This window comes from Helianthus annuus, chromosome 10 (genome assembly GCF_002127325.2).
Source record: "Helianthus annuus cultivar XRQ/B chromosome 10, HanXRQr2.0-SUNRISE, whole genome shotgun sequence".
In the NCBI taxonomy this organism is placed as follows: Eukaryota; Viridiplantae; Streptophyta; class Magnoliopsida; order Asterales; family Asteraceae; genus Helianthus; species Helianthus annuus.
In genome coordinates this window covers 153602050-153817175 of record NC_035442.2, presented here as the reverse complement: position 1 = coordinate 153817175, position 215126 = coordinate 153602050, and the positions used below count along the sequence as shown (strand labels likewise).

The following is a 215126-nucleotide window of genomic DNA, read 5'->3' as shown; positions in this document are numbered from 1 at the left end:
CGCCGCCACTGAAACCCTAACACCACGACTGAAACCCTAACTGCACCTCCACCACATCCAACGTAACACCCCGTGTTTCGAAAGTCAAAGTCAAGATCGAAGTCAAAGGAAGAAAAGATTGCTAATTGCGATCTGTCACTCCTTGCTCAATTCCTGTTTTGACTTCTTTGACTCGTAGATATTCTAATTTATGCTTAACGTTAGTTGTATTATGTGGAGTACCTATTAATAATCGAGGTTTATTCGATGATTATCGCAAGTTTTATCGCTTTATTGCTTATCGCAATCGAGCTCGCAACTCGAATTACGCGTTATGGTTATTGTTATACGTGTGTGTGCCTTTTATGTGTTACATGTGCATGTTTATTTATGTTGTGGTGATTAATCGAAACGCAATCGAAACTCGAATCGCAATCGGATCGCAAACACTAAACTCAAGATAGAATCATCCTATTTCATAGATGAGTGTATGTTAGATATAGTAGTTGGGATTAAAAGTAATTTGAATATGAAACCCTGTCGCATCACAACGCTCGCAATCACAATCGAAACGGCAAAACTCGTCACACCAGACACTCAAACCAACTGACCAATCGATCAGGCGACTAGCCGATCGACCAGTCGTTCGATCGAGCTGCAGTTCGATCGATCAGCCAGTCGACCAGGCTGCCACCCGATCGACCAACCCTTTCCACTTTGGGTAACCCTATAAATACCCCCTGTCCACATCAAACTTTCCACTTTTGCTCTCTGACGTCCGACCATCGCTCTTGCTCACTTTTTCCTCCGATTTCTCTCAATTCCGGTAAGATCTCAACCTAAATCTTGTACATCTTTGATCTACACATGATTCTACACCTTTCTATCTTTTGAATCTTAACTTTTAACCGTGAAATCACTATATTTGAGGTGTTCTAGGATGATGTCATCATGGTGTTATTGAAGAACCTCATGTTTTGGCCTCAATCCACCGAGAACAACTTAGATCTAACCGATTTCCACATAAACAAACAAAGATCTTTCACAGATCTAAACATTTTCATGGTGAAAAGGATTGAGAGAAGGTTTTCCCACTTTCTTTCAACTCTTTTACACTCAATGCACTCAAAACTGATAGAATCGGACCTTGCACCGACTTCCTACTCATTCATGTGGTTGTGTTGGTCCAAGATCTGGATTCTATCCACGAGGTTTACCAATTTCGGGATAAACATGGAACACCGTCTCGAACAGTTAACTGATCGGATTTGGGTGGTTCCTATCCGATCAGGAGTACCAAGTATTGATAAGGTTTCTGTTGCTTAACACGTTGTCAAAACATCTCGATAAAACGACAAACTATCAAAATAACCAAGTGTAAGACGAATGGAACGACCAGGACGGAATGTCGTCCGATCGGACTGTCACCCGATCGATCTACACCTGGGACCCACACTTAACTTTTGTTTTCAAACCTTGAAGGATGAACATTGAACGAAGGGTTGACCGATCGGACTGCCATTCGATCGGACTACCACTCGACCATGTGATGTTCTGACTTCAACACTTCAACAATTTTCAACATGTTCAATACCAGCAGGTTGCCACCCGATCGGACTACAATCCGATCGAATAACAAACTGCTGTGAACTTGTTCTTACTAAAAGTGTCCGACCAATCAGGTTGATTGTCCGATCGAACGTTCGTCCGATCGACCGACCAGAAAGGTAGAGATACTTCTACGTTTTCTAAATGCTACAACAAAAACTTCAAAAGTCAAGCCATCATACACAAACACTGCCTTCTCAAAGAAAGAAACAATCCACTCGAAGGGTCATCCGATCGGATGACCCTCCGAGCAGACTGTCACTCGAACGACCAGCTGTCCCATCGGACTACCATCCGATCGACCTGCTGTTCGACCCACTAACACTTGCATCGCTTATCGTTATGCTATCGTTCTGATCAGGCTAACCCTACTCTCTAGCGCCCCCTTCAATCCACCAATCGCTGTGAGTATACTCAATCCCTTTTTGTTTTATGCACTTTTGGGTGTTACATATGTTACTTATTCTAAATCACATCGAACACACTACGCAATACTTTCAACGCTAACCGTTACCACATGTTATACGTGACTTAATGAATGCTTGTTTGTTATGTTTACACATGGAATGCTGTCTACCTGCCTTAGCAACGATAGTACTATAGTTTGGCCTCAGCACCTGTACACTCAGGGGTTGTTATGGACAATTAGTTACATGGCTCACAGTGGTGAGTGTGTATCGCGAATTGCCTTGGGCAGTCAACCCGCAATCATTGGTATCGATAGGTTCATGTCGATAACTAACATGCCTCATTTCACACTGTGTACGTGTTGGTTATGCGTAATCGATTTCGAACTCTATTATATCTATTAAACTTGTATGCTCACCTTTACACTATGTGTATTGACTTTTACTTTAACGTATGTGACAGGTGCTTAGGATGCTTATTTGCTTACTTTGCTGTGAAATCGAGGCTAGGAAAGACCTAGGTCAACAATAAACAATTGTCTGTAATAAAAATCTGAGTTGTCGGAACAGAACAATTTGACTAGATCTTTTTCTGTAATAATTGTATTATCATTTATGATATGGTATGGGGCATGTTGATTTAAATATTTGGTAAATATAGTTGTTATGGAAACTTCTGGACAATCTTTTTCGCTCAGTGCCGCGCCCCGATGATTCCGCCACCGGTTGGGGTGTGACAGATTGGCATCAGAGCCATAACTATAGGGAATTAGGCAAGACTTGACCTAGTCCGGGTCGATGTCTTAGAAATGACCTAGTCTGTAGCTAGATACCAACAGACCGACTTGTGCATATCCTGTAGGGTTTTATACGAGCTTACTTGCTATTATTCACTATTCTCGCGCACGCTACACTATCACTACACTCTATTATTTCAAAACGAACTGGTAATTAGGTCGAGATTAGGTGTGAAAGCCGCAAACTCTCGACTAAATTGCTTATTCGCCCCGCATTTATCTATAAAACACGAGAATTTGCGTTGAATCAGGAGTGAAATCCATACTTTAACGCAGATTTTCACCTCTATTTTTATCAAAAACAGGAACAAAGTTGTTAGGTTAGGGGTGAAACCCGAATCTTGACGGCTTGTTCTGTCCCCTATTTGGCTTTACAAAACTCTCCCCAAAGTATTGACGGACTCCAATGACTTGAAGTCACAATATGACTGGAAGGATTCGTGCCAATCGCCCAGATTCGAGGCGAGAGCACAGTCCCAAAGGCCAAAGTGTGTACGAAAAGTCCTTGCGAATAGCCGAATCACTTTGGTTAGTCGATGTCTAACTAGCCGCAGACAATCTATTTCTCAAATTTTTATGTGTTTCGATTCTGAGCTCGTTACTGCCGACTCTGATATTTCGTCATTTTATATGGATTTATGTGTTTTATGTGGTTTTTACCTATTGATATGTTACGATTTTTGATTTATTCGCTTTTCGCCCTTCGCTTTGATCAACACACACAGCTCGCACTACACCTCTATCTCAAAACGCTGCCAATTCGCTACTACTCGCCATATTATCCGTGATCGCTATTCTCGGACGCTCGCAAGCTAAGAATGATAGGTTTCTTATTTTGACTGCTTCCCATGATTATATGCTTATGTGTTTCTGTGTTTATGTGCCCTATGTGCTTATGTATTTATGTGTTTATGTGATTTAAAGTGCTGACATGCTCTGTGCTTATGTGAATCTATGATTATGTGCCTATGTGCTTACATGAGTATACGTGTCCCTAAGCTTTAGTAGTAGGCGTGTGAGGTAAGATTCGACTAAGTTGTGTCTGAAACCCGTGGCAATGTCTGTTGCAGACAATGTCGTCATCTGGACCATCATCTGGACCCCGTCACCCACGAGTTACCCGCCAAAAACAGAGAGACAAACGCCTCGCTGCCATGGTTGCTAAGCAACTAGCAAAGACTGTTCATCAGATTGTGAGTGAACTATACGAAAACATGAGCAAATCATCCGAAGAGTCCAGGACCGAAGCTCCCAAGGCTACCCCTAAAGCTACTTTCAGCTTCAAACAGTTCAAGGCATGCAGACCGAAAGAGTTCACTGGCGAAGATGGCCCTACGGCCCTGTTTCAATGGTTCGACTCGATCGAAGTCACTTTACGTCAGAGTGGATGTCCTGACAATCTCCACACTCTGAAGGCTACCGGCGTCTTCCAGTCACGCGCTCTAAACTGGTGGACGGCCGAGAGGAACAAGCGCGGAAATGATACAGCCTATGGCCTGTCATGGGATGAGTTGAAGAACGTTATGCTCGAAGAGTTCTGCCCTCCTCATGAGCGCCAAAAGCTGGAGGATGAATTCTGGCATCTGAAGCAGAAAGATGATGACAACGCTGCCCTGACTGCTCGCTTCAAGTAGCTCAGCATTATCTGTCCCGACCAGGTGAAGACTACCGACATGACGATCAAGAAGTACATCCGTGCTCCACCGGATTGTGTTGCAGATTTTGTGCATGCTTCCAAACCAGCTACAATCGAAGAAACTTAATTGCTTGCCGCTAAAATCAACGACAAGCGGGTAAAAGCTGGTTTTTGGGACAAAGCTTCAAAGAACCTGCACCAAGTTACCGCTGCACCAACTGCCGACACCACCGGCACCGCATCGCAGTTGTCGAAGTCCTCTCGTCGCAAGAGGAAGAACAACAACAACAGCTCCAGCAACAAGAACTGTGCTGTCACTACCGCTGCTCCACTTCAAGCGGTACCAGCTCAGCAACAACAGCACCGATCAGCTCCAGCTCCAATCACCAATGCACCGCCTGCCAAGCGTGCATACACAGGTCCTCACCCTGCCTGCCCAACATGCACCTATCATCACCCGATGGGTCTAGCTTGTTGTTTTTGAGCGCACTGCAATATGTACGGCCACTTCACTGCGAACTGCCGTACTGGTCCCCGCCAAGCACCAGCTCAAGCCACTGCTCATCAAGCTCTGCTCCCAGCGTCGCAAGGCCAACAAGCGGCTCAGGCACCCGTGGTCAATGCCAGAGTCTGCTTCGCATGTGGTGATCCCAACCACTTTACGAACATGTGCCCGAACAGGGTTGTGAAACAAGAGCCCCAGCAGCCGCAGCCTCAGCAACAGCAGCAGCAACAGCAGCAGCAACAGCCTCAACAGCAACCGCAACAAGCCGCCCGCGCCAGAACTTTCAACATCAACGCGCGCCAAGCACAAGCCGACAACAATGTGGTTAATGGTACGTTTCTCATGAACGGTATTTATACTTCGTGTTTATTTAATACTGGAGCCGATAACTGTTTTGTGTCGTTTGAATTCGATAAGCTCCTTAATCGTAAGCGCTCCCACCTATCCTCGACGTTCGATGTCGAAGTCGCCACCGGAAGAACCGTCGCTGTCAATTCTGTTCTTCGTGATTGTACTCTTGAACTCAACAATCACATTTTCCCCATCGATCTCATTCCGATGCAGCTCGGAAGTTTTGACATCATAGTAGGCATGGACTTTCTTCGCGAAAACCATGCTGAAGTTGTGTGCTTTGATAAGATGATTCGATTCGCGCTCGCCAGCGGTGATATTTTGTGTGTTTATGGTGAAACTCCTTCGAAAGGTCTCAAGCTTATGTCATGTGTCCAAGCTAGCAAGTATCTCCGCAAGGAATACAGAGCTTTCTTGGCTAACTTTGTAGTAGCGGAGAAGGAAAAGAAAAGGAAGACCGAAGTGAAAGATGTTTCTGTGGTCTGCCCTGATGATCTTCCCGGACTGCCGCCAAGTCGTGATATCGACTTTCGTATCGACCTTATTCCTGGAGCCAACCCTATTGCTAGAGCTCCTTATCGGCTCGCTCCATCCGAAATGCATGAACTCTCGAGTCAACTCCAGGAACTACTTGATAAAGGCTTCATTCGCCCGAGCACCTCCCCATGGGGCGCACCAGTCCTTTTCGTCAAAAAGAAGGATGGGTCGTATCGAATGTGCATCGACTATCGGGAGTTGACTAAGTTGACAATCAAGAATCGCTATCCCTGCTTCGAATTGATGATTTGTTTGATCAGCTACAAGGTGCTACTTGTTTCTCGAAGATCGATCTGCGCTCAGGCTATCACCAACTACGCATTCAAGAGGAGGATATTCCCAAAACCGCTTTCCACACTCGATACGGCCATTATGAGTTCGTTGTTATGCCTTTTGGTTTAACTAACGCACCCGCGGTTTTCATGGATCTGATGAATCGGGTTGTGTAAACCATTTCTTGACCGCTTCGTCATCGTGTTCATCGATGATATCCTGATCTATTCCAAGTCGAAAGCCGAACACGCGCAACATCTACGTTTGGTTCTCGAGCTACTCTAGGGGAATCGACTCTATGCCAAGTTCTCCAAGTGCGAATTTTGGTTGGAGGAGGTTCAATTCCTCGGTCACATTGTCAATAGTCAAGGTATTCATGTCGATCCTGCGAAGATTGAAGCAGTTAAGAGTTGGGTTACACCAAAGGACCCGTCTGAAGCTCGTTCTTTTCTCGGACTAGCGGGCTATTATCGTCGATTTATCTAAGGATTCTCTAAAATTGTTGTGCCGCTTACCGCTCTCACGCATAAAGACAAGCCTTTTGTTTGGGGAACCGAACAATAGTCTGCTTTCCAAACCCTCAAGCATATGCTCTGCAACGCTCCTATTCTCGCTTTACCCGACGGAAATGATGACTTCATTGTCTATTGCGATGCCTCGAACCTTGGTCTTGGTTGTGTTCTCATGCAACGAGACAAGGTTATCGCTTACTGTAACACCTCGGAAATTCATGTCCAATAATATATCGACACGTGTCATGGACTTAAAACGTGTAAAGAATTGATTTAGAAGGACTAAAGTTGACAAACAAGGAATCTATGTGCGTAAAAGGATTCAAAGGGTCAACAATGAATAAATATATATTTAAATAATCCTACATGATGTTTATACCCTTAAACGAATGAATCATGGATCATACAAAGCTAATTGTGAAAGAAAGTGAGGAATTACAAACTACAGGGGTTAAATGTGTCAACATGTTTAAAGTATACCTCTGAGTGACCTTTTAGCAAACCCGAAGCTTTGTAATGATTAATTATACTCACGGGAATAAGTGATAAAAATTTCACAAGGTTTCGATTAAGTATGAGAAAGTGATGACAATATTCGTATACGAGGGGTTAAAAGCGTCAACGTTGAAATTTAAGGCTTTTCAGTGATCGGATGAATAATCGGGGACTTAACAAAGTTGGTTTATGACTTGGGGTCCTTAAAAGTCAAGTTTGGGGGTTAAAAGTGCAAGAAACCATGTAAAAATCAAGTTTGGAAGGACCAGGGACCAAAATTGCAATATTGCAAACTTGTTGACCGGACTGGACATTGACACGGGCCACGTAAGGTCAGGACCAATCCTTACACGGGCCACCTGAGTCTCCCAGATGCGGAAAATCATGCCAGGTGCCTGTTCCAGCCATTTAACCGACTTATGAAGCTTGTTTTTGATACCTGGGGCTTGTTTGATGGTTTTAAAGGGCTTAGGGACACTTGGAATGATCCCATAACACCTGTAGACTTGTTTGTAATGATCTAAAGGCATCAAAAACTCCTATATAATATCCCATTTGTTACAAGACTTGGACACTTTTTTTTGGGTAAAGGGTTACCCCGGTGATTTTATAACATAAACCAAATCAAAACAAGTAGGAGGCTGAAATACCCCCTAGCAAGACTTGGACACTTGCATTCAAAACCTTCACAACTCATTTCTGGAGCTCTCTGGTCAGTAACCAAGCTTTCTTAGGATCCATAGTCGTGCTTAGGACTATTGTAAGTGTGCTTAACCTTTCTTAATTCAGTTTTGCTTAGTTCATTAGCTTAAAGTCAAACCGTCGTAATTAAGATTTGACTTCGTCATTAATCTTAATTTCTCCAGTCAAAATTCAAATTGAAAGCACCTATGAGTTGGTAATTTTGTGGACAATAAACCCTTAAAAGGGCATCCTCTGATTCCCACTCTAACTAGGTCAATTATCGAGTCAAAGTTAATCTTAAAAAGTCAACAGAAAGCTTATTTTCAAATTCATGCATAATTAGCAATGTAGAAGCTATGCAATCTGTTTTGTCATTAATATAACTTGGTAATTAATGTAAGAACATGTCTAAACATGTTCAACTCGATAGTTTTCAGTTTAAGCTCGGTTGGGAACTGAAAGTCGCAAAAGTAGACTTTTGCTTTGACTTTCAATTCTGACCCATTAGAGAATAGTTTAGAAATGCCTTAGAGCTTATTTAGGACCAGGTTTCATATAATTATAACCCTCTGTGATTATACGGCTTGGTTCATTAGTTATCCGATTCATATGCATATTTCCGTTAAATGCCTAAATGTTGACTATTATGCCCATATGACCTTAAAACATGAATTTTGAAAATGTAAAAGAGTAGAAACCTTAGTTACTGATTTATAAGCTTGTACCTAAAATTTGACATCAGTTTGAGTTCTAGATTAAGAGTTATGCTCATTAGCGTAATTAGAAAGCTTTTTGGTAATTAAATGGCGTAATTAGCATATAGCCTATATAGACCCAAATTTTGATATCAAACTTTTTGCTTACTGATGTAAAATAATATTTTAGGATTTTTGGAGATTTTTATTTATTTTTAGGCTCACCATAACCTAGAGTTCTAAACTTAATTTGGTAGTTGTCGGTTTTACCCTTTTAGGCTAGGGATGGCAATGGGTCGGGTTTGGGACGGGTTTAGGTAATCCCAAACCCAAACCCGGTTAGATAAGCTTATCCCAAACCCGTCCCAAAACCCGTCGGGTTCTAGCGGGTAAATACCTGTAGGATCGATTGCATCATCCATTGCTAAACCTGAATTCTCCTTTTTTACCTCAACCAAAGGCTCCTCGGGTTCTAAACAGTTTGTGTTTAGTTGTTTTTATCTTTTGTAAAAATGGGGTAAAATCATCACATTGTTTACCAATTCTTGAATGATAATTAAATCAAGTCCAATTTAATGACCTTGATTTAACCACTTGTAAGATCTACACCAATCAATACCATACAACCACTTGTAGGTTTAGCAATTAAGTTTCTCCAAACCTGTTTTTCAACCAATTACCATCTTTAGGTTGAATTTTCAAGGTGCCGATTCCTACTCCTCGCTTACAAACCTGGGAGTTCCGGCAAATCCTGCAAAAACCTCAAACACAGATTTAGAAAAATGCCGATTCATGATCCACTATACCATCTTGGGATCTCCGGCAAGTCAGGTTTTTCATTTAAACAGATTCACCCAAGCCTGACGATCCTTGGGTGATTTCGAATTCTTGTTCAACAATGGTGGAAAATTTGCATCATCCATTGCTAAACCTGAATTCTCCTTTTTTACCTCAACCAAAGGCTCCTCTGGTTTTAATGAACCAGAATCATTGCCTGAAGGTGGCTTGTCCGACTTTGATCTGTCAGATTCATCGCCGACCATTTTCTTCTCCTTCTCCTCTATTGTCCCCAGATTTGTATCTGATGAATTTTTTTTGCTTGTCTTTGCAACTGAGGGAGTAGATTCATCAGAACTTTTATTCTTCCCAACAGATGAACCCGAGGACAAAATCTTCTCGAGATATTCTCTTGCCTTCTTCCTCTTTTTCCTCAGTCTGTCTTTCTGCCCCTGTGAAAGTTTAACTTTATTTTCCTGAATTGACTGTTCTGGAACTTTAGGTTTCAGAACCTTCTGCTCCTGGGGCTTGACTTTGACTGGAATCTTTGCCGATTTCTGAGAATTAGCCCTCAATCTTTCATTCGATCTCCTTGGGCAATCTCTGGCAATTTGACCTTTGATATTGCAGTTAAAGCACCTCCTGGTCTCATAACTCCAATACTGGCAGTTAACAGCAATGTGTCCGTGATATCCGCAGCTGTAACACACTCTGTTATCGTACCGTATACCACCTTCACACCAAACGCTCAGATCATAGCATTGTCTGGCTTGGTGATATTCCTTCCTCAAGTTTGCTGGATTTGGCTTTTGAGCACTGTGGTCCGACCTGCACCACTTATTACCAACATTTTTTGAGTTTTCATTTTTTACTTTTTGTGTTTTTTTCTTTTGATTGGATGAACGATCTGATGAACTTTTAATATCTTTTCGAACAATTTTCTCATTGTTAATTTTTTGTTTCTGTTTTGCTTTCTTCTTCAAAGGTTTTTGCTTCGAGCATTCACCCTTTTCAGTTGATTGCAGAACAGTGTTCTGAAATTTTACCTTTTTATCATCAGATTTTTCACCACAATCTTTCACTTTGACTTTGTCAAAGTTTGTGACATTGTCACTCATTGGAACAGAGTTGATTGGTTTTAGACAAGGAATATTCAACTTGTCAGATGAAGTCACAAAACCGATCAATTTCTTTTCAAGTTCATCAATTCTGTTCCTCGAATTCTCAGCTTCACTTTCAAGCTGAGAGATTCTTTCAAGATGAGACTTGATTGAATTTTCATTTTCATTTTTCAAGTTTTCAAGAACAGATTTTTCATTTTCCAAAACATTTATCTGTTCTTGAAGTTTTACTTCATTAGCTTTTAGATTTTTGTTCTCCAATTTTATCCAGAAATCTTCATTTTCTGATGATTTCTGTTTGCTTTCAAAAACCTTTACATTTTCTTTCAACTTCTTGTTTTCAAATGTCAAACTGTTCAAGTTACTTAACAGTTTGTCATTTTCAACTTTCAACTTCTCACAATTTTCCTGAACCATAAGAATCTGCTTATCATCAGCTTGCTTCACATCTTCTAGCTTCTTGACTTCCGATGTCAAACTTTCCGCATCCTTCAAGAGTTTGTCATTTTCAGTCTTGAAGCGGTCACATTTTGAACAAACTGATGCAGAGCTTGAAGTTTCATTCTTCACAGATTCTTCAACCTTTGGAGCATCCTTCGTTTCCATCTTGTCGATTCCTGCACGAAAGAGTTTAACAAAATCAAAAGGATTCATATTATCATCAATATAACATTTCTTTTTGATATCATATTTCAGAGTACTCTTTGTTGCAAGAAAATCACAAACTCTTCTATCAACTTCAATGAGTATATCCAGATCCAATCTATGTAAATTCTTTTCCATTTCAGCCAAAAATTCTCTCCTTTTCTTTTCTTCCTTATAAAACTCTGTTCTTACTTCATTAAAGAACTGATGTTGAAAAAGTTCTGGAAAGAAATCTCTCTGTTTTAGTTCAACCATAAACTCATCCCATTTAGCAGGTAAAGCAGTTGTCAATTTTGATAGATATTCATCATTTGACAACTTAATACCCCTATACCACATATTGTCCGTTAAAATTTTAAACCGGTTTTCTATTTCGTTCAACGTTTCCTCCTTTTGGCATATGAATAGTTCAAAACTTTTCGTCCAAATATCCAAGCTCACATTTTTATAATCGGTATCCATATTTCTCATATACCAATTATTAAAATCCTCTAGCTTAATGTTTTCTTGTTCATCAAATACCATCGTCATTTTTCCAACATATCCCGACAAATATTTCGTGAATACAAACGCGAACCAGATGTCCGAATCAGTGAATCGAATGAATGAACCAAACAATCCAGACCAAATAAGCGATTCAAGCACAGTCAGTATAAGCGGTCCAGATGAAGTCTGTTCGAGCGGTTCAAGATGGTCCGAATAAGCGATTCAAGAATGTTCGTATGGGCGGTCCACAACACTTTGGAGCGGTCCAAGGTAGTTAGACTGAATAAGCGATCCAAAACACATCCGGATGAGCGATTCAACTAATTAATTTCGAGCGGTCCAAGTCAACCGATCGGATAAGCGGTTCTCAAATGTACAGATCAGCGATCCAAATACAGTCAATTTCGAGCGGTCCAGTACAAATCAGAAACGCGATCCAACTTTTGAATTCAATTTTAACCCACTTAAACTTCGAATTTTGATCCGAAACTTTCTAGGGTTTGTCACGGTACTATTGCGCACAATCCCTGAGATTTTCAGTAAATTTCGACCGTGAAATCTTCCCGAATCAGAAAAAGAAGGTGTAGAAGTGAGAATTATCGAGCAAAAATCGAGCTAAACAGCAAGAACTCTTCCTCCTGAGCTCTGATACCACATGTAGGATCGATTGCTGACCTCACGAGTCGTTCAGAAGAGCACTTAGACTAATCCCGAGGCGGAATTCATTGAATTAGTCTTTGTAAAGCTTGATTTCACACTTTAACGTCTCCTTTATTGATTATATATCAGATTACATGCACGTGGAGACAATCGGACAGGGATTTGCCTTTACACCTTCGAAAACACACACACGACTACTTGAACCGCTCATTTGGACCCTATATATAGGAGTCTTGGGCCGCTCATATGGACAAGTCCATATGAGCGATCCACATGACTACCAGATGAGCGATCCAACATGATGACCACACAAGCGATCCACCCTATATACCCTATAAGCGGTTCTCAACATTACATGATTTCTCGTTTACCGTTCACTATACAATCAGCCCTATCCTAAGACTCGAACGAAGATGTAGTCGACAGACAACTGCACCAACAATACCCATCGGGTATCGGGTATACCCGCGGGTTTTGGGTAAACCCGTTAATTTAAAAAGATTACTCGTTGGTTATACTCATCTCAAAACCTATTGGGTATCTATCAGGTAACTACTATCCGGTTACATTTTGTATTGTCATTATAAAAATATGAGTTAAATGCTTGGTTGGTCCCTGTAGTTTGCAAAAATTTCATACTTGGTCCTAGTGGTTTACTAATTACACGCGTGGTCCCAAAAGTTGTTAAAAATGAACTCGGTTGGTCCCTAGCCCTAACATCAGTTAAATATCTCAGTTAAAACACCCCATGTGCTTGGCACATGAGGGTAATTTGGTCATTTAAGCTCCTTCTTCCCCAAACCACCACCACGATCTCAGCTCCTCCCCCTGAAGAACACGCGGAACGCATTGATTATGGAGATACGCAAGTGCACGAGCGACATCCAATGCGATCTTGTGAAGAACCCGTCAATCAACGGCTATCATCGATCGTTCTTGAATGAATCTTTCCAAGTTTCCACCGGGTAGGTAGTTATAGATTAGGAACATTTCCGTTTCACTAGCGTGATATCCGATAAGTGTCACAAGATTCCGGCGGCGGTGCCGCCCTAACGTTCTGATCTCAGCTTCGAATTGTTGTACACCTTGAAACCGTCCTACCGCCAATCGTTTTTTCACCACCAGGAACCCCGGGGAGATCTCGGCTTTATACGTTGCCCCAAATCCACCGCTTCCGATACAATTGCTAGCATTGAAGTGACCAGTTGCCTGTATCACGCTATCAAAATTCAACCGGAGCCCGATATTGATAAAAAGAGTAACTTCCTTTTGAGTCAACTCGTTGGCCACAGACTTGGGCCGCCTTCGGGTACAGAAGTAAAGAGCAATCAGCGCTAGAAGAACCAAAAAAATGGCCGAAGCTGATACTATCGAAGCAGTCTTGATCAAATTAAAGTTCCCGTTCCTACTTTTGGGGGCCAGGGTTGAAGAATCAGAGTATTTTACAAAATCGCCCCCTGATGAAGAATTTGGGGATTTGGTGGTGGTGGTGGGTATTAGGGGGAGGAGCTGAGATCGTGGTGGTGATTTGGGGAAGAAGAAGGGGTGGGGTGGGTGGGAAGAAGAAGGAGCTTAAATGACCAAATTACCCTCATGTGCTAAGCACATAGGGTGTTTTAACTGAGATATATAACTGATGTTAGGGTTAGGGACCAACCGAGTTCATTTTTGACAACTTTTGGGACCACGCGTGTAATTAGTAAACCACTAGGACCAAGTATGAAATTTTTGTAAACCACAGGGACCAACCAAGCATTTAACTCTAAAAATATATATCAAATAACTATAATGTATACGGAATAGAATACCTATATGTGTAGAAAATGGATGTATCATGTATATACATATTTAATAATATAAAAGAAATTATATCGGGTAAACGGGTACACTTTATCGGGTAATTGGGTCGGGTAAACGGGTATATCACTAAATCCCAAACCCGTCCCAAACCCGCGAAAAAAATAAAAACTATTTCCAAACCCGATTAATCGACCCCAAACCCGTCCCAAATGTGTCGGGTTTCGGGTTTACCCAGCGGGTTCGGGTTTGATTGCCATCCCTATTTTAGGCTATAAAATGAGTTTTACCAAACCTTTTGGTACCAAACCCTTTTCTACTGATCTAATATGATAAATAAATTATTTTGAGCCTTCTGGAAGAATAAAAATATCAGCTTTCCTTTGAAAACCCGGAAATGGCTCCAAATCGCCTTTTTAAGCGTTTTTTAACGCATGGTATGTAATAAAACCATTTTAGATATATAAGACTTGATACCTACTGATATTTTAAGTAAATTTTTATACTTTAGCAGTAAGCAAAAGTTTTAAATTCAGATTTCCAGATTTGACCTTTAAACCTTAGGTGAAATTACCAAAATGCCCCTTCGGTGCATAGTATGGTTAGAAATGATAAATTTCACATATAGGTAATACCCTACTGATATAACTTATTAAATTAAGTATTTTTACTGATTACATCAGACCCAAAACTCATAATTATATTTAAACTCTTTTATAACCTTTTAAATGACCAAAATGCCCTTACGGGGGCATAATTTGAGTTTAAATTCATATGGAGCATAATAGAAGATATCTTACTGATGTCACAACATATTTAAGGCATATTAACTTAGGAAACTTGTATATGACTCTTATGGTTACTCGTTACGCACTTTTCGCATTCGGATCGGCTTATGTAACTAGTTTGCATTTATTAGCCGAAACGGGTTAAACCATATTGTTATTGCCTCAAAATACAGAATGTGTTTATGTTACCCATATTAAACAAGATACAAGCTTTTCGGGTCAAAACCACATTCTAAACCGGTCTTCGCTTTATCATGCGTTTGAACCGTATCTTCCTTTTGAAAACTAACCGGTCTAAGTCTAAGCTTAATTAAAGACCCGTTAGGATTCTAATAGGTTACTAAAAACCTTCGTTCCAGATTAGGAGCCCAGTAAAAGCTACGTGCACTTGATGTATTTGATTTATACTTTGATCAGGTAAATACTCTTAACTTATTTTCCCTATACGGGCTTGGGGTACGGTACTATAAAAGTACCGCTTGGTCGGGTGTGTAGTTATTTATATCGGATTGTGATTTATGTATTTACATGACCCGTTTAATATGTATTATTTGGTGTATGGCCTTGGGGGTTAAATGACCATGTCCCAGATATCCTTGGCATCATTCAAAGAAATGGCCACGACCTAAGCACGGGGTGTAGGCGTACACCTGACAGCTGCATATGTAAAAACTGGTAGCCCACTTAAAGGAATCGACCTTGTGGGTATTATACCTGTGGCGTGTCAGTTAATCTAGACCGGCCCTACAAACCGGCCCTGATGGACGACAAATAAGTAAAACTGTATACAAGATTATTTTTTAATTGTCCCAAGTTATAAAAGATATTTTTGCCTAAGTGCATTCAAATCAATTTTCTTAAAACATTTTCAAAATGAGTCAGTTAAGTTGTATTTACCAGTGTAAACTGACGTATTTTCCAAAAAGGCTAAGTGCAGGTACTATACGTGATAGGCTGGCTACTCTAGGCATCAATAATCAAGTCTCGCAAGTTCTAGATGTCAAAGTCTGTTGAACAGTTTTCCTTTTTAATTGATCCACCTGTGGATCTATTTCAACTATCTTGTGATACTTAATATTACAATTTTATTCAATTGAAATGAATCTATCTTTTGCTTCCGTTGTGCATTTATTATTTGTGTTGTTTGACTATGATGATATCAACTACGTCACGATACTCCCCCCCGGGCCCACCGATAATACGTGGAAATATCGGGGTGTGACACTTACGCATCTCGGCAGCTCAAGATCCACGAGAAGAACTATACAACCCATGACCTCGAGCTAGGCGCAGTTGTTTTTGCGTTAAAGATTTGGTGACACTACCTTTATGGTACCAAGTGTACGATCTTCACCGATCATAGGAGCCTACAACATATCTTTGATCAGAAAGAACTTAATATGTGTCAACGCCGCTGGGTAGAACTTATCAACGATTACGACTGTGAGATTCGTTATCATCCAGGCAAAGCAAATGTCGTTGCCGACGCTCTAAGCCGATGAAGTTACCTACACAGTTGGGATGATCATCTTAGGGTGATCCTTTTGTCGACGGATGCTCCTATTACACTCGTAGTCTCTGAAGGATGAGAACCAACTATGTAGCATCGAAGTTACCTACACAGTATTCCCAACGTTCCAGCCCAACATCATCTCGAAACCCTTATTCGCGACGCCCAACATGTGTGTTTTACCGAATGCACTTTGAAGAAAGAAAGGATTCACCACGATGGAGCCCAACTTGTTAATAAGTCAAATGGGATATTCCACTATCTGGACCGAATTTGGATCCCTAAGGGGAACGATTTGCGACAGATTCTGATGGACGAAGCCCACAAATCCTGGTATTCTATTCATCCCGGTGCCGATAAAATGTACCAGGACCTTCGCTATAAGTACTGGTGGCCGGGTATGAAAAAGGATATCGCTCTCTACGTTGGAAAATGCCTGACTTGCTCAAAGGTTAAGGCTGAACACCAAAGACCCTTTGGCTTACTCGAACAACCCCCGATCCCTGTATGGAAGTGGGAGAGTATAGCCATGGACTTCATAACCAAACTTCCACGTATGCCATCAGGTCACGATAGCATCTGGGTTATGGTTGACCGTTTGACCAAATCTGCCCATTTTCTACTAATACGAGAAGACAACAAGGTAGAACGATTAGCCCGAATCTAAACCGATGAGATCATTTGTAAACATGGGAAGCCTCACGATATCATCTCTGACCGTGATGCTTGGTTTACCTCGCGACTGTTGGAAACGTTTCAAGCGGCTCTCGGACTACGCTTAATCTGAGTACCGCATTCCATCCTCAAACTGACAGTCAGACTGAGAGGATGATTCGTACCCTTGAGGACATGCTCCGTTCGTGTGTCATAGATTTCGGTGGTAATTGGGATGCTTACGTGCCGTTAGTCGAATTCTCGTATAATAACAGTTATCATTCCAGCATTCAGATGGCACCATTTGAGGCTTTATACGGAAGACGATGTCGATTGCGTATTGTATGGCACAAGATCGGGCATTCGCAATTAACCGGTCCTGAGCTATTACAAGAAACGACTGACAAAGTTCTCCAAATTCGAGACAATCTGCTGAAAGCTCAGAGTCGTCAGAAAAGTTACGTCGATAGACGATGCAAGCCCCTTGAATTTAACGTTGGCGACTACGTACTCCTAAATGTATTACCTTGGAAGGGTGTGGTCAGATTCGGTAAGAAAGGGAAACTAGCGGCTCGATATGTTGGACCTTTAAAGATTCTGGAAAGGATCGGAAAAGTCGCCTACAGACTCGAACTACCGGAGGAACTGAGTAACGTCCACCCGACTTTCCACGTTTCGAACCTCCGAAAGTGCTTGGCTGAGCATGATTTAATTGTACCTCTTGATGACCTCCAAATAAACGAAACACTACACTTCGTGGAGAAGCCTCTCGAGATCATGGATCGCTAAACCAAGCAGCTCAGACGCTCGCGCATTCCTATTGCGAAAGTCCGATGGGAAGGCAAACGTGGCGCAGAGTTCACTTGGGAACTCGAAAGCGACATGAAGGCGAAGTACCCGCAGTTGTTTGATACGGCCTCGGCCTAATTTCGGGATGAAATTCCCTTAAGTAGGGGAGGCTGTAACACCCCGTGTTTCGAAAGTCAAAGTCAAAGTCAAAGTCAAGATCGAAGTCAAAGGAAGAAAAAATTGCTAATTGCGATCTGTCACTCCTTGATCAATTCATGTGTTGACTTCTTTGACTCGTAGATAGTCTAATTTACGCTTAACGTTAGTTGTGTTATATGGAGTACCTATTAATAATCGAGGTTTATTCGATGATTATCGCAAGTTTTATCGCTTATCGCAATTGCGCTCGCAACTCGAATTACGCGTTATGGTTATTGTTATACACTTATACGTGTGTATGCCTTTTATGTGTTACTTGTGCATGTTTATTTATGTTGTGGTGATTAATCGAAACGCAATCGAAAATCGAATCGCAATCGGATCGCAAACACTAAACGCAAGATAGAATCATCCTATTTCACCGATGATTGTATGTTAGATATAGTATTTGGGATTAAAAGTAATTTGAATAGGAAACCGTATCGCATCGCAATGCTCGCAATCGCAATCGAAACGGCAAAACTCGTCACACCAGACACTCAAACCAACTGACCAATCGATCAGGCGACTAGCCGATCGACCAGCCGTTCGATCGAGCTGCAGTTCGATCGATCAGCCAGTCGACCAGGCTGCCACCCGATCGACCAACCCCTTTCCACTTTGGGTAACCCTATAAATACCCCCTGTCCACATCAAACTTTCCACTTTTGCTCTCTGACGTCCGACCAGCGCTCTTGCTCACTTTTTCCTCCGATTTCTCTCAATTCCGGTAAGATCTCAACCTAAATCTTGTACATCTTTGATCTACACATGATTCTACACCTTTCTATCTTTTGAATCTTAACTTTTAACCGTGAAATCACTAGATTTGAGGTGTTCTAGGATGATGTCATCATGGTGTTCTTGAAGCACCTCATGTTTTGGCCTCAATCCATCGAGAACAACTTAGATCTAACTGATTTCCACATAAACAAACAAAGATCTTTCACAGATCTAAACATATTCACGGTGAAAAGGATTGAGAGAAGGTTTTCCCACTTTCTTTCAACTCTTTTACACTCAATGCACTCAAAACCGATATAATCGGAACTTGCACCGACTTCGTACTCATTCATGTGGTTGTGTTGGTCCAAGATCTGGATTCTATCCACGAGGTTTACCGATTTCGGGTTAAACATGGAACACCGTCTCGAACAGTTAACTGATTGGATTTGGGTGGTTCCTATCCGATCAGGAGTACCAAGTATTGACGAGGTTTCTGTTGCTTAACACGTTGTTAAAACATCTCGATAAAACGATAAACTATCAAAATAACCAAGTGTAAGACGAACGGAACGACCAGGATGGAATGCCATCCGATCGGACTGTCACCCGATCGATATACACCTGGACCCACACTTAACTTTTGTTTTCAAACCAAGGGTTGACCGATCGGACTGCCATCCGATCGACCTGCTGTTCGACCCACTAACACTTGCATCGTTTTACGCGTCTCTTATCGTTATGCTATCGTTCTGATCAGGCTAACCCCACTATCTAGCGTTCCCTTCAATCCACCAATCGCTGTGAGTATACTCGATCCCTTTTTGTTTTATGCACTTTTGGGTGTTACATACGTTACTTATTCTAAATCACATCGAACACACTACGCAATACTTTCAACGCTAACCGTTACCGCATGTTATACGTGACTTAATGAATGCTTGTTTGTTATGTTTACACATGGAATGTTGTCTACCTGCCTTAGCAACGATAGTACTATAGTTTGGACTCAGCACCTGTTCACGCAGGGGTTATTAAGGACAACTAGTTACATGGCTCACAGTGGTGAGTGTGTATCGCGAACTGCCTTGGGCAGTCAACCCGTAGTCATTGGTATCGATAGGTTCATGTCGATAACTAACATGCCTCATTTCACACTGTGTACGTGCTGGTTATGCGTAATCGATTTCGAACTCTATTATATCTATTAAACTTGTATGCTCACCTTTACACTATGTGTATTGACTTTTACTTTAACGTATATGACAGTGTCACACCCCGAATTTCCACGTGTCACCGGTGGGCCCGGTGGGGGAGTATCGTGACGTAGTTGATATCATCATTTTCAAACAACACAAATTATAATGCACAGCGGAAGCAATAGAAATAGATTTATTTCAACCATCAAATGTAATATTAAGTATCACAAGTAGTCGAAATAGATCCACAGGCGGATCGGAATAAAAAGAAGAAAATTGTTCAACAGATATATGCATCCCAAAGCTTGCGAGACTCAATGATGCTAAGGAGAAGCCAGCCTATTGCGTGTAGCACCTGCACTTAATCTTTTTGGGGAAAATACGTCAGTTTACACTGGTAAATACAATTTAACTGACTCATTTTGAAAAGGTTTTAAAAATTGATTTAAATGCACGAGGCACAAAACATTTTATAACTTGGGAATAATTAATCAAAGTTAAACTTGTAAAAGAATTACATGTTCGTTATGCGTTCAGTCGCCCGAGTCGTGTCGGGTTTAAGGTTAATTGACACACCACTCAGTATAAGTCCGCGGCGGGAAGCCAACGTTTATACCTTAATAATATGGACATAATACCGGGTGTACGCCTACACCCGGGTGTCAAGGTCGTGGCCAAAAATGATGCCAAGGATATCCAGGACATGGTCATTAAACTCCCAAAGGCGTAAAAACAAACAAAACCAATTTTTCAAACGGGTCACATTGATAGTACCCAACTACTAATGAGTTGGGGTCAATTGCCCGACCAAGCGGTATTTTATATACCGTACCCCCAAGCCCGTATAACGGAAAATAAGTTAAAAGTATTTACCTGAGCAATGTATAAACCACAAAAGCAAAATGCAAGTGTCTTTTACTGGGCTCCTATTCTGGAACGAATGTTTATAATAACCTATTAGAATCCTAACGGGTCTTTTAACATAGCCTAAGCTTAGACCGGTTAGTTTCGAAGAATAAATATGGTTTAATCGCGAGGAAGGCGAAAACCGAAAAGGAATGTGACTTAGACCCTACAAGCTTGGATACTTGTATAACCTGGGTAAACTAAACACATTCTGGATTTAGAGACTAAGATGTTACGGTTTGACCCGTTTCAGCTAATCCGCGTAAACTAGTCACATAAGCCGATCTGAATGCGAAAGTGCGTAACGGGTAACCATATAAATCATATATATGTTTCCTGAGATTATATGCACCAAGTATGTTGTAATATCAGTATGGTATGTCCCATTATGCCCCGAATGATTTTAAACTCCAATTACGCCTCATAAGGGTATTTTGGTAATTTTACATAGGCTTAAAAGGTCAAAACGGGAAACCTGAGTCCTCAACCTTAGTTTACTGTTATAATATGAAATTTTACTAAATATATCAGTAGGTATTAGACCTTTAGTATAAAAACTAGTTTTGACATATACTATATCGTAAAAATGCCTAAAAAGGCGATTTGGAGCCTTTTCCGGGTTTTAAAAGAAAAGCTGATATTTTTATAACTCCAGAAGGCTCAAAATAATATATTTAACATAATAAATCAGTAGGAAAAGGTTTGGGGTCAAAAGGTTTTGTAAAACTCATTTTATGGCCGAAAAGGGCAAAACCGGCATAAGCCGAATTAAGCTTAAAACCTTAAGTTATGCTTAGCCTAAAAATAAATAAAAATCTTTAAAATTCCCAAAATATTATTATATAACAGTGGGTATAAGGTTTTGATATAAAATCTAAGTTTAATTAGGCTATGCGTTAATTACGCTAATTATTCACTAAGAAAGCTTCTAATTACGCTAATGAGCATAACTCTCAATCTAGACCTTAAACTGATGTCAAATTTTGGGGATAAGTTTATAATTCAGTAACTAAGATGTCTACCCTTTTACATTTTCAAAAATCATGATTTTTAGACATTCGGGAAGGGTCAACATATGGGCATTTAACGGAAACATGCATGTGAACAAGATATCTAATGAACCAAGTTGTATAATCACAGGAGGATATACTAACATGTTATTAGGTCCAAAAGAAGCTCTAAGGCAATCTTAATCTTGACTAAAACGGGTCAGAACTGAAAGTCAAAGCGAAAGTCAAACTATGCGACTTTCGGTTCCGAACCGGGTCTAAACAGAAAATTGTCGAGTTAAACATGTTGGAACATGTTCTTACATCATTTACCAAATTATATTAGTGATAAAACAGGTTGCATGCATCCTACATTGCTAATTATAAGTTAATTTGAATTTAAGCGTTCTGTTGACTTTTTATAGTTAACTTTGACTCGACAATTGACATGCTTAGAGTGGGAATCTGGAAATACCCTTTTTAAGGGGTTGTTACCCACTTAATTACCTACTTAAAGGTATCTTTAATTCGTGATTTGACAGAGCACATTATGATTAATCACGAAGTCAAACCTTAATTACGATGGTTTGACTTTTACTTAATTAACTAAGTTAGAATGGATTAGGGGAGGTTAAGGTTACTTACAAGGATCCTAAATAGGATTAGGGACTTAATGAGCACTTGTTGCTGTCCAAGGAAGTTCCAGAAAATAAGCTCCAAGTGAGTGACATAATGAATGATCAAAGTTCACCACTTTACTTCCTTATATAGGGACCAAGATGCTCTAGGATCAAGACATGGAAGTCTAGGATAGTTACAAGATCACCCCAGGTGTCCCTATGAGCCTAAATACTGCCTAGCAAGCCCCTGATTTCAAAAACCATCATTCTAAGTCGGTGCAACGGGCTGGACAGGCAGCTGTCCAAAATCTGCTGCCAGCGACGGTCTTACGGACCGTAAGCTTGAGGCCTTACGGTCCGTAAGGACCTCTTGCGGACCGTAAGTTGAAATGGTTACGGTCCGTAACCGACCTTGCTGAAACATGCCCAGATACTCTCCTTACGGACCGTAAGCCTAAGGCTTTCCGGTCCGTAACCGATGGCCAGAGGACAAAAACTTGTGAACTTTTAAGTCTTGACCATGCACTCAAACCAACTCCGAAATCAGTCCATCTTTTTCAGATATGGGACCATCTTGATCAGCCATTGCATGCCTAGCATGCTCTTACATGTTTCCCATTCAATTTCAACTCACGAGGGTCTTGCAAAGTGACGGAGATTTCCAAGAATGAGTCTTGGATTCTCATAATTGTTGGCCAAGGAAAATAAACTATATTGATTTCTATTTAACAGGATTTTATTTTAACATTTTCAGTAGTAACAACCTATAATTCCAAAGTCCTTAATAAAGATGCAACTTTATTTATTTGTGAGCAACCGGTTATCATATAAGATGGTTGTCAGATGATTTTAAGGATCTTGGGATTTATAAAAATTTCGGGTCGCTCATAGGTGATTTAATAACATGTCGCCCTTGGGTCGTTCAGAGGTATTTTAAATAACATGACGCCCTATAAAATCCTACCAAACATCTTTTTATTTAATCCGTTTTTTCTGACACCTCTATCTAACGTGACACGTGTCTTTATTTTAATGGACAGGAATTTTCGAGGTGTTACATCCTCACCCCCTTAAAAGAAATCTCGACCTCGAGATTTACTGAAACAATTGAGGGTATTTCTCTTTCATCGTGGATTCTAACTCCCACGTATAATCAGGACCTCTGCGGCCCTCCCATTTGACCTTGACAATGGGTACATGCTTCCTTCGAAGCTTCTTTACCTGTCGGTCCTCAATCGACACAGGTTTTTCTATAAACTTTAAGCTTTCGTCTATATGCACATCTGTATGCAGTATGACTAGCGATTCATCAGCTAGACATTTCTTCAGATTGCAGGTGTGGAACACATTATGAATACCACTAAGCTCCTCTGGTAAGTTCAACTTATAAGCCACCGATCCTACACATTCGATGATCTCGAATGGTCCAATGTACCTTGGGCTTAATTTACCTTTCTTGCCAAATCTCATTACCCCTTTCCAAGGTGATATTTTGAGCAGAACTTTATCGCCAACCTCGAACTTGAGGGGCTTTCGCCTATCATTAGCATAGCTCTTTTGTCTATCACGGGCAGCTTTTAGGTGCTCACTAATCTGGGTAATCTTGTCCGTTGTCTCCAGGACTAATTCTGGTCCTGATAACTGAACTTCTCCTACCTCTGCCCAACAAATGGGTGTTCTGCACTTTCTACCATATAGTGCCTCAAAAGGCGCAGCCTTAATGCTGGTGTGGTAGCTATTATTGTAGGAGAACTCGATCAGAGGTAGATGCCTATCCCAGCTTCCTCCTAGGTCAATCACGCATGCACGAAGCATGTCCTCCAAGGTTTGAATAGTACGCTCACTTTGCCCATCCGTCTGAGGATGATAAGCTGTACTAAAATTCAATTGCGTACCCAGAGACTTTTGGAAACTCTTCCAGAAATGAGATGTGTATCTGGTATCCCTATCAGAGATAATAGATAATGGTACTCCATGCAGAGATACGATTTTATCTACATATAGCTAGGCTAGCATGTCAGAGCTGTAAGTCTCTTTAATGGGTAGAAAATGAGCTGACTTAGTCAGTCGATCAACTATCACCCAAATAGTGTCATTTCCTTTTGGCGTCATAGGCAACTTGGTGATGAAATCCATCGTCACCATTTCCCATTTCCAAGTGGGAATTTCTGGCTGTTGTAGCAAACCTGACGGCTTCTGATGTTCAGCTTTGACTTGAGCACACGTCAGGCATTTAGCCACATGGGTGGCTATAGACTTTTTCAAGCCTATCCACCAATAATTTGCCTTTACATCCTGGTACATCTTATCCGCTCCAGGATGGACGGAATATCTGGAACTGTGGGCTTCCTTGAGGATGACGCCCCGAAGTCCTCCATACACAGGAACCCATATTCTTCCATTTAGCCTCAAGATTCCGTCTTTGCCATAGGATAACTGTTCTTCAGTTACTCCTAGCTTCTCATTAGGGTAGTTAGCTCCTAACATTGCCTCTTTCTGTGCGGCTAACAACCTTTCATTCAGACTGTTCCTGACCTCAATGCTTTTGGCATTGATCCTGATTGGCTTCACCCTCTCCTTTCTGCTCAAGGCATCTGCGACTACATTAGCCTTGCCTGGATGGTATCTAATTTCACAATCATAATCGTTCAAAGTTTCCATCCAACGTCGCTGCCTCATGTTTAATTCCTTTTGGTTGAACAGGTGCTGAAGACTTTTGTGATCAGAATAGATCACACATTTAGTTCCATATAAATAGTGCCTCCACAGTTTAAGTGCAAATACAACGGCACCCAATTCCAAATCATGGGTGGTGTAATTCTTCTCGTGCACCTTTAATTGCCGTGAAGCATAGGCAATAACTTTGCCTTTCTGCATTAACACACAACCCATCCCGGTGTGTGATGCATCACAGTAAACCACAAATTCATCAATCCCATCAGGTAACGTCAACACGGGAGCGTTACTCAACTTCTGCTTCAAAATGTCGAATGATTCTTGCTGCTTAGGTCCCCATTTGAATTTGCTATTCTTGCGAGTCAGCAAAGTTAGGGGTGCTGCAATTCTTGAGAAATTCTCGATGAATCTCCTGTAGTAACCTGCTAAACCTAGGAAACTGCGGATTTCCGTAGGTGTCTTTGGCTCCTGCCAATTCATGACAGCCTCAACTTTAGCGGGATCCACTTGAATACCGCGCTCACTGACCACATGTCCAAGAAATTGGACTTCTCTCAACCAAAATTCACATTTTGAAAATTTTGCATATAGCTTTTCTGGATGAAGCAGTTTCAGAATACAACGGAGGTGTTTCTCGTGATCAGCTTGATTCTTGGAATAAATGAGAATGTCGTCGATGAAGACGATGACAAATTTGTCCAAATATGGCTTGCAGACGCGATTCATGAGATCCATGAATGCGGCAGGTGCGTTAGTGAGCCCAAAAGGCATCACTAGGAATTCGTAATGACCATAACGAGTCCTAAACGCAGTCTTGTGTACATCTTCATCCTTAACCTTCAATTGGTGATATCCCGACCTCAAATCGATCTTGGAAAAGTAGCTTACTCCTTGAAGTTGATCGAATAAATCGTCGATCCTGGGCAAAGGATATCTATTCTTGATAGTAACCTTGTTAAGCTCTCGGTAATCGATACATAAACGCATCGAACCATCTTTCTTTTTGACAAATAAGATCGGCGCTCCCCAAGGAGACGAACTAGGTCTAATGAAACCCTTGGCTAGCAAATCGTCTAGCTGCGTTCTCAATTCCTTCATCTCCGTTGGTGCTAGTCTATAAGGCGCTCTAGCGATAGGTGCAGCTCCAGGAATGATGTCGATCCTGAATTCCACTTGCCTGTCTGGTGGCAAACTAGGCAGTTCTTTCGGAAAAACTTCAGGGTACTCCGATATAACGGGAATGTCTTCAATCTTGGGCTTCTGCTCATCAATGGTCACTTGTGCCATATAGATAACACAACCATTCTTCAAACATTTGGATGCTTTGAGCATAGACACTTGCTCAGGCAGTCCATGATGTGTATCTCCCTGAATGGTGAGTGGCTCACCAGATGGAGTCTTGATTATTACTTGCCTCCTACTGCATACAATCTGGGCTTGGTTATGCGATAACCAATCCATGCCCAATACTACATCGAAACCAGCTAACTTAAAGGGTAGCAGGGATAGAGGAAAAGAGTGGTTCCTAATGGATATAGCACATCCATCTAACACAGTTGAGACGGTTTCTAAAGTCCCATCTGCTAACTCTACCTCATATTTTGCACTTATGGCTTTAACAGGCAATCCTAACAGTTCACAGCATTTACGATCCACAAAAGATTTATCTGCTCCAGAATCAAACAATACTCTTGCGTAAACGTCATTAATGAGAAACGTACCAGTTATGACGTTATCGTTTTGGATGGCCTCCTGCACATTCATCTGGAAGACCCTAGCATTGGTCTTCTTCCCATCTTCAGTCTTCTTCACAACCTTTGGGCAATTAGTCTTGATGTGCCCCTTTTCGTTGCAACTGTAACAAGTTGCATCCTTCAACTTTTTGCACTCAAGAGTTCGGTGCTCAGAAGACTTACATATCCCACATGCCTTGGGCTGGGATTTCTGTTCATACCTGCACCTCCCAAAGTGGTGCTTCCTACAAACCTTGCACTTGGGCCTATCGCCCGACTGTTGCTCGTTCCTCCTGGCTTCAAACCCCTTCTTACTATCACGGTTTCCCCTATGTTTCTTGCCTGATCGACGTGAATTGTCATCTTCACGTTTCCTCTTGTCAGAATCCGCATTTCTCAATGCTTTTTGTCTCGCTGCATCTTGAGTGAGAGACAGAGATAAATCGGTGACAGATCTGAATGTAGTAGGTCGAGAGGCCTTCACACTGGCCTTGATTTCTGGGGCCAAACCCCCAATAAAGCGTGCGATTCTCTTGGGTTCCGGGGTTACCAGGTAAGGAACCATTCTGGACAAAGTGTTGAAACTGGTGAGGTATGCCTGGCAGTCTAGGTTTTTCATAACCAGCGATAGGAATTCAGATTCTATTCGCTCAACCTCATGCTGAGGGCAATTAGTTATCCTTGACAAGAGCAACAAATTGCTTCCAAGACATATTGTACAAGACAACTTTTCAAGAAGCCTGGATCAACACCCCCCACCAAGCTAGAGCCTCACCCTTGAAAGACTGGGATGCAAACTTAACCATATCCCTTTCAGCACAACCACTGATGTCTACCACTGTCTCTATCTCATCAAGCCATGTCATACAGTCTACTAGTCTACTGCCCCTTTTTCTCCAGTAAACTCCCGAGGTTTACAAGACACAAAATATTTATACGTGCAACCCTTAGCACGTGGGGCTTCATCAAACACAAGCTTCTTGGGGTGAACACTGTTTTCATTTGAGGAATGTCGGTCATCATCTTTCTTAGGTTTGGGTGGAGTAGGTGGTGGTTTGTTGTGAGCCTCGGAATGATTCTTTGGTTTAGCATGTGGTGTAGATAGGGCTCTACTACGGGTCTCACTGTACTCACTGTACTGCCGCTCTAAGGCCTTTGCAACCACATCATTCACAATTGCTTTTAACTCAGCACCAGTTACTAGGAATTTCGCATCATCACGGTTCCCTACCGGATGGCTATTGACTTCTTCTGATCCAGCCATGTAGCTTCAATTGCTACATATAAATGATGGACAAGGTTTTTACTTAAAGGCTCTTATGGTATTTTATGTTTTATTAACCAAGGTTTTAAATTGCCATTTTAGGTTAATTCGTTAGAACATTAGGATTTTATTATTTTCCTATGATACTTTATTACTAGCACATAAGGCCTAGTCACAAGGACAGTTAAGATATTTAATAAACCAAGATTTTATAGTATCTAGGTGTTTTAGGTTAAATCATTTATTAACAGGGAGTCATAAGCTACCACTGTCCTTAGCCACGGAGACATATAATTATTGCCCACAGGCACTTCACTTCAAAGAAGTGGTTAAATGATTAAGGGAATTTAAAATTAACCCTTTTATGATGGATGGCCTGTGTGACTTTACTGATTCACAGTTTGCCAAGATCATTAACATACTAACAGATGTTAATAATTGGAATCTATTATGTGGGTTATACCATCTTGGCCATGTTTGCAACAACACAAAGGCTAGGTTTTACCTCCAAGATTCTTTAATAATTAACGCAGAATAGTCCTAAATTGAGATGTTAATTGTGGATCTTAACCTAATTACGGAACTACCATCTTGGCCTTGTTTTATAATTTATAAGGCTAGGTCTTTGTTCTCTTTAGATTTTACCAGTTTAATATAATGGCAGATCTTTTTAAATTTTCATTTATTTTCATGTTTTATGCATATAATTAACAGAAATAAATAAATATGAAAACTTAACTAAAACATCCCATAAATTGTCTTAAACAAGTACAACATTTGCCCAAAACGGGACTTCTATGAAAATAAATGCCCACGCAGGGGCGGAAATCAAGAACAAACCCACGCAGGGGTTAACTAACCAAACTTGCTCACGCAGGAGCAGAGTACAAAATGACAAGCTCACGCAGGAGCTGAATACTGAAGCAAAAAGTCCACGCAGGGACTGAATTACAACTAAATAAAAATAACAAGGATCTTCAATAGTCCCTCCTTTTGGACTTTCCTTTGATCAGATCTGATAGTCCTTTGAAGAATCCTCTGTTGTGTCTGCGCTCAGTCTGAATTTCCCGTTCACAACGGTCTAGTCTCTCAAGGACTTCCTGCTGGCGCTCAGGTGGAATAATCTGTGGCTGCGGCGGCCGATACACAGGTGGAGGAGGTGGCGGATGCTGGTACCCAAAAGTCGGGTAACCAGTAGTCCAAAGTCCTCCATAAGGCCCCTCAGGGTGACTGGCATTGTAGTCCCATGCCTCTTGGTACGGGTCCACACTAGCATAATTGTAGTTGTAGTGGGTATGCGCCGGCTGCTCGAAGGGATTGTACGCCGCTGACCCGGCGTACGCAGGAATTAGGTTATCGAAACCCAATGGTGGTGCCACAGGTACTGAGTTGATGTCTGGAATAGGGCTTGATGGACCTCCCATCTGTGGGTCCTCTTCTTCCTGAAGTGGCGGGTAATGGCTGCCACTTGAAGGCTGGGGAGTACTGATTCGAACTCCTCCTCGCATGGACATCCGTGCGTTCGACCTTCTCCGCCTCGGTGGCTCCGGAGGCGGTTGCTGCTCTACTGGCGGTGGCGGCGGTGGCGTGACTGCCCTGAATCGTGAACCCTCGGACGGATCCTGTTGTGGTTGCTGCTGCTGATGTTGCCGGTGGGACGACGAGTGCTCGGACGGGGTGAAATACCAGTCATACTGGTTAAACCTCTCCTGGAAGCTATCTGGACCACGGTAAGGTGATCCGTGAAATGATGACCCGTCAGAGATCTCTATCGGGTGGTTGGGTGTTCCGGACGCGGGTTCCACGGGATCCGTGTCTTCATCCATATCATCAGCGTGTTCGCCTGGGAAATGATCCTCAGGGCCAAGTGGGTTATGACCCAAAAGTTCAGGGAAGATATTAGCCGGGTTGAATCGGCTCTGAAAGATCGGAGTGGGGTCGCCATACGCATGGTGCGAGTTTGATCTCTGTAGCGGTATGAAGGCTGGTGGTTGGTTGTTGGGCTCGTTTTCTGATTGGGGCCCAAAGGAATGCTGGTAAGAAGGTGATGAGCTAAGGGAGACAGACCGTCTTCCAGGTTCAACATAGAGCCTCCATGGCTCTTGCGGGCTTGTGCTCATAGTAATGGATGGGGTACTCCGGTGCGAAGGTCCGGCTTCGTGATCATGACCCGTGACGGGTCCCTTGCCTCGACCGCGAAGAAATCTTGGTGGCATGATGACCTGCATATACGATTTAGATAACAACCACAATATAATTATAAAAGACTCAAAATAAAACAAAACAGAGTTGGTCCTATGTTCAATGTCTACACTTGGAACTCGAAGAATGTGCAATTTGTGCACTGAGATTAAACACAAAAGGCTAGTGTTTAATTCACTCAGTGTTGGCTCTGATACCAACCTGTCACACCCCGAATTTCCACGTGTCACCGGTGGGCCCGGTGGGGGAGTATCGTGACGTAGTTGATATCATCATTTTCAAACAACACAAATTATAATGCACAGCGGAAGCAATAGAAATAGATTTATTTCAACCATCAAATGTAATATTAAGTATCACAAGTAGTCGAAATAGATCCACAGGCGGATCGGAATAAAAAGAAGAAAATTGTTCAACAGATATATGTATCCCAAAGCTTGCGAGACTCAATGATGCTAAGGAGAAGCCAGCCTATTGCGTGTAGCACTTGCACTTAATCTTTTTGGGGAAAATACGTCAGTTTACTCTGGTAAATACAATTTAACTGACTCATTTTGAAAAGGTTTTAAAAATTGATTTAAATGCACGAGGCACAAAACATTTTATAACTTGGGAATAATTAATCAAAGTTAAACTTGTAAAAGAATTACATGTTCGTTATGCGTTCAGTCGCCCGAGTCGTGTCGGGTTTAAGGTTAATTGACACACCACTCAGTATAAGTCCGCGGCGGGAAGCCAACGTTTATACCTTAATAATATGGACATAATACCGGGTGTACGCCTACACCCGGGTGTCAAGGTCGTGGCCAAAAATGATGCCAAGGATATCCAGGACATGGTCATTAAACTCCCAAAGGCGTAAAAACAAACAAAACCAATTTTTCAAACGAGTCACATTGATAGTACCCAACTACTAATGAGTTGGGGTCAATTGCCCGACCAAGCGGTATTTTATATACCGTACCCCCAAGCCCGTATAACGGAAAATAAGTTAAAAGTATTTACCTGAGCAATGTATAAACCACAAAAGCAAAATGCAAGTGTCTTTTACTGGGCTCCTATTCTGGAACGAAGGTTTATAATAACCTATTAGAATCCTAACGGGTCTTTTAACATAGCCTAAGCTTAGACCGGTTAGTTTCGAAGAATAAATATGGTTTAATCGCGAGGAAGGCGAAAACCGAAAAGGAATGTGACTTAGACCCTACAAGCTTGGATACTTGTATAACCTGGGTAAACTAAACACATTCTGGATTTAGAGACTAAGATGTTACGGTTTGACCCGTTTCAGCTAATGCGCGTAAACTAGTCACATAAGCCGATCTGAATGCGAAAGTGCGTAACGGGTAACCATATAAATCATATATATGTTTCCTGAGATTATATGCACCAAGTATGTTGTAATATCAGTATGGTATGTCCCATTATGCCCCGAATGATTTTAAACTCCAATTACGCCTCATAAGGGTATTTTGGTAATTTTACATAGGCTTAAAAGGTCAAAACGGGAAACCTGAGTCCTCAACCTTAGTTTACTGTTATAACATGAAATTTTACTAAATATATCAGTAGGTATTAGACCTTTAGTATAAAAACTAGTTTTGACATATACTATATTGTAAAAATGCCTAAAAAGGCGATTTGGAGCCTTTTCCGGGTTTTAAAAGAAAAGCTGATATTTTTATAACTCCAGAAGGCTCAAAATAATATATTTAACATAATAAATCAGTAGGAAAAGGTTTGGGGTCAAAAGGTTTTGTAAAACTCATTTTATGGCCGAAAAGGGCAAAACCGGCATAAGCCGAATTAAGCTTAAAACCTTAAGTTATGCTTAGCCTAAAAATAAATAAAAATCTTTAAAATTCCCAAAATATTATTATATAACAGTGGGTATAAGGTTTTGATATAAAATCTAAGTTTAATTAGGCTATGCGTTAATTACGCTAATTATTCACTAAGAAAGCTTCTAATTACGCTAATGAACATAACTCTCAATCTAGACCTTAAACTGATGTCAAATTTTGGGGATAAGTTTATAATTCAGTAACTAAGATGTCTACCCTTTTACATTTTCAAAAATCATGATTTTTAGACATTCGGGAAGGGTCAACATATGGGCATTTAACGGAAACATGCATGTGAACAAGATATCTAATGAACCAAGTTGTATAATCACAGGAGGATATACTAACATGTTATTAGGTCCAAAAGAAGCTCTAAGGCAATCTTAATCTTGACTAAAACGGGTCAGAACTGAAAGTCAAAGCGAAAGTCAAACTATGCGACTTTCGGTTCCGAACCGGGTCTAAACAGAAAATTGTCGAGTTGAACATGTTGGAACATGTTCTTACATCATTTACCAAATTATATTAGTGATAAAACAGGTTGCATGCATCCTACATTGCTAATTATAAGTTAATTTGAATTTAAGCGTTCTGTTGACTTTTTATAGTTAACTTTGACTCGACAATTGACATGCTTAGAGTGGGAATCTGGAAATACCCTTTTTAAGGGGTTGTTACCCACTTAATTACCTACTTAAAGGTATCTTTAATTCGTGATTTGACAGAGCACATTATGATTAATCACGAAGTCAAACCTTAATTACGATGGTTTGACTTTTACTTAATTAACTAAGTTAGAATGGATTAGGGGAGGTTAAGGTTACTTACAAGGATCCTAAATAGGATTAGGGACTTAATGAGCACTTGTTGCTGTCCAAGGAAGTTCCAGAAAATAAGCTCCAAGTGAGTGACACAATGAATGATCAAAGTTCACCACTTTACTTCCTTATATAGGGACCAAGATGCTCTAGGATCAAGACATGGAAGTCTAGGATAGTTACAAGATCACCCCAGGTGTCCCTATGAGCCTAAATACTGCCTAGCAAGCCCCTGATTTCAAAAACCATCATTCTAAGTCGGTGCAACGGGCTGGACAGGCAGCTGTCCAAAATCTGCTGCCAGCGACGGTCTTACGGACCGTAAGCTTGAGGCCTTACGATCCGTAAGGACCTCTTGCGGACCGTAAGTTGAAATGGTTACGGTCCATAACCGACCTTGCTGAAACATGCCCAGATACTCTCCTTACGAACCGTAAGCCTAAGGCTTTGCGGTCCGTAACCGATGGCCAGAGGACAAAAACTTGTGAACTTTTAAGTCTTGACCATGCACTCAAACCAACTCCGAAATCAGTCCATCTTTTTCAGATGTGGGACCATCTTTGTCACGACCCCCGACCCACCCTGGACGGAATCGGGTGCCGTGAGCAGTCCCGTGGTACCGGTGATTATTTCTGAAAAACATTGCAGCGGAATTTTCATCAGGACCGTGAGTTAGGAATAATATCAGAGTTTAGAAAACACCGGATTTGATTTAAATAAATGGGATAACTCCCTATTTTAAAATGGTAGCTTTAATAAAGATAAATTTTATTTTATAAAACAATATTTCTTTAATAAGACATTTCTTGATGCCTTTCAGTGCCGTATCCAGCCTTATGATAATTACCTGAAACATGTTTGAAAAAGGTTTTGTCAGCGGGAATGCTGAGTGAATTCATTCCATTTTTATACAAATCTATTGTTATACCTTACAGTATTAAGGTTTTATATTTATTTGCATTTACCCCACTCAATCAGTATTTTGTCACATAATGGCAATTCCAATATAACAGCAATAATATCACTCATTGGTTTACTTTCATCCAATAGTGATTTAATCAAATAACTATACTTTACTGTTATTCAATTTATCTATCATTAGGCAATTCCTATGACTGGGTCATATCACTGTTGATCATTCTTTCAACTAGTGACTTTGACCATATCACTTGTTCATAACACTGTTGATCATTCTTTCAACTAAGGTCTTTGGTCATATCGCTGTTGATCATTCTTTCAACTAGCGATTCTATTCATGGCACTGTTGATCATTCTTTCAACTAGTGCTTCTGGTCATTATCACTGTTGATCATTCTTTCAACTAGTGATTCTAATTATAACACTGTTGATCATTCTTTCAACTAAGGTCTTTGGTCATATCGCTGTTGATCATTCTTTCAACTAGCGATTCTATTCATGGCACTGTTGATCATTCTTTCAACTAGTGCTTCTGGTCATTATCACTGTTGATCATTCTTTCAACTAGTGATTCTAATTATAACACTGTTGATCATTCTTTCAACTAGTGTCTCTGGACATATCACTGCTGATCATTCTTTCAGCTAGTGACTTTGGACATAATGATGTCTTATTACTTTGTCAAACATATTATCTATAGCATAAAATCATGCAATCTAGAATAATGACATTTTATGTCAATTATTATAACTTACCAAAATATATTAATTCACTAATTGTAATATCAGGGTATAGTAACCTGACTAAAAGTATTATACTTGATTATTTTATTATGGTGTGCACCATTTAAATTTATACCTAATAATTTAAGAATAATATTAGTTATAATCGTGGTCATGCTAACTTCCTGAGTCATAGTAACGAGAATCAAATAATGTATAATACCTCCCATACCAGTAGTTATTTATAAAATATAATAACTTAATCACTGTAAGTATAACTGGTAACCATTTAGGATTTTTAGAAAGCAATTTGCAATATAATTGTTTCACAAAAAGGTGATAAAACTGTGATAAAAGAGTATAGACTCACAAACGGTGAGAAAAGAGAAATGAACTCACAGTGCAGATTTCTACGGGCAAGGTTTAGTCTACGGATAAGCCTTGATATATTGCTGATTCAATTTGGGCAGAGTCTAGTCTACTGATTAGCCTAATTCACACAAACGGGGTTTTAACTAATACAGTAATTATGACAATTCACGAGATTAAACCCTCACAACGATTAACAAGTGCAATACTTCAACTCATTTATCGAATTATCGACAAACGACAAAGTATAATACTTTAATAATTCAATCGGATTCACAACGAATAACAGAGCATAGTCCGAATTCGAACAGCACTCTAATATTCAAGTCGAAATCACGACGAATAATCAAAGTACGAGCTCAATTGAGCAGCACCTGGACTATTGTTGGATAGTTACAATCGATCGGATGTTGAATCGTAATAACGATCGAGTTATTACCCTGATTGTGGCAGCGTTTCGATAATTGTGTGTGTTATGAACGAATTCTGCTATAACTCAGCGTATACAGCGAGTTTCTTCGTCGTTCAAGTGCCAAAATTCAAGTCCCAACCCCCTCTATTTATACTGAAAATTTGACACCGTCGCGTAGCGCGAGGGGTACCCCCTATAGGTGTCGCGCTACGCGAGTGGTCACCTATTTTCATAGGGTAGCTTCGTGTCTAAGTAACTTAGCTGTGTTGACAGTTTTATCAAATTCGATTTTGATTGAAAGTTATTAAGATAATCGTTGGCTAGGGTTTTGCCCCCCCTGAGTTTTAGGGGCCCTGATCCTGATTCTGATTGTTCTGGAAATTTTAGGGTTAGTGCAGAATTACTTGGGTTTCTCAATTAGGGTTTCCTTAATAGCTAATTACCATCCTAATTATGGTTTTTATTGACAGTTGTTACATCCTCCCCACCTTAATAAAAATCTCGTCCTCGAGATTTGGGTTACGATATTTCTGTTAGATTTATGTCATAATTTAGTCAATGAAACTGGATTCTTTTAAGGTAAATGACACAGAGTCAAATTTTGTGAATACTAGTTGTATCAGTAGAGTTTTAAAAAAAAAATCAACTGAAATAGTTCAAGAAATCGATGACTACTGAATGAGATGAAATGATATAGTTTCGAATAGGACTAGGTTCAAGTTAACAGATATATGATCAAATAGATATCTGTTTACAGTTAGTGAAATGACTTTTTAGAATAAAATTCATGATCAAAAGAAAACTTACTTTGATTGGCAACTGAGGAAAACTCAGAATCAATAAGGTCAGAAATAATGGCACGAAGATCATTCGAATCATATCAAGAGAAAAATCAGTGTGTTGATATTGCAAGGATACACTAGAATGCAATAAAGTTTAGTGTATCATTGTCTTAATACACAATTGTATCAAGACTATTTTCAAATGATGAGTCAAACGGAAGGCATACGTGGTTTTGAATGGTTCGTATGATTAGGATTAGCCCAAGCTACAAGTTTGTAACGACTCCGCAAGGTGTCGTAATGATTGGAATAATTTCAATAGTTACGGTGCTCGAACAATTTCACCGTATAATTAACTGAAAGTTTAAATAAAGAAAACTTGGATATTTATTTCAAATAGGAGTTTCAATTGATGATGAAAAGACAAAATGAAATATTATAAAATTTTCGATGATAGAAGAAACGTTTAAGAAGTACACCGGAATATGATACGAATTTGTGTACTTTTATCTTAACACATAGTTGTATTAAGATTGGTTAAGAATATGAACCAAAAATTAAATTTCGTATATTAGGAGTGAAAATAGCTCAAGCTACAAATTTATTATGACGCCACAAGGTGTCATAGTGATTGAAATAGTAGCGGTGAATGAAACGAGTTTCACCATGATGTAAATCAAATGAAGTAAATCCGAATGTTTCAAATAAATACATTAGGATTTTGGATTGAAATTGAAATGATCAAAGATGATAAAGCAATAAAGATTGCGAAGCGTTCGATAGATACACGGAAATATGAAATGAATTTGTGTATCATTATCTTAGCACATGATTGTGTTAAGATTGTTTTGATAGGATAAATCAAAGAAGATTCAACATGAATGAGTAATTAAACCTGTATGTAAGAGGTGTAACGAGATTAGCACAAGCTTCAAATTTGTGAGAACGTCACCACAAATGATTCAACGAAAGTGAAACCAAACAAGTCTGTTATGGTTCGGAAAGGGATGAAATATATGACGGAGTGTATTTATTTATGAACTTTTATTTGTACTAGGGTCAAATAATAACTTAACTTAGATATATATCAGTGACTACGTCTGGAATCATCTCTACTTCTTGTGTAGTAAGTGCGTATGCTCGCGCGTTCGTCTTAGCTCCGTCTGTTGTTCTAGCCTTGGTGTTAGATGTTTTGGTTAGTTTTGGGCAATATGGTTTGATGTGTCCGGTTTCCACGCAATTATAACAGATGTTAGTTTTCCTTCTGCACTCTTCCTCTGTGTGCCCGGTCATCTTGCAGAAGTCACAGTAGGGTGTGTTCCTAAAACGACTTCGTCCTGAATGCGTTTTGTTACTATTTCTGCAGATAGGTTGCTCTAATGACGGTTCAGTTTCTTTCTTCTTGAGTTCTTGGGAAATTTTCTGGGCTAATTCTTTCTTCTTGTTTTCTTCTCTTGTGCGGATTAGTCCATCTGTCAGCATGTTAGCTAGTTCAACTGCTTCCTCAATAGTCTGGGGTCTAACGGCCTTGACTATGTCTCGAATTTCGCTAACTAATCCCCAAATATAACGAGAAATTAGTACAGATTCTGGCGAAGCCAGAGTTGGTACCATTCTTGCATATTCGAGGAATGTTGTCGTATATTCACGACAATTCACATCTATCATTTTATGATTTAGGAACTTGTTAGTTATTCTTTCCTTTTCATAAGGAGGACAAAATTTTCTTTCTACTACTTCCTTGAATTCTTCCCAGTCTATGGCATAAGCCATGGTCCTTCCTTTTGCCTGAAGAATAGTATTCCACCATTCTAAGGCTTCTTCCTTAAAGAGATTAGATGCATACATCACCTTATCTTCTTTAGCACATTTGCTGATCGTAAGAACAGCCTCTGTCTTTTCCAACCATCGCAGAGCAGCCGTGGCACCTTCACTGCCCGCGAACTCGGTTGGTTTACAGGCTAGAAATTCTTTGTAGGTACACCCGAGAGTCATCGCCTTCTTCTTCTTAGGAAATGGGGTTTTGATAATATCATTATTATCACTATTGACACTATGGTTAAAACTATCGTCACGGGTATGCTTACTGCTCACAGCTTTGGTAGGTTCTACGGGATTTTTAACAGCTTTAATTATTAAAGGTAAAGCATTAGCTATTCCTTGAGCTATTAGATTTTCTATAGAATTTTTATCCAAAGGATTTTCATTATTAGCATGAACTTCTGGATTATGTGATACTTCATTCAACATCTGGATTGCAAATATTTTCACTTATTAATATCACAGAATAATTAAAATAAAATAATACCTCCAGGATATTATATGTGCATATTGACATATACGTATTCATGTATAACACATAAGTTAATTTGTATAAATTTTCTAACTTTATTGTTTTAGGTATTAAGGAACACCTAATTAGCTTAAACAAGTGGCTTAACTTATACTAAGGCATCTTTTCTTATTCAACCTTTGAATATTATCAGATGTGCTACCAGTTAATAGCAATCTCCTAACTCTTTTATTGAAGTTTAAATAATATTATCACAACACTTATAGGATCAAAGTAATGGCTTAGCTCTGATACCACCTTCTGTCACGACCCCTGACCCACCCTGGACGGAATCGGGTGCCGTGAGCAGTCCCGTGGTACCGGTGATTATTTCTGAAAAACATTGCAGCGGAATTTTCATCAGGACCGTGAGTTAGGAATAATATCAGAGTTTAGAAAACACCGGATTTGATTTAAATAAATGGGATAACTCCCTATTTTAAAATGGTAGCTTTAATAAAGATAAATTTTATTTTATAAAACAATATTTCTTTAATAAGCCATTTCTTGATGCCTTTCAGTGCCGTATCCAGCCTTATGATAATTACCTGAAACATGTTTGAAAAAGGTTTTGTCAGCGGGAATGCTGAGTGAATTCATTCCATTTTTATACAAATCTATTGTTATACCTTACAGTATTAAGGTTTTATATTTATTTGCATTTACCCCACTCAATCAGTATTTTGTCACATAATGGCAATTCCAATATAACAGCAATAATATCACTCATTGGTTTACTTTCATCCAATAGTGATTTAATCAAATAACTATACTTTACTGTTATTCAATTTATCTATCATTAGGCAATTCCTATGACTGGGTCATATCACTGTTGATCATTCTTTCAACTAGTGACTTTGACCATATCACTTGTTCATAACACTGTTGATCATTCTTTCAACTAAGGTCTTTGGTCATATCGCTGTTGATCATTCTTTCAACTAGCGATTCTATTCATGGCACTGTTGATCATTCTTTCAACTAGTGCTTCTGGTCATTATCACTGTTGATCATTCTTTCAACTAGTGATTCTAATTATAACACTGTTGATCATTCTTTCAACTAAGGTCTTTGGTCATATCGCTGTTGATCATTCTTTCAACTAGCGATTCTATTCATGGCACTGTTGATCATTCTTTCAACTAGTGCTTCTGGTCATTATCACTGTTGATCATTCTTTCAACTAGTGATTCTAATTATAACACTGTTGATCATTCTTTCAACTAGTGTCTCTGGACATATCACTGCTGATCATTCTTTCAGCTAGTGACTTTGGACATAATGATGTCTTATTACTTTGTCAAACATATTATCTATAGCATAAAATCATGCAATCTAGAATAATGACATTTTATGTCAATTATTATAACTTACCAAAATATATTAATTCACTAATTGTAATATCAGGGTATAGTAACCTGACTAAAAGTATTATACTTGATTATTTTATTATGGTGTGCACCATTTAAATTTATACCTAATAATTTAAGAATAATATTAGTTATAATCGTGGTCATGCTAACTTCCTGAGTCATAGTAACGAGAATCAAATAATGTATAATACCTCCCATACCAGTAGTTATTTATAAAATATAATAACTTAATCACTGTAAGTATAACTGGTAACCATTTAGGATTTTTAGAAAGCAATTTGCAATATAATTGTTTCACAAAAAGGTGATAAAACTGTGATAAAAGAGTATAGACTCACAAACGGTGAGAAAAGAGAAATGAACTCACAGTGCAGATTTCTACGGGCAAGGTTTAGTCTACGGATAAGCCTTGATATATTGCTGATTCAATTTGGGCAGAGTCTAGTCTACTGATTAGCCTAATTCACACAAACGGGGTTTTAACTAATACAGTAATTACGACAATTCACGAGATTAAACCCTCACAACGATTAACAAGTGCAATACTTCAACTCATTTATCGAATTATCGACAAACGACAAAGTATAATACTTTAATAATTCAATCGGATTCACAACGAATAACAGAGCATAGTCCGAATTCGAACAGCACTCTAATATTCAAGTCGAAATCACGACGAATAATCAAAGTACGAGCTCAATTGAGCAGCACCTGGACTATCGTTGGATAGTTACAATCGATCGGACGTTGAATCGTAATAACGATCGAGTTATTACCCTGATTGTGGCAGCGTTTCGATAATTGTGTGTGTTATGAACGAATTCTGCTATAACTCAGCGTATACAGCGAGTTTCTTCGTCATTCAAGTGCCAAAATTCAAGTCCCAACCCCCTCTATTTATACTGAAAATTTGACACCGTCGCGTAGCGCGAGGGGTACCCCCTATAGGTGTCGCGCTACGCGAGTGGTCACCTATTTTCATAGGGTAGCTTCGTGTCTAAGTAACTTAGCTGTGTTGACAGTTTTATCAAATTCGATTTTGATTGAAAGTTATGAAGATAATCGTTGGCTAGGGTTTTGCCCCCCCCTGAGTTTTAGGGGCCCTGATCCTGATTCTGATTGTTCTGGAAATTTTAGGGTTAGTGCAGAATTACTTGGGTTTCTCAATTAGGGTTTCCTTAATAGCTAATTACCATCCTAATTATGGTTTTTATTGACAGTTGTTACAATCTTGATCAGCCATTGCATGCCTAGCATGCTCTTACATGTTTCCCATTCAATTCAACTCACGAGGGTCTTGCAAAGTGACGGAGATTTCCAAGAATGAGTCTTGGATTCTCATAATAGTTGGCCAAGGAAAATAAACTATATTGATTTCTATTTAACAGGATTTTATTTTAACATTTTCAGTAGTAACAACCTATAATTCCAAAGTCCATAATAAAGATGCAACTTTATTTATTTGAGAGCAACCGGTTATCATATAAGATGGTTATCAGATGATTTTAAGGATCTTGGGATTTATAAAAATTTCGGGTCGCTCAGAGGTGATTTAATAACATGTCGCCCTTGGGTCGTTCAGAGGTATTTTAAATAACATGACGCCCTATAAAATCCTACCAAACATCTTTTTATTTAATCCGGTTTTTCTGACACCTCTGTCTAACGTGACACGTGTCTTTATTTTAATGGACAGGAATTTTCGAGGTGTTACAGACAGGTGCTTAGGATGCTTATTTGCTTACTTTGCTGTGAAATCGAGGCTAGGAAAGACCTAGGTCAACAATAAACAATTGTTTGTAATAAAAATCTGAGTTGTCGGAACAGAACAATTTGACTAGATCTTTTCTGTAATAATTGTATTATCATTTATGACATGGTATGGGACGTGTTGCTTTAAATATTTGGTAATATAGTTGTTATGGAAACTTTTGGACAATCTGTTTCGCTCAGTGACGCGCCCCGATGATTCCGCCATCGGTTGAGGTGTAACATCCAAATACTGCGACAACTTCTCCTGCAACACTACATTCTCTGCAACCGTAGAAAACGGCGATGCAGCCCTAAAAGTCGCTCCATCTTCAAGCGCAAAATCCTCTTTAAAATACAACACCGGAACTTCTCGCAAACACGCCACCAGAGCTTCCCCTGCCCTCTTATGACTATTAATCGTATCCTCATCCCTATCCTCCCTGTTCTCCTTGTTCGAATGGTTCATAATATATTCGAAACTGTTATAATGATCGAAAATTGAAGATACATACCGTGTGAAATCAGATCTGGTGATTTCAAACCCTAGGGTCTTGATTGATCAGATAGATGTTGATGTTTATTCAGTTGCATACGTTTGAAGAAGATGAAATTGAATGGAAACTATAAACCCTAGGAGATGAATGTAGATCGGAAGTGGGGGCCGAAGAAGCTGCGTTTGCAGGTGGTGCAGTGGTGGTTGACGGTGGAGAAGGTGGTGATAGTGGTGGAGGTGCGGTTTACAGGCGGTGACAATGGTGTTTGACGGTGGGGAAGGTGGTGATAGTGGTGGAGGTGCGGTGGGGATAGTGGTGCTGCGATGGTGTTAATGGTGGTGGTGCGGTGGTGTTAATGGTTGTGGTAGGGGTCTAGATGAGAGAGAGAAAGAAGAGATACATAAATTTGGAATGAAGTGTGAAGTGTGTATAATATATATATATATATATATAATTTATTTTTATTAATTTTATTAAAATCTTTTTGCATTGGACACTTGTTCCTTATACTCCTGTTGATACGTGGTCGAAAACCGGTGATCGTTTATGCTTAAGTTGATGTTTTTACGTAGCTTTTAATCTTGAATAGCTTACTTTTAATGAGATTTGTGTTTTACAGGTCTAAAAGAGTTTAAGGAGCTAATCGGGAGCTAAACGGAGCACCGGGACGCGAACGGATCAACCGGGGATGTGAAATGAAGAAAACCGGGTTATCACTAAGAATGGATGTATTTTGGGGAATGTTGATGGATTTAAAATGAATATATTGGAAGATGGCATGATAGAGGGCTGAATTACGAGAACGTGGGCGAAAACGGTGAGTAAAACGGAGCTATAACGAAAAAGTTATGAAGAAAACAGTTTTGGACGAAACCGACAAAACCAGGCAGCGTCGGGGACGCCCAAAAGGGCCGTCGGCGACGCCCTCTGGATTGTTCCGTCGGCCAAAAACCTCCGTAAACAGCTAATTAAGCCGTCGGGCGAAACTGAGACTTCCAAGGGCCGTCGGGGACGCCCTAAATGGCCGTCGGCGACGCCATCTGCATTCTCATATCGCGAAAATACTTGATTTTTGAGTTGGGGACGAGTTATAACATCAATTTTGACCAAGAAACGGGGGTTACACATTATTTTGAAGTTTGAATATCATCTTGGGGCCCCTAATCACCATCTTCACCTACCATTCCACCAACCATCCTCTCTACAACCCGAATCAAGAACAATTCATCATCATCTTCTTGATTCAAAACCCTAGCTCCACGAATTCCCTAATCCATCAATTCACTCATCCATTCACCATCACCAATCATCCAAATCCCTAACCTTCATCCATCAATCCATCTTCAAGCTTCACAATGATCCAATTCATGCTTCCAACATCCGGTGATCAAGTTTCTTCGATCATGCTTGGCTAATTTCTTGGAGGTTTCACCCCGGTGTAGACTTTTGTAAGGTTTAGGGTTTATTATGTTTTGTTAATTGTTTTGTGACAACTTGAATTGCGTTTGAATCTTAGACAATTGTCCTACGTTGGTATTGAATTTGCAAACTGTCGAGTGAATGATTAAATTTGACTTTGTGAAATGAGTACACGTATTTATGCCTTGTCTTTTGGTAGGATTTGCTAGTCCAAAGTAACGAAGTGTATCATGGTCCGTTGTTTACGACGTTGATAGCGATTGACACCTAAGCTTTGTGATTGTGATCCGTTAATGAACTATTTCAAGTGAAACTAATTAAAATACATAGTAACCCTAAGTCTTGCAATTGTTGAAACCGGGTGTGAGCCTTGTTTTCTTATTATTGTTTAAACAATCATTTTCACTTCTTGCATTTAGTAGTTAATTTAGTTAATTGCTTTAGTAATTTCAATTCACATCTTTCAATCAAGCAAAAATATACAAAAACAATATAGCAAGCTTGGGGGAAAATTTCAAAAATTTTTCAAAATATCTTGTCTAAAAAAAGCGATCTTAAAAGCACAAGTAACTAAGTCAACGAGGGATGTCACAAACCATTTGGTCTTTTGTCATGGTCAAGTTCAAGTTAATAGCATGACGGGTATTTAGTGGGTGGTTATTTGGGAATAATCCGCCTAAGAAACTAGTAGTTTATGCATGTCACATACCATACCCTTCTAGATATGTGAGAATTTGAGCCACTTTTATATCATAGATTACATGTTTGTGTTTCTTTGTTTGAGTGGACCATTAGTCATATATTGTAGAACTTGCAACTTTTGATACGTTTGAGACTATAGACCGAATACAAGCACGAGAATGATTAAGGCATTAGGTAAACCTTTTCTCTTAAAACCATTTATCTATCCTTACCCAAATAAATCCCCTAGTTGCCCAATTTGAGCCTAAACCTTTCGTTTGACCACCTATTGCCCATAGCCGCTAAACCTTTTCTTTTAAGCCCGTGTGATGAAAATTCGATTATAGGAATTGCATTTGTATAGTTGTTTTGATTGTAAAAAAAAATCAAAATTAGAAAATGTTATGAAAAAGAGTTGAAAAGGCATTGAGAAAAATACAAAAAGATGTGTTAGTAGTCGTTGAATAAAAGGCGAAAGTTGTTGCCTTATAGTTGATAGTTGTATTTAGTTTTGTCTAGGTTTGTGGTTTGTAATAAAAATCGAAATTTCATCGCCTTAGCCACTTTAAAAATATCCTAATTCATACCCTTAGCCTAGCCCCATTACAACCCTTACAAGACCTTATGACTTGTGCTTAGTGTTCGTGATCAATAGTGGAGAATGATTGAGTTGCAAGCTTATGCGGGTATATGTTCTAATCGGTTTGAGTGCATATTCTTTGAAGTGCTAATACATTATAAATATTAGCCAATTTATAAGCCGAGTGGAGAGAACATTGTGAGGGATGTGCATGAACTGTTGGTTTCACGGGCGGGTTAATCTTGGGTAACCATTTGTGCAAATAAAATCACATTACCGCTAAATATATTGAATACTGTAAAGAGTTTGAACTTTAGCATGACATTGGACCTTAACCTTCGTCTCGGGAATGGGGAGTGTATTCGTTGTTCGACCCACGTGAAAGTGAAAAACAGATTTGCTTGAGGGCAAGCAAACGACAAGTGTGGGGATGTGATACGTGGTCGAAAACCGGTGATCGTTTATGCTTAAGTTGATGTTTTTACGTAGCTTTTAATCTTGAATAGCTTACTTTTAATGAGATTTGTGTTTTACAGGTCTAAAAGAGTTTAAGGAGCTAATCGGGAGCTAAACGGAGCACCGGGACGCGAACGGATCAACCGGGGATGTGAAATGAAGAAAACCGGGTTATCACTAAGAATGGATGTATTTTGGGGAATGTTGATGGATTTAAAATGAATATATTGGAAGATGGCATGATAGAGGGCTGAATTACGAGAACGTGGGCGAAAACGGTGAGTAAAACGGAGCTATAACGAAAAAGTTATGAAGAAAACAGTTTTGGACGAAACCGACAAAACCAGGCAGCGTCGGGGACGCCCAAAAGGGCCGTCGGCGACGCCCTCTGGATTGTTCCGTCGGCCAAAAACCTCCGTAAACAGCTAATTAAGCCGTCGGGCGAAACTGAGACTTCCAAGGGCCGTCGGGGACGCCCTAAATGGCCGTCGGCGACGCCATCTGCATTCTCATATCGCGAAAATACTTGATTTTTGAGTTGGGGACGAGTTATAACATCAATTTTGACCAAGAAACGGGGGTTACACATTATTTTGAAGTTTGAATATCATCTTGGGGCCCCTAATCACCATCTTCACCTACCATTCCACCAACCATCCTCTCTACAACCCGAATCAAGAACAATTCATCATCATCTTCTTGATTCAAAACCCTAGCTCCACGAATTCCCTAATCCATCAATTCACTCATCCATTCACCATCACCAATCATCCAAATCCCTAACCTTCATCCATCAATCCATCTTCAAGCTTCACAATGATCCAATTCATGCTTCCAACATCCGGTGATCAAGTTTCTTCGATCATGCTTGGCTAATTTCTTGGAGGTTTCACCCCGGTGTAGACTTTTGTAAGGTTTAGGGTTTATTATGTTTTGTTAATTGTTTTGTGACAACTTGAATTGCGTTTGAATCTTAGACAATTGTCCTACGTTGGTATTGAATTTGCAAACTGTCGAGTGAATGATTAAATTTGACTTTGTGAAATGAGTACACGTATTTATGCCTTGTCTTTTGGTAGGATTTGCTAGTCCAAAGTAACGAAGTGTATCATGGTCCGTTGTTTACGACGTTGATAGCGATTGACACCTAAGCTTTGTGATTGTGATCCGTTAATGAACTATTTCAAGTGAAACTAATTAAAATACATAGTAACCCTAAGTCTTGCAATTGTTGAAACCGGGTGTGAACCTTGTTTTCTCAATATTGTTCAAACAATCATTTTCAATTCTTGCATTTAGTAATCTCGAGTAGTTAATTTAATTAATCATTTTAGTAAGTCTAATTCACATCTTCCAATCAAACAAAAACACAAAAATATATCTTAGCAATCTTCATAATTGTGATAACTTCATAATTCAATCAAATCCGTACACAAACCACATACTCTTCGTGGTTCGACCCCTCACTACCACTAGCTATTTGTTAAGGGTAATTAGGGTATATAAATATTATCTTTGACCGGAGCGCGACACTCCGATCACCTGTGCATATAAGAGTTGTACTTTATGTGTAAATGACCAAACTACCCTCATAGTTAACAGACTTGGTGGATGGTATTAGAAACCTGGACTCAAATGGTTAAAAAAATGGTTATAGAGACTTAAACATTTTGATTTTATAATAAAATGGTTAAAACCTATAAATTTACCCTAGTATTTATTTGATGATCAAAGTTATAATCAACTAATGAGGTTACAGTTTACACGACAATCTATCTATTATACTAAATGAATTCTCTTAAACCACAAGGTTTATTCTTAGCCAATCATTTTGATGATGTGGACATCCTCTTAATCAAGATAATTCACTTATGGGCGCCAAACTCTATTCTCTTTGTTATCTTCACATGCGCTCACTCTCTCTCCAATCAAAAACCCTAACTCTCATTTTCCTTCAATGATCGCCTCTTTAGTCTTTTCTCAACACAAACCCTAATATTCTCTACTGATCAATGGCGATTTTCAGAAAATCCTAAATCTCAACCGATCGAGCCATGAAACTCCATCCTTCCGATTTCCATCTATCCCTACCGAAACCCTAACTGCGATGCAATGAGATGAAGAACATAATCAAATCCAACCGATCGATCTTCTGATACAAGGTTTGTTTATCATTGTGAATATTGAGTTTATTTTGGTTATTTGAAAACGAGTTGATCCAAATCCTTTCCTTTATACTTTTACAAGGTGAAATTGGGGATGGGCCGCTTTGTTTCTTCTAACCCGTCGATTTCTACCGGCAACAGAACTACCAAATCAGCCTCTCATCCGTTGATGTCTGCCACTGTTAAATCGTCTGGATTTACGGGCAGTCGTTGTTATGTCTTTGAGAGATCCAAACACTCCAACTAAAGGTAGTAAATTTGATCCTCCTCTGTTATGTAGTGGTTTCGTGTATGAATGAATTAAATGAGTATTGCACTGTGATTCTTGATTTATTTCCAGCAATTGGAATTTTTGTTAAACTCACAAAGTTTTTGAGTCTGAGGCCCTGGCGAGTATCATTTATGCATCTGACAGCACTTTCATTTCTTTATAATATATATTTAGTTGAATGTTTCAATAGTTTATTGAAACTAATTGTGGTTCGATTCTGCTACATATAGCGTTATATTGTTTTCTTTTTTTTATTTCTAATTATAAGTCATTTCAGTTACTTTCTATAAGTTTATGTGTCTTTGTTTTCTTTTAGTCTACCTGAAGCCCCTGGCTCTCATGATGATTTAGTGTCATGGTGTAAGAAAGTAGGAAAATGCTACATTGTCCATGACTATTTCGTACTTTGATAGGTTCAATAACACATGTTTCCTATTTTTATACTGTTTATGTGAAGTGTTTAAGACTTCAATGGTTTAAGCTTTCATGTGTTGTTGTACTAATTGAAGGTCAGGTATCAGTGTTGAAATAGAAGAAATGGTGTGTGAGGTTTTAATGTTATCTCAAGTTGATGTTAAAGTTGAACCAGGGTAAAAAGTGTTTATAATTAATAATGCATTTTACACACCGGAAACATCGTTAAATTTGAAGCTCAGATTGTAAGTCTCTTTCTTATTATTGCGAATACCGATTGTTATTAGTTATTGCCTTAATGAAGGTCGCCGTTCATATTTTTTGTCATTAGCAATTTGGAGCTTGATGAACAAGGATAAGGTGGAATCAGTGGCCTCGAGCTTAGATTCTTCCGAGGTCTATCATCATGATTAGTTTTATTTTTATATCACAATCAATTAGATATTGATTGTATCATAAGTATTATGTTCATCGGTAATTTTTAATGATAGTTTATATGCAGAACTCGTGGCTTACAAGAATTTGATTGTCTTGACACATAAATGGATGTTTTTTAGCTTAGGTATATGGCTATTATTTATTCAGGCCCTTTAATGAAGCTACTTTATATTTTAGGCGATGAATCAAAAGTTAATCAAAGCATAATATGGTTCAGATCTAAAAAACGGGGTGGTCAAAGAAGATGACGGTCAAAAGGGTTCATTCGGATTTGATTTTGTTCACTTCTAAGGTTAGTTCTATTATAACTATGTGCTTCTATTTCTTTTCAAATCTTTTTCTAACTATGTGTTTCTATTTCTTTTTAAATATAATTTAAGGTTTTTGATAAATGATGATTAGTTTCGGATTTGATTGGATTTTTGGGTTATTAGTTCAAATATTTTATGTTTACATGTTGTTTAGTTTTGTTGTTAATGTATTATAACGCTGTTTAGTTCAAGCAAAATGCTATAGGATTGAATCTCGATTGGAATTGAAATTGACTTTCTTTTCATTTTGTATTTTTTGTTGGTTAATTTCACATTGAGCAGATATATTTTGTGTTTTTTTTCCTTATTTGGTAATGAATTTGTTCCACTACTAGCAAAATATTCATGCATTGCAGCACACCATCAAATGAGTACTGGAGTAACCCGACACTTCCTCTTGCAAAAATGTTGAAACTCCGACATGCTTACCAGAGCTCTCTTCGTGACGGTGTAGAGAACTTCCGAAATCTGCTGTGAACTTACTCGACAAGCTTCTTTCTATAGAGCCTGAAAAACGTGCGAGTGCTACATTTGCTCTTCAATCCGAGGTAACAATTGTTGATCACATGAATAGATGGTTTAGGAATCAAGACATATCATTTCCTTAAATGTGTTTCTTGATGTTTTGTTCATTTTTAGTATTTCTATACCAAACCTTATGCTTCTGATCCTGCAAGCTTTCCCCAGTACCCGTCGAGCAAGGAGATCGATGAAAAACTTCTTGAGGGCGCACACAGGTGATTATTTTTTTCTTTTTCGTTGTCAAACGGTGGTTTTATAGATTTGTGACTCAGAGCGGAAGCATAAATATTAAACAATACACAGAATTATGTTGAGGTTAATCTGATATGATATTTAATGCCTAAATTATTACATCAAGCCCTGTTGGTAATTTAAATATAACTGTTCAAGCCAAAATTTGGAAAACTGAAATTGACTTGATAATGAAAAAGATTCAAACATTTTTACAATGAAAAAGAAATATATCATATTATTGCTAAAATTGAGGAAAAATTGTCAACATCAGGGTTCTAGATGATGGGATTCAAGTCCAACACGTGATCCAGCCCGTTGAGACGCTTGCATTCATTAGTTAGGGCCCGTAACTCCAAACGTAGCCTAGAGTATACAATTTTTAAGTTGGCCCATTTTTAGTCTGTTTGCCTATGTCGAGCTTCGTATCAAACTGTAAGAGAATTAATGTAACTGATAAAACTTTCAGAAAGAAACCTAATGGCAGACTTCGGGCATCTTTGACTTCACGGAATGTGAGAAAAGGCCAAAGAACTTTGCTGGAACAAATAGAGGTTTAACACTTGATTATCACATAATCACTTTCAAACACACACTAACTTCGTGTTCTTTGTGGTGGGTCAGGCACGCCGGAGTGCTTATTTTCATGGCCCTGGATTAGCTGACATTAATGATACATCTTCAGATATTTCCCAAACCACAGATGTATCTCAAGCTGACACCGTTTGCACGCTGCCAGTATTGGCGACTACATCGGATGGGACCCTCGGGTGGTCAACAAAACGATGAAAACACGTCAGCTTTGTGACCCCAACAGGTCAAGATGTTCGGTCAATAGAGCCGATTCTTTAGCAAAATACAACTGATCAAGATTTATCATCTGTAAGACATCCTTAGAGATTGAAATGAAAGATCCATTAACATATAAAAGATTGAAAGTATTAGTTTTTAACTTTTTTAACCAGCAGGTTCATCCTCAAAAAGAAAGGATACGATATTCAGGACCTATGAGAATTCAACCGCATAGAAACAACGTATGGCTAGGTGCTCCTAGATCACGCTTTTCACGAGGTACAAGCAACTTCCTTTAGCTGAATCATCAAGAAACTAAAGGTTGGTTAATACTTAATAATGTGATTGTGGGTGTTTATTTGGATCATAGATGCAGAACTATGATACAATTGTGCTTGGATGATTGTACTAAAGAATGAGGATAGGTAGGTAAAGAAGAGAAGAGAAATGGAATTGAAGTAACATGCATAGGAGAAATGGGGAGTGGAATATAAATCACAAGTAAAGGTTGTCTTCTAATTTAAGAAGGTTGATGAAACATAAAAGGTTGGTGCAGATGAAAATATATTATTATTATTATTATTATTATTATATCGAGTTCGACGTCGTAGTCGGTGTACCGAGCGTAATTAGGCGTCAAAATATATTATTATTATTATATCGAGTACGATGTCATAGTCGGTGTACAGAGTGTAAATAGGCGTAAAAATATATTATTATTATATCGAGTTCGAAGTCGTAGTCGGTGTAACGAGTGTAAATAGGCGTAAAAATATACAAATTATTATTATATCCAGTTCAATGTCGTAGTCGGTGTAACGAGCGTAAATAGGCTTAAAAATATAATATTGTTATTATATCAAGTTCGACGTCGTAGTCGGTGTAACAAGCGTAAATAGGCGTAAAAAACATAATATTATTATATCGAGTTCACCGTCGTAGTCGGTGTACTGAGCGTAAATAGGCGTAAAAATATATTATTATATCGAGTTCGACGTTGTAGTCGGTGTACCGAGCGTAAATAGGTGTAATATTATTATATCGAGTTCGATGTCGTAGTCGGTATACCGAGGGTAAATAGGCGTAAAATATATTATTATTATTACTACTATTATTATTCATGTCGTAGTTGCTAATTTCTGTTGCACAAGTTCAGAATAGGTGGCCTGGGTAATTCATAATTGGGTCAAAACATGTGTAGGTTGAAACAAGTTTTAAAGTGGGTTATAAGGGGTTGGATCAGGCTGACCCGCACTTTTTTACCACTTCAAAACATTATAAAATAAATTAATCTGTTGAACATGAAAAAAACTTGATATAATTACAATAATCTAAATGCTTATGAGGTTGTGTGCACCATATAGACATTTTGGGTTTCGACCCGTTAACAGCGTGTTTGGGGTTTTCATTATTCTAAACTTTCTTTTATAATAAAGCTGAATTGTATTGCAGATCAATCACAAATAAGAACTTCGTGACGTCTGTAAGATACTTAGAGGATAACCAGAAAGCTTCACATTTGGTAAGTCGTGTGATTAACTCGATTAAAACAGGTTAGAATGAAATGAGTTTTTTTTAAATGGGTCTTTTTCAAAATTCGTTTAATTTACTCGATTAAAAATTAAAAATATTCATAAATTTTATGCTTGCATTTTCTTTTTTATTTCAAGATACTTTCCTATTACTACTATTAGTGTTCGGATCATATTAGTCTGTTAATGTTGATTATGTGTCAGATATGAGGAGTGAGCTTCGCCACCAAATATCTTAAAAAAGCCGGAATCATAACTTAAGTTTTGAATTATATCCAACCTTACGGATTTACAGTGGGTTTGAATAATAAATTAAGTTTATTATAGGCTTGAAGTGCACATCAACGTGGCTACACCGAAAGATAAGGGACTATTTGTTCATGTCGTCAATTGGTAATACTATCCTATGTTTTCTTTCAATATTTATTTTTACTGTTTGTTCTTTGTAATAGCATTTAGAAAATTGTTGTGTTATCAAATGTAGATTCTTTCAAAATTAATTACTAACTTAGGTATTTTAGATGAATTTTATGAAATGAAGGTCATAGTTCTTGATGGAAATACTTGGCTTATGAAGCTCCGCACAGAGAATATTGATGGTAAAAAAAAGGTTTGTCTATGCATTACTCATATTATTTATTGATTAATTTTATTTTAGCGTTTACTACATTTTTTAGTATGTTACTAATATATTTTCTTTCATGTACATTGTTTATATAGGTTTAGTGTTACTGTATGGTATGATATGATTCAAGTCGAAGAAATTTTGTTAGGTGATTGTTTTTCAAATTGGTTGAGGTTATTGGTTACGGAGTTTCAAAAAGCAGAAGTATTAGATTAATAGACTTTCTGTTGATTTTTTGAAATTACATTTTTTGTATTTTCATCATTTATTTATCTTTTTCGCTTTATTTATATTAATAGTACGTTGGTTGTTTTATTTACTCTATGAACCTGAGGGTTTCATAATAATTTCTTTCGAAGAATTTCGTTATTTATATTAACTAGGATTGAGACCCGCCGCAATGCGGCGGGGATTCTTTAGTTATAACTAAGTCGATTTAGGACCCGTACATTATGTTAAACCTGTCAAACGGGAAAAAAATAGACAATGTAAAAACGTTCACCCACACACGCACGTTACGTCGTGTTAACTCGCAAAATTTAGAACGAAACGTAAAAACGTTAAACCAAAGACGCACGTTGCGATATGTTAAGTCACAAAATATAGAACCAAACATAAAACGAAAAACTTGCGGAAAATGAAAACTATAAAGGATCAAAGTTGAAAGTAAAAAAAAATTGCAATGATAGATAACAAAATATAAAAAGGTTTGGGTTAGAAGTAAAAAAACAAATAGTTTTGGGTTTAAGTAATTAATGAAATACTTTTTTGTGAAAAGTAAAAAATCAATTATTTTGAAAAACCCCCAAAGGCAAGGTCACGATAACCATATGCATAACCATTTTTTCTTTTGAAAAACCCCAAAGCACACCCCGTGTTGCGGCGGGTGTAAAATGGTGTCAAATAGTACTAATGTCACACAACCGTCATCGACCATCAACACTGACTCGGCCTAGGATCTGCGTGTTGCGACGAACCTGTCAAACATGAAAAAATAGAGGTAAAAAAGTTGAACTACATATGAACGTTGCGACGTGTTAACTTGCAAAATTTGAAACAAAACATAAAAAAGTTGAACCACACTTGTAGGTTGCGTTGTATTAAGTCGAAAAAATTAGAACTATACGTAAAACGAAAATTTGACAAAGATGAAAAGTATAAGTGACAAAAGTTGTAAAGCTAAATTACAAATAATGAAAAGTTTTGGGTTAAAGTTAAAAAAACAAATTAGTAAAGTTAAAATTGCAAAAGCTAAAAACCTTCGGGTTAAAAGTAAAAAAATCAAGTTTAGTTTTGGGTTAAAATTAAAAAAAAAACAAATTATGTAGGGTAAAAATTACAAAAGCTAAAAACATTTGGATTAAAAGTAAAAAATAACGTTTTTTTTTTTTTTTTGAAAAACTCCCAAAGCACAAGGTACAAGTGATTATGCACAAAAAAACTTGCTTATTTATATATGGAATAATAGAGGTAAAAACATTGAACCACACATGCACGTTGCGTCGTGTTAACTTGCAAAAATTGAAACAAAACATAAAAAATTTGAACTACACTTGTACGTTGCGTTGTATTAAGTCAAAAAATTTAGAACTATACGTAAAACGAAAATTTGCCAAAGATGAAAAGTATAAGTGACAAAAGTTGTAAAGTTAAATTACAAATAATAAATAAATTTTGGGTTAAAGTTAAAAAAACAAATTATGTAAGGTTAAAATTGCAAAAGCTAAAAACCTTTGGATCAAAAGTAAAAAAATCAAGTTTAGTTTTGGGTTAAAGTTAAAAAAACAAATTATGTAGGGTTAAAATTACAAAAACTAAAAACATTTGGGTTAAAAGTAAAAAATCAAGGTTTTTTTTTTTTTTTAAACTCCCAAAGCATATAGTACAAGTGGTTATGCATAAAAAAAGTTGCTTATTTATATATGGAATAATAGTACGTTGGTTGTTTTATTTACTTTATGAACCTGAGAGTTTTATAATAATTTCTTTCAGAGAATTTCGTTATGTTCATAAATGTATAATGTTTTTGTCAATATGAAGACATTATTTTGTCAAACCTATAAAGTTGACGCACGAAGCTTGGAACTGAAGTTGTGTATATTTGGTTAGGTTATTGGTTATGAAGCTCTAGCAAGTAGAAATATTAGAGTAATGTTAGGTGGCACACATGGTGTGGACATAAGTGTATGCTTGGCTGAGAATTCCGTCGGGTGCTGGGACAAATTCGGTGGGAAGTAGACTGCAAAATGTAAGTAACTTGAGCTTAACGACAAAACGAAAACGGATAGTTCATGTGATTTTTTTACAAACTTTATGGCGTCTATGGAAGAATAGAGATGCTAAACTATTTGATGATAGAGACATTTTGGTAGCAAACTGACCGAAGAAATAAAAGAGGAGTCGTTCAAGTGGTGTCGATAGAGATTAAAGGTATCAAGTGTGTCTTGGTGTGAATGAGGGCTATTTCATTTAGCAATTTAGAATCATGTTCTGTAACATCAAGTAGTGCATTTGAGTTTTTTTTATAGTATTTGTTGTCTCTGTAATATCGGTCGCTTAGCATCTTGCTATGTGGCCGGTTTATGGGTAATAAAATGTTCCGTTTTGAGTACATTTCTTTCATTTCAAATTTTATGTCAACATTGTTAAATATTATATAATTAACTTTGAGTAATCCGCGAAACTCGCGGGTTCTTAAACTATATTTAAATATATATAACATATATTAAAAAAAATTCTAAATAGTTCATATAACATATATTTGATTATTTACATTTTCTATTAGGTTAAATAAAAAAAAGTTAAACTGAGATAACTCTATTAGTTTACAGGGCAACCCAAAATCTAAGTGAATGTCTCCTTCGTTAACTGGTCGTATGTTTCGCAATGACAATCAACAAAAGTCAATGGTAGTCACTTTCTAGAGTTGGTTTGTACTTGAAACAACATGTCATCTCTCATGGTCAATTGTATGTTGCTAAAAACATGAGATGGAGTGAAAATACCAATACGTGACAACGACAAACCTACAGATAAAACAACTAATGTGGTTTATAAAGAGATTTTCAACGAATTGTGATCGTTGCATAATCATTTATTTCAATTTGTCGTTGTAATCAATATATTCGTTTGTGTTTTAACGTGTATAAAAGTATAATATTTGATGTCAGCGGTATTAATGAAGAAATTTCTTTTACCAACCTGTGTAACACACGGGGTCTAGTATTTTATATAGCATTTGTAACCCTTCAACCAAACATCCTATTGCAATTTGCAAGGATAGAGAGAGAGAGAGAGATACATAGAGCGGAGATCTACTCGTAAACTTCCAGTTGCGCTCACAATTTCACTCGTACCAACACATAACACCAAGATCTGATTCATACTCGCACTCAATTGCAATATTTAGGTTTAAATTTCATACTCTCTCTCTACAATGGCGCAGTACGTGAAGAAAGACGATGATCGTGACGAGGAAGGTACTACTTAAAATTTTCAGTATTTTTACCGATTCAATTGAAAGTATCATAATATTTGTTTAGATTTTGATCGATTTGGCCTGTTTCGGTGTTATTTTGTGATCCAGAGGATCTGCTATATGATGCTAGATCTACATTGCCGTTAATTAGGTTGTGAATTTGTGATTGTAGATTTATTTAAGGTGATTTATGAGCTGTTGAAACTATTATGTTAGTTGATGATCTGGTTGTTAGTGATGGTATAGGTGTTGAGAAATTAGGTTGCCTTGACTGTGTGGTTATGAAGGTTTGGACTGTTCTTGTGTGAATTTTGTTTTCATTTTAGATCTACATTGTTGTTGAATCGGTAGAGCGGTTATTAATTTAGTTGAGATGGATTGTAAGCTATTGAAATTATGATGTGAGTTGATCCGTTTGTTTCTGATGGTGGTGTTGTGGATCTTGAAATTAGGTTTGATTGAATGTGTTTCCAGAGGTTTGATGAAAGTATAATAGGAATGTAGAATATGTAGTTTATTTTGGTCTTTAACAATTTCTAAAATATTATAGAGGAATGATACAACTGAAGAGTTCAATCCCATGCACACTCTTCTGTTTTAGTAATCACCAAATCACATTCAATTAAATGGATGATCGTTTCTAAGAGTTCAATCCCACGCACACTCTTCTGTTTTAGTAATCACCAAATTACATTCAATTAAATGGATGATCGTTTCTATCTTACAAAATGTTTTTGGCGCTGGAGACCTAGAGTACTTATTGATTATGCATTTTTGGTGGTAATGGAGAGATGATGGGATGCTAGTATAGTTTGTAGCTTATTGTGATATACAAGAAATTATGAAATATTATACAGCAGTTTCAACGCCTAAAAGTACAAACCCACATTCCATCTTCTCAACTACCAACCTATCTTTTTGATGGCCGAGCAAATCTAATTGATAACTGATTGATTGTGTAGCTTCTGAGTACTGCACACGTGGTTATTAATGTACAAATTGGTCTTCTATCTTTTCTTTTCTATCATTGACAATTTTGTAATCTTTAGATTGGTATGGTATTTTTGTGACATTGTAATTATTGCACTTTCATGTATTTTTGCTGTATGTAATATTATAACCGAGTCTTGTTTTCATGCGCAGCTGAGTACTCTCCCTTCTCTGGAATCGAGAAAGGAGCAGTTCTTCAGGAAGCTAGGGTCTTTAACGATCCTCAATTGGATTCGAGGAGGTGTTCGCAGGTGCTTATTTATTTTATTTATCTCAACATATAGGTGCTACATAATTTTTTGATTCATCCTCTTACATGAACATGATCCAACAGATTATATTCTGATTTCTGTTGCCAGGTTATCACAAAGCTGCTTTATCTCTTGAATCAAGGTGATACCTTCACAAAGGTCAGATCATGTTCTATAAACTGTCCAGAAAGGCAACACTTGACTTTCATACAAATATATATGGTTTATTTTTAATATAAACATTTCTTTATTGTCGATTCATATTTGCAGACTGAAGCCACAGAAGTTTTCTTTTCAGTAACAAAACTTTTCCAGGCTAGAGATGTCGGATTAAGAAGAATGGTTTATTTGATTATAAAGGAGCTCTCTCCCTCTGCGGATGAGGTCTCAAAACATTATTCTATATCTTTAATTCTTTATAGATTATTTACGCTTATAAATTTAATGACATGGTACATTTTCTTGTTCATGGAAGGTTATTATTGTCACAAGCTCCCTTATGAAAGACATGAATAGCAAGACCGATGTGTATCGGGCAAATGCTATTCGTGTTCTCTGTCGCATTACAGATGGAACACTTCTTACTCAAATTGAGAGATACTTAAAGCAAGCTATTGTTGACAAAAACCCTGTAGTAGCCAGTGCAGCGTTAGTCAGTGGTATCCATTTGCTCCAGGTAAAACTTACGGTTTAAATAACTGCATTAGCTTGTCTTACTATTGTGTTAAAAATCTGTAATTATATTACATCTTTGAATCTTAGACAAACCCAGAGATTGTGAAAAGATGGAGCAATGAGGTACAAGAAGCCGTTCAATCAAGGGCCGCACTTGTTCAATTTCATGCACTTGCTTTACTCCAACAGGTATGACAGTTGAATGCATTGTATTGTGATTTTTATGTTTCACAAGCTTCTGAATGATTTAGGTTTTCTTGTGAGATGATTCTAATGTGGTATATTTGCAGATAAGACAAAACGATCGGTTAGCTGTGAGCAAATTAGTGACCAGCTTGACAAAGGGCACTGTTCGTTCACCTCTGGCTCAATGCCTGCTGATTCGTTACACCAGCCAGGTATGTCTGTTATTGTGGTTTTTTCTTTGAAAATCAGGTAGTTTACTTCTTTGAAAATCAGGGTTGTTGCTTGTTGGGCAAGATGTCAATCACCGACACAGAATGTTTTTCTCAGGTTATTAGGGAGTCAAGCATGAACAGTCAAACTGGGGACCGCCCTTTTTATGACTATTTGGAAGGTTGTCTACGCCACAAATCAGAGATGGTCATTTTTGAAGCAGCAAGGGCCATAACGGAATTAAGCGGTGTTACTAGCCGAGAATTGACCCCTGCAATTACTGTCCTACAACTTTTCTTGAGTTCATCTAAGCCCGTACTTCGGTTTGCTGCTGTTCGAACATTAAACAAGGTCACTTTCTCAACCTCTGAACAGAATCTTACCGTTTGTAGTTTAGTTTCACATGGTATTTGACTGTTTTCCCTCTTACTGGCTCAAAATGTCATGAGCAGCAACTCTATTTATTATTGGCACTTAGGGGTGTAAACGAGCCGGGCCGAGCCCGAGCTCGACCAGGCTCGAGCTCGGCTCGTTAGGTTTTTATGATGCTCGAGCTCGAGCTCGGCTCGGTTCGAGCCTACGTCTTTGAGCTCGAGCTCGGCTCGCGAGTAAAACCCAAAGCTCGAGCTCGGCTTAACTCGGCTCGAACTATTTTGAGAACAACCTTAAACGAGCTAAAAGCTCGGCTCGAGCTCACTTCAACATCGCTTAAACGAGCCAAAGCTCGGCTCTAGCTCGGCTCATCAATGTTATCATCATTATTAATATATTATATATTAAAAAATTAAAATTTTGTATGGGCTCGTTTGGGCTCGCGAGCCTAAACAAGCTTTGTATTTCGGGCTCGAGCTCGGGCTCGATAACAAAACGAGCTCTATTTCAGGCTCGAGCTCGGGCTCGGGCTCGTTAAGGCTCGGCTCGTTCGAGCTTTTAACCGAGCCGATCACGAGTAGCTCTCGAGCCTCTGGGCTTGTTTACACCCCTATTGGCACTTATCCATCTTCGCTTGAGGTGGCTGTTTCAGTTTAGTTGCATACAAATGTGTCAAGATTTGGGTTATGGTTAATCACTAAAGGGTCAAAAGGGAAAAATATTTTATTAATATTGAAATGATTCAACTCTTAACTATATTTGACGAATAATTATGTATATACATCTTAAAAAATTTGGACAAAAAGTATTTTGGGTCAACTTGAATCGTACGAAGAATTACCTGTTTTGACGTGTAACCCAACCCGTGCGACTTGCCTATTTTGCAACATATACTCTCCATCTCTTTTATCTTTATTTGTCTTGGCTGATAAATAGGGTAACTTCTTAACTTCTGATACATTTACCTCTTCAACACGTTATTAGCATAATTTATGAATTAGTTTTTACGATGGTTTTCTGAATGTTAACTGATTTTATTTCATGAGGATTATGTCTTGAAGAAGGTTCTTTCGTATGGGAAATAACTCCCTATTGAAAAACTAGGACCAATAATAACAGTGCCTTTGTGGATTCCATTGTACTATATGCATCACTAACATTTCTTTAATAGTTGATTCACATCATGTTGTTTTTTTAACCTTTTTTTTCTCATAAAGTGCACATGGTGTCTTTTCTGTCGGTAGAAACTATCCCGATACATAATGATCTATATCTTGTTCAGGTGGCAATGACTCATCCAATGGCTGTAACTACCTGTAACATAGATATGGAGAGCTTGATTTCTGACCAAAATAGAAGTATTGCAACCCTTGCCATTACCACACTTCTCAAAACAGGAAATGAATCAGGTGTTGATCGTCTGATGAAACAAATTACCAACTTCATGTCTGACATTGCCGACGAGTTCAAAATTGTCGTGGTTGATGCCATTAGATCATTGTGTTTGAAGTTCCCTCTTAAGTTCAGAACATTGTGAGTCTATTCTATTCAACTTCAATCCTCAAATATTGAAGTTAGATGTGTCCGTGTCTCACATAGTCCATTTACTTATTCTAGGATGGGTTTCTTGAGCAACATCCTAAGGGAAGAAGGTGGATTTGAGTACAAGAAAGCAATTGTCGATTCAATCGTAACTATCATAAGAGAAATTCCAGATGCAAAAGAGAGTGGGCTTCTTCACCTGTGTGAATTCATTGAGGACTGTGAATTTACATATCTTTCAACACAGGTAAGCACGGTCTTTGTCTTATTCTTGTTAGTTTTCTTTAACGTGACAGCTTTGACCAATTTACTAATGTATTACTATACTAGTTGTTTCGGGTTACGTTTTATTCTCTAACTGGTCAAAATGGTAAAATAAAAATATAGGTTAAATCATCTTAAAAGGAAACGGTTTGGAACTTGGAAGTCATCCAAAGTGTATCTTTTAAGTAGGGGTGCAAATGAGCCGAGCCCGAACTCGAGTAACTTATGAGAGCTCGAGCTCGGCTCGTTGATAGTTTCTCAAGCTCGAGCTCGGCTCGGGCTTGGCTCGTTTATTATCTATTAATTAATAATATTAAATAAAAATAATAATATAAATAATAGACTTGTTTAGGCTCACGAGCTCAATAAGTGAAGCTCGGGCTCAATAAGCTTATATTTAGGTTCGGGATCGGCTCGTAAACAAGTTTAGATAGGCTCGACTCGGCTCATTTATCAGACAACTTTAAATAAGGGGTAAATGTTATTAAATATTGCACTAAGGCTCGATAAGGCTCAACGAACCTGACGAGCTTCACATGCTAGGCTCGAGCTCAGGCTCGATAAATAAACGGGCTTTATTTTAGGCTCAAGCTCGGCTCGTTTCGAGCTTTTTCTTGAGCTGCTTGGCTCGTTTGCACCCCTACTTATAAATGATATACTAATTATTTATAAAAATAGTTAAGAAGTTTGGACAAAAAGTGTTTCACGTCAACCTAATCCATACCAAAAATATCCTTTTCTGACCCGTTACCGTACCTACCCTTTTTACTTTCTCTAAATTTTCTGTACCTTTTAAAATTTCTCATACTTCTATTCGCCTTTTTACTAAACTTGCTACTTTGAATACATGGTTAGATTCTCCATTTTCTTGGTATCGAGGGACCAAAGACATCAGATCCCAGCAAATACATTCGGTATATATATAACCGTGTCATTCTTGAAAATGCAACTGTTCGAGCTAGTGCAGTGAGCACTTTGGCAAAGTTTGGTGCTATGGTTGACTCGTTAAAGGTACATCAAATTTCATTTACTATACTAATATTCAAGTCAGATCAGGTGAATTTTCTCAGTAACTGAGTTTGAGTTGTATTGTGCTGCAGCCCCGTATTTTTGTTCTGTTGAGGCGCTGTTTATACGATAACGATGATGAGGTCAGTTTGTGTACTCAAATTAATATGTTTTTGTATTTATTAATTCAAGTACTAACAATAAATACAAAAAACTACACACTTGAAAATGACCTGCTTTGAAATTATGTATAGGTTCGTGACAGGGCTACGCTATATTTAAATACTATTGGAGGTGACGGTTCTGTTGTTGAAACTGATAAAGACGTAAAGGAATTTTTGTTTGGGGCATTGGATCTTCCACTTGCCAACCTTGAAACTAGTTTGAAAAACTATGTAAGGTCCCACATGTTTGACTCAGTTACGACTTTGTCATCTTTAATAATCATTTTGTGTAATTGTTTGTTGGAATACAGGAACCGTCAGAAGAACCCTTTGATATCCGTTCTGTATCAAGGGAGGTTAAATCTCAGCCATTTGCAGAGAAAAAAGCTGCTGCTAAAAAGCCAACTGGTCTTGGTGCTCCTCCTGCGGGCCCCACTTCAGCCGTTGATACTTATGACAAGCTGCTGTTGTCAATTCCGGAGTTCTCAACTTTTGGACAGCTTTTCAAGGTGTGTCTATGGCATAACCTTTAATATATAATCTTACCGGAACTATTACATGTGGCGGTTTCTACCTGTTTATTTATTAATAGATCGGTTTGGGATGGACCAAATGGTTTGAAAATTATATAACTATTTCTAATGTTCAAAAAGTAGATATATATATATAGAGAGAGAGAGGCCGGTTAACGTACAAGACCTTATCGTGCATTGCGTACATGAGCAATATAACGTGCGTAATTAGGGTTAACCGAACCCATGCGTAATAATGCAAATAACATGCGTAGTAATTATGCAATAACGTGCGTAATTATGCAAAGTTAATTACTATTGTGCCACCGCGTTCAATTGAAAGCCTAGATTAGATCAGATGTGCGGTTGAGATGCCCGCGTACGCATCACACGCTAAGGTGGTCTTGTATATTAAACTTTCTCTCTCTCTCTCTCTATATATATACACACACACACACACACACACACACACACACACACATATAAGAGTAGATATTTATATGACAACCCAACTTTTTTTTTTTGTAAAAGTTAATATTTTGGATAAAAAGCGTTTAGGTATTTGGGCCAACTCAACCTGCCCTGCACATTTTATATATATATATTTTTAGTAGATATTTATATCTGTTGTCTTTCTTTAAACAGTCATCTGCACCGGTGGAGCTCACTGAAGCCGAAACAGAGTATGCAGTTAACGTAGTTAAACACATATTCGATAGGCACGTTGTGTTCCAGTACAACTGTACCAATACCATTCCTGAACAGTTATTGGAAGATGTAAGCTCTCATTTAAACACACAAAGCTCTATTTAAATTTACAAAAATAAATAAAATATTCTAACAAGATGGCTCGGTTTTAGGTTACCATTCTTGTGGATGCTTCAGAAGCAGAAGAATTTGAAGAAGTAGCAACTAAACCATTAAAGTCCCTACCGTATGATACACCAGGACAAACGTATGTTGCGTTCGAGAAACCGGAAGGGGTTCCTGCTGTTGGCAAATTCTCCAACGTGTTGCGGTTTATGGTTAAAGAGGTAAGTAATATTGTTTTTGGTTCAGTACTGTTTCTTATTTGTTGAGGGTAATAACGTAATTTGATTGAAATTTGATTCAGGTTGATCCGTCAACCGGTGAGGCTGAGGAAGACGGTGTGGAAGATGAATACCAACTGGAGGAATTTGAGGTTGTTGCAGCAGACTACATGCTTAAAGTTGGGGTTTCCAATTTCAGGAATGCATGGGAAAGTTTGGGCCCGGATTTTGAACGGGTTGATGAGTATGGGCTTGGCCCAAGGGAGAGTCTGAAAGAAGCAGTTAGTACTGTTATCAATCTTCTTGGCATGCAACCTTGCGAGGTAACTAAATTTTCTCTACTTGTGTGTGTGTAACCAACGTTAAGTAGAGAACCGAGAATTGCACAAAAACCTGTATATGGAGTGTTTTATGTATTACATAAAACAATGAAGCTAAGCAGTTAATGCGGTAAAAAATCGGATATCGGTAATCATGGTGGGATATCGGTAATTTTAATATCATGCTGAATTTATATATATAGCAATTTAACACTAACAATTCAGTATACTCTCCTACCATTAATAAATTAACCCTTTGCGACTTGCAAAACACTAACAATTGTAGTAAGTAGACACTGATTAAGACTTAAAACACTAATAGCAGCAATAAGAAGAAAGACGAATGGTAGAACTAATAAGAAAGGTATTGATATTGGGAAAATCGGTGATATATCAATCAGATATCGGTCAATATCGCCGATATTATCAGTACCGATATTCTGGCCGATATTTTGCATCGATGTCTCACTAGGGGACCGATAACCGATATATCGGTGATATACCGGCGATATTAACTGCATAGCAATGAAGTAAAAGTGTTTATGCACTTATACGTGGTGCTGGAAAGATATAATGAGAGAGTGGGTAAGTGGTTACATGATTGTCTTGTGTGTCACATTTAAAGCAATATGTATAACTTATAAGTGGTTTCGTGATCATCTACTTAAAAGTGTTCCTTTATTCTCTAAATCACTTGCACTTTAAAAAAATATAAACGTTGAGTTTTTCAGGGCACGGAGGTGGTTGCGGCGAACTCAAGATCACACACATGCTTGTTATCAGGTGTGTACATAGGCAACGTGAAGGTACTTGTTCGATTATCGTTCGGAGTAGATAGCGCAAAAGAGGTGGCAATGAAACTTGCTGTTAGATCAGAGGATGAAGGTGTAAGTGATGCAATTCATGAACTAGTAGCCAACTAGTCAATTTATCCAACATGAAATTACCAAACTCCACCTTATATAATAAACATTGTTGTTTTTTTGTTAAAAGAGTCAATAAGACATTTTTTTGAAGAGTATATGTATTTGCTTTTAACTTCTTTTTGTTATCAAGGGTGTTTTAATAGGCAGACATTTTTTATATTGTTTACAAGGCGAGTATAAATTTTTATTTTTGTAAGCATCTCGGTTTTGGTTAACATGTTATAGAAACTATTTTGATTGGTGAGAAAAACTTGCCCTCCCTTTATCTAACAAATATATAGGGAAAACCCACATGTTGATAATTGTATTTGTATAAAGAGTAAATTACTAAATTATAGAGATTGTCCTGTTTTGGGAAATTTTGCATGCTTTATGCTATCTATTATAAAACTCAATGAATTATGCTTTAAAAGTTCAAGATAATCAAAGTGTGAATCATCTATAAGATATCCGTCATCCTAAGACCATGCGTAGTTGTTGGGGTGAATAATGCCCCACCCTAGGGCGTTGTGCCATGTGGCAGTCCAGTCAGCAGTGGGGCGTTTTTCTGAAATGGGTGTAGTGGGGACGTGGATATTGCGGTGTAATAGAATTAAATAAAAGAAAAACCATAAAAAATTGTTATGGACAAATAAAGCTTGGAAACTGGTGATTGGGCTAAAGATTTGAAGCTGGGTGTGGAATATTGGACGCCCCCTGCATTTTTTTCGCAAAAAAACGCCCACAGGGGCCGATTGCAGGCGTGGTTGGGCTTAAAAACGCCCAAATCAGAACGAGTACGGGTGGTCTAAGTGCGCTTGGGTAATTTATGTGCTTAAAATCAATGATAATCATGTCTTATTGACATATTTTGTAATATATAGAATTTGCTTGCACTTTAAATGAATACATGAAAATTTTATGGGGGCTAAATCCATGGTAAGGTTCTCACATACTTGACATATTCACCATTAATCTGATGAATCAAGAGTTAGGAGCTTAATCAAGGTATTCAACTTCCTAGGTGAGTAAACATAATGAAGCACATACTTAATATATATGTGCATGTGTATGAAAGGACAATTGATCTACATAGGTGAGTATATAGTATATTGACTTGAATTTATGAAATACATGGTTACAGATTTTATCTACATAAGACCATAAATGGATATTACTAAACCCACGAATGTATACTTAATACATTTGCATTCGCATATAAAACAAATAAAAATTGAATCGGAAGTTATCTGAATAGTTGATCTTGCTATTTTAATCAGTATTGTTAATCTTAGTCTTATATCCTATTATAAAACCGTACACTTTACCTGTTGGGCATCTGTTACCTGTCAAGTTCGTGGGTATATCCGTGTCCACAAGTATCAGTTACATTCGTGGGTTTAGTAATATCCATTTATGGTCTTATGTGGTTAAGTTCTAAACATTTTAGGTTGTAGGTTTTGCTCGTATGATTTGGGTTCCTTTGTGATCCCTAGTTAAGATTGTGGTCTCAACCTTCTCAGAAATAAAGAAAATATGGCATCATAAAGATCCACAAGGAAAATTCATGGCACTTTTTTGTTTTCAAAGTTGCATACACGGAATAGTAATAAGTTCTTCCCGAGATCTAAAACTATAGAGAACTAATGGAAAGGAATAAGATGGCAATTTATTAAGAGATGCAATTAAGGAAAACTTTACGCTTACAATCCAGAGTTGTTAACGTTAATGATGATTAGATCATTTTGAGGAACAACCAAAGACAAAAACTCCTTGCAGCGAGTGGATTGGTATGAATTTTGTTTCCTAAACAATTTTTGTGTTGTTGTATATGGCTTTTAGCGTCTTTGCTAGTTACTTTGTTTTTTGGTTAAAAAAATCATTGCCATTAAAAATAATTGCTAAAAAAAATACTCATTTCTTTTCCATTTTAACGTAATCCTTTTATCTTTTAAGTTCAAATTTAAAATACAGTAATAATTATTTCTTAACTTGATGCAGCATGTACATTGACAAAAATAGAGTAACTTATTATTTTACATAAAAAGGCACATACAAGTTATTGTTAAAAGTGTTTCATCAGATCAGAATGTAAGCAGCATATTTCAACAGAACTGTTGACTGATTGCTTCACAACACTCTGCTGGGTCCGGCTTCCACGTCAGCCGGTGGGATCAAAAGAAACCCGTCCCTTGCAGGTTCACAAGAGTCAAGATCTACAGTCAAACCCTAACTGTAACCGTAAAATCACAATGCAAACGCTAATATAAACAAACAAACAACTAACAATTCTCTATTAACGCCAATTTCACAGCATTTTGCTTAAAAACAATTTACATCATCATGCACAAATGTGAACAAATAAAACCCTAAAGGTAGTGTTTGTTTCAAAATGAAATCCGGATAGAATTGGGATGAAGACTTCATTTCTTATATTGCTCGTTTCAACAGAAGATGGAATTGGAATTGAGCAGTAACATAAGAAACGAAATCTACATTTCAATTCCATTTTATGAAATGAAGACACCTAAATTCCAAATCAAATTTCAATTCGGCAAATTCCAATCCCATTACATTCCATGATTCCATGAAACGAATACTACCAAAAATTTACCTCCAATTACAAACCCTAACCCTAACCGATCGCCCAGGCAACCACCGGTAACCGGAGGCTACAAAGGTACATAACCGAACCATACTCCACCTCCTCCATCATTTCCACCACCACTGGAGCAATCAACCACTTCAAAAACAACAAAATCAACAACGCGTTGACTTCTTTCTCCACCGAGCTCCCTCCGATCCTGATCGAGAACCACAGCTGCGTCCGGACTCCGTTCTCGTGAACATAAAACGTCGCCGCCTGAACCAGGAGCACAATCCGCCGGTTCCGGCCGATTCTGAAGCTCAGATCTAGCCGCCGGATGTTGAACCGGCGCTGCGGGAGATTGGTATGGTACTCGCGGTGGACGCGGCTGTTGGAGGCGGTGGAGGGCGGCGGGAGGAGGCGGCGGGAAATGAAGAGGAGAGAACCGATGGCTAGGGTTCCGGCGGTGATGAAGAGTAACGATGAGGAAGATGATACAGGCATTGGGACATGATAATTTGATTATTTTTGTACGGTCACCGGTGGATGATATAGGGGGGTTTGGACGCCAGTTGTGTCTGCTTTTTTTTTTTTTTTTTTGTTATTTTTATTGCTTATCTTCGGTGTGCCTTTTGGTTGTTTGGATTGTTATTTGATGAAGTCTTCATTTTGACTATATATACTTGGTAACAAAAGATCTATTGACGGGGGAAAACTATATAACTAGTTATAAAATAGTTATATTGACCAGGGTAAGGGTAAAATTATTCTAAAAAAGATCAAAAGTGTGAGAAAGGTAAGAAAAAATCTGAGCCATTAGATCTAAATTAATTGAAAAGGGTAAACAAGTAATTTTATCATTAATTCAATTAATTAAAAACTTCTCATAACCGCCACCTTAATTATAGCAAGTATAACACCATTCAGTAAGTATATAACACCATTCAGCAAGTATATAACACCATTAAGCATTCAGCAAGTATATAACACAATTCAGCAAATATATAACATCATTCAGTAAGTATATAAACCATTCAGCAAATATATAACACCATTCAGCAAGTATATAACACAATTCATTGACTAAACATCTGATCGAAACATATTTTTTTCTCTATATAAATATAGCAATATGGTACTCATATTAAAGATAAAAAAACACTCGTTATTATGGTGTAATTTTTTTTTAAAGTTACGTATAAAAAGTTATTGACGTTTAAAAAAGACGGGGGAAGTTACATGTGTATTACCTAATTTCTAGTGGGTTTAAAAGACTATATTGCCCCTAGATATTTCAAATCAGTCCAAATTAATGAAAATATTTTACAATTTGGTCCTATTGATCTCAACCATTAGATCAAAAGATCTAATGGCTGAGATTCTTTCTTACCATTCTCACACTTTAGGCCCTTTTTACAGGATCCTCTACCATATTGACCAAACAATTATAAAATAGCTATATTTACCAAACAATTTTTATAAGTAGTTATAAAACAATTACAAAATAGTTATGTTGACCAAACAATTTTTTCTTTTTTTCATAAATAGTCATGGAAGCTAACAATTTTTTTCTTTTTTTCATAATAGTCATAAAATTTTTTTGGACGGCAAACGAAATTTTATTCATCACCAAATTGTATACAATGTTTGGTTAAGCAAGACATTAGACCGGGACATTATACACGATCACCCATATTTCGCCTAACAATGATACATTACTCGACTATATTAAAAGTTATCCAATTTCGCCACTCCAGGTTATTCCGTTTCGCGCTGTGCTTCGCCCAAAGAAAAGACGTTGTTTGTATTTCGCCGAAGATCTTGTTGATGACGATACGTTTGCCAGAAAAAATAAGATCATTTCGCTCCTGTTATATACATAGTTATATACATAGTTATATTGATCAAACAATTTCTTTCTTTTCATACTAGTTATGAAAATATAGGTGCTGTTTGTTTTTAGAAAGGTAAAATGTCAGCAGGTTGCGGACCACATCTGCAAACATCTGTAAAGAAGAGGTGGACCAAACCTCTACAGTCTGCAAAGAGAAGGCTATTTATTTTTTAACGTATGCAGACTTCTAAAATAAACTGGTGGTGGTGTACGATGGTGATGGTGGGTGGTGGTGCTAGACGGTGGTAGTGGACGGTGGTGGTGGGGATGGGGGTGGTGGACGGTGGTTGTGGTTGTGGTGATCGATGGTGGTGGACGGTGGACGATGGTGGTGGACGGTGGACGCTGGACGATGGTGGTGGACGGTGGTGGTGATGGACGGTGGTGGTGGGTGCTGGTCTTTAACCCTTTTCAGGCATTAGAAGATCTTAGAAGTGGATAGGTTAAGTCTGCACCAAGAAAAGCTTGCGCACACGTTTTTTAATGAAACGTCTTCGGAAAAACAAATAGTTTGCAGATGGCAATGTCCGAGCATGGTCTGCGCGACGCGACAGAAGAGTCTGCACATCTTGTTTAGAAAAACAAATACCATCATAGGCTTTTAGCCTACTCTTATCTGCTTATTAAAAGTGGTCACATTAGCTCCGCTGGATGAGAAACATTTAGAATTTAGCCTACACTTTTAACATGTGGTTTTGAAGGCTTATAAACGACTTAGCTCCCGCTTTTTCAGTGTTGGCTAAAGCTTAGCCTGCTGAAGTAACACCAATCCTTATCCGTGTGGGATAGAACTATAATGGTAGTCTCTACGAGGGTTTATCTTCTAATTCTCTTCTTCGATCGATATAACTTGGAATGGCACAACCTGATTGGTTACACATCACTGTCCTTTTGTATTGTTTGACCAATGCACGATTGATCATCATGGGGATTGGTTGTGGCAGACTAGCGCATGTTGATTAGCTGCAGGCTTCTGCCACTTGTACTGGTTGTACTAGTGTGAGTTGTCATGGTTGCGCGTACGCAAGAGGACCCCGTGCAGGAACCTTGGAATGTTTTTGGGATTGTGTGGGTCAGTGGCGGAACTAGAAGAAAAATTCAGGGGTATCCCAAATTTTTTTTTACCTACATTCATAAAATGGATAGATTTTTTCCATACGTTTGATGACTGTCGTAAGGGTCATGCAAAAGCCTAATTAAACTAGATAGTAGAGTAAGTAAGGTATCGAATCCAGAGGAGTCTGGTGAAAAGTGTTACGAATTAAGCACTAAGAATCTAATTGCAAAAATGTAAAATCGGTTGTTTGATTGTTTGATTTAACGAAAAACTAATGGAAACAAGTTGTAACAATGGAAGAAAACAATGGTTCCTTCGGATTTCAGATTCAAGATAGATGTCAATTATGTGTTAATTGCAACAATCACATAGACATGATTGTGTAATTCAATTAACAAGTTATGATTATTCAAAGACTAAGTACTTCGATTGCCAAACAATGGAAGGTTGTTATATGAACATCAACTGAAATTACCAACCCTAATCCCCATCAAATATATCTCAATTACTAGAACTCTCGGGAATTGAATGAATTAGAACTAAAGTTTAAATAAAATCAATCGTTTACAACCAGTCAATCAAATCAAGAGGTAAAAAGCATCGAATGCTTAGATTACCAAGTTCACAAATAATGAAAACACATAAAATCCATCCACTTACAGGAATCCTCCACCCGGAAGAAACCACTAAAGGATTAGCCGCTCGTGTTGATGATTCGGTCTTCAGAAACTTGAATAACGGTTGAATTCATCTTCGACACGGTTAATTTGGTGGAAAATATGGTGATGGAAAGTGAAAAACCGCCCAAAGTATGCTCCTTTTGTCCCAAGATTCGTGTGTTGAAGGAATGATAAGTTAGGGTTTTAAAAACCCTTTTAATACCCTTTACAAATCAGTATGCGTGCTGCCAAGCTAATCCCACCGTAGCCTACGGTCTGCTGACTGTAGGTTACGGTTTACACCTGCGGCTAAAAACAGGTACCGCCAACCATAGCCTACGGCTTGGGATCGTAGGTTATGGTATAACATCGCTTATTCTTTATACTTTGCAGGACTGGCCGTATGTTACGGATCACCAACCGTAGCCTACGGCGTGAATCTCAATCTCTTTTTCCTTCACATTCTAACTTTCATCAAATGACCGAGAAGCTCCCGGACTTTATTCTTTCGCGTTTCTTGTACTTCCAAGCTATCTCTTGACCCGAAACAACTCCCGATTAATGTAATATACCTTTATTATCATCCTTGGTAGTTCTGCTTCATCACTGAGCACTCTAACTTCACCGGTTTAAGCGATTAACATGAAAAAGCACAAGCTCTCGTAGTTATCACATTCAAAACACATAATCGCCCAAAACGCAATAAGAACACATAATATAAGCACTTTAAGGCTTGGGTTTCACCCTCTCCATCAACGTTCAACAATGGTGGATGTAAAACATTTTAAGTGGATGATATATTTTGTTTTTATTTTCACAATCTTGTGTCGACTTCTTTTATATCGATATAGCAACAAAAAATTATAATCTTTAGGTCTTTGTATTTTGAAATCATTCTAAATTATTTCATTTTCAACACTTAACAAAAGTTATAATCTTTAGGTGTTCGTACCTTGAAATTATTCTAAATTATTACATTTTCAACACTTTGAAAGAAGATTTGAGTTGTTTAAGTAATGTATATTAAAAAAACATTTTTCTAATTACAAAATGTCTTTTCGCTGTATATATTTTAAAATATGAAAATTGTTATTATATAATTTAATAAATTACTAGGTTTAAAAACCCGTGTATTACACGGGATTTGATTAATAAATTATTAAATAGGTATTAATAAGCCGGAAAAAAATACGCCGCAGTTTAAAAATAGTAATTAAATAAATGAAATATTCATAAATAGTTGAAAAAATAAGCGTTTTTAACATTCGACCCCCTAGAGATCAAACATAACTCAAACAAATCTATTCATAAAAAATTAGTTGAAGTTGTCACATCTAAAATACATATATAAACATATGCAAAGAGCAAAAATAAGCCATGATATAAATCGAATTGGGAATAAAAAAATATTAATTACTTGAATACTTTCGGCTATAAGGGGGGAATGGGCATCCTCGGTTAAGGGTGCTCAGCTTCGAAGCCGCGTGCGAAACACCCCCGCCACCCCCTCATTCGGGTAGGCGAATGGCTAGGGAAGCTCGGCTACTCTTTATTGAAGGTGAAGTGGGGGGTTTGTGACCTTTTAACAATCATATGACCGTTAAATTTATTGAAAAAGTTAATTTATTTATTTTAAATCATTATAAATACTCATCTCACCATTTTTATTTTTATAGCATTCACAAACTATCAAACCTTCCACCATATTCTCAAATACCCATTTTTATTTATGACTAATTTCTCAAACGATGATCTCGGCATTTAATGTCAACGGGCACTTATACAAACGCGGGTACTATTTAACTAATGGGATCTGGGCTGCCCAGTCAACGTTTATGAAAACGTTTCCACATCCAACCGATATGGTTGCAAAGAAGTTTAAGAAATTGCAAGAAGGGACAAGAAAAGATGTGGAACACACTTTTAGTGTTCTAAAGGGAAAATGAGGCATACTTAGGCGACCCATGCGGACCACAAATGTTGACAGGATTAGGAGCATGACGTATGCGTGCATGATATTGTACAACACGATTTTTAAGGACGACGGGCATGTCTTCTCACAAGTACACATAAGTGATTCTTTAGTTTAACCTGTTTTGGACAATGATGCCCTTGGTGAGATTATGGAACCACATACGCATTTCCGACTTTGCATTGATCTTGTGACACATATTGCAATTTAAAATCTACATTATTTAGAAGATTCAGACGAGGAATAGTTTATTTTTATTTTGTATTATGTTAAATAATTTATTTATATAGTTGAATTATGTTTATTTGGTATTTATATGTTTAATTTATTTTATGTTAGAAAAGAGTTTCGGGATACTCTAGAGTATGTGCCTCTAGTGTTTTTAGGATACTTTAAGGTAGATTTAATGTATCAGTGGAGGATTTGGTATTTAATTGTTTAATTATTTGTGATTTTAGGATATTTACGGTCGAGTATTTAAGGTAGAGTATCTCACAGTGCAAGATTCGCTAGTCTTAGACTACTTTAGGCTTATACTTCTTCGCGTAATTATAAGAGAAAAAAATACCATAGAATATGTTAGAATCATATACTAAAAACTATTATATTAATTAACCTAGATACAATAGAACATGTTAAAAATCGCATGCTAAAAACTATGCTATTGATAAATCTAGAGGGATATAAATAAAATATGTGTGATTTTGTTTTTCTAATTAATATAAATTTAAATTAATGCCACAAATTATTTTTAGATATTTTGTTTTTCAAAATAATTTAAACTAATGCGACAAATTGTTTTTAGATATATTATTACTAGGTTAGTTCCCCGTGTGTTACACGGGTTGAACAATCTAAACTGTATAATAAATATTTCTTGTAAATGCAAACCAAAGATGGAGACGTTTATATACCAAATTGACATAAATGAGTTAATATAAAGATGATGTATGTTACTATTATAAAATTGATCAAAGAAACATGTAATCTTTGAAAATGATACAAAAATAAATATATTATATTATATAATACTTATTATTGTATTTACGTATTACATTACATTTAATGAGAAATAAAAAGTTACAATTATAATTCGCACATTACCGAAAATAATTGAATCCAAAAAATATTTACATAATTATTATATTTTTAGCTTGATTTAGCGACGTATTGCAACATTTTGTTATATATATATATATATATATATGTATATATATATATAGGGTGGGGTTCTAGAGTGAACACTAATGTATTTGCGAACTGAGTGAACAAAGTCTGGCCATTGATCTACACACGTGTATGGCTAGGATCTCATCATCAAATCGTAAAATACACTAGTGTATTTCAACATTAAATCCTGGCCATTGATCTACACACGTGTATGGCCAAGATTAGTTCACTCAGTTCGCAAGCTACACTGGTGTTCACTCTTGAACCTAATCCTATATATATATATATATATATATATAAAGTTAGATAGTCATAATTTTTGAAAATAATATGTTGAGTAAAGTATATGGATGATACCTATGATTTATCAAAATTTTGAATTTAATCTCTAATTTTTCAAAAATAAACGAACTCTATAGGTGGTTAGTAATAACAATCAAGTTATATATTTAGTTATAATAATATGACAAACAAATTAAGGACCTAAGTACGAACAATCAAGTTATAAATTTAGTTTAATAATAATAATATGACAAAACTAATATTGAACCTAACTATGTATAAATTTCTTAAAATAAACTAATAGACGATAATTAAAATCCCCATAATAAATAAATAAGATATTTGAGTGTGTTCCCTTTTCATCAAACAGATTTTAAAATTTATGGTTAGATAATTTATTAAAAAAATATGTTTCGTTAATAAATAATTATGAATTTTTTTCTAGAAGAGATTAAATTAAAATTAAAATAAATAATAATTATCTATAAGAGATTAAAGTAAATAATATTTAATAGAAGGGTTATTATCTATAATTAATTAAAAGAGATTAATTAAACTAAATAATAATTATCCATAAAATACATGGCCTAATATGATGACAAGTGTCCCAAATGTGCTTTCTTTTATTATATAGTATAGATATGTTAAAAATAATAAATAAAATAAGTAATTTCCCTAAAACAACCTTTCAAGTTGGTTTATTTTTTTTAGTTTCGAGTTGATTACGGTTAAAGATTTTTAGGCAAGATTTGCCAGATTTGCACCTCTTTGAGGACATGGTCGAGGACAGAATTTCGTGGAGACGCAGGATTATGGTTAAAGATTTTTAGGAGTTTGGCCTGGTTTTTAGCTTAGGTTCCTATCTTATGAATTTATTTTTTTTCAGTTTCTATGAGGTGTGATATAGTTATATATATATATATATATAGGTTTTCACCTATTCTCGGTGTCGTAGTTTTACTAACAAGCACTTACTTATTTATCCGTTTATTATTATTTTTATCTTTTGTAGTAGTGGCGTGCTTATATATGTTTTTTTAGAAGCTTATGCCTTGGTTATGGTTTTTGGAGCCGGGGGTCTCACTGGAAGCAGGCTCTCTATCCCCTGGGATAGAGGTAAGGCGTGCCTACATCCTACCCTCCCCAGACCCTATCAATAGCTTCGCTATATGTGGGATTATACTGGGTATGGTTGTTGTTGTAGTTTCGAGTTGATTACGGTTTTAAACCAAACTTGCCTGAACCGAGAATCAAACTTAATTTCATCCGGTCTTTGCTAGATTCTTCAGTATTGTCGGTACGAACCCCTAATACTGAACTATTTCAATTGTTACAACATATAGTTAGTGTGATACAATAAAATTTAAAACCAACAGAACAGTTCAAACCAAAGCAATTCGTCTGGTTCAGTAGGTTTGATAAATCATTAAAATTTAAAACCAACAGAACAGTTTAAAACAAGGTTTAACATTTCATATCATGGATTGAAACTTGAAACTTTTCCTTTATTTTACAAAATTTTCAAATTCGGAATGTTGTTTGCATACTATTATGTATCATCCATCAATTTATTTTTTCTTTTTTATCAAAGAACAACTAAAAAGATGTTTCGACCCACTAAACCAAACCAAACCGTTTCGGATGGTCAAACCTATCCCCAACCAAGCAGGCCAGAATGATTTGTTGTTTTTTAAAACCATTGATAGCAGCTCCTCTTTTTTTGGTCAAAACCAAGCCAAACAAGACTCGTCTACACGAGTGATAAAACTATCTACATCGTCATCACATCATATATTCATAGCGGCGAGTGATTCCATAGGATGAAAATATAAAAGTTAATGCACACTTCCAGTTTTTGATTTCAGAGTCCAAGATTAATAAATAAAAAACTGGTACCATTGTAATATGAACAATCTTCAACTTTGTGAAGCAAAATAAAGCAAAAATATTTACTATTTGCTCTACCCGTCTAGTCTATGTTCATTCCACAAGATCCAATAAAAACGTACACAGACACACGTGCCAAGAAAGATGCAAACCAGCCACTAGTTACCAAGTTACCACCACGCGTTCTTCCATATTCATATCACTGTCCTGTGCCCTCCAAAAGCCCAAATCTGTATATAAACAGTAATCAAAATGTTTTTAGAGCTTCTGTGTTTCCAAAATATGAGATTGCAACATCTTGTGTGATGCATACTTAAAAAATTATTTGACTATCTGACAAAAGTCTAATATGCCCTTCAATAACAACAAAAGAGAGAATATTTAGTTAAAACTATCAAACAAGCGCATGAAACTGTCTAATAATGATATTAGATGACGGGAATTACAGGCTGGCCGAATGGGCGGGTCAAGTAAATATAGGGTAAGGTCGGATGGACCCAAAACATTTTGTCTAAAAGTTTCAAGTTTCTTTTATAAATAATTAACTAGAATTTTGACCCGTACCACAGCAGCAAAGTCGCGTTTGTGACTTCGTTACACACGTATTGATGGCATTAATGTTTGGTGCGCGCACGTGACATTTCACGTTTTTAACTTTGTTACATACGTTACGTTCGTGACATTAACGTCATTAGACATAGATAAAAAAGAGTATGTCTCGGACGTTGCAGTGTGAAGTCGTAAAAGTTGTTTAAACAGTGGTGTAAAGTCGTAAAAGTAATTTAGGCATAGATAAAAAAAAGTATAATAATGATAATGTGTCCCACGTTGTGATGTAAAGTCGTAAAAGTAATTCAAACAAAAGGTGTCAAGTTATTAAGTAGAAAAGGTTGGAGGGTCAAAGTCGTCAATTACCAAAAGTTGGAATTGAAAAGGGTTCTAAAAATAATTTAAACAAAAGGAGGTGTCAAGTTATTAAGTTGAAAAGGTTGGAGGGTCAAAGTTGTCAACTACCAAAAGTTAGAAGTAATGCGTAACTTACTTAAAGATGAGGGTTACAAGTGTTTCATGTCAAAAGCTTGAATAATGAATGTTGTCAAAAGTTGAGGGTTAATAGTGAATGTGCCTCATGTCAAAAGTTTAAGGGTTGATAGTGAATGTTATCAAAAGTTTGAGGGTTAATAGTGAATACTGTTGTCAAAAAGTTGAGGGATAACAGAGAAAGGTTCACCGACCTTTCTCTTTAAGATATAGTAAATTAGCGTCAAATATGAGTATTAAACTATATCATTTCAATAGTAATAAACTAGATACATAATATCATTTATATATACGTGCTCCCCAGACTACAAATATGCATCAGATAATATGAGATTGGTAGAATTTACGCTGACCTTAAGACTTGTATCCCAACTTCCTGTGCACAAAGCACTGCCATCAGCAGCCAAACCCAGACAGCTCACACGAGCCTCATGTGAGTTCTGAAGCGTTCCAAGATTTAAAACAACCTATTTAAGATAAACATTCTTGATAACGTTACCCAAGCTGAACCATGATATATGTTCATAAACATACCATGATATATGTGTTCGTTTAGTTCATTTAACGTGTGGACCTGGGCCTGTAAACGAACTGAACGTTCATGAACGTTCGTGAACTTGTTCGGCGGGAAGTTCGTTTATTTAATAAACGAACGAACATGAACACAATTTTTTGTTCGTTCACTTATGTTCATGAACTTCCGTTTATGTTTGTTCATTTACATTTGTTCGTTGATGTTTGTTTCAATTTAAATACATAAATAGTTATATTGGGCCAGGATCAACCCTATAATATTTATATTTGTATAAATATTATACATAAAAGAAACTTTCTAACTACTTATATGAGTATAACTAATTGGTAATTGGGCTTTCTAGTAATAAAAATGGGTTTTCCAATGGAATTTATCGTAATTAATCACTAATTTATACAAAAATTACTTTATGTTCGTTTTATGTTTAGTCAATTTTGTTCATTTACGTTTGTTCAATTATGTTCATTTGTGTTGTAAATTGTTTGTTAAATTATGTTCGTGAACTGTTCGTTTTGGTTAAACGAACGAACATAAACGAACACGAACATGCCGATTTTATTAATAAACAAACAGGAACAAAAAAATGTGTTCGATTATATGTCCGTGTCCGTGTCCGTGTTCATGTTCGGTTAAAGTTAAATGAATGAACACTTAACAAGCCTCTATTGTGTTCGTTCGGTTCATTTACAGGCCTATGTGGACCCTATTTATATGATGTGAAGAGAACAGAAAAAAACCTAGTTACCTCTGCCAATAGAGTATCCCATACAAAGCAATCACCATTTGAATAACTAGCAAAGAGCAGACGCCCTGATATGGAGAAAGCAATAGAGGTAACGTTAGGATTAGGGGTGTTGTTATCCCCATTTTGCTGATGTGGCGGGTACACCTGGAGCTGGTGTCCGGTTCTAATGTCAAAAAGTCTGCAAGTACCGTCATCTGATCCAGTTCCAAACCTGTTTCCATCCGGGAAGAACTTTACGGAATTAACATCCCCTTCATGGCCATAAAACGTTCTTACTGCTCGACTTGCAACACGTGTGTCCCAAAGACGTGCTGTTGCATCACAAGACCCAGAGACAAACATTCTTGTATTTGACCCGTTGATAGACACGCTGAAACAACCAACAGCTCATCATCGATCTTCTACTTGTAAAAGTTACTTGAGAAGCAAAATGATTACAGGCATTATATTATTTTGATAATAATTTAAATAATTGATTTAGGAGATTTCATGCATTAGAAGTAGGGCTGCAACCAAACCGAACGAGCACGAACAAGGCCTTGTTCGTGTTCGTTTGTTAAAGAAACATATGTGTTCACGAACTGTTCATGAACACTTACCGAAAAGATTTTATGTTCGTGTTCGTTTGTTAAGAAATGAACGTGTCCGGGTTTCTGTTCGTTTGTTAACTTTAGGTAACGCACGCAAACGAACATTCACGAACACAAACTAATGTTCATGAACACAAATGAAAACAAACTAACACAAAGAAGCATTCATGAACAAAATATATAATACCTTGATACCTATTAAAAATTATATTTGTTTAAACTTTGAAGTATTTTAATAATATATAAAAATTTAAAACACTAATGAACTATTGAAAACAAACGCACATAAACGAACAAGTTAGTGAACAGTTCACGAACATAAATGAACGAATGCGGCCTTTGTTCATGTTCATTCATTTAACTAAACGAACAAAGTTCGTGTTCGTTCATTTATTAAACGAACAAACACAAACGAACTTCCCACCGAAAGTTTCTCAAACTGTTAACTGAATGTACGGTTCGTTGGCAGCCCTAATTAGAAGTACACTACTAGGATAGATTTCAATAACAAATATACCTTAAAACATCTGCGGTATGCCCTGACTGAAACTCCCCTCCAAAAACAGACGTTCTTAATCCTGTAGTTATATCCCATAGTCCACAAGTTTGATCACCAGAGCCGGTAATAAGGTGAGAATCATTATCCGGAACATATTGACAAGATGACACATAACCCTTGTGTCCACTCAGCGTTCTTGAAACCGGTAAATTACTATCTTTGTCGAGCGGTGTGCTGAGGTTAAAGATGGAACACATGCTATCGAGACCACCACATGCAACTGACTGCCCGTTTGGAGAAAAAGCACATGTCATAACCCATGCACATGGGAGTTTTATGGCGTGGGTTTTCTGACTTGTGAGAGCGTTCCAAACTATTAATCTTCCGTCTTGAGATGCACTAACTATACGATTCTTTTCAGGAGTCCAGTCAAGTGAGTACACCTGAATTTAAATTTGAAGTTGAGAGTATTATATTTATATGGATAAGATATAATCATATAGGAATACCTAAGAGGCTAAAAAAGGTATATAAGAGAATGGTAGAATTCTTTTGTATAAGCAGAAGGCAAATGGCATAAATTATCAAAATAGTTCAAGCATAAACACAGTGACATATTGATTAAAAAAATGGAACACAACAAGTGTGAGTGTCAATCAATCAATCAATCACTCGTACCCAGTAAATCCCATAAATAGCAAAACTACTTGTAGGGTCTTGGGAGGGTGGGATGTAGGCAAACCTTACCTCTATCCCTAGAGATAGAGAGGCTGCTTCCAGAGAGACCCCCAGCTCGAGAACAAACAACAAACAACAAACTAACTGCAAGACCATAAGAAAAAAAGCCACCAAATTACACAAGCAATGATGAGATAGTAGCATAGTAAAACATAAACATATAAAACATCAAGAAAGCACATATATATACAATACCTGCATCAAGACAGTCACATGCATAGTCACCCTAGTGTTTAGGAAAATCTAAATCCCTAAGACCCAACTAAAGCTCTAGAGTACCCTCCCCTAAAAAACTTTAACCTTAATCCTATGCCTCCATGAACTCTTATTCTGGACCATGTCCTCAGAGAGGTGCAACTCTAGTAAATCGTGTCTAATTCGTTCGTCCCAAGTTGATTTGGGTCTGCCTCTACTCCTCATCCCCTCAACAGTGAGGATTTCCACTACTCTAACCGGTGCTGTCATCTGCCTCCTCTTCACATGCCCAAACAATCTCAATCTCCCCTCCTTTATCTTATCTGATATATTCGTCACTCCTAACCTCTCCCTATAAACCTCATTTCTTATTCGGTCTAACCTTGTGTGCCCACACATCCACCTTAGCATCCTCATCTGTGCAACTTCCATCTTACGTGCTTGTGTCTTCTTGATGGCCCAACACTCTGTCCCATATAGTATAGCAGGTCTAATTGTAACGTTATAAAATTTCCCTTTTAATTTAGTTGGAAACCTCTTATCGCACAATATCCCTATGGCAGCTCTCCATTTACACCAGCCAATCTGTATGCGGTGGGCCACATCACCATCTATCTCCCCATCATCTTGTACAAACGATCCTAGATACTTGAACTTAGTTGCATGTGGAACTACTTGGCCCTCAATGGTGATCTGAGTGTCATCACCATCACCTGCACCACTGAAGTTACAATATAGATACTCCGTTTTAGAGCGACTTATCCTTAAGCCCTTGCCCTCTAAAGCTTCTCGCCACTCCTCTAACCTCTCATTCAACCTTGTTTAGTCTCCGCAGCTAACACAATATCATCGGCAAAAAACATGCACCATGGAACTGCCTCCTAAATTGACTTGGATAACTCATCCAAGACAACCGCAAAAAGAAACGGACTCAACGCAGACCCTTGGTAGAGTACTATTTCCACAATTTTTTTAAAGGAATCTGTTTCCCCTACCAGTGCATGAACACTAGTTTTGGTTCTACCATACATATCCATAAGTCAAGCTACAAGAAAAATTCTCGCTGCTACCATCGTAGCAGCATGTATAACAAGATCGACGGAAAAAAAAAATCTGTTAAGGTCTATATACTTCCCAGGAACCCCTCTACCCTCCAAGCTATCCCAAATCAGTTGACGTGGCACATTGTCATGCTTTTTCAAGGTCAATGAACACCATATGTAGGCCCCGCTTCCTTTCTATATACTTTTCCATCAATCTCCTTAAGATATGTATTGCTTTCGTAGTTGACCGACCTGGCATGAAACCAAATTGGTTTACTTTAACCTTAGTTTCTTTTCTAATTCTAGCCTCAATAACCCTCTCCCATCATTTCATAGTATGGCTTAGCAGCTTAATCCCTCTGTAATTCCACAACACTGGGCGTCTCCCTTGTTCTTATATAGAGGCACTACGACACCACTCCTCCATCGGTCAGACATTTTTCCAGATTTGAATATAACGTTGTTGAACAAAGTAGTTAGCCATTGAACTCATTTATCTCCTAAACACTTCCACACCTCGATTGGAATGTTGTCCGGACCAACTGCCTTGGCCCTTCCCATTTTCCTAAGTGATGTTCGCACCTCTGCTTGTGTGATACCTCGACAATAACAGTTGTTCCGTTGTCGCCTTTGAGAAGTAAGGTCCTCGCTTTGTTGTCCGTAAGCCCTCCCTCTGTTGAAAAGACTCTGAAGTAAGTCTGCCATCTTAACTTAATGTCATTCTCATTTACTAAAACACGTCCATCCTCTCCCTTTATAAACCTCACTACCCCTAGATCTTGCCTCCTACGCTCCCTGGCTTTGGCAAGCTTATACATATCATGCTCCCCATCCCTTGTCTCTAGTTGTTCATACATCTGCTTAAAGGTTGCGTTCTTTGCCTCAGTCACTTCCTTCTTCACCTCCCCTCTGGCTTTTTTGTATTTCTCATTCAACCTCAGTCGCTGCTCCTCGCCTGTACACCTTAAAAGATTCCAAAGACACTGTTGTTTATCCCTTATTTTGGTATGCACATCGCCACACCACCACCAGGTCTCCTTGTGTCCATTCTTCTTTCGTGTAGCAACCCCTAGAGTTTCCTTTGCCACATGAGTAATAGTAGTCTCCATATCCTCCCACATTCGATTTGTGTCCCCATCTAGTGGAGGTGATGTCGTCAGCATGATCTTGTCTCTGAACATTGTAATCTTGTCACCTTTCAAATTTCCCCATCGAGTCCTAGGATGAAATCTCCTTTCCCCCTCTGACAACTTTACTCTTAGGACTATATCGGCCACCAACAAATGATGTTGAGCCACTGCCGTCTCTCCTGGTATAACTTTGCAATCTCTCCACCATCGCCGATCTTCTCGCCTCATTAAGAGGTAGGCGATTTGCGTGTTACATCCCCTGCTACTAAAAGTGATCAAATGAGAGTCCTTTTTTCTAAAGAACGCGTTTAAAATACCCAGGTTGTGGGCCACCGCAAATTCTAGAAGATCCCTACCAGGTTCATTCCTATCACCAAAACCAAAAACCCCATGAACCGATCGAATGCCATCGCTATCCTTACCAATGTGACCACTAAAATCCCCTCCTAAAAATTCTCTGCTCCCTAGGTATGGCCCCCACTACTGTATCTAGACAATCCCAGAACTCTTTCCTCTCATGAACCCCCAATCCAATTTGTGGTGCATAAGCGCAAACCACTGCCACTACTTCAGCATCTAGCACTAACCTCAACACCATAATCCTATCATTATGCCTTCTCACCTCCACCACATTATTATGCAGTTCCTTAGTCACTAGAAAACCCACCCCGTCCTTAACCCCATCCAACCCTGAATACAACAACTTATACCCATTGCATTCGGCCCCTCTATACCCCTTCCACCTAGTCTCCTGAAGGCACGCTAGTTGAACCCTACGCCTTTTAAGCACATCTACCAACTCCAACAACTTACTATTTAAGGTTCCTACATTCCAGGAAGCCAAGCGTAAAGTATACTCCTTATGTTTTTCCCTTACTTGCACCCCTCTTTCCCGGACACAGCCTTAAGGAATAGTCATGACTCGAGTTGTCTATGGTTACATTTAATCAAACAAGAACAAGAGCTCACAAAAAATTAAATAAAAAATAAGTAAATAAAAACCAAAAAAAAACGACAAAAACATAGGCATCGTGAGTCTCAGATCACACAGTCTCACACAAATCTCATCCAATTGCAAATACATACACCTAAAAATCGTACGCACAGTATGATATTATAATATAGTTTGATAATCAAAAGAATATTTGTTACCTTATAATATAATGAGTTAATTACATAGTTAGTCCCTGTGGTTTGCACAAATAACATACTTAGGTACTAATAGTTTAAAATCACATTCTAGGGTATTAACTTTTCATTTTGTAACGTTTGGAGGTATTAATGTTATTTATAGGTTTAAAATCACATTCTATTAGTACCTAAGTATGTTATTTTGTGCAAACCACAGGGACTAACTATGTTAATACCCTAGTAGTTAATACCTCCAAACGTTACAAAATGAAAAGTTAATACCCTAGAAGGTGATTTTAAACTATTAGTACCTAAATATGTTATTTTGTGCAAACCACAGGGACTAACTATGTAATTAACTCTAATATAATAGTTTGTTTAATAAACTCCCCAGTTATTGCACACAAGATATTAGAGTATAGACGTATAGTTTGTTAATAAAAAATAATTGTTATCTCGAGTAGGGATCCTGCGGAAAGTGTGTTTTTCCTAGAAAGTGTAGGAAGCGATCTGGGCCATCAGATGTGTGTGTTTAATGGTTGAGATCATTTTGATGGCATTTTTGTAATATACGTGTCTTTAAAATAGGCTAATTTAATTGATTAGGGGTAAATGTGTCATTTAAGTTGTTTTAAATAAGGAAATAACTAACAATCATAAAACCACTTCCTAAAATGTCGCAATTTTTTTCTCTCTCTAATCCCTCACATTTGAAAACACCAAATCATACAAAAAATAACGATAAATCAGATCTAGATGTGTTCATAGTAGTGTGTTTTAGCGATAAAACACAATGTGACGAACTAGTGACTGACTGCTAAAACACAACATCAAGAATGCCAAAATCATATCAACCAGTAACTGATAAAACACATTGTGATGAAACCAGTAACTGATAAAGCACAACAACAAAAATCCTCTAATTAATCCAATGATAAACTATTAAAAACAATGGTATTAGTCTGTTTGCTGGTAAAACACGATGTCAAGAAATCCTCCAGCAAATAAAAAAATCAAGTTAATACTCAATGGTAATATTCTGTTTGCTGGTAAAACATAATGTCAAAAAATCAAAAAATCCTCCAGCAAAAATCATTGTACGGATTGTATGATTTAAATTAAAACTATTAAAACAAAATGGTATTAGTCTGTTTGCTGGTAAAACACAATGTCAAGAAATCCTCCAGCAAATCAAACAAAAAATCAAGTTAATACTCAATGGTAATAGTCTGTTTGCTGGTAAAACACAATGTCAAGAAATCCTCCAGCAAAATCAAACAATAAATCAAGTTTTATACTCAATGTTATTAGTCTGTTTGCTGGTAAAACACAATGTCAAGAAATCCTTCAGCAAATCAAACAAAAAATCAAGTTTAATACTCAATGACATTAGTCTGTTTGTTGGTAAAACACAATGTCAAGAATTCTTCCAGCAAATCAAACAAAAAATCAAGTTTAATACTCAATGGTAATATGGTATTAGTCTGTTTGCTGGTAAAACACATTGTCAAGAAATCAAGAAATCCTCCAGCAAAAATCATTGCCGGTAAGATGTTGTGAAAGACCAGATTTACGAATTCCCTGTGAATATGTTGTATCTATGTTGTCAAAAGCGCAAAAAGCGCGCGCCTAGGCGCCCAGGCGCAGCGAGGCGCACCTAGAGCGCCTGGTGGCAGCCTAGGCGCAAAAATGGGTTTTTTTTTAAAAAGCGGTCTGAGGCGCAGGAAAGGCGCGCAAAAAAAGCCTGAGGCGCAGCGCAAAAAACAGAGAAAAACGAAAAAAAAAAAGGAAAAAACGAAACTGAGCGAGTATAAAAAAACTGCCTCACGCGGGCCCGGGTTTTTCGGAGCTGCATTCGTGTCCGCAGGTGCGGGCACGCATGAGTTCAACCAAATTCTAGCTCAGAAACTCAATTTTGCACACCCCCCCCTGCGCGCGGGTAGGACTTGTAGTAAAACATGTCATAAAGCTACAATAGAGTAGTAAAGGCTTTACCTTATAAATAACCAATCACTTTGTTACCTGATGTGAGTAAAATGCAACATATAAATTACATCAAATGAGGCATAAAACTAACCCTTTTTAAGTACTAATGTTGGAAAAAGTCTGCTTTTGTCTTCCTTTTGTATTTTCAGGGTTAAAAGAGCTTAAATGAACAAAAGAAGCAAAAATGCAGCCAAATCCAACATAAATACAAAGAAAAGGAAGAAACGTGGCATGCCCGACTCCTCGACAGCATCTCCCAAAGCAAAAACAAGAAGAAAGCTGAGCATGGGGCTGTGCCCAGCTGAGCATGGGGCTGTGCCCAGCTGAGCATGGGGCTGTGCCCAGCTCAACACGGGGCCGTGCTCAGCGAGCACGGGGCAGTGTCCAGGATGGTCAGCCCTGGCACAAAAGACAAAGTGGTAGAAGCTTCTATTGCCCACCACGGGGCCGTGCCTAGTGGACACGGGGGCGTGGTCAGAGTGCTGCGGGTGCATTTATTGTAATTGCGAATTACAATTAATGAAGAGAGAGGGTGTCAGACGGGCACGGGGGCGTGTCCAGCGGACACGGGGCCGTGCCCAGGCTTCTGTTCAGCCTATAAATAGGAGTGCTTGGCTTCATTTCAACTCATCCCTTGGCACATCACCTCTCTCACACTCATCCACCACCCACCACCACCATAACACCATCATCCACCACCATCATCCATTGTCCATCGTAGAGTGTGTGAGTCGTCTCGGGATCCAAGATTGATAGTAAGAGTTCTTGACAATCAAGGTCATGTTTGCCTAAGTCTCTTACATCACTTGGTGAAGACAAGTGTTTCGTATAATACTTTTTATTTTTAATCTTTTGGACTTTTTATTTGGTTTTGTATTAATGACTTTAATAACTAGTTTCTTATGTTGAAGGTGATCTTTCCTTATCGTTTGTCCGTGGTGTCTTGGCATTATTTTACTGTCTATATAAAATAAAAGATTTTCACCATTCATATCTCCACGGTCTATATGGAGGTATGTTGGCTACCTGGTCGGGGGTTAAGGGAACGGTTTGGTAAGGGTCTTGCCCTTGTTCAGCGTTTAGAGGTCCTGCAAGGGACCTGGGTCAAATTTAGTAGGATCTCCTTCAATGCCCATAGGTATTGGATGGCGGGGATCCAAACTCTTTGACCCCCTCATAAGTTAACTACTATTAATACTATAACCCGGCTATTTAGGACTGTGCTGACTCAGACTACTTAGCCGAGGGTAACGTCACCGCCAAAAGCGGGGCCTACCATAATTTGCATTAATAACTTAATTCATTATCTTCCAATAATCCAACCCTTTAGGATTGTATCCTTGCTGACTCAAACTACTGGGTTGAGGGTAACGTCGCCTTCAAAAGAGGGGCCTACTACAATAACTAAGATAATCTCTTAAACAAGTGCAAAAGTGCGAAAATAATCAAAGGTTATACTAATACACGAGTCGGATCCAAGTGATTCATCTTGTCTATCTGTTTTTATTTTATTTTTATTTTTCAGCATTTAGTTAGTTTTTATTTTCTTAGTTTAAAAAACATTTTTCTCACTTTTTGATTTGATTAGACGTTGAGGATAAACCGGTATTAAAAGCTCTTGTGTCCTTGGACGACCTCGGTATCTTACCAACACTATACTACGTCCACGATGGGTGCACTTGCCCATATGTGTGTTTAGTGTTAGTGAATATCGTGTTTTATAAATTTAAAACTTGGTTAAAGGTGTAAAAAGGGCTTAATTATATATCAAAAATATATTACACTACACACGCATCATTGCCACACCAATGTGGGACAAAGTATTTACCACCTTTTGGGACTTTTATTCACACACCCAAAACTTACAACATATAAGTCATAAACTTTTGCTACTAACTATTAGCTCCATGATCATAAATGACATATATAAAAGTTTTTTTTTAATTTATATGTGGAATCTTATTTATTTTCAAAGCATAACATATTTCTTATATTTTTTTCTCTATGTGCGCTTTTCTTAAAAAAACCCACGCTTTTTTTGCGCCTTGCGCCTAGGCTCCGGGCGAGGCCGATGCGCCTCGCCTGCGCCTTGCGTCTTTGACAACATAGTGTTGTATGGATTTTATGATTTAAATTAAAACTGTCGATTTGAATTAAATGGGATATTTAGTTTCCATAATTTTCTGGTAAGTTAGTTATCCTAATAATATAATCTATAATTAAAATAATATTCAAATTACACAAATGCCCTTTTTATTAAAAACCCTCCATGCCACATGTCACCTTCCTATTGCTTCCTAGACTTTCTAGGAAACTTAGACTTTCTAGCCAACTCCTACTCGTGTTATCTCTTAATATACTATTTTGTTTTTTTTTAAATATATATACTAAGAGAGAAAGCACCTGGGTGTTAGCGTTCAGCAAACTTAGTTTGTTGGTTGTTTGGAACCCTAAAACAATGAGTCTCCGTCTGCCATTTGAGACTTTCACCGGAAAGTCATAACAGCTGGTGCCAAAACGTGCGGTCAGAAGTACGAGAGTTCGTAGAGGTTGAACCTGGCTTGATTCGTACCGGCAAAAGACGACTAGCGGCTGGTAAAAAGGAAGCAGAAACGTGAAGGGGAGAGAAGTTTGCTGGATCAAACCCGCCGAATTTGTAGCCAGGGAAGTCGGATAGGTAACCTTGACCGATGCGTACCTGTAAAGAGAAGAGAATTTTGACCGGCAAACAAAGTTTACCTTCTAGGAAAGGAGAAAAGATTGGCCGGAAAAGTGATGTTTCCGGCAAAAGGAAAGTGGACGTTGGCCTTGTACGGAGAGAAAAGTTAGAAAAGTCCGCAACAAGTGTGAGTGTATGACAACCAAATCTTAACTGCCTTAAAGATGATGTAGACTCATAAAGTGCCATATTGGTTAAACAAATTTGGTGTTAAATGAGTGAAATACTGAAATCCTCACAGCCATCAGAGAAAGCTTGAGATGCATCAAGGTATCAAACTTTAGGTCTCTTGACTCTAGTCACCACGTAAAGCAACAAACCTTCTGTTGTGAACCAGCCCATTACAAATGAGAGTAAAAGGCTCAATATGGAGCCAAATGCTACAGGCCCAAGTGAATTACGAAGAGGCAAACACGAAAGATGTCAGGATGACCGGGATTCGGTTCGAGTGGGGGATCTTCGGGTGTTGTTCACAGCGGCGGTGGTTTCACAGTCCTGGGGCGCCATAAACCTGCTTTGGTTCAGCTTCCTCGCTTTAATGGGGATAGTCCAGAACGGTTGGTTGCTCAAGCTAATCGTTAGTTTGACTTTTATGGCATAGCTGAATCAGATCGATTGACTGTAGCTTCCTTCTACCTGGATGATGCAGAGGCTGATTGGTTCGATTAGTTACATTGCCATTACCAACTCGCCGGCTGGCTTTCACCCAGGCGCTAATTAAACTTTTTCGCTCCAAGGGTCTGGAGAAACCAAAAGAACTATTGGCCAAGCTTCAACATACCTCACTGCCATTGTTTTGAGGAAATACCAAATCGTTTAATGGTCTCTCCGATGGTTTTTCTTCCACCACTCACTCTACATTTTTCAGACAAATTCTTCTTGATGGGGCCTGGGGGTAGCACCCAATGCTTTGTTCAGACTCGAATGGCCTCTTTTCTAAATTTTCTAATTGAATCGCTTACTCCTTTCTATGTTGTGACGGGTAGCGGGATGTTCTGAGTTGGCTCGTCACGTGTCACTGCTGATTCAGGGCCATTAGATTACGGTTGACTTCTATGTTCTGCCACTACAGGGATAGGACTTGGGGCGTGTACTGTGTACATGCTGATTATACTGCTGGCACATGTGAATTCAATTATGATGGTCAATGTATCATTTGACAAGGCGAAACCAGTCCCGCCACCCAATTGATTCAACTTAACGGTATACATCGTTTGGCTAACACGGATGCTATCACTGCCTTATTTCAATTGCAATTACTACAACCTACATCGTCGTCTACCCAGGATACCTGGTTCGTGACATGTTACAACAGGGCAAGTACCAGTCCTTTTTCTTATCCCCTACTGTTAGTTCTAAAAAAATATAGCACATTGCGTTGCGTCGATTATCGTGCCCTAAATGCTTTAACCATTTGTGCTCGTTTTCCTAAACTTTCCATTGAGGAGCTCTATGACAAAATATCGAAACAAACTTATCACCTAAAAATAATCAACCCTGCTCGAATAAAAGAATACTAATAGCACAACCCTGCTCACTTGATCATAGTCAAAAACAGGTCAACGTAAACAATAAGATGACAAGTATTGTAACGAATAACACAAAAACTGAAACCCTACCTTGCCAGTATGCCCCTGCAAAATCCGGCAACAAACCAGATCCGTGGGGCCAAAACTAACCGGAGTCTTCCCCTGCGCTCTCGCATAACTCGCAACTGTGAAACTCAATCACAAAAACAAAGAGATCTAAGTACATTTAACACACAAATTGAAATCGAAATCCAAACAAGTACGTATACCGTCTGTATCTAACAACTGAAGCCGTCGTTCCTTCAAGCGTTCTCTGAGAGAATTGAGAGTTTCAGTTGCAGCTATGTGCCTCTCTTTAAGCTCTGCAACGGTGGACATCTTTGTGGTCGATTTTGAGCCCTAATTGATGTTCATGTTCATATGCAAGTTGATTGATGAGATGAGATGGGATTTAGGGCTTGTGAAGAGTAGAGGGAGAATGAATGAAAGGTTTAAGATGGAAAAGTTGCAGAAAGAAAGAAAGTTGAGTTGCGAATTGTAATTGACCATAAGCTGGAGGGCCCACTGTGACGGGGTAGAAAGAAATAGTAGGTGAGGTGTGACACTTGATAGTGGTGGTCAATTTTCTTCTTATTCGGGCAACTCTCCATTTGTGATGATGATTAACTCATTTAGATGAATGGAATATTTTATTTTTAGTTTCAACTATTTAAACTATTTTCATAATATAAATAACCAACAGTCTTAATTAGCCTATGTCTTAATGGTCGAGTGTTATCTGTCTTATATCCAACATTTGATGCAAAACTACTATACGGCGGGAGGTCTCACTGGAAGCAGTCTCTCTATTCCTAACGGGTAAAGGTAAGGTTGTCTACATTTTACCCTTCTCAGATTCTACCTTACATTTGCTATTGGTAGGATTTACTAAGTGTGATGATGATGATGGAATAAGTAACATTTTGTTGCATTATGTTGTTGTACCATATATGGGGAGTCTTTCAAAAAAAATCATTTTTCATCCAAACGTTTTTATCTTTTCATTTTAACCTTTTTGATTTTTTTTTTTATTTTTAATCCAAAGACTTTCATGTTTTGCAATTTCACCCCAATACTTTTTTATTTTCAACTTTGGTCACCTATACTTTTCATCTTTCGCAAGTTTTTCGTTTTACATTTCTTTCAAAATTTTGCAAGTCGACACGCCGCAACGTGTGTGTGTGGTTCAACGTTTTTTGTCTGTTTTTCCCGTTTGAAAGGCCCGTCGCAACGCGTCTATTATTCTTCGTCTGACAAATTCGTTTCCAATGCGCGGGTCCTAAACCGACTTAATTTTTTCTTTCTACGTATTACGTTTCGGTATAATTTCTTCGCATTAACACGCCGCAACGGGTGTGCGTGATTCAACGATTTTACATCTGTTTTTCGTTCAATGTTATTTTTTTTCTTTTTTTATTTATTTTATATTACAAGCCCTTTTGTTGTCAGTGGTGTGGCATTGAGACTACTTGGCATGATTTTACAAACGTGTTTAACCTATTAAAATTTTTACTAAATATTTACTTAAAAAAACTATTTTTACGTGCATATTTTTATGCACGTATTATGCACGTGCCGGTATAAATTTGATTTGCTCTATTCGACGTAAACGTTTTTTCTCGAAATGAGTCAGATCAAATATAATACGTTCTTTTTTTTAAAAACCATTTTTTACGTGCATACTTTTATGTATGTTTCGGTTTAAATTCAAGTTGGTGTATGTTTAAATGTAAACTTTTTTGAGAAATGAGTGAGTTCAAATATAATATGTTTCCATGCTTATTTTACGAATGTTTTGTTAATTTTGTTTCGAACCGAGTGGAGTCAATTTGTGGTTTTTTTTTTCCTTTTTTTCAAAAGTTCTAATTAATCTCTTTTGATTATACATGTCATCTTTTCCGTTATATCCGTTACATTTTCTATAATATGTCGAATGCACGTTTTCATATGGTTAACACATCACATAATGTTTGGATTAATCCATTCAATGTCTGCGATGTGCCCACGCCGCAATGCGCGCGGGTGTTATTGCTAGTTTGGCTATAATTTAGTTTTTTTTTTTGTTTTGTTTTTTTTTTCTCTTGAACGGCTTATTTCTTAAAACGCCAAACTAACAGGGCGTGTTAAGACAAGGAACACATACAAAGAATTTGAAAGGAAACTTACACCAATTAATCCATGTTGAAGACTTAAGAATGGATTTGCTTTTTTTATCTATAAAAAGTTGAACGATTTGACGTCTTCCATGATCTTGGATAGGAGAACCTGATTATCGGAGAAGGCGAGCATGTTCCTTAACTTTTAGATGGACCAACAAGCAGTCATAATAATCCTGAGGAGCAATTTTTGTTTTAGCTGGTTGAGAAGAGATGTTTTGTGAATTGAAAGAAGATCCCTAACTGTGAATGCAAAAGCTTGGGGTATATCGCACCGCCGGCTAATATATTGCCACACCAAGGATGGGATGAACTGATGATGCATGAAGTAAAAAATATAGGCCGATGATTCATCCGCTTCTCCACAAAATGGGCAGGCAACCGAGACTTAATTGATTCTATAATAACTTTGTGTGGACATAAATGTACCTGAAGATGCATAGCCGAGACCGGGCCTTCCCCAAAAGGGCCGAACCAGAACATAAGGGACGCACATCCCAAAGAGCTCCGTCCCTCAGTCATAAATGGACGCAATATCAAAAGGTGCGTCCTACCGGATGACGTCATCAAGTTGACTAATATAAATACCCCCACCAAGTACACCACAAATACGGTTTTCTGAACCTTCGTCCTTACTTTCTCTCTCTAACAAATACTTATTCTCACGCCGGAGAGTGGTCCCAGAGTGGCCCTCCCATCTCTGCGGCGAGCCTAACAGTTTGTTCATCTTACAGGTTCGGATCTTCGTGCTCTTACAAGATCTAAGTGTGGTTTACATTGTTCGGCCATTCTTTGGATCTTCAGGACCCATGTGGAAATTTTGACTACCCAAATCAATTCATTCTTTGATGAAGGTGGTATGTTTGTCCCCTACAACTATGTGTTCTGGCCCTTATCATCCCCTTTATCTTCTTCCGCCACATCATCATCCTCTTCCACCATTTCTCTCCATCTCCATTTAGTTTCAATATTATTATGTGTATTTAGTTGGTCACTTAAGCCCTTCCTCCTAAATCCAACGATGAACATCCTAAGTTAACCATATATTGTTTCATAGCCCAAACCAAGTTATTGAGAAATTAGAGAGACGGGGAGGAGCGACCATTGGAATTCGCAATTCGCAATTTATGTTTAGTATTTCTGGCACCTAATTTAAATGTTTAAGTTTCGCCACTATACAATGAGCCGAAATACTTGTACACTCTCTCATCTCATACGCACTCAACACACACGCGGTTCCCTCCTTCTCATGTCGTTACTAGGGTGAGGCAGTGTTCAATAGCGGCACGACTTGCCACCTCATCTCTACTGCACCATTCTCGGATCCACACCCACCCAACATGTACAATTTTGGAAATGTTAATAGATATCAAACGTTAAACCCATTTGCCACCTTATTTGCTTTGTATGGGTTGATTTAGGTGTGAAGCTAAATTAAAACTAATATCTAGGTTTTTCGGTTTTACGTATGGGTTTTATTAGGAAACTCTAAATGATTGCCTAATATCTCTCCTGCCATTATTCTCATTCATTATATAGTTTTTCTATTTTTGTCACAGGAGGATTTCACTCCTCAATTGTTGTTGTTTTTTGTGTATTTATACCTCTTGTATTTTTCATTGTAATTATCAAAAGTTGTTACAATCTCATGGTATCAGCCTTGATCCTGTCCCCTTGATAATTTTTCTGTCTTCTTCTCTTTCTGCCCTATCGCCGCCACCACCATGTCTTCCTCAACAGACCTTTCTTCTATTCCTCTTCATTCTCTTAGCCATTTAATCAATATCAAACTTAACTCCACCAATTATCTCCCATGGGAGAAACAAATCACCCCTGTCCTGGCCCACCTTGATCTCATCGGCCACATTGATGGTACCAAAACCTGTCCACCAGAAACCATCACTGCCGACAATCAAACCACCCCTAATCCAGCCTTTACTGCCTGGAAATCAGCAGACCAAAAGGTCCTGCTTCTCATCAACTCAACTCTCACTGAGGAAGCGATGTCCGAAACCATAGGACACTCAACTTCCTTATCAGTCTGGACAGCATTAGCAAATGCCTATAGCCATTGCTCAATTGAGCGAATCCACAACCTTAAAGACTCTCTTCGTAACCTTCAAAAGGGTACCGGTTCTGTCACTGATTATGGCCGAAAGTTTAAAGCTCTTTCCGACCAGCTTGCTTCCATCGGCCATCCCATCAACGATGAGGACAAACGCCACTGGTTTCTCTGTGGCTTAGGTGCCTCCTTTGAAAGTTTTTCCACATCCCAAAGAACCATCAGACCTGCTCCTTCCTTTCGGGATTTGCTTGCAAATGCTGAAAATCAGGAACTTTTTGTTTCTAAACTTCATGGACCCTCAACAACCACCGAAGCTGCCTTCTACTCTAATTCTCACAAACCTACTCGTTCCTCCTCTTACCGGGGCAGAGGCCGTTCTCAGCCTTCCAAAGGACGCAGCAATACTTACACCAAGCGTCCTCCCCATTGTCAGCTTTGTCGCAAAGACGGTCACTATGCTACTACCTGTCCTACTCTATCGTCTTATGCACAAAAAGCTCTTACTCTAGATGCCAATCTAGCCCAAGCATTCACTGCTCAATGCAGCTTTGCATCCGAAACTCCGGATTGGACAGCCGACTCAGGTGCAACAACCCACATGCTTACTAAAAATCATGGTTTAATCAATTCTAAACCTCACACGGGTAACATGAGTGTTACTTTTGGTAATGGTCAAACATTACCCATTACTCATGTTGGGAACACAACTCTAAATGATTCTTTATCTTTACAAAATGTTATTGTTGTTCCAAACCTCACTAAGAATCTACTATCAATTAGTAGACTCACAAATGATTCTCCCGTTGATGTTTTATTTTCTAACGATTACTTTCATATTCAGGACCGAAAAACAGGGGAGGTTCTTGCTAGAGGCACTTGCGAGAATGGTTTCTATGTTCTCACCCAAAGTCACAAGTCTCTTGTTGCCGCACTTTCGGCTTCTCATCTTCGTGCTTCGTTCAATAAATGGCATAGTCGCCTAGGACATGTCTCTTTTGATACTATCACTAGTTTAAATAAACTTGGTCATGTATTCGTTACATCTTTATTACCCAAACCAGGTTTATGTAATTCTTGTGAGTTATCTAAAGCTAAACATCTACCTTTTGTTGAAAATAACAAACGAGCACAACAAGTTTTAGACTTAATACATTGTGATCTTTGGGGCCCCGCACCACTTGCCTCTACCGATGGCTACTTATATTATGTAATATTTGTAGACGACTACTCTCGGTTCACATGGTTTTATCCTCTAAAGGCTAAATCCGACTTTTATAACACTCTCACCATTTTCTTAAACTTTGTCCAAAATCAATTTTCTAAAAGTGTCAAAGTTTTTCAAAGTGATGGTGGAACCGTGTTCACAAACCATCGGGTTCAAACTTGTTTTCAAAAGCTTGGCATACATCATCGTTGTCCTGTCCTTACACACCGGAACAAAATGGACGGGCCGAACGCAAACATCGCCATATCACCGAAACTGGTTTGGCAATGATGTTTAATGCACATGCTCCTCCACAGTTGTGGGTTGATGCTTTCACTTCTGCCACTTATATCATAAATCGTCTTCCAACAAAACTTCTTGAAAATAAATCTCCCTTTGAACTACTTTTTAACCAACCACCATCATACTCCAATCTTCGCATTTTTGGGTGTCTTGTGTATCCATACCTTCGTGACTACACCAAAAACAAACTTCTCCCACGGAGTGCCCCTTGCATTTTTATTGGATACACTCCAAGATACAAAGGTTTTCGGTGTCTCGATCCCTCAACGGGTCGAATCTACACCACTCGCCACGCCAAATTTGACGAAGATGTTTTCCCTTTTCACACATCTTCCACAAACACCGATACATCACACCTACCCTTCACCAACTTCGAAGATTCCTTGCCAACCCCAACCTCTCCAAAACAACCCACACCTACCCCTTCCACCAAAACCACACCTCAAAACAACACTACCTGTAACCAATGTCCATTTACCGACCTGCAGCCCCATAACCGCGCTGCCCATACACCCAACAGCCCACTTCCGTCTCCTCCCAGCAGCCCACATAACCAAACCAGCCCAAATAACCAAACCAGCCCAAATAACCAAACCAGCCCTTTATCCGACTCTACTTCTACATCCATCAGCCCAACCCCAGCTCCTCTTCCCTATTCAGCCGAACCACTTTCTCCTCCTTCCGAAAATCCCAACTCAGCCCAATCCAGCCCTGCATCAGCCCAACAATCTTCTACCAATCAGCAGCCCACTTTTGCTCAAACTCAACCCACCAACACCAATACTCATCCGATGACTACTCGGTCAAAGAATGGTATTTTTAAAACCATACATGCTGCTAACTTATCTCAATTCCACAGTCACTCTCTTCATTATTCTCTTCTCTCATCACATGTCCCCAAAGGAATCAAAACCGCATTGAAGGATTCCAAATGGGTTCGTGCTATGAATGATGAACTTCAAGCCTTACATTCTAATCAAACCTGGCAACTTGTTCCTCGTCCCACTTCTACCAACATCATCGGCTCTAAATGGATTTATCGGATCAAATACAAATCCGATGGTTCCATTGATCGCTACAAAGCTCGTCTTGTAGCTCAAGGTTTTAACCAAGTTCCGGGTCTAGAATTTTCTCACACTTTTAGCCCCGTTGTCAAATCGTCCACCATTCGAGTTGTTCTCAGCCTTGCCACCATCAACAAATGGAAACTTCGACAACTCGATGTTAACAATGCCTTTTTGAATGGAAATCTCAAGGAAACCGTCTATATGGAACAACCACCAGGTTTCCAAGATGAAACTCGACCGACTCATGTGTGTAAACTAAATCGTGCCATCTATGGCCTAAAACAAGCTCCACGTGCTTGGTTTCAACGATTGAGTTCTTTTCTTATCACTCTTGGTTTCACATGTAGTCGAGCCGATCCATCCTTGTTCATCTTCAAAAACAATGGCACTTTAATTTACATCCTTGTATACGTGGACGACATCATCATCACTGGTAACAATGAAACTTTCATTACCACTTTCACTCGTCGTCTTCACAAGGAGTTCAAAATTAAAGACCTCGGCAACCTCAGTTTTTTCCTCGGTTTGGAAGTCACCCATACCAAAACAGGTTTGTTTCTAAATCAATCCAAGTATGCATATGACATACTTTCCTGAGCCGGCCTCCTTGATTCCAAACCTGTTGCTACTCCTCTCACACCAAAGGATCTTTTCCACTCTACCGGTGACCCTTTCCATGATCCAACTCTCTACCGTTCTCTTGTCGGTGCTCTTCAATACTTAACCATAACTCGCCCGGACCTCTCATATGCAGTAAATCAAGCCAGTCAATTCCTTCAAAATCCTACCACCACTCATTTTCAGCTTGTCAAACGCATCCTTCGATATGTCAAGGGGACTTTATCACACGGCTTGACCTTTGATAGACCACCTAACACTGTTTTACTAGGTTTTTCTGATGCAGATTGGGCTCGTTGCATAGACACTCGAAGATCAACCTATGGTTACTACATTTATCTAGGAGGAAACTTAGTGTCTTGGAGCGCAAAGAAGCAACCAACGGTAGCACGCTCTAGTTGTGAGTCGGAGTATAGGGCCATGGCTAACACCGCTTCGGAGCTGATTTGGATCACCCATCTTCTACGTGAGCTGCATGCTTTACCACCGGGACCACCAACTCTCTTATGTGACAACAAGAGTGCTCTCTTTCTGAGTCAAAATCCTATCTCCCATAAGAGAGCCAAACATATCGATCTTGACTACCACTTCATTCGAGAGTTAGTCGCTGCTGGTCATCTTCACACAAAGTTCATTTCTACGGATCAACAAGTAGCCGATATCTTCACCAAGAGTTTACCGAAACCTCTATTTGAAAAGTTTCGAGCAATGCTTCGTCTACAACCACCTCCGTCTTGCATTGACGGGGGGTATTAGGAAACTCTAAATGATTGCCTAATATCTCTCCTGCCATTATTCTCATTCATTATATAGTTTTTCTATTTTTGTCACAGGAGGATTTCACTCCTCAATTGTTGTTGTTTTTTGTGTATTTATACCTCTTGTATTTTTCATTGTAATTATCAAAAGTTGTTACAATCTCAGGTTTGGTTCAGTTGGGGGTCGGTTTTATATTTAGAGCATGTTTGGCTAAGCTTTTTGAAATAACTTATTGACTTATTGACTTTTTGGAAAAGTTAGTATGGAGTGACTTTTTGAAAAAGTCATTTTCCACCTCACATACAAGCTCATTGCCAAACATCATTTAGAACTTATAACTTTTCAAAAAGCCAATAAGTCAATAAGTTGTTTCAAAAAGCTTAGCCAAACATGCCCTTAGTCTTGTAACATTTAGTCCTGAATGTAGGTATGAATCTTTTGCCTTAAAAGTATTGTTAACCACTTATTAATGAATTTGAGTTAGAAAGTTATGGCCCAAAATAATGAGTTTGCGCCATAAATCTAATAACAAAGATTCATACAAGTTCGATTCATTTCAGTTGCCAAGTTCAGTTTGGTACGGTTTTGAAATGAGGTGTAACCGAAATCAAGACGTATATCTCAGTTTGAAAGTAACAAATCCTACCGTAATTTTTAGTTAAAACAACAAACCCGAACCATTGGTAATAGCTTAGACCTTTTATTTCAATACGATTTTGCCAATTAATACGTTTTAGGTTTGGTTAATTAGTTTTTGCTCACCCCTACTTTGCTGAAGAGGATGTCTATTATTTACGGTATCATTTATAATTCAAAGGTCGAATGCTAAAGTTTCATGCTGGTTTTGAAACGAGGTATAACCAAAATAACAAAGCCTACCATAAGAGTTTGGTTTCAAAATGAGGTAAACCAAAAACATTAGTAGAGATGGATATGATCGGATGGTTCCGATGGTGGCATGATGATACTCAAGTGAGTGGTATGTCAGTGATCCAAGTTTTCTGTTAAAAAGACAAAACGTAATTTCCGGTTTTGAAAATAACAAAGCGTACCATAATGTTTGATTTGGTTTTCAAAATAACAAAACCGAAACGTCAGTTAATAGTAAGACTGTTTATTGACACGGTTTCTCGATTAATTCAATTTAAGCTTGGTTTGCTGAAGATGATGTTTATTATTTATGGGCATCATTTATATTTCTAATTATAGGAAAACGTAAGCAAAAAAAGTCCATTATTTATGAGTAATCATTTCTAGCTCAACAAAAACGTAAACCAAAAAGGTTCCATTGCCGGGAATCGAACCCGGGTCTCCTGGGTGAAAGCCAGATATCCTAACCGCTGGACGACAATGGATTTGTGTTTATACTAGACATTATTATTCCTATAAAGATAAATAAATTCGCAAATAAATATTTTCATAGAAAATTAGTGTTATACACTCGATCTATTTGGATGCAAAATCTAATCTAAGAGAAATAATAAATAAATAAAAGCAGCCTTAAAAACCCATTATAGTGTTGAACACAAAATTAAAACATAGATTAATGAGATACAATTATTTAACATAATTTTAGTTACAATTTCTTCACCAAGAGGATCGATCGAACCATTACAGAAGTCGCAACCACGCACTTAACTTGGCGTTATTTACGATCACCCCGTTGATCGTTGAGTATCACAAATCCAAACAATCTCTCCTAAGAGAAAACACAAAAGTTCATACTCCTCCAGGATAAATACAACCATTGTAACCTGCAAAATTTTAGTTTAGAAAACGCCATAGGAAAACAACAATCTGAAAAACTTGCTAAATGAAAGCACAAACTTACTAGGATTATTAGATGTGAGTGTAGCTGTTTGAAGAAAGTCGCAATTCCACGGGTTCCTACCAGCAGTTTGATAAAGCAGGTTCATTGCATAAGAAGCATGTGATGCTACGGTGTTAGGCTCGAAACATGCACCACCCGGTTGAAGGGGACCACAATCAAGACCTTGGCTACATACATAGTCTAGATTTGATTGCAATTGTGCATCTGATACACCTGGTTTGGGTACACACCACCCTGCTGCTTGGACCGGTGATGGTGTTGCTGGAGTTGTAGGAGTTGTTGGCGTTGGTGATGTTGGTGTCGGTGTTGTGGGAGTCTAGACGATATGACAACCATCCAAAGGTATATGTCATTTTAACTTAAACAATTATGTCGTTTTGAAAATGAATTAAGATTATAAAATAGTAATCAAGTTTCAATAGTGATCTAATAAACCTGCGCACACTTCTTTCTAACTATATAAACCACTCAAGTTTCAATACTAATCTATTATTATTGTGGATTTACTCACAATTTGTTTAATTTAAATGACTTGTGTAGTGTAGAACAATTATGAAACTTAGTTATTATTTAGTAACTTTTTTTTATTCACAATGACCTTATAAGTTGAGGTTGGACTTGTAATGGTAACCAGTTTCATACTTCATTTAGAGTAAATTACTTTCTGAATCCCTGTGTTTTAGTGGTTTTAACCACTTGAGTCCAAAATCAAAAAGTTTAACGCTCTGAGTCCCTAGCCATTTATTTTATAACGTTTTGAGTCCAATCTTGTTCATTTTATAACGATTTGAGTCCAAAAAAATTTGACTCAAAAGGTTAAAATTTGGACTCAAAAGGACTCAAATGGTTAATGTAAATGCTTATAGGGACTCAGGTCGTTAAACTTTTTGCTTTTGGACTCAACTAGTTAAAACCACTAAAACACAGAGACTCAAAAAGTAATTTACCCCTTCATTTATTTGGATCACTTAATTTTAACATTTACAGAAATGTCACAACAAAAAAAAACAACATTAGAACATGAGTGGTTTTTATATTAAAAAAAAGTTTTTGAGTTATTTCAATGGAACATTTAAAAAGTTGATTACTATTATATGAGATATTCTTTTTTAAAAATAAAAAATAAATACCACGATTATTGATTAATGTCTAACCTGGCTATTTTTGGAAAGACCCACGTCATAAGTCATGGATAGGTCAGGTTTAAAAAGCCCGAATGATCTCTCAGAGCCCGGCCCAGGCTTCAAATTCTCGTCATAGAGTGCAAATATATAGGTATCGACGGATTTTCCAGGCATCAATGGTGTTCCTACCTTTGATCTTAGATGGTTGATCAAATTACCGTTGTAGGCTTTAGCGTTCTCGATGCTGGGTCCCGCCTCATTCGGGTCACCTTTGTAAGCCCATCCTGTTTCCGCAACCACTATTTCAACGTCTTTGAACCCCATTGCATTTAGAGCAGATCTTACAGCATCCACCTGTATATTGGAGATTTCATATATCATAAAAACGATATAAATATTAAAACATTAATCATAAAGAGGTAGCAGCGCAGCTTTGTTGCCTATTTACCAATGTAATTTCCAACTGAATTTATTTAAACTTTTAATCATAATAATTTGTAATGTACACAAAAATAATTAAGGGAAAAATAGACTTTCGGGACTGATCTATTTGTCGATATACCTTTTTCATGTTAACAATAATTATTCTTCATATGTTGTTACATGTGGAAGCTCTGTCAGTATCATAATTCATAAAATTATTAATGGAATTGGATACTATTATACTTTCATGGAACCTTATTCTTGTAATAAGATGCTTAACTTCATTCACTTTTTATTATTTCATGCATCACAGAAAAAAAAAATATGGGTTCTATATAACATATTGATGGAATTGGATGCTATTTTTGGCTCAAGCCATCAAGGGAATCACTACACAACTTTCACTGACGGCCTTACCCGTCGGCAATCCGTCGTTGAAGGTGGTTGATGGAAATCAGGGTGTGCGTAATGTGATTTCTGACCTTGGTTTAAAAAAGCGGGAAGCGCACAAAAGCGATGAGGTCTAAAACCGATTTTTAAAAAGCGAAGCGCAAAAGCGGTGAGCTTTTCGTACGCAAAGCGCAAAGTGATTATATAATTTATTTTATATATCCCATAAGTGTATAGCATCCAATACCTATGATTTAGCTATAATTAAGCTTTATATATGTTTTAAAATGAAAAAAACATAAATGTACAGCATAAAAAGCCTGTTGTACAACACTCAGAAGCATAGAAACACCCCATGTACAAAAAGCGTGCGCCTCAGCTGCGCCTTAGGTCGATTTTCACCCTAAAAAGCGCGCCTCAGCTGCGCTTCTTGTACATCGTGTGCCTTATGTCACACAAGGCGATGGGGTTTGCGCCTAGATGCGCTTTGCGCTTTTTTAAACCAAGTTTCTGACAGATCACTGACGGGATAACTAGCAACGGAGTTCTAACAACTTTGCCAGCGTCACAGGCAGCTAGTTTTCCCGACAGATCGTTACAGACGTATTATTGGGTTATGGATCCGTTGATAAATTAGCGACAGATGACCGAAGATATTTTTATATTTACATGTTCCTTATTCTTTGCATTTTTAAAAAAAGGTTGTCCAAAATTCAAAATAATTTAAAGCAGGGACCTTGTTAGTTGAATTTGGACCTGCAATCCAGTGCACTGGTGGTCCCCTTCTTGTCATCATCACTCATTCACTCCATAGTCCATACACTATTAATTTGTAATATATTCTTTTTCCTATTTGATTTGTAAGATATTTGTTATTTCTTTACTTTATAAATTTTATTATCTACTTTTGTTTCTCATGTTAATTTTGTTTAATATATTATTTCAACGTATAAATGAATCTATTTAATTGTTTAGCTAAAATTAATATTTTTACTGTCAATATAAGTAGTTGGTTTGTGTTAATTATATATTCCTTATTATTCTTTTATTACTAGATATGAAAAATATATTAAAGTGAAAATTTATCTAATAATATTCCCAACCTATCTCTATTCCTTCTATAGTTCTATGCCTCAATTAGTTGACTTTGATCTGACTTTGAAATCGCACTAATTTTAACGTTATTTTATTGATTTCGTGAAAATAACGCTAAAAGCGGCGGATGACTAATCATGCATCATGTGGTGTCGTTGATAGCCGAAAGACAAGGGGTACATGCACAAATCGGCCTTTGTCTCGATTGCCGAGTGTTATGTGCCTCATGTCCAAGGCTTGATACAAAACTACTATCGACCCGGGGGTCTCATTGGAAGCAGCCTCGATACTCCTACAGGGTAGAGGTAAGGCTGTCTATATCTTACCCTCCTCAGACCCAACCTTAGTTTTGCTGTTGGCAAGGGCGTAGGATAGTGGGGGCGGGAGGGGGCGGCTGACCCCCCGAATTTTTCGCTCAGTAGTGGAGAGTATATAGTTTTCGTATAGAAATTTTTGGGTATATACGTTTTCGACCCCCCCCCCCCCCGGTTTTATAGTAATTATTGGGTGTGTACGTTTTCGACCCCCGATCGAAAATCTCAAACTTCGCCACTGGCTGTTGGTGGGATGATGATGAACTATCATAATATGGGTCTCCCTCTTTTACTCTCTAGAAACACAACCAACGTGAGTGAATAAATTATAAGGAGAATCTCAATCCCAAGTTAATGCACGTGCATTGCTTTAAAAGTGTAAACTGACCTGTGCATCGAACATGTTCATGTACTTGATACCGTTGCCTGAGTCGACTCGGCCTGCGTTGGGTTGGAAGAGACAAAACGCCAACGTTTCAGGCCGTGTGTCACTCTGGAAAGCGAAAAATGGGTAGGGGTTGATCATGAATGGCGACCCGTTTGCACTGTGGAACTTCAACAACGATCTCATTGTGTCGCTGAACCCGGAATTAAACACAGCCGAAGATGGTGGATCTGAGCTTCCCAGCACTGCCATCGAATGCACCGTTGACACCTTGATTTTTCCACCTAATGATGCTGCATATTTCATACATGTACTCAGTTTCCTTTTCTTTTTTTTTTTTTACCTTGATTTTACAACTTTCATTTTTTAATAATCATGTTTATATAAATACATAAAAAGGAAAATATTTAACTTGAAAGGAACTAAACAACAATTATTTAGTTTATACCTCAAAAACTAATATTTTTAACAGACTTTTTTTACCACCTAATTAAATATCCACAATTTGAACCCACTCAACTTTTGTGGAGGGCAAAACCAATATAATCTTTATTTTTTCACAAAAAAAAAAAAAAAAAAATCACCCTAACTTGGTAGTTAATGTCGTTAGACTTGTTTAAAATAGACATTCTCGTAAAAAAATTCATAAACTTTAACCCCTTTAGAATGCAAAAGTATGTCATCATATATATATAAAAATTAAAAAGAGACTTGTTTAAACATCATATACAATACAAATGTATATCATCATATATAAACCCATTTGTCTGCTTCAGCATTTTTGAACACTTGCCACTTGGAATATCATTTCATTAATCTTGACCTATTTAATTTTGGAGGATAAAAAGTCATTTTATATATATTCTCACAAAACCTATATTTCAAAAGACCAATAATTCAATATACCAAAATTAGGTTAAATATGCTAGTTTTTAATGATATTAATACATAATTATTTGACATAATTTAATTAAAAATAACTAAATTACTATTTGAGTCTCTGTGTTTTAGTGGTTTTAACCACTTGAATCCAAAATAAAAAAGTTTAACGCCCTGAGTCTAGTCCCTAACTGGCTCATTTTTTAACGTTATGAGTCCAATTTTTAACACTTGTATTTTTTATTTTGGATTCAAGTGGTTAAAACCACTAAAACAGAGGTACTCAAAACGTTATAAAATAAATGGTTATAGAATCAAAAAGTAATTTACTCATTATAAAATTTAAAAAGATATATATTGAAAGGGAACCTGCATTAAGGGCGTTTTGGACATTTTGCATGGCAGGCAAACAAAGCGGCACAAGACTTTGGTCAACAGCAGTCATAACTTCATTCCCAACAGTAATCACAATAATATTACTATCCGGATAAGCCAACACGTTCGAGTTAACCCACTGAGTCGCGAAATTCGGGTCCGACGCCAATGCCGGTATATCCCCATTCGCTGCTCCGATCACGATCCCGATCCCCGTATTCGCTAACGCACGGATCATCCCCGGATCCGCACCGTACATCCTCACTTTCTCTATCGCCGTCGACTGTAGCAACTTCGCCGTAGCCTCCGGCGCCGGCAGATTGTCGGCAACCAAACCATAGTTCACACCTATAAACGATTGCGAACCTAAAACAACAACAATATCCATACCCGGTAAGTCTCACACATAGCAAAGCTATTGATAAATTCTGCAGAGTTGAGATGTAAACTTCAAAGTCAAACAATAGTCAAATAAACCGAACCACTATTTGTGTTGTGTGTTACCTTTAAACTTTTAATTCTTTTGAAAGTAAACAAAAGTGGTTTGCCTTTATGAAATTGAGTAACAAAAGTATAAGTGAAGTTACTATTGCTCGAATTTCGAAAGTTTCAGATCTAATCGAAGTGAAAGTAAGGACACTAGATTTAGTGAAGAAACAAGTAGATAAAATAAAGCACATGATGTGTGTGTGGCTTACTAGTAAAGCTAGAAAGGTGCAGTAGGAAGGTGAATAGAGTGAAAAACTTATGTATGGAAGTCGCCGGGAGTGCCATAGATAGATTTGCTGTGTAGCTGAATGAGTGTGTGAAAGAGAGTGGAGAATATTAAAAGATGGAAGTGTGAAAAGGGAGGGGTAATAGAGTATGGATTTGAATATATGGAGGGGTGGGGGGCCTGGGGTGGTTGGATGTTTGTCTTCTCGTTTCCACGGTGGGGGCAGTGGTTAATGAGAGAGGCGGTGGCTGGTGGAGGAGAATAATAGTACATGAACAGTACTACGGTTATCAGGACTCGATGACTTAATGTTTACTTTACATGTCTTATACGGTATTTTTTTTATCTTGTATATTTAAAAAAAATTGATTTTAGTTTCTATAAAAGAAACATGAGCATGTTAATGATTTATGTAAGTAGTCTTTCTATTCCTATAAGGAAGAGGTAAAACTGTCTAGATCTTACCCTTCTCAGACCTTACCTTAACTTTGTTATTAGTGGGATTTACTGAGTATGATGATGATGAGATTGAAAAGATTACTCATGGGAATATTAGATTAAATACCACATTTAGTGAAAAGCCTACAATTTAAAAAAAAAAAATAGTAGTGGTGGTTAAGTTTGAAGTAATGATTGTTTGCGATTGAAAAATATTGAGAATCAACGAGTCATGGCACGATGTATAGACAATTGTGACTTGTGTATTCACCTCATCATTTGTACCAGTCGTTATGTATTTCAGGATTCGATTGTATATCATATAACACTAGATGTTAGGATAGATCAATAAAAAAGGGTCTAACACTCAATTAGGTTATGTAGTGACTAATAACCTTACGCTCACTGTTTGATTACCAAGGACCGAATCACTTTCAACCTTGATTGTATATTCAAACTTACAAATGTTAGTTACTATACAATACTTAAAACGGTCAAACACTACTAAACTTTCTAATTGGTTACACGAGTAATATGAACCAAATTACTCACCTGTTATAATAAGTAACATAACAAGCGTATAATTACTTACATTATTATAGGAAAACAATAATGAGAAGGTCACTAAAAATACGGTCATTGATTTTTTTACTTGTATCTTTGACTTCTCGATGGGAATTGTATTAGAGGTAGAAGTGTACAAAAAAAAAAAAAAAAAAAAAAAAAAACCCGGTTTGGGGCTGTCAAACCGGTTCACAACTCAACCCTATACACCAAAAACCGATTTGTGCCCCGACCCAGCATGGCGATTCGGGGATGGTGTGTGATTTTAAACCTTAAATCGATTCATAAAACCGAATTGTTTTGGGCTAAACTGGTCTAGAATAGATTTGGGGCCGAATCGGATTAGAACCCGACCCAATCTGATTCAGATAGGTTCAAGCTTTCAAACCTAAAGTTGATACATAAATAGAATTTGGGCCAAACTGGTTTGAGCCCCTGATGAAACAACCCGAGCTGGATTACGAACCGAACCGGTTTGGACCTAAACCCGGTTTTTGTACACTTCTAGTTATAGGTAGTAAACTTGTTAATTGGTATCAACAAGTTTAGAAGTACTCGGTATCAACTTTGAACTTCTGTAGCAAACTTTGTATTTCAATATCAAACACATCTTCAACCAACACTTAGATGCTTTGGTGAGCATCAACATGATAAATTCCAACGCTAAGTTATTATGACCGACACAAGAGTCCTAATTGCTGACTTGTTTGGTGTGATTGTCTATTATTTAAACAATCAAGGGTGCACAAGAATCCTTTTTTTTAACGACAAATTTCTTTTCATCCTTGTAGTCTGTGCGACTTGAACCCAAGACCTCCCTCTCTTAAATCTTAAATCCAGGTATTTAAATGTTTTGCCTTTGCCAATGGACTACCACCCCATTGGTTGGTGTAGAAGAGTCCTAACTGTCATTTGTATCAAACCCTTACAATTACACACATGCATAATAGATGTGATACTCTGAGAACATTTATTGCCTAAATTAAATTTTTGTATCTGGTTGTGGTAATTTGTGCTATATGTACCAACTTTTTTCTATTGTGGTTTATATACATGTGTCGTATTGTATTGTATTATTTGTCATTAATGTTAAAATGCCCATATCATATATACATGCTACTACCAAATTTTCTTGCATGGTGTCTCAAAATCCAAAACCTTTTTTGTTAGTAGCTGCAAGAAAAACTCAAGGGCCCACCAGCAAGACCGGGTAGAACACATGTTATCCTGACCTCTTAACAAATAACAATGCACAATTCTTTAAAAGTAAGAAAAGTAAGAATTAAATGGTTTGGGCCATCGATGAAAGTGGGCTGAATTGGTATAACTGATTAATGAGTTGGGCTTGGGCTGCCAAGAAGGAACCAAAAGAAGAAATTGGAAAATGGTAGTTTGCCGCGCTGAAGCCAAGAAGAAGCCAACACAGAGCCGACCACTGCCGGCTTGGCTTGAACATGTATTGAGACCAATTCAAGGGCTGGTGAGTTTTATTGATTAATATTAAAAGAATAATTATATAGTGATAATATTTATTCTTTCATTTATATGATTAGTTAATTTCTTTCTTGTGATCACACTTTGATTATGTATATGTATTCAACTTGTGAGCTTTTGCTAGACATGAGTGTGTTTTTATTATTTTTACTAGTTGAATGATTAGAGTATAGGCAAAAGATCAAATACAAATAATCTTAACATACTAAACATACAAATTGAAGGAAAACCCAAAAAGACAAGATGGCATTTTTGTAATTACCACCAACTATCAAAGTTACAACCAAAAATACCTAAAAAAACACAATTTTTTTTTTAACATTTTTTATTAAAAAATCGCTACATTTCGTTAGCAAAAAAAAAAAAAAAAAATTTTTTTTTTTTTGGCTGCTACTAAAAGTAGCGATTTTTTAATAAAAAATGTTAAAAAAATAAAATAAAATAATTTGTGTGTTTTTTTTATTTTTTTAGGTTTTTTTGGGGTTTAGTTTTTAGCATTTTAGCTTGGGTGGGGGGGGGGTTAGGTTTTTTTAGGTTTTTGGGGGTTGGGGGGGGGGGGGGGGGGTTAGGTTTTTTTTTAGGTTTTTGGGGGGTTGGGGGGGGGTAGGTTTTTTTTAGGTTTTTTTTGGGGGGGGGGGTAGGTTTTTTTAGGTTTTTTTTGGGGGGGGGGTGGGGGGTTTAGGTTTTTTTGGGGGTGGGGGGAGTGGTTAGGTTTTTTTAGGTATATTTGTAGAGTAACTTTGATAGTTATTGATAATTACAAAAATGCCACCTTGTCTTTTTGAGTTTTCCTTCAATTTGTATGTTTAGTATGTTAAGATTATTTGTACAAGAACTTTACCCTTAGAGTATATTCATGTGTTTAATATAATTGTGGGTGTTTGAACCCTGATAACATTTTCTCTACCATTTGTTCTTTTATCATTAAAGAACAAGGTGTTCTAATTGAACACTTCATAACATTATTTCTACTATTTGGTCTTTATCATACAATGTAAAATTTTCCGTCTAGAACCGTTAAAAAAATTGTTGTTTGATTGAAGCATCTATTGGTCGTTCATCATTCAAATACGTTATACGATTATTATCGAATCACCAAGATGTCATTCCGTTACGAAGAAACTCCTCCGTGTTGTGCTACGGCCTATGCGATTAATTGACTTCAATGTATGTGGTTAATGCGAAAGGTGTACGAATTATGTTTACGTAATTTGTTAGACATTCAACTGAATTACAAGCTTATGTGATTGATACGACCCTGAAACTAGAAGTGATTGCGCGCCTTTCTCTCATGTTTTTTTTTTTTGATGGTTGTGTTTCTATTTCTAGTTTCGTACTTTAGTTGCGATTTAATCTAACACACTTTTTGAAGAACAAATATATATCATTACAAGCATAAACAAAAGTTAATGTTTAAAACTCAAATAGAATCACTTTGGCAATATGATAGCATCTCCTTGTCATTCTCAAATATCTTCATATGTTCTTCTTCCAACATCACCAACGCTTCAATACCATCACCATCCGCTTTATCCATCAACACAAAACCATTTTTACCTGTTGATTTAGTCGCAAGAGTTGTACCCATCGGCTTTCCCCATCCGAAGTCCAGTTTGCTATAAGGAAACCCGCATAAGCTCGAACAATAATACGACCCCTCGCCAATGTTCTCTAAATCTTGATTTCTCACTTTCGACGATTTAGTGTTCTCAGCTAGCTGTTGAACACTCTGGATCCCTTCAAACTCTAACTTCTGTTTCTTTATCTCCGCAACAACCGAACTTATCGAAGTGTCACTTGTATGCCTGGTGGGCACCATCATAAGTGACACAAAATTCCCTATGGTAGTTTGCGGCAGCTTTTCGACGAATTTATCACGCATATTAACCATGAAAAACAAATAAGACGGCTTAAACGTGCCCGATTTTGTGGCTGCTGCCTTCACTGCGGTAGTGTAAAGCATAGATGTCAATACTTCAACCCGTGTAGGATTGTTTATAGACCCACCCGCCTCAAACACGACCTTGTTTTTTAGCTCACTTAATTTCGAGTTACGAAAAACAAATCTCCTCACCCCGAAAATACGTATTTGATTGATATCACGATCACCATTAGGAGCAGGAGCACGAATAGATTCGCTACGCGGGTAGTGAATGAAATGAGGCTTCATAGGCAGTACTTGACGATGGTCACTCGAGCCATAACGGGCCACGGAAGCCCAATGGCTAAGAAACGAGCCAAGACTACAAGCATCCCCAACTAGATGCGACATTGACAATGCTACCCCGAGTCCACCACAAGAAAAATGATTAACTTGAACCCGAACCACATTCGTGATGCTAGGAGGCATGTAGTGAACAACACCATCAGCAAAAAGTTGGCCCAATGTTTCATCTTGTCCTGTCATATGTTGGAAAGTATCCAGTTGGCTGTCATTCCTGGCCTCAACAAACACGACTCCTTGGTCGTTACAATCGATGTAGGATGGTGTTGTGGGTGTGAATAACCGGCCGGCGAAAGGATAGTGTTGTGTTAGGCTTTGGGATAGTGATTTTTTCAGTACGGTGGATTTTTGGTGAGTGGTTAATGTGCAATTGGGATTGTTGGGGTAGAAGAGGAGGAGTGGGATGTAGGCTTTTGGGTTGAGTAGATCGAGTTCGGAGAGATTGTACGTGTGGAGATGAGAAGGGGTTGGAGATGAGGGTTTGATTGTTTCATGAGAGATGATTGTGTGAAGTTGCCTTCTTGCTGATCTTAGGAGGTTCACGATCATCATCGGGATGTTTAGTTTCTGGCAGTGGCAATAAGCCAGGTTCAGAGTGTTTTTAGTTCGGGTGCTTGCTTGACTATATGGATCAGATCTCTGGAGTATCCAATTTAGTAGATGATCATTTGAGCTATTATTTTATCGAGTTAAATGCCAAAATCGTCTATTTGGGCATTTTTTAATCTTTACAGGAAATCAAAAAATGTTCATAAAACTTTCACTAATTGGTTGAATGAAGAATTTGTTATAAAAGATATGGGGAAACTCGACTACTTTCTTAGGCTTGAAATTAAGTCTTTGAAACAATTTCTTACTTAAATTAGTAGGACTTTTTTCCAGCCTCTAATAGATTTCATTAAAACACTGGAATATGTGTTGATTATTAGAGACTAAGAGGCAAGAGGGTGTTTGGGATTACGTTTTGAAGTGATTATTTGATTATTGCGTTTGTAAAACATAAATAATCTAAAAAAAGTGTTTGGATGAAAAAGTGATTATCTGCCTCAAAAACGCAGTTTTGGAGAAACATGCACCTACATGCTAAACGCATAATCTATTTTGAAAACGTAACACCAAACACCCCCTAAATATTATTTCCTAGTTATTTCTTCTACAAAGCTTATTAGATACTAAAAATTTAAGATGGTTAAGACTAGTTTTCAATCTCTGGTGCATTTTCTTTAATGGTAGAATTTAATCCTAATAATTGAAGACTAAAAATCAATTACTGATCATTTCATAGACCATGTGTAGTGGTAAGTTGTTATAATGTCCCCACCATAGGGCATTATCCGACACGTGGCATCCTAGTCACACTTGGGCATTATAGCAAAAGTGGCGTAGTGAGGCATTATGCCAATAACCCACATTCCAATCATTAAACAAAAAAAAATAAAAAAAATATAAAGCAAACAGTTGATAACTCTGCAAGAATCAAATGCGTATTTAAATCCCATTGGCCACATGCAAAAAGTTGTCAAAGTTGTCAGGGCATGTGGATAGTGATTGGTGGGTCAAAGCATTCAACAAACAAAATCAGCGTTTTAAATAAAACGCCTACAACGAAATTTTCCAAATAAAACGCCCAACAACGCTGTATGTAATGGGGTGGGGGCCGTTTTGGGGCGTTTTTTTTCAATTTTTTTTAAAAAAAACGCCCCACTACGGATGGTCTTATGCAAAAGGCATGCGGGACTAAATATTAGTCTCTAATGAATTCATTATGCTTTGTGAGTATTAGTCACCGATCTTTAGTCTCTAATATGTTACTTTTTTATTAAAGACAGAATAATAGTTGCCTTTAAAATGCTGCCATTTTCATTGATGAGGGTACTTATTTGGGATTGTTATTTACACTACAAGAAATTAGGGTGTTTACCCACACATAATTTACCTACACATGTAAATGTGTGGGTAATGGTTGATAATATATTTTCATAATGATTAACACTTAATATGTGTTGATAATGGATTTTAGCTACACTTGGTGTTGGTGGGAAAATTTCCCCCCAAAATTGCCAATCGATTAAATAATAAATTACCTACACATGTGGCAAATTTTCTTCACGTGTAGGTAAATTATCTACACATATGTAAAAAACTAATATATGTGTAGGTAAATGATTATGTTTGCCAACACATAATTTAAAAAAAATGTAGATAAACTAAGTTAATATGTATTTCTTTTATTTTTTTTAAATGACGTGGCAAATTAAATGCCTACACATGTTTAAATGTACAATATGTGTATATATTAGATATATATAAAATAAGTAAATATATATTTTTTGATGACGTGGCAAAACAAATATCTACACATATTTAGAAATATATAATATGTGTAGATATTTGTGTAGATATTGAATGCATATAAAATACATATTTAAATATTTCTTAACAGTGAATTGTGACACCGCCGCGAAGTGCGGGTTAACTACTAGTTTATATTAATTATAAATATATATTTTTCAAACTTTTATATATAACATAATATATATATATATACTATCTATACTATATATATATATATATATATAGGGGAGGGTTCATTGGGGAATAACAAAAAAGTGGGAAACAAGGGAACAGGGGCATTTTTGTCCAACTATAGTTTTAACTGTGTTTTCATCTAAATCAATCTTTTGAACACGCACGTACTTTCTTTCTATGACTGCCATAAACCGCCACCACCAGTCGCCGACATCATTCCTCATCACTGCCAGTGTGATTCCTCGTCGTCGCCGGCGTGATTCCTCATGGCCGACGGTGTTAGCAGATCTCGCCGTCGTGATTCGTCGTCGCTGAGAACATGAATCGAGTTCATCGGAGATGATATTGGACTTGTTTCTCGCTGTTGAGAGTTCCGAAGTTAGGTTACATTCGATTGGAAATTCAGCGAAGGTAAATTTCATGATTTTGTTTATTTTGATAGTATATGTTTATCTACTACAGTATCTTTAGTTTAATTTATGTTTGTTTTGTTGAATGACCTAATTACAGAGTATCTTTAGTTTAATTGATGTTTGTTTTGTTGAATGACCTAATTACACAGGCGGATGGAAGTTTTAGGGTTGCTTTTGTGTTAACCGTTTGTGAAACTTTGTGATTTTGGAAGATTATTAGTGTATTTTTGTGGTGTTTTATAGAGGATTTTTGGGTTTGATAAGAGTAGCAGTAAGAAGGATTACTAGAATTAAGGTTTTCTAGCCCTAGTTTGAGTAAGAGGTTGTGTTTAGTTGTTAGGAGATTGAAACTGAGTTTTGAAAGTGATATGAGTTGCGTTTCGGATTGAATATGTCCAGATTTTGTATGTATTGCTTGTTATAAGTTGTAGATTGTTTTGCTAGGCTGAAAGAAAGTGAATTGTTTACGGTGAGTCGGTGACCCGAAGGTAGATCATGCCTTCGGTTAAACAGGCGTACATCAATTTAGAAAATAGAATAAATCAGGGGGCGCAGCCAATCCCATAACCTAGAACGATATTGCGGTGCCGAAAGTTAACTACTTTTGTTGGAGAGCGGCCCTTCACAAAATCTCGATGGTCGACGCTCTAACGAAAAGAAATGTGAAGAGAGGGGGGGATGCAAGATCTGCAGCATCGAAGAAGAGACGACTGACCATCTGCTGGTAGGCGTCCACTTTGCCAAAGCAGTGTGGTGGCTTGTTTGTGTTTGGGTGAAGATTGCGATTCGGACAAATTTCGATAGTGTGGCATCCATATTTTCTCACTGCAGTAGTCAAGACATATGAAGACTTTGGCAACGATAAAATATTCAACTGGAAACACAAGACCGTAAGCATGGTGCTAGAAGAAATCAAATTCGGTTCCTACTGGTGGGTGGAGAAAAGCAGTCGGATCGGAGGGTTGTGAAAAGAGAACTGGAATGATTTTACCAATATAGACTTTGTTTAATTGGTAGGGGGTGTATGTTTTGTTTTGGCTATCTTGGTGTGTTCATGTGGTCTTAGTCTCTTGCTAAGTCTCGTTGTATGTTTGTTTGTTGGTTTTCCAATAATAGTATTCTTTGCTGGCCAAAAAGAAAAGCAACAAGGTGAGTGATGGTTCGTTGACTTAAAAAATGAAGTGAACAACAGTTCTATTTGTATTTTTTTTACAGAAGACAATATTATATATAATTTTAACTATATATCTATCATTAATTAACATATTAAGGTGAATTCAAAGTAAGTAGTAGTACGGTACATCAAAACATCATCTAACCTCAAAATAGTCATTCTTTCTTTTTTTTCTTTTTCTTTTAAAGGGCTAACAAATCAAACTCGAGCACTCTTGGGTACTCACTAGACAAATCAAGTGCTCTGAGAGTAACCCGAGTAACCAAACACCAATTTCGGTAAAAACCCAGTAACTTGCCTGCACATAGGCACGACAGTGAAAATACCTGTAAAACCCGTTTGGCTCAAGAATCGAACTCAAGATTCCCCAGATCTCCTATCATTGCCCACAAATAATGTTAATGATCTATGAAGGTACCAACCTATAGGACCAAATATTTAAATTTAACATGTTAAGTTATTTTATTCAAAGTTTACTTTCAAAAAATTTTGTTAAACATAATCTTAAAAGTTCACTTTCAAACAATTTTTTTAAACATAACGTTAAAAATATTAAAATAAATAAATTTAACATGTTAAATGAAAGTTTGCATTGGTCAATTAGATTCGGTTCAACTTTATTGTACCACATTATATATTGAATTTCGGATTAGAGTTAAAAAAATAAAATAACGTTTGTGTGAGTATGGATTTGCGGAATTTGTTAGCAGGAAAAAGGAAATACAATTTATGCGGGCTCAAAATATTTAAGTAAATAAATTTAACATGTTAAATGTTAAATGAAAGACATTATCTGACTGCATTATATATTGAATTTCGTATTAAAGTTAAAAAAATTAAAATAAAGTTTTGTGTGAGGATGGATTTAGGAGGGTAGAGCATTTGTAGCCAGAAGAAGGAAACAGGGTCTATGCAGACTTAAAATATTTAAATAAATAAATTTAGCATGTTAAATTAGAGTTTGCATTGATCAGTTAGATTTGGTTCAACTTTATTTGACCATATTATATACTGAATTTCGGATTAGCGTTGAAAAACTTATAATAACGTTTGTGTGAGTATGGATTTGATAGGGTTCGAAGGACTTGAGTAGCAGGAACAAAGAAATAGAGTCTATGCGGGCTCAAAATATTAATGAAAATAAATTTAAAATGTTTACGTTAAATAATAGACTTTATTTGACCATATTATATATTAACTTTTGGATTAGAGTATAAAATACTAAAATAAAGTTTTGTGTGAAGTTTATGCGTGCTCAAAATATTAAAATAAATTAATTTAACATGTTAAAGAAAAGTTTGCTTAGATCAACTAAACTTTATTTGGCTTTATTTGACCAAACATTTTAAAATAAGTTTTGTACATTAAACTTTATCATGTTAAATGAGAGTTTGCCTTGACCTACTAGTTTCGATTTAACTTCATTTGACCATATTATATATTAACTTTTGGATTAGAGTACAAAATACTAAAATAAAGTTTTGTGTGGAGTTTATGCGTGCTCAAAATATTAAAATAAATTAATTTAACATGTTAAAGAAAAGTTTGCTTTGATCAACTAAACTTTATTAGGCTTTATTTGACCAAACATGTTAAAATAAGTTTTGTACATTAAACTTTATCATGTTAAATGAGAGTTTGCCTTGATCTAGTAGTTTCGATTTAACTTCATTTGACCATATTATATATTAACTTTTGGATTAGAGTATAAAATACTAAAATAAAGTTTTGTGTGGAGTTTATGCGTGCTCAAAATATTAAAATAAATTAATTTAACATGTTAAAGAAAAGTTTGCTTTGATCAACTAAACTTTATTCGGCTTTATTTGACCAAACATGTTAAAATAAGTTTTGTACATTAAACTTTATCATGTTAAATGAGAGTTTGTCTTGATCTACTAGTTTCGATTTAACATTATTTGACCATATTATATATTAAATTTTGGATTAGAGTATAAAATACTAAAATAAAGTTTTGTGTGGAGTTTATGCGTGCTCAAAATATTAAAATAAATTAATTTAACATGTTCAAGAAAAGTTTGCTTTGATCAACTAAACTTTATTAGTCTTTATTTGACCAAACATGTTAAAATAAGTTTTGTACATTAAACTTTATCATGTTAAATGAGAGTTTGCCTTGATCTAGTAGTTTCGATTTAACTTCATTTGACCATATTATATATTAACTTTTGGATTAGAGTATAAAATACTAAAATAAAGTTTTGTGTGTAGTTTATGCGGGCTCAAAATATTAAAATAAATTAATTTAACATGTTAAAGAAAAGTTTGCTTTGATCAACTAAACTTTATTCGGCTTTATTTCACCAAACATGTTAAAATAAGTTTTGTACAATAAACTTTATCATGTTAAATGAGAGTTTGCCTTGATCTACTAGTTTCGATTTAACTTTATTTGACCATATTATATAATAAATTTTGGATTAGAGTATAAAATACTAAAATAAAGTTTTGTGTGGAGTTTATGCGTGCTCAAAATATTAAAATAAATTAATTTAACATGTTAAAGAAAAGTTTGCTTTGATCAACTAAACTTTATTCGGCTTTATTTGACCAAACATGTTAAAATAAGTTTTGTACATTAAACTTTACCATGTTAAATGAGAGTTTGCCTTGATCTACTAGTTTCGATTTAACTTCATTTGACCATTTTATATATTAACTTTTGGATTAGAGTATAAAATACTAAAATAAAGTTTTGTGTGTAGTTTATGCGAGCTCAAAATGTTAAAATAAATTAATTTAACATGTTAAAGAAAAGTTTGCTTTGATCAACTAAATTTGATTCGACTTTATTTGACTAAACATGTTAAAATAAGTTTTGTACAATAAACTTTATCATGTTAAATGAGAGTTCGCCTTGATCTCCTAGGTTTGATTTAACTTTATTTGACCATATTATATATTAAATTTTGGATTAGAGTATAAAATACTAAAATAAAGTTTTGTGTGGAGTTTATGCGTTCTCAAAATATTAAAATAAATTAATTTAACATGTTAAATAAAAGTTTGCTTTAATCAACTAAACTTTATTCGGCTTTATTTGACCAAACATGTTAAAATAAGTTTTGTACATTAAACTTTATCATGTTAAATGAGAGTTTGCCTTGATCTACTAGTTTCGATTTAACTTCATTTGATCATATTATAAAATAACTTTTGGATTAGAGTATAAAATACTAAAATAAAGTTTTGTGTGTAGTTTATGCGGGCTAAAAATATTAAAATAAATTAAGTTAACATGTTAAAGAAAAGTTTGCTTTGATCAACTAAATTTGATTCGACTTTATTTGACCAAACATGTTAAAATAAGTTTTGTACAATAAACTTTATCATGTTAAATGAGAGTTTGCCTTGATCTACTAGGTTTGATTTAACTTTATTTGACCATATTATATATTAAATTTTGGATTAGAGTATAAAATACTAAAATAAAGTTTTGTGTGGAGTTTATGCGTACTCAAAATATTAAAATAAATTAATTTAACATGTTAAAGAAAAGTTTGCTTTGATCAACTAAACTTTATTCGGCTTTATTTGACCAAACATGTTAAAATAAGTTTTGTACATTAAACTTTATCATGTTAAATGAGAGTTTGCCTTAATCTACTAGTTTCGATTTAACTTCATTTGATCATATTATATATTAACTTTTGGATTAGAGTATAAAATACTAAAATAAAGTTTTGTGTGTAGTTTATGCGGGCTCAAAATATTAAAATAAATTAATTTAACATGTTAAAGAAAAGTTTGCTTTGATCAACTAAATTTGATTCGACTTTATTTGACCAAACATGTTAAAATAAGTTTTGTACAATAAACTTTATCATGTTAAATGAGAGTTTTCCTTGATCTAGTAGTTTCGATTTAACTTCATTTGACCATATTATATATTAACTTTTGGATTAGAGTATAAAATACTAAAATAAAGTTTTGTGTGGAGTTTATGCGTGCTCAAAATATTAAAATAAATTAATTTAACATGTTAAATAAAAGTTTGCTTTGATCAACTAAACTTTATTCGACTTTATTTGACCAAACATGTTAAAATAAGTTTTGTACATTAAACTTTATCATGTTAAACGAGAGTTTGCCTTGATCTACTAGTTTCGATTTAACTTCATTTAACCATATTATATATTAACTTTTGGATTAAAGTATAAAATACTAAAATAAAGTTTTGTGTGGAGTTTAGGCGTGCTCAAAATATTAAAATAAATTAATTTAACATGTTAAAGAAAAGTTTGCTTTGATCAACTAAACTTTATTCGGCTTTATTTGACCAAACATGTTAAAATAAGTTTTGTACATTAAACTTTATCATGTTAAATGAGAGTTTGCCTTGATCTACTAGTTTCGATTTAACTTCATTTGACCATATTATATATTAACTTTTGGATTAGAGTATAAAATACTAAAATAAAGTTTTGTGTGGAGTTTATGCGTGCTCAAAATATTAAAATAAATTAATTTAACATGTTAAAGAAAAGTTTGCTTTGATCAACTAAACTTTATTCGGCTTTATTTGACCAAACATGTTAAAATAAGTTTTGTACATTAAACTTTATCATGTTAAACGAGAGTTCGCCTTGATCTACTAGTTTCGATTTAACTTCATTTAACCATATTATATATTAACTTTTGGATTAGAGTATAAAATACTAAAATAAAGTTTTGTGTGGAGTTTAGGCGTGCTCAAAATATTAAAATAAATTAATTTAACATGTTAAAGAAAAGTTTGCTTTGATCAACTAAACTTTATTCGGCTTTATTTGACCAAACATGTTAAAATAAGTTTTGTACATTAAACTTTATCCTGTTAAATGAGAGTTTGCCTTGAACTAGTAGTTTCGATTTAACTTCATTTGACCATATTATATATTAACTTTTGGATTAGAGTATAAAATACTAAAATAAAGTTTTGTGTGGAGTTTATGCGTGCTCAAAATATTAAAATAAATTAATTTAACATGTTAAAGAAAAGTTTGCTTTGATCAACTAAACTTTATTCGGCTTTATTTGACCAAACATGTTAAAATAAGTTTTGTACATTAAACTTTATCATGTTAAACGAGAGTTTGCCTTGATCTACTAGTTTCGATTTAACTTCATTTGACCATATTATATATTAACTTTTGGATTAGAGTATAAAATACTAAAATAAAGTTTTGTGTGGAGTTTAGGCGTGCTCAAAATATTAAAATAAATTAATTTAACATGTTAAAGAAAAGTTTGCTTTGATCAACTAAACTTTATTCGGCTTTATTTGACCAAACATTTTAAAATAAGTTTTGTACATTAAACTTTATCATGTTAAATGAGAGTTTGCCTTGATCTACTAGTTTCGATTTAACTTCATTTGGCCATATTATATATTAACTTTTGGATTAGAGTATAAAATACTAAAATAAAGTTTTGTGTGTAGTTTATGCGGGTTCAAAATATTAAAATAAATTAATTTAACATGTTAAAGAAAAGGTTGCTTTGATCAACTAAATTTGATTCGACTTTATTTGACTAAAAATGTTAAAATAAGTTTTGTACATTAAACTTTATCATGTTAAATGAGAGTTTGCCTTGATCTACTAGTTTCGATTTAACTTCATTTGACCATATTATATATTAACTTTTGGATTAGAGTATAAAATACTAAAATAAAGTTTTGTGTGTAGTTTATGCGGGCTCAAAATATTAAAATAAATTAATTTAACATGTTAAAGAAAAGTTTGCATTGATCAACTAAACTTGATTCGACTTTATTTGACCAAACATGTTAAAATAAGTTTTGTACAATAAACTTTAACACGTTAAATGAGAGTTTGCCTTGATCTACAAGGTTCGATTTAACTTTATTTGTCCAAATTATAAATTAAATTTTGGATTAGAGTTTAAAATACTAAAATAAAGTTTTGTGTAGAGTTTATGCTGGCTAAAAATATTAAAATAAATAAGTCTAACATGTTAAATGTGCATTTATATTGATCAACTAAACTTGATTCGAATTTATTTGACCAAACATGTTAAGATAAGTTTTGTTCGATAAACTTTAAATGTTAAATGAGAGTTTGTCTTGATCTACTAGGTTCGATTTAACTTTATTTGACCAAATTATATATTAAATTTTGGAATAGAGTATAAAATACTGAAATAAAGTTTTTGTTGAGTTTATGCGGGCTTAAAATATTAATATAAATTAATTTAACATGTTAAATGAGCGTTTACGTTGATCAACTAAACTCAATTGATAATTATTTGACCAAACATGTTAAAATAATTTTTGTACGATAAATTTTAACATGTTAAACAAATTTATTATAGATGCCCGGGAATTTTGCATTCTTACATATATGCAAGATTCGGTATCCTACTAAGATCAGGGATTGGTCCTTACAAGGTGCAATTTCTTAAACTCTAGACAAAGAATACAAAAACAACTCCAAAATAATCATGAGCCTGCAAAAACTTCACAAGAAAATTGAATTTTTTTTCAAAAGGTAGCAAGATCGGTGGCTTGGGTAATATATCAAAACAAGTTTGAATGAAAAACCAAGTTAACCAATTAGCATGAAAATGGGTCGAAATTACCACATCTACATTACAGTGCCTCAGCACATGTATTCAGCAGATTAGAACACATGCTTTAGTATTTGATTATAACATTAACTAGTTAAAAGGGAACCATCTACCTTCAAGGTTAAACGGGAACCATCTACCTTCAAGGGAAACTGTGGACAAGGTAATGAACCTCCAACTATAGGACCACCTTTCGGTGGCGTTGCGGGATGCAACCAAACTTGATCACCAGCAAAGCACCTCATGTCAACTGCAATATATTTCCGGTATATTATCCAAATCCAATACGGGCCACGAAAAACAAACGAAACATCAATCGGCAACAGAGAACTGGGAACGATTCCCAGACCACCTCGGCTAGCCACAGTAGCAGCAGTTAACATGGCAGATGCACCAGAGTTTCCAACAGGACCCATACGAGGACCAGAGACATGACCAACATTAGAGTTTGTACCATTTGGCATTTGCCCATTAACATTTGCTCTTGATAGTTTCAGGACAAATGAAGCGACACTAGAAACCACAGAAACTAGAGCAGCCCGTGCAGGACGTGTTGCAGCAGCAAGAGCATGCAAAGGTCCCGCTGTCAGACGAATGCAGTCCAAAAGAGATGAAACATCCGTCCCATTGATAAATCCTCAAGAAACTGAAAATACAAAACTTTAATCATATCAATCACAATTTAATAAATAACAGAGGGCCAAAACTTGCTGAGTTTTTACATATCAGTACTAAAACATTCTTTTTGCGTGATTAGAGGCTTACATTTGTTAAAATTTCAAAAGAGATGCTATACGTCATCACATGAATCACAAACGTAAAGGATTATAACAAAAATTTACCAGTTAGCAGCAATGGTTATCACATTACAATGCAAGCCACCTCGTGAGTGAAGCTTTGTGATATCCCCCTCAAACGTAAAAAAATTAGTCAGGTCAATAGTCTTTACAGCAGCCTTACTCTTCACCAGAGACAATATTTTTGACCCACGAGATATGTCAACTAAAACAAGCCTTCCATTCCCAAACTTGTTTACAAACTCTTCAAGTGTCTCAACTATAATATCAGACGCCTTTTCAATATTGAACTGAAAATCCGTTATAGATATAGAAGGAAATCCTAGAGTTGGAACACTGTAATTAACCAAAATCCAAATAATTAAATTCCAAAATGAAAAACATAACAACACACATACGTAATATTATAACAACAAAATCAAACAAAAAAAAGTCACTATAAGATATCAACATGACATACTATATTGAAACTCCATTCAAACAGACTACCTTCATCAACGAGCCCAAAACATAATCTGACAACATGATTTTTAGAGTTAAATACAAATTAAAATAAAAACAAGAAACAAATCATCTTGAGAAAGAATACAAAATAGAAAATAAAAAATAAGAACAAACTCAAATTGCAAAAATAATGACAGAAAATGAGATTCGTCACAAATCTATAAACGAGGTTTTTATATCTAATAATTATATGAATTTAAACATTTAACATGTATAATTAATTGAAACACTTAACTAATCAGTTTTAACCTGTAAAAACATTGTTCTTTTGATGTTATAATCATTAATCAGTATGTACACAGGTATGTATATATGTATCTATCTATCTACAAAAATGTTTCCGATATGATACTCCTATAATCAATCATACATCTATTTGAAAACTAAAACTACCGTCTCAATCTCTGATCGAAATATATTCGATTGAGATAAAATCGAACGTAAATACAGCTTCACAGCGGTCTCCGGCGACCAGATCTGCGGCAAAATTCCGCAATGGCTTCGATCGTAAAAGAGTCTTCGGCGACCAGATCTACGACAGACTTCCACTAGGGCCTTATTGGTGGCAGTGCTCTACGGCGACCATAACTGTGGTAGACTTCCGCTAGGGCTTCGACGGTGGCAGCGGTGACCGTGGGAGACGATTTCAAGTTCTCAAATTCTATTCCATCGTTTTTTTAAATGCCAATTCTACCCCTCCGTGTGAATTATGCCTTTTTCTAATTAATTAGATCTTGGCCGTTTATTAACTTGATCGAAGGGTTTGTAAGGGGGTTCCCCGGTTCCCCACTTTTTTGGTGTTCCCCAATGAACCCCACACTATATATATAATGCATAGGGATGAGCAAAATGGACCGGATACTGGTACCGAATTTACCGAACTGGGTACCTTTTTGGTACCGATTCGGTACCGACTTTTGACATTTTCGGTACCGGTCTGGTACGATACCGGTTCGGTACCGGTATTTACTGGTTTTTACCCTCAAATACCGGTACCGGTACCGAACTGTACCGTACCGGGTATATTCGGTACTGATACCGGTACCCACTTTTGAGGATTTTTGGTTTGGTACCGGTCGGTACCGAGCTCATCCCTAATAATGCATATCCGAAGGGCAGAAATGTTCGTTTGCCACTTTTCAAAATTTACAACTTATAAAGCTTAAGGTACAAGCATATTATACATGACAAAAATAATTAAAGAGAAACCTAGATCTTTTCGATGATAAACAAGCGCGGCCAACAAAAACCCAAATTCTCATTTCAAATTTCAAATGGGGAGCTGAAGAAACATTAGATAATTGGTCGGAACCGAGATATCTAGGGGGTTTGAATCCGCATAAAAGGTTAGTTCTCTCTCTATTGGTTCAGTGATTGCCGAGCTCCTTCTCCGGTGATTCTGCAAAACAGAGCACCGTTAGCCTCGTCAAGGGGAGAAAAGGGTTCTCTCCTTGACCCGACTCCGGTGTGAGAATAAGTATTTGTGTGGAGAAGGTAAAGGTAAGTGAGTAGTGAGATTGGATCTGAATTTTTACCTGAAGGATTCTCCTATTTAAAGCCGAGAGTTTGGGAGGGAAAATCTGTTATTGAAAAGATAACGGAAGATGCTAACACCGTAGCGGTTATCTTTCCTTCCGTTACGTCTTTTTACTCTTCGTTAAGTTGCTTTGATCCGACGTAAGTGCACACGGATCATGACTTGATCTACGGTTGGGGAATTGCCACGTGGAAAGTGGTTTGAGTGGAGATCATTCTCCAATTACATGCTATCTAGAAGATTACTGCTGTAATCTGGTGTGACACCTCTTAGTGTGTACACAGCTGAACAAATCCCAGTCTGGGTAAAATAATATCCAAGTCTGGATATTTGGGTGGACATTTCGGTCTCAGGGTTTTGACCCTTTTAAATGGAAGGCGGCGCAAGGGTTCAGTTTTCCCTTTGGGCGTGTGACTATTGTTCGTCGGTTTCTTTCTTCCTTCTGCAAGACCAATGCGCGGCCGCGCAAGGTTAGAAAGGTTGAAAGGTCGGTTTGGTGGTATGGTCCCATATCTTTTTTGTGGGATTTTTGGGACCTTACCCCTTCAAGTCCCCCCAGTCTAGTGTTGTACTTATGCAAATAAGTGGAGCACTGGACTTAGGAGAGAGATGGTTTTTGAGCGCGAAAAAATGAGAAATCTTCTATGAGAAGACTCAATTTTATTTTGGGGATTTTGGAATTCTTTTGTCGTTATAGGATGGTACAACTAGGACTGTAGGTCAAGCTGACACTGTCAGGTATATGCTGCTATCCGTGCCTTTCACGCGCGTGTGCAAACGCGTGTGTACTTTTTCTTCTCTTTTGAAGGACTGTGATATCCGAAAAAATTGTTGTGACGGTTCCCGATGCTTATTTATTGCGATAAGTATATAACGTTTGGGTAACCTCCTAGTGTCATCATTGTTTGGTTGAAACTTTTCCCCTACCTTTTTTTTCTTGAGAAAACCATCATTCCTTTTTTTATGTCGACCGGAGAAAATCAAGAAGGTTTTGCTGAAGAGATGTCTACTGAACTTCCACCATTGAAGTGGCCGAGGGGGTCTTTTGATGGTTTGATGCGAAATCTTAAGCTTCCGGAAAGTTGGGGTGCTCTGTACCTGAAGAAGGGCAGACAGCGGCAGATGCTCCGTCTGGGTATATCACCCTTTTCTGGGATTTCTTCTGTGATGGCAACTTCCGTTTGCCTGCAACGACGTTTCTTCTTGACATCCTTACATTTTATAATATTCATCTTTCTCAATTGCATCCTATTGGTATGGTTAGGGTTCGACGTTTTGAGTTCGTGTGTCGGACTATGAATATTGAGCCGACCGTTCCTCGATTTAGGGTTTTTCATCAAATGCACTGTACCCAGGGTTTTTACTCTTTTGTTCAGAGAGCTACTGCAAAGAAGATTTTGCTCAATCCTCCGAAGTCTTTCCATGACTGGAAGCAGAAATTTTTCTATATCAAGGCCGGAGTGATTCCGGTGAGGATGGTGCTGAGGGGAAAAGAAGACGTTCCCATTGAAACATTCCGGACTCCTTCTGATGAAACTTGGTACCAGGATCTGAAGGAGGTACCTAATATTGCTTTGCCGGAGAAAGCCCTTGTCGGAGCTGGGATGAGTTTGAACTGGAAGATGGATCGAGACGACAAACCTGTATACAAAGAGGGGGGCCATGGTATGGTTTTTTCTTTTCTCTTCTTTTTTTTGAGTCTATCTCCTTTCTCTTGCAGTTGTTTCACTGTATGTTGTTGCCTACAAAAGAGAAGGGGGGAGAATGGGTACCATTAAGAAAAATCCTGATGAAGAATTTTGGTATGATCGTATTGCAAGGAATTTTTCCTTTCCGCGGGACGCGGATTTGTCTGATCCTCCTGCTGCTGGCGCAGGTAAGATTGTGTATACTGTCCGTCTTAACTTTTTACTCGCGCTTTAATTGTTCTTTTGCGCTTTGTAGGTGAGTTGTCGAATTTGGGCGTAGGCCCTGATAGGAAAAGACGCGCTACGGTTAGTAACGTTGCGCCCAAGAAAGGTGATGCGGGAAAGACTCAATCTTTTAAAGTTAAAAATGTTGAGAAGAAAGGTATGCGCCGTTCTTCTGACAAGTGTGATTATGTGGTGGTTTCTGATACTTTGGAGGGTCTTACGCCTGCAGTTACTATTCGACGACCGAAATCGGAACCGAAAGACGCTGCTGATATTCCTCCATCCAACCCAGATGATCCGATTGACTTGGAATCTAGTCCTGAGCATTTGGTGCAAAGAGGAGCGAGCAAAAGAAAACAATCTGATACTGGAGCGGAGGGTCAGCCTCCTAAGAAGATTCAAAGAAAGAAGATTACCCGAAGGGGGAATCTTGATGCTTTTGTTACGGAATCTGTTCCTGGTAAGCAGCATCTTCTCTTGTTTCCTTTTTACGGGTTAGATTTTTATGGATTCTTATTCTTTCAGTAACTCCTGTTGCTCCAACCCCCATCGATGTTCAAGCTGTGACACATGAAGAACTTCCTCCTACTCCTCCGCATGCTTCTGCAACTGTTCAATCAAACGCTGCAGAAGGTGCTGATGACGATGCGGAGAAGCCTGTTGAAATTGAGAGGCCTGCTGATGCTGGCCTAGGCAAGGTGGATGATGCGGAGAATCCTTCGGCTCCTGTGGTGGTTACTCAAGACCAAGGGAGAGGTTCAACCGAAAAAATTCCTACTCCTGCTCCTTCAAATACTACACCGGAGCATATTGAGAAGACAACAGTTGAAGAACAAGACTCATCAGCCGGTGTTAGTAAGCAATCTCCTATCCGTCCAGAGGAAACTTTGGGAGATTATTATTATCGGAGCTATTCGGAGAAGGATGCTGCTGATCCTCATGCTCCTGTCTGGAATTTGAAGAAAGGAGATAATTTTGCGGGTGGCATGTGTGCCAAGATTGACTGCAGGGGATAATTCCGCCCGGGGAGGTCAAGTTTCAAGAAAGCCGATCTTGCGATCAAGCCTATCAGTCTTACGTTGCTGAGACCGCCTCTCATGTTTCTACCACCCATCGTATTGTTCGGGAGTGGTATAATATGCATAAGGAGCAGAAATCTTTTGCGGCGGCTCAGAAAAATTCTCCAATGATGAGAGACGTCTGGCCCAATTGATGGCGAAACTAAAAGATGATCAAGCCAAGTTTGAGGCTGAGCGGAAGACTGAGGAGTGGTCTGTTGCTGGTTGGAAAAGAAAGGCTGAAGCTGAAGCTGCTCTTCTTTCTGAGGAGCGAAAAAACTGGAGGAAGATTTGTGAAAAGGATAATGCAGAGAAGGCAAATCTCCGTATTATTATAAATAACCTCAAAGCTGATGTTGAAAGCTGAAGAACCAAGATGCGAAGGTTGAGAGTTTGCAGAAAGAGAAAGCTGACTTGGAAGCTTTGTTGGCAGAAGCTCGTGCTCATAGGGAACGTAGCGAGCAACGGGAGGTACAAGCTTTAAGCACTCTTGCCATTAGGGATAAGGAACTAGAGGAACTTACTGCTTTGGTTTCTGACCAGGAACAACTGAAAAAGGACCTGGAGCTTGCGCGTTCTGAACATGCTGAGTCTTCCCGCCGTTTGACTGCGACCGAAGAAAAACTGGAAAATTCAGAGACGGCGCGGGTTTCAGCAGAGAGCGAGCTTGAGCCCTTAAGGAATGACATGACCTGGTTGAAGGATCGTGGGATTGCCTGTGTAAGCTCCTACCTTATATATGCGCTTGCGTTGACTTTTTTCTCTCTTTTCTTTTGTGTTAACTGCTACTGATTGGTTTCATAGGTTGCTGAATCTGTGTTAAACTCTAAAGAGCTGGATAAGACTGTTGTGGATTTAGTGGTTGCTGCACGGCGGGATGGTTATGCGCAAGGTTATGCAGAATGCTCGCATCATGTAACGAGTGCGCTGAAGGTTACTTGGGATGACAGCAAGTCTGCTACTTTTGGTGTGGATACTGCGGCCGCGCTTGCTTCTATGAAGGCGGAGTTTAATAACTTACAACTCCCAGTTATGGAATTGATAGATGTAGCGCTGCAGTCGGACGATCCGGTAACGCATCTTAAAGAAATCTTTCCTGATGAGGAAGAAATTTTAGAGTAGGGTGAAATTTGTTTCTGAACAATTTGTGTTTTCCCCCCTTTTCTTTGTATGGGATGTATATCCTTGTTTTGTTGCGCTGTTTGCGTAAAAATTCGAAACACTGCCGTGTTTGAATCTTGTTAGGGCGTATTTGTACGCTGAAAGTAATATGTTTCTATTTGTTTGAATGCCTTTACAATTTTTTGCATGAGTACAATTGCTTTTACTTAAGTAAGGCGAATGAAGTTGGTATGAAGCTCATGCGTGGAGTTTATGGTCGTTTGTGAAGTAATCACCGACCGCGAATGGAGCTTATTTTATACTACCATAATGTTTTCGAGCTTACTAAAAAGAAATTGCATGCATTTTGTAAATACAAATGATAGAAACTTTGTAATTTTTATTCATGGATAACGCGCAGAGGCATTACAAAGTCTTAATAATTAGATGGAACTTAACTTAGTTTTGCCATCTTTGACGTTTTTTCCTGCGGGGATTTCTGCAGAGTCTCTTAGGTCTTGGCCCGTTTGTTGGAGGTTTCTTCTCCCCGGGTGATTTGCTTTATCTCCTTGCGCATATTCTGGAGTAGATGCGTAAACTCCCCATTTTTGAGGGCTTTCTCTATCTCGGTGCGTAAGGAAATGCAATTGTTTGTGGTGTGTCCCGTATCCTTATGATATTCGCAATACTGCGCTAGGTCCTGACCACGTTTACTCTTCATCGGGATTGGCGGTTTAAACTGATAATCCTCGGTACTCAGGACTTCCGCTGGGGTCTTTGTCAGTGGGGTCCACTGCCTCTCCCTGTTTTCATGCTTGTTATCTCTCTGAGCAGAGAGTTTGTTAATTGTTGCGCGAGCATCTTCAGAGGAGCGGCTTCCAGATGACTCGCGCCATGATTTCTTGAATCTTCGTTCGCCCATTGCACTTAAATCTGTGGGCCTGCTGTGTGGTGGTGGTGGTCTGTTTGTAGTAAGGTTTTTCTCTGTTTGTGCGTAAACCTTGGCCGCCGCCATTATCTTTTCCCAACTCTTGGGGAGGCCTTCTGTTCCGGACAGCACTTTGACCATATCGTCACATCTAACCGCGTACTTAAACTGAGCGCGGATTAGCTGTTCGTGGACACCACCGATCTCCAATACTTCCTTATTATACCTGGTTATAAAATCTTCCAAATTCTCATCATCTCGACGCCATATGTTCATGACATCAGACGTATCCCGCATGGAGCGCCTTTGCTGGCTGAAGTGTGTTAAGAATTTTTGGCGCAGGTCTTTCCATGACTCGATTTGCCCCGTTGGTAGATTATCAAACCAGATTCGCGCTGGCCCCGTTAATGTTTGAACAAACAAATGACACCAAAGTGGAAGAGTCCAACCGCCGACCAATCCTGCGCTGGTGAAGACCCTCAAATGATCGTCGGGATCAGTTAACCCATTGAATTTGCCGACGTTAGATGGTAATTTTGCCCTTTCTAACAGAGCCAGAGCTATTTCCAGTATAAACTTCGAGTTTTCCGCTGCTTCTGCAGGGCGGTAAACTAGGTCGTAATTATGTTCTGCCTCAGGGTTGTACACCGCTCGAGGCCTGGATTTGTTAGAGTTTGGGTGCAGCCTGTTGAATACGCTGGTGTTTGCGCTCAAACGATACGTTTGGTCAGATTCATCGGTGTGGGCATCCCAAGGAGAGCCCAACCTATCATGAACTGATTGCCTTTGACGAGGCTGTGACTCATGGTGTTGTCTCTGATAGCTGTTCGTTCCATCATTCGTCGATTCTTCTCGTTGAGAAGCATGAGCTCTAGATCCCGGCCTTCGTGATTGTGTTACGGGAGCGGTTTGAGCACACAATTGTGTATACACTGCATTTAATGCTCCTTGTGACCGGACATACCATGATATCGGAGTTTCCCCCGGTGGTAGAATTGATTGGGCGGGATTTATGGGAAATATCCCTGGAGTAACAGGGTTATTTGCTCCATTAGATTGAACCTCATTATCGTCTGAGGCCTCTTCCACCATCCCTTCTACTGGTAAATTGTTTCCGACATTTGGTCGAGGACCGGATCGTCGGTGAGAAGATGAATTTTCTGCCATATGGAAAAACAGAAAAATGAGATGAACTGAACCGAAACGAAACTAGAAAAACTGAGAAAACGGTGGGCGCCAATGAAGAAACATTAGATAAATGGTTGGAACCGAGATATCTAGGGGGTTTGAATCCGCATAAAAGGTTAGTTCTCTCTCTATTGGTTCAGTGATTGCCGAGCTCCTTCTCCGGTGATTCTGCAAAACAGAGCACCGTTAGCCTCGTCAAGGGGAGAAAAGGGTTCTCTCCTTGACCCGACTCCGGTGTGAGAATAAGTATTTGTGTGGAGAAGGTAAAGGTAAGTGAGTAGTGAGATTGGATCTGAATTTTTACCTGAAGGATTCTCCTATTTAAAGCCGAGAGTTTAGGAGGGAAAATCTGTTATTGAAAAGATAACGGAAGATGCTAACACCGTAGCGGTTATCTTTCCTTCCGTTACGTCTTTTTACTCTTCGTTAAGTTGCTTTGATCCGACGTAAGTGCACACGGATCACGACTTGATCTACGGTTGGGGAATTGCCACGTGGAAAGTGGTTTGAGTGGAGATCATTCTCCAATTACATGCTATCGTTGTGATTTCAGGAATGTTTGTGATGATGACACGTGTCCAGACGGTTATAACCGTCTGGGTGGTGCACGATTGTATTTCTTCTAGAAGATTACTGCTGTAATCTGGTGTGACACCTCTTAGTGTGTACACAGCTGAACAAATCCCAGTCTGGGTAAAATAATATCCAAGTCTGGATATTTGGGTGGACATTTCGGTCTCAGAGTTTTGACCCTTTTAAATGGAAGGCGGCGCAAGGGTTCAGTTTTCCCTTTGGGCGTGCGACTATTGTTCGTCGGTTTCTTTCTTCCTTCTGCAAGACCAATGCGCGGCCGCGCAAGGTTAGAAAGGTTGAAAGGTCGGTTTGGTGGTATGGTCCCATATCTTTTTTGTGGGATTTTTGGGACCTTACCCCTTCAGGAGCCCTTTTCATTTTCGTTCTCTCTATCCCTCAAAGATCTGTCAACCATCCAGATCTTAAAGAAACTTCCGGCACACTGTGTTCCAGAGTTTACTGATGGAAGGAAAGGAAAAGAAACAAAAAGAAAGTAAAAATATTTTATGTTCCAGGTAGCGTTTGGAATGCAGGAATGAGAGGTGGAATGGAATGGACCATTGAGGTGGAATGAAGAAAAGGGTGTTTGGTTGGTTGATGGAATGGAATCGCCCATTCCAAAATGCATTCCATTCCCTCAAAATCATTCCATACCTCCCCCTTGTTTTTTTTCCATTCCATTCCCTATTCACCCTTCATTAACAACACCACAACATACTACCGTTGCCACCACCCATCACCACTGTCAACCGCCGCCGTCACCCACCTTCGCCGCCACCCGCCACCGCCGTCACCCGCCACCGCCACCGCCGCCATCCACCGGCGCCGTTTCCCCCTCCGATCACCGCCACCACCCACCTTCGATCATTGCCGCTGCCACCTCCGATCACCGTCGCCGTCGCCACCCACCTCCGCCATCGCTATCAACCGCCACCACCCACCGCCACCACCACTACCACCTGCCACCACCGTCTCCACCGCTACCACCGCCGCCACCTACCTTCGCCGTCACCCACCACCACCGCTGTCACCACCCGTCGCCGTCTCCAATCGCAGCCGTCTCCACCCACCACCGCCGCCGCAACTACAACTGCCACCTATCACCACCCACCATCGCCGCCCATCATTGACCACCGCCATCTGATTTTATTCATTCGTCTTTTCTCGCATACCAAACAACAAAAAGTAATGGTTCATTCCATTCTCACATGGTAACCAAACAAGACATGGAATGGCAATGATCAATTCCATTACCTCATCCATTCCATTCCCCCGTCCATTCCATTACCCCATACCAAACAGAAGAGTTTCATCTAAAGAAGGAAAAGAAAGGAAAATAAAACATATCATGTTCCCGAGTTTCATTAAGGAAGGAAATGAAAGGAAAAGAAGGCTAAATTCTTTAGTTTTTTATCCTTCCGATTTGGAAGGAAACGAGGGGAAAGACATATTTTTTTTCCTTTTTCGTCTTTTCCTTTCTCACTTTTACTTTCTTTTCTTATCCCTAGTTAAGTTAACTCAGCCGTAAAAGCATCCGAAGCTCCAAACCCACTTCCAGATTCCTTCTTTTTCTCCTCCACCGGCGCCGGAGCCTCCGCCTTCTTCTCCTCCACCGGCGGCGCCACCTCTTCAGCTTTCTTCTCCTCCGTCACCGGCGGTGGTGCAACGGCAGTGGTACCGGACTTCTCATACTGGTGAAGATAGTCATCTGCTTATCTCAAATACGGCCCTACCCTTGAGTCTCATCAAACTTACCGTACTGCTTGTTTCAAAGAAGGTTTTACAAGTTTTGGCTTTGATACTGCCTTTAAGGTAATTTCATTTTTGCTCCTTATTTTTGAGTTACAAGTGTTAATGAACTTGATACTTGTGCAGATCTATGCTGAACAGGTTGGAAATGTTATCACTGTAAGCTTATTAGGTTTTTACATTCACTCATACGCTAAACATATTTGAACCGCTATTGATTTTTCAGTCTTTTAATTGATAGGGAAAGGCATGGACTTGTTAGCTTTGTTTGTTTGTTGGTTCATCTGGTAGAGGTAACAATCCGTCAACAAGGCGATCTACTTTGCAAAAGCAGTTACCTGCGAAACAAAATGTGAAGGCTACACTACTTAATTCTATATATTTTGGTAATCATTGTATTTTCCTGAAATTGTGATCTATGCTATCAGATTTTGGTGGAGTCTTATGGTTAGAGTTGATTGATGGGATGCTATTGGTTGTACACAGAGTGCTGCTGAGAGCATTGTCATCCAATCCATCAAATTATACATACATTTCACTAAAAAACAACTCCTATATCAATATATTTTCACTAAAAACAAATACTTTTTATCTCTCCTTTTCAATTAAATAATATTATCATTACATTTTTCTCTCTCCTTCACTCACAACCACTTTCAATATATATTAAAAAAATTATACTGGGTGAACAGTGTCCCCCTAAATATACAGATGAACAGTAACATTTTCTCTCTCCTTCACTCACAACCATTTTTATACCCTTTATAATATAAAAACTACCCCTCACATATTTTGATGGTTTGGATGAGAATGCTCTGAGGATGGCATTGGTAAGACTGTGAATGGTTATATTGATATTATATAATTGATACAGTTTACTCTGAATAAGTGTTGATATTTTTGTTTGTGTGGTTTTACTCACTTTCACTAAACAATGTGATCACGGTTCTCGGTGCTGATTTTCATTCTCTCCCTTCCACTTAGCACAGGCAACAATATGGCCCAGTATGTCACTTTAACCTTTTTTCAACTGTTTCATTCTCAATATTGTTTCATTAGACTATGGGGTATGGAGCGAGGTTGGGGCGTGGGTTGGAGAGAAACGCCCAAGTCACTACTCCGGGTGGGCTTGGGTTTGGGCGTGGCCCCTTGGGCGGGAGTTTAAGGCCGGGCGTGGGGCATGCTAGCGATCCTATGTGGCCGGCTCTTATTGGCTTGTTGGCTAGGGCATAGGCTCTTATTAGATTTTTTATTTTATTTTAATACACCTGGCCAAGCCACGCCAGGCTAGCCACGCCCCGCCATACCCCATGGACACATCACTCACCAGCGAGGGGGCTCGAACTCCACGTGTCAACCCCTGCCCCAAACCCCCGCCCCACCATACCCCATGGACTTACCTGTGTTATTAATGTTCAAATAATCATAATGGTGGTATTATGCTGTGCACTGCAATACCATGGTAATGTTTAGATTTTTTTTTTACGTTTTATATTTGCTTTAGGGATTGTTTTTTTGATTTGTAATAAGATTTTAATAAATGCGTTTATTTGAGATGGAATACATAATTCATATTACAATTAAAGAAAATGCAACTGATTAATCATATATATTTTTTTTTAAATTAAAATAATGAACCATTGAAAGTTATCTGTGTAACCTTGATTAATCCCACTTTTAATGTTTTGAACAATTCCGATTCTGTTTTATCTTAACAAAAAAATCACACTTTTAGTTGCTCACCAAAAACTTATACAGAAATATTCTGAAATTTCATCTCAAACATATGTTTAATATTGACTACTCTTTTATTAATAGGCTCTTGGTCTCTGTTAACTATGATTAGGAATACAATTCCATAGCTAGAAAATCTCAACTAATAAGCTGGATGGAATGCTGTGAGGGTTAGTATATGGTTTTATGATATATTCATCTTTTAATATAATTTGATTTTAGGTTTATTGTAGAATGATTGATATTTTTGAAGTAGTTATGAGTTTGTTTTTTGTTACGCATCCATTAGTTTTTTCTTTCTCGCTCATTGTTTAACAAAAGGTCGAGGCGCGCCTCAAGGCGAAATGCCCAAAAAACGAGTCTAAGGTGGCCTCAGGGGTTTTTTCTGTACGTGCGTCTCATAAGGGTGAGGCACTAAAAAAAGCTGCCCCAGGAAGTTTTGATGTTTGTTTTTGACTTTTTGTGTCAATTTCATGCATTTCAAGTCTTTTTATGCGTCTTTTTTTGAAGAAATTGGTTAGTATTTTATTTTTGTAAGATATATAATTTTTATATTTATTTTTTAATTGCACCTCAGGCTTACGCTTAGGTTCATCTCGAGGCGTACGCCTCGTGAGGCGAAGGGAAAACACCTCGAGAACCGAGGCGTACGCCTCGTGAGGTGAAGGTAAAAGTGTAAAACGCCTCGAGGCACGATTCCATACTTTTAAACCTTGGCTTCGATTAGTGTTTTCCCCCAACTGGTCGGGTCTCATTTAAGCTTTATGATTGGAATCCGGCATAGTTCCCTCGCAGACTCCGACATCAAGTACCAAGTCAGAGTAGTGCTATGCGCCTACATGATTTTGGGTCATCCCGATGGGGTTTTCAGTGGTCAAGGAGAACGTGAGACTGTTTTAGCTGAGTCAGCTGTGGTTTCGGATCTGCAGATTCTTAAGTAAGCGTTTGGATTTGAATTTTTAGGTTTTATGATGATTTGATGCTAACTGTTTCCGATCTGAATGTAGTAGATTAGATTGTGCTTGTAGACAGATTGTAGTATGATATTTGTTGTTTGTCTTATTTTATTTTTCGGATCTGAGTATTTATAAAACCCCTTGCCCTGTAGCACCGGAAGAAGTATACTGCAATCCCTGAATCAATGGTTCTTGCCTGACGTTGTAGGAAGGTGTGTATGCAATCTCCATCTAACTGTTTAATGTTTTAAATATATAATTTGGTACAAATTTTCTATATGGCCCAAACTAATTCTTGTTCTATGACCAACAGATATCCAAATTACTGAATGTGAACAATCAGAATCTGAACATGACTTCTATGATGCCTTTTCAAGACATCTAAAGTAAGTTCCACTCATCAATTAACCTCATAACATATCTTAACATACTCATCTTGCAGACGACAAGCCAAAAAATTGTGGGTGTTAGTAGTTTGATTCCTTGAATCAATAAGCTTTTGCTCCAAATCTTATAGCTTGATTCCTTGAAACCAAAGGAAATTGGTGATATTACAAAGATATGGGCTGGATGGTAAAGGCAATAGAAAACTTTGAGAGATCGCAGGTAACGGTGAAGCCGATGACTACATGATAAAAGGAAAAGGCATAGATGCTGACTGTTGCAGTTGACGAAAAAAGGTTTGTTTTCTGTCTTAATCCAATTGTCTCATTATGTTCGACCATGCTTTTTTTTCAACTTATATTAACTATAAAATTCTCAAAAAGAACTAGGAATCACCATGAGCATTTGGGACGTGGTACCAATACCGAACCGGTACCGGTACTGAATTTCCCGCACTGAAAAAATTTTGGTACCGATTTAGTACCTACTTTTGGCGTTTTCAGTACCGGTATTGTTATTATTTCAGGATTGGGAAGGAATTAAACTTCTCACTTGCAAATGTTGTTGGAGATGATATTGTTTCAGGAAACAAGAAACTCATAATAGGTTTGTTATTAAACATGATTATATGTTCTGAATAATGAAGAAAGTTATTAATAAATTGCATTTGCTCCCAGCTTTTTTATGGCAATTGATGAGATTTAGCATGCTTCAACTTCTCAAAAACTTAAGAACTCATGGTCGAGGCAAAGAGATAACTGATGCTGATATTCTACAATGCGCCAACATGAAAGTCAAACAGTCAGGGAAAAGACAAATGGATAGCTTCAAGGTAATAGTCAAAGGTTGACTTTTTCTGATTATCTCTAATTGTGTCTTCTGAAGTTATTACCTTAAATTCTGTATCTGCTTTATAATTTTTTGTTAATTATTTAGGATAAACGCCTGTCGGATGGTGTTTTCTTCCTTGAGCTTCTTAGCGCGATAAAAAGAGGGTTGTCAACTGGGGTCTTGTGACCAAAGGCGAGAGTGGTAATATTCAAATTTGTATCATTATTACAAGTTGTTAAGCATTCGAGTTTAAGAAAGTAACGTTTTTTTTCTTTTTTGTCGAAATTGCAGAGGAGGATAAGAAGTTCAACCAAATCGTGAAAAAGGAGGGTGTCAAATCATTGTTCAAGGCTGGAGGTGCTCACCTGAGAGCTATGGCTGGTGCAGGTGTGCTTGCCGGTTGACAATGGTCAAGATCCAACTCTTGATTCTCTTGTTAAGTTGACAAGCCTTTTGATTATTTATGATTTTACTGGCTTGTAGTTTACATTTGTTTCATGTATTAATCAAATTGGCACTTTGTTTCATGTATTAATCAATGGTGACGTTTGTGACATTATGTATGATTTTAGTGCCTTTTAGTTTACATTTGTTGCAACACATGTTAAGATCAATACCGACACATCTTCAACATTTACCTACACATAATATTACTTTTACCTACATATAATATTACTTTTACCTACACATATATTCATGCCACGTCATCTGCCACGTCGGATGCCATGTCACTTGCCACGTCAGATGCCACATCACCTGCTACGTCAAATGCTTTCTAAACAAATTGTTGTACTTTTAATCACACATATAAATGCCTTTTAGCCACACATATATGTGTAGGTATAGCTTGCTCTATACCTACACATAACTTATGTGTGGGTAATGGCCTATATCCACAGTCACGAGTCTACACATCATTACACTTAATTTATGTGTAGGTAAAGACAACTACCAACACACTATATGCTTTTTCCCACACATACTTTGTGTTGGTAAAACATATTGTTTATTTCTTTCAATTGTCCTTCGGAGAAGCAATCCTATAATAGTTGGGTAATGGAAACCTTTTTCTAGAAAAGATGAAGACAGGGAATCGGAACTAAATCATTCTTTCTTTGTCGACTATGGACTTTGACGACTCTAGCTTCATCTTAGGGAAAGTCAAAAGAAAAGCATCATTCACATCTTACAGTAATTTCTTAGGGACTCTAGATCATAGACTGGGATCACTCGAGATCGATGGCTATGCACTCGCCCGATACTATATCGCATGTGTCTTTTTATATATCGCATGTGATGTGTTAAAATAATCCAACTAGTAAAGGAATGGATCTGTTGCATAAATTCGCATGTTTAAATATAGTCATTTCGCACACAATGAAGTTTGATATATAATTCCGCAAGTTTAATTCGAGATTTCGCAAACCTTAAAGATTTTTATCAATTGTAGCTTTTGATTTCCCAATCTTTATGAGTAATTATTTTTATTTTTGCACAGTGTGTTTCAATTATTGAAATCAAATAATTCAGTTCAATAATTGATTTCAATAATTCATATCAATAATTTTTTTTATTATATATTCTATGTTTTCATTACCATTGCAAACATCTAATTAAAAAATGGCAGATCTACCAACATCCTCTTCTTCTTCTTCTGAACTAAGTATCAAGCAGGTTTTAAGGAAAAGGATTCAGCAACAGATTCAAGAGGATCAAACTTGTCAAGAGATGTTGGAAGCCAACATTTCTCGTGTAACAGAAAACATGAAGAGAAGACAAGAAATTCTGAACTTGTTATCCCAGATGCAAGTGAGTAGTGTTAAAGAAATTGCAGTTATGTTTATGGTGGATTTGGGTGAGAGGGATGAGAAACAGTTGAAAGAGTTGGCTGGTGCAATAACTGTATTAAGATGCTCAATGAAGATGAAAATAGAGTTTCTTTCATCTTTTGAATGAACTGTTTTTTTTTTTTTTTGGTGTATGTTCCAATAAATTAGCATGTTTTGTCATGTAATGGAATTGTAGTTCGCAAATTTTAAGAATTCAATGTGAAACATGCGATTTTCATACAAAACACATGCGAAATAAGAACACAATTTCCAGTTAAGAAACACCAATATATGCGAAATTAATAAGAGAACTAAAGCAGTTGAAACAATTGAAACAGTTGAAATATGTAACATAAGAACATCATCAAATGAAGTTTAGTTGTCCCTGTCAAAATATGTTTTCATCCTTTCTGGGATTATCTTATCCAGATCTTTCATATACCTCTCTTTGTCTGGCCTTTTGTCGAAAGCATTGGCCATTTTAATTATTTTTAGACGATGCATGTTGTGTTCTGATAGAATGATTTTGCTGAGATATCTTGTCCTTAGGAGATGAAGTTGTGCTTTCTGTCTGTTGTTTACTTCATCTTCATTCACAAATCCTGTCACCCATGGTTTTTGGTCTCCCTTGTACGTTTCCATGTGACGCATCGTAAACACTCCACAGTCTACGCCGTTATTCTTCGTCCTCCAAACCATTTCCTTTCTTTCTATCACTGAGGTTGCAAGTTCTTCTATAGCCGGTGTTGGTTTTAAAGCATTTTGTAGGTATAAAACCAATACCCTTCTCTGTAACATTGTAACATTGTGTTAGTAGCTTTTACATAAAATATAACATGTATAAGTATAGGGTTTTGTATTACCAGTGTGTCTGGAAGCCCCTTGTATCTTTCCTTAAACTCTTGTTTTGCAACTGAATTGTCAATCAGGTCAATTTTGCCCGGTTTTTAAGTTGAAGCACAAGACATAGAAGTGGTCACCTTGAAGTAGCGGAATAAACACCAGGTCAACCGATTCAAGTTTTTTTACCTCATATCTATTTAACATGTCTTCAAAATTCGAGGCAAATATTTTGAGTCGGTGGTTGTCTGTGTATTTCTCCTCGTCGTAACAGATACTCGGCTGTATGTTATGTAACCAGAGTCAAATCCATGCAAACAATGTACCAAATGCGAATAGTGTATGTACCAAATGCGAAATTACAACAGTAGTAGAAAGGCAAACATTTGATTTTTTCACATGCGAATAGTATATACAACACATGCGATATTTTACAAACAGTATGAAAATGTTTCAAAAGCAAAATTCTGCCATAAAACATGCGATTTAGATATAACTAGTTTGCGAAATCATTTATTATGCATTTATGTTTTAAAATTTCAAATGACAAAATGTATATGAAAACATACCATCATTGTGGAATACAAGAAGAATCTGTGTGGTGATGATTTTCTATCCCTTTTCTTCTCTTCAAGGTTTAGAATATCTACAAATGCATCTATTCCGCTCGATGCTACGTATTGTTCCCTGAAAAAGCTTTCAAACACAGCTTTGAATGTTGCAACCTCAGTTTTGGATCGGTAAAACTCTTCTCTGCCAGTCATAAAATAAATAATTAGTTTTTGTTTTGTGTATATTTTTATTATATGTTTGTTTGTTGATATATGTTTTTCTACTTACTGCAAGCCTGCAAAGGTAGCAAATGTGAAGCGGATCACACTCAATTCTTGGGTCAAGAGTGCTTCATGCATGTTCACCACTCTATTGCAGTAAGGTGAACAAAATTTGTCTCCAAGATCTGCACATCTTTTTTCACCTCTTATTTTTGCTTGTTCTATTGTTTTATAAAGCAGTTCGTTTAACCCTTTTGGTATAACTTGTTTTGGAACTTGCTTTGGCTTTGTGGTTTTTCTCCCCCTAGTTTGTTTTTTTCCTTTATCTTCTTCCAATGTTGGTCCTATGCTCAAAACCAACTCAACTGAATGCAATTCTTCAGCAGTTACCTGAGGGCATTCATGTTCCATTTCCTTTTCAACTTCAACGTTCGTATCGAGTTGTTGGGGGTCTTTTTCCGGCACTTCTTCCTGGACCTTTTGTGTAGATTCTGCCAAGTTCACTGTCTCTTCGACAACAGTTTCATTTTCACCAGTTTCTGCATGCCAGAGTAATTTAAGATATACAATAATTTATGATGTTTAATTTTTCTCATAAAGTAAAGGGTTTTTATTACCATTGGCAGTTGTTTGGTAAGCATATACACCCGGTTCCACTGTTTGAATTTTTGCAATAAGGGTGTCTGTGACTCCTCCATCATCTGGTTGCAGTGTACCTATAGATTCAAATTATTTTATTTAATACAGCAGAATCAAAATCGCAGGAGTATACATGACATCGTGTGCGAAATCAAATCTGAAATGTTTTTGATAGTATCGCATGTGTTTTTCATAGGTTTCGCAAATGCATAATTTTTAGTGAATTTTTACATTATATCACATGTGTTAATATTGAGTTCGCATGTGTTACCTTCTGATGCCAATTGTACCAAAACACTGGATATTACTTTTTGTGCTTCTTCATCCTCTCTACCTTCTTTGTTTGTAGCAACTTCATGATGAACCTCAGAAGCTGGGTTTTCAGGTTCTTGATGAACAGGAGAGGCTGCAGGTTCATGCTCTTGAACCGGTTCAGGTGGCAGACAAATGGGATTATTCTGAAGCGTTTGATCCCTCTCCTTACAAGCATTCATAACCTCAACATCCCAAAAACACTTAGTTTTTGCCTCTGACACTAAGTTGTTCATCTCTTGAACATCTCGAACCATTTTAAGGTATTTTTTGACATTTGCTTTCATCTTTTTCAACAGATTCTGTAATATCCATATAGAAGTTAAATATAATTGATTAAGTTAAATAAGTTAAATTAATATTTTTTTACACTTACCTTTTTGTTTGCTCTCGAAGCCTCTAGTTGTTGTTCGTGGGCTGTGTCATAGAATACCGACGGTGAAAGTTGAGTAGGAGTGTTGCAATAATCCATCATTTTTTGCGTCTGCGTTCCAACTTCAAAGTCAATGTTCATCTGAGACATTTCATTGATTTCAAAACTGAAATCCATGAAATCATCAATGTTCTCGTTATCTTTTGGCTCTGCCCCGGTTTCTTCGTTTTGTACTGCGCGCACAGTCCTTCTTTTGTAGCTTATCGTCGTGTCAACCGGTGGTCGTAGTGTATAATCATCCTCCGGAGGACCCTCTTCTTCTTCTTCATTCTTTTCTTCATTTTCTTCTTCATTTTCTTCTTCACTTTCTTCTTCTTCTTCACTCTCACTTGATATCCATAGAGGTCCGTTATCCGAAATATGTTCTTCGACTTTATCAATCTCTGAAGATGTTATATAACGAATAACTGGCATCTCCACGGCTTTCTCGAACATGTTAAGCTTTTTGTTGTATTCATGCGTGTATAGAAGCTGTATAAATCGCAAGATCATTTAATTATATAAAAGAACAAACTAGTATTTTTAAATAAGTTATTAAATGTAGTAATGTATACCGTAAGAAAGGCGTCCTACGAACTGTATCTTATAGTTCTTCCAGTCCGCTCGTGTCCGGCGCAAGGTTTCGAGTAGATATGAGCACCAATCTAGATTTTTTATTTCCTCAACATCTTCTACACCGAGCAAACATCTATCATTTGCAAGTGTTGCCTTTGTAATTTCTGCAAAGAAAGTCATCCAGTATACAAGGAAATTTAATTTAAACAGACTCCCTCCGTCTCTTTGATTTTCCATTCTATTTGCTATTAAGCCATGGGTAAGTCTCGCGTTTTGTCCCCACTGGCGGATGAATGTATCCCGGACCGCATTTCCCGGTTCTTGACTTTTTTCAATTTTGTCTTGCTTTTTGACTTTTCTCTTATCGGCTATTATTTCAACCTTCTTTGGACCTTTTGGTAATCCAAATACCTCATAAACTGTGTTCGATGTTATTTTTATTTGGTGGTTTCCTACGTTTAGCTTATCGAACTTCTCATCAAAGTTTCTCACTAGCCAATACGCCAATCTTGTCGAAATATGGTTGATGTTGATATCAAGAATAGCTCCAAACCCCATATCCCTAACATCATCTATCTGTTTTTTTGAAAATCTTCTAACAGTATCCATATATGAGTTAGGTTGGCATCTCAGCAGTATTGCTTCATTGCTGTATTTGAAAAACTCTCTATGTTCTGTTTTAGGTTGTTGCCCCTTTTTTGAATGTTTTTTTGTGAGTATCTTTGATTTCCTCTTATCTTCTTTCTTCTCATGTTTTTTCTTTTTTGGGGGTGCTTAACAAATTCATCATCTTCTGAACTTTCTTGAATCACCAATCTCTTTCTATTCTTTTTAATTTTTATCAGAGTTGATATTGGTCCTTCAAAGTCTTCATCAGATTCTATTTCTACAAAATCGCATGCTATAGTTAAAAAGACTCACAAAATCGCATTTATCAGTTAATCATGCACAACAAGTCATCAATTCGCATGTATTAGATATCAATTCGCATGTGTTTTTTAATCAATTCTCATTTATGAGTTATGATTTCGCATTTGTTACATAATCATTACCTAAACTATCAATCATTATAAATCATAAACAATACAACTAACATATGATATAAAATCGCATTTGCATTTATATCAATTCGCATATTTAATTTAACCTAAAAGAAAAAACCTTCGACATACTAGCTTTTTATCATATGAAATCGCAAATGTCATTAAAACCACAACAAAACCCTATATGATATCGCACATCCATCAGTATCATTAAGACAATTGCATAAAAAATGCAAAACCTAATAAATAAATATACCAGTAATAAACCCTAGCAAAATTGAAGTTGTTATCAATATGTAATGTTATAAAACTATATGTTTCAGTTAAAACGTTAATAAACAAACAAAACCGCATTTGATTTTAAAGCCCCTGTATATTACACTTTAAATCGCAAATGTAAATAGATACCTGGATTCATCTTCTTCGCTTGTGGTCTGTCGTTGTTTGCTTTGCTTCTTTTCTCAATATTCATGGAATCGTAGTTGAAATCGCAATGGAGAGTAGCACTGAATCGTAGTTGAAATCGCAATGGAGAGTAGCAGGTAATGTTTTGGAGAAGGAGAATGCTTTTGATTTTGGGTTTTACGGTATGATTTTGAGTTTTTGTGTGCTGATAATCAGGGGTTTTGTTCTCTCTATGGACGATTCTAACCTTGGCGGTTTCTTTTATTAATTTTAATTTGATTAATTTAATTGTTTAAACATGCGCTTTTAATGAGATGATCGTACGGTTGTTGTAGCGTACATTGTCACACCCCCAAAATCCACCCGCGGATAACACCCGCTTCGAGGGCGTGACTGACCAGGATCCAGCCACCAATTATACTAAGCATTGGTTAATATCGAAGTAATACTTACTAATCATGAGATTAGCAATATCAAGTTCAGAGTTTAAAGTAGCGGAAGCATAAGTAAACAGTTTTAAACAAAGTTCAAAAGGTAGACATGATAAATGCCCAACAGACGGGCCGACGACCACTACACATCCCAAGCAGCTGCTCCAGTCACTGGCCACCTGCAAAGCATGCAGTAAGGGGGTCAACAATAATGCTGAGTGAGTTCACTAGTTGTCCAGTTTTAATTACCAAAACTCGTTTCACCAGTTAATTTATCCGTTTATACATGCCATGGGGAGCTACCCCAAAAGTTAGCGACTAAACTGTTTTCCAATACCGAACACTAGGTAACCGAATGCGTTTCCGCAGGATGCCCCGATGTCAATGTTCTATCATCATTGACGGATGCCTGAGTACATTAGTTCACGACCGATCCCATACCATGGCACGGTGTGAGGCTGGTAAGACCTAAATAGCGCTATCAACTAATAACCCGTTCGCCTGGCACCGGCGACTAATCGGTATTATGTAGTAGGGACTTGAGTGATAGAGTTGCGTTTAGTGCCGTTAGTTGCAATCCGTATAAACAGTAATTAACTAGAAAGGTTTCCCAATACAAGGGAAGATAAAGTAAGTTTGTTTCCCAATAACTAGGGAAGGAATGTAGACGGTATCCCCTTTACAAGGGGATAGGGTTGTTTTAGTCTCGTGTCCCAAACCACCGGGACGCATGCTTTTAAGTTGTGAACTCACCTTGGGTTGCTCGGTATGATACGTTACTTGGTTAAGTATGTTGGTCACCACGTCCTAACATGGTTACCAAATATGGGTCAAGTCGGGTACAAGTAAACACGTATAGCATGCACGTATACAAACAGTTACAGGCAGAAATACAAACAGTAACATATACACATGCAGTAGCAGATCAAAGTGAAGTCCAGTCAACAGTAGGCCCAACAGTTGAAGCTCAAAACAACAAGACAAACGGTCAAGGCCCAATAACATAAAACAGCCCAGTCGAAACTAAGGTGGTTGCGACTCGCAACCGAGGTTGCGACTCGCAACTGCGGTCTCGGTCCGTCATGCTTTGGTTACGACTCGTAACCGGAGATTGCGACTTAGCAGGTTTGGTTGCGACTCGCAACCAGGTCTGATGCGTGCTGATTGCGACTCGCAACTGGGAGGTTTCGACTGGTCACGCGTGTTTTCGAGTAGCAACCAAAGGTTGCGACTCGCAACTGTGATAACGTGCATGGCAAACTTCTAGAACCTGCAGACTTGTACTATCCAATGAAATTGCATTTTCATGTAAATGTTGTACTATGCCACTAAAACATGTTTGTTGGTCGATTTGTGCACCAATATGGATCAAAATCAGCATTTTCAAACTATTATACACATTCAAACTGTTCTTCATTCATTCAATAAAACTTCAAGCATTTAAATCAAGAAATCATGAACTATAAATAAACCCGAATCCAAACAGGAAGCTTATAAAACCGTGTATCATTTCTTGACAAGGATTATAACACCTATCCTAACATAGAAATCATACTTGTTAACAATCAAATCCTAAGAACATGCGATTCTAACCAACCCCTTAACATATATATTGGATAACCCAAAACGATGATCAACAAAACATCACCTTCCTTAGCATAAATATGAACATACAAGCCTAATATTCATACTAAAACTTCTAATCACATTAACAAGCATAAAACCATAGCAATCATCAATAACCATGAACATAAAAACACTAACCGGTTACTCGGGGTTGAGAGAAAAGGGGTGTTCGGGTGGTCTCTTGGTTTGTCCGATCTTCCTTGTTGATAGCTCACTTGATCCGAGAGATATGAAGGAATGGGGAGATGATTTTGGTTGCTAGAATTTTAGGGTTTTAGGGTTTAGTGAAGAAGATGAGAGGAGAGTGTGAGAAGAGAGTGTGTAAAATGATTAAGGGAGGTGGGGTTGGGTTTATATAGTGCACCGAGTTGGGCTAGGGGTTTCCGGGTTGGGTTTCTCGGCTACACGGCCTTAACCGGCCCAAGTGCTTCACTGTTCACTCGAGACCGTGGTCTCGAGTCGGGTCTCGGGTTTGGTTCACATATATATAACACTTATATATATATACATACACATAAGTAAATCGGCACATAACACATAATAACAAATAGTTTTTCATATATTTTTACTGTTAGTCGATTACGTACACGTTCGTTACATCGAAAGGTTATCCGGAAAGATCCGAGGTGTCACATTATCCCCAAGTTTTAGGAACTTTCGTCCCGAAAGTTAAGGCAGCCACTGTCAAGCTAGTGTAAGTGAAAGCGTTTCAACGGGGTGTCACATCATCCCCCCGTTAGTTTGGAATTTCGTCCCGAAATTCGTTCGTAGCTTCAGTGCTGAGGTTTTCGTTAGGGAACAACTGGGGATACTTGTGCTTCATCTGGTCTTCCCGCTCCCAGGTATACTCTGGGCCACGTCGCGAGTTCCAACGAACTCGTACAAGAGGTATCTGGCTACGTTTGAGGATTTTGATCTCTCGATCAGTGATCTCAATCGGTTCCTCAGTAAAGTGTAGCTGTTCGTCAATCGTCAGTTCCTTAAAAGGAATCACAAGTGTTTCATCCGACAAACACTTCTTCAGGTTGGATATGTGAAAAACGTTATGTACCGCACTCAGTTCTTCAGGCAGGTTCAATCTATAAGCAACCTTACCGATCTTCTCGGTAATTTCGAATGGTCCGATATATCGCGGATTAAGCTTGCCCCGTTTACCAAAGCGAACCACACCCTTCCAGGGTGAGACTTTAAGTAGAACCCGGTCACCGACCTGGAATTCCAATGGTTTCCTACGCTTATCAGCGTAACTCTTCTGACGGTCACGAGCTGCCGCCATGCGTTGTCTGATCTGGGCAATCTTTTCCGTTGTATCTACCACCATCTCTGGGCCCGTGATTTGACTATCACCGATTTCCGCCCAGCAGAGAGGTGACCGGCATTTACGACCGTACAATGCCTCAAAAGGTGCTACCTGAATACTAGTGTGGTAGCTGTTGTTGTATGAGAACTCTACTAACGGTAGATGCTTCTCCCAATTCTTGCCAAAGTCGATCACACACGCTCTAAGCATGTCTTCTAGAGTTTGGATGGTACGTTCAGACTGTCCATCCGTTTGCGGGTGATAAGCAGTGCTCATATCCAAACGTGAGCCAAAGCATTTGTGCATAGCTTGCCACAATTCCGAAGTAAAACGAGCGTCTCGGTCGGAAATAATTGAGGTTGGCACTCCGTGCCTCGAAACTACTTCCTTTAAGTAAATCTCTGCCAAGGTAGAAAACTTGTCTGTTTCCTTAATAGCCAGGAAGTGCGCGGACTTGGTCAATCGATCTACGATTACCCAAATAGCATCATTTCCGCGTTGAGATCTAGGTAGCCCTGTAACAAAATCCATGGAAATTTGCTCCCATTTCCATTTCGGGATTTCTGGTTGTTGGAGTAGACCTGCTGGCTTCTGGTATTCTGTCTTGACTCTCGCGCAAGTCAAACATTTGCTAACGTATGTTGCTATGTGGGCCTTCATACCAGGCCACCAGTAGGTAGTCTTTAAATCATGGTACATCTTGTCCGAACCAGGATGTACTGAGTAGCGGGACTTGTGGGCTTCGTCCATCACGAGTTCGCGTAAATCTCCAAAGAGTGGAACCCAGATACGCCCTGTCACATAGTAAGCACCATCTTCTTTCTGTTCCATTTGCTGTCTCGATCCACGCAGAGACTCAGCCCTGATGTTTTCCGGCTTCAATGCTTCAACTTGAGCATTTCGAATCTGGGTAGGGAGGTTAGACTGGATGGTAAGTTGCAGTGCTCGCACGCGCTTTGGTATAGTGTCCTTTCGGCTGAGGGCGTCTGCCACGACATTGGCTTTGCCCGGATGGTATTTGATGGCGCATTCGTAGTCGTTCATGAGTTCGACCCATCGACGTTGTCTCATGTTCAATTCCTTTTGCCTAAAGATATGCTCGAGACTTCTGTGATCGGTGTAAATGGTGCACTTGGTACCGTACAGGTAATGTCTCCATATCTTAAGAGCAAAAACCACTGCTCCTAGTTCCAAGTCGTGCGTCGTGTAGTTCTTTTCATGCGTCTTGAGTTGTCGTGAGGCGTAGGCAATAACTTTCTCGCGTTGCATTAACACGCAACCGAGTCCATGAATAGACGCATCGCAGTAAACCACAAAGTCGTCAGTGCCGTCAGGCAACGTGAGAATAGGAGCGCTACAGAGGTTATCCTTAAGCCTCTGAAAAGCAGATTCCTGCGCTGCATTCCACTTGTAGGCGACGCCTTTCTGAGTGAGTGTTGTGAGAGGTTGTGCAATCTTTGAGAATCCCTGAATGAATCTGCGGTAGTAGCCCGCCAAACCCAAGAATTGGCGTACTTCAGTGGGAGTCTTAGGCGTAGGCCAGTTCTTTATCGATTCGATCTTAGCTGGGTCGACATGAATTCCGTTCTTATTAACTACATGGCCGAGGAAATGGACTTCTCGAAGCCAGAAGTCACATTTAGAGAATTTGGCGTACAGTTGCTCGTTGCGAAGAAGTTCGAGAATAAGGCGTAGGTGCTGTTCATGCTCCTCTTGACTTTTCGAATAAATCAGAATGTCATCGATAAACACGATCACGAATTTGTCGAGGTAAGGCTTACATACGCGGTTCATAAGATCCATGAACACTGCAGGTGCGTTGGTCATTCCAAAAGGCATGACGAGAAATTCATAGTGACCATAACGGGTCCTGAACGCAGTCTTAGAGATGTCTTCGTCACGTACCCTCAACTGATGGTAGCCTGATCGCAGGTCAATCTTTGAATAGTAGCTCGATCCTTGCAACTGATCGAATAGGTCGTCGATGCGCGGGAGAGGGTAACGATTCTTGATGGTAACCTTGTTCAACTCACGATAGTCGATGCACATTCGGAATGTGCCGTCCTTCTTCTTGACAAAGAGCACTGGGGCTCCCCAGGGTGATGAACTAGGACGGATAAATCCTTTATCCAATAATTCTTGTAGTTGCGTAGAGAGTTCCTTCAGTTCTGCAGGGGCTAGACGGTACGGTGCACGAGCTATGGGTGCTGCTCCAGGAGCTAGCTCGATTTGGAATTCGACCTGACGGTGGGGTGGGAGTCCAGGTAGTTCCTCAGGAAATACCTCGGGATAGTCGCGTACTACAGGAAAATCTTCAATCCTCTTTTCCTTATCGTGGGCGTGGGTGACAAGTGCTAAGATAGCGGTGTGCCCTTTCTGCAAACACTTCTGGGCTTTTAGAAGCGAGATAATGCCTGTGACTTCTCCACCTTTGTTGCCTTTGACGATGAGGGGTTGACCAGAACGACGAGGTATACGAACTGCTTTCTCTTGACAGAGGATCTCAGCGCGATGTTTGGATAACCAATCCATACCAATGACGACGTCGAAGCTTCCAAGTTTGACAGGGAAGAGATCGATACTAAACGTATGGCCAGACAATTCTAGGGTGCAGTCGTGGATCACGTGCGTGGCCTCGATGTTCTTACCATTAGCTATCTCGACGGTGTGCTTAGAACTTAATAATGCAGGCGAGTGCTTAAGTTTCTTACTAATGCGAAGGGATACATAACTGGCATCGGCACCGGAATCAAATAACACAGAAACATAACGATCATCAAGTAGGAACTTACCCGCCACGACGTTGGGATCGTTCCTCGCTTCTCCAGCTCCAATCACGAAAGCTCTGCCCCTTGCATTTCCAGCATTGTTATTCTGCTCATTGTTCCCAGCTCCCTGGTTGTTGTTGCGATTCTGATTCAGTTCAGGGCAATCCTTTCGCATGTGCCCTGTTGCCCCGCATTTAAAACAAGCTCGGTTGTTTCCCTGCTGCTGTTGCTGTTGGGGTTGTTGCTGATTCTGCCTTGCTGGGAACTGACTTCTGCAATCCTTGGCTTCGTGCCCCATCTTGTGGCATCGCTGACACTGACCCTTGTTACATGCCCCATTGTGGTGCCTGTTACACTTGTTGCACTTAGGGTAGTTTCCCCGGTAGCCACCCTGTTGCTGAGTGCCTTTGTTGTTGTCAGTTTTCCTTTGCTGAGCTGGGGCTTGAGTAGGGTTAGCATCCTTGCCCTGATTTCCATCCCACTTTCGTTTTCCATCACTAGAACTTCCTTCCGCAGCACTGATCCTTTTGGGCAACCTGCCCTCTTCCACAGCCTGATCCGTGAGTTTGTGAGCAAGTCGAACGATCGGCTGAATGGTAGTGTGGTTGGCTGAAGTTACATGGCTTCGGATTTCTGGGGCCAGACCCTTGATGTACAGTTCGATCCTTCGGTACATGGGTCGAGACATGTTTGGACAAAGAGCAGCATAGTCGTTGGACAGCTTGGTGTAGGTCTCAATCTCTGACCCAACCATCTTGAGTTCATAGTACTCATTCTCCAGCTTGTGGATGTCATTCCTGTGACAGTACTCTTCCTTGATCATATCCTTGAAATCTTCCCATGCAGTAGCGTTTGCAGTCTCCAAACCAAGCATTTGAATTTGCGCTTTCCACCATGAAAGTGCGCTTCCCTCTAGAGTACCAGTAGCAAACTTCACCCAGTTAGCAGTTGGGCATTCACAGACAGCAAAAACAGCTTCGACCTTCTCAATCCAGTGCAGAAGGCCTATGGCACCCTCCGTGCCATTGAAAGGAAGAGGCTTGCAATCCATAAAGGTCTTGAAGGTACAAACACGTGGTTGCACAGGTGCAGGCTGACCTGTTGTGAGGAGTGAAGCGAAATAGGTTTAGAGGCGAAAAGACGATGCGGCGGTAGGATCTAAACATCCTAAGACAACGAGTTTACCTATAGGGTGAGCTGCGAAAGCTGCAGCCACAGTGTTGAGCAGGCTAGTGAACTGAGCCGGGGTCATGTTGACGTTTCCTCGTCCGCGTCCACTCATTGTCTTCATAACCAGAAAACACAGTATGAGTGCGTGATAGCGAGAATAAGATAGAAGAGAGAAGATGTATCTATCTAATCAGGCAACTAGTACGTATAGCAAAGCAGAAAGCATAAGACAAGTAAGCAAGTAACTATGGGTCCGAGCTATGAGGTCAGATAAGTCGAGTCTTGTACTTGGAGTGTAGTGTCGTCACGAGTCACGGGTTATAGTCTGGTTTTTCTCAAAAAGATTTTTCCCCTTTTTAAAACCAAGTTCACTATAACCAATGGCTCTGATACCAATCTGTCACACCCCCAAAATCCACCCGCGGATAACACCCGCTTCGAGGGCGTGACTGACCAGGATCCAGCCACCAATTATACTAAGCATTGGTTAATATCGAAGTAATACTTACTAATCATGAGATTAGCAATATCAAGTTCAGAGTTTAAAGTAGCGGAAGCATAAGTAAACAGTTTTAAACAAAGTTCAAAAGGTAGACATGATAAATGCCCAACAGACGGGCCGACGACCACTACACATCCCAAGCAGCTGCTCCAGTCACTGGCCACCTGCAAAGCATGCAGTAAGGGGGTCAACAATAATGCTGAGTGAGTTCACTAGTTGTCCAGTTTTAATTACCAAAACTCGTTTCACCAGTTAATTTATCCGTTTATACATGCCATGGGGAGCTACCCCAAAAGTTAGCGACTAAACTGTTTTCCAATACCGAACACTAGGTAACCGAATGCGTTTCCGCAGGATGCCCCGATGTCAATGTTCTATCATCATTGACGGATGCCTGAGTACATTAGTTCACGACCGATCCCATACCATGGCACGGTGTGAGGCTGGTAAGACCTAAATAGCGCTATCAACTAATAACCCGTTCGCCTGGCACCGGCGACTAATCGGTATTATGTAGTAGGGACTTGAGTGATAGAGTTGCGTTTAGTGCCGTTAGTTGCAATCCGTATAAACAGTAATTAACTAGAAAGGTTTCCCAATACAAGGGAAGATAAAGTAAGTTTGTTTCCCAATAACTAGGGAAGGAATGTAGACGGTATCCCCTTTACAAGGGGATAGGGTTGTTTTAGTCTCGTGTCCCAAACCACCGGGACGCATGCTTTTAAGTTGTGAACTCACCTTGGGTTGCTCGGTATGATACGTTACTTGGTTAAGTATGTTGGTCACCACGTCCTAACATGGTTACCAAATATGGGTCAAGTCGGGTACAAGTAAACACGTATAGCATGCACGTATACAAACAGTTACAGGCAGAAATACAAACAGTAACATATACACATGCAGTAGCAGATCAAAGTGAAGTCCAGTCAACAGTAGGCCCAACAGTTGAAGCTCAAAACAACAAGACAAACGGTCAAGGCCCAATAACATAAAACAGCCCAGTCGAAACTAAGGTGGTTGCGACTCGCAACCGAGGTTGCGACTCGCAACTGCGGTCTCGGTCCGTCATGCTTTGGTTACGACTCGTAACCGGAGATTGCGACTTAGCAGGTTTGGTTGCGACTCGCAACCAGGTCTGATGCGTGCTGATTGCGACTCGCAACTGGGAGGTTTCGACTGGTCACGCGTGTTTTCGAGTAGCAACCAAAGGTTGCGACTCGCAACTGTGATAACGTGCATGGCAAACTTCTAGAACCTGCAGACTTGTACTATCCAATGAAATTGCATTTTCATGTAAATGTTGTACTATGCCACTAAAACATGTTTGTTGGTCGATTTGTGCACCAATATGGATCAAAATCAGCATTTTCAAACTATTATACACATTCAAACTGTTCTTCATTCATTCAATAAAACTTCAAGCATTTAAATCAAGAAATCATGAACTATAAATAAACCCGAATCCAAACAGGAAGCTTATAAAACCGTGTATCATTTCTTGACAAGGATTATAACACCTATCCTAACATAGAAATCATACTTGTTAACAATCAAATCCTAAGAACATGCGATTCTAACCAACCCCTTAACATATATATTGGATAACCCAAAACGATGATCAACAAAACATCACCTTCCTTAGCATAAATATGAACATACAAGCCTAATATTCATACTAAAACTTCTAATCACATTAACAAGCATAAAACCATAGCAATCATCAATAACCATGAACATAAAAACACTAACCGGTTACTCGGGGTTGAGAGAAAAGGGGTGTTCGGGTGGTCTCTTGGTTTGTCCGATCTTCCTTGTTGATAGCTCACTTGATCCGAGAGATATGAAGGAATGGGGAGATGATTTTGGTTGCTAGAATTTTAGGGTTTTAGGGTTTAGTGAAGAAGATGAGAGGAGAGTGTGAGAAGAGAGTGTGTAAAATGATTAAGGGAGGTGGGGTTGGGTTTATATAGTGCACCGAGTTGGGCTAGGGGTTTCCGGGTTGGGTTTCTCGGCTACACGGCCTTAACCGGCCCAAGTGCTTCACTGTTCACTCGAGACCGTGGTCTCGAGTCGGGTCTCGGGTTTGGTTCACATATATATAACACTTATATATATATACATACACATAAGTAAATCGGCACATAACACATAATAACAAATAGTTTTTCATATATTTTTACTGTTAGTCGATTACGTACACGTTCGTTACATCGAAAGGTTATCCGGAAAGATCCGAGGTGTCACATACATAATGTACGATTAGAGTATTTGTATGATAACCGGCCTCTATATATATATATATATATATATATATATATATATATATATATATAATAAGATAAGTATTTCTTATGTGCACTAACATCAACAATCATGAACCATTGTTGTATAGGAAACATCAACTGTCACCTTCTAACACTCACTCATCATAACCATAATAACACAACTAATAAAAGTCAAAAGTGCAAAGTCGTAACTATTGAATACTGGATTGGTTTGTTCAAAAATATTTCAAATAAGTTTTGACAACCCAAACGAGTGTTACCAGATGCGGCAGGAGCTGACGAATCGGCTTCAGTGTAATTAGTTTTTGGAAATAGATATGTAGCTTAACTAAAATATGAGGGGGGTTGGGGGGTGGTTGTTGTGGCTTTTGACCTAGACTTGGATTTTATGTAAATTTATGCAGGGTTCACTTCACTATACAAAGATACTAATTCAAATAGATTGGTTCATACAACAAGAGAAGTGTTTGGGTGCTAATTAATCAAAATGAGTATTTAGGACAAAGTTTGTTTATCAATCAAAAAATAGTAGCCTAACTCATAAAAGATAGTTCAAATACTTCCATAAATGTGTTTTAAGCTAAGAAAGCACAAATACATAATTGGTTGATTAGACATGCTCACAAGGTTGCCAACATTTGAATAATAATAAAGTAAATGAAGGGGTATGGTCCCAAATCGACCATCACCCGTATCAAACAAACCCCCGCCAGTAATGAACCGCACCCATGCGGTCACATCCTTCGAATCCAATCGGTCAGAGGATGAGAAGCCTTACCTTAGGCGTAGAAGAAGATGAACATAACGATGCGGCTGGCACCGCATCATATGGGCATTTTCGTCATGACAAGGGATGCAGGCAAACAGTCTCCGCGGACGACGATGCGGCTAGCACCGCATCTCGCGTATTTCTTGATCACAAGCAGGAGACGCGGTAACCTCAGACGTTACCGCATGCAGCGATGCGGCTTGCACCGCATCCTATGCACTCAACAAGTGGGACTGACACCACAGTGCAAGTGGCACCAATGGCAGTTACCTGTCAGAGCTACGTAAGCAATGGACTGACGTGGCGTAACCTCCACAACCGACAAGCCTGACACACCTGCAAAGGTGCAGCACGTCGTCAGTCCATCCATCATCCTCCTCCTTCACTCCTCGGCTATAAATACCAACCCCAAACCAGGTTTGAGGTATCTCTTCACAACTCTCTCACTACTACTACTACTATCTTACTTTGCTTCCAAAGCAAACTACTGATTCTCACGCCGGAGAGTGGTAACAAGGAGCACCCCCACCCCATCCTCCTTGTTACGAGTCACGGCTTGTTTCCTTGTGCAGGAGATCAACCACCGGTGATCCAGCCAGCGATCCTCGAGAGGAAGGGATTAACCCTTCTTGATGAGACCAGTGTGTTAACCCTGCCCGCTTAACCATTGTTTCATCATTGGCGCCCACCGCTACTCTTAGCATTTTTTCATCTATCCTTTTCCCTCTCTCAAGATCATGACTGATCACCAAAACAACACTGCGGATAACCAAAATCCCCCAATCCCATCTCCGGTAGGGGTCAATCCCTCGACCTCCCAACCCGGACACATTGGCACGTCCACACAAAGGGGTCCCTCCTTTACGTTTGGACATGACTTATCACAGTTCACATCTGTGATCCCACCAGGCATGGACGTTCATACCTGGTATGATCAGCAGGCAGCCCTGCTGACAGCAACATACAACCGCGCTTGTGCGGAAGCGCATATACAAGCTGGGCCTACCCCAGCACCGCACACCCCTGCTGACCGTATTTTATAATACGACGGCAGGGTACATTCACGTCCGGCTTCAAGAAGCCGACGTGAAGACCGCGGATCGTCTTATTGTTCGGTCTGCACACTCCACGAGGACGATTTCTCGTATGGGTCCCACACCAGAGGACCAGTGCATACCCGCCTTGGTCCTTATGGCGAGGACAGGCGGCGGTCTACCTCCCGACACGGCCCAGGTATTCAGAGCCGATTGGGCCCACTACCATACACCGAAGGGTACGGTCATACCGACCCTGACGACTATACCTACCGCGGGGATTCGCACGACACCAGCAGCAGACCGGGAAGGCGCAACTATGTTCCTCCCAGTCACCCCCGCAACACATACCTCAGGGCGGCCAAGCGCCCTGCTAATGAACCATACAGGCCAAAGGCAGCGGCCGAAAATTCCAAGTTCGCCCCGCGGATTGCCCACGCCCGGGTCACAACTACAAAATTCCCATTCGACATTGGGAAATACAGTGGTTCGACCGACCCGGACGACCACATGAACGTCTTCATGGGCGCAGGGTGCAACGGCCAGTGGGATGAACCCACGTGGTGTGATTTTTTCCCCCAGACCCTCACGGGCCTGGCCAGGGCATGGTTCGATTCTTTGCCAGTGGGATCACTGGAATAATTCGAGGACTTGCGTACCAAGTTCCTCGCCCATTTCAGCTAACAACGACGCCACGAACGCGATTCGATGGACGTCATGAATATCTGGCAAAGGGACGACGAATCTATCGAAGCATTCGTCGTCCGTTACAACAAAGAGTGCCTGGAGATAGGTGACGTGGCAGACCAAATGGCACGGAACCACTTCATCAAGGCCGTCAGGGACAAGCAGATGGTCATGACCATCTCAGGCAAGGAAGGCTTACCTAAAAAATGGGAAGATGTCATGACCGCGGTCAAGACATACGCCCAGACGCAGCGGTCTCTTGAACCGCATCTGGCGAAGGCACAGCCCCAAGCCGAAACCTCCCACCAAGGGTCCAAGCGTAATAATAAACGCAACAGGGACGCGGGAAATCGTGACAACATTTCCAAACCATATTTCCCGCGAACCAACACGTTCGACCCAAGGAACCACAACCCCGCCCGAGACAATCGGGCGTCAAAAAAAGATTCTCGGGATCGCAACTGGACCGAGATCACCATGTCGCCAAGTGAGGTCCTTCTTGCGGACCCACAGTTCTTGCGACCGGCCCAACCAATGAAGTCCAAGAAAAATCAGGACCTCACACTCTACTGTGAGTACCACAAGGACTCGGGCCACACCACCAACAACTACATCAGTCTCCGGCTGGAGATTGAGCGGGCCTTAAAGGAGGGGAAACTGCAACACCTTTTGCCAGGTGGGCAAAAACCCACCAAGCGCATCACCCCTCATGGCGAAGGTACCTCCTCCGGGAAGAGAACCATGTACGTGGCTTCCACCCACATGATCCACGGAGGCAAAGGTAGGCCGCGCAAAGCGGCGAGAAGGCCGGACAATGACTGGAAAGACGAGCAAGTCGTCTTTCCAAAAGTCCGAGGCGGACCGCGCGATAGGCGCGCCGTCGTTATTTCAGGCCAACTGGCACACTACTGCACCGAGCGTCTATTCATCGACCCGGGCAGTACTTCTGATATAATCTACGAACAATGCTTCAACCAGTTCGACCAGGAGGACAAAGATCGGTTGCAAGCAGTAGATTACCCGTTGGCCGGGTTCGCAGGGGAAACTGTCTTTCCCCTGGGCCAGATTACTTTTCCCGTGCGTCTTTCCAACGGAAGACACACAAGGACAGAAGAGGTAAACTTCATGGTTTTACCTCACACCTCCAGATATGACGTACTCCTCGGGAGAGAATCCCAAGGAGATTTCAATATGATCACATCCGTCCCCCACTCTGCGGTCGGTTTCCCAACTGAATCGGGGGTCGCGATAATCTATGCCCGCAGGGACGTCATGATGTCGGACGAAGTACGTCCGACCAAGGTCGCAAGGCCCACTCCCAACGACCAACCAGAAAAATGGGTTCTCAACGCGAGATACCCAGAACAAAAGGTCACATTGGGTCACGCCTTGTCCCCGACCACCAAAGCGCACCTGAAGCAGCTTCTCTTCAGGAACCAAGACATCTTCGCGTGGACACCCGCGGACATGACCGGGGTCCCACGTGATATCGCGCAACATCACTTGAATACCTTGCCAGGTATTAAGCCAGTGATCCAAGGCCAACGCCACCTTGGGTCCGCTAAAAATCAGGCGATGCAAGAGCAGATCGAAGAACTGCTCTCCGCAAGCATCCTGCGGGAAGTTAAATACCAGACTTGGTTATCCAACCCAGTCATGGTAGAAAAACCGTCCGGGGGCTGGCGCATGTGCGTCGATTACAAAGACCTTAACAAAGCCTGCCCCAAGGATTGTTACGCGCTTCCAGAAATCGACGAAAAAGTCGATAATCTCGCACCATTTAGGTGGAAGTGTTTCCTCGATTGCTACAAAGGGTACCATCAAGTACAAATGGCAATCGAGGATGAAGACAAAACGGCATTCCGGACTCCCACCGGAAATTACTGTTATACAAAGATGCCGTTTGGGTTGCGCAACGCGGGCTCAACCTATCAAAAGTTGATGAACGACACTTTCCGCGGGCAAATAAGCAAAAGTGTCGAAATCTACATGGACGACCTGGTCGTCATGAGCATGGAAGAGGATACCATGCCCACAGATATTGAAAGAACATTCCAAACTCTGCGAAGCGTTAACATAAAGCTCAATCCAGGGAAATGCTCATTTGGAATGGAAGAAGGCAAATTCCTTGGGTTCATCGTGACTAAAGATGGATTCAAGGTAAACCCGGAGAAAGTTCAGGCGATCGAGCGCATGCCATCGCCTTCATCGATGAAAGATATGCAACGGCTAGCCGGCAGGCTAGCGGCACTCAACAGATTCTTAGCCAACCATGCAGCTAAGTCTTATCCTTTCATCAAGACCCTACGGAGCTGTTCAAAGAAAGAACAATTCCAGTGGACCGCAGAGGCTAAAAAGGCCTTCCGGGAAATGAAGGAGTGTTTGATACAACTCCCAACTCTAACCGCACCACGCAAGGATGAGCCACTCATATTATACCTATCCGCCGCGGACAACGCGGTGGGTGCGGTATTGATAGTGGAGCGAGAGGGGGTTCAAACACCCATCTATTACATCAGCAAGATGCTCAACGACCCAGAGACAAGATACTCAATAATGGAGAAGTTGGTGCTAGCATTAGTGCACGCTTCAAGACGGTTGCGACGCTACTTCGTAAACCACGTCATCACAGTGCTAACCAATTACAGGATCGGCCCGATCCTATCCAAACCTGACATCTCTGGGAGATTAGCAAAATGGGCAATCGAGCTGGGCGCGCACACGATACACTACAAACCGCGCCCCGCGATTAAAGGCCAGATCTTAGCTGATTTCGCCGTCGAAGTACCGGTGAATCGCATCCAAGAATGCGAAGAAGCACAAACTCCTGCACCAACGCCATCCTCCTCAGAAACATGGGCACTATTTACCGACGGTGCCTCCAACGAGGAAGGTGCGGGCGCAGGTCTGCGACTCGTCAGCCCTGACGGCCAAGAGCTTACATATGCAATCCGCCTCGATTTCAAAAGCACAAACAACGAGGCAGAATATGAGGCCCTGTTAGCGGGACTACGTTTAGCAGTCAAACTCGGCGTGCAACACCTGGAAGCGCACGTCGATTCTTTGTTGGTTGCGGGACAAATACGCGGTGACTATGCCGCAAAAGGGGACATCATGATCCTCTACCTTGAACAAGCCCTGTAACTAACATCCAAATTCGCTTCGTTTAATATCCGACATATTAATCGAAGTGAAAACAAGTCCGCAGATGCACTATCAAAACTTGCATCTACTAGCTTCCAACACTTGGTAAAGGAGATACGCATCGAAGTTCTGCAAAATCCTTCGGTACCCCTACGCCAAGTCAATGTCATTCAATACGGTACAACATCATGGATGACACCTATTATCGCATATCTGCAATCAGGTGTAACTCCCGAAAGCAAGTCCGAGGCACGCAAGTTACAACATAAAGCGTGCCACTATCAAATGGGAGACGGTGTCTTATACCGAAAATCATACCTGGGGCCACTCCTGCGATGCGTCAACCCCCAGGATGCCACATACCTCATCCGAGAGATACACGAGGGCATATGTGGCATACATGCCGGACCGCGCATGGTTGTGGTCAAAATCATGAATGCTGGGTATTACTGGCCCGGCATGCACCTGGACGCCGTCAAAGAGTTGCGCAAATGCATTGACTGTCAACGTCATGCTCCAAAAACTTTGCGGCCAAAGAACAACTTAGTCCCCGTCACAACCGCATGGCCCTTTCAGAAATGGGCAATTGACGTTGTGGGACCTTTCCCTGACGCTCTGGGTGCAGTCAAATTCATCATAGTAGCGGTTGATTACTTCACAAAATGGGTAGAAGCAAAACCGCTCGCCTCAACCACTGCTATGATAACAAGAAAGTTCATTTGGGAGCACATCATCTGCCGTTTCGGTTTACCAATGTGCATTGTCACCGATAACGGCACCAACTTCGCGGCCGACGAATTCCAAAAATGGCTAGAAGAACTACATATTGAGCACATATTCTCATCAGTCGCACACCTGCAAGGGAACGACCAAGTTGAGAGTATCAATAAAAGTCTAGTCGAAGGGATCAAGGCACGGTTGGGAACGGCCAGGCGTGGCTGGGTCGATGAACTCCCAAGTATCTTATGGGCTCACCGTACAAGCCCAAAAACAAGCAATGGGGAAACACCCTTCAGCCTAGTCTACGGTTCAGAAGCGGTGATCCCCGCAGAAGTAGGTTTCCCCTCTCCTAGAATGTTGGCTATTGAAAAACTAGACAACAGCACGGAACGCAGGATCGATTTGGACCTCTTGGAAGAAAGGCGCGAAAACGCTGCCATCAACGAGGCCAAATATAAATCCAAACTTGAAAAGTACTACAACACGCGTGTCCGCGTTTGTACTTTCAATCCAGGAGACTACGTCCTACGCGACAATGAGGCATCTAATGCCGAGCGCCCAGGCAAACTTGCCCCCAAGTGGGAAGGACCCTACCTCATCAAAGAGGTCTTAGGGAAAGGCGCATACAAATTACAAACGCTAGAAGGCAAACCTATCGCACGAACATGGAATGCACAACAGCTTCGACGCTGTTATATGTAAGCCATGTTCTTACATTTTCTATGTAACCCATCGGGCCGCAGGCCATTTGCAAATAAATAAATAAGCAATTTTATACATTATTGTTTGTTACTACTATTACAAATGCGCGTTCCACTTTGCGGTATCCCAAAAACAGATTGGCAAAATCTTCATTCGCGATACCCATACAAAGTGGTAACCACACACAAATATTGTAATAGGCCAGCAAAAGGCAAAAAGACTTGCATATTTATCCGGCCGGATAAACAAGTTTTGTTAACACTTAACACAATTCCTAAACCCTAACGGGGTAAACAATGGAATTGACGCGTACTCATACGACAAAGGTATGGAGTATACTTGACCCCATTCATAAATGGGTAGAGGTCCGAATATATAAGTTTTTGCAAAGCTTCCACAATTCTAAAACCCTAACGGGGTAAATAACAGAATTGACGCGTACTCATACGACAAAGGTATGAAATATACTTGACCCCATTCACAAATGGGTAAAGTTCCGCATACATACGTTCAAACATGCAAGAATTAAAAACACTTGTACAAATTGAACAAAAAACTTTATATTCAAAAAATTCAAGCACCCACGCGGTGCTTAATGGATTTACATGAAGTTCCTAATATATACAAGGGGAAAACAAAAAGGGGGCACACTTGCCAACCTAAACCCTATTTCGTACCGCTGGTACCCGCGTCATCTCCAGCACCACCAGCGGGATCCTCCTCTTCTGCATCAGCATACAGCCTCCGCAGCCGGTCAACGTAATCAGCAGCCTCTAAACAGTCGTCCAACTCCCCCACACAAGCGAGGGACGTATCATAAAAAGCGGCTACAGCTGCGTTCAGACGACCTTCGGTGTCCACGTCACGGAACCCAGATCGCTCTGCAGTAATACCGCCTTGAGACATGACGTTCATATGACTGACACAACGGCTGTAACCAGCTTTAAAACCGGCATCGCGGGCACGTTCCTTGACTAAGTCTAAACCAACTGCGGTCTCAGGTGCATCCATGATAGCCTGAACAATCTGCAGTAAAAGGATGATAAGTCTCGGATACTAATCCAAGCAAATATAAAGGCAAGGGATACTTACACGCGCGATACCGTGACTCCGCATCCACTCGCGGTCAGCCTTAAGCTGGTTAAACGAAGTGATCAGAGCATCTCTGGCCTCAACAACAGTGTTAGCTCGTTCTTCCGCTGCAGTCACGCGCGCGGTGAGGTCTGTAACCGCGACCTCCCGGGTCTGAACCTCAGCCTGTCAAAGAGTAGAAAACAGTTTACTCAGTAAACATTCTCAAAAAGCAGGGAAATATAAAACAAAAGTAAAAAGTCATACCTGAAGGCTGGCAACAACTTTATCCAAACGAATGCGCTCAGCATTCGCCTCTTCAAGAGCCTTGGAAGAACGACTCTCCCTCTCTTCGGCCTCCTCCAAGGCCTTCGCAGCACGCGCCCCGGCTTCCTTGGCCTCTTCAAAAGCCTTTATGGCCCCGGCCTCCGCCTGCTGCGCTTTAACCGCAATTGCCTCAGCTGCAGCTTTCTCTCTACCCAAGGCAACGTTCGCTGCCTTGGCGTTCGTCAACTCCTGCCGAGCACGGAACAAATTGTCATTTTGCTTAGCCCAAGATTCATTCCACTTCCTACGCTCATTGGACAACTTTTCGTTCCAGCTCTTGCGTTCATCAGAAAGGAGTTTGGCAAGAGTATGAACCTGTTTCAGCTGAGCAGTGGCAGCCCACTCCGAGGTCTGCTTCTGCTTCTCAAAAGCAGCCCTATCTTTCTCAAGCTGCTCCGCACCCGCACGAGCAGCCTTGATCAACTCTTCCGCTTCGGCCCGCATGCGAGCAGCTTCCTCCTCTCTGCGGCCTAACACCTTGTAGTCTTCCAAAATGGCGTTAGCCACTATGGAACTTCCTACTAGCAAGGTGGAAAGTTGATTGATGAGCAACTCACGGGGGGTGGCACGGGCACATTCTACTTCAAAGGGGGTGCCCAAACCACCCAGAATCTCCTTGCACGCAGAGGGGTCGTTGGAAATATCATCCCCCTGCATAACAGTCTAGGGGGGTCGGTGATAAACAGTACTTCGACCCTGGGTATAGGTGCGATAATAATACTCCAATTCAGACTCCCCAGGCTGAATTGGAGGCCCATCATAACCCGCACCACCGGCAGACGAACCGGTACCCTTCTCACCAGCAGAAGACTTCTGCGGCTCAGCATCATGCTGCCGCACCTCAGCATCAGTTTTTTGCGGCTCAGCATCAGACTTTTGCTTCCCAGAATCAGAAAACCGCAGACCCAAATTATCACCCTCATTGGGAGAGATCAGATTGTTGGACGAATCAACGGTATCGAATATCTGGGTCGCGACCTTCTCTGCGGTACCCTCCGTTTGCACGGTTGAATCAGGCACCACCTTGACAAAGGGTGCCGAAGGTTCCTCTGACGCACCCGCACCTGCACCCGTGGCATGCGGAGGTGACAACGGAGCATCAAAGATAGAAAAATCTTTATCTTGAAGCTCTGCAAAACAAAGTCAAATAGCTATTAAAACACAAGTTGTACATGACACTTGAGACAAGCAATACAACACTTACCAACATTACCCGCAGGTTTCTTTGATGTCGGACTAGTCCTCTTAGACTGCAACCTCCGACGTTTCGGTCCACCAGCACCAGCGGCCGTCTCTTCTACTTGCCTCTTCCCAGCACCAGACTGCGAGCCCGCAGCTATACCCAAACCCTCAAGGGTATCAGATACTATCACATAATCCAAGTATCTACGGAAAAAAGAGTGAGAGATACCTGCCGCCTGCAGCACCAGATGAGGCACAACAGTGACCTCCGGTATTTTCTTTTGGCGAAAGCGCACGCCTTTCACCGTTTGCCTCTTGGGCACACCCTTCCCGTCAGGATCCCCTAAGGCCCCAAGATCACCTGCATGGAAACCATCCAAAAGGTGAGTCAGTGGAACCAATGTTGTTATCACAGGTAAAAAGAATTCCTAGATATACCTTTGCCCCGCGGCAGCTCAACTGCCAATGCGGCCTCAGTAGGCACCTGGAAGTTATCTCGAATGAGGACATTAAACTCCTCCTCGCCATCCGCGCAAACAACTGTTTCAACCTTACCCAGGAAATCCGGGGCAAACATCCTCCACAAGGGAGCGTCCTCTGATAACAAACGCACAAGTCAGTAACGCATACAAGGATAAGAAAGTTAAACAAATGAAAAATACGTACCACCACTTTTCTCCCGCACCACGGGCTTCGACTTCTTGTTCCTCCTTGTCAACATCATGCGCAACACCCACAACTGTGTGTTGGTCAACTTCACAGACTCAATGGTCTGCAACTGCGGAAACCACTACACCGTCTTCAAACTTGGGACCGCAATGGTCTCTGCTATGATCGTCTCGGTCACACTCCGAAACGTCATCTTTGCAACAATGGCAGCAGCCTTGATGTAAAAGAACTTCATCTTCCACTTCGTCATCCCCTTGGGAGGAGTCATCAGTTTGGGGCTACCATCTCGTTGACGGAAAGAAAAGAACCCCAAGGACACCGTCATTTGATAAAACCGCCGGAAATCTCCAACGGTAGGCTCGATCCCAAGAGCACGAAAGGTTGATTCAAAATTTCGAATCCGAATCATACCAAACGGACTCAGTTGAGAAATGTGGATCTTGTACCACTCCAAAATCTCAACAACAAAAACAGTCAAAGGTAACCGGAGATTACAGTCACCAAAAAAGTCGGCCCACAGGGTCACATAACCGGCCGGAGCATCAGCACCAGTGTTACCTTCCGATGGGTAGAATGCCCCATATTCAGGGGGCATTTGAACGTCAAGCATTAGACGATCAAAAGTCTTCTTGGTCCACTTTAGCACCGGTAAACCACCACCGGCGTTTCCTCCCTCTTCCTCCTCTGCCGCCACCGGCGAGGAAGGCTCTGGGTTTTCACCCTCCACATTATGTGGACTTGATGGTTCAGCCATCAGATATATCAAAGAAACGAAAGAAAATGAGTGGAAAAAGTTAAACCCAACCTCACCGGAACTTCAACAAATATAGTCGGAGAAGACAAAGAAAAACTTTCTCTCACCGGCAAATTTTGAAATTTCGAACAAGTGAGGGGAAACCACGAACGGTTTCCCCTTATATACCCATCGCAATTAATGCGGAGGGAGAAAACGAATCATCATGTTCAAAAAGAACGAATTGCGCGACACCACGTGTCAAGCGCCGTTTTCGCTGACGGTTATCACGCGCGCGTGGCCGCCCACGCGCCTGACATAGGGGACGTTTACACTCCTTGCTACAGTGCATTTAATGCCTCGGGCAGTGCAAATGTCCTTTCATTTCAGCACATGCCAGAAAGATCTCACCAACTTCCACCAACTCACACGTGAGATCAGCCACGTATGCAACAAAAAGCGACTACATTATCCAATTATAAGCGGCATGCGGTTTCTCTGGTATACCGCACCATAACCCATACCGCATGTCGTTTTTTTACATACCCCTAAAAAAAATTATATCTCTATACTATAAGGGGGTATAAAACCTATCCGCACTATACACGAGCACACGTGGAATATGCGGACATGACACAGACGAGCCCGTTCAGGTGTGTCAGATGCCCAGAACCAGCGTTGTTCTTTGGACTGAACCGCATCTCAGGAACAGGTAAACCGCATTACCTTCATTCTCTTCAAGCTTCAAATCCCTCCTGTCCGGTTCACAACCACAGAGGGTGCATAAACAACTTCTTCAGCACGAAGAAGGAAGGGAATATACGCGACCGCACATCAGCAACCCTGACTCCTGAACCTTCAAGAGCTACATCCGAGCAACACACCCGCTTCGAGCGAATATGGGAATGCAAAACCGCAGACACTCATGAGTAGCTGCGGACATAACCATAGCTTCCGCAGACTGGTTGCTACGGAAGAGCCAAGCTAACTCCACATCACCGAGCGAAGCTACTTCAAGGCAAACTCGGTATTGGAGCGTGAAGGAAAGTGGCTCCAGAAAGAACGCAGATAAGCGCTCTAAACAAGCCCTTGTCGAACAGCAAACGTCCGAACAGCGGTAACAAGTCTGCTTATGACTTTGTTTGCCCGCCTACGGGCCGCATAGAATAAACAATGGTGGGCATACCCTTGCCTATGACCATGTTTATTTACCCATAGTACAAATCTACATTGTTCGACCAAACATGGCCAACAATGACGCAACGAGGTAACCGCAAAGGACGTGCGGTTACTAGAGAGCTATGACGATGAACACGAAAACCCAACAAAAAAGGGATCGCCATCTCATGGCTAGATGCTGAACATAGAGCTTGAGCAAAGCACTTACAAGCATCAACTACTTTTGATCCCGATCTCAGAGATTGGTCCAAAGTTTCTTTTCTTCTTCATGCACCACTTCAACAATTGGTTTGAAGACAGGACCACCTCTCAGAGGTTGAAAGTTTGTGCATACCTTCAAACCACCATCTCAGAGGTTGGTTCGAAGTTTGTGCAGCATTACTAACAAGGTCTCCAAGAGACCTTCGACACAACAACATGTGGCAACCCACCTGGTGACATAAAACGGCTGAGAATTTCGCATCAGACGAAATTCCTTCACCGGTACGGAAGAGGCGTCACATGACTCTACCAGATCACCAGCCTGATCTGGCCTAGAATTTTCTCCAGAGTGCCAACTACCTTCCCATACTATAGTCCAGTGCTCCTCCCACGTGCAACTTGCACGAGGCAGCAACACTAGACTGGGGGGACTTGAAGGGGTATGGTCCCAAATCGACCATCACCCGTATCAAACAAACCCCCGCCAGTAATGAACCGCACCCATGCGGTCACATCCTTCGAATCCAATCGGTCAGAGGATGAGAAGCCTTACCTTAGGCGTAGAAGAAGATGAACATAACGATACGGCTGGCACCGCATCATATGGGCATTTTCGTCACGACAAGGGATGCAGGCAAACAGTCTCCGCGGACGACGATGCGGCTAGCACCGCATCTCGCGTATTTCTTGATCACAAGCAGGAGACGCGGTAACCTCAGACGTTACCGCATGCAGCGATGCGGCTTGCACCGCATCCTATGCACTCAACAAGTGGGACTGACACCACAGTGCAAGTGGCACCAATGGCAGTTACCTGTCAGAGCTACGTAAGCAATGGACTGACGTGGCGTAACCTCCACAACCGACAAGCCTGACACACCTGCAAAGGTGCAGCACGTCGTCAGTCCATCCATCATCCTCCTCCTTTACTCCTCGGCTATAAATACCAACCCCAAACCAGGTTTGAGGTATCTCTTCACAACTCTCTCACTACTACTACTATCTTACTTTGCTTCCAAAGCAAACTACTGATTCTCACGCCGGAGAGTGGTAACAAGGAGCACCCCCCACCCCATCCTCCTTGTTACGAGTCACGGCTTGTTTCCTTGTGCAGGAGATCAACCACCGGTGATCCAGCCAGCGATCCTCGAGAGGAAGGGATTAACCCTTCTTGACGAGACCAGTGTGTTAACCCTGCCCGGTTAACCATTGTTTCATCAGTAAAGTTGTCATGTAGTCGATGAAATTGGTGATTGGTTAATTGGGTTTGCTAGTGCTCGAAAGAAGCACACTAATCAAATCTGGATTTAGGAAGAATGCCTGTGAGAACTAGGTGACCTCCGACCATGTGATACATGCAATATGGTTCGTCGATCTCTTCTTCCTCTTCCTCGTCCACCTCTGGTTCAGGGTCATCGTATGGAAGCTGCTTAAAAGGCACCCATGTCCAGCTTGTTTCCACACTGGGGTTAAAGGTCCTCCTCCCTGTTCATTAGTTATAAATAAAGGAATTGTTAGTTAGTTAGTATTTATTAACAAAAGATATTATTAGTTTGTTAAACTAATAATGAAATAAACAAAGATACATCATACGAACCTGCTGTTACAGGCTTTGGTGGATCCAAAGAGAGGCGTTTAGCTTTCACTTCAGTTTTGGTACCTAATCATTCATTTAAAAAAATGTGGAGTTAGTATTAATCAACAATAAAAACTATAATATCATAGCATTTTGCAAAATAAAAGGTAAAGATTGCACAATATAATAATAATAATAATAATAATAATAATAATAATAATAATAATAATAATAATAATAATAATAATAAAATAACCCAATGGAGTGGTTGTTACCAGAAGCAGAAGCAGTTGCTGATGAAGCTGCTGCAGAGTTTGGAAGATCCTCCTCCTCCTCCTCGTCACGAGGGCGCTTGAGAACGGAGCTTCCTTCTTTAACTTGAGCTTTTCTACCTATCAATTAATTTACAAGATAAGATTGCGTTTCACCAGTATTATCTTCAAACAAAACCGCTAAAAGAGTCTGCCTGCTGCAGGGTTCACTATACAAAGATACTAATAAAAATAGATTGGTTCATACAACAAGAGAAGTGTTGGGTAGTCTGTTGTGAATGGTTATTGTTTCACAACTTAACAAATAATAATACAATAAACGTAGAATTAAGATGTAGTCTATTAAGTTTCTATGGAAATACAATAAGAAATTGCAAGTAACAACAACAACAATTGGTAGTATAGAAAGGGGTGGGAATCTTAATTCATCATGCCCTATTTTCTTCCATGCTCTTGCTTCAAAATATAGTGTTTTTTTGTACATATTCAACACTACTAAGCCAAAAGTAATTTATCAATTCAAAACGGATTTATTGAACGACAAGGAAGCATAAAATACAGTCTATACAAATTCAATTGTACTATACACACAGAAACGGCAACTGAATTCAATTGGCAAGAACCAAAAACAACACGTAAAATAAGAAATCATTGGACATAGTTACGTACCTTTGTCTTCCATCTCTGATGATGAGAGACAAATTCCGATTTTAGGGTTTCGAGATGTTTAGGGATTGGGGATAGATGATAATTATATAATATTCCCTTTGGCTGGCGATCTTTTTACATTTTGCCCCCTCTATCAATTCCGCGCTTTTTTCGGTCGAAACAAACAAGCAGTTGAGGGAGGAGAGGCGTGCCGTTAAGAAATTAAAACCATGTAATTTGAGTTATTTGACATACTTGCCCTTTCATTTAGTGGCGCCATTTAACATGGATAACGGATGGGGTTAACATTTTGGATGAAAATCACAACTTACTGAAACATTGTCTTTTTTTTTTAGTAAACTGTCATTTTGGTCCATAAGGTTTGGTTACTTTTACCGCTTTAGTCTGCAGCTCCCAGACTCTCTCTTTCTCACTTTTCCTTTCAACCCAAATTCTGACAATACGGTTGTCTTTGCATACCGACGATACATAATCAGTAACCTTTTACAGAACAATGTCGTTTATATAAGGTGGGCGGTGGTGGGTTTTGATTTGGGGATGGTGGTGGTGGTGGTGAGTTTTGATTAAGTGAAAAATGGTAGGGGTGAACGACGGTGATACTGGTGGTGAACGGTAGTGATACTGGTGGTGAACAGCAGTGATGGTGGGTTTTGATTAGGTGAACAATGGGGATGGTGGTGGCGTTTGGAAAGAGGGTTTTTGAATTAAAGTGTTTAAGGTGGGGATTTGAATATGGACATGCCAATTGTTAAAGAGGAAGTGATGGTGGCCGGAAAAGGTTGTCGGCGAGTGGCAGTGAACGATGTTGATCTTTCAACAACTAATATATCAGTCCTAAATACTAAGGTTTCGAGACTGATAAACTAGTCGTTCATACCTTAGTCCTTAATGGCCAATTTTTTTGGTAGCGTGGCCTCTTCTTGAATTAATCCAAGTGTGCTAAAGAGATTCTTGAACGAGCCAACATGATTGATGCTAATCGACACTCACTCTATTATCTGCCAATATTTCTTTTACGAAACTGGTTATCCTCATTCAGACGTAACTCAATACCGATCGATTGTTGGTTGATCGATGTCGAAAGGTCGGTCAAATTTTTTTTTTGAAGTGTCATGTTCACCTTCACTAGTAAGATCAAGTAGGGTGTCGAATCCACGGGGAATTAGTGGAAAGTTATAGTTTTATGTAATTTACCTAAACTATTAATTGTTGGTTTTAGTTTGATTTGAGAAAAGTGGTTTTTAGTTGATAAACAATGATGAGAAATGTAACCTCCTCCAAACTTCAGGTTCTATGTTGCACACCAAATTCAGTTAATTAATTAGGAACCACATAGACATAGTTCCGGAAATTAGTTAATATAACAATCAAAACAGGTTCTTCTCTTCAAACCATGTTAACTACCCAATTTATAAGTGTCAAGTCAATCCCTTTAGTCATCCAATCCACTTCTAGGTTTTGTCATTAACCGAATGTAACTATAAATAGAAACTCAAAACGCAAACAAATTGTTTAAATTAACTAATACGTCAAACAGATTTAAAGGTTTGTCATCACAAATAAAATAAGATCCAATACATAAACCAAATAATGTGCAAAACCTATACGAACTGTCTGCCTGGAGGAAGTCACAAGAGAATTAGCCACGCATGGTTGTCATCCCAATGTCAAGCATCATCCCGCACGTCTGTTGCATCAAAGAATTGAATGGAAAAGTGTCACACCCCAATTTTCCACGTGTCACCGGTGGGCCTGGTGGGGAGTATAGTGACGTAATTGATATCATCATAGTCAAACAACACAATATTTAAATGCACAGCGGAAGCAAAAGATAAATATATTACAAACCGATATAAAGTAATATCAAGTATTACAAACGGAATGTAAAGGATCCACAGGCGGATCAAAAATAAAATGAATCATTTGTTCAACAGACTTTAAGGCATCCAAGCTTGCGAGACTTATTGTGGATGCTAGAAGACAGCCAGCCTATTACGAGTAGTACCTGCACTTAACCTTTTGGAAAATACGTCAGTTTACACTGGTAAATACAATTTAACTGACTCATTTTGAAAAGGGTTGACAATTGATTTGAATGCACGTGGCACAAAACATTTTATAACTTGGGATAATTATTTAATATTATAATCTTGTGAACGAATTACATGTTACTTGTGCGTTCAGTAGCCCAGATCTTGTCCGGGTTAAAGATCAATAGACACACCACATTAATGAGTTATACACTGACAGGTGTACGCCTACACCCCGTGCTCAGGTCGTGGCCATCTCGTAAGATGATGCCAAGGATATCCGGGACATGGTCATTAACCCCCCAAAGGCTTTAAGTGAACAAGACTGTTTAAACGAGCCGATCAAATTATTCAATTAACCACCCAAAGATGTAAGATTTGATGCTCGATCAAGCGGTATTCTATATACCGTAACCCAAGCCCGTATAGGGAAAATAAGTTAAAAGTATTTACCTGAGCTAAATATAAATTCAATCCCAGCCGTATACCACCAAGCAAGTACAGATAGCTTTTACTGGGCTCCTAAATCTGGAACGAAGGTTTTTAATAACCTATTAGATTCCTAACGGGTCTTTAATTAAGCCTAAGCTTAGACCGGTTAACTTTAAGGACGATACGGTTCAAACGCACGATTAAGCGAAGACCGGATAGAATGTGATTTAGACCCGACAAGTTTGAAGACTTGTATAATATGGGTATACTAAACACATTCTGGATTTTGAGATAAAAATGATAAGGTTTGACCCGTTTCGGTCAATTTATGCAAACTAGTTACATAAACCGAACCGAACGCGAAAAGAGCGTTACGGGTAACCATAAGAGTCATATGCAAGTTTCCTGAGATAATATGCCTTAAATATGTTATACTATCAGTAAGATATCTTCTATTATGCCCCATACGAATTTAAACTCAATTTACGCCTCATAAGGGCATTTTGGTCATTTAAAAGATTATAAAAGAGTTAAATTTGTAATCTGAGTTACAGGTCTGATTTATACAGCAAATACACTTAATTTAACATGTTATAACAGTAGGGTATGACCCATATGTGAAACTTATCATTTAAAACCAAACTATGCACCTTAGGGGTATTTTGGTAATTTCACAAGGGCTTAAAAGGTCAAAACTGGAAACCTGGGTTCAAAAACTTTTACTTACTGTTATTATCTCAAAATATACTAAAAACATCAGTAGGTATCAACTTTACATGTTTAATATAGTTTTAGTACATACTATGCGTTAAAAACGCTTAGAAAGGCGATTTGGAGCCAATACCGGGTTTTTAAAGGAAAGCTGATATTTTTATAATTATAGAAGGCTCAAAATATTTTATTTAACAAATAAAATCAGTAGAAAAAGGTTTGGGGTCAAAAGGACTTGTAGAACTCATTTTATGGCCGAAAAAGGCAAAATCGGTATTAACCGAATTAAACTTAGAGACCTATGTTATGCTCAGCCAAAAATTAAATAAAAATCTTTAAAAATCCCAAAATATTATATAACATCAGTGGGTAAAAAGTTTGATATCAAAAAGTGGGTTTAAATAGGTTATACGCTAATTACGCCGTTTACTTAACATAAAGCTTTCAAATTACGATAATGAGCATAACTCTTAATCTAGACCTCAAACTGATATCAAATTTTAGGTGCAAGTTTATAAATCAGTAACAAATGTTTCTACTCTTTCACTTTTTCAAAAATCATGTTTTATAGTCAAAAGGGCATAATAGTCAACGTTTAAGCATAAGTCGGAAACATGCATATGAATCGGACAAGCATTGAACCAAGTTGTAAAATCTCAGAGAGTTATACTTATATGGAGCTTGGTCCAAAATAAGCTCTAAGGCAGATCTCAAACATGCATAAACGGATCAGAACTGATAGTCAAAGCAAAAGTCAAAATATGCGACTTTCGGGTCCGATCCGGGTTTAAACTGAAAATTGTCGAGTTGAGCATGTTGAGACATGTTCTTACATTAATTACCGTGTTATTTTAATGATCAAATAGGTTGCATGTACCCTATATTGCTAATTATGCTTAAACTTGCAAATAATCATTCTGTTGACTTTTTAAAGTATGCTTTGACTCGACAATTAGCATTGATAGAGTGGGAATCTGAAAATACCCTTTTAAGGGTTTGTTACCCACATAAATACCTACTTGTAGGTACTTTCAATTCGACAAATGACTAAGCAATTTTCGTTTAATCTCAAAGTCAAACTTAAATCACGATGGTTTGACTTTTGATTAAATAACTAAGCTAGAACGAATTAGAGAGGGTTAGGAATACTTACAAGAGTCCTAATTACGATTATGGATCATTAGAAAGCCTGAGGTAGATCAGAGAGCTTCAGAATTTAGAATGCAAGTGAAGTATCAAGTGAACTCATCACCTATTTATACTTTTCGGGACATCGTATGATCACGACAAGTGTCGGGGACATGTAATCAGATTAGGCCAGGTGTTAAGTGGTTTTTAAATACAAAGTGCGGCCCCTAGATTCAAGTTTGTGAGTATGGAAAACAGTTAGGACAACAACCAGCTACTAACAGGCTGTTACCAGCTGTTTCTAGCAGCCCAGTTCAGCAAAACAACTTCCAGAAGTGGCTGTTTCAGTCCCTGCAAGTACATAACTGCATATAACAGCCCTTTATAAACCCGTACATCTTATAAAAGACATATTTAGTCCCTCTGACCTCTGAATCAGATGGTTACAGGTCTAAAACAACTTCTGAGGGCTGTTAAGATCAGGAACAGTTTGCTGAATTACAGTTTCAGTCCCTGTACATGTTAAATGCCATTTCTAACACGTTTAAAGTCCGTTAAGCCATCTTCAAGGCTCCACAATGATTCCTCAACATATGGGACATGAAACATGTTCAAAAACATGTCGGATGTTGGTCCGTTTGGCCGTACGGTCACGTTGTTCGTCTAATTACGACGAAACACGAACGGACGCGAAAAACGGTCCAAATTAAGCGACGAATGAAATTTTATCATGGCGATCACTAAAATAAAATATTTTAGTGCTTACATAAATTTTTGGGTGTCCGGAGATATTCAGATTGTGAGATATGCGCGAAAATGCAAACTTGTGCACTTTTTGACACTTTTAGTCCCTGCATGACCTTAAAGTTTATTTTTACGCACCAAACACCTCTAAGCCTATATATAAGCTATAGAAATGATAATTAGGGCATGTTTAACTCATGGACACTTTCCGGAAGGTCCGTTACCATACGAATCGACATACTTTTACAGTTTGACGCAAATAGTCCTTAAATTGCGCAAAGTAGCGCGAAATGCCTTTTAATGTTATTCAAGCCTTCCATGACCCATATTTATCCTTCCCAAGCATATACTTAAATATTAATACGCTCTCGTTCACTTAGATGGTCACCGAAAGGCATAGATTCAAAAGTTGACGCTTTAGGTCCCTCTATTGCGCAAACTTGCGCATCTCATCATTTAATAGCATTGAAGCCTCATCTAATCCATATTAGACATTATTGAAAGTATTATTAAACATCACGATGCTTCGGAATCGCTAAAAGGTCATTCAGAGGTATAATTGAACATATTGACACTTTTAGCCCCTCTAACTTGCAAAGTTGCGCGTAACTTTACTTATAGGCATAAAAACCTTAGATGGCCATTATTTGGCATTCCCGAGAGTATAATTAAATATTATTAAGCTCCCGGTTTGTTAGAAGGTCACTCAGAGGTAAGAATTAACATGTTGACGCTTTTAACCCCTTTATTGCGCAAACTTTCAATTAATTACGCAAACGACTACACTTATTCATCAAGTGGCACATTTGTGAATATAAACATCGTGAGAGGTTATTTGGAAACTTATTTTAGGTATGCTAACACTTCCAGTCCTATTATTATCAAAGTTTTCGATTTTTCGAAAAATTAGTCCCTTAAATTCAACATTGGACTTTATTAGGGTTTATTACACAATACATCATTGGACGTGATTTTATGAGGTGTTACATCCTCACCCCCTTAAAAGAAATCTCGACCTCGAGATTTGCTAAAATGCTGGAAGTACCTTTTGTACATAACGGACTTAACTTCTATAGCATATCTGGAGTCTCTCCAAGCTCCCAATTTGACCTCTATATAATAGGTTCATGTATCCTTTTTGAGGTTTCTTATCCTGTCGATCCGCATTCGATACAGGTTTATCATTATATCACAAGTCTGCCAACCGTTATGTGATAGTGCTTCTTGACTTATTGGCGAAACATATCCTTTAATCCTTAGGGTGTAATACATTGCGAGCTCCACCAAGCTCCTTAAATAGGTTTTAGCTCATAAGTTATTTGATCTTTGATACATTCGTTTCCTTCGAATGATTTTATATATTCAGAGCTTACCTAGTCTGGTAATTAACAAATTGGCACACCCTTCCAGAGTGATATCTTTGTTGAACCTTATTCCTTAACAAGGACTTAGGAGGGTTGCTATTTTCATTAATCTTTGATTTTTCTGCCAAAACTGGCAATCTTACAGATGATCATGGATTTGTATGATCCTATTCGTTGTTTCCAAGGCAATTTTCAGATCCTGATGATTGGACGTACCAATCTTCTATTTAACAATAGGTATTCAACATTCCATCTAAGCAAGGTCTCCAAAGGAGCAGCCTTGATACTTATACATCAACTATTATAGAAAAGCTTATCTTAATGTGAAATGGTTATTCCAACCATTACTTAAAACTAATCTTAAGGGATAGTTAATCCTCACAGTTAGTCGAACAAATCGACGATCCTGGGCAGCTGATGGAAATTCTTAATTGTTGCCTAATTTGGGTTGCGGTATTCAATGCATAAGAAAAATGAACCATCTTTCTTAATTAACAATACCGAATTCTTAGAATATAGGGTTAGGCTATATGAATTCTTTATTCTCAAAACTTATTTAATTGGGGTTTTGATTCTTCCAATAATGGCACTAGCCGTCTTGGAGATTTCATAAAAATACAACCCTAAATGGGATATAAATCTTAATTCTACCTGCCTCTCAGGAGGTAAAAAGGGTAATCAAGATACAATGAGGTTACAGAGATTTTCCAAATCTCAGGCTCCACTTCATCTGTCATATTCTGTGTCAGATAAGTGACACATTTATGTCACAAGTCCATGAATTCCTTAATCGGGAACATTTACTTTGGCAATTCCATTCTGGATATCTTCCTTGAATACCATTAGTTGACTTTAGTACCATATAACCATCGGAATATCTTTGTGGTCCCACGCATTAAACCTCCATACTGATCAGGCATGGAAGCAATCTATGGAACATATTAAGATACATCAATCCTCATATGGCGCTTTTATCATACCGTCTGGTTTTCGCAATCGATAGAGTTCAAGGAGATATCAACTATATATGCTGACGCACTTCTTCTAGAGAGAGGATACTTCTAGAATTCCATAATTAGAGATTTCTAACAGGAACAGAAGAAATGGTTCTTATAATTTCGCCTGTAAGTTTTACCTTACACTTAATATCTGGGGTTCTTACGGTAAAATTTCTAAAAGTTTGCTAAGCTTAAAATCTTATGAGAGACTTAGCAGTACCTGAATCCAAACGTAACCCTTAACCAAAAGAATCACAATAAGGGTTTATCTGGCGTCATTATTAATGTGAACTGCCTCTAATTATTCATCAGGAAGGTTAAACGCCTCCATTCTTAATCCTTTTAAACTTAGCTATAAGATCTTTGACAATTTGTAGGGCAGTTTCAACCTTGACTGGTTATTCCTTAATCTATAAAACGTGAGTAGCTGAGGTGGATCCATAATGGATTCATAGTAAGCAGGCTTTGAAACCTTAATGTGCCCTCTTATTGCTGATGCTAAATCATAATATATATATAGTGCATTATGCTTAAATTCTAGGTTAACCGAATAAGAGCACTATTTCAACCAATGAATCAATGTTTGCAACCTACTGCCAATAGTTTATAGCTCTTATGGGGGTCGGAAAAATTCTTATTCCATCTTTTCCACTTCGCAAAGCGGATACCAGGTTTTTCTAATAAGGTCCTTAAAATTTGGACCATCCCATACTGTATAAGGGGACTCCATTAGTGTCCTCACAAATCAAGGGTATTACCACCGAATGATTGTGACGCACACCTTACCGCGTGCTTTCCAGCATAACCACTATTATACCTAATGGTTTCTACTTCTTTCAACAATTCCTTGCAATCAATGGCCCCTTTTTAACTATTGAAGTCTCTTGACTTCCAAGAGACGAAGTACTTTTTAAGTACATCCTAAAAAGAATGGGCTCCTTGCCACATATGATTTTATTTGGGTCATTCTTCGCATATGGAGTATGAATAAAACTCTTATTTTGAGTAGCGACATGTGTTTTAGAGTAAACAACATTTGGCTTCTTGAATCATTTCATGTGTTTACTTATAACCTTTCTAACAACTGCGTTAACTTTGGTTTTGGAGATTAACTCCTTTAACATTGAGGTTCACTCTTGATGCACCGTTAACATTTGTCGCATCTCTAGCATTGCGACTGTTGTTTGTCTTATATGAGTTTTCCATACTCGAATCTTTTGGTATTAAATACCAAATGTAACAATTTATTGTGTGCATTTCAACAGCTAGTCATCGTTCTGATGACTTATCATACATTAACCATGGTATTATTAAACCATATAAACATTCCTAAGGAGTGTTATTTGATTGTACATCAATCATATTCAGCCTAAGACACAAAAGGATCATTAATGGTCTTTAGGGTTTTGACCGAGTCCGTTACCCTTTTAACAAGGGATCAAAATGTCCCAGCTGTCTTTGGCATATAGATGATTTTAGATAGCTCGAAGGCTTGCCATAATGGCTTTCTAAAATATGAAACATTAGTCTGTCAGGAAGGACATAAATAATCATATGGCACGAAGGCCTTGTTGCATAGGACGTTATAAGATATGGCAACAAATGCCTGTCATAGAGGACATTAATTTATAATCCGCAATCTTATTAGATTAGGGGTTTTAAGATTTGAATCTAGTTCTTCACCATTGGACAGGGAGTCATAGGCTACCATTGTCATCGTCTTGAAAGGCGATTTATTTTGGCACATAGGCAAATCCTAGGACATCATTAATGGATGTTTACATATATACATATATGTATATATATAATTATCATCATTGAGTATATCAGTCATGATCTTATCGATCTCATAGACTTTAAGGCTTGGGCGTTGCCTGTCACCTTCGACGATGTACCACAATGGTCATATCTGACAATGTCTCTAATGGACAATATAATATATAACCCGTGGGTGATATAGATCTTATCGGTGATTCAGGATAACACCACGAAGGGTAGTACAATAAACACACTTATATATAGGAAGTACCAGCAGCGTATCCACCATGTGTTTATTGTATTACTCTAGTTTCGTTATCTAAATCACCGTCAAGATGCATATAATCATAACCATTGAGTCGGAAAGTACTTCTTGAAATCTCCTTATGAAGATAGGAAGGCCCAAGACTGTACTTCAAATATCCTATAAAATAATATGATCATCGTATCAGATGATATTAGTCATGATCGCACTGATCATATAGACTGTTAGGGTTGGGTATAACCCACCACTTTGAACAGGGGATCATAAAGACCACCACTAGCTTTGTCCTATCTCAAATAGAACAAAATATAGCCCGTAGGCTTTTCATCACTAGGGATGTTAATATTATGGTGACCATACTGATGATACTGGTCAGGATCGCATTGATCATATAGACTATGGGATTTGAGCATAGCTCACCCTCTTGGGCAAAGAATTATAAAAGATTACAATTGCCTTGTCACTATTGGACAATATATTATATCCCGTAGGCAAAATATCACTAAGGGATGTTAAATAACATGATCATCATATTAGATGATACTAGTCATGATCGCATTGATCTTATAGACTATTATGTTTGGACCTAGTCCAATATTTTTAGACAGGGAGTCGTAGACCACAACCGTCGTGTTGTCTTATTGGACAACAAGTTTAGCCCGTAGGCACTTATTCACTAACGTATGTTTATAATATGATCATCTTATAGGATGACATAAGCCATGATTCCTAATTGCTAGGCTAGACAAGAGAATTGGAAGAATCCAATATAAGGATGACTGTTGTGATTTTTCGAATCACATTTGTCAAGAGTGCTAACACGTTCTTAGGTGTTAACAAGGATCTGAATCCCTTGAGTAGATTTCACCATCTTGGCCACGTAGGCTAGGTCTCACCTTTAAGATTCTTTTTAAAATGCATACTGACAGGGAAGGAAGGATATTTATTTTATTCAGGATTTTTGTCATAAACCCTAATTTATAAGTTAATAATAGCACAAATGGCCTAGTCACGTAGACAAGTTAGATTTTTAAGCCATGATTTCAGAGAATCGTGGCATTAAGGTTTGAATCAAAGTTCATTACCTTTTCCTGACAGGGAGCTGTAGGCTACCACTGCCTTTAGTCTTATAGGACATTAACTATAGCCCGTAGGCACTTCCCTTATAAGGGATGTTTATTACGGGATTGCCCCTTAGGGAAATTCATTAATCATGGTAAGCAGAGACCATATTTGGTTAATTTATCAATCATATTTAAGATTTCTATAATAATTATCCTAATTATAAAACAATAACAGTTTTATTTGTGGCACAAAAGGCCTAGTCACATGGACAATTTAATTTATAAGTTATGATTTCAGAGAATCAAAACATGAAGGTTTGAACCTAGTTCATTACCTTTCTCTGACAGGGAGTCATCGCTACCACTGTCTTTTGGCTCATATGGAAATAAGCAGGGCCCGTAGGCACTATATTACCACGTATGGTAAAAATATGATCATCTTAATTGATGACCTAAACCCATGATTCAGAGATCATAAGATTGGGTTAGGAATCTTTAGAAAGATCCTTTTATATAAAAGTGACATGTGTGATTTTAATGGATCATGTCTGCCAGGAGTGTTAACATGTTTTCAGATGTTAACAGGGATAAGAATCTTTTAAACAAGTCTTACCATCTTGGCCCGGTCTTATAGTTGACCCGAAGGCTAGGTTTCACTCTTAAGATTCTTAGTTTATAATTAACGCAGAACAAATTTTAAATTGAAATGTTAATAAGGATCTGAATCTAAATTGAGGAACTGCCATCTTGGCCGGGTCTTAATATGACACGAGGTTAGGTCTTGTCCTTTTAGATTTTGCCATTTTATTATAATGGTAGATCTTGCAAAAGGAATGTTATTTTAATTTATTTCATATATTATATTCATATATATTGAATAAATGAAATTTTGATAAAGCATTCCAATGATTCTAAAAATACTGAATTGCCCAAAAAGGGACTTAAAAGAAATGATGTTGTCCTCAAAGAGACTGAAAGATAAAAATGTCCTTACAAGGACTTACTAAGGAAACGAACTTCAGCAAAATGAGTTTCTTCTTTATTTTATTTCTGAATGCCTTCTTATCGGTTGTACATTAATCCTAGTCGCAATACGAAGCTCGGCCTTTCCTAGGCTTCAAATGGGGAGAAATTTCACTACAGCTCCTTGCTTGGCGACATGTTAAAATATATATAATTGAAAGTAACAATCCTCTGAATAGAATCGAGAGTATTCCTATGTTAAGTCTAGACTCGGAAGGTCAAAGAATGTGCTATCGTGTCATTGAGATTAAACACAAAAAGCTAGTGTTTAATTCACTCAATGTTGGCTCTGATACTAACCTGTCACACCCCAATTTTCCACGTGTCACCGGTGGGCCCGGTGGGGAGTATAGTGACGTCGTTGATATCATCATAGTCAAACAACACAATATTTAAATGCACAGCGGAAGCAAAAGATAAATATATTACAAACCGATATAAAGTAATATCAAGTATTACAAACGGAATGTAAAGGATCCACAGGCGGATCAAAAATAAAATGAATCATTTGTACAACAGACTTTAAGGCATCCAAGCTTGCGAGACTTATTGTGGACGCTAGAAGACAGTCAGCCTATTACGAGTAGTACCTGCACTTAACCTTTTGGAAAATACGTCAGTTTACACTGGTAAATACAATTTAACTGACTCATTTTGAAAAGGGTTGAAAATTGATTTGAATGCACGTGGCACAAAACATTTTATAACTTGGGATAATTATTTAATATTATAATCTTGTGAACGAATTACATGTTACTTGTGCGTTCAGTAGCCCAGATCTTGTCCGGGTTAAAGATCAATAGACACACCACATTAATGAGTTATACACTGACAGGTGTACGCCTACACCCCGTGCTCAGGTCGTGGCCATCTCGTAAGATGATGCCAAGGATATCCGGGACATGGTCATTAACCCCCCAAAGGCTTTAAGTGAACAAGACTGTTTAAACGAGCCGATCAAATTATTCAATTAACCACCCAAAGATGTAAGATTTGATGCTCGATCAAGCGGTATTCTATATACCGTAACCCAAGCCCGTATAGGGAAAATAAGTTAAAAGTATTTACCTGAGCTAAATATAAATTCAATCCCAGCCGTATACCACCAAGCAAGTACAGATAGCTTTTACTGGGCTCCTAAATCTGGAACGAAGGTTTTTAATAACCTATTAGATTCCTAACGGGTCTTTAGTTAAGCCTAAGCTTAGACCGGTTAACTTTAAGGACGATACGGTTCAAACGCACGATTAAGCGAAGACCGGATAGAATGTGATTTAGACCCGACAAGTTTGAAGACTTGTATAATATGGGTATACTAAACACATTCTGGATTTTGAGATAAAAATGATAAGGTTTGACCCGTTTCGGTCAATTTATGCAAATTAGTTACATAAACCGAACCGAACGCGAAAAGAGCGTTACGGGTAACCATAAGAGTCATATGCAAGTTTCCTGAGCTAATATGCCTTAAATATGTTATACTATCAGTAAGATATCTTCTATTATGCCCCATACGAATTTAAACTCAATTTACGCCTCATAAGGGCATTTTGGTCATTTAAAAGATTATAAAAGAGTTAAATTTGTAATCTGAGTTACAGGTCTGATTTATACAGCAAATACACTTAATTTAACATGTTATAACAGTAGGGTATGACCCATATGTGAAACTTATCATTTAAAACCAAACTATGCACCTTAGGGGTATTTTGGTAATTTCACAAGGGCTTAAAAGGTCAAAACTGGAAACCTGGGTTCAAAAACTTTTACTTACTGTTATAATCTCAAAATATACTAAAAACATCAGTAGGTATCAACCTTACATGTTTAATATAGTTTTAGTACATACTATGCGTTAAAAACGCTTAAAAAGGCGATTTGGAGCCATTACCGGGTTTTTAAAGGTAAGCTGATATTTTTATAATTCCAGAAGGCTCAAAATATTTTATTTAACAAATAAAATCAGTAGAAAAAGGTTTGGGGTCAAAAGGACTTGTAGAACTCATTTTATGGCCGAAAAGGGCAAAATCGGTATTAACCGAATTAAACTTAGAGACCTATGTTATGCTCAGCCAAAAATTAAATAAAAATATTTAAAAATCCCAAAATATTATATAACATCAGTGGGTAAAAAGTTTGATATCAAAAAGTGGGTTTAAATAGGTTATACGCTAATTACGCCGTTTACTTAACATAAAGCTTTCAAATTACGATAATGAGCATAACTCTTAATCTAGACCTCAAACTGATATCAAATTTTAGGTGCAAGTTTATAAATCAGTAACAAATGTTTCTACTCTTTCACTTTTTCAAAAATCACGTTTTATAGTCAAAAGGGCATAATAGTCAACGTTTAAGCATAAGTCGGAAACATGCATATGAATCGGACAAGCATTGAACCAAGTTGTAAAATCTCAGAGAGTTATACTTATATGGAACTTGGTCCAAAATAAGCTCTAAGGCAGATCTCAAACATGCATAAACGGATCAGAACTGATAGTCAAAGCAAAAGTCAAAATATGCGACTTTCGGGTCCGATTCGGGTTTAAACTGAAAATTGTCGAGTTGAGCATGTTGAGACATGTTCTTACATTAATTACCGTGTTATTTTAATGATCAAATAGGTTGCATGTACCCTATATTGCTAATTATGCTTAAACTTGCAAATAATCATTCTGTTGACTTTTTAAAGTATGTTTTGACTCGACAATTAGCATTGATAGAGTGGGAATCTGAAAATACCCTTTTAAGGGTTTGTTACCCACATAAATACCTACTTGTAGGTACTTTCAATTCGAGAAATGACTAAGCAATTTTCGTTTAATCTCAAAGTCAAACTTAAATCACGATGGTTTGACTTTTGATTAAATAACTAAGCTAGAACGAATTAGAGAGGGTTAGGAATACTTACAAGAGTCCTAATTACGATTATGGATCATTAGAAAGCCTGAGGTTGATCAGAGAGCTTCAGAATTTAGAATGCAAGTGAAGTATCAAGTGAACTCATCACCTATTTATACTTTTCGGGACATCGTATGATCACGACAAGTGTCGGGGACATGTAATCAGATTAGGCCAGGTGTTAAGTGGTTTTTCAATACAAAGTGCAGCCCCTAGATTCAAGTTTGTGAGTATGGAAAACAGTTAGGACAACAACCAGCTACTAACAGGCTGTTACCAGCTGTTTCTAGCAGCCCAGTTCAGCAAAACAACTTCCAGAAGTGGCTGTTTCAGTCCCTGCAAGTACATAACTGCATATAACAGCCCTTTATAAACCCGTACATCTTATAAAAGACATATTTAGTCCCTCTGACCTCTGAATCAGATGGTTACAGGTCTAAAACAACTTCTGAGGGCTGTTAAGATCAGGAACAGTTTGCTGAATTACAGTTTCAGTCCCTGTACATGTTAAATGCCATTTCTAACACGTTTAAAGTCCGTTAAGCCATCTTCAAGGCTCCACAATGACGCCTCAACATATGGGACATTAAACATGTTCAAAAACATGTCGGATGTCGGTCCGTTTGGCCGTACGGTCACGTTGTTCGTCTAATTACGACGGAACACGAACGGACGCGAAAAACGGTCCAAATTAAGCGACGAATGAAATTTTATCATGGCGATCACTAAAATAAAATATTTTAGTGCTTACATAAATTTTTGGGTGTCCGGAGATATTCAGATTGTGAGATATGCGCGAAAATGCAAACTTGTGCACTTTTTGACACTTTTAGTCCCTGCATGACCTTAAAGTTTATTTTTGCGCACCAAACACCTCTAAGCCTATATATAAGCTATAGAAATGATAATTAGGGCATGTTTAACTCATGGACACTTTCCGGAAGGTCCGTTACCATACGAATCGACATACTTTTACAGTTTGACGCAAATAGTCCTTAAATTGCGCAAAGTAGCGCGAAATGCCTTTTAATGTTATTCAAGCCTTCCATGACCCATATTTATCCTTACCAAGCATATACTTAAATATTAATACGCTCTCGTTCACTTAGATGGTCACCGAAAGGCATAGATTCAAAAGTTGACGCTTTAGGTCCCTCTATTGCGCAAACTTGCGCATCTCATCATTTAATAGCATTGAAGCCTCATCTAATCCATATTAGACATTATTGAAAGTATTATTAAACATCACGATGCTTCGGATTCGCTAAAAGGTCATTCAGAGGTATAATTAAACATACTGACACTTTTAGCCCCTCTAACTTGCAAAGTTGCGCGTAACTTTACTTATAGGCATAAAAACCTTAGATGGCCATTATTTGGCATTCCCGAGAGTATAATTAAATATTATTAAGCTCCCGGTTTGTTAGAAGGTCACTCAGAGGTAAGAATTAACATGTTGACGCTTTTAACCCCTTTATTGCGCAAACTTTCAATTAATTACGCAAACGACTACACTTATTCATCAAGTGGCACATTTGTGAATATAAACATCGTGAGAGGTTATTTGGAAACTTATTTTAGGTATGCTAACACTTCCAGTCCTTTTATTATCAAAGTTTTCGATTTTTCAAAAAATTAGTCCCTTAAATTCAACATTGGACTTTATTAGGGTTTATTACACGTGTCAATACATCATTGGACGTGATTTTACGAGGTGTTACAAAAAGAGTTTTCGAGCTGTAAATCACCTTTTTGGAGCACTAGTTCGTTTGGAATGATGAATAATTCGTTTGGTAGGGTTCTAGTAGGGTAATACTGATCATTGAGCCTTTTTTTGGCGATATGGCGGCCTCTCGCATGTCGTGACAGAGGGAGGAGGTTCCCTCGCAACACGCGCTGCGGTAGATTTTCCAGATTTCTTGTTTCATTCGTGACGTTCTCGTTTCAACTCCATTTCCTTTGTAATCCTATCCTCTATCATATAATATTCTCCACTTTTCAGTTATACTTCATTAATCTTTTCCATTTGTGCTCATTTTTAATCTCTTTTCACACAAACACCTGCAAAACACATTCACATTAAGTACCAGCTAAATACTTACAAAAACACAATAAAACTAACTAAGACCTATACAAATATACATATAAACAATGTGCTTCCAACCACGCATCATTAGTGCTCTTCAATATCTCACCATAACTACCCAGGCATCTCCTATGCTGTCAACAAGTAGCTCAATTCCTACATACTCCAATGATGTTGCATTTCCAGGAAGTTAAATGTATCATGTCATATATTAAAGGGACTTTAACATTTGGGCCCAACTTCTGCAAACCTACCCACTCATCCCTACTTGGTTATTTCGATTCGATTGTGCACGTTGCCTTGAGACTTGGCGCTCTATATATGGTTATTCAATCTTTTAGGGGGGGGGGGAATCTTGTCTCTTGGAGTGCAAAGAAGCAGCCAACCATCTCTAGTTCCAGTTGTGAATTTGAGTATCGGGCAATGACAAATAATGTTGCTGAAATTATTTGGGTAACTCAACTTTTATGTGAGTTTCATGTTTCACACAATGGGCCAAACACATTGACCTTTTGGGTAACTCAACTTTTACCTGATTGGCCAACTATCCTTTGTAATAACTGCATTGCTCTTTTTCTCGCTCGAAACCCCGTTTCACACAAATGGGCCAAACACATTGGCCTTGATTATCACTCTGTTCAGGAACTCGTTACCTCCAGAAAACTATACAACAAGTTCATTTCAACAAAGCTCCAGGTGATTGACATCTTCACCAAGAATCTGCCTTACCAATAATTCAAATACTTTTTCGATTGCTTCTCCCTCGACTTGCCACTATCTCGCTTGAAGGGGGATATCAACATATCAACTTTGTAGTTTTCATATTCCTTTGTAATCTTTTGTAATTTCTCTAAACTTGTAGTATTGTTGAGTAAATTAGTTCATATATATATACACACACACATCCCTCCACACATTTGTAAAGTACTAAGAGTTAATCATTATTACGCTTGTCTTTCATAAAAGTGGCGTCAGTAAAAATCCTTAGGTTATAGGGTGTTGTCATGACCACTATGACCCTACACGTCAGTGCCATGTCACCCACCTTTAATCCAGCATCCAATACCAATACCCTAAGGGTGTGGTCATGACTCAAACCATTATCCCCTTATTTATTTTAATTTATCTTTGTCTAAAGAAAAAAAGTAAAGAATTGCTTGAAAAATGGAAAGGATAACCATGGTTGTCATGGTTTAATCCATGCAAACCATGGTAGATCATGCAAGGGGGTGTTGTAGCCTTCCATTCATGTTCATATGTGACAATCATGTCCCAACCATGACCCTCACACCCTTTAGCCTTACAAGAGAAATATTAAATAGTATTTAGGTGTAAGGGGAGGGGGGTGGTTCACTAGTGATAGAATTTATCACTCACAAGCACCAATCAAGTTTCGCCATGTCATCGACCATTTTTCCATCACTCACAACCTTTTTTAGTGGGGGTGGTCATCACTCATCACCACACCCAACAATTTCCCCCGACCAACAAATACCCTCACAAAACAAAACATTAACGCGTGATGGAGATAACGAAAACCGGATTGCGTTAATGTATAACGCGTTTTAGTTTGTACCGGCGGTCGAAGAAAACGCGTTATAAACATTCACGTTATACTATCACGGGACCACCCCGTGAGCTCTAATAAACAGAAATGTAACTGCTTCTACATAAATGTCTACATTAGTAACACTTTTATAACATAACTAGTACTTATCATAACTAAATACCATCTAACTTTGGTTTGAAAGTATTTGAACTCTCTTATCACTTTTGTCGAAATTACACTAGACCGCCGGATATTATATTTTCCATGTATCCGTTCAATAGACACTTATAAATAGACCGTGATGTATAACAACACATAGAAAAACAATTGTATCCATAAATTTTTACGAATGTATTTTTATATCCTATTTTATTTGAATAATCCAACATGACCTTTAGGATCTTGTTCCGTTTCTATTAGTAATCAAACAAGTGCAATCGTACAACCAAAAATACAAAACTCCTTTCTTACATAAACAAAAGTACAATCAAATCTAGATAATATTGCAAAATGAAAGCAACTCCTTGTCATTCTCGAATATCTCCATGCGTTCTTTATCCAACAACACCCACGCCTCAATTCCATCACCATCCGGTGTATCTATCAACAAAAAACCATTTCTATGTAACGATCTAAGTGCAGGAGTCGTACCCACCGGCTTTCCCCACCCGAAGTCGAGTTTGTTTATAGGAAACCCGCACAAGCTCGAACACCAGTGTAACCCGTCCGCAGCGTTCTCCAAATTTCGATTGCTCAATTTCGATCGCATCGAATTTAAATTTTCAGCCAAGTGTTGCACACTTTGTATTTCTTCAAGTTGTAACTTTTGTTTTTTCATCTCCGCAACCGCATCACTTAATGATGTTTCACTTGTATGCATGGTCCGTACCAACATAACTGACACAAAATTCCCAAAAGTGGTTGGGGGCAGCTTTTGCAAAAATTTGTCACGTGCATTAACCATCATGAACAAATATGACGGTTTAAAGTTGCCCCGTTTTGCGGTGGCTGCTGCCACCGCAGTTTTGTAAAGTAGAGATGTCAATACTTCGACCCGTGAAGGGTTGTTTATAGACCCGCCTGCCTCACACACGACCTTGTTCTTAAGGTCGATTAATTTTGAGTTTGTGAACACGAATTTCCTTGACGCCAAATTGGTGTGATCGATATCAAGAGCTCGAGCTTTGGAATGAACAGTGTTAGAGTCGGTAGGCGGGGAGTGAAGGAACACAGGGTTAAAGGGCTGCACCTGTTTGTGGTCACTCAAATCAAAACGGGCCGTTGCAGCCCAATGACTAAGGAAGGAACCTAGTGTCGATCCATCACTAACGATGTGCGACATAGAAACCGCCAACCCCACCCCACCACACGCGAAATGATTGAGTTGAACCCCTACAAGACTCGTGTTACGAGGAGAATTGTAAGAAGCCAGATCATTAGCAAAAAGTTGGTAAAGGGTTTCATCCTGTTCCCTACGAGTTAGGAACGTGCTGAGGTTCGTGTTGGTTCGGGCTTCAAGAAACTCGACTCCATGGTCGTTGCAATTAACGTAAGGTGTTATGGGTGTGGTCATCCTGCCGGCAAAGGGATAATATTGTGTGAGCGTGTGTGACAATGATGTTTTGAGCACCCTGGCTTTGTCGTCGGGAGTAAGAGTGCAATTGGCGTTTTTCGGGTAGAAGAAAATGAAGGGCAGATATGTTTTCATGGCGAATTGATCAATCGGAGATAGATTAAAAGTTTGGAGATGAGAAGGGGTCGGAGACCAGGGCCTGATCGTTTCTCGAGAGATGATTGTGTGAAGTTGCCTTCTTCCTATTCTTTGGAAGGTCGTCATATTGTTGTTGTTTACAATATGTTATAGGCATGTAGTGTCACATATATATAACTAACTATTACGGATCAAATGTAGATAACAGAAGTGCAAAATAATATTCTTTTGTTAATAGTAATAAAAAAATGGATGGATTGGGGTTATGTAGTTTGACGTAGATGCGTACAGCTTTAAGTACGTTGTTGCTACCGTATGTTTTTCTTTCCATAGCAGTCTTACCGTTTTACTCATGTTAACCTTCAAATTCTGTTTTTTGTTCATTTGTGAAGAGTTTTATGTTTTAAAACTACTTTTTTTTTATTCTTATCCGAAATCTACAGACACGATTTAATGTCAAAGTCAAAATGTGCAAGTCTTCTCACCAACAATTTATTTGGGGTGTTCGATATGTGGACCTCTATGGGAGGAGAGAAACATATGAATGGATGTGAAAAAATGAAGAGAGAGAAAACATAGGTGGGGTACAAGATTAAAGAAAAGTGGAGGAAGAGGGTGCAAGCATAGATTAGAAGGTTTTGGTGGAATTATGATTTAAAAAGTGGTTTAAATTATATCGGTTTGAGCTCTGAAATATTTTAATCGGTTGAGCCGAGCGATTCATCTGGATTACTAGTTAACCCTATAATTCCATAAAATACAAATTTATCTTAAAAAACAAAAAAACAATCCAATCTCAATTACGATTTATGTAACTGATCATGGTTTATCTAAAAAACTATTTTCTTGTAACATATTAAGCATTTTAAGAGGATTTTTATTACTTATAAACAATATTACATTAAACGAGATGGGTAACACTTTCAACAACAATTGAAATATTGAATATTATAATGGAAGACACTAGGTTAATTACTAAAAATATGGAAAGTAGTATAACCTTGATATATTGTATTTATTAAAGTTAGAAAATCAAATTTTAGGATAATGCAAACCGGTTTAAAAATTTGAATCGGTAAGACCGGATTTACCACCGGTACATAAGACATATCATGTTCGAGTTTTGCCGGCCATTGTTATACCAGGTCCGTGTCTAGTTTAACCGGTATAACCAGCCGGTTCATACGGGAATTTAAAACATTGGGTTGACGTGCATTTTAAGATCACTAAAAAGGTAAAAATACATATTTTTATCACACTTAACTTCTTATTAAGTGGTTTAATTGCAAATTAAATCTAGTTAGCCACTAGATGCTAGCTCACATGTTAACGCGGAATATTGATTATGAATGTTTTAATATCACTATATTAGATGCAAAAGTTCTTATGTTTAATATATCACTTTAATATAGTAGAGCATTGACATTCAATCTCTTATTTTTATTCCTATAATAACACTAAAAATCACTACCTATAAATGGTATGCGCGGTATCATTACACATAACTCGTATTGATAAGACTTTTTTTAAATGGTATGCGCGGTATCATTACACGTGACTTAAAAGTCTTGCTTTATAATTTGGGTTTGTAAGGAGTTATAGCATGTAGATACTTAATTCAAATGACCTTTTAAATAAGACATCAAATTCTTAGGACATGCCTTGATAAAGTCATACCAAAGTTTTCAATATTAATCCAATTATGGGAAAACATAAAAGAAAAGATAAAAAGCCTATAACAATATATAAAGAAATTCAATGTTTCTTAAAGAAATGAACCCCCAACCCAAAACCAAAACTTGAAGCACCCTTCAATCACAAGCAACAAACCCTGCTAAATACATGCAGATATATAACAACACCATCAAATATTCAAACAAACACGACCACGACAATGATGATAATTGGTACCCGTTAGTTACCCTCCCGAGTGAGAGACGGGGGTTGTAACAAACTGTCCATTCATGTAACTATGAATGTACTGCTGTGGCAAAGCATGCTCCACCTGCAACCAGAAAACATTTAGTCCAAAATCAGATATATTATGAAGAGGGCTGGTTGGCTATATTAACTCTCTCGGCTCTTCCTAACTCGAAGTCATCAGAGTTGGGAATTAGGAAGTTGACAAACCTTGGTCAACTGTAATTCAAATCCTATATTTCGGCCTAGGGGGTCAACTGTTGACAAACTTTGGTCAACCGTAACTCAAATCATCTATCTATGTTTGTGTGTATATATGATCAAAATGTAAAAAAGTATGCATACCAAATCATTATCGGGGCCGGAGGCAGGCACCAGTACGTTAATTTCACTCGACTTCGCAGTTGTAATAGAAGCCTCTAGAGAATCTTTGCTCAAGTACAGCTGGCAACCTGCTGAGTTGTCCACAGAAATGGTAGGAGCTGTACCCTGCAATTGTCCACATGGAAAACAAAGTTAGCAGTAACAACGCATTTCATGAATTAAATAAAGCACATCACGATTAAATTACATACCTGGCATTGCACCTCGACACTGTTGCAGTTAACAATTTCACAAGCCGCAACAACGTCCTGTTTTCGGAATTTAAAAGTCAGCGTTAATCTTTTCAGTCGACAACCATATTACGCTTGTAATGTACCGAATCACAGTTTTGTAATTGTAACTGACCGTGAATACAACGCCCACTTTTGTGCATTTGTCAACAGTTATGTTATTAACTTTACCTGCAAGACAAGGTCAGAAACTAGTAGCAGGAAAAGAAATTAAGAAAACGCAACACGGTACCTTTGATTTGTAAAACAGAATCTTTGCATCCAAAAATGTAGACTGTTTGCTTTGAATCACATTGATTAATCAACAAATCCTTCTTCCCGATTTGATTCTCGACAACCCATCTGTAAACCGTACGAAAAGAGTACGCGCCTCTATTAATTAACAACCATATTTGCAAATGTCTTGTGTCAATTATGACAAAAAGCCTACTCACTTGCGACCCATTTGAAGCTCAAACTTTGGAGGTCCAACTTTAGAAACAGATGGCACACTTGCACGGACTTCTTTTTCACCAGCACTGACAAAGCCCGCTCTATCTGCACGGTTCTTGGTCTTCATATCATCTGTAACTCTTCTTAATCCTAGAAACATAGAAAACAAAGTCAATAAACAAATTAAGATAGTAACAGAGAGAATATATGGAAAAAAGGGAAATAAGAAGGATAAGTTACCGGCGGTAACTGGCTTTGAACTAATTTCTTGAAATACAGCCGCCATTCCCTCCTTCGGGCGCGATGAAGACGGCTGAGAAGACTCTGGAGTGAAGAGTGAGGCAGGTGGAGGGGGTGGAGGTGCGGGAGCTTTTGGTGGTGCCGGAGCTTTTGTGGGTGCGGAGACAGTAGATCCTGTGGCACTCCATACGGGCCCCAACGGATAGTGGCTCTTCACGTAATTTCTTAATCCAGGTATATAAAGTTCTTTTAGAGCTCTTGCCCACTCCACATGATTTGAATCTTTATTTCTATATTCTACAAGGACCTAAAATCGCCAACTTCAATCTATTAGCAATTGTAACTTGATAGCATCACAACTTCCAATAGGGGTGTTCACAGTCCGGTTTGAACGGTTTTTGGTCAAACCGTAAGCCTAATTGTCAATAACGCTTTTTTATAATCGAAAACCAAAACCGAAACCGAACCGTTGAAAGATAAAAACCAAACCGACATTGCTAACGGTTTGGTTCCGGTTGGTTTTTTTTTTTTTTTTTTTTTTGAACGGCCAACAGAATCAATCCGAGAGTAACCCGAGTCCACCACAAATTCTGGGGAAAAACCAGTAACCACCCGCCCGTAGGCACGACGGTGAAATTACCAGTAAAACCCATTTGGCTCAAGGATCCAACCCAAGTTTCCCTGGGTCTCCTATCATTGCCCACTAGTGCCTCACTCTGCACCAAGTGGGAGTCGAACCTGCATCTCTCAAGAGAAATGCAAGCCTTCCACCACTTGATCTAGAGATCATTGGCAATTTAGGCTTTGGGTGGGTGGGTACGCACGCCCGAACAACTGCAAAAGTTCAAGAATAATAAAGAACACATGAACGAAATGTGGTCCACACAATGTCTGTGAATAGGTTACGTCCACGGGCTAAGTAGATAGACATTTATTTGTTTTGATCTCGGTACAAGGTTTACAATTACATAGAGTTGTTTATATTATAGTCGGATTACGGTTGATGATTTTTTCCTAAGATTGTATAGCCAACCTAATATACCAAGCAAGACCAAGCTGAGATGTGGTGCTCTTAGACTCTCGCCATCGCGGTGGGGATCAGGTCCTTTCGACAACTATCAGAGACTATATTAATAACAAACACACGATTCCTCTTGACTTGATGCTAACACCTAACGTCTAAAAGACATCTAAACTCGAACACTTGGTTTGGTACAACAGAGAAGATAATAACTTATTAGGCAATCTGACCAAACAAACACCCACCCATAATAAGCACACAAACAATTGCAAGACAAATGCAAAATTAATAACGAACACACGAATATAACACGGTTTCCATTGGCGCATGATTCTACAACGAAAAACAACTATACATTTATAAACTTAAAAAAGAGACTATATTACCTTATTGTTGTAGAATTCAGCAGCCTGCCAAGATTCTTCCACATGTGCAATAGGCATGCTCATTCCTGCGGATATTACATTGGCAATAAGTACCCAGATGCAAGATCGATACGGGCTTTGTTAAAACACAGAGTATGAAGAAGACTTCTCACCACAATCTTTTCCCGCATATGCAATCCATGCTAGTGCTGTTAGACTCTCGGAAACAGCTTTTAAGTGGTTGAAGAAATCAGACCGCCTTCCTTCGGTCATACTGATTGCTTTCATCAGATTTTCATTTAATGGCTTCAAAAATTCACCCAATCCTACCATGTCAGGTTTCTGCATCAGAAAAAAAAAAAAAATCAGCATCCTAACACCCGGAAAATATCAAATAACTATAGCATTGAACCACACATCGATTAACCTTCATCTCAAGACTCCTTGGTTAAACAACTAAACAACATGTAAATGATCAATCGTACATCTCCGGCCTCTCATACTACCAATAAATATATTGTCCGCTTTACCCCTGATGGGTTGCCCATCCAACTCATGGATTTGTTTTTGTTTGCGCTGGTTGAGACTTCCCAAGACGTCACCCATCCAAATACTACTCTCACCTGACTAGCACGCTTAACTGTGGAGTTTTCATTTGCTCCACAACCTATGCGCCCAGAACGCGTGGTTGATTTAAGAGGCAAGGCATTCCTTATGAACCAAGAATTTATCCTGTTCATATGGCCGATGTGGGATTTGCCTAGGGTGTTACAATGTGTCATGTTATCTTCCACGTATCGTTATAATTATAAAGTCTCCATTGGGGCAACCAAATACAAATCCGCGAGTTCTTTGATGGGCAATCCATAGGGGAAATACAGACAATACTGGTGGCACAAAAGATCAGATATTAAACCGTGCGTAGTCATTAAAATTGGGGGCGTTTTTATACCCAATAACGCCCAAACACGCCCCGCCACGGCCCCCGGGGGCGTTTTTTTTTTTTTTTTTTTTTTGAATTTTGGCTGTTTGGCGTTGTTTTTGCCACGCCCAGCCCCTTTTCTTGTGTCCAATCACCTTCATTTTCCTTTTTGTAAAACCAATCAGATTTTTTTGATGTTTTTTTTATTTAATTTTATTACAAACATAATGCCCCACAATGCCCAGATCCCCACTACACCCATTTTAGAGAACGCCCCATAATGCCCCATTGCTGACTGGGCTGCCACATGGCGCAAAACGCCCAAGGGTGGGGTGTTAAGGGTGAAGGGAGTGGTTACCTAATGGTATTAGGTAAACTCCCAATTCACCCAATCACATAGTGCCATGTCAATTCACCTAAAATATTTACCTAATGCTCAAAAACGTTGGCGGTGGTTTATCTAATGAGGTTTAGGTAAACTATTTTTTTTAGAAAAAAGGGAAAAATGTGTGATCGGTTGAGAATGAATGGACCCCACCACACACCCTTCCCTCACTCTTTCCCATCGGTAAACCTTCACCGAATGGAACAACAAATCGGTAAGATCAAGATCGGTAAAGGGGCTGGCAGTGGTCTTCACTATCGGTAAAGGAGTTTACCGACGGTAAACCTTCACCACACCGTTCACCCTAACCACTACACATGGTCTTATAATCATTCTCTGAATGTGAGGCTAGCCCATTGGTAGAGGCATATGCCACCTTTCATTCTCGGAACTTGGACCACTCAAATATGCTCAAATTGTTCAATTTTCATTACCAGCGTCATTTAATTGGTGACAGAAATCAAATAAAATTCATATCAACACCCAACCACAAACATAAATAGTAAGCAGCATATAGCAAAAATGAAATGAATCAAACAAAAAGGCACCTAATTAAACACGCTGATAAAAAATTCAAATGAAGAATAGGTTAAAACATAAAACAAACCTTAGTTTGCTTGATGTTAACAAGAAGCTCCTTCTGAACACAAAACGCATCATTTAGAACACTAGTAGCTTCCTCAACTTGTCCTCCAATCTTAGCAGCAGCACTCGAAACCTTACCCACGTATTCATTCAAAAACTCTTCAAATGCGATGATCGATGGATCCGTCGATGCGGCAACCGCATCAAGGTCGGTGTCTCGTGACTGCGACCCAATGGAAAGTGACTCCAGTCGTGCTACGGCCGACTCCAGCCGCTGTATCAGTTCTTCTTCCATTTGAACTCTCTGTCTTCACACAAGGTTTCTCTCTCTCTCTCTAGAATTTGAGCATATAAAGCAGATCTGGTGTAACTGGCATTTGAGTTGTGACCTATCTATCTGGTTGTCTTTTAAACGCCGAAAGGCAAAGAGTGCGTTTGGTTTCATGTTTTTTTCTTGTTTTTTCAACTCTTTTTCATATTTTCATATATGGAGTAAAAGTTGGAGAAAGTTGCAACAAAACCCCCCCGAGGTTTACATAATCTCGCATGGCACCTGCATTTAAAGAAGAGGTCTCATGTTGGGGTGTTTTTTTAACATAAACCTAAAAACTGACCCGAGTACAATTAACACGAACCTGGTTATGGTGTTACCTGATTAACTCTAACCCGAATAAGATGGAACCCGAAACCTGAAAATAGTATTTGGGTCGGTGATTGAGTTAAAAATGTTAATCGGGTTAACCCGATTAACCCGAATTACATAAAAAATAGTTTCGTTGGTTGTTTAAGCGACTAAAAGGATTCAGACCCATCTTTCCCATGGAAAGAATTGCTCGTGTCTTAGGGCTACATGAGAGCTAGCAGATTGGACATTTGTAGAGGATGAGTTTGTCCCCAACACAACTACAACTAATATGTCATGCATACAAGATAATTTTTTATTGTTACAATATATTAATACGTACATTTTATGTACACCATATATTTTATTAACCATAATATATATGCATTAATCTATACATCTATATAAAAAATTTTCTTGGATATAATAGTAATTTCCACCACAAATTTTAAGACGGCAGACGAAAGATCATTAGTTCTTACCCTAATCTTCATCTCTTTCTCCTAAATTTACCCCCAATTCAATGTTCAGTAGCCAAACCGTCCGAGTAATTATATGTATAATCAATTAGGTTTTATGATTGAAATCTGTTATGGGTTTTTCTTTTTTATTGAAATCGTCTTCAATAAATTGACGATTGAATGGCGCTATCATCCTCTATTCTTCCACCAAAATTGTTTATTTACCCACAACAGCAAATTAAGCGAACTTAAATCACCGGAGACGCTTCAAATGGCAAATGGTTCGATTCCGTTTTATATGTTCAATGGGGAACACCATAAATGGTAGAGAAGACGGTGGCAGTGGAAGAACCTCGTCATCCACCTAGGGTTTCAATTGCATCTTTCGTCTAATAAACATCACAACTGCAATCGTTGAAGGAGGCAGGGCCGCCGTTACCATCACCGAAATAATCCCCTAATTTCACAGGTTAGTTATCTGGACGTTCAATTACATATGTCCTGGTGTTATACATGTATTATCTAATTCACAATTAGGTCTACAAATTGTCAATATGAGGTGTTATTGTAAACTTTCAGGTATCATAACAGTTTCTAACCCTAAATTAAGTTTCAAAGTAGTGCTTATAAAGTTTAAGATGTGTAATTTTACTGGTTAATTTTGTTGTTGTATGCGTATGAATTTTGTATGTATGGTTTTAAATTTGTTTTATAGGTGAAATAATTGAGGAATATTAGTTGAAATGTTATAAATTACAAAACTTGTTGTTTTATCTATGTGATATATAATTATAAACCATGTTGTCTTTTTTGGTATACGTGTAGATTCCTGTAATGGAAAGTGCATTATATGGAAAATGTGGTATATTGTTAGGGCCTTGTTTGATCAGATGGAAATTCTAATAATACCGCTGAAGATGCATTCTAATTGTTTCGTTTGAAATTAACAAATGTAATTATGTGTTGAGATAGATGCGGCCAAATTGTAACGATGTTGTCTGTGATTCCTGTGATTATGGCTAATATGCATAAATATTAACTCATATGTGCTATTACCTGCTTAGTTAATAGGAAATGAGCATCATTTGGTGTTTAGGTTCTTTCAATTTATATGTTTCATCCATATTAAGCTGTGTCGATATATAGCCAATGCCACCATGAAATGTCTAATTTTATTCCATGTTCATCACTGTCATTTTTATAACAACCCTCCTAGAACCCTTAAACGTAACCCTAAACGTTCCTAATATACCCCGTATGCGAGAAACGGACCCAGATTACCCTTATACTTATAAAAATCAAGAAAAACAAAATATATAGTCGCGGGCCGCGACCTAGACCCCCTTAGTCTCTCACGGGGCGCGAGCCCCGGTTGCTTGCCGGACACCCATGCCGCCATGTGTCACCACGTGGTAAGGCTATATTCGCTGACTGGCCAAGCCTACGGCCTAACCTACATTTGTCGCGGGTAGCGAAGGCCGACCTTGAGTTTGTCGCGGGTCGCGAGCCGCCTTTGAATCAGCCTATAAATAGAGGTCGACGAGCTCATTTGCAAATCGTTCAAAATCCGAAATCTCTCTCAAACTTTCTGTAGGCAATTATTATACTCGGGTATTATACCCCTTTAAAGCGAAGCTCTGCCTTGTTGTAAGTATTATAACCCTGTTGTTACCCTACACGATCGATCTAGGGCTCTGTAACGCATGTCAAGGCTCTGTCTGACTCAGTCGTTGGAGTTCTGTCTCGTGTTACACCCGATTGATCTAGGACTCTATAATGCATGTCAAGGCTCTGCCTGACTCAGTCATTGGAGTTCTGTCTCGAGTTGTACGGTTAATGTGATTTGGGTTATTTTACTAACACGTGTGCATTGTTTAATATTAATAGATAATAACCAGGAGATACACCAGGAAGCTTTAGTACCACCTAAGTCAACAATGTGAGCACATTCTTCTTTTATAAACACTTTTTGTGAGTCAAATGTTTTACCAAAATCTCAAATGTTTTCAATTACAATTACAGTGTTTAAGTCTTCGTAATTCTACAATTGCTGCCAGTATTATGGGGTTTGTATACAGTATTTGATAACCTTCACAATTGGGCACGGGTATCCAATGTGTGATATGACCATAGTCACAGATCCGTCGAGTGACACATACTGACCGAGTAATTGTGTAGATATAAACATTGTAACCGCCCTTAATACTGTAATGTGTAACAACTGATGCTTTACAAAATGGAATGTACTTGCCAGTATTTCTTGCTGATAAAATGTTTTTAAAACGCGTTTCAGGTAACACAATGTGAAAGCCAATAGAAGCCAGCTGGAGAGCACTGAAGGCTTGGAAAAGTGGCTATAAAAATTACCTAAATAAAAAAGAGTTTTTGTTTTCAATAAATAGGGTTTATCCCTACAAATGTATTGTCAAATGAACTTGGGTTTTATCCCAATGAATTGTTATAAAAAGTTTGGTGTTTAACTCTGATAAAAATATTTCCTAACTACGGTCCTGATGTATTCCGCTGCCAAATTAATAAACACCAATACCACTGATCTGGATCTCGCGGCGCCCGCTCCGGGGGTAGGGGTCGGGGGTTGCGACAGAGAGTGGTATCAGAGCTACATCCACTGATTTAAGCCAAAGAAGTATTCTGCTGACACTTAAATTATGTGTTAGGAAATAAATTATGTGATTACATGTAAATATTGTTTTGTGTTATTTGACTATTTGTTAGTTTACAGTATGAGTGAGCAAGGTATTTCGGACGCCTATCGTCACTTAGCTAGTTCACCAAAAGATGAAGAAACATCATCTTAACCAAATCCCTCAGGATACTCAGCCGATACTGAGGAAGGGATATTTATTTTTAAGGCACAGTCTAAGGAACCCTTCACTTCTAAAAAGAGAGGTTGGTTTAATAGAAGAGCACATGAGAGAAGAAAGAGGATGAAAAAGTTACAACAACAAATAGCGATAGTCAGAGCTAATAGGGAAGCAAATGCACAAACTCAGGAAACAGTCAATAGGCCACCTTGGGAAGAGGAACTAGATAGACAGTTGGCAGATTTCCATATGCTAGCCACTACAGCAGTAGACGCTAACCTAAACCAAATAGCTGAACCGCCACTGTAACCTTTATTCCCAAACAAACAAATGCTAGAACCCAACTAGGAAAACCAATTCCCGATACCTGCATTTGACCCCAATGAGTTACCTAGAATCCCAACCCCAGTCCCTTTAGAACGTGATCCGTGGTGGGATGATGATAGAACATTTTTTGAAATGAATAATGTAGATCCTCACGAGGAACCCATACCTCATTACCCTGACCCAGTAAACCCACCAATGAGTCGAGAATGTGTGCAGGAACTCCTTCAGTATGGAGAAAGTTTAGTGAATGAAGGGAATAGAATTCGACAGATAGGGGAGAAATTAGTTTGGAAATATGATGAGAATGAAATGCAATACTGGATGAACGGTACTTAGAAAATGCCTAGATATATGTGTAATTTTGTATTTTGATAAAAAAAAATAATAATAATAGAGTAGATAGACTAAAATAGATACGGATGCATAACTATTAGTATATTTTATTTTCAGTTGTAGTATGTAACCGATGCATATATATATATATATATATATATATATATAGAAAGAGTAAAAGTCGCAATGATCGACTTTTTTGATCAATTTGTTTGTGTAATTGTGTATAAATATTTGTATTAAATTTTATTTTGTGATAATTAATATCTGATAAAATGTTTACAATTCAGATGGACAACGGAGTAAATCAGGAAAATCAGAATAACGAGAATAACGGAAACCAAATAGATAACAGTGCCATCCAACATATAGTAGCACAAAGAATTATAGATGCTATGCCTTATATTATCAAGACTGTTAAAGAAGCAGAAAATAAAAAATCTGCAAATGGAAGTAAACGCCAACATACTAAGCCAAGTCACAGTGTGAACGATAATAACGGACCTATAATCCAAGCTCCAATTCCTAAAAGAAGAAGAATCGTTTCTTACGGTTGTTCTTTCTTCTTGGCCTGCAAACCAATAGAATTCTCAGGCGATGAAGGAGCTATTGCAGCATTACGTTGGATAGAAAAGACAGAACCAGTCATAAAAATAAGTAAATGTGCAGATGAAGATAAGATTATGTTTACTTCTAATCTTTTCAAAAATGCAGCCTTAGAATGGTGGAATACAATTCTCCAGTCTAGGGGAAGTGACAGAGTTTATAATATGGAATGGACCAACTTTAAGGAAATAGTTGAAAGAAAATTCTGTCATCATAATGAAAAGGAACAAATCGCCAATAAGTTCCTAAATCTTAGAATGACCAGAATAGACTACAAAGGTTACACTACCATATTCTTCGAATATGCTAGGAGAGTGCCAACCTTAGCCTCACCTGAACCAGTGTTAATCTCCCGTTACGTTTGGGATTAATTAGTGAGATTAGACACGTAGTCAAGGCAGCTAGACCACAAACCATAGAAGGAGCAGTAGAACTAGCCAATACCCTGACTGATGAATTGGTACGCACCCAAGAGGAAAAACCAGAGAAAGAACCTAGCTCAAAACCTTACCCAGGAATTTCGTTTTGGTAATTCCTACCGTGGAAAAGGAACAGGTTCTTCTGCACCCTACTACAAGTTTTGTAAAAAGAAGAACTCAGGAAAGTGTGTTATGTCCTGCAACTTTTGCAAGTACCCAGGACATAAGGAATAAGATTGTAGGAGAAAGGCTAGTGCCAGAATATGCTACAATTGTGGAGAGGCTGGTCACATCAAACCGAACTATCCGAAACTAGCTCTAGTAGCAACTAACAAAGCTAAGACAACTGAAGGACCTAAGCAAAATGCCAGAGCGTTTGTTCTGACAGCTGAGGAAGCCAAGATGATTCCGGATGTGATTGTCGGTACGTTCTTAGTTAATAATATATTTGCCAAAGTATTATTTGACTCTGGTGCAAACCAAAGTTTTATCAGTGCTTCTTTCTACAAACTTCTTGACCAACCCTTAACCAAACTTCAGCATGATTGTCTGGTAGAGACAGCAAACGGAGAATCCATTAAGATAAGTGAAATCTTGCAGGGAGCAAGAATAAAAATTTTGAATCGTAACTTTTCGGCAAACCTTTTACCCAATGAATCTAGCCGGATTCGATGTTGTATTAGGAATGGATTGCTTGGTAGCCAATGTGACAACTCGTAATTCGAACCTACTTTGTGTAATGTTACATGCTTACGTGAACTATATTAATTGAATGAATGAATGAATGTTATGTTTTATTATACGTGAATGCGTGTATATATGCAACTGAACCGAACCGAACCGCACAACATTACACACGACCGCACAAGCCCACTTCGGGCCTTATCTCTTGTTATCGGACCAAAGGGGGGCAACCCATGATGGGCTGGCCCACTCCCTTTATACGAATAGAGGATGGGGTATACCTTTCATAATTTGCAACACACTTCACACACACAAAACCCTAGTTCATATTCGGTTCCTTTCTCTCTCTCTCTCACGAACCCGACGGCAAACACCCTCCGAAGCTCGTGATCCGGATCGATTCTCTCAACCGGTTAGTGCTTGATTATTCGTTGATGATGTTTTGATGTGTGTTTATATTAGTCTTGCATGATGATCTAGGATTCCTGATTAATATGATTGTTTATGTTGTTGAAGGATAATGTTCTTGATAATCGGATCCTATGTATACTTGACTTACATGTTTGATAGTGTTCATACGATTTGGATTGCATGATCTAGTATTAGAACCGAACACATAGTAATCGGATGTGATATGATATCTTTCGGAAGGATGTTGTGATGTTAGGATAGTATTCATGTTAGGGATCAAGTAATGGAAGTATGATGATATGTCATGAATATTTTTCATATGTGTGGTACTAGGGTTCATATGGATTAAGAGATTGTAGCCTTGTTTGATCGAAAATTAGCATGATTGAAGATTGATTATCTGTTGATTGATTGGTGTAATTTTGGAAACCATTTAATTAGTTGTAACCGATTGCATAATATCCGGAAATCATAAATCAATCGCACAAGGGCTCTGATCGCACAAGAGCCCCAATCACACAAGTCAGCCGGTCGCACAAGGTCAGGTCATACAAGACCTGATCTGATCGCACAAGCCGGACGCACAAGATGATTTCGTTAAGCATGATCGCACAACATCTTGTGGATCGCACAAGCTGGTGCTGATCGCACAAGATGTTGGGCCACACACTGATATTGAACTTGATACATTATTTGGGCCGAACAGCCCAAATCATAATCGCACAACTGTTCGGATCGCACAACTGTTTGTATCGTACAAGGCTGTTGGACCGCACAAGACCACTAATTGTTATTTGGGCCGAGAGCTTTATGTTGGACTTATTTATTGGGCCGATATGTTACTGGATCGCACAACATGTTGTGGACCACACAACATGTTGGGCCGATTACTTTTGGACTTATTTTTAAGCGCACAAGTTGAATGTGTTGTTTGACTGCTAAGTGTTGCCATGATCTGTACGTGTTTGTAACGTGTTAACTCTGTGTAACCATACGTGCTTTACTTGAACCAAACCTGACTTGTATGGTAACCCTGTGATGTGTGTAAAATGCAACATATAAATCACATCAATTAAGGCATAAAACTAACCCTTTTTAAGTACTAATGTTGGAAAAAGAGTGTTTTTGTCTTCCTTTTGTATTTTCAGGATGAAATGAGCTCAAATTCACAAAAGAAGCAAAAAGACAACTAATTCTAGCATAAATACAAGAAAAGGAATAAAAGTAGACTGCCCGGACCCTCAACGACATCCTCCAAAGCAAAGAAGAGAAAACAGAAGCCTGAACACGCCCCGTGCTCAGCCAGCACGGGGCCGTGCCCAAGAAGCAGCATAAAAGACAAACTGGTAGAAGCTTCCATTGCCCACCACGGGGCCGTGTCCAGTGAGCACGGGGCGTGGTGAAAGTACAGCAGGCGCATTAATTGTAATTGCGAATTACAATTAATGAGGAGAGAGACTGTCAGACGGGCACGGGGGCGTGTCCAGCGGACACGGGGCCGTGCCCAGCCTTCTGTTCAGCCTATAAATAGGGGTGCCTGGTTTCATTCCATCTCATCCCTTGGCACACCACCTCTCTCACACTTCATCCACCACCCACCACCACCATAACACCATCATCCACCACCATCATCCATTGTCCATCATAGAGTGTGTGAGTCGTCTCGGGATCCAAGATTGATCGTAAGAGTTCTTGACAATCAAGGCCATGTTTGCCTAAGTCTCTTACATCACTTGGTGAAGACAAGTGTTTAGTATAATACTTTTTATTTTTAATCTTTTGCACTTTTTATTTGGTTTTGTATTAATGACTTTAATAACTAGTTGCTTATGTTGAAGGTGATCTTTCCTTATCGTTTGTCCGTGGTGTCTTGGCACTATTTTACTGTCTATATAAAATAAAAGATTTTCACCATTCATATCTCCACGGTCTATATGGAGGTATGTTGGCTACCTGGTCGGGGGTTAAGGGAATGTTTTGGTAAGGGTCTTGCCCTTGTTCAGCGTTTAGAGGTCCTGCTTGGGACCTGGGTCAAATTTAGTAGAATCTCCTTCAATGCCCATAGGTATTGGATGGCGGGGATCCAAACTCTTTGACCCCCTCATAAGTTAACTACTATTAATACTATAACCCGTCTATTTAGGACTGTATCCCTGCTGACTCGGACTACTTAGCCGAGGGTAACGTCACCGCCAAAAGCGGGGCCTACCATAATTTGCATTAATAACTTAATTCATTATCTTCCAATAATCCGACCCTTTAGGATTGTATCCTTGCTGACTCAAACTACTGGGTTGAGGGTAACGTTGCCTTCAAAAGAGGGGCCTACTACAATAACTAAGATAATCTCTTAAACAAGTGCAAAAGTGTGAAAATAATCAAAGGTTATACTAATACACGAGTCGGATCCAAGTGATTCATCTTGTCTATCTGTTTTTATTTTTATTTTATTTTTCAGCATTTAGTTAGTTTTTATTTTCTTAGTTTAAAAACATTTTTCCCACTTTTTGATTTGATTAGACGTTGAGGATAAACCGGTATTAAAAGCTCTTGTGTCCTTGGACGGCCTCGGTATCTTACCAACACTATACTACGTCCACGATGGGTGCACTTGCCAGTGTTAGTGAATATCGTGTTTTATAAATTTAAAACTTGGCTAAAGGTGTAAAAAGGGCTTAAATATATATCTAAATTATATACACACCAACACACATCAAGTTTTTGGCGCCGCTGCCGGGGACACAAGGATTTTAAGAAAGTTAGGAATCAACGGCCTAATTATATTTTTATTTTTCTTTTTAATTTTTAGGATTTTTCTTAGTTTTTCAGCTTCTGCAGAGCTCAGCACGGGCCGTGCCCGCTGAACACGCCCCCGTGCTCAATCATTGGAACTGGCAATCCTGTTTAAAGTCAGACAGTAAGCTGAACACGGGGCCGTGTCCACTCAACACGCCCCCGTGCCCAAGATTCTCTTACTGAAAAACAGAACCGTTAGATCCCGGCGGTTGGTAATTTCTGACACAAACATGAGTGATAGTAATTCTTTTTACTTTCGGAACTCTTATGGTACGAGGTGTCGATTATGTGGAGGCGAACATGAAGAATTAAAATGTTATTTTCTAAATTATAGGCCCCACTATATAGACCCACCGATTCCTTATAACCTTAAGAGGGGCGAAAGTAAAAATAAGCACTATCTCTCCCTCGAATGCGCCCAGCCAGATATTCTAGGGGAAATGCTCCTTGACGAGTTATTTCAACTAGAAGAACTAATTCTAAATTGGTCAAAGGAACTTAGGAAGGATTTTATTGATCCGCCCCAAGACGATGACCATGAGGAAATGTTGGAACCGCATTCCGACAACCTCGTTGCTCCCGAAAATACCTTCATACCTAGAAAAGACTTGGACGATAGTCGTCCCTGTGCCGATTGTGCCGTGAAGGACTCTCCATCGACTTCGTTCGGTGCATACATAGACCTGAGCGATTCGGCATACACCTTCTTTAATGAGAGCCCGGGAAAGGGTTGGACTTGTCCACCTAGAATGAAAATAGGAATTACCCTCACCGATAACCTCTTGCGTTCTCGCCTTAGTATAGGACAATTAAGGTATCTTAGGCACTTTGGGGTTGTCCCAACCAATCAAGAACCACCCGATATAAATAAAATCTTTAGGAGCAACAAAACTCCATAAAACAGCCTCCCGACACGGGGCCGTGTCCGGTAAACACGATCCCGTGCCCACCCAGAAGATTCTCTGCTGATTTTGTCAGAATACGGACAAAATGTGTCAGGATTTTCTCTGCACACGGGGCCGTGTCCAGCGTGCTGTCGTTTTCTTTAAATGCAGCCTGAATCCTGCTCATTTTTGACCACTTCACTAGACAGAGATTCCTGGGATCTTCACATATACCATCCTAGGTAAGTGCTAAAAGAAGGTTCCCAAGGACCATCTTGTCCTTTCCACTTTTGTTCATTTCTCCTTCTTTCAAAATTTTTCAAACATCTCCTCCATAGAAGCTTGGAAACCCCATGATTCCAACCTTCTATGAAAAGTTTGTAAGATTATTTGCTATGGATTCTTGTTTAAAGTTGATTTTATAACTTTGTTTTGAATTATCTAAACTTAAACCACAATTAAAAGATGTGAAAATAATTTAAAACCCAAGAATCCTTAGCCAAAAAAATCCTGCAAACAACTGAACACGGGACGTGTTCAGTGAACACGGGGCCGTGTTCGAGGTGCTGTTTTGCAAAAATTCAGCTATTTTCGGTTTCTTCCACAGAAAATGGCCAGCAGAACTAGCGGATCATCTTCAAGAAATAACCGAAATGGAAGAAGGTCGTCCACAGCAGAAGACTCCCTAGTAAACTACGTTTACGCCTTGAGAGAAGCCATAGACGAGATGACGGGAGTAGAAGAAGCGCTAGTGGACCGTATTAATCATCTGACGGTGGGGTTGGAAGGCTGTCTGCGAGAAGTGAACCTCCTGCACCAGAGGTTAAACCTTCTCGCCTCCCCGCCTTTGGTTCCCGTAATAACCCAAAGAGCGTGGAATGTAGTACCCGAGGTCATCATTCCGGCCGAATGGTATGCCATGCACCAAGGGCCTCAGCAAAGGGTGGTGCAAGGAGTCCCGGTGAATGTTCCTCCTCAAGCCACTGAAGAGAATGAAGCTGCTTCCTTCCTCCCAAGGGAGATAGAAGAGTGGCTTTGAACAATAACCGAGGAGCCATCGGCTAAAGGGTCTTACTACATCAGGAAGCTATTCCCGAAATTTTCCTAAATAAGTAGAACCTTTATGATAACCTCATGTATCCCCCTAGTTATTTAGATTAACTATATGTAATTCTCTATGTTTGCAATGATATGATGGTTTCTAAGATTGATGGTTATTGATGAATAAAACACACTTATGGTGGTAATGGATGAAAAAGGGAACGAGAAAAATGACCCCATGCATAAAGAACAGAGCAACCCGACACAAATCTCCATCACAGAAGGCTCAACACGGGCCGTGCCCAACCAACACGGCCCCGTGCTGAGCCACCTGCAGAAAAACGCCCAGTTCAGGTAACTGGACACGGGCCGTGTTCACCAGACACGCCCCCGTGTCCAGGCTTCTGTCTCATTTCTTTAATTTCTGTTACTGGCACCTGACCACGGGGCCGTGCCCGGTCACCACGGGGCCGTGTCCAGGCTGCCAGTAACATAAATCTTTGCTTTTTTACACTACACCACACATCCAATCAACCTAAAAATTTATTTTTGGGACACATTGAGGACAATGTGTAATTTAAGTGTGGGGGGGAAGCTAACACTTTGAAATTTTGCAAGTCCTAACAACAAGCCTTACACAAAACTCTATTGGAACCGCTAAACACCCAAATTTTTTTCAAAAATCCTTTCATTTTTACTTGTCTAAAGTTTAAGTTGGGAATCACAAGATTAATAAGGTTATATTTTTAAAAAAAAATTACAACCGAAAGCGTCGTGATAACAAGAACCAACATAAGAAAATTATGAAACGGCATAACAAGTCTAGCTAAAATTTAATTATATATACTTGATCACATTAAAAACCCATTCCCACAAAAGTGAGTTTTGAGCCTTTATTGAGCATACAAATTTACATCTTTAGACTAAATGCTCATTTTTTTGTTTCTTGTGTGAATAGCCGCTTGGTTCTTACAACTCTAGAACTTGCCACGACGATTCATTCCTGGTCCTTACCAACTTAAACCCAAGTAAGTAAATGATGGAGGCATTAGGACTAACCATTTTTCTTTCTACACCATTATTTTTCAATTTTTACCACCTACCCAAAATCCCCCTAGTTAACCCCTTTGAGCCTAAACCTTTCATTTCATTACCCTAAAAAAAAAAAAACCCTTTTTACCCACCAGAAACCTTTTTATTTTTCACCCCTTATTTTCGTAACAAAGCTCGGTTTTTCGCAAGCTCGTTCTTTTATGTGACTAAATATATATATATATATATATATATATATATATATATATATATATATATATATATATATATATATATATATATATATATGTGATGATGAAGTTAAAAACAAACAAAGCTATACAAACAAAAGCTTGTTTGGAGGAATACTTCAAAATAAAAAGTCACTAAAATTTTTTTTTTTAGAAAACCGATGCTTTTTACACTTTTCGCCCTTTTACTAACCACTAACCCAACCACCCACCTTTAACCCAAGCCTAACCCTTCACCCAAAAAGTCCTCTTGATATTTACAAAGGTATAAAGTTAAAAAGGAGGAGGATTGATTGCTTGGCAAGCCTATGGAAGGCGTGAGTTCCATGCTGCTCTCGAGTGATTCACTAAAAATACACCTACGGCCGAGTGTTGAGTGATTTATTCCGTGAGGTATGTGAACTTGTATATAAATAAAATTTTAAAAAGGCATGTTATGCTCAAATAAGTAATTTATCCTATGAGACGTTCTCAATAAATCATAACGAATAGGATTGTGAATAAATAAAAATAAAACCTAAAAAGATCTTTGGATTCCCGACACTCTATGACAAACCAAAAACTTTCTCTTCTACCTATTCCATTTGGGAGTGTAAGCCACATTTTAAAGAATTTTGCTTGAGGACAAGCAAAAGTTCAAGTGTGGGGGTATTTGATGTGTGTAAAATGCAACATATAAATCACATCAATTAAGGCATAAAACTAACCCTTTTTAAGTACTAATGTTGGAAAAAGAGTGTTTTTGTCTTCCTTTTGTATTTTCAGGATGAAATGAGCTCAAATTCACAAAAGAAGCAAAAAGACAACTAATTCTAGCATAAATACAAGAAAAGGAATAAAAGTAGACTGCCCGGACCCTCAACGGCATCCTCCAAAGCAAAGAAGAGAAAACAGAAGCCTGAACACGCCCCGTGCTCAGCCAGCACGGGGCCGTGCCCAAGAAGCAGCATAAAATACAAACTGGTAGAAGCTTCCATTGCCCACCACGGGGCCGTGTCCAGTGAGCACGGGGGCGTGGTGAAAGTACAGCAGGCGCATTAATTGTAATTGCGAATTACAATTAATGAGGAGAGAGACTGTCAGACGGGCACGGGGGCGTGTCCAACAGACACGGGGCCGTGCCCAGCCTTCTGTTCAGCCTATAAATAGGGGTGCTTGGTTTCATTCCATCTCATCCCTTGGCACACCACCTCTCTCACACTTCATCCACCACCCACCACCACCATAACACCATCATCCACCACCATCATCCATTGTCCATCATAGAGTGTGTGAGTCGTCTCGGGATCCAAGATTGATCGTAAGAGTTCTTGACAATCAAGGCCATGTTTGCCTAAGTCTCTTACATCACTTGGTGAAGACCAGTGTTTAGTATAATACTTTTTATTTTTAATCTTTTGCACTTTTTATTTGGTTTTGTATTAATGACTTTAATAACTAGTTGCTTATGTTGAAGGTGATCTTTCCTTATCGTTTGTCCGTGGTGTCTTGGCATTATTTTACTGTCTATATAAAATAAAAGATTTTCACCATTCATATCTCCACGGTCTATATGGAGGTATGTTGGCTACCTGGTCGGGGGTTAAGGGAACGGTTTGGTAAGGGTCTTGCCCTTGTTCAGCGTTTAGAGGTCCTGCTTGGGACCTGGGTCAAATTTAGTAGGATCTCCTTCAATGCCCATAGGTATTGGATGGCGGGCATCCAAACTCTTTGACCCCCTCATAAGTTAACTACTATTAATACTATAACCCGGCTATTTAGGACTGTATCCCTGCTGACTCAGACTACTTAGCCGAGGGTAACGTCACCGCCAAAAGCGGGGCCTACCATAATTTGCATTAATAACTTAATTCATTATCTTCCAATAATCCGACCCTTTTGGATTGTATCCTTGCTGACTCAAACTACTGGGTTGAGGGTAACGTTGCCTTCAAAAGAGGGGCCTACTACAATAACTAAGATAATCTCTTAAACAAGTGCAAAAGTGCGAAAATAATCAAAGGTTATACTAATACACGAGTCGGATCCAAGTGATTCATCTTGTCTATCTGTTTTTATTTTTATTTTATTTTTCAGCATTTAGTTAGTTTTTATTTTCTTAGTTTAAAAACATTTTTCTCACTTTTTGATTTGATTAGACGTTGAGGATAAACCGGTATTAAAAGCTCTTGTGTCCTTGGACGACCTCGGTATCTTACCAACACTATACTACGTCCACGATGGGTGCACTTGCCCATATGTGTGTTTAGTGTTAGTGAATATCGTGTTTTATAAATTTAAAACTTGGCTAAAGGTGTAAAAAGGGCTTAAATATATATCTAAATTATATACACACCAACACACATCACCCTGTTAGGACGTGGTTGACCACCCTTAGTTCAAGAACCTTTTGTGTATCTTACCGAGCAAACCAAGGTGAGTTCACTGCATTTCTCAAGCATGCGTCCCGGTGGTTTGGGACAACTAGTAAACATTTGGAAGGGAATCTGGGGTAAACAGTTAAATTGGGTTTTGGTTATTGAACATGGAATCAATCCTTATTGGATTGCCTGTAGGGCAATGGGGTAGTTAGTTGATAGCGCTATTAGGTTTGATACCTCACACCGGGCCGTAAGGACGGGCGTGAACTAATTTCTGAGCATCATTACCAATGCTTGGCTAGGGGCATTGGGGACTGGACACACTTCCAGGTTATTAAGGGGCACACTCCCCGGATACATATGGGCACACTCCCTAGGGTATCTAGCATGTTATAAGCAACATCGTATCACAACGTTGAATCGGCTTAACATACATCTGGTAGCAAAACACGTTAACAAAACTTGAACTCACCAGCGTCGTCTGACACACTTGTCTGCATGCTTGTAGGTCGTTAGGGTTGGAGACATGGACTTGCTATCTGGAGTGCTGGAGTGGTCATGGATCGAGGCTCTTGGATTAACTTATATTTGATACATTGGTTTTGAGTATTATTATGAAACAGTTGTTAAACGATTTACAACATGCTTCCGCTATACAACTCTTGGGAATTACTATTATGTTTGACATTTTCTATTGGTAATTAACGACATGTAGGTAATTTGGAAGGGGTCAAAGTGCAAGAGATAAGTTAAGTTGACCTTTCGAAGAGCCAAGAGCCAACCTGCAAATAGTGAAAAGTTTGGAAATCAGATCAGAAGGCCCACGCGGGGCGCGTAAGCCTGGTGAAAGCCTTACGCGGGCCGCCTGGCTTGCCTAGATGCAGAAACTTGTGACAGCAGCCTGTTTGAGATCTTAACCGACTTATGTTGCCTTTAAACACTTCCAAGAGCTGCCTAAACAACCCCTAGACATTTAGGGACACTTGTTAGTGATCAAACATCAATGGTAGACCTTGTTGTCAACAATCTATGAAGATATGAACACTATATAAAGCCCATTGTTGCACACTTTGATCATTCATTCATTCCTTCATCTGCTGATCATTTCTGGAGCTCAAAACCTCCTTCTAAGCTTCCCTAGTCGTGCATAGGACCTTTGTAAGTATGCTTGACCCTTCCTTATTGAGTTTTCGCTTAGTTTTAGGTTAGAAGTCAAACCGTCGTAATTAACGGTTGACTTAATGATTAATCACTATTGGTCCAGTGATTTGTCGAATCAAAGGTAGTTATAAGTTGGTAATCATGTGGGCTTTAAACCCTTAAAAGAGCACCATCTGATTCGCATTCTAACTAGATCAAATGTCGGGTCAAAGTTGTTTATAAAAAAGTCAACAGAAGCTTAATTTTCGATTTAGCACATAAGTAGCAATGTAGAAGGCACATAACCTATTTTATCACTCATATAACTCGGTAATGAGTTTAAGAACTGATCTAAGCTTGTTGATCCGACAATTTCCTGTTTTGACCCGGTTCGGAACCGAAAGTTGCAAAACTTTGACTTTTGCTTTGACTTCAGTTCTGACCCGTTTTAGTAGAATCTAGAAGTGCCTTAGGACTTCCTTAGGACAAAGTTACATGAGGGTATAACCCTCTGGATTTGGTTCGTTGTTTGTCCATTCCATATGTACGTTTCCGTTAAATGCTCAATGTTGACCATAATGCCCTTTTGGCTATAAAACGAGAATTTTGGAAAAGTGAAAGGATAATAATCCTTATTTCTGATTTATAAAGTTGTCCCTAAATTTTCATATCAGTTGGAGGTCTAGATTAGGAGTTATGCTCATTAGCGTAATTATAACGCCTTTTAGTAATTAAACGGCGCAATTAGCATAAAGCCTATCTAAAACCAAATTTTTGACACCAAACCTTATACCCACTGATGTATTATAATATTTTGAGATTTTTAAAGATTTTTAATTATTTTTAAACTGATCATAACCTAAGGCTATCGCCTTAATTCGGTAAATACCGATTATACCCTTTTTATGTATAAAATGAGTTCTACATAGTATTTTGACACCAATCCAATTGCTGCTGATTTTATATAATAAATATAGTACTTTGAACTTTATAATCTGATCAGAAAACCCAGATTTCCGGTATAACTCGGAAACCGCTTAAATGGCTTTTTTTCGCGTATTAAACGCAGAGTTCGGGTTTAAAACCATTTTGTCACATAAGACTTATCGTCAACTAATGTAACCTATTAAAATAAGTTATTTCACTGATGTATTCAGACCCGAGTTTCAGAACTACAATTAACCTTTTTATAAATCTTAAAAAATGACCAAAATACCCCTACGGGGCGTATTACGAGGTTAAACTCGTTTTGGGCATAATGAAAGGTATCCTAAGGACATCACAACATATTTAGAGCATATTGACTTAGGAAACCTGTATAGGACTCTTACGGTTACCTGTTACGCTATTTACGCGTTCGGTTCGGTTTATGTAACTAGTTTGCATAAATTAGCCGAAACGGGTCAAACCTTGTCGTTTTTATCTCAAAATTCAGAATGTAATTAGTTTACCCATATTGTACAAGTCTCCAAACTTTTTGGGTCTAAATCACGCTCTATTCCGGTCTTCGCTTAATCGTGCGTTTTGAACCGTAAAACTTTCCTTAAAACTAACCGGTCTAAGTTACGACTTAAATAAGACCTGTTAGGAATCTAATAGGTTAATAAAAACCTTCGTTCCAGATTGAGAGCCCCAGTAGAAGTACTTGTGCTTGCTGACTAGAATATACGGCTGAGTATAAATTGCATTGCTAGCTCAGGTAAATACTTTTAACTTATTTTCCCTATACGGGCTTGGGATACGGTATTATAATAATACCGCTTGGTCGGGTATTGAATGTTTAGTCGTATTGTGATTAAATTATTGAGGTAACCCGCTTTAATCTATATTGTTTGAAATAAAAGCCTTTAGGGGTTAATGACCATGTCCTGGATATCCTTGACATCATTGTATTATAAAATGGCCACGTCTTATGCACGAGGTGTAGGCATACCCCTGACAGTGCATAAGGGAAACGGTATCTCACTCTCTTGTGGGCCTATACTTGTGGCGTGTCTGTTAATCTTGACTCGGTTTCTACATCGGGCCCTGAACGTACAACGAACATGTAAATCTGTATACAAGATTATAAAGATAATTGTCCCAAGTTATAAAAGATACGTTGTGCCTTGTGCATTCAAATCAATTTTATTAAACCTTTTCAAATGAGTCGGTTGATTGTATTTACTAGTGTAAACTGACATATTTTCCAAAAAGGGTTAAGTGACAGGTACTGAACGTAAATGGCTGGAAGCTCGGGGCGTTAATAAGGAATCTTGCAAGTTCTAGATGCCTAAAGTCTGTTGAACAGTTTTCTTTTATTTGATCCGCCTGTGCATCCTTTACTTTCCGTTGTAATACTTTGACATTACTTCATATTCGGAATGTAATATATTTATCTTTTGCTTCCGCTGTGCATTTATATATTGTGTTGTTTGACTATGATGACATCAATTACGTCACGATACTCCCCACCGGGCCCACCGGTGATACGTGGAAATTCGGGGTGTGACATCAAGAGGCATCAGTTAAGACCTGCTCATATAAATATTTTGTCTCCTGCAAGCCCAGAGACTTTACAGTTAAGACCTGCTCATATAAATATTTAGTCGTATTGTGATTAAATTATTGAGGTAACCCGCTTTAATCTATATTGTTTGAAATAAAAGCCTTTAGGGGTTAATGACCATGTCCTGGATATCCTTGACATCATTGTATTATAAAATGGCCACGTCTTATGCACGAGGTGTAGGCATACCCCTGACAGTGCATAAGGGAAACGGTATCTCACTCTCTTGTGGGCCTATACTTGTGGCGTGTCTGTTAATCTTGACTCGGTTTCTACATCGGGCCCTGAACGTACAACGAACATGTAAATATGTATACAAGATTATAAAGATAATTGTCCCAAGTTATAAAAGATATGTTGTGCCTTGTGCATTCAAATCAATTTTATTAAACCTTTTCAAATGAGTCGGTTGATTGTATTTACCAGTGTAAACTGACGTATTTTCCAAAAAGGGTTAAGTGACAGGTACTGAACGTAATTGGCTAGAAGCTCAGGGCGTTAATAAGGAATCTTGCAAGTTCTAGATGCCTAAAGTCTGTTGAACAGTTTTCTTTTATTTGATCCGCCTGTGGATCCTTTACTTTCCGTTGTAATACTTTGACATTACTTCATATTCGGAATGTAATATATTTATCTTTTGCTTCTGCTGTGCATTTATATATTGTGTTGTTTGACTATGATGACATAAATTACGTCACGATACTCCCCACCGGTGATACGTGGAAATTCGGGGTGTGACAGGTTGGTATCAGAGCCAACATTGAGTGAATTAAACACTAGCCTTTTGTGTTTAATCTCAATGACACAGTAGCACATTCCTTAAAAACTTCTGAGTCTAGACTTGACATAGGAATACTCTCAATTCTAATCTGGAAGTTATTGCTTCCAATTATTTTTATATACTGGATACATCGCCAAGCGAAGAAGCTGTATTAGGATTTCTCCTCATCCGGAGCCTTGAAATGCTGAACTTCGTACCACGACTAGGATAAAACGTGCATCCAGGGGGAAAACATTCAGAGATAAAGTGAAAAATCCTTTTTGCTGAAGATCGTATCTTTAATAAGTCCTTGTAAGGACATGTTTATCTTTTAGTCCCTTCATGGACAACATCATTCCTTTCAAGTCCCGTTAGGGCAATTATTTACTCCTTTTATCATTTTGTATGAATATAATATATCAAATAAATCAAATTATTATCCCTTTTCATAATTGATATACCAGTATATATATTGGAAGAATCTTAAAGGGTAAAACCTAGCTTGAATGTCATTAAAGACCTAGCTATGATGGAAAAACCTGTTTAAAAGAGATTCAGATTCTAGTTAACATCCGCAAACGTGTTAACACTCCTGACAACAGTAATACGATAAAATTACACTTGTCATCTTTACATTGGGAAATTCCAAACCCTTATCTAGCCTGGTAATTTAGAATCATGGCTTAGATCATCAAATGAAGATGATCATATTATAAACATCCATAAGTGATGAAATGCCTACGGGCCATACATATCGTCCTAAGGGACAAGATACAGTTGATGTCTTTGACTCTCTGTCAACAAAAGGTAATGAAATATGTTCAAACCTTAATGCCTAGATTCTCTGAAATCATGGCTTATAATTAAAACAGTCCTTGTGACTAGGCCTTTTGCGCCACTTTAATATCCTTAATGTTTTATAACTAGGATAAATTATAATGAAAATATAACTAACAAATTAACCAATATGGTTCATTTTACCATGGTTGATGAATCGTCAAAAATGATGATTCCAAAATAACCTCTGAGTAAATAATTGTCATTATGTATGTAGCAATCAAGCTACATGGCTGGATCGGATGAGGTCAACAGCCATCCGAGGGAGGATAATGATGCTCCCAGAGTTAATATAACTTGTGCGGAACTGCGGGCATTAATAGATAATGCCGTTACACAAGCTCTCGACAGACAGTATGATGAGTCAAGTGATGCACACTCTAAGACTTTATCTGTGGCTCGTAGTAAGCCCCTTTCTAAATCACACGAGTCGAAGGAAGACGATAATCGTAACTCGTCAAATCAAAAGAGTGTCCCGTCTAGACAGGTGGTGCTTTATCAAGAGGC

The 215126-nt window shown here is 38.6% G+C and overlaps 11 protein-coding genes, 2 long non-coding RNA genes and 1 other non-coding gene across 40 annotated transcripts; 5 read left to right on the top strand and 9 right to left on the bottom strand.

Annotated features, from left to right (window-relative positions):
* Window positions 1-13077: 13077 nt before the first annotated feature.
* LOC110882910 (LRR receptor-like serine/threonine-protein kinase RPK2) lies at window positions 13078-28014 on the bottom strand. Its single transcript, XM_022130800.1, has 2 exons — window positions 27885-28014; window positions 13078-13739 (listed from the first exon to the last, which is right to left on the bottom strand). Exons 1-2 carry the CDS (start codon window positions 28012-28014, stop codon window positions 13078-13080), a joined length of 792 nt encoding a protein of 263 aa, XP_021986492.1.
* A 19043-nt stretch (window positions 28015-47057) lies between these two features.
* On the top strand, window positions 47058-52713 carry LOC110886070. 22 transcript variants are annotated; one of them, XR_004869760.1, is made up of 16 exons: window positions 47058-47330; window positions 47416-47582; window positions 48119-48263; window positions 48350-48414; window positions 48521-48580; window positions 48674-48748; window positions 49124-49315; window positions 49407-49504; window positions 49990-50074; window positions 50145-50402; window positions 50489-50591; window positions 50683-50858; window positions 51765-51834; window positions 52172-52237; window positions 52366-52454; window positions 52565-52713. It is a non-coding gene; the product is annotated as an uncharacterized LOC110886070 (long non-coding RNA). The 22 variants fall into 22 exon arrangements; XR_004869774.1 differs by having other exon boundaries at window positions 48114-48263; window positions 49455-49504; window positions 52386-52454; XR_004869765.1 differs by having other exon boundaries at window positions 48114-48263; window positions 49455-49504.
* Window positions 52714-54625: 1912 nt separating this feature from the next.
* On the top strand, window positions 54626-55080 carry LOC110882969. Its single transcript, XR_002560314.1, has 2 exons — window positions 54626-54717; window positions 54799-55080. It is a non-coding gene; the product is annotated as an uncharacterized LOC110882969 (long non-coding RNA).
* A 640-nt stretch (window positions 55081-55720) lies between these two features.
* On the top strand, window positions 55721-64613 carry LOC110886069 (coatomer subunit gamma-2). Its single transcript, XM_022133831.2, has 18 exons — window positions 55721-55948; window positions 57091-57188; window positions 57297-57347; window positions 57459-57572; window positions 57664-57864; window positions 57951-58052; window positions 58154-58261; window positions 58377-58610; window positions 59914-60164; window positions 60249-60420; window positions 61293-61448; window positions 61538-61588; window positions 61700-61840; window positions 61921-62118; window positions 62767-62898; window positions 62982-63155; window positions 63236-63475; window positions 64204-64613. Exons 1-18 carry the CDS (start codon window positions 55906-55908, stop codon window positions 64393-64395), a joined length of 2658 nt encoding a protein of 885 aa, XP_021989523.1. The 5' UTR covers window positions 55721-55905; the 3' UTR covers window positions 64396-64613.
* An 11206-nt stretch (window positions 64614-75819) lies between these two features.
* LOC110886068 (guanine nucleotide-binding protein subunit beta-2) lies at window positions 75820-90352 on the bottom strand. 2 transcript variants are annotated; one of them, XM_022133829.2, is made up of 7 exons: window positions 90036-90352; window positions 89857-89951; window positions 80043-80117; window positions 79314-79738; window positions 78207-78576; window positions 77280-77393; window positions 75820-76115 (listed from the first exon to the last, which is right to left on the bottom strand). In XM_022133829.2, the coding sequence occupies exons 1-7, from the start codon at window positions 90142-90144 to the stop codon at window positions 76080-76082; spliced, it is 1224 nt and encodes a 407-aa protein (XP_021989521.1). In that variant the 5' UTR covers window positions 90145-90352; the 3' UTR covers window positions 75820-76079. The 2 variants fall into 2 exon arrangements, with proteins under 2 accessions (XP_021989521.1, XP_021989522.1); XM_022133830.2 differs by lacking the exon at window positions 80043-80117 and having other exon boundaries at window positions 90036-90347.
* An 8908-nt stretch (window positions 90353-99260) lies between these two features.
* TRNAE-UUC lies at window positions 99261-99332 on the bottom strand. Its single transcript has one exon. It is a non-coding gene; the product is annotated as a tRNA-Glu (tRNA).
* A 98-nt stretch (window positions 99333-99430) lies between these two features.
* On the bottom strand, window positions 99431-105653 carry LOC110886067 (glucan endo-1,3-beta-D-glucosidase). The gene is made up of 6 exons (XM_022133828.2): window positions 105492-105653; window positions 104788-105159; window positions 103543-103832; window positions 100963-101286; window positions 99809-100124; window positions 99431-99731 (listed from the first exon to the last, which is right to left on the bottom strand). The coding sequence occupies exons 1-6, from the start codon at window positions 105565-105567 to the stop codon at window positions 99697-99699; spliced, it is 1413 nt and encodes a 470-aa protein (XP_021989520.1). The 5' UTR covers window positions 105568-105653; the 3' UTR covers window positions 99431-99696.
* A 3690-nt stretch (window positions 105654-109343) lies between these two features.
* On the bottom strand, window positions 109344-110839 carry LOC110886066 (tabersonine-19-hydroxy-O-acetyltransferase). The gene has a single exon (XM_022133827.2). The coding sequence runs from the start codon at window positions 110778-110780 to the stop codon at window positions 109425-109427; it is 1356 nt and encodes a 451-aa protein (XP_021989519.1). The 5' UTR covers window positions 110781-110839; the 3' UTR covers window positions 109344-109424.
* A 17517-nt stretch (window positions 110840-128356) lies between these two features.
* Window positions 128357-129940, bottom strand: LOC110882909. Its single transcript, XM_022130799.1, has one exon. It carries the CDS (start codon window positions 129938-129940, stop codon window positions 128357-128359), a length of 1584 nt encoding a protein of 527 aa, XP_021986491.1.
* Window positions 129941-131069: 1129 nt separating this feature from the next.
* On the top strand, window positions 131070-132781 carry LOC118482725 (zinc finger homeobox protein 3-like). Its single transcript, XM_035978360.1, has 5 exons — window positions 131070-131099; window positions 132093-132346; window positions 132410-132442; window positions 132525-132635; window positions 132712-132781. The coding sequence occupies exons 1-5, from the start codon at window positions 131070-131072 to the stop codon at window positions 132743-132745; spliced, it is 462 nt and encodes a 153-aa protein (XP_035834253.1). The 3' UTR covers window positions 132746-132781.
* A 1826-nt stretch (window positions 132782-134607) lies between these two features.
* On the top strand, window positions 134608-136779 carry LOC110886065 (fimbrin-5-like). Of its 4 annotated transcripts, XR_002562579.2 has the most exons (8): window positions 134611-134954; window positions 135126-135185; window positions 135287-135653; window positions 135741-135795; window positions 135884-135963; window positions 136035-136189; window positions 136294-136389; window positions 136480-136779. XR_002562579.2 is itself a non-coding variant. In XM_022133826.2 (7 exons), exons 3-6 carry the CDS (start codon window positions 135625-135627, stop codon window positions 136372-136374), a joined length of 345 nt encoding a protein of 114 aa, XP_021989518.1. In that variant the 5' UTR covers window positions 134620-134954; window positions 135126-135185; window positions 135287-135624; the 3' UTR covers window positions 136375-136389; window positions 136480-136779. The 4 variants fall into 4 exon arrangements, 1 of the variants encoding a protein (XP_021989518.1); XR_002562578.2 differs by having other exon boundaries at window positions 134608-134954; window positions 135741-135963; XM_022133826.2 differs by lacking the exon at window positions 135741-135795 and having other exon boundaries at window positions 134620-134954.
* A 16860-nt stretch (window positions 136780-153639) lies between these two features.
* On the bottom strand, window positions 153640-168189 carry LOC110886058. Of its 2 annotated transcripts, none has more exons than XM_035978706.1 (5): window positions 168035-168189; window positions 167369-167485; window positions 167104-167177; window positions 166737-167002; window positions 153640-153748 (listed from the first exon to the last, which is right to left on the bottom strand). In XM_035978706.1, the coding sequence occupies exons 1-4, from the start codon at window positions 168045-168047 to the stop codon at window positions 166847-166849; spliced, it is 360 nt and encodes a 119-aa protein (XP_035834599.1). In that variant the 5' UTR covers window positions 168048-168189; the 3' UTR covers window positions 153640-153748; window positions 166737-166846. The 2 variants fall into 2 exon arrangements, with proteins under 2 accessions (XP_035834599.1, XP_035834598.1); XM_035978705.1 differs by having other exon boundaries at window positions 167115-167177.
* An 18162-nt stretch (window positions 168190-186351) lies between these two features.
* On the bottom strand, window positions 186352-188126 carry LOC110882908 (acylsugar acyltransferase 3). The gene has a single exon (XM_022130798.2). It carries the CDS (start codon window positions 187922-187924, stop codon window positions 186581-186583), a length of 1344 nt encoding a protein of 447 aa, XP_021986490.1. The 5' UTR covers window positions 187925-188126; the 3' UTR covers window positions 186352-186580.
* Window positions 188127-189445: 1319 nt separating this feature from the next.
* LOC110886064 (cyclase-associated protein 1) lies at window positions 189446-194701 on the bottom strand. The gene is made up of 10 exons (XM_022133825.2): window positions 194305-194701; window positions 192564-192732; window positions 192412-192476; window positions 191005-191311; window positions 190767-190914; window positions 190565-190674; window positions 190448-190503; window positions 190294-190350; window positions 190064-190207; window positions 189446-189803 (listed from the first exon to the last, which is right to left on the bottom strand). The coding sequence occupies exons 1-10, from the start codon at window positions 194575-194577 to the stop codon at window positions 189717-189719; spliced, it is 1416 nt and encodes a 471-aa protein (XP_021989517.1). The 5' UTR covers window positions 194578-194701; the 3' UTR covers window positions 189446-189716.
* Window positions 194702-215126: the final 20425 nt, after the last annotated feature.

Excerpts from the sequence above, each read along its gene's own strand:
- LOC110882908 (XM_022130798.2), bottom strand. The coding sequence starts at position 187,924 with ATGACGACCTTCCAAAGAATAGGAAGAAGGCAACTTCACACAATCATC.
- LOC110886068 (XM_022133829.2), bottom strand. The coding sequence starts at position 90,144 with ATGTCCACCGTTGCAGAGCTTAAAGAGAGGCACATAGCTGCAACTGAA. Across the intron at positions 89,952-90,035 it reads TCAGTTGTTAGATACAGACG|TTGCGAGTTATGCGAGAGCG; the intron begins GTATACGTACTT and ends TGAGTTTCACAG. Across the intron at positions 78,577-79,313 it reads CATACCGCAGATGTTTTAAG|CGTGTCTATCAACGGGTCAA; the intron begins GTATATTTGTTA and ends TGGTTGTTTCAG.
- LOC110886069 (XM_022133831.2), top strand. The coding sequence starts at position 55,906 with ATGGCGCAGTACGTGAAGAAAGACGATGATCGTGACGAGGAAG. Across the intron at positions 57,189-57,296 it reads ATTCGAGGAGGTGTTCGCAG|GTTATCACAAAGCTGCTTTA; the intron begins GTGCTTATTTAT and ends TTCTGTTGCCAG. Across the intron at positions 61,841-61,920 it reads AAACTAGTTTGAAAAACTAT|GAACCGTCAGAAGAACCCTT; the intron begins GTAAGGTCCCAC and ends GTTGGAATACAG.
- LOC110882910 (XM_022130800.1), bottom strand. The coding sequence starts at position 28,014 with ATGGCTGGATCAGAAGAAGTCAATAGCCATCCGGTAGGGAACCGTGAT. Across the intron at positions 13,740-27,884 it reads GGCCTTAGAGCGGCAGTACA|CTCCTTCTTCTTCCCACCCA; the intron begins GTGAGTACAGTG and ends TGGTCATTTAAG.
- LOC110886066 (XM_022133827.2), bottom strand. The coding sequence starts at position 110,780 with ATGATGATCGTGAACCTCCTAAGATCAGCAAGAAGGCAACTTCACACA.
- LOC110886064 (XM_022133825.2), bottom strand. The coding sequence starts at position 194,577 with ATGGAAGAAGAACTGATACAGCGGCTGGAGTCGGCCGTAGCACGACTG. Across the intron at positions 190,915-191,004 it reads TTCAAAGCCAGTTACCGCCG|GATTAAGAAGAGTTACAGAT; the intron begins GTAACTTATCCT and ends CTATGTTTCTAG. Across the intron at positions 190,504-190,564 it reads TTCTGTTTTACAAATCAAAG|GTAAAGTTAATAACATAACT; the intron begins GTACCGTGTTGC and ends CTTGTCTTGCAG.
- LOC110882909 (XM_022130799.1), bottom strand. The coding sequence starts at position 129,940 with ATGGCAGAAAATTCATCTTCTCACCGACGATCCGGTCCTCGACCAAAT.
- LOC110886065 (XM_022133826.2), top strand. The coding sequence starts at position 135,625 with ATGCTGACTGTTGCAGTTGACGAAAAAAG. Across the intron at positions 135,964-136,034 it reads AAACAAGAAACTCATAATAG|CTTTTTTATGGCAATTGATG; the intron begins GTTTGTTATTAA and ends ATTTGCTCCCAG. Across the intron at positions 136,190-136,293 it reads GACAAATGGATAGCTTCAAG|GATAAACGCCTGTCGGATGG; the intron begins GTAATAGTCAAA and ends TTAATTATTTAG.
- LOC110886058 (XM_035978705.1), bottom strand. Across the intron at positions 167,178-167,368 it reads AGCAACTGCTTCTGCTTCTG|GTACCAAAACTGAAGTGAAA; the intron begins GTAACAACCACT and ends ATGAATGATTAG. Across the intron at positions 167,003-167,114 it reads ACCAAAGCCTGTAACAGCAG|GGAGGAGGACCTTTAACCCC; the intron begins GTTCGTATGATG and ends ACTAATGAACAG.
- LOC118482725 (XM_035978360.1), top strand. The coding sequence starts at position 131,070 with ATGAGAGGTGGAATGGAATGGACCATTGAG. Across the intron at positions 132,347-132,409 it reads GCTTTGATACTGCCTTTAAG|ATCTATGCTGAACAGGTTGG; the intron begins GTAATTTCATTT and ends ATACTTGTGCAG. Across the intron at positions 132,443-132,524 it reads AGGTTGGAAATGTTATCACT|GGAAAGGCATGGACTTGTTA; the intron begins GTAAGCTTATTA and ends TTTAATTGATAG.
- LOC110886067 (XM_022133828.2), bottom strand. The coding sequence starts at position 105,567 with ATGGCACTCCCGGCGACTTCCATACATAAGTTTTTCACTCTATTCACC. Across the intron at positions 105,160-105,491 it reads GCACCTTTCTAGCTTTACTA|GTTCGCAATCGTTTATAGGT; the intron begins GTAAGCCACACA and ends TTGTTGTTTTAG. Across the intron at positions 100,125-100,962 it reads GTCTTTCCAAAAATAGCCAG|ACTCCCACAACACCGACACC; the intron begins GTTAGACATTAA and ends CATATCGTCTAG.